The following is a 283,241-nucleotide window of genomic DNA, read 5'->3' as shown; positions in this document are numbered from 1 at the left end:
GTGGAGATGCCCTGGCACAGGTTATCCAGAGACGCTGTGGCTGCCCCATCACTGGAAGTGTTCCAGGCCAGCTTGGACAGGGTTTGGAGCAACCTGGGATGGTGGAAATTGTCCCTGCCATGGCAGGGGATTGGAACAAGATGATCTTTAAGGTCCCCTCCACCCAAACCTTTTGTCACCCTCAAAGTAACATTTTTCTTCATCCTCACTTCCCATGTTTCATTTTGTTCCTGTCCTCATTGTCACACCAGACACTGGTGAAAAGTTCTGGCCCCACCCTCTTGACACCGCCTCTAAACTTATTTATACATTTAAATAATTGAAACCTTCCCTTCTGATTTTTATTTATTTTACTTTTTATTTTCTGATAGGTTGTCTTTGTCTCCTCTCTACTCTTCAGAGTTCCTGGGACTATGTTCCCTTCCAGGTAAGAAGCATTCACTGAAATTTGCAGGCATGTTTGAGAGATTAAGAGAGGTAATACCTTGTACCCTAAATTCCTGTGTTGTGGGTGACTCCTTTTGTAATCTACCCCTGAAATAGGTTTGGAAACACCAAAGCTAATCTAGAGAATATCTTAATGCAAGATCATGTTTTTTAAGTCAAAAAGGTAAACATATAAATTTTGTCTGCATTTTTAATTACCAGAACTGCTGCCATGGTGAATCTCCACTCAACTCTTAAGTGATCTTTATTCAGCCCTTTTATTTGTTGGATGATTATTTGTGTTGGTGGGGGGATTTTATGCTGTATCCAAATTTAAAATATCCAAAACTTTTCATCTGGAAAACACAAAGCACCTTAAAACCTTGGGCAGATTTCTTTGGTTAATCCTATTGCATTACAGTATTAAGCAGATAATGGTGTTTAAACTGCCTTCTGCACCAGGGATCTACCTGCAAAAACAAGAACTGTGTTTTATTCAGGCTGTGGCTTCGTTCCTTGCTTTGATTTTGGGGGGAGGCTGCCTGTGCTCTGTTCTGCTGCTGCAGCCATCCCATAAATGTCACTTACCTGCAGTGGTAATTGTTGTTCATAACTTGTTTCAGGTTGCAGGTTCAAGGATATCAGAAGAAATCTTCAGAAAGATATAGGTGAGTGTTCTTTGTGCCAAGGGCAATTCCATGAATATTCCATAATTATGGAATAAATAGTCAGGATATTTCCAGGCTGGAGCTGCACAGTACCCATGAGGCAACTTCAGAGCAGCTGGGATCAAGATGAATTACAAACTTGTGGTCTTCCTTTTTCCCAGAGAAAAGTGAAATTGGGATAGAAAGGATGGAATTATGTAAAGACTTGTGCTGAGTATTCAGCTGTGAGCACTAAAGAGCAGAGACCAATAAGAAATCCTCTCAGTGTTTGGGTAAGTCAAGCTTAGGAAGGAGCTCCTGGCTGTGAGGGTGTGAGGCCCTGGCACAGAGCAGCTGTGGCTGCCCCTGGATCCCTGGCAGTGCCCAAGGCCAGGCTGGACAGGGCTGGGAGCAGCCTGGGATGGTGGAAGGTGTCCCTGCCATGGCAGAGGTTGAATGAGATGGGCTTTAAGGTCCTTTCCAACCTAAACCATCCTGGGATTCTGTGACTTTAACTGGAGATGGGACAGAAGCATACTTAGGTGGATAACAGGCTGTCCTGAGTGCTGCTGTGTTCTCCAGTGAGATTCTCTCAGGATTCCCTCTGAACTGAGAAAATTCCTCTCCTGGATTACCTGAAGGGAAATGTGGGGGAGGCTCAGTGGAAGAAAGAGTCCTCCAACCAAAATTGCTCACTCCAACTGTCTTAGCCCCAAAGATTAAACAAGAGATCAGGACCGAGGTCCTTATCTGCTTATCCTTAAGCTTGATTGGCTTTTGTTTATCTGCAAGTGTCTTAATCCATTGGCAGGAGAACTAAAGAGCTGTGGGATCCAGGATGTTTTTGTGCTTTGTACCAGAGGAGAGCTCTCAAAATACCGAGTACCAAACCTGATTGACACCTACCAGCAGCACGGGATGTGTGTGCACCACCACCCCATTCCTGATGGGAATGCTCCCGACATTGCCACCTGCTGCAAGATCCTGGAAGAGCTCAGAGCCTGCCTGGAAAATAAGCAGAAAACAGTGATACAGTAGGTTCTGCCTCCCCATCACCCCACATTCCTGCAAAGGATGCCAGCTTCTCTCCAGGTGTATGAGCAGGGGAAATAGGATGGTGTGAAAAGGCAGTTGCACTCTTTAGGGTTAGCTCATGCTGTGAAGTCTGCTTGTTCCTCCTCCTGCAGCTATTTGGAGAGAATTCTTCCTTTCAGAAGATCAGAATGTCCCATTTCAAGATTAGAATGTCCCATTTCCCCTTGCTCTGTCCAGCAAGAGTTTTAAAGTGTGTTTTGAGTGGCACCACAGGGCTCCTTGCCCCCAGCCTACCTGGATATCAGGGGTACAGAATGAGTTGGCAGCTAAAGCACTCCTTTGCCAGAGGCTGTGACTGCCCCATCCCTGGAAGTGTTCCAGGCCAGGGATGGGGCTTGGAACAACCTGATCCAGTGGAAGGTGTCCCTGCCCATGGCAGGGGGTGGAATGAAGTGACTCTAAGGTCCCTTCCAACCCAAACCACTCTGTGAGTCTGTAACATTTCCCTGGACTATTTATCAGGGACTCAGTGGCTTCCAGCAGTGCAAAATTCACTCCTGATTTCCATGAATGGGTTTAAAGGAGTTTATTTAGCTGGGCTCAGAAGAGAAGGGAAGAGCTTTCCAAATTCCATGTTCCCTGAATGATCCCACTGACACCTTCCTGTACAGACATCCACTGAGTCCTTGGTCTTCCTGCTGACACAGAACCCTGCTCTTCTCCTCACAACTGTCCTCAAACCCTTAATCTGGAGTAGGATTTAAAGAAATTTGAAATTGTCCATCCTTCTACTGTTTCCTGTCCTTCTGTACCTTTGGGACTATTAGCAGGAATGAAGGGGAACTTGAAATTTGAAGTTTCCATGGAAAGATACAAAAGTTTTGGAGAATAAATAAGATATATCCCTGTAGGTATAGAAATAGAATATAGAAAATACATAGAAATTCTTGTTCTGACTTTTTTTGTACCACTGTTCCTCTTGATTGTATTAAGGCAAGAACTGTGTCCATCTGTTTATGTGCTGGGGGGGTCCCTGGGTGCTGCAGTTTGCTACAGCTCATTCCAACCAGATGTTTTCTTTTCTCTCAGCTGTTATGGTGGCCTTGGACGCTCATGTCTTGGTAAGCATTTGTCTCCATCCCACAAACCCACAGAGCCAAATTCTGCTGGGAGCTTGTCTGTGGATGCAATCCAAACTGCCACTACCAGGAGCAGCCTGGTTCACAGAAAGGACATGAAGCAATTCCTCTGCATCTGATTGATCCCAGTGTTGCTCCTTAAAGCCTTCAGGAGTGTTAGTTACTGTGTGTTCCCAGAAGGAAGGGGTGGGCATATGGCCAGAAGACACAAAGGGGAATTAACTGGGTGTACTGGCACTCATTCCTGAAAAGCCTAGGAATGCATCCAGATGCTGCTGGGAAGGCAGTGGGAGGGGTTTCACCTATCTCTAAAGCCCATAGGCTGAGGCAGGAGCAGCAGGGAGATGGGCCAGTGCCCAGAGATAGGATTCTGCAAGAGATCCAAGAGCCCTGGGACCTGGATAGTTTGCCAGGGTGGTTTTCATGGGACAAACCTGTGGCTGTGTGCAGTCAGAGGTGCTCAGCAGCGCTCAGGTGTCAACACTTTCCCTTGCAGTGGCTGCCTGTCTCCTGCTCCAGCTTTCAGACACGCTGGCACCTCAGCAGGTGATAGAGAGCCTCAGGAACCTGAGAGGATCAGGGGCCATACAGACCATCAAGGTAATGGGGCTGCAGCAGGTAATGCACAGGTCCAAACAGCAGTGAGAGCTCAGGCAGGCCCCTCCTTCACTTCCCAGAGATACCTCTGCCTTAACAGCTGCTCTCTGGGGTTTGAGCTGTGTCCTGCTTCCAAGAAACAGCTTCTCCCAAGAGGAAAAGGCCTCAAGTTGTGCCAGAAGAGGTTTAAGTTGGATAACAGCGAAAATTTCTTCACTGAAAGGGTTGTCCAGCCCTGGCACAGCTGCCCATGGCAGGGGTGGCATCCCCATCCCTGGAGGGATTTAAAAGCCATGTGGGGATGTGGGGTAGTGGTGGTGTTAAGAGTGCTGGGGGAATGGTTGGACTCAAAGTCCTTAGAGAGATTTTCCAATCTAAATGATACCATGATTCCAAATAAAGCAGCTTTGAATTCTGACAACTCCCACCTCTGAGGACCACGTTTTGCATTGCCTTGGGGTAGTGCATCACCTGTGGCCATGATGGGGAACCACAGGATCCAAGTCAACGTCCATGGAATCTGTGTCTGACAGTGAAACGTCCCAGAGGATGTGGAGTAAGCACACAAAGAACAAATGGGCCAGAGGGTGCAGTTTTCATCCAGGGCTATCAAACAGCTTTCTACCACAGGTGGTGCCTGTTGCTAAAGCACAGAGCACTCACTGCAGCCTGGTTGTGCATTTGCAGCAGTACAATTTCCTCCATGACTTCCGGGAGAAGCTGGCTGCACACCTGGCCACAAAGGAGCCGCCGCTGAGATCGGCGTCGCGGTAGCTGATCCTGCCATGGGTGCCCGTGTGGAAAGCTCCTGGACAAGACACTTCTCTCCTACCTTTCCTCAGTGCTACTGCCTGTGTGACACAGCTGCTGCCTTCTAATGTGTAAAGTATTGGGATGGGGAGGAAATCCTAGAGAACATGTGGCATCTTCCCCTCTTTGGTGATTTTAATACTCACTGCCTGAAAAATACATGTACAAGTGTGTTTGTGTCCATTGCTGTTCTGCTGGGAGAATGGAGCTGGATAGAAATTCCATCTCTGGAGCTGTTTAAAACACCCTCACACCATCAGCTCTGCTGTAAAGCAAAGTCAAGCTGGAGCTCTCACCCTTCTGAGCTCGTAACAACTCTCTCTAAAATGTCACAGGTTCTGCTCGATGTGTTGAGGGCTATTTGGGAAGGAGTCTCCTCATTCCAAGAGCAGGAGGTGTTGTACCACAAATCTGTGACAAAGCCAGCAGGGGGGTTGTAGGTGACTGTGGCAGGGAGACACTGCTGCAGCTGCGTGGGTGAGCTGGCACAGCCCTTCTGCCAGCACTGAGAGTAAACAAACAATCAGCTGGGGGCTGGCAGGCTCTCACAGGAACAGTCCTCTAGCAGTCTCTCCTGTTTCACCATATCCATTCATAAAAGCACGATGAAACAGCTCCTGGCTTTTGCTAAAGTTCAGGATTTTGCTAAAGTTCAGGACCATCTCAAGTTAAAAGCTAGGATGAGATTCCACACAGCACCAGGGGGCTGGAGTTGAACAAGTCCCTGCTTTGTGAACTTCAGAATTTATCTTTGAACATTTGAACTTTGAGCAGAAAGGTGATTTCTGCAGATTAATTAGTGTTTACTGCCATTCCCTTCCCCACTCTAATGGCAAACAGGAACTTTTCCAGTTTCCACAGCACAGAATAATTTACAGCAAATACCCTGCCCCAAATGTGCTTCAGTACTTCTTGCATCTAATGGTTTTCAGATATTAAATATTTATCACATGACTCAGCAGGAAGCTTGCTAAGGGTGGGAGAAATGTTCTTTATCTTCTCCATAATGTTTTGGCTCCTCGAATTCCAAAACCAATTATCAGGTCCACATTTTGAATGCCAAAGGCCTGGTACTCCAGCAAGGCATCACACAAGGGCTACTCCAGCACTCCTGGGACACAAGGCTGATGTTGTTGGACAGGGATGGTGTTATCCACACCCCTGGGCAGCTGGGAATACTCCTCTGCACCCCACACACCCAGTTAAAACTGCTCAGGACAGTGCAAACACTTGGGTAAATATTGCTGGGCCCTTGGAGCAGCTGTCACTTGGGCTCAGTCAGGCCTGCATTGTTTATTCCAGTGTGGAATTTGGCTCAAACCAGCCCAAATGCCAAGGGAACAAGAGATTTGTTTAGAAGGTTGAGGAGAGCCAGGGGCTACAAGCAGCCAGTCTTGTTTCCATAATGGATTAATAAATATACAAACATAAGAAAGGTTTAATGAGCTTTGCTTCCACAGGCTGAGGTCACCTCTTACATATTTGGAAGAGTCAAGCAGCAAAAAATAAAAATGATCCAATAGGAACAATATTCATGAGTTTCCAAAAAAGCCTTTCAAAAATTCTTCCATGAAAAACTAAAACTTATGGTTGCACAAGGAAAAAAATAATCATGGAATGCTGAAGCTTGAGCAATAGGAGCATAGGAAATGCTCAATAAATGCAAGGAAACGTGAGAAAAACAATTTTATGTACAAAGCAATCAACTGTCAGGGCTATTCTTACTTAGGAAAGAGAATCTGAAGTTACCACAGCCTGAATATATTTTAAAAAAACTAGAAACTCCCACTCTCCATCCTCTGGGAAGGCTGTGGAGGAGAAAGGACAGTCCCAAAGCTGTGGAGGGACTTCCAACCAGAGAGCAAACAGACTTAGCCCCTGTGACAGGTGACTTGAGTAAAGTCTGTTCATTCACACCCAAATAAGGGGGAAAAGGGGACATTTTCACCACATCCTAAAAAATGAGAGTGTAGGGTCACTAAGTGAAGTTGGCAAAACTGCTAAATGTATGGTTTTTACACAGAAATTCTATTGCAGAACTCACTGTCAGCGTTGCCCAGAGCAGCTGTGGCTGCTCCATCCCTGCAGTGCCCAAGGCCAGGCTGGACAGGGCTGGGAGCAGCCTGGATAGAGGAAGGTGTCCCTGCCACGTCCCTCATGGAATGAGATGGGATTTAATTTAATGTCCCCACCAACACAAACTGCTCTGGGATTCTGTGATCTTCCAGACCAGGCTACAAAACTGCTCTAAAAGCAGCTGAACTGATGGCACAAAAGCCATTCAGAGCTTTGTAAAATGCCAAAGCCCACTCAGGACATCTGTAACACACAAATTTCCAAATTTCTCACTCTTCAGGCAGATACTCAACACCTGCCCTGTTTCAGATTCCTTTCCTCAGCCACTGGCACTGCCCAACACACCAGTGTTGGAATATCTGGATTTCTGGTGGAACCCAGTGCAGCCATTCATACATTTTTACTGCCCCTAATACCCAAGAGACCCAAAGTGAACAAATACACAGTTTATGCAAAAAAAAAGTTTTACTAGAATGGGGAAACTGCATTGTTCTCCAGCACAGATAAATGAAAAAAGATTCCTAGTTAATACTTGGAAATTAGGCAGCTGTTCACAGTCACAATTTACAATGCAATATTTATCTGAAACATCTTGCTCTGCCCTATCTGCTATTTAACTTCAGGAAAAAAAGCAGGAACTCAGAGCTCCCCTTTTCCAGAGGTAATTCAATTCTGTGTTCTATTTTTAAAGGGAATGCAATAATCCACTGTAAAACAACTGATGAACACAGTGAGGATCTGTTGAATTTATAAACAAAACAAAAGGCACCACATAAAAAGAAATGTTGCTGAATTTGAGATTTGTTTTTTATTATCATTTATTGCACTAAGGAACAGCGGGGCAGTTTCACAATCTCACCTTCTGCTTTGAAAAAGTCTGTAGTATTTACTACTCCTAAACCCAAAAGTGTTTTCATCATTGGACTTGATAAACATTGGAGGTTTGTCCATTTGTTAATCAGCACAGACATTAAAAAAAAAAAACACATTTAAATTCATTCCTTCATGGACAATTCAGCTTCTCCTACCACAATGGCACAGGCTCCAGATTAAAGCAGGGTTAATGTTTGGAGAAGATACAGAAGGCTCTGGACCTATGGATGCACATACAGATTAACCAGATAATAAAAAAAAATAAACCAGAATAGAACTATTTTTGCTTTTGTGTCCATGAATTAATATCCTAAGACCAACATCACCTATGGGCAAAACACAGAGCATTCCAGTTGTTGCCAAGCACTTGGAGCCAGGGCTGGTTTAGAGTCAAGAGTGGGATACACAAGTCCAAGTGAGCCCCTACAAAGCCCATCCTACAGCAAACCCCTAGAGCACTAAGGCTAGTAGTAACCAACACCTACTCAAAGGTTATGGCTGTTCCTTATGGAGTGCAAAGTCAAAACTTTTCAAACCCCAGGCATCTTTGTATTAATTTACACATAATTCATCAATTTCAGCGTCCCAGGAAAATATAAGAAAACAGTCTTTCCACAAGTATAAAATGTGGAAATATTTTAAAAATAGGGGAGTCATTGTTTTCTAACTCAATTGTGAACATCAGGTTCCGGATTTAATCTTGGTCAGAGGTTCTTGTTGTAAAGAATCCATGTTTTTTGTGGCTTTTGCATGCACTTAACTGGAACAAAGCTTGCTGAATGTCTTCTTAAGAGCTCACCAGAACATAAATCATGCTGCAGAAGAAAAAAAAAATATTAAGATGCATCATTTTGCTTAGTGTTACACATTTAATTCTAACAGGGTCTATTATAAGGAACAAATCCATGTGAGATACATAGACTGTGACTGAAGATCTGACAAAATGACTCTTCTACTTTTCACTTCAACAAAATCACATTTACATCAAATACTTTCCTCTGAAAAAAAAGTTTCAGCTTCTTAATTAAATACCCTGGGATTTATTGTATTATGCTTAACAGAAGAAAAGTTTGGAGCTTTTCAGTCTACAGTTATGGAACAGAGATTCAAAATAGCAATTCTGACCAAACTGGATTGTGTTTTAGAGCAGAATCAGGGATGAATGTGGATTCTTTAGCAGGAAAGCTGGCACTGTAGGTGACCATACAGATTCCCAGCATGTTTTGTGTTGGAAGGACTTTATAGATCCTCTCACTCCAACCCCTGCAATGGGCTGGGAGACCTTTGGCTAGGCCAGGGTGCTGCAAGTCCCCTCCAACCCTGCCTGGAACACTTCCAGGGATCCAGGGGCAGCCACAGCTTCTCTGGGTAATCTGTGCCAGGGCCTGCCCACCCTCACAGCCAGGAATTCCCTCCCAATATCCCATCTAACCCCACCCTCTGGCAGTGGGAAGCTATTCCCACATGTCCTATCATTACACACCCTGGTCCAAAGTCCCTTTGGAGCTCTCACAGGCTCCCTTCCAGCACGAGAAGGATCATATTCCTATGGACAGTATTTCTCTCTGCACTGAGCCAAAGCTTCAGACTGAAGAGGAAAACTTACCCATATAGGTAGTAAAAAAAAGATAGAAGGTAGAATGCTAATTTGCACCATCCTTCTTTCTGGCAATAGGCTAAAATATCTGCATTCATGATGGTCGTGGGATCGTAGAGCCCCGGGCCGCTCATCACGGGTCTGCTCATGTACCTGGAACGAGGCACAGGCAGGTGAGGGGTGACAGCCACAGGGACCTGGGTCCTGTCCCCACCCACCAGGGAATGCCACAGCTGAGACATGGATAACACCCTGTACAGAGAAGCAATTAAATTCCCATGTCTTAAGGAATGGCAGAGGAAATTGGAATTGCTATTTCAACTGGCATTCCACACTGGGAATTGTCTCAGTGCACCTTTAACACACACACACACACAACTCAATTCCCACACAGCACAAGAGAATAAAACCCACCCAAGAAAGCCAGGTGATGGCTCTCATTGTACAGCCATGACCTGAACTTCCCCACAAAGCATCTGGGTTTTCCCAAGACACAGAACACTGGACAGAAGACAGGAGAATGAGTAACAATTCACTGAGCATAACACACTCGCCAAAATTACCTCCAAATATGATAAGCCAACAAGGGCATATTGAGACCCAGTGTGAGCCACTCTGCTGCACAGAGAAACATGACACAGAAGAATGCATGGATGAGGTACTCTGGAAGTACAAGCTGGAAAAGAAAAAGGTGAGTTAGAAGTTTTGATTGCACAGAGCAAAACGTGGCATTCAGCTACTTTGGAGGCACACAATTGCTTAAAAATATTCTTTAAAACCAACACTAACAAGAACAAGACTGTGGAACGTGAAAGCAGCAGCCAGCACTATGTGCCTTGCTGTTTTCACATGCTATTCATGAACCAAGGAGAAAAATTTATCAGATTTAATGGTCAGATCAATATTTTTTAATTGCTTCTATTAAATTAACAGATTCCACACTTTATGCGTGACACTCAGAAGAGGTCACTGAGATATTTCTGCTCATGCAACAGAGAAATATCAGTAGGAAACATGCTCTGCAGAATGGTTTATAGGCAAAAAGATAAGTTTGTGTTTTCCTGTTTTACAGATCCAGAACTTTCCAAAGTTGATCTATTCCCAAAATGTGACACCCCAGGCAGAGCTTTACCCAACCAAACCAGCGGTGACGTGGTGGCACACAGGTCTGCACAGAGGAGCTGCTCTGCACAGCCAGTTCTCCCTCACAGTTCCCACTGTGCATGCTTTACAGCATCATGCTTCCAGCAGAAGCCCACAGAGCTCAGAACCAGGTACCATGGAGCCACAGGAAGCATGGAATGCTGCAGAGATTAGTGTTGTTAATAGGAACAACATGGAGAGGTACAGAGAGTAAACACATGCAAAGAGCTGCGGGATCTCACACCCGACACGGGAGTTAAGTTTTAAACAAGTCACCCCAAGGTGTTGCTATTCACTGCTTTATTACCTGCTATTCACTGCTTTATTACCAGGTTCAGAAGGAATCATACAAATCAAACTGGTTTGGGTTGGGAGGGACCTCAAAGTCCATCCAGTTCTGCACTTTCCACTATCCCAGGTTGCTCCAACCTGGCCTTGGGCACTTCCAGGGATCCAGGGGCAGCCACAGCTGCTCTGGGCACCCTGTGCCAGGGCTCAGCACTCTCATTATGAAGAATTCCCAATCCCCAATCTCCCATCCACCCCTGCCCTCTGGCACTGGGAGCCATTCCCTGGCTCCTGTCCCTCCATCCCTTGTCCCCAGTCCCTCTGCAGCTCTCCTGGAGCCCCTTCAGGCCCTGCCAGGGGCTCTGAGCTCTCCCTGGAGCCTTCTCCTCTCCAGGGGAGCACCCTCAGCTCTCCCAGCCTGGCTCCAGCCCTGGAGCAGCTCTGTAAAGCTTTTGCCTTCTCTACTGAGCCCTGTAAAACTCCTCATGGAAAACACCCCATTTTTACCCAAAGGTTTAAATTGTCTCTGTGTGTGTGCCTGTACACACACAACACACTCTGCTCTCTTTTTGTGCAGTGTGATTAACATTGCATGGGATGATAACATCAAAGTTTCAGTGGTTTACAATTTTTTTTCTTCTTTTAAAACCCCAGAATATCTTCCTAGAAACCTAAAAGCTACCAACAAACACACTCACCACCTACTTTGCTGACATTCTAGTTCTCTAAATGAAGAATATCAAAGTAAACTTGCATCAACACCACCAAAATTCAGCTGTTGGACACAAAATGTTTCAAGTAAATATTTTCATCCAGATCCTTCTTTGCATACTTACCATTTACACATGAAATTATTTATAGCAGAACAACCACCCTGTCCAACACACGATGCATTTGGCAGCCTGCTCAGACAGATTCACCAGGCCTGAAAAATCTGTATTTATTTACCTACATATCTCAAAATATGTTTTTCTTTTCTCTTGTTTATTATACCCTGCTCCCACACCAGGATCTCTGCCTCTTTCTAATCTCCCCCACTTGATCCTCCCTGCCTGTCCTAAAGAAAAATGAATTACATCAGATCCTGCCATATTTATCACAGAAGTGAGGGAGGATGGATCTGGTTGCTGAGAAAAGACACGACTACAAGAGGAGCAGGGAAGAGAAGGAATCAGCAGTGTACTCAGGAGTTACTATTTTAGGCTAATCTCTCCACTGAGGTGCATCAATTCCTACCCAGATCTTTGGTTCTTTCTACAGGAAAACAACACCCAGCATCATGTACCCCTCAAGAGCCTGAACTGCACTTTTGGGGACCAGCCTGCTTCCACAGGAACAGCAAATATGAGATTATTTCAGACTGTCAGTAGCAAAGCTGCCATGTAAAGGACACTCCATGCACGTGGGGCAGCAGAAGGTTAATATCCAGTTAAACATGCACATTTTTACACTACAAAGGTTGCAGTAAGGTCAAAATGCATCGATGTAATGAGAGTTGGCCTCTCCCACACTGCAGCAGAGATGACTGGAACAGACCAAGCAAGGGAAACTGTTAGATGCACAGCTCTCCTACAGCAAACCTCCTCTCCTCCTCCCCTCCTCACACTGAAATATTCACTTTCATTTGTGTGCTGTACATAGAACACACTCTCTGCCCCCTCCTCCACCCCCAATTACAGCAAATTTATTTTTTGGTGTGCATTTTACTTAAAACACACTAAAGCTACAGGTCAGGCCACGCTGCTGTGCTGCCCCTGCATCCTCCCTCAGCCTGGGCACACACAGAGTAAAAGCCATAAGAAAAGCACAAAATGCTGCAGGATCAAGCTCTGTGTTCTTTAACAAGCCTCCCTGATGCTGCTGGCCTGTCAGAGATGCAGGCACACAGTTTGCCTCAAATTCCTTTCCTAAGCCAAGGAGTGTCTGAGTTGCATCCCAGAGAGGACACTGGGACACAGCCCTGATCCTGGAACACAGAACAGAGAAGTGAGGAGAGCACCTATCACCTTCCACTCACCCAAATCCTCAAAAAAAGATCAGAACTGACTTGGTCAATGCTTAAAAAAATCCCCAAGTATTCTCCTCTAATCTGAATTCAGTATATCTGACTTGAAAAAACACAATTTATTTCTGCCTGAAGTTATTTTCTGACACCTAACAGGCATGTAACAGTTTTCCCCAAGTTGCTGGGTAAGCAAGCAGAATTGGTTTGGCACAAAATATGGAAATCCATGAGGTTGTTAGAAACCCCAACAAACAAATAACGAGCAGATGAACAGGCAGACTAAACAAAACAGCTAAATAGTATTACAGATGTTCCTAACAAAATGAAAGGGAAGTTCAAAAACATGAAACTGAAAAGCAGTACACACCTTTAATGCAATTTTGACTCTTTTAATCTTTTTGACCTTTTCAACTGTCTTTGTGCCGAAAATGTGGAAAGCAGATTGGAAGAATGTTAGTATGACAGCTGACAAGATCACCATCAGATTAATAACAGTCAGAATATTCAACTTGAAACTAAAGAATCACACAAAGAATTTCCCTACAACTTCTAACAACAGCGAGGGCTTCTCAACCCTGATGCAATTCTATTGCCCAGGCTGATTGCATCAAGATAACACCAAAAATAAGCATTTTACACATATTTATTTAGCAAAACAAAATGTCTGGTGTGCTACTTACAGGATTGAGTGTATTACACTGGTCTATGGGGTTCTTGTAATCAGTCTTCAGTTCATCAAATGCTATAATCTAGAGAAAAAAAACATGAAAGAATTTTGATTCCCCAGGAGCAATTTTGTATTTTATCCATTAAAAGTAGCATTTTGGCACAGAGCTGCTACCTCTGTTCTCAGTAACATTTCACCTAAGTTCTGCCTACATCAATTCACAGGTAAGACAGATGTGGAACCGGTTTTACAAATACAAAAGCAGTCGTTTCATCGGATATTCAAAAGCCTCTGACTACTCCCCAACTTTTTATCTTCCCACCTGCAATGAATTTCCTACATCCCCTTTATCAGTTTTCAGCCCTGTGCAGACCCCAGCCTCACCCAGGACTCTCTTGGTGGCCAGCAGGAATCTGGCATGGCGTTCCTTAATCCACAAAAAGAGCACGTTTAAAAGCCAACAGATATTTTGCCTCATTGTCATAGTAAATGCTGAGCCCACATACATCCCAGAATCACAGAACTGTCGGAACTGGTCGACCATCCAGTTCAACTTCCCTGCCAGAGTAGGATCACATACAGAAGGTTATACCTCCTAAAGGTGTCTCCATTAAAAAAAAAAAAAAAAAAAAAAAAAAAAAAAAAAAAAAAAGGCAAACCTAAAATATGAACACCGGTCTTCCTCTTAACATAAAGGTGCAGCATGAACTACAAAAGGCAGTTTTACACCATAAATATCCTGCTAAGCATCATATCCTCCCTTAGAGCAGCTCATCTTAGGCAGGGTCCTGTTGGCTGCTCTCCCAGTGCCAGCCTCGAGGAGCAAATCACAGAATTATGGAATGGTTTCGGCTGGAAAGGACCTGAAAGATCCAATTCCAAACCCTGCTATGGCAGGGACACCTTCCACCATTCCAGGCTGCTCCAAGCCCCATCCAACCTGGCCTTGGGCACTTCCATGGATCCCGGGGCAGCCACAGCTTCTCTGGGCACCCTGTGCCAGGGCTTCACCATCCTCACAGAGAATTCCTTCCCAATATCCCATCCATCCCTGCCTTCTGTCAGCGGGAAGCCACTGCTCCTTGTCCTGCCACTCATGCCCGCACAAAAACCCATTTTATCCGCAGGGAGGCCGATTCCCGCTCCTAGGGCGGTTCCGGATGCGGTTTCCCCGCTCCCTCGGCGGCTGTCCGGGGACGCCCTGAGGGCTCTCCGGGGCCCTTCCCCGGGCAGTCCCCCCCTCCACGGTCCCCGTACTCACATGCCAGATGGCGAAGAAGATGAGGGCGGCCGTGAGCAGCAGCGCCAACATATAGCAGAAGGCGGCGAACGTGAAGGCCATGGCGGCGGGGCCGCGCGGGGGCTGCCGGGCGCCTCAGCAGCCGCCGCGCAGCCGCCATGGCCGCGCCCGCAGCGCCCCCTGCCGGCCCCGCCGGCCGCCGCCATTTCGTGAGGGGGGGCATGAGGGGATGGAACAAAAATCCGGAGTTTTCACCTTAAAGTGTGGGCGGAGGGAGTGCGATCGCGCTTTGCGGAGCGCGGTGTGAGAGAGGGTTGGCGTAGAGTCATGGAGTCACAGAATCTAGTTTAGAAAAACCCACAAGATCATCGACTCCAATGACTCTTGTGACTATCAACACACCGGAGCACTGAGTGTCATTTCCAGTCATTCCTTGAACACCTCAAGGTGTGAGAAAAGGGATGGGGACTCCAGACCTCTTTGGGCAGCCTTTTCCCAATGACTGACCACTGTCTCCATGGACAATTTTTCCATATTATCCAATCCAAACCTCCCCTGAGGTTTTCTGAGGCCATTTCCCCTTGTCCTGTCCCTGTTCCTTGGAAGCAGAGCCCGACTCCCCTGGCTGTCCCCTCCTGTCAGGAGCTGTGCAGAGCCACAAGGGCCCCCTGAGCCTCCTTTGCTCCAGGCTGAGCCCCTTCCCAGCTCCCTCAGCCTCTCCTGGTGCTCCAGACCCTTCCCCAGCTCCATTCCCTTCTCTGGACACTCTTCAGCCCCTCAATGTCCATCCCGAACTGAGGAGCCCAGAACAGGGCACAGCACATGGTGGCCTCAGCAGTGCCCAGCACAGGGGACAGTCCCTGCCCTGGTCCTGTGGCCACAGGCCAAGGGCCACCGACCTCTTGCCCACCTGGCCAAACCTGGGCTCGTGTCCAGCCCCTGTCAAACAGCACCCCCAGGTCCTTTCCTACTTTCCAGACCCTCTGCCCCAGCCTGGAATGCTCCACGGGGTTGATGTGACTCAAGTGCAGGACCTGACACTTGGTCTTACTCAACCTTGGACTCTTGGTCTCAGTGCATTGATCCAGCCTGTCAAGGTCATTCTCCAGGGCCTTCCTGCCTTCCAGCAGATCCATACTCCCACACAATTTGGCATTGTCTGCAAATTTGCTAATGGTGGACTCAATCCCCTCAGTCAGATCATCATAAAGACATTAAACACAACTGGGCCCTACACTGATCCCTGGGGGCACCACCAATGTGCAGCATCATTCCCCACTAGTGTTTGGGCCCAGCCATCCAGACAGTTCTTAACCCAGCCTAGGGTAAACCTGTGCAAGCCATGGACTGACAGCTTTTCCAGGAGTTTGTGTTGAAAGGGAACTTAAAAACCATCAATTTTCAACCCAGTGTCATGGGCAGGTACACCTTCCAGACCAGTCCAACCTGGCCTTGAACACTTCAGGGATGGGACAGCCACAGCTTTTCTGTGCAAGTCATGCCAGGGCCTCACCACCCTCAAAGGGAAGAATTTCTTCCTAATACCTCATCTAAATCTTCCTTCTTTGAGTTTACATCCATTCCCCTGTTTCCCATCCCTACCTGATCATGTAAAATTCCCTGCTCAGCACACACTACATCTGGAGAAAAGGGAGATGGCTAATTTAGGAAGAAATGCTGAAGAAGGCTGTGCTGTGAGAGCCCTGGGGAAGGGAGGGCTGCTCATACAATCCCAAATCAATACAAATTGGAGCCTGTCCAACAGAAACAGCAGGATGAGAAAACAGTTTGAGGAGAAGATCACCCCACTCTCCTTTCCAAAGGTCATGTAAAAGTTGTTTCACTTTAAGCAGTGACACCTTGCAAAGGCAAGCTGGGGTGACTGAGGAATGATTGCTGCAATCATTTCCTCTGGAGCAGAGTGAGGGATGATTTCCATAAAACCAACAGCTGCCAAACTAAATAATATTTTCCGGTGTTATCTGCTGGAAAGCTTTATACACAATTAATGGAGTGTCACAATGAGAGATGAGCAGAAACTTTATTTCCCTCACCAAAATACAGGAAAAGCTGTAGCAAATGAGCTGTCTTTAGGAAATCGGCTGTTGCAAAGATAAAGTTGATGTTTCAACATAAAATCACTCATCTCATCCACAAACTACTCCCAGTAAAAGTGCTGTGGCATCATTATGACCTATGAAACTTTGATGTGAAACCCAGAAAACAGATTTTAAAATAAATTTTAGTGAAGATAAGCCCTGAAAAACCTGTTCTAGTGGAAGGTGTCCCTACCTGTGGCAGGGGATTGGAACAAGATGGGGTTTGAGGACTTCCAACCCAAACCAGTCTGTGATTCTGTGACTCAGATTGATAAGAAGGTGAGGGAACACAAGGCCAGGAGAGTGGGGGGTGGGTGCTCAGAGCTGCTCTGAGCCATTCCCAGCTCTGTCCCAGGAGCCTTCCCATTGCCTTGCAAGGACAGGCAGGACCACTGTGCAGTGAGAACATCAGGAAGGGCTGAGCCTGTTGTGGTTTCCTTGCAGCTCAGGGTGCTGTACAGGATGAGTTAGGAAGAGAGGCCCTGGCAGTGCATCACAGCCACCTTCCAACCATTCCTCAGGAGCCAGAAACAATTTCTGCAGTCCCTCTGCAATAACAACTTTCTTCATATCACTTGATGCTTCTTTAGCCTTATTTATTTGCAAATTGTTTATTTCTTATTTGGAATACCCTTGAGCTGCACAGGCACATTTATTCCCACAGACCTTGCACTGGACTGTGCTGGAAACTCCCTGGTGCAGGCTTTTCCAAAGCCAAAGGCAGTTTGTCTCACAAGAGCTGTGGGAGGTAGAGAAACAGGATGTGTGCAGAGATGCTGTCATACCTTGGGGCTGGGGAATGTAGGTTTTCCACTGCAGTTTGATCCATTCAAGGTAGATATTTCTGTATTTGATGATTTCTTGCACATGAAAATGTTGTGCAACAGGGATGTGCAGTCTCAGAAGTAAAAAGGTGTGTCAGCCACATACTTGCATTTGCAATTAATCCTGGTTCTGCCTGGAGGAATGCAGTGTTTTATTCCCTCGGGTGCTGGCATACCATTCAACTGCAATTATCCTGTCAGGAAAAGAGGAAGGCAGCTGTAATCTTGCACAACAAAGATTTCTGCACTGAAGGATTTCTTTATCAAAGATTTTATTTATTTATTTTTTTTAAGATAACACAGAAGGAAATGAAAAGTAAATTCTGTAGAAAATGGTCTAATCAATTCTCATTTCACTCCAATTGGTATCCATTTGGTATCTCAAATCAAACAATGACTGAGTATCTTCTCTGATTAAACTTTGAAAACAATGCCAGGAAGCCACAGAGGAGCTCTGGAGATGGCCCACAGCTCTTAATGCACCTTCCCGTTAGTCTGGACACACTGACTTTAATCCTGATTGGAATCCCCAGGGAAAATGTCAGTGTCTGTTCCCTTCATCTTAAATCCCTCTCGAGTACTTGTCCTTATTGGAAAACAGCCGTATAATCAGTCATAATTCAGTGTGTAACAGGCTGTTCATGAGGAAGATTTTGGCAGAGAACTGTGAGGAAAGATTATGGAGCAATTTCTCTGAATTATGCACAGGTTAACCACATCCTTCAACACTAAAAATTGTAATTTCAGTTATAGATATCAAGGAGAAATCTAATACTATTGAACTTGGTAATAAAAATCCCATTGAGTTTAATAGATTTGACTCACTGGGTTTTCAGGAGAGGAAAAACTGAGTATATATCTACAATTTAAGGGGGTCATAAAAAGTGGGGGGGGGGGGACTTTTTATACAGGCATGGAGTGACAGGACAAGGAGGAACAGCTTCCAGTTGTTAGAGGGCAGGGTTGGATGGGATATTGGGAAGGAATTCTTCCCTGTGAGGGTGGTGAGGCCCTGGCACAGAGCAGCTGTGGCTGCCCCTGGATCCCTGGAAGTGTTCCAGGCCAGGCTGGACAGGGCTTGGAGCAGCCTGGGATGGTGGAAGGTGTTGGAATGATAGTGGAAGGGGATGGAATGAGGTGAGCTTTAAGGTGCCTCCCAACCCAAACCATCCTGTGATTCTGTGAATTTAGCAGAGACTCTCTGAGTATCTAACAGAGTCCAGCCAAGGTCACCTTCCTGCACCCCTGTAAATCCACATCAGGAGCAGCCAGAGCACAGAACTCCTCACCCACTTTCCCTCTTTATCCACTAACAGACATTGGTTCAGTCTGTCAGCAGGGTAAACAGATCCCTGCACTTGCAAGTGCCCCAACTCCCCTTCCTCACTGGCAAACACCCTTTCCTATTGCACTAATTAACTCACCTCCAGAATCCCTGCTTGGGCTCTCCCATTCAGTAGAGCTCAAATAAACAAATTAACATGATAAATTCCATTGCACATGAAAGCCAGTCTCAAGAGAAACAATCACATTTAAAACCCAATTTCAGACGCGGGTGCTGCCAGGCATCTCACCAGGACTCATTACAGAATCCACCCGTGGCCTCAATCCCTCCAACATTCACGGTCAGATGGCAACAGTTTCCATTTAATAGGCTAAATACTGAACACTCAACCTGTCCTCATAAATAACAGGGCTTGTTTTTCTCATGCTGGGTAGAGCTCCTGTTAATGGCTTTCCACACAATCCTGAGCATGATAACAGTGTGTGGACAGGAAAAGAGATCAAGAGTTGTATTAAAAAAAATAATTATAATGCAAATCAGGATTTGGCTGCTCATCAACAACAGAGGGGATTTTCCAAAACATTCTGCATTAGCCTAGCTGTAGCAGTCGTGGCTCAAAAAATGTCATCCTTAGTCCTTAGCTCTTAAAAGCCCAGAATGGCTTGGGTTGGAAGGAACCTTAAAATCATCCAGTTCCACCCCCATGCCATGGGCAGGGACACCCTCTACTAGACCAGGGTGCTCCAAGTCCCATCCAGCCTGGCCTGGGACACTTCCAGGGATTAACATCCAAAAGGAGGCGAGATACACACAACTTCAGCTTTGTCTCAGAAAAAATAAGCTGTGGAGGGCTCTGACTTTGGTCTTCCTGTTCTCCTACACACATCCCTTGTGGCCCTGAGTATGGCACCTTCAGGCCCAATGTGTATTTATACACATAAATCACACTAAATAGGATTTCAAAAGCCTCCATCCACATCTAAATTCCTTCACAAATCTTGCTTTTGATCTCTCCAGCTACATCCATATTATCAAATCAGCTCAAAGCTGTACCAGTGCTAGAAATCCACCCCACTGGTTGTTCTGGATATTTAAAGTCCAGCTCTGCCCTGGCTGTGGCTCCCACCAGTAACCTCAGGCACGGGAGCTGGGTGGAGTGGCTGACTCACACTCCACATCCACAGCCCCTGTGCATGAGGGCACACAGCCAGTGCCTCCAAGGTTTTAGGACTAAACCACAGGAATGAGGCAGCAGCAGTAAAGATGCTAAAGTTCTCTGTAGATGAGAACAGCTTTGTTCACCTCCCAGACAGGGAACTGGCTTGCATTAAACTGTACTTACAGACCTTGGAATGGGGCCATCCAAGGGAAGAAGGGCTCCTGAGTGGATGCTTCTATTTTTCTGTTCTCCCAGTAATACAGCAATACGATTTGTTTTGTACTCCTGAAGCAAACAATTGCACATTCACAGTTGGAGGTAGGGTATAAATATTGTCTCTGGCTGATCCCTTGATCCTGTCGTCCTCACTGAATTAATCACACTCGCAGATCAATCCAGGATTTGTTGCTGGCAGAGCAGATGGCCAGGCAGTCTGCAGTTGTGAGCAAGGCAGGCACGTTCTCCTTCCAATTATCCAGCAGCATTTTCCAACAGTGGATATTTAAAATTAGACATTATTTTGAACAAATGTTAGATCTCTCTTGTTCCTTCTTCAGCTCCATAGGGACAATGACCCCTGATTTCAGCTCTGCTTCCATGCTTTAAGACTCAGCAAAAGTACAGGATGGCTGGTGCCCCTTTCCCTTTCAACTGAATGTTTTCTGCCCCATTTTCTTCTGCTGTCTTCCCATTTCCCACAGAAATGAGGTGACAACACCAGCTGCTGTTTAGCACAGGGATTTCAAGGGTGCATTGTATTAATTGCTGAGCCAAGGGCTCCAGGAGAGGGAAGAGAAGCTGCATTCATGGGGCTCATGGCATGGAACAGCAGGAACGGGGGTGACAGTGTGTGCCTTTCAAACAGCCTGGACAGGACTTCCCTGTCACAGGAGTAAATCTGCCGTGAAAGACAGACAGACGTGCTGTTCTCGCAGTGTTTACGTCTGTTCTGCATTCAGAGCCCCTCTGGATGATAATTGCTGCTGTCTCCCCTCTGTCCCCTGCTGAGGAGCTGTGAGAGCTGTCAGGGGAGTTTCAGCCCAGCTCCATCAGTTCTGTAGGAGACACCTCACGTTGCTCCAGAGGTGAACAGGGTTAACCCAGAGCATGTCTGCAGTCCCTGAAGGAATGAAACACGACAGGACAGTCCAGAGGAGATGATCCCCCCATGCTGGGGCACAATGGGCCCCTCTGATTAACCACAACTATGCAAAGGCATCGACATCATCCCCTTGGCTCCATGGCCGGAGAAAGGACAGGGAGGTTACCCAGAGCACAGCGAGGCTGCACAGGATGCTGCACACACACACTGCATCAGACAGCCTCTTACCCACACAGGATCACAGCATCCAACAGCACCCAAAGGAACAGCACACGTGGAAAAAAGCCTGCAAGACCTCAGAGGGGAACAGTGCCCAAGTTTACACTGATGTGAACTTAGAATTATGGAATCTCAGAATGGTTTGGGTTGGAAGGGACCTTAAAGATCATCTGGTTCCAATCCTCCTGCCCTAGGCAGGGACACCTTCTACTATCCCAGGTTGCTCCAAGCCCTGTCCAACCTGGCTTTAAACACTTCCAGGGATGGGACACCCACAGCTTCTCTGGATAATCTGTGCCACTGTCTCACCACCCTCACCATCAAGAAGTTCTTCAGATATTCAATCTAAACCTACTCATTCAGTTTGAAGCCATTCCCCTGGTACTCCAGGCTGTTGTAAATATTCTCTCTCCATCTTTCTTGTAGGCTCCTTTCAGCTGCTGGAAGCCTCCTCTTCAGGTTGAACAATCCCAATTCTCTCAGTCTTTCCTCACAGCAGAGAAGCTCTGTTCCTCTGATCAGCTTGGTGGCTTCCTGAGAGTCACTCCAACAGGTCCATGACGTGCCAGCACTGTCCTAACCACCTTCAGACGATACTCACTTTAGTATTTCACCTTTTGCTGCTTCCCACAAAATGAAAATAGAAAACTTCAGGTATGCAATTGCTTAGCCTTATGTTCAACCTTTCAATATAGAAACCAGATACAAATGTGTATTAATTTGAAAAGTTAAAAGCTAAAGCCAGGAGTCCTTGTACTTCAGAACTGTATTTATTAAAACAATGCTGGAATTTACATTTCCAATGCCTTGAACACAGCACAAACCAAGCCAGTGCCACTCCCTTACTCTGCAGCCCAGAGAGAGGATGCCAATTCCCCAGAGGCTGATCCCAGATACATATTTTGAGAACTACAACTCCTTTTCCCTGCTGTGCTGTAGGAACCTACACGCCTGCATGTCTGGCAGTTCAGGGCTGCTCTTCAAGAACACCAGGGCTGCCTCTCAGATCCCAGAAAAACTCTCTCTTCCCCAGCAATTATCATTTAAACTGTGTTCCCAGAGCAGCCTCAAGGCCAGCTCAGCACACAGGACCAATTCCCTGGGCTGAGTTTCCTTCTGGAGGAGGTGGGAACAAATGACATCATCTCCACAGCTCTGCCTTTGCTGGCAGAGAGAAGCAGTTACCTACCCTAAGGGAAGCCCTGCAGAGGATGGAACCAAACTGGAGTTACACACATAGAGCCAAATCCAACACCTCAAGCATTTATAAGTCCCTCTGTGCAGGCTTTCCCACAGGAGGCTGAGCTTAATTTCTTTAGACCTTGTAGTACATCACCAAAACTGCAGCTGACACAACTGTGCCAACCAACAAGTGCAGGGGATGACCCACCTGCCACATCTTCAGTTTTGTTCCACAGGGTGAGGCCCACCTTGAATCCTCAGCCCTGCCATACAGGAGTGCAGCTGAACAAATTCCAGCCACTCTTACACCCAGAGTACCTCCTGTCCTTCCCACAGCCCCAGCAGCCCTCCCTCTCAGGGCTGCTCTGTGTCAGTTCTGCCTCAGTGGCACTGTCAGAACCTCACTGCCTGTGCTTGGCTTCCCACCCTGCACCTGAACAGGAAACTGCAGGAACTTTGCTGTGAGGAGCCTGGGAGAGGCAGCTTGTGTTCCAGTCAATGAACAGCAGGCACAGGCACACTTACACACTGTCTGTCACACACAGACAGCAACTGCCCCAGCTTCCATCCCTTGGAGTTGGCTGGGACAGGGCCTGGAGCAGCCTGGGATAGTGGAAGGTGTCCCTGCCATGGCAGGGGTGGAACTGGGTGGGATTTAAGGTCCCTTCCAACCCAAACCATCCTGTGATTTTTCTTCCAGCTCTTCCAGAACAAATTACATTTCTCCTCTTCTCTGTGTTATTCCCAGACACCCTGCCAAGCCACAGATCTCCTTAGCAAACTCCCAGCCCTGGGCAAGCTTCTCCACAGCCCTGGAAGGGAAAGCACCCCTGTGGGATGCTCAGGTGCACTGCAGGCTGGTCCTGCTCTGCAGAGCTTTCCCATTTTGATCCCTACTCCCCCTTTGCTTTGACTTTAATCACCACTCAATTGACCTTTTCACCAGAACTATGAGAAGCCACTGACCTTTCCTGAATGGAGGCAGCTGCCCTTCACTTCATATCCCTGATCTGGCAATTCTCTTTACTCTCCTGTTGTTTTATGGCTGTGATGTGGCAGTACCAATGAGCTATTGCCCATTTCCTAGTGCAGCACACTCAGTGACGAGCAGAGAATGCCACAGGACGCCACAGGTGACCTTCTCCTCCCATAGGAGAGCTATTTATTAATTTTTTTTCTCCTTTTCAGGAAAACCATTCTTCTCCCTTAGCAGCTTTTTCTTCCCCGAGCTTCTGGCAACAGATTTTGCCTTTCAGTGCCTGAGATGCCATCAGGAGCCAGATGTGCTGAAGCAGCTGTGCATTTTCTCCTTCACAGAGCTCTCTCACCTGGGAGCAAAGGGGTTTATTTCTGTCATGTCTAATCAGTGGCCTATTAACGCTGTTCCTTGGTGTTCACAGAAACAATCTATGGCAGGTACTGAAGCTGAATTCCTGGGTTATACTTGGCAGTTTTTTCAACAATAGAGGAATCAAAGTCTCAAAGATCACAACAGGATGAAACAGCAAGAATGCAGAAAATAAGGACTTAAATCAAATTAATGCAGTGGTCTCTTGGGCAGGAAAGAGATGAGCCAATGACTGTGGGAAGGTAAAAAAACCCAAGTTCCTCTGTCTCCTTCAAGCTCTGGTTTCCTTGACAGCTCTGTTCAGGGGGCACCTGCACTCTGCATTGTATTGCACAGCTCCAGGTTCTGCCAGGAGCCTTGTGGGAGAGGTGGAGCAGGGAAGTTTCTGTGACATTCCAGGCTGACACTGAGCCCCACGCTGCCTTGCACCTCATCTGCAGGCAGTAGGAGGTCTGTGACACAAAGGTGCAAAGCAGCAGAGCACAGCAGTTCCCTGCAGGATTCCAACAGCTCCTCTCCTCCCCATCACAGCAGATGGAAATGGAATTATTTTAGGTACAACAGCAAATGAGGGAGCACTTGAGACTGAAGACACCTGAAAGTCCAACACAAACTCCAGGAAGCTGAGAAAAGGAGGAAGGTCATACCAAGCATCACCTGTCACACAGGGACCATTTTGCAATTAAAACAGGCCAACACAACCTCTTAATGAAATATTTTATTTAAACCAATACAAGCACCATGCTTAGCAAAAAAAAAAAAGATTTGGTTTAAAGTAAACATGCAATGTGAAGTAGCAGAGACTAAACAGCATATGGAAGTTGTACTGGTTACTGGTATTTTCATGGAACTGCCAAATTCCCAAATCTGGCCGTGAACCTCTCACACCTTTTAAGACAAGTCTTGACCACAGAACAAACACAAGAGTTTCACTGAGCCCCATCTCATGTCCCACTTCACAGTCACTACATGTATGTATAAAAACAACATTCATGGTGTTTATTTTTGGAATGCTCTGAAGTAAGGAATTGAATTCTCTTGCTTCTGCCTGTTTGAGTCAGACCCGTCAGCAATTTAACATTGTTTCTGGACCAGCTATTTTACAGTTAAAGATACAAAAATGGAATCCTGGTACAAATGCAAAGATGCTCCTTTGGAGAAGTGAAAAAGGTGTCAACACCTGCATTATTGCCTCCTTTAATAGATCAGAACAGTATTCATTATACTAGAAATACACTTAAACCATCAAATACCAGCATTTACAATTTTTTGTTAAAAATATTCAAAACACTACAAGTCTATTTCATGGGCTGACATGCAAACTCATGCTTAAATTCAGCTTACCATCAGTGAATAGGATTACAAGAGCTGTATCCCAGCCATCTAGTCAATATTTAAAGCAAACCTGATTAATTGTGGCAGAAGTCTCCCTTGGAGAGACCTTTAACTCCAGACCGAGGATTTTATGGCCAACTTACTAACTCCTGAAAAATAGGAGCTCCCAATGGAAAATGCTGACTGTCAGACCTTTAGCTACAAAGGCTCCCCTAGGCTAATTTATGCTGTCCTTTAGAGGTCTGAAAATTCAAGAGAAATGTGTGATTACAGATGGGCAATTCACCAGCAAAGCCCAGCAGGAACATACTGGCCTGAACATGGACTCATCTGCCTCCCACTGAGCCCAAGGGGGCAGCAGCACAGAACACACAGTTCTGCAGATAAGGTGGGGAAAGATGTTATGAAAACAAGGATTATTTGTGCAGGAAAGACCTGGACATAATGATGTCTTTGTTTAATCAACTGTTAGCACTACCTGCATCTCAAGAGCCCAGGACAATTAGCAGCAGCCAGTTGTGTCAAAACACTCCATGAAGAGCAAAGAGAACACAAACAAGGCTGGAACAGCAAACACCCTCTGCACACTCATCTTCCCAGAACCTGCAGCTGCTTCCACAGCTCAGCCAGGGAAGCAGGAGCAGCTGCCAGGCAGGGCTGGCTGAGGAGCAATACTGGTGGGCTGAGCAGCATCAACAGCACCTTCCAGGGGAAACTGGGCTTGAACACTCTCACGAGGATCTGTTTGCTCCCTGCAAGGCTGGAGGGGCAGCACCCAAGGCAGAAAGTGCTTAAGTGAGGCACGAGAACATGAGAAGTGGAAGAACTCAGCTGAAGGTTCAGCTGTAAGGAATAATGTTTTCTTGGCAGAAGGGGGAGCAATCCAGAGATGAAAGGTCAAATTTCACCATTTCATGCAGCAGCTCCTCCCTTCCCTCCTGATACAGGCCTCTTGTACAGTTATTTTTGTGCAGACCTGTGCAGGCAGCAGTTGGCTGCTGGCAGCCCACCAGTGTACAAAGTACAACAGACATGATTAATCCAGTTTTTCCCCACTGCAAATCAAGCTGAACATTCCAAGCAGCAGCTTCCCTCTCGTCCACACTGTAGTTTGACATGCCTCACCTTTAGTACAATCCCAAAAAAAATCTCAAAAGAGATTCTTGCTGTTCCCAGACTGATGCTTGGAATGACACTACCCTTTAGGCCAAAGTCTTATTTATACAATGTTTGTCACAAAAGACATGGTTTTTATTGATCTGCAGTACAGAATGATCAAGCAACAGTTTCATAATCAACATTTTTTCATCCAGGGAAATGAAATTGTTTTTCCAGTTCAGTATGTTAACACAGAAATTTAATTACAAGCATTTCATTCCTGCACCAAAGTATCGATTTAATTGGATCATTCCAACATGTATTTTGAAAAGCTCCTCTCAAGTCAGATTTATATACAAATAAATGAGCAGTAACATCAAACTAGGAAGAGATTTACCAACACTGAAGACCTTTGCAAATGAATTCCTTGTGATCTTGCAGGAGTTAGTGTTTTACCACTAACACAACCTAAGTTGACAAAACCAACCCCGCTTTCAGCAAAGGTTTCACAGCATGAAATACTGGCCTCCAAATTGAACACTGCATTCCTCCCAGCGAGCAGATTGGTTGGGGCAGCTGCATTTTAAGGTATGTTATCAACAGGAAGCTGCTCTTCCGCAGCCACTTGTTCAGAAGCACAACAAACACTCACGAGCAAGACAGGGAGACACTGTCCCGTGAGTGCTCCTCCTTCCTGCCACAGCACGTGCTGAACGTGGCCCACACCACACAACTACTCTATTCATATAAAACAGACCTGTAAAAAGACTGGTCATTTATAAAAGTTAAATACTATTTTCACATTAGATTTGCTGTTTCAAAGAGATGAACCGTTAAGTAGATGAAAATCAAATGATCATTTATGCAAAAGCTTCATCTGGAATGTAATTTTGACCAAAAAGCCTTTAAGAAAGTTAGAGGTTGTAATTAAAATACTCAAAAGCTACGTGTGGCCAACTTTTATAACAAAAAAGATACAAATCATTTATTATCATGAAAAGCTTTAACCTCCTGACTCCTACAAATGGAGCAGATGATTGGAATTTCAAAGAAAATGAGGTTGGCTTTTTGTTTTAACAGATGTCAACTGCAGCACGAGGCACTAGGAACAAATATTACTTGGATTCTTTAACAAAGTTTTTACCAAATTTGTAAGAAGTGGCAGTGTAAAATTCTCAAGTCCTTTTAAAGCTAACAAATGAAAGGCACACAGTATCACCAGGTGTTCAGATAACAGGAAATGAGCAGAGGTAAACTTCTCAACAGTGTCAGAACAGAGATGCAAGAAGAAATCTGGTGCAAGAGGAACCAGAGTTGTAGTTCAGCCCTTAGTTATCAGCTAGTTCCTGTGAGACTGTATTAGCATGAGAACTGGACAGTCAAAGCTTTGCCCTGAAATTTAGGAAGATTGACTCAGGCAACTGAGGAATTACTGGAATGACAAAAATTAGTTCCAAGAATTTGAGACAGTTCACATGGACTCGACGGAAAGATAAATGGATGGATTTGCAGTACAAGGATTTTGACTTTTTAATACCAAACAAATGCTTCCAGGGAGCTTCCAACAAATGCTTCAAAATTGAGAAGACATTAAGTCAAAATTACTCTGGTAAGTGAGAGTACATAAATTCTGCATATAAATGGCTAATGTGTGTCATAAGGATGCATTTGTAGCTCAGAAAAAGTTAGCGTCAGCATCCAAATGATGTTTGTACACGGTTATAAATCCAGAACTGAACTATTTTAGTTACAGAAATATTAGTCACAGGAGTGCAAAAGGAGTCCCTGCAGAGGAGTATTCCCTTTTAGCAGGTACAAATAAGGAAACACCTGCAAAGATTTGTTACTTCAAGGAGACAGACCTGCTATTCTTTGCACAAACTCTGCACAAGAGAGATACTGCAGGAGACAGCTGTGAATACAGTGCATTGCTTGGATGGAAGTATTCATGTCTGGTTCCAGTATCACCAGGATGGTACAGAAATACTTAGAGGTTTTCCTTAGTGGAAAAAGCCCAGTTTCTCACGCAGCCATTCTTCAGTTAGGTCTTCTGTATTTCTGATTTCGAATACCTAAACAAAATGGCATTGCATCAATTCCTGAGGGATGGGGCTGGAAGGGACAAGCACACAATGCAGCAGCACCTTTCCACACACATGGCTGAGCTGCAATAAAACACTCACCAACCTGCAATTCTCAGGTGCTTTCTTGAAAGCATCAGATCAGAGGAAAATACACAACACTAAGTGGCAAAAACATCACTAACATAAACAAGAATCTTGTCATGCTATTTCTAGGTTTTACTCTTATCCCTTAGAATGTGAGAAAAGCACATGTACTACATTTTAAAATAACCCTGAAGTGGCCCCATCTCAGCATGCATTATCTCAGCAAGATGGTATTTTGAAGAATACAAATAATGTAATATCTGGATTGATTTAAGCCCAAAGTTCAGCAATTTTACTCAGTCCAACACACAGTTATTTTTTCTTTCAACTGAAATAAATTCATAGTAGCCAGTAGCATATTGTTTCAACTGTAAAATATCTCAAAATAGAAAACTTGGGGAAAAAACCCAACAAAATCCTAAAGCACAGAATTGTTTGGGTTGCAAAGGACCTTAAAGACCATCTAGTTCCAATCCCCTGCCATGCCAGGGACCCCTTCCACTGTCCCAGGTTGCTACAAGCCCCATCCAATCTGGCCTTGGGCATTTCCAGGGATGGGGCAGCCACAGCATCTCTGGGCAAAATCCCAAAACAATCTAAAAGCTACTAACCCAAAGCTTTGTGAAATCTTTAATGAAGCCTTGAAGCAGAAAACAAGGTCCAATACACCAATATACACTTTAAATTCCATGTGGGCAACTAACTGGTTAGGGTTTGGGGTTTGCTTTTAATAGCCTGAACAAAAACAATGTCAATTATGATTGATTACTGGAGTCCATGAGATGCCCAAAGACAAAAGTCAGGTAATTTTACAAATTCACAGGTCTTTAAAGTGAAGAAACCCCAAAAATCAGTGTTACAAGAACAGAACAGCTTAACAGGAACCAAGCTAATATGCAAGTCACTGGAGACTGAGAGAACTCAGCTGAGTCATGAGCAAAACTCACAGCAGGAGGAAGTCCCAGCAGGAGTTAAAATGAAACACAGCTCAGCAAGTGGCAAGAATAAAGTACATCTGAAGAGCAAGCAGGCAATCCCAACTGGAGACAGCCTGTGCTCTCTGCCTTCAGGAACAATGAATGAACCCAGCCCTGGACTTGCATTCAAAAGCCATTCAGGCTGAATTTCTCCCATGTCAGAAGTGATAGGAACTCCAACTCTAACTGAGCTACTTCCCAGGCTTTCACCTTCTTCTCACCAGTGCCTTCTTCTTTCTTACTAAAAACTGTCTACCTCCTTTCTATCAGTTATCAGGCCTCCAAGATACAGTCTCAACAGATCTAAAAAAAGATTTCTTGGGGCTGTGCTGATTTTTTCTGCCATCTTCTGCTGCCTTCCTACTGACTCCTGTTAACCTGAGGTCTAATTTAGAACAGAGGTGTCTTCTCTTACAAGGTACAGCTGGAAGAGGCAAAAGCTGGACAGAGCTTGGAGCAGCCTGGGCTGGTGGGAGGTGTTGGACCAAATGAACATTAAGGTCCCTTCCAACTCAAGCCATTCTGTGATCCATAGTTCTCTTACTGGCCCAACAGACATTTTTACTGGGATGTTAAAGGACTCAGCAGGATAAGGAATGAAGGGAAGTGCTGTGGGAAGTGCTGAAGTCATTTCACATGGTATGAAAAACCTGCAGCAGCTACTGACTCTATTAAGCTTTACTGCTTGAGGCAAAAAAGGAGTCTAGGTGCCATTTAGGCAAAGATTTCAAAGAAAATTTTTCATTTCTCCAAAATGAAAAATAGGTGACATTTCTTTTCTAAAATATACACTCAGCCAGACCTAGTGAATGCAGTGATTTCTTCTGGTGTCAGTACTGGGAGAACCCAGCACAGGAAGAAATTGTTCATCCCTTGGCACATGTTACTTACCCTGCAGGCTGTTCTGCAAGCATGCAGCCCCAGGAACCAGCTAAACTGATTCACACCACACTGAGGCTTCAGTCTATTCTTCCCATCAGTAAATTCCTCCCCCACAGCAAAGATGTCCATCCTACTGAGGGATATTTTTGTGTTACAGAACACTGTTCCTCCTGGTGTTTTAAGGTACAGAAATCTCCATACATACTCCTCCTTCAGCTTTCCTAAACCAAACTCTGTTCACTGTAATCACAAACTCTCACAAAATCCTTCTTGCCATTGCTTCAAGCAAGACACAAAACAACAACCTGCAGTGAAGGGGGAGTTATTTCAAAAGCCAGTTATACCTTAGTGAGTTCAGCTGTCTGTACAAGCTTATTCTTGCTTCCAGCATACATCATCTGCTGCTCAGGCTTACATCCTGAAGTTATAGGGGGAAAAAAAAAAAAGATTTTAAAAAATTATTTTCACTGCAACAATTCAAAAATAAGTTGGGGTTTTTATTAAGAATTCTAATCTGAAAGCTAAAGATATTCAAAGGAAGAGTGTCAGGTAGCTACAGAAGAATATGCTCAGTAGTTGCTAAACTCTTTTATATACCTAGTTACTCTAGCTCTGAGAAATGAAGGGTAGAACAATGCAATCAGTTTATCTTCTTCCAGGGGATAACAAGGATAATCCAGTAATACCAGCAAGATACATTGCTACAGTTCAGAACACAGATGGAAGCCCAGGAGCAATTCAGCTCTGGAAGCCCAAACCAAGACCCAGGTTATTTGGCTCCTGTTAAAATGACACAGTGCCCTGTGCAGGTGAGTTGATGGTGAGGGTTGCTGTGACACAAGCAGAGGATGCTCTGAACTGCTCTCTACAAACCTGGGATGATCCAGGATTAGTCTGTTTCCCCTGGAACAGTCTGTTTCAGCACTTTCACATGCTCAGATCTGAGACAGGGAGCCCTCTTTTGCTCCTTTTCCCCCACAGCAGTGACAGCCCTTTAGACTGTCCCCTCACACCATCCTCTACTGCTGCCCATTACACCCAGGCCCCTCAAAAACTCCTCTCAAATCCCATCCTAACCCTCCTAAAGTCCTGTTCCTTTCAAGGGTAAAATGAAAGGAATAGGATTCGAAGATCCACAGAAAGAAATGGGTTCTCATGTCCTAGTGAGATGAGAGGCATTTCCTCCCTCCCAGTCACTTATGTCTGACTAGCAAGAGGGAGCAGAGCAGAACCACTCAGGAGTAGAGGCAGTGTCCTGCAGCCCTCTCTGTGCTCACTTCCTGAGCCTTACAGGGTCATGCTTTGAGGACTCCCCAAGATCTGAGGAGTGAACAGGTTAAATGAGGTTAAACCTCCATGAGGGGATGCAGAGTGCTCCAGCCCTGCCCCTGAGAGGTTGCTGAGCACACTGAGAACAGGCACTTTCAGGCAGACACACCTTCTGGCAGCTAAGCAGGAAACCAACGCTCCAGTTCACCCTTCAGAAGTGGGAAAGAGAGAATCTCTTCTCTCAGACATCTGAAGTGCCCTAAATGTGAACCTCAAAGGCAGGAAAACCTCCTTGAGAGCACCAAGTACTCAGTTTTATCTTCCCTAGAAGAGAATATTCCCAAATTTACAACACACAGTAGCTACAGAGTTCACTCACCAACTGGGCTGGAGAAGATAAAGCACAATGGATAGGAAACTCTTCCATCTTCATGCTGGTACTTGTAGCTATACACAATAAATGTTTTTTCTGAGGTTAAAGAAACTACGAAATCAATTATTTTATAGGATATAATGGTCAGTTATCAGAGCTTGATGCAGGCAGAAGTCAGTGTTGCATTGAACATGATGTTTTAATTTGGTAATAATAACCTCACTGTTTTGTTTTCACTTCCACATCTGACTTTCAGAACTGGCCCTGCCTCAGTGTGAGGGCTGTCTCTGTAGTAATGTGTCACATCAGAGCTAAAAATCACCCTCTCATCACAAATATTCCTCTTCCAGCTTTGTAAAAAGACTTCCCACACCCACCAGTGTGGTTTTGGCTTTTAATGAAAGCCAAATTCTTTCTTTGCTGACCAAGAACTTCGTTGTTTCAGGTGTTCTGCTCAATTTGAACTGCAGTTTTAGTGAGGACTTCTGTTTTCAGCCTCCCACTGCACTGTAGGCATGAAAGGCAAGATTCAGAACAGCACAGGGAATGGTGCCAGCCAGCTCTTGAGGCTAATAGGGCAGGTATTTTCTTCACATGTAACTTAAGTACCCCTTTTATTTCACTAGTTAATTTACTTCACCCTCTTTTGTTCTTTTTCCAAAACAGGGATTCCTCCCTGGATCACATGGCCACAGCAATTCCAGAATCAGTAACTGCAGCAAAACAACAACAGCCACATCCTGAGAAAGCACCAAAACAGATCCAGAGTTACACAGGCAGAACTCTATATTTAGAAGTAGCCAGTGACTGGTACATTTTACTCACTTCTTTACATTACCAGCAACGTGGCTTTGCTTTACTTCCCCAAACATTATATAGTGTAAAAGGAAATAAAATGTCAGGAAGGCTTAAATGAGTCATTGTTTCAGCAAGTGGTACAACAGTTCAGTGCAGCCTGAGAACTGATCCCTGGGTTATTTCCCAAATAAAGGATCAGCAAGATCACACTACAGCAATTACTGGCCTAAAAAGGTGAAGTCCAACACTTTGAACAGCTTCCAGGAGTGAGTAAGTCCAAATGGCAGCAGCATGGCAAGGATATCGAGGTTGTCTCTCAGGCAGCTCATCCTTTAGCTCATCAGGAGAAATACCCTGGTGACATTAAACACAAGCAATGTTTGAGCAAGTACCTCACACTGGAAGGTTAAAGCAGGGCAATGGACACAAACACCTGTAGGGCAGATGGTGATCTACAGGTGAACTGATAAGGACCTCCCAAATTACTATAGCAGTTTAGGAAGATTTGTGTGCCAACAGACTCCTATGACTAAACACAGAATTAATGTTAGTGTGAATAATCACCCCTATTTTAGGCATAATAAATTGAGCAAACATTTCTGGCATAGTTGGCTATGCTGGCAGTTACCATGCTTTGCCAACCCTAGTACTAAATAAGTAAGCACACACTATAAAGTAAGTTAAAATCAGCTACATAAATCAAAAGTTTGAAAATTTCAGTCCTTCCTCCTTCAGCACACAAAAAGGATTCCCCATTACATCTGAGTGTTACATTAACATCTACATTCTAGGGAACAAGAGCTCTGGTTAATGCTCCAATCCCTGGGAAGGATTTAATTTTGCCCTATGGACCGTTAAGAAACACCACACACTGGGCTGACCTTATTATGCCACCCATCAAATTTAGAGTCTGCAGGGGATTAGCAATCCTGCTTCTAATTGATGGCAGACCAGCTCAGAGACAAATGTGCAGATCTACGTGGAAACACAGCAGAAATCTCTTCAAAAAGCCAGCAGGTGCCAAAGATGCTTTTTACATCATTAAAACAGCTTTAAAATAACTTTTTTTTTGTGCAATTAATTAGTCAACTCAATTGCTTCTGCATAGTTTCACTATTAATGGTGCTGTGCTTTACATGCAGAGTGACCATGCATTTAAATAAGCTCATGACCCAAATTAGATTAAGAGTTTGATAACAATTTGAAACTAAGGCAGTACCTTAGAGACAACAATACATTGCAGGCTGAAGATACTCTTATTTACAATTCATTTAACAAACCTCATGCTCCTCATCCAGCACCACCAACTGCTTATCCTTGTCGATTTTCACTATAAATCAAAATAAAACACAGATCAATGTTTTTTTCAATCGATTTACACAATGGATGCATGAAGCTTTTTAGCACTCAGCAGTTCTAGTCCTTGTGATTCTGTTTTTCTTCTCCAGCGTATCCCATGACTTCCCAAAATCACTTTACAAACAGTGGTAGACTCTGAGCCATAATTAAATATAAATACTCTGCTAAGAGCAGATGGAGACTTGAATCCTAAGGACAGCACTATTTTATTGTTAAAATTACAGGCAGAATTGGAAGTGCTGCAGCTCAGAGAACAAACACCCCCTGGCTCATGTTTACCTGATACAGCAGAAATCTCACACAGGGAAGAAAAGAGGGGAGAGGATTTTCTGACAATTTTTGTCAGGCACGTTTGGAACTTACTTATAATGGCAGCATTGTTGGTCTCTTTGCGAAATCGGAATTTTCTCAGTTTCTCCACCAGGTCTTCAGCAACATCACAAACCACCAGAGATTCACTCTGCAAAAGGAAATGGCACAGGGGAGGGAGAGATAAATCCTTCCACAAAGTGAAACAGATTAAAAAAAATCCCTGTGTCACCCACATCTGTGCATAAACACTGAAGAGGGCCTGCATGCAGCTTGTCCAAAGCTTCAGAGCATCACAAAAACCAGAAAAAAGGTGGGTGAAAGGAAATTGTTTGTTTTTTTTTTTTTTAAACCACATTAACAGAACATTTTTCTGTTTTAATTTCCCTCTTCAAAGCCACACAGTTAACTAGGAGTATTTATTAACTACTCCTGAAGAGGGATTATTCTCAGAGCTCTTAGAAGTCAACTTTACACTTCAGAAGTAGAATTTATACTTCTGCACTTACAAACTAAATTTTAGACCTCATTTTCCAAGCCCTGAAATAAGGGAGTCCCTTAGAGCAACAGCAAATGGGATCAAGTAATTTAAGCACTTAACATAGTAAGAGCTACTATTGGTATTTTAGAACAACATTGTCCTTGTTTATTTTTACCCACAAAAATATTGAGATTCACACACACAGAAAGAGTTTCAGACATTTTAACCCAAAACCATGCAGCCATTTCCCCCTGTGCACACCAAGCTCTCAGAGATGCTCAAGTAACATATTAGTCATCCCACTGAAGATGAGGAAGGAAATTATTGTTTCACAAGCAGCCATGCAGGTTATCTTCCCTTACACAAGCAATTTCTGAACTGCACCAAGCCAACCACTGCCATTTCCTGAGCAACATTTTATACACACAACATTTTATACACACAACCTCCATCTCCAAAGGGTTCATGCCAGCTTGATAAAGAAGTTACTTAAAATCTGCAGCTTGAACTATATTTATGAACTCCCAAGGCATCAAGAACTTTGTACCAAAGTAACTGTATTTCAAGGTTTCCTTAAAAAAAATCCTCAGATAAAAAATTGTGCAAGATTACCAATCAAAAGCTCTAATAAAGAGCACTTGCATTGAGATAAATCACAGAATGTTATTATTTAAGCCCCCAGTTTTGTCTCTTCACGTTCAACATTGTGAGATTTCCCCCCAAAAGCAGATGGGTGGCTCTGCTTCCCCACTTCCCATACCCCACGTTTGTTGTTGCTTGCTCCTAAAAAGATTTCCACCTTGATCAAATTCTGGCACAAAGTTTCATCCCTGTGCTTCCTCTGGACAGCTGGAGAGGAAATCAGGCTCTGCTGTGACAGCAGAGCTAAGGCACTGCCTGTACAGTGCCCCTGATTTTGCTTGTTTCCCATAAATGTCAAAGATCACCCTTGGCTCCCTCTGATCAGTCCCTCAACCCAAACAGGCTGAAGTCGATGATCTAAAAGGTATTTTCAAACCTAAGTCATTCTGGATTTTCTGAAACATCCCTACTGTCCACTCTCACTCATTGAGGGAAAAAACCCTAAAAAATACTTTAAAACACAACAGAATTCAGGGCCGCATTCCACAGCTGAACTTGTATTTCATATAAAATGTCACTTACACCCACTCTCACTCACCCAGGAGGTCTCAACTAAAAAACCCAGCAGGACTCAGGGCTGCATTTCAAAGCTGAGGTTCTATTTTATATAAAATGCTCTTTTGTGAAGGAAGCTTTTCTCCCCGTCCTCTGGGCTCACCAGCTTCTCCCAGCAGACAAGCCATGCTCCTGCTCACACCTGTGCAGCCACACAAACACAACTCCCTGAAGGAAAACACTCGGTAACATCAGATTCAGACTGTTTATCGGGGCTAAGCCGGCTCACCAACGCTTGGCTTAACAAAAACTGAGGAAAGGCAGGGCAGGATTGCTGCACAGACAGGGACACACCTGCCAGCACCACCGAGGGGGGGCAGCTGCTGCTCCCTGCACCCTCCTGAGCAGATCCCCCTCAGGACACCCCTCCCCTCACCCTCACACTGACAAATAAACGTGAATCTCCTAAAGAGCCTCAAGCACGGCTCTCGCCAGAGAGGCACACAGCAAAACAGCCCAAGATTTGATCAAATCTGCTTTGCAACTGCTCCTTCCACAGGAGGGTTCAGCTCCCCAAACCTTTACTAAAAGCAGCATGCATGTCTCTTCCTTTCTCCACAACCATTACTTTACCCATTAACCAATATTAATGCAAAGTACCCCACAGCATTCATCCACCAGTCCTTGTTTCCCTTGGTCTGTTCCAACCAGCAATCACAGCTCAAGTTCAAATTCACCACTCGGGTGAATGACTTCAGTGAGCAACAATCAGACGTTCTTCAGTGAATTAGCTCGAAACATTGCAAGACAACCAACAACCAGGTGCGATCAAGCCATCAGTCGTTTCACAGACCCATAATCAGTTCCTCAGAGGTCAGATCACGCGTTTTCCCGTTGATTATTCTATCATTTCCCTACCGAGTCTTTCTGAATCAGCTAACTATGCAGCTTTCAGCGGGGTGAGCCCCCTCCCGGCCGGACCCCCCCGCTCCCCTCCCCTCACGATCCCGCCGGGTCCCCCCTGAGGGAGCGGCGCGCGCTCCCCCCTCACCATCTTGGCGCGCGCACCAACCGCAGCCGCTCGCGCGCCGCCGCCGCCTCCTCCTCACTGGGTTGCGCCCCCTCCCTCACCGCGCCTGCGCGGCGCAAGCCACGCCCCCTCCATCGCCCTCCAACCAACCAACTGCTCTCCCGCGGGATGGGCGGGGCCATGTCACGCGTCTACGGGCAGCGGGGAGGTTCAAGGCCGCCGAGGGCGGGAAAAGGCAGGGTCACGTGATGCCGCAGCGCCACGCCTCTCTCCTTTGCATTGCAGGCCAGGCCACGCCCCCTCACTGTTGCCATGGCAACTCGCGGGCTCGCCCTCAGGCGCCATTTCGCTGAGGGGATCTGAGGGAAGCGGGGCGGGACGGGGTGAGCTCCGCTTTATAGCTCATAATGTGCCTTAAAAAGGGCAAGGACTGAAGGTTTAAACCCTGGAATTGAAGCGTGACATGAATCAGAAGTTGTTGTGCTTGCTGTGCTCGTGTGTAGAAGTGGAGTTTAATTCTGGAAGTCATGCAGGGTCTCCAGCACACGAGGCACAAATAGGAGCGGCCAGAGCCGGGCACACGCTCTTTGTCCATAGTGGAGCCTTGATGTGAAGCTCTCCTGATGCTGGAGTGAATATTTGGCCTTTTCCATGCCGCTCACAATTTTAGATGCTGTTAGAGCAGAGAAAAATGCACTTTTAAGGGATTCCATAACAGATTTAAGGATATAATTGCTTTCCTCAGAATGAAAGGACAGATGCAGCCTCTACATGTCACACACAACTTCTAGTAAATTATACTAATAATTAAACACCAAATTTTTAAGATACAGCTGCAGATTTTCACCAAGGGCTTAGCAAACACCACAGAAATGCGAGATTGCTGAGCAGCTCTTGAAGCCTCGCACAAAATCACAGAATATCCTGAGGTGGAAGGGACCCACAGGGATCATCGAACCCAATTCTTGGCTCTGCACAGGAAAACGCCAAAAATCCCACACTGTGCCTGAAGGCATTGAGCAAACCATTCCCTCAGGAGCCTGTCCAGTGCCTGACCATCCTCTGGGGGGAGAACCTTTTCCTGATATCCCACCTAATCACAGAATCACAGTCTGGTTTGGGTTGCAATACACCCCAAAGATTATCCAGTTCTTACCCTACTGCTCTGGGCTGGAACACCTTCCACTAGGCCAACATACTCCAAATTCCATCTAATGTAGCCTTGAACATTTGCAGGGGATGGGGCAGCCTCAGCTTTTCAGGGCAGCCTGTGCCAGGGCCTCACAGCCCTCACAGGCAGCAATTCCTTGCCAACAGCCCATCTAACCCCCATTCCAGGGCAGGGAGGAAGCAAAGCACAGCCATGTGCTGCCAGGATGGCTTTGGGTCACCTCACACTGCCACTGCAGCTGTGACCGGCAGCTGCCAGGGACAAAGCTGAGGCACACTGAGCTCTCCAGCCTCCGGCAGGGTGGCAAAGCTGAATCCTGCCTCAAGTGCCACCGCTGTGGCTCCAAGAGCTCTCTGTGAAAGCACACAACAGCATCAGCCTGGTGCTCTGCAGACCTGAAAGGGCACCTGGAGCCCGAGTGCACTGCCAGGAGCCAGCACCTCTGCCAGCAGTGCAGGAGTGACAAGGGCCAATTTCCTCCAGAGGCATAAAGGCTCTGCCCATGGAGCTGAGGGGACAGGGGACTGGAAGCACAGCACAGCTGCCCTGGGACAGGCTTGACAGACAGGACTCAGGGCAGGCAGGGGTCCCCATCCTCCCTGTGCCCACCTGAACACAGGGAGTTAAGGCACAGGTGTGGTATTTGCTGGGTCCCCAGATGAAGGAGGAATTGAGAATCTGACTCCATGTTCTTAGAAGGCTAATTTATTATTTTATGTACTTATATTATAAAAAAGAATGCTAGACTAAAACAGTACTAAAGAATAGACAAAGGATGGTTACAGAAGACTTAACAAGATACTAATGAAAAACCCGAGACTCTCTCCAAAGTCCTAACACAGCTGGATCGTGATTGGTTATTAAATAAAAAACAATTCACATGTTGGATAAACAATCTCCAACCACATTCCAAAGCAGCAAAACACAGGAGAAGCGAATCACATAATTATTGTTTTCATTTTTCTCTGAGGCTTTTCAGCTTCCTAGGAGAAGAAATCCTGGTTTAGAGATTTTTCAAAAAATATGACAGTGACACACAGGGGGAGTTGTGGCAGAGCAAGCTCCTCTCCTCTGGGTTTCACAGAGTTCTTGGAAGGGTTAGGACACAGAAAAGGCAGTGTGGGATTGGACAGTGCAGAGGATGTAGGGACAATAATCCTTCTCTTGCTTTCAAAAGCCTTATCCAGTCCCCACAGCTGGTGGAGAGTAGTTGGTATGGCTGTCACAGTGGCTCAGGAGGGATTTCCTGCAGCATATTTTGGAGCACCTGCAATGCTGCCTGGAGAAGACAGACCATGAACACTTTGTTGTAGGCAACAAGAGGCTTCCTGTGGGGATCAGCTGCCTTGGGGCAGCCCCTTCTGGGCTGTTGCTGAACTGCTGTTTCTGACACATGCCAAGCTAAAAATGTCCTGTGCAGCGACCGCGGCTGGAGACCTTATGACCTGGCTAGCTGAGAGGGTGGCCAACAGTCCCACTGCAGCAGGGGGTGTCAGTCCGGTGGCAGGGCCCCAGGGCTGGCAGCTTCAGGCACCCCTCGGCAGTAGAAGCCTTGGGCTGTGCCTGCAGGACGAGGTCTCGGTGGAGAGCTGCGAGGCAGGGCGAAGCGGAATAAGAGCCGGACACTTCCTGGGGTCCAAACGGGTTTAATGTCCCAGGGGGCGACCAGCAGGGAGTGACAAGAAAAAAGGGTTGAGCATGAGACTATAAAGGGAGGTGGTGACTCGGGGAGGGATTTACAGAGAACCAAACAGGGAGAAACAGGGGACGAGCTTAACATAATAGACTTGAAGGGAGAACCAATTCATACAATGTAGAGGAGGGGCCCCGGGACCTCAGCCAATCACTGCTCCCACTGAGGGGAACATTCTGGAAAATTGGGAGAGGAGGAGAGTGATTGACGGCGCCCAGGGAGGAGAGAAGGGTATACATATTTGGGAATGGAGGGAGGGGAAATTACATAACATGGGGGTAACCATAGCAACTGAAAAACAGACATAAACTGAGGCGGGGAAAACTGGGAGGGCAGAACCATCATAACAAAATGGGGGAGGAACAGAACAAATCCAACAAAACACACTACAACAGTCCTGAAACAACACGGTGGCAATGTGGGAGATTAGGGACCGAATACAAGATCTCGGGATGTTAAGGGCAGACAGAACCCCTCCCCTTTATGGTTAAAGTTACTGAGCCCTGTTTTGTTGACTGTTTACCCCCATTATATAGAACCCCGTGTCACCGTTAATAAACGCCATTTACCATCCACCATATTGGTGTCTGTGAGTCTGTGGCCTGAGCAGCAGGGGCATTGTTGCCGTTCCCAAAACAGGTTGTCACGCCTCAAGCGGAGGCAACAGGCAGAGACTGAGTTCTTCAGGCACGTGGCAGGGCAGGCCCAGGAGCGCGGCTGGCACTGCCAGTGCAGGAGCTCCTCACTTGGGTCCTGGTGGGCGAAAGCTTTTCCACCTCAACCTTAAAGATGGTTGTGATGCTCCTCCTGAACACCTCTGACACGGTGCCTCAGGAGGGATTTCCTGCGGGATATCTTGGAGCACCTGCAGCACTGCCTGGAGAAGACAGATCTTGAGCACTGTTGTAGGCAACAAGAGGCTTCCTACAGTGATCGGCTTGGGGCCAGGATTTGGAGTGGTTGAACACCAAGCCTTCTCCAGCACCTGGGTCATGATCCAGGTCCGTGCACAGAGGCCATCCATGATTACTCTGGGCTGTGACATGGGTTCAATCAGCTCCTGTTCTGCAGCCCTTGAAAGAGATGCTGAGGCACAGGGCTGTCTGATGGCAGCTGAGCTACCTGATGATAGTGTACATATGAATTGTATATAAATTACCTGTATCTATACTTGTCTTTAGCGAGTTCCGTTATGCATAAAAAGTTTTTGTATGCACATATAAAATGTATATATGTAAGGTTTTGTATGTATATATAGTTTTAAAATTTATATAGTTTTCCAATACTGGGCAAAAAAGTAATATATAGAGGTTGACTGAGGTTGTGTGGCAGCAGCATGTGGAGGACCTGGAGCAGGGCACCCAGGAGCCAATTGACCGTGGCTGGGCAGCTCAGCTCACAGCTGCCTTGGGGCAGCCCCTTCTGGGCTGCTGCTGAACTGCCGCTCCTGCCTTTGGGGCTGTGGTTCAGGCGCAGGAGAGCAGCCGTGAGGCAGAGAGCAGCAGCCCAAAGAGCTTGAAAAGAGGCTTTGAGGTGCACGATGGAAATCGAGTGGAGAAGGCTTCGGGAAGGAGAACACAAACTGAACGGTTGAATGCCTGGCTACTCAGGGGATACTCAAGGTTTTGGATTCACGTCTGTGCATCTATGAAGGAGCAGTTGGATTGGGCGCAGATGGCATCCACCTGACCTCAGACCGCAGGCAAAAAGATGGGCAGATGTGGGACTCAGCAGGGCAAGGGACATCCCTGCAGAGCAGCGCTCTGCCAAGAGCAGCAGTGGCCTCCTCTCAGTGCCCTCCCCGGTGCAGAGACTGCTGAAGACCGTGGTGGCTACACAGATGCTTTTTGCTCTACAATCCCTTTGTACTCAAAGGCCATGCTGGGCATTTCACCCGGGCTGGAAGGTCTGGCCAGGCAGGGAACAGGCAAGAGGCACTGCTGCTGTGACCGCCATGTGTTCAGTGGGGATGCAACGGAGGCTCTTCATCGCAGACACTGTCCAGGGCCTTGGCACTGGGAGCCTGAACTTGTTGGACATGCAGGAGACTCTCTGTTGGCAGAGGGAATTGCCCACTGGGAAATTGCTGCCTGCAGGTGTCTGATAATGGGAAGATTTGCAAAAGGTCTTTGAGGGGCTTGATCTGGGAAGAGTTGAGCAGGAAAACCAGAGCCACCCTCACCCCCTCCAGTTGTAGAAAAAACAGTGCCATCCCAACAGAATCTCTGGTGCTTTTATAGATAATAGTATTGATTATAATCAGCAGGATTGATGATGTTTCTTTCTCCTTGACAAGAGCTTGGGGGTGCTTCTGCCTGCTTTGTGCAGGGAGCCCCTGGGGCCCATTCCCTCCCAGAGGGGCTGCATTTGCTGGGTGCCGGGGCTTTCATTGCTGGGCCCACTGGGAGCCCCAGAGCTGGGCTGGGGACCAAGGGCAGGGCTGGCTGGGCTGTGATGCCCCTGGCCCCTGTGACATCAGGGGCTGCGTGTCACAATGGGGGCCACTATAAAAGGCCCCCACAGGGAACGCTGGCCCAGCACAGCCTGGGCAAGCGGTGAGTGCACACGTGGCGGGGCTGGGCCGGGCCAGGGCCGGGGCACAAACGCCACAGCCGGGCCTGCATTGTCCCCCTGCATCCAGGGCCAGCCCCTGGGGCCGGCGCCTTGGCCAGGGCCTGGGGCTGCTGCTGGCCCACTGGGACAGGCCCTGCTGCCTGCCAGCTGCCTGGGGCCCTCTGCTCCCTGCCCTCACATCCCTGCGCCTCCGGGCCTCACTGCAGCCCCCACAAGGTCCCTTGGTAGCCCCACTGAAACCCTTGTGTCTCTCCTCCTGCAGAAACCATGGCGGACAGATTAGTCCTGGCTGTGCTTGTGCTGCTCATCTTCCCGTTCCCACTGTCTGTGGTGAACAGATTTCGTGGAGATGAGCAGCCACATGCAGAGACACAGAAACCGACCCTCCCAGAGCCACCTGAGCCTGGCTGGGGACCCCGGCTCCTGGCTGCCTTGGGGTACCAGCACCCTGTAGAAGAGGTGACACCGGCTACCCCAGAGCCACCTGAGCCTGGCTGGGGACCCCGGCTCCTGGCTGCCTTGCAGTGCCTGCCCCAGATCTGGCAAATTGCTCAGCCACTGCTCATGCTTGTGAGCTGGTGGCTTAGGCGCAGAAGGGCGGCCAGGAGTCAAAGAGCAGCGGCCCAGAGATCTCAGGAAGTGGCCAGAAGGAGAAAGGAGAAAATCGAGCAGAGAAGGCGGCTCCTTAAAATGAGATTCAAAGAAATGGAGCAAATGCGCCGGACAATGAAAGCAATGGAAAAGCAAATGGCCCGGCTGATTCAAATGAATAGGGACACAAACAACATGCTGAAGGTAGGCAGGGCAGGCTTTTGGAGGAGCCCAGGCCGTGGCCTGTGTGAAGAAAAGCTTCCTGCTGGAGATGCTCTTTGGGCTGGCCAAGGCGAGCCGCACATCTTTGTGAGCAGCCAGCGCACAGAGCTGCGCTTGCTGCCCAGCACAGCCCTGCGCCGGGGCAGAGCCTCAGGGCTCCTGCCACACCCTGCCCCTCTTCTCTCTATCTCCTCACTGTATCTATAGTCACTGTATCTATATTGGTGTCTCTCTTTCCCCTTTATCATGCAGGAGCTTTGCATTTCCTCGAGGACGGAGCCATTTGAAGGAAGATCCGGTCAAAAACCTCGAGATTGATTCCAATTGTTAAATAGTTTGTAAATATTTAAAATATTTAAAATATTTTATTTGAAAATCTTTTTCAAAGTTTTAATAACTTTAATGTAGAATAATTCTAGAATAATATTGTAATAATAAGTAATAAGTAATGGCACTTATTCTTTATATTTAATAATTTCTATCATTCATCATAATTAGTATGAATTATATTAAGTAAACAAAATTTAGGTATACTACGTTTTTATCTTAAAGCAGTGAATTTACATAATCTTCATGATTAAAATACTCAACTATTTTATTATTATTATTAAATATAACAGTGTATAAAGTAGTTGCTTAGATAAGATTGACTATAATCACAATTTGTTAATTTCAAGGTTTAAAATACATTATTGTGATTTGAAAATGACACTGACTGCCCTCCTGTCTTGGGAGAGTGACTTCCCTCTGGGAGCAGCAGTCAGTGCAGAGATCCAATAAAGGCAATGCCTGAAAAATCTCTGTGTCTGTGAGTATCCATGTGGGACTCAGGTGTCAGCTGTGGGGAATTGCTGACAGAGGGGCACCACAGCACCCCTGGGCCATGCACAGGCTCCTTTCCTCCCCTCTGGCTGCTGTTCCTTTGGTGCTGTGATCCACCTCTGCTCTACGGGATGCCAAATGCAGGAAAACCAGGAGTGCCACCACTCAGACTGTCACTGAGGTCCCTGCAGAGCTCAGGAGCCACCGTGGCTGTGTAGGGTGGGGAACGCTGCAGTGGGCCATGACAGCAGGGACAGCAGGGCCAGCAGGGACAGGGGGACACAGCACAGGAATCACAGCCTGGGACAGGCCCAACAGGCAGACAGGACACGGGGCAGGCAGGAGTCCCCATCCTCTCTGTGCCCTCCTGAACACAGGGACATAAGGGACAGAGGGAATGGGGACACAGCAGGGCCCTCTCCTCTGGGAATGTCCCACCTGCCCAGGGGCCCTGACAGAGCACAGGGGCTCAGGCTCTGCAAGGGGACCACGAGGATGAGGAGGACGATGCTGAGGTAATATGGGCCCACACTCTGCATGCAAACTGCTCCATGGAGGAGAAAACCAGGGGGGCCTTGCCACAGCAGATCCCTTCTGAGGGAATTTTTCTGTGTTCCTGCACACGGGTGTCCTGTGCAACATGGAGCACATGAACGCACTTTGACACCAGATTCTCACCCCTGCTCGAGCATTTTGGCACAACAGGAGCAAGCATTCCCTAATAACACAGGGGTTCAGCTCTTGTGCAAAGCCACACAAATTTTCTGCCAGAACTGCTCCTCTGCTGCTTCTTGATGTGAAGGAGGCAGGAGGTGTTTTGGCTAAAGTTCCTTATCTCTTTTGTCTGATAATGGGAAGGTTTCACAGAGGTCTTGGAGGGGCTGGATCCAGGAATAATCAAGCAAGAAAAAACTGAAGCAAGCCCCCCTGAATCTCACTCAGAAAGCACAGTGAGAAAAGCAGTTCTGGTGCTTTCATAGTTGATATTATGCAACATATTCAACATTAGTGGTTATATGTTTTTCTCTTTGACAAGTGGTCAGCAAGATGGGCTTCTGCCTGCTTTGTGAAGGGAGCCCCTGGGGCCCATTCCCTCCCACAGGGGCTGCACTTGCTGGGTGCCGGGGCTTTCATTGCTGGGCCCACTGGGAGCCCCAGAGCTGGGCTGGGGACCAAGGGCAGGGCTGGCTGGGCTGTGATGCCCCTGGCCCCTGTGACATCAGGGGCAGCGTGTCACAATGGGGGCCCGATCCCGATCCTGATTCCGATTCCCATAAAGAGGGAGTGGGAGCATACAAGATTAGCCATTACAATGCTCCTGCTTGGGTCAAGGGGAAGTTAGGAAAAGAACGAGCTCCTCTTACTGACTGGAGGAAAATAAAAGTAGCATGTGCCGAGTGGGCCCCATCAGCCATGCTGGCGTTTCCAGTCCGAGTGGTGGGGCCAGGTGGAAACCAGAGGACCTATACGCTGGTGAACCCCAAGGATGTACAAGTAATTGTTAAAGCAATTGTGGACAGGGGGATTAATTCAGTGATGCTCTCCACTCTTATTGATAGCGTTTTTGGAGGGGATGACATGCTCTCATTTGATATCAAACAAACATGCTGAATAATTTTTGATGGGGCAGGGATGATTGTTTTTAAACAAGAATAGGAGGACCACTGTGCAAAGCAGCTGGCCGTAGTGACTGGGGGAGACCACCCGCTACACGGTTCCAGCATACAGCACTTAATGGGCACAGACCCAAGCATGATCACCCCCCAGGCACAGGCTGAGGGCCTGAGGGCCCATGAGGTTATGGCAACAACCCGTGCTGCTCGAGAGGCTATTCGCTCTGCGTCTAAGGTTATCGCCAGACCATCGCCATGGTCTACCATAAAGCAGAGCGAAAGTGAAAGTTTCACACAATTTGTGGACCGCCTCTAGGCAGCACTTGACTCCTCAGCCCTACCCTCGGAAGCAAAGGGCCCTGTGTTAGCGGAGTGTTTGCGCCAACAGTGCAATTCAGCGGCCAAGGGCATCTTACGGTCGCTGCCGCCGGGGTCTAACATTGCAGACATGATAAGGCATGTCGTGAAAGAAGAGCATCTAGCCCAATTCAGGCAGCTGTCTGCAGGACAATAACTGGCTTGATGGCATGCCTTAAGTGTGGGCAGGCAGGTCACATCGCAGTGAGCTGCCCTCAGTTGGGGTACCCACCAACAGCCGTTCCCCCACACCAGACGAAACCTAGGGGGCCATGCTGGGCATGTGGAGAGAAGGGGCATTTTGCTAGAGAATGCAGATCCAAACATCAGGGAAACGGGAGGGGGAGGGGGCACCCGGGCCGCACACAGCCCCCTCCCACCTGGAACACGAAGCGGCCTGGTTGTGCCAATTGTCAATGGGGCGCGGAGCTCCCACACCCACTGCCCCCTGCCATGACCAGCTTCACAGCTCAGCCAACGGCCCAGCCAAACCCATCGACACGCCAGGAATAACAAGAACGGCTCCCTGGGGGCGAGGCCCCTGGCTGGCCCTGGCCATGAAGGCGTGGGAGAGGGACCCATGTGTGGCTTTTGCTGTGAAGGTGGGCGGACACCCACTGATAGTGTGGGCCATTTGCCGTCTCTATAACAACCCTGATGGCTCTGCTATCTGCCTTCCTTTTGGGTTGACACAGGATCAGATGTCACCGTTATTCCAAACATACACTGGCCTTCACAATGGAAATTAGAGGAAGCCCCCGTGGTAGGCAGAGTTGGAGGGCTGTCTCAGGCCCAAAAAAGCACCCAACTGGTAGCGATAACGCTTTGTACTGAAAGGGGACCGGGGAGAACCATCACCCTTTCCCCATAAGTCATGTCAGAATGTCCACCCTTGTTAGGGAGGGATGCCCTAACCCTGTTGGACGTCAGGATGACAAATTTATTCTAAGGGCCACTGCCTCATACCCACAGCTACCCATCAAACTAACATGGAAATCGCTGGACCCAGTATGGGTCAAGCAGTGGGCCTTGTCAAATCCTCGAATGACTGCCCTTCTTGAGTTAATTACCTGGGAGCTGCAGCGAAACCACATTGAACCCTCCACAAGCCCGTGGAACACCCCAAACTTTGTGATCCCCAAACGGTCTGGTGAAGGCTTCCGTCTCTTGCATGACCTATGAGAGGTGAACAAAAGAATTCAACCAATGGGCCCTGTACAGACTTTGTTGCCCATGAATTCAATGATACCAAGAGGACAACCCTGTGCAGTGCTTGATATCAAAGACTGCTTCTTCTCCATCCCATTGCACGATGAAGACAAAGAGCGGTTTACCCTTTCCGTCACCTTCCCAAACAGCCAGCGGCCCAACCTGCGCTTCCAATGGCGAGTATTGCCTGAGGGAATGGTCAGCTCCCCTGCCACTTGTCAAATCATGGTGGACGGAGCACTAGCGCCAGTCCGGCAGAACGATCTGGCAGAACGACCGTTATTCAGTACATGGACGACATCCTGATTGCCGCACCCTCAACAAGCCAAGGAGACCGACTTGCGTCAACCGTCTCAGAGCCCTTGAAAACAAATGGGCTCGAAATTGCGAGTTTGAAGATAAAAAAGGGACCGTGTGGAACCTTTTTAGGCATGGGAATCTCGGACTCCTATATAACCCCTCCCCAAGTGAAAATCTGTCGGGACATCAGGACGCCCCATGACATGCAGCAGCTGGTAGGACCCCTACAATGGCTCTGCAACATCATCCCGTTCCCTCCCGAGGTCATGGACCCCCTAAACGACCTCCTGAGAGGGAAAAACCCATGGGAGCCAAAGAGCTTGACACCAGAAGCAGTAAGCTCACTCAATTTTATCGAACATCAGATGTCGGTGAGCACGCTCACCAGATGAGACTCAGACGCGCCAGTGGATTTGTATGTCCACCTTACAAAGAAAGGGGGAGTAGGAGCGCTAGCCCAAGGACCCCCCGACAAAGCCCAGCACATACAATGGGTGGTCTTGGGAAAACCATCACGCGCTTTTTCCCGGGAGTTGAGTGCCTTAGTAGCCTTATTATGAAAGGCAGGAAACTCGCCCTGAGGCATTTGGGCATTGAACCCACCAGGATATATCTGCCCTTCCACAAGCAGCTTTCCACACAGTCATCGACAATATCAGAGCACCTAGCCATAGCCCTTGCTGGATCTGGAGGAGAGATTCGCTATGCAGCAAAACCCCCTTGGACTCAGTTGCTTGCGATGGTCGACATCGACCTCCCACCAAAAAGAATTGACCGGCCGCGAGCAGGACCCACGGTCTTCACGGACGCATCTTCGTCAACCTGCACCGCAGCGGTGGCATGGCAGTCAGGAGAGCAGTGGCACTGCATCAGAACAACAGATCCTACGCTTTCGGTCCAGCAACTCGAAGCAGCCGCCGTGGTACTAGCATGTGGACTGTTCCCAGAAGAGCACCTCAACATCATAACGACTCTAGGTTTGTGACCAAAGTCTGTCTAGCCATGTCTGGACCCGGCGTGTCAGTGTCCGCAGTGGCGATGATGCTAGAAGAGGCACGTGGTTCCCAAAAAGGCACCATATCTCTCATCCATGTCAACAGCCACAATCCAGTTAAGGGATTCTTTCAGATTGACAATGACAAGGCAGGTGGGCTGTGGACCCTGAGAGATGCCCGTCAACTACACGAGACCCTTCATATCAGCGCTAAAGCACTCGTGAGAAAGTGCGGAATTTCGGCCGCTGATGCAAAGCACGTTGTCGTGTCCTCACTGCCAAAAATCAACACTGTGGTCCAGCGGCATCAACCCCAGAGGCCTCAAAGCCGCAGAAATATGGCAGATAGACTTTAGATTTTGTCAGCTGCTAAAACCCAGAGCAAGGCTTGCAGGGGGATTGTCGCCATGCCATTCCCAAACCTGCTTGTCACACCTCAAGCGGAGGCAACAGGCAGAGACTGAGTTCTTCAGGCACGTGGCAGGGCAGGCCCAGAAGCACAGCTGGCACTGCCAATGCAGGAGCTCCTCATCTGCATTCTGATGGGTGAAAGCTTTTCCACCTCGACCTTAAAGATGGTTGTGATGCTCCTCCTGAACACCCCTGCCACGGTGGCTCAGGAGGGATTTCCTGCGAGGTATCTTGGAGCACCTGCAGCACTGCCTGGAGAAGACAGACCTTGAGCACTTTGTTGTAGGCAACAAGAGGCTTCCTGTGGAGATCGGCTTGGGACAGCCCCTTCTGGGCTGTTGCTGAGCTGCTGCTCCTGCCTTTGGGGCTGTGGTCCAGGCGCAGAAGAGCAGCCATGAGGCAGAGAGCAGCAGCCTTCACAGGGCTGTCTGATGGCTGCAACATGGGTTCAATCAGCTCCTGTTCTGCAGCCTTTGACATAGATGCTGAGGCACAGGGCTGTCTGATGGCAGCTGAGATGCCTGATGAGAGTGTACATATGAACTGTATATTAATTACCTGTATCTGTCTTTAAACAGTTCCATTATAAATGTAAAGATTTTATATATACATATAAAATGTATACGTGTAAATATTTGTGCAATGTATTATATAGTTTTCCATTATTAGGCAAAAAAGTAATATATAAGGGTTGACTGAGGTTGTGTGGCAGCAGCATGTGGAGGACCTGGAGCAGGGCACCCAGGAGCCAATTGACCGTGGCTGGGCAGCTCAGCTCACAGCTGCCTTGGGGCAGCCCCTTCTGGGCTGCTGCTGAACTGCCGCTCCTGCCTTTGGGGCTGTGGTTCAGGCGCAGGAGAGCAGCCGTGAGGCAGAGAGCAGCAGCCCAAAGAGCTTGAAAAGAGGCTTTGAGGTGCACGATGGAAATCGAGTGGAGAAGGCTTCGGGAAGGAGAACACAAACTGAACGGTTGAATGCCTGGCTACTCAGGGGATACTCAAGGTTTTGGATTCACGTCTGTACATCTATGAAGGAGCAGTTGGATTGGGCGCAGATGGCATCCACCTGACCTCAGACCACAGGCAAAAAGATGGGCAGATGTGGGACTCAGCAGGGCAAGGGACATCCCTGCAGAGCAGCGCTCTGCCAAGAGCAGCAGTGGCCTCCTCTCAGTGCCCTCCCCGGTGCAGAGGCTGCTGAAGACCGTGGTGGCTACACAGATGCTTTTTGCTCTACAATCCCTTTGTACTCAAAGGCCATGCTGGGCATTTCACCTGGGCTGGAAGGTCTGGCCAGGCAGGGAACAGGCAAGAGGCACTGCTGCTGTGACCGCCATGTGTTCAATGGGGATGCAACGGAGGCTCTTCATCGCAGACACTGTCCAGGGCCTTGGCACAGGGAGCCTGAACTTGTTGGACATGCAGGAGACTCTCTGTTGGCAGAGGGAATTGCCCACTGGGAAATTGCTGCCTGCAGGTGTCTGATAATGGGAAGATTTGCAAAAGGTCTTTGAGGGGCTTGATCTGGGAAGAGTTGAGCAGGAAAACCAGAGCCACCCTCACCCCCTCCAGTTGTAGAAAAAACAGTGCCATCCCAACAGAATCTCTGGTGCTTTTATAGATAATAGTATTGATTATAATCAGCAGGATTGATGATGTTTCTTTCTCCTTGACAAGAGCTTGGGGGTGCTTCTGCCTGCTTTGTGCAGGGAGCCCCTGGGGCCCATTCCCTCCCAGAGGGGCTGCACTTGCTGGGTGCCGGGGCTTTCATTGCTGGGCCCACTGGGAGCCCCGGAGCTGGGCTGGGGACCAAGGGCAGGGCTGGCTGGGCTGTGATGCCCCTGGCCCCTGTGACATCAGGGGCTGCGTGTCACAATGGGGGCCACTATAAAAGGCCCCCACAGGGAACGCTGGCCCAGCACAGCCTGGGCAAGCGGTGAGTGCACACGTGGCGGGGCTGGGCCGGGCCAGGGCCGGGGCACAAGCGCCACAGCCGGGCCTGCATTGTCCCCCTGCATCCAGGGCCAGCCCCTGGGGCCGGCGCCTTGGCCAGGGCCCGGGGCTGCTGCTGGCCCACTGGGACAGGCCCTGCTGCCTGCCAGCTGCCTGGGGCCCTCTGCTCCCTGCCCTCACATCCCTGCGCCTCCAGGCCTCACTGCAGCCCCCACAAGGTCCCTTGGTAGCCCCACTGAAACCCTTGTCTCTCTCCTCCTGCAGAGACCATGGCGGACAGATTAGTCCTGGCTGTGCTTGTGCTGCTCATCTTCCCGTTCCCACTGTCTGTGGTGAACAGATTCCGTGGAGATGAGCAGCACCATGCAGAGAAACAGAAACCGACCCTCCCAGAGCCACCTGAGCCTGGCTGGGGACCCCGGCTCCTGGCTGCCTTGGGGTACCAGCACCCTGTAGAGGAGATGACACCGGCTACCCCAGAGCCACCTGGGCTTGGCTGGGGACCCCGGCTCCTGGCTGCCTTGGGGTACCAGCACCCTGTAGAAGAGGTGACACCGGCTACCCCAGAGCCACCTGAGCCTGGCTGGGGACCCCGGCTCCTGGCTGCCTTGCAGTGCCTGCCCCAGATCTGGCAAATTGCTCAGCCACTGCTCATGCTTGTGAGCTGGTGGCTTAGGCGCAGAAGGGCGGCCAGGAGTCAAAGAGCAGCGGCCCAGAGAGCTCAGGAAGTGGCCAGAAGGAGAAAGGAGAAAATCGAGCAGAGAAGGCGGCTCCTTAAAATGAGATTCAAAGAAATGGAGCAAATGCGCCGGACAATGAAAGCAATGGAAAAGCAAATGGCCCGGCTGATTCAAATGAATAGGGACACAAACAACATGCTGAAGGTAGGCAGGGCAGGCTTTTGGAGGAGCCCAGGCCGTGGCCTGTGTGAAGAAAAGCTTCCTGCTGGAGATGCTCTTTGGGCTGGCCAAGGCGAGCCGCACATCTTTGTGAGCAGCCAGCGCACAGAGCTGCGCTTGCTGCCCAGCACAGCCCTGCGCCGGGGCAGAGCCTCAGGGCTCCTGCCACACCCTGCCCCTCTTCTCTCTATCTCCTCACTGTATCTATAGTCACTGTATCTATATTGGTGTCTCTCTTTCCCCTTTATCATGCAGGAGCTTGGCATTTCCTCGAGGACGGAGCCATTTGAAGGAAGATCCGGTCAAAAACCTCGAGATTGATTCCAATTGTTAAATAGTTTGTAAATATTTAAAATATTTAAAATATTTTATTTGAAAATCTTTTTCAAAGTTTTAATAACTTTAATGTAGAATAATTCTAGAATAATATTGTAATAATAAGTAATAAGTAATGGCACTTATTCTTTATATTTAATAATTTCTATCATTCATCATAATTAGTATGAATTATATTAAGTAAACAAAATTTAGGTATACTACGTTTTTATCTTAAAGCAGTGAATTTACATAATCTTCATGATTAAAATACTCAACTATTTTATTATTATTATTAAATGTAACAGTGTATAAAGTAGTTGCTTAGATAAGATTGACTATAATCACAATTTGTTCATTTCAAGGTTTAAAATACATTATTGTGATTTGAAAATGACACTGACTGCCCTCCTGTCTTGGGAGAGTGACTTCCCTCTGGGAGCAGCAGTCAGTGCAGAGATCCAATAAAGGCAATGCCTGAAAAATCTCTGTGTCTGTGAGTATCCATGTGGGACTCAGGTGTCAGCTGTGGGGAATTGCTGACAGAGGGGCACCACAGCACCCCTGGGCCATGCACAGGCTCCTTTCCTCCCCTCTGGCTGCTGTTCCTTTGGTGCTGTGATCCACCTCTGCTCTACGGGATGCCAAATGCAGGAAAACCAGGAGTGCCACCACTCAGACTGTCACTGAGGTCCCTGCAGAGCTCAGGAGCCACCGTGGCTGTGTAGGGTGGGGAACGCTGCAGTGGGCCATGACAGCAGGGACAGCAGGGCCAGCAGGGACAGGGGGACACAGCACAGGAATCACAGCCTGGGACAGGCCCAACAGGCAGACAGGACACGGGGCAGGCAGGAGTCCCCATCCTCTCTGTGCCCTCCTGAACACAGGGACATAAGGGACAGAGGGAATGGGGACACAGCAGGGCCCTCTCCTCTGGGAATGTCCCACCTGCCCAGGGGCCCTGACAGAGCACAGGGGCTCAGGCTCTGCAAGGGGACCACGAGGATGAGGAGGACGATGCTGAGGTAATATGGGCCCACACTCTGCATGCAAACTGCTACATGGAGGAGAAAACCAGGGGGGCCTTGCCACAGCAGATCCCTTCTGAGGGAATTTTTCTGTGTTCCTGCACACGGGTGTCCTGTGCAACATGGAGCACATGAACGCACTTTGACACCAGATTCTCACCCCTGCTCGAGCATTTTGGCACAACAGGAGCAAGCATTCCCTAATAACACAGGGGTTCAGCTCTTGTGCAAAGCCACACAAATTTTCTGCCAGAACTGCTCCTCTGCTGCTTCTTGATGTGAAGGAGGCAGGAGGTGTTTTGGCTAAAGTTCCTTATCTCTTTTGTCTGATAATGGGAAGGTTTCACAGAGGTCTTGGAGGGGCTGGATCCAGGAATAATCAAGCAAGAAAAAACTGAAGCAAGCCCCCCTGAATCTCACTCAGAAAGCACAGTGAGAAAAGCAGTTCTGGTGCTTTCATAGTTGATATTATGCAACATATTCAACATTAATGGTTATATGTTTTTCTCTTTGACAAGTGGTCAGCAAGATGGGCTTCTGCCTGCTTTGTGCAGGGAGCCCCTGGGGCCCATTCCCTCCCAGAGGGGCTGCACTTGCTGGGTGCCGGGGCTTTCATTGCTGGGCCCACTGGGAGCCCCAGAGCTGGGCTGGGGACCAAGGGCAGGGCTGGCCCGGCTGTGATGCCCCTGGCCCCTGTGACATCAGGGGCTGCGTGTCACAATGGGGGCCACTATAAAAGGCCCCCACAGGGAACGCTGGCCCAGCACAGCCTGGGCAAGCGGTGAGTGCACACGTGGCTTGGCTGGGCCGGGCCAGGGCCGGGCCACAAGCGCCGCAGCCGGGCCTGCATTGTCCCCCTGCATCCAGGGCCAGCCCCTGGGGCCGGCGCCTTGGCCAGGGCCCAGGGCTGCTGCTGGCCCACTGGGACAGGCCCTGCTGCCTGCCAGCTGCCTGGGGCCCTCTGCTCCCTGCCCTCACACCCCTGCGCCTCCAGGCATCACTGCAGCCCCCACAAGGTCCCTTGGTAGCCCCACTGAAACCCTTGTCTCTCTCCTCCTGCAGAAACCATGGCGGACAGATTAGTCCTGGCTGTGCTTGTGCTGCTCATCTTCCCGTTCCCGCATTCTGTGGTGAACAGATTTCGTGGAGATGAGCAGCACCATGCAGAGAAACAGAAACCGACCCTCCCAGAGCCACCTGAGCCTGGCTGGGGACCCTGGCTCCTGGCTCCCCTGGGGTACCAGCACCCTGTAGAAGAGGTGACACCGGCTACCCCAGAGCCACCTGAGCCTGGCTGGGGACCCCGGCTCCTGGCTGCCTTGCAGGGCCTGCCCCAGATCTGGCAAATTGCTCAGCCACTGCTCATGCTTGTGAGCTGGTGGCTTAGGCGCAGAAGGGCGGCCAGGAGTCAAAGAGCAGCGGCCCAGAGAGCTCAGGAAGTGGCCAGAAGGAGAAAGGAGAAAATCGAGCAGAGAAGGCGGCTCCTTAAAATGAGATTCAAAGAAATGGAGCAAATGCGCCGGACAATGAAAGCAATGGAAAAGCAAATGGCCCGGCTGATTCAAATGAATAGGGACACAAACAACATGCTGAAGGTAGGCAGGGCAGGCTTTTGGAGGAGCCCAGGCCGTGGCCTGTGTGAAGAAAAGCTTCCTGCTGGAGATGCTCTTTGGGCTGGCCAAGGCGAGCCGCACATCTTTGTGAGCAGCCAGCGCACAGAGCTGCGCTTGCTGCCCAGCACAGCCCTGCGCCGGGGCAGAGCCTCAGGGCTCCTGACACACCCTGCCCCTCTTCTCTCTATCTCCTCACTGTATCTATAGAAACTGTATCTATATTGGTGTCTCTCTTTCCCCTTTATCATGCAGGAGCTTTGCATTTCCTCGAGGACGGAGCCATTTGAAGGAAGATCCGGTCAAAAACCTCGAGATTGATTCCAATTGTTAAATAGTTTGTAAATATTTAAAATATTTAAAATATTTTATTTGAAAATCTTTTTCAAAGTTTTAATAACTTTAATGTAGAATAATTCTAGAATAATATTGTAATAATAAGTAATAAGTAATGGCACTTATTCTTTATATTTAATAATTTCTATCATTCATCATAATTAGTATGAATTATATTAAGTAAACAAAATTTAGGTATACTACGTTTTTATCTTAAAGCAGTGAATTTACATAATCTTCATGATTAAAATACTCAACTATTTTATTATTATTATTAAATGTAACAGTGTATAAAGTAGTTGCTTAGATAAGATTGACTATAATCACAATTTGTTCATTTCAAGGTTTAAAATACATTATTGTGATTTGAAAATGACACTGACTGCCCTCCTGTCTTGGGAGAGTGACTTCCCTCTGGGAGCAGCAGTCAGTGCAGAGATCCAATAAAGGCAATGCCTGAAAAATCTCTGTGTCTGTGAGTATCCATGTGGGACTCAGGTGTCAGCTGTGGGGAATTGCTGACAGAGGGGCACCACAGCACCCCTGGGCCATGCACAGGCTCCTTTCCTCCCCTCTGGCTGCTGTTCCTTTGGTGCTGTGATCCACCTCTGCTCTACGGGATGCCAAATGCAGGAAAACCAGGAGTGCCACCACTCAGACTGTCACTGAGGTCCCTGCAGAGCTCAGGAGCCACCGTGGCTGTGTAGGGTGGGGAACGCTGCAGTGGGCCATGACAGCAGGGCCAGCAGGGCCAGCAGGGACAGGGGGACACAGCACAGGAATCACAGCCTGGGACAGGCCCAACAGGCAGACAGGACACGGGGCAGGCAGGAGTCCCCATCCTCTCTGTGCCCTCCTGAACACAGGGACATAAGGGACAGGGGGAATGGGGACACAGCAGGGCCCTCTCCTCTGGGAATGTCCCACCTGCCCAGGGGCCCTGACAGAGCACAGGGGCTCAGGCTCTGCAAGGGGACCACGAGGATGAGGAGGACGATGCTGAGGTAATATGGGCCCACACTCTGCATGCAAACTGCTCCATGGAGGAGAAAACCAGAGGGGCCTTGCCACAGCAGATCCCTTCTGAGGGAATTTTTCTGTGTTCCTGCACACGGGTGTCCTGTGCAACATGGAGCACATGAACGCACTTTGACACCAGATTCTCACCCCTGCTCGAGCATTTTGGCACAACAGGAGCAAGCATTCCCTAATAACACAGGGGTTCAGCTCTTGTGCAAAGCCACACAAATTTTCTGCCAGAACTGCTCCTCTGCTGCTTCTTGATGTGAAGGAGGCAGGAGGTGTTTTGGCTAAAGTTCCTTATCTCTTTTGTCTGATAATGGGAAGGTTTCACAGAGGTCTTGGAGGGGCTGGATCCAGGAATAATCAAGCAAGAAAAAACTGAAGCAAGCCCCCCTGAATCTCACTCAGAAAGCACAGTGAGAAAAGCAGTTCTGGTGCTTTCATAGTTGATATTATGCAACATATTCAACATTAGTGGTTATATGTTTTTCTCTTTGACAAGTGGTCAGCAAGATGGGCTTCTGCCTGCTTTGTGAAGGGAGCCCCTGGGGCCCATTCCCTCCCAGAGGGGCTGCACTTGCTGGGTGCCGGGGCTTTCATTGCTGGGCCCACTGGGAGCCCCGGAGCTGGGCTGGGGACCAAGGGCAGGGCTGCCTGGGCTGTGATGCCCCTGGCCCCTGTGACATCAGGGGCAGCGTGTCACAATGGGGGCCCGATCCCGATCCTGATTCCGATTCCCATAAAGAGGGAGTGGGAGCATACAAGATTAGCCATTACAATGCTCCTGCTTGGGTCAAGGGGAAGTTAGGAAAAGAACGAGCTCCTCTTACTGACTGGAGGAAAATAAAAGTAGCATGTGCCGAGTGGGCCCCATCAGCCATGCTGGCGTTTCCAGTCCGAGTGGTGGGGCCAGGCGGAAACCAGAGGACCTATACGCTGGTGAACCCCAAGGATGTACAAGTAATTGTTAAAGCAATTGTGGACAGGGGGATTAATTCAGTGATGCTCTCCACTCTTATTGATAGCGTTTTTGGAGGGGATGACATGCTCTCATTTGATATCAAACAAACATGCTGAATAATTTTTGATGGGGCAGGGATGATTGTTTTTAAACAAGAATAGGAGGACCACTGTGCAAAGCAGCTGGCCGTAGTGACTGGGGGAGACCACCCGCTACACGGTTCCAGCATACAGCACTTAATGGGCACAGACCCAACCATGATCACCCCCCAGGCACAGGCTGAGGGCCTGAGGGCCCATGAGGTTATGGCAACAACCCGTGCTGCTCGAGAGGCTATTCGCTCTGCGTCTAAGGTTATCGCCAGACCATCGCCATGGTCTACCATAAAGCAGAGCGAAAGTGAAAGTTTCACACAATTTGTGGACCGCCTCTAGGCAGCACTTGACTCCTCAGCCCTACCCTCGGAAGCAAAGGGCCCTGTGTTAGCGGAGTGTTTGCGCCAACAGTGCAATTCAGCGGCCAAGGGCATCTTACGGTCGCTGCCGCCGGGGTCTAACATTGCAGACATGATTAGGCATGTCGTGAAAGAAGAGCATCTAGCCCAATTCAGGCAGCTGTCTGCAGGATAATAACTGGCGTGATGGCATGCCTTAAGTGTGGGCAGGCAGGTCACATCGCAGTGAGCTGCCCTCAGTTGGGGTACCCACCAACAGCCGTTCCCCCACACCAGACGAAACCTAGGGGGCCATGCTGGGCATGTGGAGAGAAGGGGCATTTTGCTAGAGAATGCAGATCCAAACATCAGGGAAACGGGAGGGGGAGGGGGCACCCGGGCCGCACACAGCCCCCTCCCACCTGGAACACGAAGCGGCCTGGTTGTGCCAATTGTCAATGGGGCGCGGAGCTCCCACACCCACTGCCCCCTGCCATGACCAGCTTCACAGCTCAGCCAACGGCCCAGCCAAACCCATCGACACGCCAGGAATAACAAGAACGGCTCCCTGGGGGCGAGGCCCCTGGCTGGCCCTGGCCATGAAGGCGTGGGAGCGGGACCCATGTGTGGCTTTTGCTGTGAAGGTGGGCGGACACCCACTGATAGTGTGGGCCATTTGCCGTCTCTATAACAACCCTGATGGCTCTGCTATCTGCCTTCCTTTTGGGTTGACACAGGATCAGATGTCACCGTTATTCCAAACATACACTGGCCTTCACAATGGAAATTAGAGGAAGCCCCCGTGGTAGGCAGAGTTGGAGGGCTGTCTCAGGCCCAAAAAAGCACCCAACTGGTAGCGATAACGCTTTGTACTGAAAGGGGACCGGGGAGAACCATCACCCTTTCCCCATAAGTCATGTCAGAATGTCCACCCTTGTTAGGGAGGGATGCCCTAACCCTGTTGGACGTCAGGATGACAAATTTATTCTAAGGGCCACTGCCTCATACCCACAGCTACCCATCAAACTAACATGGAAATCGCTGGACCCAGTATGGGTCAAGCAGTGGGCCTTGTCAAATCCTCGAATGACTGCCCTTCTTGAGTTAATTACCTGGGAGCTGCAGCGAAACCACATTGAACCCTCCACAAGCCCGTGGAACACCCCAAACTTTGTGATCCCCAAACGGTCTGGTGAAGGCTTCTGTCTCTTGCATGACCTATGAGAGGTGAACAAAAGAATTCAACCAATGGGTCCTGTAGAGACTTTGTTGCCCATGAATTCAATGATACCAAGAGGACAACCCTGTGCAGTGCTTGATATCAAAGACTGCTTCTTCTCCATCCCATTGCACGATGAAGACAAAGAGCGGTTTACCCTTTCCGTCGCCTTCCCAAGCAGCCAGCGGCCCAACCTGCGCTTCCAGTGGCGAGTATTGCCTGAGGGAATGGTCAGCTCCCCTGCCACTTGTCAAATCAAGGTGGACAGAGCACTAGCGCCAGTCCGGCAGAACAATCTGGCAGAACGACCGTTATTCAGTACATGGACGACATCCTGATTGCCGCACCCTCAACAAGCCAAGGAGACCGACTTGCGTCAACCGTCTCAGAGCCCTTGAAAACAAATGGGCTCGAAATTGCGAGTTTGAAGATAAAAAAGGGACCGTGTGGAACCTTTTTAGGCATGGGTATCTCGGACTCCTATATAACCCCTCCCCAAGTGAAAATCTGTCGGGACATCAGGACGCCCCATGACATGCAGCAGCTGGTAGGACCCCTACAATGGCTCTGCAACATCATCCCGACCCCTCTCGAGGTCATGGACCCCCTAAACGACCTCCTGAGAGGGAAAAACCCATGGGAGCCAAAGAGCTTGACACCAGAAGCAGTAAGCTCACTCAATTTTATCGAACATCAGATGTCGGTGAGCACGCTCACCAGATGAGACTCAGACGCGCCAGTGGATTTGTATGTCCACCTTACAAAGAAAGGGGGAGTAGGAGCGCTAGCCCAAGGACCCCCCGACAAAGCCCAGCACATACAATGGGTGGTCTTGGGAAAACCATCACGCGCTTTTTCCCGGGAGTTGAGTGCCTTAGTAGCCTTATTATGAAAGGCAGGAAACTCGCCCTGAGGCATTTGGGCATTGAACCCACCAGGATATATCTGCCCTTCCACAAGCAGCTTTCCACACAGTCATCGACAATATCAGAGCACCTAGCCATAGCCCTTGCTGGATCTGGAGGAGAGATTCGCTATGCAGCAAAACCCCCTTGGACTCAGTTGCTTGCGATGGTCGACATCGACCTCCCACCAAAAAGAATTGACCGGCCGCGAGCAGGACCCACGGTCTTCACGGACGCATCTTCGTCAACCTGCACCGCAGCGGTGGCATGGCAGTCAGGAGAGCAGTGGCACTGCATCAGAACAACAGATCCTACGCTTTCGGTCCAGCAACTCGAAGCAGCCGCCGTGGTACTAGCATGTGGACTGTTCCCAGAAGAGCACCTCAACATCATAACGACTCTAGGTTTGTGACCAAAGTCTGTCTAGCCATGTCTGGACCCGGCGTGTCAGTGTCCGCAGTGGCGATGATGCTAGAAGAGGCACGTGGTTCCCAAAAAGGCACCATATCTCTCATCCATGTCAACAGCCACAATCCAGTTAAGGGATTCTTTCAGATTGACAATGACAAGGCAGGTGGGCTGTGGACCCTGAGAGATGCCCGTCAACTACACGAGACCCTTCATATCAGCGCTAAAGCACTCGTGAGAAAGTGCGGAATTTCGGCCGCTGATGCAAAGCACGTTGTCGTGTCCTCACTGCCAAAAATCAACACTGTGGTCCAGCGGCATCAACCCCAGAGGCCTCAAAGCCGCAGAAATATGGCAGATAGACTTTAGATTTTGTCAGCTGCTAAAACCCAGAGCAAGGCTTGCAGGGGGATTGTCGCCATGCCATTCCCAAACCTGCTTGTCACACCTCAAGCGGAGGCAACAGGCAGAGACTGAGTTCTTCAGGCACGTGGCAGGGCAGGCCCAGAAGCACAGCTGGCACTGCCAATGCAGGAGCTCCTCATCTGCATTCTGATGGGTGAAAGCTTTTCCACCTCGACCTTAAAGATGGTTGTGATGCTCCTCCTGAACACCCCTGCCACGGTGGCTCAGGAGGGATTTCCTGCGGGATATCTTGGAGCACCTGCAGCACTGCCTGGAGAAGACAGACCTTGAGCACTTTGTCGTAGGCAACAAGAGGCTTCCTGTGGAGATCGGCTTGGGACAGCCCCTTCTGGGCTGTTGCTGAGCTGCTGCTCCTGCCTTTGGGGCTGTGGTCCAGGTGCAGAAGAGCAGCCATGAGGCAGAGAGCAGCAGCCTTCACAGGGCTGTCTGATGGCTGCAACATGGGTTCAATCAGCTCCTGTTCTGCAGCCTTTGACATAGATGCTGAGGCACAGGGCTGTCTGATGGCAGCTGAGATGCCTGATGAGAGTGTACATATGAACTGTATATTAATTACCTGTATCTGTCTTTAAACAGTTCCATTATAAATGTAAAGATTTTATATATACATATAAAATGTATACGTGTAAATATTTGTGCAATGTATTATATAGTTTTCCATTATTAGGCAAAAAAGTAATATATAAGGGTTGACTGAGGTTGTGTGGCAGCAGCATGTGGAGGACCTGGAGCAGGGCACCCAGGAGCCAATTGACTGTGGCTGGGCAGCTCAGCTCACAGCTGCCTTGGGGCAGCCCCTTCTGGGCTGCTGCTGAACTGCCGCTCCTGCCTTTGGGGCTGTGGTTCAGGCGCAGGAGAGCAGCCGTGAGGCAGAGAGCAGCAGCCCAAAGAGCTTGAAAAGAGGCTTTGAGGTGCACGATGGAAATCGAGTGGAGAAGGCTTCGGGAAGGAGAACACAAACTGAACGGTTGAATGCCTGGCTACTCAGGGGATACTCAAGGTTTTGGATTCACGTCTGTGCATCTATGAAGGAGCAGTTGGATTGGGCGCAGATGGCATCCACCTGACCTCAGACCGCAGGCAAAAAGATGGGCAGATGTGGGACTCAGCAGGGCAAGGGACATCCCTGCAGAGCAGCGCTCTGCCAAGAGCAGCAGTGGCCTCCTCTCAGTGCCCTCCCCGGTGCAGAGACTGCTGAAGACCGTGGTGGCTACACAGATGCTTTTTGCTCTACAATCCCTTTGTACTCAAAGGCCATGCTGGGCATTTCACCTGGGCTGGAAGGTCTGGCCAGGCAGGGAACAGGCAAGAGGCACTGCTGCTGTGACCGCCATGTGTTCAGTGGGGATGCAACGGAGGCTCTTCATCGCAGACACTGTCCAGGGCCTTGGCACTGGGAGCCTGAACTTGTTGGACATGCAGGAGACTCTCTGTTGGCAGAGGGAATTGCCCACTGGGAAATTGCTGCCTGCAGGTGTCTGATAATGGGAAGATTTGCAAAAGGTCTTTGAGGGGCTTGATCTGGGAAGAGTTGAGCAGGAAAACCAGAGCCACCCTCACCCCCTCCAGTTGTAGAAAAAACAGTGCCATCCCAACAGAATCTCTGGTGCTTTTATAGATAATAGTATTGATTATAATCAGCAGGATTGATGATGTTTCTTTCTCCTTGACAAGAGCTTGGGGGTGCTTCTGCCTGCTTTGTGCAGGGAGCCCCTGGGGCCCATTCCCTCCCAGAGGGGCTGCACTTGCTGGGTGCCGGGGCTTTCATTGCTGGGCCCACTGGGAGCCCCGGAGCTGGGCTGGGGACCAAGGGCAGGGCTGGCTGGGCTGTGATGCCCCTGGCCCCTGTGACATCAGGAGCAGCGTGTCACAATGGGGGCCACTATAAAAGGCCCCCACAGGGAACGCTGGCCCAGCACAGCCTGGGCAAGCGGTGAGTGCGCACGTGGCGGGGCTGGGCCGGGCCAGGGCCGGGGCACAAGCGCCACAGCCGGGCCTGCATTGTCCCCCTGCATCCAGGGCCAGCCCCTGGGGCCGGCGCCTTGGCCAGGGCCCGGGGCTGCTGCTGGCCCACTGGGACAGGCCCTGCTGCCTGCCAGCTGCCTGGGGCCCTCTGCTCCCTGCCCTCACATCCCTGCGCCTCCAGGCCTCACTGCAGCCCCCACAAGGTCCCTTGGTAGCCCCACTGAAACCCTTGTCTCTCTCCTCCTGCAGAGACCATGGCGGACAGATTAGTCCTGGCTGTGCTTGTGCTGCTCATCTTCCCGTTCCCACTGTCTGTGGTGAACAGATTCCGTGGAGATGAGCAGCCACATGCAGAGAAACAGAAACCGACCCTCCCAGAGCCACCTGAGCCTGGCTGGGGACCCCGGCTCCTGGCTGCCTTGGGGTACCAGCACCCTGTAGAGGAGATGACACCGGCTACCCCAGAGCCACCTGAGCTTGGCTGGGGACCCCGGCTCCTGGCTGCCTTGGGGTACCAGCACCCTGTAGAAGAGGTGACACCGGCTACCCCAGAGCCACCTGAGCCTGGCTGGGGACCCCGGCTCCTGGCTGCCTTGCAGGGCCTGCCCCAGATCTGGCAAATTGCTCAGCCACTGCTCATGCTTGTGAGCTGGTGGCTTAGGCGCAGAAGGGCGGCCAGGAGTCAAAGAGCAGCGGCCCAGAGAGCTCAGGAAGTGGCCAGAAGGAGAAAGGAGAAAATCGAGCAGAGAAGGCGGCTCCTTAAAATGAGATTCAAAGAAATGGAGCAAATGCGCCGGACAATGAAAGCAATGGAAAAGCAAATGGCCCGGCTGATTCAAATGAATAGGGACACAAACAAGATGCTGAAGGTAGGCAGGGCAGGCTTTTGGAGGAGCCCAGGCCGTGGCCTGTGTGAAGAAAAGCTTCCTGCTGGAGATGCTCTTTGGGCTGGCCAAGGCGAGCCGCACATCTTTGTGAGCAGCCAGCGCACAGAGCTGCGCTTGCTGCCCAGCACAGCCCTGCGCCGGGGCAGAGCCTCAGGGCTCCTGACACACCCTGCCCCTCTTCTCTCTATCTCCTCACTGTATCTATAGAAACTGTATCTATATTGGTGTCTCTCTTTCCCCTTTATCATGCAGGAGCTTTGCATTTCCTCGAGGACGGAGCCATTTGAAGGAAGATCCGGTCAAAAACCTCGAGATTGATTCCAATTGTTAAATAGTTTGTAAATATTTAAAATATTTAAAATATTTTATTTGAAAATCTTTTTCAAAGTTTTAATAACTTTAATGTAGAATAATTCTAGAATAATATTGTAATAATAAGTAATAAGTAATGGCACTTATTCTTTATATTTAATAATTTCTATCATTCATCATAATTAGTATGAATTATATTAAGTAAACAAAATTTAGGTATACTACGTTTTTATCTTAAAGCAGTGAATTTACATAATCTTCATGATTAAAATACTCAACTATTTTATTATTATTATTAAATATAACAGTGTATAAAGTAGTTGCTTAGATAAGATTGACTATAATCACAATTTGTTCATTTCAAGGTTTAAAATACATTATTGTGATTTGAAAATGACACTGACTGCCCTCCTGTCTTGGGAGAGTGACTTCCCTCTGGGAGCAGCAGTCAGTGCAGAGATCCAATAAAGGCAATGCCTGAACAATCTCTGTGTCTGTGAGTATCCATGTGGGACTCAGGTGTCAGCTGTGGGGAATTGCTGACAGAGGGGCACCACAGCACCCCTGGGCCATGCACAGGCTCCTTTCCTCCCCTCTGGCTGCTGTTCCTTTGGTGCTGTGATCCACCTCTGCTCTACGGGATGCCAAATGCAGGAAAACCAGGAGTGCCACCACTCAGACTGTCACTGAGGTCCCTGCAGAGCTCAGGAGCCACCGTGGCTGTGTAGGGTGGGGAACGCTGCAGTGGGCCATGACAGCAGGGACAGCAGGGACAGCAGGGCCAGGGGGACACAGCACAGGAATCACAGCCTGGGACAGGCCCAACAGGCAGACAGGACACGGGGCAGGCAGGAGTCCCCATCCTCTCTGTGCCCTCCTGAACACAGGGACATAAGGGACAGAGGGAATGGGGACACAGCAGGGCCCTCTCCTCTGGGAATGTCCCACCTGCCCAGGGGCCCTGACAGAGCACAGGGGCTCAGGCTCTGCAAGGGGACCACGAGGATGAGGAGGACGATGCTGAGGTAATATGGGCCCACACTCTGCATGCAAACTGCTCCATGGAGGAGAAAACCAGGGGGGCCTTGCCACAGCAGATCCCTTCTGAGGGAATTTTTCTGTGTTCCTGCACACGGGTGTCCTGTGCAACATGGAGCACATGAACGCACTTTGACACCAGATTCTCACCCCTGCTCGAGCATTTTGGCACAACAGGAGCAAGCATTCCCTAATAACACAGGGGTTCAGCTCTTGTGCAAAGCCACACAAATTTTCTGCCAGAACTGCTCCTCTGCTGCTTCTTGATGTGAAGGAGGCAGGAGGTATTTTGGCTAAAGTTCCTTATCTCTTTTGTCTGATAATGGGAAGATTTCACAGAGGTCTTGGAGGGGCTGGATCCAGGAATAATCAAGCAAGAAAAAACTGAAGCAAGCCCCCCTGAATCTCACTCAGAAAGCACCGTGAGAAAAGCAGTTCTGGTGCTTTCATAGTTGATATTATGCAACATATTCAACATTAGTGGTTATATGTTTTTCTCTTTGACAAGTGGTCAGCAAGATGGGCTTCTGCCTGCTTTGTGAAGGGAGCCCCTGGGGCCCATTCCCTCCCACAGGGGCTGCACTTGCTGGGTGCCGGGGCTTTCATTGCTGGGCCCACTGGGAGCCCCAGAGCTGGGCTGGGGACCAAGGGCAGGGCTGGCCCGGCTGTGATGCCCCTGGCCCCTGTGACATCAGGGGCAGCGTGTCACAATGGGGGCCCGATCCCGATCCTGATTCCGATTCCCATAAAGAGGGAGTGGGAGCATACAAGATTAGCCATTACAATGCTCCTGCTTGGGTCAAGGGGAAGTTAGGAAAAGAGCGAGCTCCTCTTACTGACTGGAGGAAAATAAAAGTAGCATGTGCCGAGTGGGCCCCATCAGCCATGCTGGCGTTTCCAGTCCGAGTGGTGGGGCCAGGCGGAAACCAGAGGACCTATACGCTGGTGAACCCCAAGGATGTACAAGTAATTGTTAAAGCAATTGTGGACAGGGGGATTAATTCAGTGATGCTCTCCACTCTTATTGATAGCGTTTTTGGAGGGGATGACATGCTCTCATTTGATATCAAACAAACATGCTGAATAATTTTTGATGGGGCAGGGATGATTGTTTTTAAACAAGAATAGGAGGACCACTGTGCAAAGCAGCTGGCCGTAGTGACTGGGGGAGACCACCCGCTACACGGTTCCAGCATACAGCACTTAATGGGCACAGACCCAACCATGATCACCCCCCAGGCACAGGCTGAGGGCCTGAGGGCCCATGAGGTTATGACAACAACCCGTGCTGCTCGAGAGGCTATTCGCTCTGCGTCTAAGGTTATCGCCAGACCATCGCCATGGTCTACCATAAAGCAGAGCGAAAGTGAAAGTTTCACACAATTTGTGGACCGCCTCCAGGCAGCACTTGACTCCTCAGCCCTACCCTCGGAAGCAAAGGGCCCTGTGTTAGCGGAGTGTTTGCGCCAACAGTGCAATTCAGCGGCCAAGGGCATCTTACGGTCGCTGCCGCCGGGGTCTAACATTGCAGACATGATAAGGCATGTCGTGAAAGAAGAGCATCTAGCCCAATTCAGGCAGCTGTCTGCAGGACAATAACTGGCTTGATGGCATGCCTTAAGTGTGGGCAGGCAGGTCACATCGCAGTGAGCTGCCCTCAGTTGGGGTACCCACCAACAGCCGTTCCCCCACACCAGACGAAACCTAGGGGGCCATGCTGGGCATGTGGAGAGAAGGGGCATTTTGCTAGAGAATGCAGATCCAAACATCAGGGAAACGGGAGGGGGAGGGGGCACCCGGGCCGCACACAGCCCCCTCCCACCTGGAACACGAAGCGGCCTGGTTGTGCCAATTGTCAATGGGGCGCGGAGCTCCCACACCCACTGCCCCCTGCCATGACCAGCTTCACAGCTCAGCCAACGGCCCAGCCAAACCCATCGACACGCCAGGAATAACAAGAACGGCTCCCTGGGGGCGAGGCCCCTGGCTGGCCCTGGCCATGAAGGCGTGGGAGCGGGACCCATGTGTGGCTTTTGCTGTGAAGGTGGGCGGACACCCACTGATAGTGTGGGCCATTTGCCGTCTCTATAACAACCCTGATGGCTCTGCTATCTGCCTTCCTTTTGGGTTGACACAGGATCAGATGTCACCGTTATTCCAAACATACACTGGCCTTCACAATGGAAATTAGAGGAAGCCCCCGTGGTAGGCAGAGTTGGAGGGCTGTCTCAGGCCCAAAAAAGCACCCAACTGGTAGCGATAACGCTTTGTACTGAAAGGGGACCGGGGAGAACCATCACCCTTTCCCCATAAGTCATGTCAGAATGTCCACCCTTGTTAGGGAGGGATGCCCTAACCCTGTTGGACGTCAGGATGACAAATTTATTCTAAGGGCCACTGCCTCATACCCACAGCTACCCATCAAACTAACATGGAAATCGCTGGACCCAGTATGGGTCAAGCAGTGGGCCTTGTCAAATCCTCGAATGACTGCCCTTCTTGAGTTAATTACCTGGGAGCTGCAGCGAAACCACATTGAACCCTCCACAAGCCCGTGGAACACCCCAAACTTTGTGATCCCCAAACGGTCTGGTGAAGGCTTCCGTCTCTTGCATGACCTATGAGAGGTGAACAAAAGAATTCAACCAATGGGCCCTGTACAGACTTTGTTGCCCATGAATTCAATGATACCAAGAGGACAACCCTGTGCAGTGCTTGATATCAAAGACTGCTTCTTCTCCATCCCATTGCACGATGAAGACAAAGAGCGGTTTACCCTTTCCGTCACCTTCCCAAACAGCCAGCGGCCCAACCTGCGCTTCCAATGGCGAGTATTGCCTGAGGGAATGGTCAGCTCCCCTGCCACTTGTCAAATCATGGTGGACGGAGCACTAGCGCCAGTCCGGCAGAACGATCTGGCAGAACGACCGTTATTCAGTACATGGACGACATCCTGATTGCCGCACCCTCAACAAGCCAAGGAGACCGACTTGCGTCAACCGTCTCAGAGCCCTTGAAAACAAATGGGCTCGAAATTGCGAGTTTGAAGATAAAAAAGGGACCGTGTGGAACCTTTTTAGGCATGGGAATCTCGGACTCCTATATAACCCCTCCCCAAGTGAAAATCTGTCGGGACATCAGGACGCCCCATGACATGCAGCAGCTGGTAGGACCCCTACAATGGCTCTGCAACATCATCCCGTTCCCTCCCGAGGTCATGGACCCCCTAAACGACCTCCTGAGAGGGAAAAACCCATGGGAGCCAAAGAGCTTGACACCAGAAGCAGTAAGCTCACTCAATTTTATCGAACATCAGATGTCGGTGAGCACGCTCACCAGATGAGACTCAGACGCGCCAGTGGATTTGTATGTCCACCTTACAAAGAAAGGGGGAGTAGGAGCGCTAGCCCAAGGACCCCCCGACAAAGCCCAGCACATACAATGGGTGGTCTTGGGAAAACCATCACGCGCTTTTTCCCGGGAGTTGAGTGCCTTAGTAGCCTTATTATGAAAGGCAGGAAACTCGCCCTGAGGCATTTGGGCATTGAACCCACCAGGATATATCTGCCCTTCCACAAGCAGCTTTCCACACAGTCATCGACAATATCAGAGCACCTAGCCATAGCCCTTGCTGGATCTGGAGGAGAGATTCGCTATGCAGCAAAACCCCCTTGGACTCAGTTGCTTGCGATGGTCGACATCGACCTCCCACCAAAAAGAATTGACCGGCCGCGAGCAGGACCCACGGTCTTCACGGACGCATCTTCGTCAACCTGCACCGCAGCGGTGGCATGGCAGTCAGGAGAGCAGTGGCACTGCATCAGAACAACAGATCCTACGCTTTCGGTCCAGCAACTCGAAGCAGCCGCCGTGGTACTAGCATGTGGACTGTTCCCAGAAGAGCACCTCAACATCATAACGACTCTAGGTTTGTGACCAAAGTCTGTCTAGCCATGTCTGGACCCGGCGTGTCAGTGTCCGCAGTGGCGATGATGCTAGAAGAGGCACGTGGTTCCCAAAAAGGCACCATATCTCTCATCCATGTCAACAGCCACAATCCAGTTAAGGGATTCTTTCAGATTGACAATGACAAGGCAGGTGGGCTGTGGACCCTGAGAGATGCCCGTCAACTACACGAGACCCTTCATATCAGCGCTAAAGCACTCGTGACAAAGTGCGGAATTTCGGCCGCTGATGCAAAACACGTTGTCGTGTCCTCACTGCCAAAAATCAACACTGTGGTCCAGCGGCATCAACCCCAGAGGCCTCAAAGCCGCAGAAATATGGCAGATAGACTTTAGATTTTGTCAGCTGCTAAAACCCAGAGCAAGGCTTGCAGGGGGATTGTCGCCATGCCATTCCCAAACCTGCTTGTCACACCTCAAGCGGAGGCAACAGGCAGAGACTGAGTTCTTCAGGCACGTGGCAGGGCAGGCCCAGAAGCACAGCTGGCACTGCCAATGCAGGAGCTCCTCATCTGCATTCTGATGGGTGAAAGCTTTTCCACCTCGACCTTAAAGATGGTTGTGATGCTCCTCCTGAACACCCCTGCCATGGCTCAGGAGGGATTTCCTGCGAGGTATCTTGGAGCACCTGCAGCACTGCCTGGAGAAGACAGATCTTGAGCACTTTGTTGTAGGCAACAAGAGGCTTCCTGTGGAGATCGGCTTGGGACAGCCCCTTCTGGGCTGTTGCTGAGCTGCTGCTCCTGCCTTTGGGGCTGTGGTCCAGGCGCAGAAGAGCAGCCATGAGGCAGAGAGCAGCAGCCTTCACAGGGCTGTCTGATGGCTGCAACATGGGTTCAATCAGCTCCTGTTCTGCAGCCTTTGACATAGATGCTGAGGCACAGGGCTGTCTGATGGCAGCTGAGATGCCTGATGAGAGTGTACATATGAACTGTATATTAATTACCTGTATCTGTCTTTAAACAGTTCCATTATAAATGTAAAGATTTTATATATACATATAAAATGTATACGTGTAAATATTTGTGCAATGTATTATATAGTTTTCCATTATTAGGCAAAAAAGTAATATATAAGGGTTGACTGAGGTTGTGTGGCAGCAGCATGTGGAGGACCTGGAGCAGGGCACCCAGGAGCCAATTGACCGTGGCTGGGCAGCTCAGCTCACAGCTGCCTTGGGGCAGCCCCTTCTGGGCTGCTGCTGAACTGCCGCTCCTGCCTTTGGGGCTGTGGTTCAGGCGCAGGAGAGCAGCCGTGAGGCAGAGAGCAGCAGCCCAAAGAGCTTGAAAAGAGGCTTTGAGGTGCACGATGGAAATCGAGTGGAGAAGGCTTCGGGAAGGAGAACACAAACTGAACGGTTGAATGCCTGGCTACTCAGGGGATACTCAAGGTTTTGGATTCACGTCTGTGCATCTATGAAGGAGCAGTTGGATTGGGCGCAGATGGCATCCACCTGACCTCAGACCGCAGGCAAAAAGATGGGCAGATGTGGGACTCAGCAGGGCAAGGGACATCCCTGCAGAGCAGCGCTCTGCCAAGAGCAGCAGTGGCCTCCTCTCAGTGCCCTCCCCGGTGCAGAGACTGCTGAAGACCGTGGTGGCTACACAGATGCTTTTTGCTCTACAATCCCTTTGTACTCAAAGGCCATGCTGGGCATTTCACCTGTGCTGGAAGGTCTGGCCAGGCAGGGAACAGGCAAGAGGCACTGCTGCTGTGACCGCCATGTGTTCAGTGGGGATGCAACGGAGGCTCTTCATCGCAGACACTGTCCAGGGCCTTGGCACTGGGAGCCTGAACTTGTTGGACATGCAGGAGACTCTCTGTTGGCAGAGGGAATTGCCCACTGGGAAATTGCTGCCTGCAGGTGTCTGATAATGGGAAGATTTGCAAAAGGTCTTTGAGGGGCTTGATCTGGGAAGAGTTGAGCAGGAAAACCAGAGCCACCCTCACCCCCTCCAGTTGTAGAAAAAACAGTGCCATCCCAACAGAATCTCTGGTGCTTTTATAGATAATAGTATTGATTATAATCAGCAGGATTGATGATGTTTCTTTCTCCTTGACAAGAGCTTGGGGGTGCTTCTGCCTGCTTTGTGCAGGGAGCCCCTGGGGCCCATTCCCTCCCAGAGGGGCTGCACTTGCTGGGTGCCGGAGCTTTCATTGCTGGGCCCACTGGGAGCCCCGGAGCTGGGCTGGGGACCAAGGGCAGGGCTGGCTGGGCTGTGATGCCCCTGGCCCCTGTGACATCAGGGGCAGCGTGTCACAATGGGGGCCACTATAAAAGGCCCCCACAGGGAGCGCTGGCCCAGCACAGCCTGGGCAAGCGGTGAGTGCACACGTGGCGGGGCTGGGCCGGGCCAGGCCCGGGGCACAAGCGCCACAGCCGGGCCTGCATTGTCCCCCTGCATCCAGGGCCAGCGCCTGGGGCCGGCGCCTTGGCCAGGGCCCGGGGCTGCTGCTGGCCCACTGGGACAGGCCCTGCTGCCTGCCAGCTGCCTGGGGCCCTCTGCTCCCTGCCCTCACACCCCTGCGCCTCCAGGCCTCACTGCAGCCCCCACAAGGTCCCTTGGTAGCCCCACTGAAACCCTTGTCTCTCTCCTCCTGCAGAGACCATGGCGGACAGATTAGTCCTGGCTGTGCTTGTGCTGCTCATCTTCCCGTTCCCACTGTCTGTGGTGAACAGATTCCGTGGAGATGAGCAGCACCATGCAGAGACACAGAAACCGACCCTCCCAGAGCCACCTGAGCCTGGCTGGGGACCCCGGCTCCTGGCTGCCTTGGGGTACCAGCACCCTGTAGAAGAGGTGACACCGGCTACCCCAGAGCCACCTGAGCCTGGCTGGGGACCCCGGCTTCTGGCTGCCTTGCAGGGCCTGCCCCAGATCTGGCAAATTGCTCAGCCACTGCTCATGCTTGTGAGCTGGTGGCTTAGGCGCAGTAGGGCGGCCAGGAGTCAAAGAGCAGCGGCCCAGAGAGCTCAGGAAGTGGCCAGAAGGAGAAAGGAGAAAATCGAGCAGAGAAGGCGGCTCCTTAAAATGAGATTCAAAGAAATGGAGCAAATGCGCCGGACAATGAAAGCAATGGAAAAGCAAATGGCCCGGCTGATTCAAATGAATAGGGACACAAACAACATGCTGAAGGTAGGCAGGGCAGGCTTTTGGAGGAGCCCAGGCCGTGGCCTGTGTGAAGAAAAGCTTCCTGCTGGAGATGCTCTTTGGGCTGGCCAAGGCAAGCCGCACATCTTTGTGAGCAGCCAGCGCACAGAGCTGCGCTTGCTGCCCAGCACAGCCCTGCGCCGGGGCAGAGCCTCAGGGCTCCTGACACACCCTGCCCCTCTTCTCTCTATCTCCTCACTGTATCTATAGAAACTGTATCTATATTGGTGTCTCTCTTTCCCCTTTATCATGCAGGAGCTTTGCATTTCCTCGAGGACGGAGCCATTTGAAGGAAGATCCGGTCAAAAACCTCGAGATTGATTCCAATTGTTAAATAGTTTGTAAATATTTAAAATATTTAAAATATTTTATTTGAAAATCTTTTTCAAAGTTTTAATAACTTTAATGTAGAATAATTCTAGAATAATATTGTAATAATAAGTAATAAGTAATGGCACTTATTCTTTATATTTAATAATTTCTATCATTCATCATAATTAGTATGAATTATATTAAGTAAACAAAATTTAGGTATACTACGTTTTTATCTTAAAGCAGTGAATTTACATAATCTTCATGATTAAAATACTCAACTATTTTATTATTATTATTAAATATAACAGTGTATAAAGTAGTTGCTTAGATAAGATTGACTATAATCACAATTTGTTCATTTCAAGGTTTAAAATACATTATTGTGATTTGAAAATGACACTGACTGCCCTCCTGTCTTGGGAGAGTGACTTCCCTCTGGGAGCAGCAGTCAGTGCAGAGATCCAATAAAGGCAATGCCTGAACAATCTCTGTGTCTGTGAGTATCCATGTGGGACTCAGGTGTCAGCTGTGGGGAATTGCTGACAGAGGGGCACCACAGCACCCCTGGGCCATGCACAGGCTCCTTTCCTCCCCTCTGGCTGCTGTTCCTTTGGTGCTGTGATCCACCTCTGCTCTACGGGATGCCAAATGCAGGAAAACCAGGAGTGCCACCACTCAGACTGTCACTGAGGTCCCTGCAGAGCTCAGGAGCCACCGCGGCTGTGTAGGGTGGGGAACGCTGCAGTGGGCCATGACAGCAGGGCCAGCAGGGACAGCAGGGACAGCAGGGCCAGCAGGGACAGGGGGACACAGCACAGGAATCACAGCCTGGGACAGGCCCAACAGGCAGACAGGACACGGGGCAGGCAGGAGTCCCCATCCTCTCTGTGCCCTCCTGAACACAGGGACATAAGGGACAGAGGGAATGGGGACACAGCAGGGCCCTCTCCTCTGGGAATGTCCCACCTGCCCAGGGGCCCTGACAGAGCACAGGGGCTCAGGCTCTGCAAGGGGACCACGAGGATGAGGAGGACGATGCTGAGGTAATATGGGCCCACACTCTGCATGCAAACTGCTCCATGGAGGAGAAAACCAGAGGGGCCTTGCCACAGCAGATCCCTTCTGAGGGAATTTTTCTGTGTTCCTGCACGCGGGTGTCCTGTGCAACATGGAGTACATGAACGCACTTTGACACCAGATTCTCACCCCTGCTCGAGCATTTTGGCACAACAGGAGCAAGCATTCCCTAATAACACAGGGGTTCAGCTCTTGTGCAAAGCCACACAAATTTTCTGCCAGAACTGCTCCTCTGCTGCTTCTTGATGTGAAGGAGGCAGGAGGTGTTTTGGCTAAAGTTCCTTATCTCTTTTGTCTGATAATGGGAAGGTTTCACAGAGGTCTTGGAGGGGCTGGATCCAGGAATAATCAAGCAAGAAAAAACTGAAGCAAGCCCCCCTGAATCTCACTCAGAAAGCACCGTGAGAAAAGCAATTCTGGTGCTTTCATAGTTGATATTATGCAACATATTCAACATTAGTGGTTATATGTTTTTCTCTTTGACAAGTGGTCAGCAAGATGGGCTTCTGCCTGCTTTGTGAAGGGAGCCCCTGGGGCCCATTCCCTCCCAGAGGGGCTGCACTTGCTGGGTGTCGGGGCTTTCATTGCTGGGCCCACTGGGAGCCCCAGAGCTGGGCTGGGGACCAAGGGCAGGGCTGGCTGGGCTGTGATGCCCCTGGCCCCTGTGACATCAGGGGCAGCGTGTCACAATGGGGGCAGCTGGAAAAGGCCCCCACAGGGAACGCTGGCCCAGCACAGCCTGGGCAAGCGGTGAGTGCGCACGTGGCGGGGCTGGGCCGGGCCAGGGCCGGGGCACAAGCGCCGCAGCCGGGCCTGCATTGTCCCCCTGCATCCAGGGCCAGCCCCTGGGGCCGGCGCCTTGGCCAGGGCCTGGGGCTGCTGCTGGCCCACTGGGACAGGCCCTGCTGCCTGCCAGCTGCCTGGGGCCCTCTGCTCCCTGCCCTCACATCCCTGCGCCTCCAGGCCTCACTGCAGCCCCCACAAGGTCCCTTGGTAGCCCCACTGAAACCCTTGTCTCTCTCCTCCTGCAGAAACCATGGCGGACAGATTAGTCCTGGCTGTGCTTGTGCTGCTCATCTTCCCGTTCCCACTGTCTGTGGTGAACAGATTTCGTGGAGATGAGCAGCACCATGCAGAGACACAGAAACCGACCCTCCCAGAGCCACCTGAGCCTGGCTGGGGACCCTGGCTCTTGGCTCCCCTGGGGTACCAGCACCCTGTAGAGGAGATGACACCGGCTACCCCAGAGCCACTTGAGCCTGGCTGGGGACCCCGGCTCCTGGCTGCCTTGCAGTGCCTGCCCCAGATCTGGCAAATTGCTCAGCCACTGCTCATGCTTGTGGGCTGGTGGCTCAGGCGCAGAAGGGCGGCCAGGAGTCAAAGAGCAGCGGCCCAGAGAGCTCAGGAAAAGGCCAGAAGGAGGAAAGAGAAAATTGAGCAGAGAAGGCGGCTCCTTAAAATGAGATTCAAAGAAATGGAGCAAATGCGCCGGACAATGAAAGCAATGGAAAAGCAAATGGCCCAGCTGATTCAAATGAATAGGGTCACAAACAACATGCTGAAGGTAGGCAGGGCAGGCATTTGGAGGAGCCCAGGCCGTGGCCTGTGTGAAGAAAAGCTTCCTGCTGGAGATGCTCTTTGGGCTGGCCAAGGCGAGCCGCACATCTTTGTGAGCAGCCAGCGCACAGAGCTGCGCTTGCTGCCCAGCACAGCCCTGCGCCGGGGCAGAGCCTCAGGGCTCCTGACACACCCTGCCCCAATCCGCTCCATCTCGTCATTGTATCTTTAATAACTGCATCTGTTAGTGCTTTTCCCTGCCATAACATTGCACTTGGTCCTGGATGGAGGTATTTGAAAGAGGATTGGGCCAGACTGATGTGCCTGGATTGCAATAGGGGAAAAGTTTAGAAATAACAATATATATTTATTTTATCTAGATAACTTTTTTTTTTTGAACAATGCAGTTGTACAATAAATTAACCGGTATTATTTGTAATAATATTCAATTATAAGACGTAAAAGCTAGAAAAAATGTAGTACTAGAGTTTTACTGTAGGGAAATATAAATTTATTAGTCAGGAATGACACTTTTTTTTCATTTGTATTGCAAAAACATATTACGTAGCAGTGTATTATATTAAATATATGTAGTTTATATGTCCATGATATAAAATATGTGTATGTATATGATATATAATATGGTATAATTTAATACTGTAACAAAGAGTATATTGTAACCTGTATTCTATAAAATGTATAGGTCATATTTCATGTAATAGAGGTCACAGAATATATAATGGCTATAAATATAGGAATTGATAGAAACAATCAATATTGTTATAAGTCTATGGATACAAATGATACTTTGATTTTTGTCATAATTTTCAATAAAGTTGTCAGCGACATATTATTTCATTTGTGACGTTTCCTGTGTCTGTGCCAACCCTGGAACCCTGTGTCTGCCATGGTCCTGCCCTGTCCCAGGCTGAGGGCAGCGCCTTCACTCTGTGCCGCCATGGCTCCACCCCGTCCCTGGCAGGCTGAGGGCAGCGCCTTCACTCTGTGCCGCCATGGCTCCACCCCGTCCCTGGCAGGCTGAGGGCAGCGCCTTCACTCTGTGCCGCCATGGCTCCACCCCGTCCCTGGCACACTGAGGGCAGAGCCTTCACTCTGTGCGGCCATGGCTCCACCCCGTCCCTGGCACACTGAGGGCAGAGCCTTCACTCTGTGCCGCCATGGCTCCACCCCGTCCCTGGCAGGCTGAGGGCAGCGCCTTCATTTTGTGCCGCCGTGGCCCCACCCCGTCCCTGGCAGGCTGAGGGCAGCGGCTTCACTCTGTGCCGCCATGGCTCCACCCCGTCCCTGGCACACTGAGGGCAGCGCCTTCGCTCTGTGCCGCCATGGCTCCACCCCGTCCCCGGCAGGCTGAGGGCAGCGCCTTCGCTCTGTGCCGCCATGGCTCCACCCCGTCCCTGGCACACTGAGGGCAGCGGCTTCACTCGGTGCCGCCATGGCTCCACCCCGTCCCTGGCAGGCTGAGGGCAGCGGCTTCAGTCGCAGGCTGAGGGCGGCGCGGCCAGGCCGATGGCTGCCGTATTCCTGGTTACGCTGTACGAGTATTCGCCGCTGTTTTACATCGCCCTGGTGTCCGTCTGCTTCCTCGTCACCAGCGCGCTCGTTCTCGGCTGGTCAGTGCTCGGGGGCCGGTGGGGCTCGGCCGAGGGGGCCTGGGCTGTGCTGAGGGGGAGCAAGGCCAGGCCCATGATAGTGGCTTGGAACGGTCCCTTCCAGCCCAAACACTCCTAGGCTTCTAAACGAGCAAAAAAAAAAAAAATTAAAAAGAAATTATATGTATTTCTGTTAAGCTCGTTTCTATTTTAGTAATACTGAAGTGTTTTCTTAATGCTTTTCGTAATATCATTCATAATACTAGCAAACAATGCGTTTGTGTGTACTGAGCTATGTGTGTGTGTCGAGGCAAGGGAGCAGAGCTGGGGAAGGGTCTGGAGCGCCAGGAGCAGCTGAGGGAGCTCGGGGGGCTCAGCCTGGAGAAAAGGAGGCTCAGGGGGACCCTGTGGCCCTGCACAGCTCCCTGGGTGCAGCCGGCGTATTTTCCAACCTACAGGATTCTGTGAATCTGTGAACTGATCTCCTGAAGTGTCTCGAGGGGCGGTGAGTGAAAGGGATTCTGCTTGTGTTTGAGAGGGTGACACAGAAATGCCGCTGTTGCCTTTTTCAGAAGCGGCTCCTTGAATGTCCCTAACCCTCAGAAGTGGCTGTAAATGTAAATACTGGTACTTGCCAAGAGCAGAGCATTGATTGGCAGTCAAAATCTTTCATGTAGAAATTGTGGCTACAGCAGACTTGTGTGGCTTGTGGTGAAAATAAAACTGGAGTTGTTGAACTTCCTCACATTGGCTCCACATTAATATCTGCAAAGTGCTGGTGATAAAGCTATCTTTAAAAAATTATCATACTGAGCCATGATTTAGATGAATCTTCATCTATCCCTATCCACTGATCCTTTTGCCAGTTTAATCATTATTTATCTACTTGTAGTAAATTCTGGCAGTCCCTGCTCAAAAAGGTCTGAAATAGATGTGTGCTACAAGATCCTAACTTGTATGCACTGGTGTTTTTGGGTACAGGGTGTACATAAGACTGTCCAAAGGCTTTTTCTTTTCAGGATCAGAGATTCCAGTTGCACCTGCACTAGGTGTTACTGCAGTTTATGGAAATATATGCATTTTTTTCTTCAAACCTGGGGCCTGTTAATCGAGGAGGAGCTGTAGCCAGGAGCTCTGCACATACCAGCAGGTGAATGTGTGGGCAGCTGCTCAGAGGCATTTGCTGCTCCCTTGGAATTCTCCTGTGCCATGGCCATGTCCAGGAGCCTCCAAGGGATTTTCCCGTGCCTGCAGCTGCAGTTACAGCTTGAGTGCTCCTGAACTTGCTCAGGAAAACAACTCAAATCTTTCATTTGCCACACAGAGCACTGTAATTGCAAATGTTGCCACTGGAGCACAGCATACCTGATCTATTGCTGCAGTGGCATTTGGGCTGCCCCATAATTTTCAGCATTAATTTCTTTAATGATGTGTTTGTGTTGGTGTCAGTCAGCCTGAAGAGCACCGACTGTTGAGGAGTGTTCATGTTCTCATTTGTCAGGCCTTGCAGTGATGGGAGGAGTGTCTGTTCCTGTGTCAGCTCTGCGTGCCTGTGGCTCTGCTCACTGTCCGAGTAGGTTAATGCACAGGCAGCTTTCAGAGCCAGTCCCACAGGTGCCCTGGGCACAGGGGTGAGGTGGAATTTACATTGATTACCTGGGCATTGTATTTTTATCTGGAGGGGAATGCTCCTGTTGGGTGGAGCTGAAGGCTCAGCCCCTGTTGGCTCTGCAGAAAATTAATTCATTAACTAAACCCTTGGAAATTCCTGCTTTTTCTAAGGCAGCATTGCTCTGAATAAATTAATGTTCTCCTCTACCAGGTAATGATCTGGACTCTTAGATCATAAAATAAAACCTATATCTTTATTCATCCTTCCTACACTTAAAATTTACAGAAAACCACATCTGACTGTGGAACAGAAAGGCCTCCATGCCTTCAGCTGCTGCTAGAACTGTGCCAGAGGCTCTTTTATCTTGCTGCTTTTCATGAGGATAATCCTGTTGCTTTCATCCAGTGAAGAAAATTTCCAAGGAACAGGGATTTTCTGCCACAATCAGGCAGATTCTGGTATAAAACAGGGCTGCAGAGATGGGCTCTGATAAGGTTTGGGTATTGGAGAAGGGAAGCAGCTGCTGCCTCAGGTTTCTTTGTGGGATGTTTAACTGGGGTATTCCCTCCCCTGCAGCCCCAGGAATGTCACTGTGGGTGTTTTCCCTCGTGGCAGAGGGAGCTGTGCTCAAATCAGTCATGGCCAAGAGCCTTCGATGATGCCACTGATGAAGTGCAAATGTTTCCATGGAAGGAACGCTTTAAACAGACAGAGAGCAGCTTGAGTTGGATATTGGGGAGGAATTCTTGGCTGTGATGGAGATGAGGCCCTGGCACAGGGTGGACAGAGAAGCTGTGGCAGCCCCTGGATCCCTGGAGTTGTTCAAGGCCTCGTTGGATGGGGCTGGAAGCAGCCTGGGCTGGTGCAAAGTGTCCCTGCTCACTGGAGGAGCCGGAATGTCGCAGACATTTCTCCACAGAAATCCTTTCTTTCGGATTTCTGTGTCTTCGGGAGCCCAGAGGCCTCCGAAGACAAGGTAAACAATTATTATCAGCTGCTGGGGAATGCAACAGGGGCACCTATTTTGATTGGTGATTGGTTCATGTTTTATGTTTATAATTAAGGGCCAATCACCAGTGCAAGCCAGGGGACTGAGTCCTTGGCCACAGCTTTGTTGTGAATTCTTTTCTATCTCTTCCTAGCTAGCCTAGCTGCTCTGCAAAACCTCTCTCCTTATTCTTTTTAGTATAACTATAATGTATTATATCATATATTAATAAATCAAGCCTTCTGATTCAAGAAACAAGATTCACCGTCTCTCTCTCACCAGCTGCGCCCACTCAGGCGCGGTAATACCGGAATGTGCTCACTTTTGCAGGACTCAGATGGGAGCAAGTTCTGGCCTAAGCCTTTACCACTAGAGGGCACCGACAACTCTCATTCATTTTATTCCCTTTGTGGAAACCCAGAGCAAAATATTCCCCCTTTAAAGATTCCCTGCATCACTGTGCAGACTCGTGCCTTCTGACAAACAGCTGAAGTCCAAATGGCAGGATGTATTATCCATGCATCCTGGCAGATATTCTGGAAAGCCAAGCTACCTCTGTTTGTTCTGCTGCTTGCTGTTTAGAACTGACAAAAAAAATCAAACATTTCAACACTAACACTGAACCCATTCATTCTTGTTTTGTGTCTCCTAGGTTTGGTTTGGGTGTTCCTGTCATTCTGAGGAACTCAGAAGAGGCAGAATCCAGCACAAGGGTATTGAAAAAGCGGATGAGACAAGTGAAAAATCCTTTTGGGTTGGAGATCCATAATCCTGCTGCAGCTTCAGTAACAAGTCAGTGGATTTCTTACGTGGTTTTTGTTAATTTGCATTCCTGAACTTGGTGCTTTCCATTTTCTGCCTAGAATCATAGGATAGTTTGGGTTGGAAGGGACCTTAAAGATCGTCTTTTTGCTCTCATCCTTTTTCTCTATCATAATTCATCAGAAATACACTTCCCTTCCAACAGAAATAAGCTTTTACACAGTTTATAAATGTGGTGTTTTTAAAAGTGAAATGTTTGGATATGAAGGTGCATTTTAATTCTCATTAATGGAACACTTCCTGCTATTACAGATCTTTAAGTAACTAAAACATTTGCAAATTACCAACCACTGTGGGCGTTTCTATAAATTTCATGGAATTGTAGAATTGTACAGAATTCATTATGGAACATGTGCCACCCACTTAAATCTAAGCCCAGATCTTCAGCAGTGTTTGGAAGTGCACTATTTTTAATAAATAGAAAAATAAATCATCACTCTCTTTTTCTATCTGTTCTCCAATGGAAACTGAATTTAAATATCTGTTTGGATCAGAGTTCAAGCCACCCCATCATTCCTGAAATCACCCAGAGAGGAATTAATGTCCTGCATCACTGGGGAGCAGTGAGCAAGGCTGAGCTTCTTCCACCCCACAGCTGTGGCGCCTTCCCATGCATGAGGAGGGGCTGCAGCAGATTTCCCCCTCCCTCAACATAACCCCCCCCCCACAATAAATCCAACAATTCAGGTAACTGGGATTTTTCAGGAGCTTTGAGCTCTCCTGCTCCTGTTTGTGCAGAAAGTGTTTAGAAGTTTTTTTGAAAAAAGAATGAGGAGCATAGACGGCCTTTTACTCCTCCCTCTGCATGATCAAGAGCCTTATTCTTTGAGAGCACAGAGAGTTTTGTAGCTGAGTGATCTAATTACTGCCATTATCTCAGGAGGGAATGGACTTTGGGCTGAGGTTGGGCTCTTGGATCTGCCGACGAGTGTCTAAAGTGTTACCAGAAGTTAAAATTTACCCTTCATAAAATGCATGTGATATTTTTGTGAGGTTAATCAGCCATTTTATCTCCTCATCCCCACTGACTTTTATAAACACTAAGCTGAATCTAAACCATCAGAATTGTTTATACTGATAAATAATTTTTGTTACTTTATAGTGTTTAGCATTTTAGGGGCGGCCCAATGTACCTGAAGGGAGCCTAGAAGAGACTTTTACAAGGGCCTGAAGGGACAGGACAGGGAGGAATGGCTCCCCACTGCCAGAGGGCAGGGATAGATGGAATAGTGGAAAGAAATCCTTCCCTGTGAGGGTGGTGAAACTCAGGCACAGATTGCACAGAGAAGGATTTGGGACAAGGGATGTAGGGACAGGCACAGGGAATGGCTCCCACTGCCAGAGGGCAGGGATGGATGGGAGATTGGGAAGGAATTCTTCCCTGTGAGGGTGATGAGGCCCTGGCACAGAGTGCCCAGAGCAGCTGTGGCTGCCCCTGGATCCCTGGCAGTGCCCAAGGCCAGGTTGGACAGGGCTTGGAGCAGCCTGGGATGGTGGAAGGTGTCCCTGCCATGGCAGGGAGTGGAACAAGATGAGATTTAAGGTCCCTTCCAACCCAAACCATTCTATGATTTTATGGTTCTATGATAAAAATCTGTGACACTGAAGGTGTTTTCTGCCTGTAGCCCTTCAAGCATCTAGACTTAGCAATTCCAGGATTCCTGCACATGGTGAGTTAATGAAATCCCTCTCCTTTCTCCAAGGGGGTGTGACACTGACACCTGACTGCCTGGAGGACTGTGTCCTTACCTGCTACTGGGGCTGCAATGTCCAGAAACTCCATGAAGCTCTGCAGAAACACGTCTACTGCTTCAGGATAAAGACTCCTCAGGCATTAGAGGATGCTCTCTACAATGAATACCTCTACAAGCAGCAGTACTTGTATCCTTTTTTTGAATTGTTTTGACAAAATATGTTGATTTTTTTGGCACGGGGAGCATTGAGGATGGTAAATGTGCTGCAGATTTTTGGCACAACTCGTTTACGAGCAAACACGATGAGAAATATTCTTTATGCAAACGTCATGTTTGTCTGCAATTGCAACTACTGATTGTTTTCCTTGACACAGGCAAAGCATTAAAAAAAATGACAAGGCAGAGAAATATTGTCAGTTAGCAGAAGATGCTCAAGTTGTGGATTTTGGCCCCGTGCCTAGAGCTCGCTATCCCTTGGTAGCACTGCTGACGTTAGCAGATGAAGAAGACAGAGAAATATATGATATTGTAAGTAATATCAGAGTATATTTCAGGGTCACTGTGCTTAAGGTCTGAATGGGAGGGAGGCTTCAAAAAAGCAGCCTCACTTTCCTGTTCCCTAGAATTTGGTCCCTCACTTTCTTATTTTCCAAAATAAAGCAGTTCAAAGCTTTAACTTCCAAACCTCAGTCTTTGAAGAGGCAATGGAGAACATTGCTTACTCTTTATTTGTTCACTACAGCATTTAAAAGATGGTTGTGATTTCTCCAAAGCTTCAGCCTGCCAGTGTCCCTGAGGAATGAGGATTGGGGCAGTTTAGCAACCTGTTACTCTGAATTCTGGGATCACACAGGCATGTGGTGGAGCTCTTGCACTTACACAGATTCTTGGATTCTGTTGGCAAGGCAGGAGGGTTTTTTAAATAAGTGTCTGGCACAGATATGGAGCCGGTTGCTGACTTGGCTATTAGAAACCTAGAAATTACCTTTCTGCCCCAGGTCTGTGTCATGGTGGTGTCTCACAGGAGCCAACTCCAGGGCACTTCCAGGAAGGGATGAAAGTCTGGCTTGAGGCTGATAGGAGATACTCAGCTCCTCAAAAAGGCTCTCCTCCTAATCTCTTGCTATTAGAGCAGCTTCAGCCTTGCCACATGCTGTTCAATACTCTTTATGAACTCTAAATTGGTGAACTCTGAATGATTTGAGACACACTTTTATCTCCATCTTTCCATTGGATTGATAATCTGATTGCAGCAGCTCCTTGAACATTAGCACAACTGAATTCAGAAGCAAATTTCCTGAATCCGCTGAACACTTTTCCATGCATTCACCTGCAATCACACCAGTGCCTGAGAAATCTGTCCCTTCTCCAGGTGATGGCTGTCCTTGGCTTCTTGTCACCTGACTTTAGGACTGCCCTCCTCCCTCCTGTCCCCACTTGAGGTGTTTTAATGTTTTAATACATTTTTTATAGAGACTCTAAATTTAATACTTGAATGTATTTGACATTAGCATGGACATGAATTTGTAACACCTCTCTTTTGAGCCCTAACATAGAAGAAAGGGGTGAAAGAGAGTGATGGAGGTATTTTTCCTCTGGTTTTGGAGGAAAGGAACACATCTGTAAATCCAGTCAGGAGTAACTCCACCTGAACTCCTTGCCAGACAAATGTCAGAATTGGGTCTGGTTTGTTGAAACAAACTTGTAAAATAGAAATGGAATGTGGAAATGGATCCTTGCCAGTGTGATATTACCATTTTGAATTATATCTGGGGGTCTGTGTGGGTGTCCATCACTGTGGATGCTGTTTCAGTGATTCTTTCCTGGGGTGGGGGGGGGGGGGTAATCTGATTTTTATCCTAAGTGGTTTTGTGGCAAGATCATCCCTACTTGGTTTTGTGCCATCATTTTCCTGTAGATCCAGAAAATTAGCATGACCATATATAAATGTACAGAAATTACTGGAAGACTGTCATGGCTAAAGTGGAAGCTTAGATCTCAGGCACTGTGATTTAGAAAAGAAAAAAAAGACCCTTTTGCCAAGGAATAGTGAAATCAGTTCTTATAAATCCATATGTGTAGGTACATACACATTTGAACTCTGTATTTAATTAGCCATGTGTGGATTTTGAAGTGCAAGTCTAATTTGCCTTTAAATTTCTTTTTAAAGCAAAACAGCTTCTATATTTCATTTCTCTTTTGACAGCTTCTGGGAACTACAATAATATTGAATTTCACTTTCTTTTTTTCCCAGCTTTTTAGAGGCTATTACGTAATTTGGGCAGGGTGGGGGTGGTTAGGCACAGCATGCAAGCTTGGAGTGCTTGTATTTCCAGAGGAATTATCTGAAGTCAGCCTGTGGGGGTTCAGAATCCTTTCCACTGAAATTTGTCTTTTGCCTGCTCAGATTACAAGCCAATCACTTCTAAGTGATTTTTGGAGTCTAAAAACTGCAGTCTGTGTGTTTCTGAGGGAAGGGGAGAAAATGGAGAAGACTGCTCAGGTGTCTTTGCAGTTTGGGGTGTAATTCCATGAGGTGGGAGCAGCCAGAGCAGGGCTCTGCTGTAAACTGCCCACAGAAGAGCTCCATGGGGAAGCTGAAGGAGCACCAAGGGCTCTCTTGTGCTACATCCTGTTTATCCCTTGTCCACTGAAATTTATTCTTTTTTTAATCAGTGCTTCAAGTCAACATTGTTGAATTCCTGATTGTCTAAGGAATTAAGCAGGTCAGGGGCTGTACCAAAGCAAAACAGAGAATCAGGGAATAATATGGGTTGGAAGGGACCTTAAAGATCATATTTCACCCCCTGCCATAGGCAGGGACACCTTCCACTATCCCAGGGTGCTCCAAGCCCTGTCCAGCCTGAGCTTGGACACTTGCAGGGATCCAGGGGCAGCCACAGCTGCTCTGGGCACCCTGTGCCAGGGCCTGCCCACCCTCACAGCCAGGAATCCCTTCCCAAAATCCCATCAAACCCTGTCTTCTGGCAGTGGGAGCCATTCCCTGTGTGCTGTCCCTCCATCCCTTGTCCCCAGTCCCTCTCCAGCTCTCCTGGAGCCCCTTCAGGCCCTGGAGGGGGCTCTAAGGTTTCCCTGGAACTTTCTCTTCTCTGGGGTGAACACCCCCAGTTCTCTCAGCCTGAGTGCTAAAGTTTTTAAACAGAATATTTTTCTGTTTGTAGATTGCAATGGTGGCTGTAATTCACGTTCCTGATGAAAGCTACAGACTCTCCTGCCGAATTCTGTATCAGTATCTCCTCCTAGCTCAAGGTCAATACCATGACCTGAAGGTAAGCCACACACAGAGTCTGGTTTCATGTGTATGACAGTGTTAACTTTAGCTTGTGTAGGCTTTCAGGAGCCTAAATTAGTACAAGACTTCTATTGTCATGCAAAGAACTGGATGGTAGTTGAAATTATTTTATCAGTTAAGTAGTGCCACAGGAACTTACTGTACAGAAATATTTTCCATTAAAATATTCAGGATTTCCCAGAGAAATGAACTGCTTCTAATCTAGGAGTCCTAGTGTCCACTTAGTAAAGCAGTAGGAAAAAAATCACTGTTGAATGCTTCTTCTTTCTAGAATTGCTATTTCCTTTCTTCAAAATTCCCTTTTAATCAGGAAAGCCTCAGAAGAAATTTACCTTTTTAAAATTCCTTTTTCTTGCACTATGCTTAGGAATCATGCCCAGAAGAATTTGCGCTTCATGTAAAATAAGACAAAAAAAGGAGCAAGGGATTGGAATATGAGCAAGAGCAGAATGGGTTGAGTGAAGCAGATTTGACAGCATGGTGGATATAATTTTGGTAGGAACAGATAGAGGATCCCTCTAGGCACAGAGACTGATGGACCAGAAACAAACCCGAGCTGCTCAAAACCTGAGCACTTCTGTTAAATTTCATGCATGACATTGATTTGATACAACCAAGGTCTGAGGACTTATCTTTAATATTTTCCCACTGTTTTATGTAATTTCTTGTGTCTGAAATGCCTTTAACTGGAGGGCAGGCAGCTGCCAGGACACAGAGTCTGGCACTGTTTGACCCAGTGAATGGATCCATTGGAACTTCCACTGCACCTGTGCATGTGCAGAGATTGGGGAAGAGTTTGTTCACTCCTAAACATTTGTGTTTATATGTATTTTAGCAACTCTTCATGTCTGCAAATAGTCCTGCACCCTCCTGCAGTGACACCTTCCCTGGTGAGAGCAGCACTGACAGAGGGCTGCTGGAAAAGGCTGGGCTGGCTGGAGATGAACCAGAATTGCAGGAAGAAAACAGCAAAGACTGTGTGGTGTGCCAGAATGGCCCTGTGAACTGGGTCCTGCTGCCCTGCAGACACACGTGCCTGTGTGATGGCTGCATCAGGTATTTCCAGCAGTGCCCCATGTGCAGGCAGTTCGTGCAGGAGTCTTTTCCACTTTGCAGCAAAAAGGAGCAAGATGAGGATGAATCGACCCGTGTCTTGCAAGATGTTCTTCCTGGAAGAGTTTTTTAACAGGAGTTAAAAATAAAAGACCTGGGTTATGTGCACTAAGATTAAATGTGGAAGCCAGACTATTTATGGGAGGATATGTAGTGTTAACTTGTAGGATTTTGCTTTTTTTTGTTGGGTAATTTTCAGCTTCCTTATTTTTCCTCGCTCCATATGCTCACAGGAGCGCTGCTTCCCCGTGCAATGTGGACAGGAGAAGTGCGTAGGATAGCTCTGAAGGATGTGAATTTATTTATAACTGCTTCCTAGATTTTCTTGGAGCACCGTTGGAGGCTATTTTGACTACTAAATTTAGGCTGTCTACTAAAAAAAGAATAAAACTTGCAAGTGCAGTTGCCCAAGGCTCATTCTATATTTATTGTGTTTAAAATACTAGAGCTGTGTATCATTTTAACTCGGTATAATTTAGGAACTTAGCACTTTACAGAATGTACCATATGAAGGAAAGTAAATATTCTTCAGCGTTAACCCTGTGTGTGTTTATTTTGTAGCTGAAGGCTGCGCTGTGGCAGGAGCTGGGGGTTGAAGGTGGGGCTCAGGACACTGTTTCTGACTGGTTTGGAGGATTTGTGTGTGAGGGACTTCAGCCAAAGCCCTTTGGAAAGATTTTTGTTGATGATTCTTGAATTGCATGTTGATGACACTTTCAAGCCTGAGCCCCTGAGATGACATCTTGTGACACAGACTTTCAGTCTTGTTGGCAGTGCCTGTAAGAACTTGTTCTCCATGCAAATGTTGGTTAATCACTCTCCAGAGTGGTGGCAGCTTTGTGGTGCTTTGAAAGATTTCCAACTCTTTTCACTTGCATGGTCAGCTTGGATGATCAGTAACAAGTTAACCAGTTACCCTTATCAATAGTCCCAGGAAATGTAAATGTACCTGCTCTAACAAAGGAAGAAGCTAAAGAATAGCAGAAAATTATTTCCTTTCACTCCAGTGGTGTGTGTCAAAAGCAATAAAAATACCTGTTGAGAAAAGAAAGTGGTTTGTTTCTTTAAAGAGAGACAAATTCTCCTAAGGACAAATGGGCTGAGTCTCACATCTGCTCATATAAGGGAAAATGCTCCTTAGAACCTGTAGAAATGGGGAGTAGCTGCTTTCTGTCCTCCCTTTTGTTCCCTTGCAGCTTTTCTCCACATCCAGCTCCAGGACAGCTGCTCAGGCAGGGAAAGCTGTGCTCCAGATCCTCAGCTCTGCTCTCCTGCAGCTCCAGGCAGGGTACACACAAGGTGCTGCACACCTCCAGAGGGAAGGAAGCTTCCCCCACTCCAAGGTATTCCAAGTTCACCTTTCCATCCTTCTTTTTTTATATTGTTTGCTGTGACCCTGCTTCTGAACTCCTGGCAATTACATCTGAGGAAAAGATTTAGGTGGTGCTGTTGGGAAGAGTAATGGTTAGTTGTAAGGACAGATGGATGCGGGGAATTGATGCCTGTAGCCACAGATTTCCTGCCAGTGATCAGCAGGCTGGTTGTAAGATAACAAAGTGACCATCCTGGCCAGGGACAACTTGGGAATAAAGTGCTGGACAAACCAGGCTGCTGTTTGCACTGTGTGTGACCATCCTGGCCAGGGACAACTTGAGAATAAACTACTGGACAAACCAGGCTGCTGTTTGCACTGTGTATCAACCAGAAATGACACCCTGAGGTGTCTGTGGGGATGGAGCTGTGCCTGATTCCACACCAGCAGCTCCCCCAGCACGTGGGACAGTGTCTGGGCAGTTTGTTATTCCATAGGAGCAGGGTGATGCTGTGCTGTTCCAGCCTGGAGCTGGCCACTGATAATTAGCAGGCACTTCTTTGCCCACAGAGATGATGAAGGAGGTGTTGTTTACTGCTCCACCGCTGGAGTCACCAATATTTAATCAATTAATTAAAATCTCCCATCAAACAGCATGATCCAAACCTGTGGGCCTATTTAATCTCACATGAAATGGTGTTCAAGCAACCCCACAGAGAGTTGCCTGGTCTGCCTCATCTTTCAATCGATGCCAGTATTAAATAATAATGGCAGGCAGGATGGAGCTGTGCTGATCTGCCAGGCCATGTATTTACCATTAAGTCTGTCCCAGCTTTTCATTTGTTACTTGCTCTTTTAATAGCATTTTCCAGAGATGCTTAGTTGCTTTCTCTGCTCTAACAAGCTTCCTTGCTGGCCCAAATGAAAGACCTGATGAGAGTTATAAAAAGTACAGGAGCTGCCTCATTACATTTGCCCTTCTTCTGAGAAGCCGTGCCAAAATACAGATCAGGTGAGAAGGAAAAGAAGCAGCTCTAAAGCTGCCCAGTGTTTCCCTTGGTTGTCTTGAAGCAGGGATTCAAAGCTGAAAGAGAGAAATAAAACCTTCCTGTGACCCACAAAAACACAGTGTATTGACAGAGGCTGTTCTGCTCTGTCACCCTGTTGTAATAGAGGTGATATAACATTCTTTTTCTGCTCATTAGAGATGATGTTTATGGTTTTGGTGGCACCAAGGAACATTGGAAGACTTCTGGCAATGGGACTGGTTCTTTTAAGCAGCACTGGAGTGTTTCAGATTCATAATGTTTTTTGCTGCAGGAGAGGTTGGTTTGCTTTGATTCATCAACCCTAATCAGAGCTGAGGCTTCCAGATGGATTGATCAGACAAAGTGGTGCTATTTAGGGATGTCCCAAGGTGTCTTTCCAAGTGCCAATGGACTGTGACATGGGCATCTTCCTTCTGGAGGAAGTGTTGCTGTGTTAGGATCTTCTTTCTGCCTTATCTGCCTCCTAAGTAGAGGGAAAATGGTTGTAGGGAAAATCCACATCAGCTCAGGTGGCTGCTGTACAGCTCCCTGACAGGAGGGTGCAGCCAGGTGAGGGTTGGTTCTTCTCCCAAGAAACAAGGAATAGGACAAGAGGGAAAACCTCAAGTTGCAGCAGGGGAGGTTTAGATTGGATATCAGGGAAAAATTCTTCACTGCAAGGGTGGTGAGACTGTCCACAGGCTGCCCAGGTACATGTCTTGTTCAGCTTTAAGATGAGCTTCTGTGTGAATCTGATTTAAATGCCTCATTTATATGCTACCATCAAACTTCAAGTGTGGTAACAGCAGACAGGAATTGAGTGAGTTTTCCTGCTGATTTGCACCTTGCTGGGGCTCCCTGTGCCCTGAGGAAGCTCTGCCAGGTGAGGGAGGTCTGGGGCTGACATCTGTCACTGGAGGTCTCTGCAGGCACCATCACCACTTGCTCAGCTGTCCTCACATGCAGAGTAAACAAGGAGTGGCCTCTGTCACTGCAGAGGACGTGCAGCCCCTGCAGAGGCTGTCCCTGGTGTCCTGTGTGTGTGGAGCTGATGTAATTAATGCCAGGGACAGCTGAATTCCATCTGCTGCAGCAGAAGTTCTCTGAACTGAGCTGGTAGAAAGGCTTGGTGTTGCCTTGCTGGAATTTGCTGGGCAGGAAAAAAGAGAAAATTGGATTAGGGGTTTATTTCTGGGTAAGTTGGGTATTGCCACCATTTCTGATGGCACACAGGAATGCAGGTGCAGACCTGAGCACAGCTATGAGGCCACAGCTGAGCACTAGAGAGTCACAGGTTTTGCAGGATCTGCCACAACAGCTCCCAAAACCACAGAGAGGGACAGAAAGTGTCTGCTGAGCACTCCAGAGTCACTTGGGGCAGCTCTGCAAATTGTTTCTGTGTTGCTTTTACTCACTCTGTGTGAGCAGTGTGTGTAGAGAGACAAGAGCTTGTAGTGCAGTGTGGATGTAGCTGTAAAAAGGGCCTGACACTGGTTGGGTTCCATAAATTCCTGGGAATGTGCAACACCAACATAAAGGCACCTTTGTGTGGCTGCTGCTGCAGCTGAGCTGGAGAGGTCCTGCCTTAATTACCCCATCTCATAATGGGAATGATTTAAAAGAATAATAATACTATATGTAGACACAGTCTTAAGACTAAATGAATCCATCAGCAGTCTGATGTCCAAAGTGAGGAGTCTTTGTGTTTCCCCCACAGAATTTTGGAGATCAATGACATTATAAATTCATGCTGAGGTTACTGAGCCTTCATCAGGCCTGGGAAAGCCAAAAAACTCCTTTTGTTCCTTCTCCCTGCACATGCAGTCCTCAGGCATGGAAAGGGCAACACTGGGATGTTTGTGTTGTCACAGTTGTGACATGAGGATTTGCATTTCTGTCACACCTCTGGAAGTGTTCAAGGCCTGACTGGGTGGAACTTGGAGCAACCTGCTCACGTGGAAGGTGCCCCTGCCCATGGCAGGGGGTTGGAATGAGCTGATTTTTAAGGTCTCTTGCAACCCAAACCATTCTGGGATTTTCTGATTTCCATTCTTTAGAAAACACCTGCACTGCCTGGATCCTCCTGAGATCTGAGTGAATCCCAGAACTGCTTATGTGGGACCAGCAATAATTATCAGGACAATTAGTTGCTACCTGTGTTTTCTATCCTCAGTTTGCAGCAACCTTTTATCAGCAGAAGATTTGTACTTAAAAAGCTTTTCTAGGTTTTAAATGCTTCCTCCAGCTTTTTGTCTTCATCAGCTGGGGGGTTTTGGCAGTTCCTAATAATTTTTGCTATCCCATTGCATAGCCACTTCACATGTAATATTTCCTGGCAGATTTCTCAGTGTAGCTGCAGTCAGGGGACTGGTGAGAGGTCTAATGCATCACTTCTCTCTCCCCACATGCTCTTTATTCCAGTGTCTATCAGCTCCTCATGAACAATACTTTGACAAGCAGGCTGGAAGGGAGGATTGCTAACTTGTGAATTATTTTCATAGTTACCTTCTTCTTTTTTTCCCTGTAACTCTGCAGATGCTGTTGAGTTTGGAGGCAGAGCAGAGCTCTACCAGGGGTTATCAGGCATCAGCCTCCTGCCAGCAGAAGTGTGAGATACAGATGTTGTGTCTTCCCTGCTCACATGCAGCACAGACACCACATTTGGTTTGTTCATTCCAGTTCCTGAGGGTCCTCAATTTCAAGGAGGAAAATTCTCCTGCCAGCTCAAAAATCACCAGCTTGGAGGGAGCCTGGGGTGGGATCTTGCTGGCAGCAAGGCTGGGGATGATTATGGCCAGTGAGGAGCCCTGAGGGAGTCAGACATGGCATTGTCTCTGCTTGCCAGGGTGAGCAGAGCCCTGTGGGCAGCACATTCCATTGATCCAAGTGAGAGCAGGGCAGTGATTTATGGCACAGCACAGCTTGAAAAGCAGGGATTTTCATTCACCAGGTTCTGTCATACATGAGACAGGATTGGTGACCCAGCTGCTGCCTTCCTCCTCCTCCCAGGTGCTCAGTACCAAACCTGGCTGAAGTGGCTGCAGTATCATCCAAACCCTCCTCTACTGAGACAGCTTGAATGACACAAGAATTTACCTTTACATTTTGCTATAGGACCAAAAAGGACTATTTGCCAAGAGCTGGTGAATTCCCATTGAAGAATGACTGCAACTTTCCCAGTCATTCTTAAGTGTCTTCCCAGAGACACAAAAATGTGTGAATGAGTCTGCCAGCTCCAGTTTTCCCTTTCGGCACCAACTTCTTAATGAAAAAGTCTCCATCAAATTTCACAGCATTCAACACTGTCATTAGGAGGGCTTGGGTAAGATGCAGAAAAGCCCTCAGAGGTCTCAGTGGATCATCTCCATTTACATCTGTTCCAGCTGTGCCCACACATGCTTGTTAGTCCATCCAGCCCCAGATGGCACTTCCCTGGATTTTGCTGAAGTTGTTTGGAGCCAGGAGCAGGAGGATCAATGAGGGCTGTTTTCCCCCTGTTCATCTTCCACATTTGGATCCCCTTCCATTCCACCAAGTGTGAGCATTGAGGTTTTCCTCCACCCCATCATCCTGGCTACACCTAAACCCTCACCCAGCCTGGAAACTCCTCTCTCCTCGAACAATATTCTTAAATTACCCTAATTTTGTCAGCTGCTCCATTATTAATAACTAACAAGGAAAACTGCCACAGTGTCAGTGCTGCTGACACGTGTCTCAGGCTGGAACCAGGCTTCCAAAGAGAGTTTCTTGAGAGGGGTGGTTAGGAAGCAATTTCCTCGATGGTGCGTGCTAATGCACATTTCCAAGGCTGCCTTGGAGCCGGGGAGTCGAGCAGCTCCGCTGCACGGTGCCTCCTTGGGGATCAGTGTCTTGTTTCATCAGGGCCATCTGCTTGCAACACAGCCTCAGTCAGCTCTAAGTCCTACAACAAGCTGCTCGCAGTGCTGGCTGGAAATGGTTGAAAAAATCCAAGTGTTGTAGGTAAACATGAGGCTGGCTATGGGATACAGCCATGCAGGGAGTTATTGTGCTGGCAGGCTTTTAGGGGTGCATGAAGAGGGGCCCAGAGCTGCTCAGGGGTGCAGACCCGTGCCAGGTGTGAGTGGAGCTGTTCTCCCTGCCCGTGCCAATGGCTGGAAAGGATGGAATGGGACATCCAGAGCCCCACAATCCAGCACTGATAACCAGGCTGCCCTAAAGGCCAACATGCACAGAGATCTCAGTGCTGCAAAGGCACATTCTGCAAATACTCACTTGCTGTTGATCAGATGTTGCAATATTTATATTCAAGGGTTTGTTTGAAACTGGCAGAGCCCAGTGAAACTTACAGGAAATCCTTCACAACCCTTTTTGCATCCCCTTCTCTCTCAGCTCCTCTTCATCACCGTTCTGTTGGCATCTCCAGGCACGAGAGCAGCCTGTGCTACATTTGCCAGGGGTGGTTTTTTGAGCACCATTAGTTAAGCTGATTTATTTTGCTGGCTCTGTGTCCCTGGGGTCCCTGTGAGCCAGCTCATCCAGCGTGCAGGGCAGAGCTGACACTGCTGCAGAGGTGATGTCCGTGCACTCCCAGCATTTCAGAGAGGACATGGGAGCTTCTCACAGCACCCCCTTGACAATGGCTGAACAAACACAATGTGAACAGCCTTTCCATGCTCACCAGTATTTCCCAGTGCTCCTTTCCCCAGGTGTTTGCACCCAGATGCTGCCATTCCTCTTTCCCTGTCAGATCTGCGGTTGCAGCTCAAGCCAGAGGGTTAAATGTGCTTTTCCTACAGCCCTCATCCTCCATCACCCAGTGATCACTGCCTCCAGCATCAGAGGAGTCAGCCCATGCTGCTTTCACCAGGATTTGGGCTGTGCAACACTTCAATTTCTACTAACAGGGCTTAAGAAGCAGTGGTTGTACATCCACACTGGGAGCTGGTCCATGTGGAAGGTCATGTTAAGGCTGGAAGATGGTCTTTAAGGTCCCTTCCAACCAAAATCCTTCAAGGATTCTGTGATTCTTTAATATCTGACTCATCCAGTTTGGAAATACAGATCCACATAGGTTTTGTTGCTTACTTTTTATTTTTAACTTTATTCTATTTCTTTTTTGTGTGAGTTTGCTTTTTGAAGGGTGTTTTTTCTGCAAATTTTACAGCTCCACTTCACCACCGAAGGTAAGAGAAATGCTGCCATCCCAGTGGCCAATTCCCACACTCTGTTTAGGAACAAATGGAAGTGATGTTGTGTTTAATTATCTCAGCCTGCTTACCATGTTATTTTCACTAATATTTGGGTTTAATGAGCTAGGAAATCTGGGCCATTGTGTGCTGGTGGATACACTCATCCTTTCTTCAGCTAAATATGTTATCAGATAGCTTCCACAGAGATGAGCAACTGCTTCCTTTGAACTCGGGAATCGTCAGGATTCACTAATTTGCTTAGACCACCTGCTTGGTTAATATAACCACAGGCCTCTTGTTTTCCCTCTGAAATGGTAAACAGAAATCTAAATGTTGCTGTACTGACCCTGGAGAAAAGGAGGCTGAGGGGAGACCTCATGGAGGGTGCAGTTTCGATCTCTGCTCTCAGTGGCAGTGACAGGGAATGGCTGGAGCTGTCAGGGCAGGTTTAGGTTGGATAATCAGAATTTCTTCCCACAGAGGGTGGTGGGGCACTGTACAGGCTTCCCATGGAATGGTCACAGCCCCAGGGCTGCCAGAGCCCCAGGAGCATTTGGACAACACCCTCAGGCCCAGGGTGGGATTGTTGAGGTGTCTGTGCAGGGCCAGGAGTTGGACTGGATGATCCCTTCCAGCTCAGGATATTCTGTGATTCCATGACCCAGCCCAGCCCACAACACCACAGACAATGACAGCCCCACTTCCTACCCAGGCACTTGCAGCCCTGCAGAAATGCTCCAGCTGCATCTGCAGAGACCTCAAGGTCCCACAGGAATTACATTATAAAAGAGAGTTCCCCTGCTTCTCCATGGGGTGTCTGTGCTCCCAGGACACGTGGGCTGCACTCTGCATTCTCCATCTGCAGGGAACAGAGCTGGCCACGGGGGTGTTGGTGTTGGTGATGTCCCCACGGCAGTCAGGGAAGGAGATTTGCTCCCAGCTAGCTTGAGAATCCTTCCATCACACGGATCTGCACGGGCACCCGCCCTGCAGAGCCCGGAATGCAGCAAGGAATTTCTTCCACGGGTCACAGATCTGTTTTTTAATTGCCATAGAAACCTCCAAACATCAGGCGTGTGCTGTTACGTCAGGGTCTCACTCCTCCACAGCTGCCTCCTTGGGACACCCTGGGGAGCAGGAACTGTGGGGTCCTAAATGGTGGGGGATTATTTTTGGATTAATTAGTAAGCATGGTCCTGGTGTCTCCTGGAGCACAGGATAGAAACCGTGGCTTTGGTCCTTTTCTCCTCCACATCTTGCTGGTGTGGAGGGACACCATTCCCACCACCCTTCCCATCCTCCCAGCGGGATGCATTTACTTCTTCAGCCCTAAATATCCTTCCCATTGCTGCTATTCCCACTTTAGACATGCAAAATGCAAAACCTGGGAGGCGTTCCTGGCACAGCCAGCTTGGCAACCCTTAAATCAGCGGGGTGTGAGCGTTCCCACCCGGAGCTCGTGGTGCTCCCGCGCCAGACGCGCACCCGGTGCGGCAGATGGAGCATCCTCACGGTTCCACGGCCAGCCCAGAGCACACCCCGGCTGCAGGAGGGCTCCCAGCACTTTAGGTGAGGGGAAAGGGGCTCCCTGCTGGAGCATGGACTGGGATGGAGCTGGAGGATGAGGCAGATGGCCAGGGTTTGCTGGCAGGGAAGTCCTGTTTGTTTAATTAGTCACCAGACAAGCTGAGAGCTAAAAGCAAACTCCAAGTGTGGTGAGATGGACCATTTGCACGTGGTGTCTACCTGGTGATCCTCATCTCGTCATCCTGCAGTGGGATTGATGCTCCAGCACAGGGGACCAGGTGTTCTCAGTGATTTTGGGTGGCCTTTGGTTCCCCACTACTATTTCCCCCCAAAAGGGGCAGATTCAGACACGTGTAAAAGCAACCAAAGGATGCACAAACATGGAATTTTCCTTTCTCCAGCCCCCACCAGAGCACACAGCCACTTATAGGGGATGGATTTTTAAAGTAGCTCCAAGAGAGCTGGGAGGGACTTTGGACAAGGGCCTGGAGTGACAGGACAAGGGGGAATGGGTTCCACTGACCAAGGCCAGGGTCAGATGGGATAATGTGAAGGAATTCTTCCCTGGGAGGGTGATGAGGACCTGGCACAGCGTGCCCAGAGCAGCTGTGGCTGCCCCTGGATCCCTGGCAGTGTCCAAGGCCAGCTTGGACAGGGCTTGGAGCAGCCTGGGACAGTGGAAAGTGTCCCTGCCATGGCAGGGTTTGGAATGAAATGAGCTTTAAGATCTGTGATTCTGTGACTCACTGGTGGAGGGGTTCAGCCCCCCCTTTGCCATGATCCCATCGTGTCTCCCTCCCAGACCATGTCCTGACACCTGGGCACGTCTCCCAGCTCTGAGCTTCCCTGTGCTCAGAGTGATGAGGACTGGGAGATGCTGCAAAGGCAGAATCAGGGAATCACAGAATTGTTAAAGTTGGAGAAGGCCTCTAAGATTGAAGGCAACCATTCCCCCAGCACTGCCAAGGCCACCACTGCCCCCTGTCCCCAAGTGCCACATCCACACGGCTTTTAAATCCCCCCAGGGATGGGGACTCCACCCCTGCCCTGGGCAGAGGTGCCAGTGTCACTTGTTCCTGAGCATGGATCGGGTGTTTTGGGGACTCCTAAAGGGGCTCTGAGAGAGCTGGAGACACTTTGGACAACGGCCTGGAGCGACAAGACAAGAAGAAATGGCTTAAAACTGACTGGTACTCCCACAAATGAAAAGCCCACAGATTAAAACACTTTACACCTTTATTTTTGCTTTATAAAACGTTTGATTATGTTCAGTATTTGATGCCTTCTTGCACACACTTGTGGTTTTTTCTCCACTATTTCCCTTCTTGTATATACATATTATTTCCATCCCTTGAAATGGGATGGAAATAGAAAAAAATAAGAAAAAAAAGAAAGGAAATAAATGAGAAATGGGAAAGGGAAATAAAATCTGCACAGGAAATGATAACCCAAACAAATCCTGTCCCTGCACACTCGGCGCTTGTCGGGGTTAAATCCATGTATATTTAACACGTATATCTAATATGCCAAACTCTGAAAAAAAAAAAAAAAGTTTTAAAAATTACCATTAAGGGACGAGGCCACATTTAGCAGAGCCCAAAGCGGCGCTTTTCCCCCCAAAGCATCCCCCGCTGCCATTACCCCGCAGCCCACTAGAGGGCGGTTTCCTCCAGCGGGAGCTGGCCGCGGCGCAGGGAGGGAGGGAGGGAGGGAGGGAGGGGATCCGGAGTGTGTTTTCCAGCATTCCCCGGGCAGGAGGAGCGCCCAAAATTCCCGGGGGGAGTGGCAGAGAAGGAGGGGGGGACACGGAGGGGACACACGGGGGACGCGCGTCCCCCTCGGGCTCCCCCCTGCGCCGCGCGCCTCGCCCCGCCCACCCGGCGATGACGTCACCCGTATGCAAATGAGCGACATGGGGGAGCGGGGGCCCGGCGCGCGGCCGGGCTCAGTCTCGCGCCGCGGAGCGCGCGCGCGCCCCCCCCCCCTTCCCCTCTTTCCCTTTTCCCTTTTCCCGCCTCCTTCCCTCATTTCCCCCCCCTTCATCCCGTGGACATGGCACGGCCACCTTAAAGCGCCGCGCCGCCCCCTCCTCCCCCGATCGCCGGGGCCGCTATGAGTCAGGTGAGTGTGTTTTTATACGGAGTGTGTGTGCGGGGGAGAACTTTTGGATGTTGGGGGGGGGAACTGTGCTGCAGTGGGGCGGGGGGGATTGTGCTGGGTGCTCCCCCCCCCATCCCAAATGGCGGTGCTGGATGTGGGGGGATCGCGGTGACGGTGGGGGAGTGGGAGGAAGGCAGCGGGCTGAGTGCGAGCCTTCCTCTCCATCCTCCTCGTCCTCCCGCAGCCCCCCTGACGCCCCCTCCTCTCTGTGTTCCAGGTGTGAAGCCCCCGCCGGGAGGAGGTCGTTCCCCTCGCTGGCTGCAGCCCTGACGCTGGGATTTTCCTTTTTTTTGGCTTTTTTTTTTTTTCGGCCCCACCACCTCCCTCCTTCCCTCCCTCGCTCCCTCCCTCCAGGAATCCAGCGCTGCACCGGAGCCAGAAGAGAGGGAGCAAAACCCAGCCCAGGCCGAGAGCCGCGTCCAGAAACCAAACCCGCCCTTCGCGTCGCAAAGGAGAATTTTTTTTTTTAATCCTTATTATTATTATTTTTATTTTTAATTCCCCTGACCCGAGCACGGTGGCGGCAGCAGGGAGGCTGTCCCGGTTATTTATTCTCTCCCCGCAGAGCTGTCCCTCCGGCTCACCATGATGTTCCGAGACCAGGTTGGCGTGCTGGCCGGGTGGTTCAAGGGCTGGAACGAGTGCGAGCAGACTGTTGCGCTGCTCTCCCTGCTCAAACGCGTCAGCCGGACCCAGGCTCGCTTCCTCCAGCTCTGCCTCGAGCATTCCCTGGCAGACTGCACCGAGCTCCACATCCTCGAAGGGGAGGCCAACAACCCCGGTGAGTGCTGGCGAGCCTTCTCGGGCGGTGCTCTAATGCCGTCGAAATTTAAAAAAAAAAAAAAAAAAAAATACACCCGAGAAACGGGTGCGGTTTGGGAGCCGGGGGGCTCCTCCAGCTCGGTTCTCTGCTCGCGTTTTATTTTCCAAACGGGGTTTGGCTTATTTCAGTTTGGTTTTTCGCAGCAAACTACTCCGCTCCATGGCGTGGTGTAACTACGGTAGCATGAATGATTGGTGGGTTTTTTTTTCCTTTCCCCCCTGTGCCCCCCCTTCCTCCTTCCATGCAGTTTCCTGTGAAATAAGTAAGTCAGGTCACGTAGAGTCTGGATTTTCTAGGCTTCTTTTGGGCAACGTGGCTTGCTTTGCTCTCTGCAACATGCAGAAGCAGCCCATCGCTACCTCAGACGAACTGTTATTGTATAAAGGTCTGGGCAACTGGGTTATCCTATTTTTTTTTTTTCCTGTTAAATGTGGCAATTCCTATTTCATCATTCAGATCCTGTTTGGACGCATTTTTTTTCCTGCAGCTCTGAATACCCCCTTGTGTTTCAGCAGAGCTCTGAGAAAATATGAGTGGACTGTTTCATGTTACTGAGCGTGTAGGGTGCAGGACAGCAAATGTGCGTGGCTACCGAAAGTGTATTTTTCTTTTATTTATTTGCCATTACAAGTTGCTCAACTCCTCCAAAGTAAATGGGAGCTGGGGCAGGATGGGAATGGCACAGGCGCTGTGCGAATTGCGCCGTGTGTTCCCGTGTTTATTTATGGGGGGTGTGTTACAGATGCGTGTGTTCCTAAGCGTGGATGTACACAGGGATGCAAGTTGCTTAAAGCAGAGTTTTTGTAACACAGAAGGCCAGCGGGGAAGGTGAAATGTCATTTAGTTGCGCAGTTCTGTTTCTCCAACACCTCTCAAAAAAAAAAAAAAAAATCCCAAACCAAAAAAATCCCATAAAAAGCAAAGCAAACACCCCAATTCCTAAGCACCAAGGCTGGAAGCTCTCGGGTGTCGGGCTGTGCGTGGCAGAGCGGTGCGGGGAGCGGCCGGCTGCATTCCGTGATGGATGGATGGATGGAAATCCTGCGGCCAGATCCCGAACAGAGCCCCCGGTGTGGACGGGGCGGGAGGAATGCAGGGTCCTTCCTTCTCCAGCTGTTCCCTATTAGAGCACCGAGCCGGCAGGATTTGGCAGCTGCCTGCGCTGCCATTTGATGACAAGGTCCAGCGCAGCGCCGTGTTCCACCGAGGACGGATTTAAGTCCTTCTGCAGGAAGCCGAGCCTGGAGCTGCTCCGGCGCACAGGGAGCGGGGCTGGAATTGGCCGTTCCCTTATATAGCTCGCAGGAATGAGAGGGAGGAATGCTGCCGAGTGCGTCTGGGTGCAGTGCTGCTGCTGCTGCTTTTATAAACAGCTGAAGGGATGAACCTCATCCATCCCTTTGGGTGGGGAGGCCCCGGGGGGGGCCGGGAGGGAACACATTCTCCAAACTCGGCTGCTCCTGGATAAATCTGCAGCTTCCCGTGCCAGCTTCAGCACAGCTTTGCTGTGATTCCCTCTGCGAGTTGGTGTGAGCTATATATTTTTAAATTTTTTTTTTTTTTTATCAGCGTCTCAGCTTTTCATTCTGGGTTTGGCAGTAGCTGTGTCCCCTCAGTTGGCCAGGGCATTGGAGGGGGGTGATTTGCCTCCTGCCATCAGGAAAGGCAAATTGTGAAGGAAAACAAGGTTCTGAAGAGGTCCTGGCCACAGAATCACGTAGGGCCGCCTGTGTGGTGGCATTTTGTCGGTGTGAGGCTGGGTGCAGACCAGCCTTGGGCCCTTCCCATCTCCACTCGTGCGAGCAATCCCTGCCTGCCCCTGTAATCCCGGTGACCTTGCTTGGCGCGAGGGTTTCTCCTGCGTGCAGGGCTTGGCACCCAGCCCCTGCCTGGCCCTGGCTGCCTTGGTGGAGCTGCCTCAGCTCTCCCTGGCCTGCCTTCCAAAAGTGATCTCTTCCTCCAGGGCATTTGTAACTCCAGTGCCAAAACCTGGATCCACTGAGTTCCTCTTTCTCACTGAGCATCCCCTCTGCATGGCTTTCCCTTGGGATGGATGGATCCATGCATCCTGGCAGCCCTGTCGTAGTGCAGGGAAGGTTAGCTGAGATTTGTAACCAGGCTCAATTAGGAAATAGCTTTTAGTCTCCTGTGTTAGTGCTGCTTTCCTAAAACCACCTGTATTATTCCTTAAATCATTCCTGTTCCACGCCTGTCTGGCACTTGTCACTTGCTGGCAATGGAATCACACCAAGTCCTGAACAGCAATGTTGTCATCAAACCTTGCATTACTCGTTACTCTTTGAATCCTGGTGTTTGCATTACTAATTTGGGCTCAATTCCTTCCCAGGCTGGGGCCTGAGGTGGCTCCTGGTACATTTTCCTGGTGTTTGCTGATTTGGAAATAGTGGCTCCCTGCTTGTAGGAGCTGTAGGGCAGGGGATGTTCCCTTTCCATGAAATCCACTGACTGGGAAGGGGTGTCACCAGCTCAATGGAGCTGCTGGGCTAATGTCCTGGAGCAGGTGTTGGAATTACGCTGGGAGAACTGAGTTGTGTTGTAAGTGCAGGATGTGTTGCTTGTCCCAGCCCTGTGGGGAGATGGGAGAACTGGAATGTTACTCCTAGGTGTGATGGTCCTTAGGAGGAGGTGGCAGCCCTGCTGTGGTCCCTGGTGTATGGGCACTATCCTTGGAACTCTCATCACCAGCAGCAGAGATCAGGAGGGTCCCAAAGGGAGCCCAGAGCTCAGAGATCCTCCCTGCCTGGTGCTGCTGGGCTCGGAGCCCTCAGGTGTGTGCACCAGGAGTGGAGGAAAACCCATCTCAGCAAAGGTGTCCAGGTTGTTTCTTGCCTTGTAGACTCAAGATGAGAGGCCTGATGAATGGCAAATATGATGGAAAAACTCAAGGAAGGACATTTTTAACTGGTTAACTGCCACAGAGAAGCAAGTATATTTAGTTTGGAGGAGTTCTATCTTGGTGGTTTTTTTTTTTTCCAAGTGCGAGGGTATTTTCATGATGACAGCCAAGCTGGGCTCATCAGTACTGCAAACCCCACGTGGCTCTGCTGTGTACAGCTGTGTGTGACCCTCAGGAAGCCTTGAGGATCCTCCTGGTTCCATTATTCCCTGCCTAAGGGGTGGATGTAACCTTATTGCCAACCTCAGGTGTCTTGCAGGAAGCTTTGTTGATGTCTGGGGGCTGCAAGACCACCTGCAATCCATTGCTTGCTTGTAAAGGGAAAATAGGAGTGGGAAGCAAACATGGAAGGACATCTATAGATTCTTCATAAGGTGAAATGCACAGCTTGGGACTGTCCTACACAGTGGCTTCACTGAGCTTTAATGGTTTAAACTGGTGAAGAGTGTGGGTTGTTGCTAATTCAACTGGAGTGTGAGTGGCTTGGTCTGCTGAGAGGGAGGAGAATAAGGAAACCATCTTATCTGTGCACAGAAATAGAAAATTCAGGTATTGCACAGCACTATTTAAAGCCTGCTATAACTTCCTTCCTTCCTTCCTTCCTTCCTTCCTTCCTTCCTTCCTTCCTTCCTTCCTTCCTTCCTTCCTTCCTTCCTTCCTTCCTTCCTTCCTTCCTTCCTTCCTTCCTTCCTTCCTTCCTTCCTTCCTTCCTTCCTTCCTTCCTTCCTTCCTTCCTTCCTTCCTTCCTTCCTTCCTTCCTTCCTTCCTTCCTTCCTTCCTTCCTTCCTTCCTTCCTTCCTTCCTTCCTTCCTTCCTTCCTTCCTTCCTTCCTTCCTTCCTTCCTTCCTTCCTTCCTTCCTTCCTTCCTTCCTTCCTTCCTTCCTTCCTTCCTTCCTTCCTTCCTTCCTTCCTTCCTTCCTTCCTTCCTTCTCACTTCTCGGAGCCGTCAGGACACAGCGACCTCCTCTGAGCTTCCAGGAGAGGTCAGGCAGGAATGGGACGTGTGCTGCTCCTGGGCACCCAGGGCTGCTGGGGGTGGCTGCAGACCCAGTGTGGGGCTGTGCCCATGAAACATGGGCATTGAGAGCAGAATCTGCATTCATCCACTCCAGCATCCCTCTGCGGTTTGTTCCCAGAGCATCCCACCCCACCAGCCCTGGCTTCCTCATTCCTGCAAGGTTGGCACAAGTGCCCAAAGCCTCCTGTAGCTCCTCCAGGTGTCCAAACACCCACGTGCACTGATGGAAGCAGTGACAGCTTTACACTCTTGGCCTTAAAGGACAACATGCTTCCTCTGGCCTGTGCACAGGACATTCCCTGCTCCATGTGTTAGGGCCAAAATCTTTATTTCATTTCAGCACCTATCACAGGTATCATCAGGATGACCCAGATTCCTCATCCTGGGAAGGACTGGCCAAAGGAAGAGACAAGGGTTGCAGGGAGCTGTAATGTCTTTTAATAGACCAAGTGATGCCGCTGGAAAAAATGGCCAGGCCTGAAGGTGCACCAGCTCAAAGGAGGGCTTGTGTGCTTGTGGGTTTTTTTTCCAACTGTACCAGCTGGTCTATTAAAAGGTATTACATATTCCTGCAGACCTTGCTGCTTATAGCCTTAGCTCCCTGTGGCTCCAGCCCTGCATCTGTTGCTGCCACCCCAGCCAGAGTCTGTCTCCCAGCCCATCAGGAAGCTGCTACCCCTGCACTGTGCAAATTTTACAGTTCATCCCCAGTGACCCCCACTGGTGGCCAATCATGCAGTGCCCAGTTTTGAGGGTGTTTCCCATTAAAAAAATTTTTTTCTTGGCTTACAGTTGCATTGCAATGCTGAGCTGTGGTTTGGGTGTCCTTGGGCAGTGTGAGGGCATTGCTGGGCTGTCACACGGTGGGACTGGAGGAGGGGGTGAGCAGCTTAGCCTGTGCTTGCTGGGTGTGATGGGGAATTCTGAGTGCAGGGCTGGACATTGGCATTGTGTGGTCAATTCCACTCATTTGTCTCTGCCTGGAGAGGGATGGGAGCAGCCCTGCCAGCTCTGCTCATTAAAAGTTAGCAGCTGGGACTCCTAAATGGAGAGATCACAGAATCACAGAAGGGACCTGAAAGCTCATCCTGTTGAAACCCCTCAGACAGGGACAGCTCAGAGTTCCATCCAGCCTGGCCTTGAGCACTGCCAGGGATGGGACAGCCCCAGCTCCTCTGGGTGACCTGGGCAAGCCTCAGATCTGAGCTGACACTTGCTTTTAACCTGCCTGCTGGTGCTTGACCTGCTGCCACACATCTTTCCCAGGTTTTGTTTGCAAACTTGAGTGCTACAAGCTCTCAGTGCTGGGATTTTTGGGAAATACCAAGGGTAGGGGTACAGAAGTACAGAGTGCTGTTAGCCAGGGGCTTTGAGCCAGGCTACACACCCAGTGTTCTCTTGTGATTCAAAGCTATTTTTATTTTTAGGGATGCTTTCCAGAGTGGCTGTGGGAAGCACTGCAGGCTGCAGGAAGGTCTGTGGTGTGGCATTACAAAGGTTCCCCTTTGCTGTCCCACTCACCCCAGTGCTGGGACCTACAGGAGACTCTTCTGGGCTGCACTTTGCTCTTCTGTGTTTTCTCCTATTTGTTTAAAACCTTTCCCTTGTCATTCCTGGCGTGTATCCCTTGCAGTAAGAGGAGTAAGGAGATACTCTTGTGCCTGCTCCCAGAACTTTGCCAGCATGAGTGACAAAGTCTCCTCCATTGGCAGAGCTTTAATGAAGGCCAGGTCTTCTGGATGGGGGGTGGCAGAGCCTTTCCAGGGTGGTAATTTTTAGGCAGTAATGCTTGAAATGGGAAGGAACAAGTTAACTAATGGTAACAGCCTGTTTTGCTGCCTGGAGCGTGGTGTGGTGCAAGAGGGTTGCTCATGGGTGGGCTGCCTTTTCCCAGAGACCTTCCCATACTTTGTGTCCTTTTAACCATTTTCTCAGGTAGTTCAGGGAGTGGCTCGATGCCAGGGTTAATGCCAGGGTTAATTTCCTCACTGACTTCATCTGGGAAAAATCCCACTGTTGAAGTGCATGTGAAAGAGGCAGGGAAGCATTTCCTGCATCATCACAGACCTGAGCTGGAATTCTCTGCCTGGACCAGCTTGTTCCTTGATTCCTTCTGTGCACATATCTTGTAATTGTGCTTGGAAAAGCAGCAGAGCTGGAGTTCTTTCTCTCCTGCTGGAGTGGGAGCAGGGAGGATGCTGGTGGAGGAGAGGAAGCACACAGAGCATCACTATCAGGATATAGATTGATGGGAGAGGTCGAGGACAGCTTTAGATCAAGAGCTGAATAGGAACCAGCTGTAGAGCCATCAATTAAAATAATCTAGTTTGTGAATACACTTATCTGCAAACGAGATTAAAAGGATGAGTGGGGAAAGCGCTCTGCTCGCAGCTCACACTGCTGCTGGATCATCCCCTGCACAGTTCCATCCTTTGGCGTGTTAGACCTCAAAATCTGAGCAAAGCTGCATGCCAGTTTCACCAATTACATATTTGCAATTAGGCCAGTTGGTTTTAAAGCAGCTGATGCTCCTGTCAGCTGAATTTTCCCACAGAGTTCCCCTGAAGCAATTGAAGTTTGTGGATCACAGTGGAAAGTCCCATCTCCCTACAATTTCTCAAGCTTTGCCCTTTCTTTTTCTCATGCTCCATCAGAAAAGACCACCTTGGTTTCATTTGTGGCCCGTGAAAGCCACTTCTCACTGAGCTGGGAGTGATGTTTGCAATCAGTGGAACTGAAATAGTGATTAGTGTGAGCTCCAGCTTTATTTTAGGATGCATCTGTCAGTGCTTCAGCGCTCCGGCGTCGAGCTCGTGTCTAGTGTTACCACAGATACCTGCTGGGGGAAAGGGCACCCCTGGCACTGCCAGTGCCCCCCAGCCCTGGGATGGGCTCAGCAGAGAGGGGAGAAGCTGCTCAACTGCAGGGCTGTGTTTTGGGGCTCCCTCCTGATGGCCCCAGTGTCCCCCTCACTCCTTGCAGGGTGCCAGCTGAGGGCAGGAGCCCACACCAAGCACAGGTTGTTGTGTTTGGAGCCCTTTTTGCTTCCAAAAGGCCCCAAGGGTGGTGGGATGAGCCATCACGTGAGCTGTGTGTTTGTGCAGATCTGCCTCTGAGTGTCCATGTGCCCTTTGTATTTCCTATTTCCACCAAACAAACAAGACCATTGCTATTTTACTAACTCCTGCTTATGTAAGAGCTGCTGAGGGATCTAAAAGAGGCTGCAGGTCTGATGCAAGGGATCCCCAGGCTTGCATGTTCATCCCTCTTCCCTTCAAAAATGGTGTGTTTGTCCTCCCAGTGCTCTGGTCCTAGGAAGAGACACAGAGATTTGCAGAGGTCATTGCTGAGTGTGAGCTGGGCAGTGGCAAACAGCCAAGGCAGTGGCTTTCCATCTTGGCCCAGTAATTACAAATAAAGTTGAGGTTGGAGTGAGCAGATCCGTTCCCAGCTTCCTCTTCCACAGCAGATGCTTTAAGTGGAAGGGCAGGATCTCATCAAAACAAGGCTGGGATCCTCTGCTGGAGAAGGTGCTGCTGGTGTTCTCTGGGAGGGGTTTGTGGGCAGAGGGAGTTGTGTTTCTGGCACAGCTGAGGGATGGCAAGCTGGATTTTCTGTGATGGAGCCGACCATGGGATGGTCTCATCCATGGCAGCAACTTGGTTTGCTCTGGTTCTGGGTGCTGAGCAGAAAATGAGCCTGCTCAGGGTGAGTGGGCCAGCTCCAGAGACAGAAACCCAGTTTCACAGAATCACAGAATCACTGGGATGGAAGAGCCCTTCAAGATCATCGAGTCCAACCCAGTCCCAGCCCCTCAACTCACCCCTGGCACCCAGTGCCACATCCAGGCTTTGTTAAACACACCCAGGGATGAGGACTGCACCACCTCCCTGGGCAGCCATTCCAGAACTTTATCACCCTTTCTGTGAAAAACTTTTCCCTGATATCCAACCTGTATTTCCCTTGGTGCAGCTTGAGACAGTGCTTTATTCTGTGCCTGGCTGTGTTTGGAAGTGCCTGAGCTGCTCCTGGCTCTCCATGCAGGAGACAAACACACCTGGCTGAAGCAGGAGGAGCTGTAAGTGAAGGATTTTCCAGCACAGACTCACCCATCATGCCCCATTAAACGTGGGGTTTTATTGATGTATTTTCACACAGTGACTCCATGGCCTGGCTGTGTCAGGGGTTTTGGTGAAGGTGTCTGGATTTCAGCCTGGTTTCTGTGCTGGGCTCTGTGCAGGTGTGTGCTGCAGCCCCTCAGTGAGGCTCCCTGGGCTCAGCACTCCTCTCTGGAGCTCGCTGGGGGTGCCTGTAGATTTCTGCTCTCTGAGTTGAACCCAGGGTGCAAACCATGTATTCTCTACCATTTACCCTGGCTGCTGCCCTTGGCAGGCCTCTCAGGGTGTTTGCAGTGCTTGAGCTGCAGTGCAAACACTTTCTTGTATTCTGTCAGAATAATCCACAGGGCAGGGAAAGGTGCTACCACAAATCCAGGGTCATTTTATGTTCAAGGTGGAAAACACAGATGGATGATACTGTGATAGTTCTGTTGCACAAGGGCTGAGCCAGCTCCTTCCACAGCCCCTGCAAACCTTCCCTGTTACTTGCAGGAGCTGGATGTGGCCCAGCTTGTTGAGCTATCATGCCTGGAGATGTTATTTTACTTAAAATAATGTTAATATTGTGACTGTCCTCTGCAGGATTCAGCAGCTTTGCTCCACTCTTTGCTCTCAACCAAGGCTGCCCTGCTTTAGAAGTGTGGGGTACTTCAAAAAGCTTCTCTTCTGTTACTGATCCTCACAAATAATTAATTCCAGATTGCCTTTTTTTTAATACAACTTGTTTCAGGCAAGCCACAAACCTGCCTTTCTTTTAACCAGTTAGTTCTCCTGCTCCTTGGCTGTGCTGTTGCCTGGTGGGGAACGGGCATGTGCTGTGTTTGGAGTTTTAATTGTTGTTATAAGAAGAAATCCAGTGGGTGGATAAAGCAGGGTTTAACCAGGTTTAGCCAGAAGCATCTTAAAACCCACTTTCCATGCTGCTGCATTTCTTTCTTTTTTTTTTTTTTTTCCTGTGTTTTTAACCCTGAACATCACAGATCAATTCTCTCTGTCACTGGGTTTTTCCTGTTGTCCCCTTTTCTCTGTCCCCCATCAGCAGTGGGAATTGAAGAAGGAAGAAACTGGGGAGAGAAATGTGGAGGGAAAACCCCACAACTTTTATTGTGGTGAGACTTGGCTGATCTGACATTTACAGGCAGAACATGTGTGTTTCTGCAGCAGCTGCAGTGTGTCCATACATTTTCCTGTTGGGATATTCCTCTTGTTTCTCATGCAGCAAGCATCAATGTGATTTTTCTGCCTTTTTTCTAACTGTTCCCCAGCGTGCTCAAGTTGCCACAGGGTCAGCTTGGTTCTGGGTAGGGTTTTTCTAAAATCTTACAGTTGCAAAGAAGTGGATTATTAAAAAAAATACAAAGTCCCCTGGCTGTTTCCCTCCAGATAATGCAAACATAGATGAAATGTTGAGTTATAACTACCTGAGTGACCTTTTAAGATAAGAATTGTTATTGACTGGTGGTATTATGTTAAACTGATAAGAATTCTTTTTAGAAGAGGAGGAAAAAAAGCCCAACAAACCCTTCAGTAACCATAACAACTCACTCTGCAGTGCAGGGACAGCACACAGCTCCTTCCTGACACTGCTGTGGGGGCTTGAGGGTGGCACCACAGGGATCCCATCCAGCAGCTCCTTGGGGGAACCTCCCAGAGCTCCAGGTTGTGCTGTGAGGGATGCCTGAGGTCACTTGGCTTCTCCTGCTGCTCTCAGCTCTCCAGTTTCCATCATTTGTAGGGAATTTCAGCTGGGGAGCTGTGCTGGGGCTCAGTCTGGTGCTGGGGGTTTGCCTGGGAGGGAGGGATGGGTGCTGGGAGCAGGAAGGATCAGAGATTTCCAGAATGGTTTGGGCTGGAAGAGACCTTAAAGCTCATCCCATTCCACCCCTGCCATGGCAGGGACACCTTCCACCATCCCAGGCTGTTCCAAGCCCTGTCCAGCCTGGCCTTGGGCACTGCCAGGGATCCAGGGGCAGCCACAGCTGCTCTGGGCACCTCTCACCACCCTCCCAGCCAGGAATTCCTTCCCAAAATCCCATCCATCCCTGCCTTCTGGCAGTGGGAAGCCATTGCTCCTTGTCCTGTCTCTCCATCCCTTGTCCAAAGCCCCTCTCCAGCTCTCTCACAACTTTTATAGGCACTGGAAGGGTCTCTGAGCTCTCCCTGGAGCCTTCTCTTCTCCAGCTGAACCAGGATGCTTTTGGAGGTCAAAGGAGGATGCTTTCAATGGTTTTTGCTTAAGAAATGAGGAATGAGGCAAGGAAATCCCATCTTTGCAGAGGCTGTGCTGGTGGGATCAGGGCAGCCCTTGGAGCCCTGTTGGGAACAGGACCCAGTCCCTGTGTCCTGGCAGAGGTGCCAGCTCCTGTTCCAGGTGATGGCAGTAGATCAGGAGTGTGATGGGTCCTCGGAGCCTTCCTTGGCCCAGCTGAGCCCCCTGGGCTGTGTTTGCATGTGCTGCCCCTGGGAATTCTGTCAGTTTAAGGCAGAATTCACACTTTGGTCACTTTCTGCTGTCAGGGGTTGTTAGTGAGACTGTTAGAGCTAAAGAAAATCTGCCAAGAGCAACTGGGATTTTTTATCACCTTCTTCCTTCCCATCTCCTTGCCTTTGTATGACCTGTCAAGGTTCCCAAATTTAATGGAAAATGAGCTCACAGCTCTCAGGTGGGGATGAGCCTAAAGGTGAACAAACAACAAACAGAGTGCAGAGACCCTAAAAAGAGAGAGGATAAGCCTGATAAAATACTCCAAATATTTTAGAATTAGGGATGAGGGGGAAACAATGCATTTGACTCCATAGCAGAGGAGGCAAAGGTGTGCAACTTTGTGTGTCTGCTCAGGAAATCAATTACTTAAACCTGCTGGGTTAGGAGTCATGGCAGCAGCAGGGAAGCTGTGCAAAGGTGTCTGCTTAGCCCCTGCTTGCCAACCTCTCCTCACATTCTTCTGGAGCAGCCAGTTGGATGCTGAGTGCTTTTTGTGGCCGATGTCAAATCTCGGTCAGGCAGAGAGCCTTTATAAATAAAGGTGTCTGCTGGTATTCAAGCATATGTGGATAATAGCTGCTGTAATTCAGCTGTCCAGCCTGGCTTCCCAGCTTTTATAAATGACTGATCAGAGATTCCTGAGGATGAGGATTTAAAAGCATGGAGCTGCTGGAAGTGGTCTCTGTGCTGATAAGTTTAGCGAGTCTCTACCCCCGGGACAGGTGGCCAACACTGCACTCCCTCCACTGGTGTCCTGGGTTTATATTTCACACTAAGCAAATGTTGCATTAATAAAACTTGTGTTGTGGTTGGATGGCAGGGCTCTGCAGTCATTTTTTGCAAGTTGTACTCGAATCTTTAAGTTTGTAATTTATTTTTTTCCTCTGTTATTTATGGGAGCCGGTAAACACTCGGAGATCTCTCTGGACGAGCCACAGCAGCTGGAGGATACTGGTTTCTCTATGGAGTGCAGGAATTTCATCAGAGGAGCTATTGTTCCTCTGTGTTCTCAGCATTTTGGCAACTGTTCTTTAGATTAACCCTACAGAAAGGGGAGGCTGCTCTCTGCTGGGTCTTGAAATAATTACAAAAATGTGCGGAGATGCTTTTGCATTGTTAGAAAGCAACCCTGCTTGGTAGTGAGGAATGGTGTGGGATTAGGGAATGAAGAAGCCCAAGTTCTTTAAATCCCTCCTGAAGCCAGGCTGGATGTCAGCATTGATGTTCAGTTGGTTTCTGGTTTTCAGGTGGGAGTAATTGGTGTCTTCTGCCAGTGCCCTGAGCAGTCAGTAATATCTCAGGGTGTGATAGCTGGGGTCCTGCCCAGCTGAGCTCCAGCAGAATCCATTGCCCTGGGCTGTGTTGGGTTTGCCTGGCAAGGTTTTGGTAGCAGGGTGGCTTCTGTGAGAAGACATCCACAGCTTCTGTGGGAAACCTGTGCTGAGACCTCACCACCCTCACAGCCAAGAATTTATTCCCAATATCCCATCTAACCCTGCTGATAGCAAAGAACCCAGGTAATGAGTTACGGGGATGGCTTGAGACAGCCGGAGCAGTGCCAGTTTGGAGGGATGGACAGCCTGGATGGGGCTTGGAGCTCCCTGGCATAGTGGAAGGTGTCCCTGCCCTTGGCATGGGGTGGATCTGGATGGTCTTTAGGGTCCTTTCCAACCCAAACCATGCTGTGGTTGCTCACCCAGGAGCTGGTGTGGTCCCTGCATGGGACCCAGAGGAGAAACAAGCCCATGATTTGTGGCCAAGGGCTGCTGGAGCTCCTCACTCACCCTGCAGCAGCTTCTCCCTCTGCCAGTGCCTGCAGGGCTGATTCAGCTCTCAGCTCTGTCAGTTGCCAGATCTGCAAAACATAACCAAATTTAGGGGTTTTTAAATCTTATGTGCCTATTTTGATTCAGTTTACCCGTACAATTACACTAATTTGCTTTATTACACGCAAAAAGATTAAAAATACATCTGGCAGAGAGGATTAAAAGCTGGTAATCTGGCTGCTAAGAAGCACAGGATGCTTTAGGATTTCCTTTCGAGGTGTGTGGAGCTCTGGAACAAGAGCAAATGTGATCCTTTGTAGTTGGAGTTTTCATAGGGAGAGCTCATTAAAGCTGGTGTGATTGTTTGAGTGAACGAGAAATGAATGAATTTAAAATGTAAGACTAAATCCTACCACATTAAAGGGGTAGTTGTGATTTAAGAGCTCGTTTTTGGTTTGGGTTTGAGTTTTTTTGTGTGTGTAAACCTGGAGCAATAGGGTTGTTTTACCTTTTAAGGGATTTAACAAGTCTCTCTTAATTTTCTTTTAATGTTGCAGAGCTTAAAAATAATGCAAGGTCAGGCTGAGCGTAACTAATTCCAGTGTGAAAGCAGAGGAAAGCCTTTTTCTCCAGAGACTCACAATTAGTGCAGCAATCCTCCTCAGTACAGCCTTTGAGAGGGATGGAGCAGGAAAAGAGACTGCTGGAATCTTGATAAATAAAAATATCTGCTTGGGGATTTTTCCTTTTTCCTTATAAAAGCCAAGGTTTAATTTAGTTTTGCTTGCTTTCACATGTGCCCCAAGAGGTTTTGTGGCAGGTCAAGGTGTGGTGAAGGTGCCCTTGGATCTTTTGGGGGGCTGGCAAACCCCACTGGGGGTTTGGAGTGTTTGTCACTTGGTTTAGCTGGGTTTACCCATGGCAGGGTCCCAAGGGTGCAGAGAGATTTTCTCTGAGCTCTGCTGCTCTGTCCCAGTTTGCTGGTGGGATTTTGGGGGGATCCCCTTAGTGTCTCACAAAAATCTTTTTGTTGCACTATTAAGACTTGCTGTGGTGAGTGTTATCTTCATCATCTTGATGTGAAAAACCCCAAACTTGGCTATTTTCACACAGCTCTGGGTGTGCTGCCTGTTCTGTGTAACAAGAAGCCCAAAGCATTCTCCTGCTTTTCCTGCAGCAAGCCCAGAGCATTCCTGTGACAAAAACACACCTGGCTTTGGTCAGGCCACCCTTGGGGATGCCACAGCGTGTCCTGGCAGCTGTGCAGCTGTGACAGCAGCAAAGAGGTGTCACTGTGTCACCTCAGTGCTGCAGGGGATGCCCTGGGCCCCAGTGCCATCATCAGAGAGCTGCTTCCCTCCTTGTCCCTTCCCACACGTGTTAATTTTGCTTTCCAAGGCCGGACTGCTGCCACAGCCCGTGTGTGTCCCTTCTTTCTGTGCATTGTGGAGGTGCTGGGAGCTGTGACGCTGTGGGGACACCTGGGGGAAGGGGAGTCCCCATGTCCTTGCTCCCCTTTCCCATCCCTTCCCTTGGCCACAGTCTGTTTCCGTGGTGGTGGCAGTGGGTGTTTTATGCTGGGAGGACACTGAGGTCCCATTTCCTGATTTCCTGCCAGCCTGTGGCTCTCAGGGAGTGCTGGGCTTGTCCCACCGGTGCCAGGGATGCAGGGATGGTCCCTGTGGGTGCTGCTGTGTGGGATGATGCAGCCAGCAGCCTGCCCTGCCCTCGGTGCCAGCTGGAGCCGTGCCCGCAGCCCAGCCCTCCCTGGGCATCACCTTCCTGCTGGCACAGCCACAGAAAAAGGGTTTTCCTCTCTCCATCTCCTACCTGCTGCAGCCCTGCCTGGCCTGGGCAGGGACATGGGGCTCTGAGGGTCTCTCCACAAACAGGATTTGGGCTGTTTTCCTCTCCCTCAAAATATCTGCACCCCCTGGTTTGCAGACACTGCCTCGCTCCGTTGAGGTTTGGGGTTTTTTGTTAACTCCTTACATGCCCCTGGCTGATAAAATTTGGCCTGTTATAGTAGAAATCCCAGCATGTGCTGCCTTTTTTTTTTCTTTCTTTCCCCCAACAGAATCCATATGTTGCAACTTTGAGGAGAGAGGAAAGCAGCATTAACTTTTCATGTCTAGCATCGCTAATTTAAGGGGTGAGAAATTGGCCTGGGTCTGTTTTTTAAAGAACTGAGCATACACTGATAGTACCAGTGTTGGTACTGAATAACTTGCTAAGCTGAAGGGTGCAGCAATATCTAAAATTAAATCTGTTCTTAATTGCTGGGTTATAAATGGCAGCGTTTTCTCCAAATGGAATTAATTTATTATTTTTCATTTGCCGACACGAGTCTCGGCAGCACAAACCCCACATTTTGCATTAATACAATAATGAGGCACTTCCAAAAGGTGTGTTTGGCATTTGTAGCACAGAGCACAATCTAACAAACCATAAACTATGTCAAAATACTCCTAAAGTGGTAATTAAAACTTTTTTTAAAAATGTAGAATAGATGAATACATTCCAAATTGTGACTTTTCAATGAAGCTCTTTCATAAAAAACATTGTTTCTTGCCAAAACAAATTCAAAGGCATTTTTGTAATTTCTGCTGGGGAAAGGAGGAGTGTTTATCCAGCCTTTCATGTTGGCTGGGCTTTTTGACTTTTATTTAAAACTTAAAAAAAAAAAAGGCAGTGTAAAAAAAGAAGTATTTTTGTCTGAGTGTGCATTAAGATATCTCACTCCTGTCCTCTCTGGAGCAACATGCAATGAAGGCTGGAGTAGAGTGTGCTTTGGGGTGCAAGGCTGTCTTTGGCATCCCATCTGAAATTCAGTGGTGATGGGATCCCTGGTTGTATTTGGGGCAGACACAGACCCCAAAGTGGTTCCTGGGCTTGGGGATCCCATTGGTGGCTCTGCCTTTGGAGAGGAGAACCCCAGTGGGTGCTGGGCATGGGAATGGGGTTCCCCTGGCATCCACCCAGTGCACAGAGCAAAACTGCTCGAGGTATTTATAGCTTTTCCTCCTGATTTTTATTTTGTAATTTGAATTTTGGATGTGTTTTTGACAGCTTTTACCTGCTGAGTCACCATCCATCCTCACGCATGGGAGCTGCTCCTGACGTACTGAATCCCCGAGCAGGCTTGAGCAGCCATCATTTAAAAAGAAATCCTCTCAAGGAACTGGGCTTTTTCCCCCCCTCTTTTTTCCCCTCATGTCACAGCTGCTTTCCCTACTGTGTGTTTGCTCTGTTACACGAGGCTGGTGTTTTATAGATGTGATCCCTTCACATTGCTCAGGATGGCTTTGCCATTTATCACATCCCACCACCACGTATCCTATGGAGGAGCTGGGTGTGCAGGCAGATAACAGAGCAGCTTGTGGAGATATCTGTGTCTGATCCTGCCCTGAGCACCCTGAGATGGGTGTTTCTGGTGGTGAGCCACAACTTGAGCACAAACTCATTCCTGTAGCTTCACTTTATATGTACAATTCCTTTCTTGTGCTGCAGCACATTGCTGTTACTTCTGGTGGGTGGGAAGGGACAGTTGGTCTTTCCAAGAGTAATCTCAGTATCCAGGTCAGTTTTCTTTCCCATTTACCAGGTTCAGGTGGCAGGTGTGTTTATAGCTGGTTTTGCAGTGCTGCTCAGTGCTTGCTCTGCATCACTTGCTTGCAGACAGCCAGACTGCAGCAGCCAGCTCTCCAGAAACTGCTTGGGAAGACTTTGGATGTGTGCAAGGACACTCATTTAGGGTATTGAAGCACTTTCTGCCCCAAAAATGCATCCCAGATTTGCTTTGCTTTATTATCTCTAATTTTGTGCATTGGATGGTAAATGGCAAGAACATTGTTAGCTCCTTCCTGTTTCTGTATCTTCACACTCCTCCAGTGTTGATGCTGCAGATGGAGAATTACAGCAATGGTTTGGTAGAAGGGACCTGAAAAATCATCTCGTTCCCACCCTGTACCATGGGCAGGGATGCCTTCCACTATCCCAGGTTGCTCCAAGCCCCATCCAGTCTGTCCTGGAACACTTCCAGAGATCCAGCAGCAGCCACAGCTCCTCTGGGCACCCTGTGCCAGGGCCTCCCCACCCTCACACAGAGGAATTTCTTCCTGATGCTTCATGGTGTGCACAGCTGTTCTGCCTGAATGGTGTATTCCTTATTTTGTGGGTGCTCCCACCTTCCTCCTTCCTGGGGAATTTGCTGCAGAAATGAAGTGTTCGGTCTATTTATAAATTTCAGTCTCTGTATTAATCCATCTGTATATTTATTAACCCTCCAGGTGGTTGCTTTTCACTCTAATCCAGCTGCTTGTGGAACGTTAATCTTTGTGAAAGTCTATTTTAGTTTGCTCCTGATAGTTCAGTCTGCTGTCATCCTGTGGGGTAAATCCTCCCCTAGGAAGGAGGAATGGAGGCTATTTAAGGAGGAGCAATTTGTGAGGGAACAGCTGGAGCTGAAACTGAAGCCAGGTTTGGGAGGAGGAGGCTGGGAAGGAGTTGTTTCAGGGCATGGTTTGTCTGGCCACATTGGTCTTGGCCATGGAGGTGTCCACCCACTCCTTTGGGTTTGATCAGCTCTAGTTTTGGCACTTTGTTTAATATGTGGCCCATTTTTTCTATAATTAAGCTTCTCCTGCCTTGGGGATGTGCTGTATTGGTCAGCCAGTATTGGTCAGCCAGTAAATCCTCACATTCAGCAGGGCAGCCCAGGTTCCTGTGGAACCCATCCCTGGAGGTTCTCAGCATCCCTGGAAGTGTTCAAGGTTCATTCCCATGACTGGATGTGGCACTCAGTGCTCTGGTCTGCTTGAGAAGATTGTGACAGTCACCTCTGAGATCACTCTCATGATCTCAGAGGTCTTTTCCAACCATTCTGTGATTCTGGGAGTGAACCCCATGGGAAATATTTGCCTCTTGTCCTTCCCCCTGCAGTTTGTCAAGGGGACACAGAAGATGAGAAGCTTTGTACTTTGTGCTGCTGTAAAATCTGAATGAGTAATTCAATAATGAGCAGCTATCAGTTCATTGCTTTCATATTAAGGAGAAATCCTGTGCTTTTAAAGCCTTTTTATAAAGATTGGGTTGTGAGGTAATTTCTAATCTTGCACGACTAGCAGGTACTTGAACATAAGGCTTCCTTTTATCATTGCAGTCTCTTTTGTTAGAGCAATCATCAGCATATGGTTTTGGAGGATTTAACATCTCAGACACATGGTGACACTCTCCTTGTCTTCTCTGCACATGCAAATCTAAAAATGGCCCTTTTTGGGTTTTTTTTTTAAAGTCTCCAGGATGCTTATGAGTACTTGGAACTAGAAAAGAAAACAAAAGGGCCACAAACGCCAACAGGTTTTGTAAAAGGTTTCTAAAAATGCAACTTCTTGAGGAGAACACGTGTGTCTGGGCTATAACATAGAACTTGTTGACATGTTTTGCTAAATTTGCTCAGGGTTTTTTATTTTAGCAGTTGGGAAAAGCTTGTAAAACTGGGGAATGTGTGCAGTGGTTTTCCCTCCTTTCTTAGCACTGCTGCTTCTTGTTGTGCTCTCCTGAGGCTGACTTGTGGGTGGGTCCCAAATCATCTTCTTGGCATCTTGTGGGGATCCTGTGCACCCAGCCTGGGCACTGCTTCTTCCATCCTGCATCTCTCTGCTTGTTTAGGATGGAGATTTGGTAACTGTGGGTTTTCCTTTCCTCCCTGTCAGCCCACACAGGGACCAGAGGACAAGGCCAGGGAGGGAACAGGGATGCTGCAGCCCCTCTTCTCTCAGGCTTTGGGTGCTTTTGGCAGGGTGGAAACACTAAATCACATTAGGGGTGTGTTTAGGGAAATTAGGGCTATGGTGGCATGGGCTGTGCATCCTCACTCCTGAGCAAAAAGGGTTTGTGGTTCTAGGAAAAGCCTTCAGGGTTGTGGGATGGAACTGGACATTAGGGGCTGGAGCTGCTGCAGTTCTCCTCTCTCTGTCCAAAGGATTTTGGGTTCCTCTTAACTATCAAATAGAGGGTGAACTGAGCTGTGCAATATTCCAACTGTTTTTGGAAAAAACCAGCTTTTTTACAAAAGCTGGGTTTTTTTGTTAAAAATAATAAAAGGATCTGACTTCCTCTCAGATGTTCCTATGGCTGGTGATGTCTGGAAATGAGGATGGAGAAGGAGAGGAAATCCTGCTTGGGGCTGAAGGACAGTGTTGTGTCCCTGGTGCCAGAGCCAGGCACTGGAGCATGGCCAGGGCTCACTCAGGTCTCACTGTGGCCACTCATTTCTCAGCTCTGGCCATTCTCCCATCAAGGTAGAAGCCATAGAAATATCTCACTTTATTGTGTTGCCATGAGAGAGGAAGCATTTTCTGTCTCAAATAACAGCTGGAGCTCGGACTTGGAGCAACCTGGTGTAGAGAAAGAAAGAATTGGAGCTGATCTTTATGGTGCCTTCCAACTCAAACCATTCTGGGATTCTTGGATTCTTTTTTTCCAGTGCACCACCTACTCTGTGCATTTATTTCTTTCTTCTGTGCATTTATTTCTTCTTATTGGTCCCTGTGCAAGCCAAGATTCCTGTGGGAGGTTCCCCACTGACATCCCAGAGGACCAGGGTGCATCAGCCTCAGTCAAGGGGTTTTTCTGACAGGGGGACCCCACCTCTCCTCCTTTTCCTCAGCTGAGGGATCCCCTCTAGCTCTGACCTGGAGTCTTTTGGGGACCCTTCAGGAGAGCATCAGACCTTGTGCAGACAGGGGGGGTGGTTGAATCCCAGCTTCCATCTCTGGAAGAATTCCAGGGATGTGTGGATGTGAGGCCACAGTTCTGTGGTGGCTGTGCCAGTGTTGGGTCTCAGGTCTTTCCCAGCCTGAGCTGTTGCTCAGTTCCACTCTGGAAGTGGGATGGAAGGGAATTTGGGGTGTCTGAGAAGGTGCCTGCCCACCCAGGCTTGCTGTGAGATGGCTCCAAGGGGACCCTGTGCCCATTGTGGGATCCCTCATACCCCAGACTAGGAGCTGATGTCCCTAATCCAGACCTTTGAAGCTGCTGCTGTGCTGGTTTCAGCAGGAAAAGGGGAATGTAGGCACGGTCTGGTGGGTGCAGAGCTGCTCCCCACATCCAGGACTGTGAGAGAAGCTGAAGGGGAGAGTGGGGATGTGTTCCCTTCCTCCCCTGGCACACACACACATCCCAGAGGCTTGCCTGTTGTTTCAAAGCTGCTCTCTGGCTGTTTTAAATTTAGGAGCTGGCTCCTGCAGGCACAGGGTAAGTGGCTGTGCCCTGGGGCAGGAATGGGACAGGGCATCTGCAGTGACTGCAGCTGCTCCTCTTGCTGCTCCTCCCACCAGATCTGCTGCCCTGTGCATTTCCACCTCACCTGTGACATCCCTGCTCCTGAGTCATCAGGAACTGCAGGACCTGGGGGAGATATTCTGATCCTGGGGGAAGAGATAAAGTGGTGAGAGCAGCTCTTGCAGGGTCTCAATATCTGTGCCCCACATCTCTGCATCCCAGATACCCAACCTTGTCCTTCCTTGCATTCAGATGCTAAAACCTGATTTTCTGGGCTCAAAAATCACATTGGTATGGGCTTGGACAGCACACAGCTCCTGCCTGGGCCGGCCCAGGTTGGAGTCAGAGCATCAGCTGCTCACTTGATGCTTGACCTTTTGTGTGCCTCCTGTTGCAAACACACTTCTCTGCAGGTCTGGGGGAAAGAATTTAAAAATCTGTAGGGGCTGTGCTGAAGGCAGCCCCGGTGGGATGGATCCATCCTGCTGGGATGGTTTCATCTTTTGCCCAGGTTTGTGTCTTGGTCCTCTCCTCCCTCTGTAAGAGGAGCTGGGAAGATGAATGCTTTCACTCTGAGGCCTTTGGATGGAAAATGCTGCAGTAAAACACAAAGTGTGGTTGAGCTGGGGGCTGCACAGCACTGGGATGGTGCCTCTTAACCTGCATGAGAAATGTGCTGGTGGCTTCCAGTGTGGCTTTAAAGGACAGCTGGAAGGGTAAGTGTAGGAAGAATATTCAGTCTCCAGCTCTCAAAGCAAAGCCTTGCCTTTCCTCATCATGGACTAAACCATCCAATCATTTTAAACTGACTGGGCAGGTTTCAATGAGATTTTAGGAAGAAATTCTTTGCTCTGAGGGTGGGCAGGCCCTGGCACAGGGTGCCCAGAGCAGCTGTGGCTGCCCCTGCATCCCTGGAAGTGTTTCAGACCAGCTTGGACAGGGCTTGGAGCAGCCTGGGATAGCTGAAGGTGCTCCTGCCATGGCAGGGCTGGAATGAGATGCTCATTAAGGTCCCTTCCAACCCAAACCACCCTGGGGTTCTGTGGTCACACATTACAGATCCCTGCTCAGGAAATGCATCTGAAGGCTCTTTATTTTTCCTTATCTGACTGTCAGAGAGGATTGCAGCTCTTCATCAGGAGCCCTGACTCCCCTCCTGTCATCAGGCAGCTTTAAGTAGAAGGAAAGTTTCTTTGGTTAGAAAAGAAAATCAATAAAGCTCCACCTGAATTTTTCTGAGTTATTTTCTTTTTGGTCAAGAATAGCTTGGAAATAAGAGCTGAGGTGTCTGAGCTGAGCACAGTAATTTATTTGGACTGACTAGAATAATTTATTTTGAGCACACTGCAGAAGCAGGAGGCTGCAGTGGCTTTGCCACCCTTCATGTGAGTAAAGGAGGGAGAGATGAGAGTGGGATTTCTGATTTGGGGGGTGCCTGACGTGGCCACCTTGGCCAAAAACTGTGAGTCCCCTGTTCATCCTGCAGATGTGGATAAAGGGGGAGATGCTCTGCAGACCCCTCTGCCCTGAGGTTTCCTTACAAAAGGCTTGGAACAGCTTTTTGGCAGAGGTGGGAATTTGTTCCTGTAGGAACAGGGCTCTCCTCAACAGGAGATCTTTGAAAATAAATGTGTATGTTTTAGGTCTGGAAAATACTTTAGTATCCTTAGATCCTCCAGCCAGAAGGGAGCATGCTGGTCTCTGCTCTGGCCAGACAATTGCTCTCCCTCATTGCTGTAGCTGAGCTCCTGCTTTCTGGGTGAGCTGGATTTGATTTTTGGCATTTCCCATCAGCTCCCTGAAATGGGGTCAGCTCTTGCCTGCTGCTCTTTGCAAAGGGTGTTGTGCTCCCATGGCTGGAAATCCTCCCTTCCCTGCCTACCCTGGTGCGTGTCAGTGTCACAGCAGGGATTTATGCAGAGGTGAAGGCAGATGCTCAGCACTGAGTGGGAGGCTGATTCCTGCATGTTTTGCTCTCCCCATCCCTTCTCCACCCCCATGAAGGGGCAGTGATGGGTGGCAGCATCCCCTCTCCCTGCCTGTTCCCAGTGGGTCCCATCTCCATCCTGAGGAGGGAGGATCAGGAGCTGGGGTGTCCCCATGGAACACACCAGGCACTCCAGCCAGGGCCAGTGGCTTCCCTGTGCCAGGTTGAGTGATAAAGGCCCCCTTGTTAGTGCACATTGCCTTGAGCTGTGTTTCCACAGCTTTGCCTCTGTTTGCTGAGAGTTTTCAGACATGTAATTCCACCGGATCTGGCTGCTTACGGAGAGGGCTGGATTATTTGTGTTTCACAAATAAGGCCAGAAAACACAAGGGCTGGAGCATTGAAAGGCAGCTCTGCATCACTCCTGGTGGGGTTTCTTTTTTGATGCCACTCCCCTGCCTTTTCATTTTTAAAATTTATTTCTAGCCATAGACCCCTTTTCTCTGGCCCCCGTGCTCCCTGTTATCCGTGTTCTGTCCTGTTCCCTTAAACTGTTCATGGCTCCATAGCTGGATTGTTTCCTTCTGGAAGAGAGTTTTACCTGGACTCCCTACTCCCCTTTCACTTGGAGGGTTCTTTTTCCTAGTTCCTTTTAATTTTTTTTTTTCTTTCATATGGTAAAACTTTACTTGGAGAAGAACTGGGATTATGTATAATGAGACCTGCCTTGAGGAAAGAAGTGATCGGTGGTGAGCCTGGGATGCAGGAACATCCTTTGGCAAAACCTTTCCTGGTGTGGTTGTGAGATTGGTAAACCTGCTCCTGTCTCAGTGAACTTTTGTGTTTCCAACTCTCCTTTTTGTCCTGCTGGCCATAAAACCATTGGAGGGGCTGGCTGACACTGGCACCTGTGTGAGCTGGCAGCTCTGCATCCATCTGTCCTCACAGGGCACAGCATCTCTCCCTCACCTCCAGGGGAGCCCTTGGGAAAGCAGCTCTGTGCAGGTAAAGGAGCAGTTTGGTTAATTAGAGCTCTCTGGACCTTTTCCAGCTGGATTCCCAGGGAAGCAGGGACAGCTTGTGTCCTCAAGCCAGGCACCTGGACCACGGCTCCAAGGCTCATACCCAGACACTGCAGGGATGTTCAGGCTCTGCAGGGGGAGAAATAAACCCTAGAGGCTGTTTTCTCATGAAAAGGTTTGTAATGATCCCCTTGTGGTCCAGCCTGTCCTTAAAGCACCTTGCAGGAGCAATTAAAGCAGTGCTGGTACAGCCATATGTTCGTGTGAACACGGAGGTGTCGCTTCCATCAGCACAAGTGTTTGGAGGAACATCTGTGAAGGGGTGGGAGGGATTTCCCAATTTCCCAGACCATCAGCACAGCAAGTCCTGTTCCTGTCAGACCCATGTGTGGTCTCCAGAGCTTCTCCTGTGGGGCCATCTCAGGGAGATGCTGCTCAAAAGGATTTTAAAAAAAGAGATTTTTGCCATCTGCACGGCTGCTCAGGGCAGTCTGCAGGACAGCCAAGGTGCGCAGAGCAGCAGGGCCTGTCCCTCAGCCAGGGAGCCTTGGTTTTCCTGAGCTGGAAAGAATTGCTCTGGATAAACTCTGTAAAGTCTGGGTTTGTGTCCTGGTGGAGTCGGGGAACAGACGCCCGTTGTTTTGTGGAGCTGTGGATGAAAACCTGACAGCTTTCCTTTGGTTCTGCTGGAGGGGGCTGGGGGCTGGGGATGGCCCAGGGGTGTGAGCAGCATGGAGCTGGTGATATTTCAGGGCCAGGAAGGTGATAAAAGGGCTGGAGAGCATCTCCTGTTGGGAAAGGCAGAGGTTTAGGACTGTTCAGCCTGCAGAGGAGAAGGCTCCAGGGAGAGCTCAGAGCCCCTGGCAGGGCCTGAAGGGGCTCCAGGAGAGCTGCAGAGGGACTGGGGACAAGGGATGGAGGGACAGGACACAGGGAATGACTCCCACTGCCAGAGGGCAGGGATGGATGGCAGATTGGGAATTGGGAATTCCTGGCTGTGAGGGTGGGCAGGCCCTGGCACAGGTGCCCAGAGCAGCTGTGGCTGCCCCTGGATCCCTGGCAGTGCCCAAGGCCAGGTTGGATGGAGTTTGGAGCACCCTGGGACAGTGGAAGGTGTCCCTGCCATGGCAGGGGTGGAATGAGAAAGCATTCCAGGATTCTCTGTTGTATTTACCTGCTCTGTGTCCTGAGTCTCTGGGGCACTGGGTGCTGAAATTGGGGTGCTGAAGGTGGGCTGTGTGTGCCTTGTCCCTCTGCTGCCATTCCCATGTGCTTGCTGCATCCCTTAAACTGTGATAGAATCCTGGAATGGTTTGGGTTGGAAGGGACCTGATGCTTTCTCATTCCACCCCTGCCATGGCAGGGACACCTTCCACTGTCCCAGGGTGCTCCAAACTCCATCCAGCCTGGCCTTGGGCACTGCCAGGGATCCAGGGGCAGCCACAGCTGCTCTGGGCACCTGTGCCAGGGCCTGCCCACCCTCACAGCCAGGAATTCCCAATTCCCAATCTGCCATCCATCCCTGCCCTCTGGCACTGGCAGCCATTCCCTGTGCCTGTCCCTGACAGGCAATTTGTGCTGGGATCATTGCAAGGGGATGTGTGGGAAATCCTCTCAGCAACAAGGCCTAAAAGTGATGATGCTTTATAAACTCTCATTTCCCAAAAGCCCAGCATTTTTGGGGCTTTCCTTGGGTTCCATCCAGACCCACTGTGCTGAGATGTAAGTTTGGGAAACTGACCCCAGAAAGCAGGAGAACAATGGGAATCTCTTTGGGCTACTTATTTTCTAATGGAAAACAGACTTAAGGACTTTGTGTCTTCTTCTGGGGGAATTAAATAAATCTTTGAAGCTGTGCTTGCTCTCTGTCTGACTTTTCAGCACAGCAATTCATATCACCCCGATTTTAAATGTATCTTTGTAGAGGAGCATACACAGTGCTGGACTGTGGATTTGGGGATGGTGGAGCATCACAGCCATGGTGCTTTGAGTTGAAGCACTTGGGCATTGTGCCTTTGTGGGGCAGGGGTGGGGCAGGGTGGGGATGGGACTGATCCCACAAAATAAGAGTTCTGAGTTTTGTATTCTCAAACCATCAGCTGTGAACTGGTTAGTGCCAAACTTTTATCTGCTGGGTCACAAAATTGTGAGCAAAATTGTGAGCAAAATTGTGAACCATGAGAGAGGAGCACAAAACCCAAACCTTGCTCTGGCTGGATGCACAGCTGGATGTCAGGTCACATCCCAAGCACAAGGAAATGTTCAAGTCCATAAAGTGTTTGACACCAGAGATGTTTAGGAGGGTGTGAACCTCCAGGAGAAGTTTGGTGCTGGTTTAAATTGTGTAGAGCAGCACATGAACTGTGTAACCAGCACCATCTTCAAGCTGCTTACATCCAAGAGACTCCAGATGCTGATAATAAGCAAATTAGACTCTTAGAGTGTTTTTTTTAATGGTCCATGATGTTTCCAATGGCATTTTGTGTTTCAGACTTCCTTGGTAGGGCAGTGGTAGGATCTAGAAATATCTGAGGCATCAATAGTGTCTCTGTCTGTCTCCCTTTTCCCATCCAAAGATAATAAGAGCTGCAGGGCTGGCCCTTCCCCCAAAGCTGCAGGGCTTGTGTTGCTTTTCCTTGCATATTTTGGCAGGGAAAAAATAGCCTTGAAGTGTGGTAAAAGACAGAAATATGCTGGAGCATCAGGAATCCAACCAGCCTCTTTGAGGATGAAGAAAAAGAACAGAAAGATTTTTTTTTCCTTCCTTTCTAAAGGCGTTACGAGCAAAGCTGTTGGGTTTGGGGAAGGAGGATCATAAAGCACTTTCCTGATCCGGAAAAATGATTCAAACTGACAGATTTCAAGAGGAAAACAAAACTGGAGAAAAGCTGTTTTTTTTTTTTTTTTTCTAAAGAACTGCTGCTTGCACAGCTTAAAAACAAAAACCTGAATTTGCTTTGCAGTTTTGCTGACATTATTTCTCAGGCTGTGCATGAGTGATCTGAAGGGAGTGGTAACTTCTTGACTGTTCCATTGGTTTTTAGATCCATTTTTGCTGCATGGGATTGTTGGATTTTTTCCTGTTTTGTGATCATTTACAGCAGGGTGGTCGCTGTGCTGATGGGGAGAACTGGCTATGCCCTGGACCAGGAGGCTGATTTTGGCTGTCATGGTGTCCCAGGGGTTGAAAAGCCCAGTGGTAACTTCTTGACTATTCTGTTGGTTTTTAGACCCATTTTTGCTGCATGGGATGGTTGGATTTTTTCCCTTTTGTGATCATTTACAGCAGGGTGGTCGCTGTGCTGAGGGGAGGAACTGGCTGTGCCCTAAACCAGGAGCCTGGTTTTGGCTGTCAGGGTGTCCCAGGGGTTGAAAAGCCCTTGGGGGTGTGAAGTGCAGGATTTGTGGCATGTGCTGGTGCCAGGAATCTTTCAGCTTCTTGCGCTGAAGGTAGAGGCAATTCCAAGCTGTGTGTAAGCGATGCTGGAGCTGATAGTGTCACTCAGCTGTGCTCAGGGAGGGTGTGGAGACACCATTCATTCATTCCCTGAGGTGGGTGCTCCTGCTTTGGGCTCAGTGTGGGTGTTTTGTGGGCTGTCAGCAGCCTCCAGTGCCCCTGCCTGCCCCTGGGTAAGTCACTGATGCTCTGCCCTGGCTCCTGCAGCTCCCTGTGAGCCTGGCTCAGCTCCAGCCTGGTGCAGCAGCACACAGCTCAGCCTGGGGCTGTAAGGGGCTGTAAGGAATGGACTGGAGTCACTTTGTGCTGTTTATTGGATATTCTGGGGGTTTTTCTACAACTGCATCTGTCACTGTGACCCCAGAGTGGCTCCACTCGAGTGCAGGGATGAACGTCAGGTCTTGAGGGGATCAGGAACTCCCTGTTCTCAACAGAAGCTGCTCTGATGTAAACCACTGCTCTGCTGGGTTTTTTTTGGGGGGAAAACAAGGCAGAGGAGAAATACATGGTGTGTCAGTGATGTCTTAATGGGAAGAAAATAATTTCCAATTGCAGAGTGGAAGGAATCCTGTGCAGAGCGTTCTGGAGCACTTCTTGCCCCTTCTCTCTCTCTCTCTCATTTTCCCTGCAAGTATTCCTGGTCCAGGATTTCTCCCAGGCAGCACTGAATTGTGCCTGTCTGCCATTTGTCTTTCTACAGAAGGATGTTTTTGCCAATTTTAAACCAGATCTTCAGTCTCTCAGAGCTGAGGTGGCTTCAGACGCCCACAGGTTTTGTTGGATTCTTTTTTTCCCCCCTGGCATGCACGCTTCCAAAAATGAGTGGGAATCCTTCCAGAGATGAGCACTGTAACTCCAACTTTTGGAGAGCTTTTTTTTTCCTCCTTCTATACATATTTTCTCTCATTAGTGGTGGCAGAGAGCCTGCAGGTATTTATCACAGCATCAGCCATCCACTTTCTCTGCTGCAGCTCCCAGCCTTTGCATAATGCTGGGAAACTCAGGCAAAGTGTAGGATGTAAATACAGAACAGGGCAGATTAAATAAATCAAAATTAAGAAATCCCTATTGTTTAAAGCATGAAAATGAGACTTCACATGATGACAACCTGTGTTAGTATCAAAACACACCACGATGAGTTGCTGTGCTTCATATTAAATATTCAAGTGCTGCTTGTTTGTTGCCAGAGTGTTCAAGTCATGCACTTGGGGGAGGGAGTTTATAGCAAAATATCTGTAAAGAGGTTATTGAAGTGCTAAATTTCCTCCTTTTGGGTTGAATTGACCAGCTCTGTTCCATGGCTAGTCCCTTAAAAACAGAGAGAAACTCATCGGGGCTGAGACAAGGACAGGGATCCAGGCTGGGGAAAAATACTTGAGAGCAACCAAATAACAATAACAACTATTATTATTATTATTATTAATATTATTAATATTTTAAAAGCACAATACAAGCAGAATAAGCTTTGATCCCCTTTTTTCTCCATAAATATTCCCCAGTGCTGAAGCCACCTTGTCATTCCACTCTTCAGTTTCCACTTGAGCAAAGTTTAACACGTTGCTGCAGAAAATGAGCCTGTAGTAAATATAATGATTCATCATTCCTACTGTAGTGAAAAAGGGAGGTGGGGAATGTCTGTCAAGTTCTCCTCAAGTCCTTGAATCAAATGTGTAGGGATTTTTGAATAACCTCGGAGTTACCAAATAAAAACATTAATTTGTATGTCAAGATGATATTTAATTGAAAAGCAACCAAAGGGACAGATTCATTTTTAGGCAACTAGCAAAAAAAAAAAAAAAAAAAAAAGTAGTATAAATACAAAATAAGTTTAAACTAAAGTAATTGGAAATTAATTGAAATTTAATTTTAATTAGGTGCCTGAAATTGGATCGTCTAGATCCCTGGGGTTCCTATCTCTGTCTCTTCCTTTTTTTTTTTTCCCCTCTGTAAGGCAAATGTCAATTAATATTTTAAAAGTGCTTTAAATAACTTCATGTCTGCAACCTCTTGCAAGTCAGTGGGACTCAAGGGCTGAAGGGTTTGGGAGCCAGTGGGCAGTTGTAGTTACAGAGCAGCTGCATGGGGAGGGAGCACTCGGGCTTCTGTGTGTCTGTGATGTCTGGCTTTTCTTAAAAGCAGAAGGGAAAAGAACCAGATTCTGCCTTTCTGCTTTGAAACATCACCTGGGCTGGTTTTATCCTGGCTGCAGAGAAGAGGATGTGGGTCAGACCTCTTTGAGAAATCTTGTGTGTTTTTCTCTGAAGCTGTGGATGTCTGGAGATGCCCTGTCTCACTTTTCCTGGCATGTCCAGCTGCAGTGGTGCAGGACCCATCCTTTGCTCTTGGGGGCTCAGTTTCATGAAATCACAGACTGGTTTGGGTTGGAAGGGACCCTAAAGACCATCTCACCCCACCCCTGCCATGGGCAGGGACAGTTTCCACTAGAGCATGTCACTCAAAGCCCCATCCAGCCTAGCCTTGAGCACTTCCAGGGATGTTTCCACCCTAGCAAGGATCCCCTTGGGCACCTAGACAGGCTGTGGCTTTCCAAGGTGTCTTGCCAGGTGCTGCCTCTCCATGAAGAGCTCCTGGGGCTGGAGGAAGTGCCTCAGCATTCTGCTGAATCCTTCCTGGTCCTGGGAATTCAGGTGCCAAAACAGGTGCCAAAACACCTCCTGAGGTGTTGTTGGCTTTCCTGGGAGGATGAGGATTCTGCCCCGGGGGATTTCACCGTGGATCTGCCCTTGACAAGTGAGGACACAGCTCATGGCAGGCACTGGGCTGAAGGAGGGCTCAGGAATGTCCTCAGTCTAGACAGATGGCTCTGGCTCAGGAAGGAGGAGGTTTTTGGGAACAGCTCCCTCGGGGCAGGGCTCAGGTGCACCCAAGCTCTGCTGTTTTCACACCCACTCCTGTGGGAGGCTCCTTCAGGCAGCCCAGCAGCAAGATGGACCAAGATGCTCCAAAACCAAGAGGACCCAGGAAAAGGACCTGCACCTTTCCCAGCCTCTGTTGCATGCCTGGCCTGAGTCCTGTTGCATCCTTCCTGCTGGGGAATGCTGGCAGCACGTCCTGGCTGCTGGCCGAGGATGTGTCCTGGTGCTTTTTTGACTCCAGGGTGCCTTTGCTGTGCTCAGCCACAGGAGTGGTGCCCAGCAGATGCATCTTAACCATCAGTGAGGAGCTGTCACTCGATGGCTTGAGCTGCCAACCTTCTTGTTGTGGAATATAAAGCAGGGAGGGGTCAGGAAAGAAGGAAAACAAGTTTTTTTGTCTGTGGGGTGCTCTGTGTGTGTGTCACACATGTGGCACACAGAGGGACGGGAGCAGCGTGTGGAGGAGCCGGTCTGTGATCCCCTCCCATGAATTCTGTGGAGTTCCTCCTCCTGCCATGAGCTCCCAAGCTGATGCCATTTCCTTCCACCTCCGGGAGCTCCAGAGGAGCAGGGTTTTGCTCAGGAAGTCGGAGCAGCCGTGTTATTTATAGCAGAATTATTTGTTTGGATGTGAATAACCTCGGCGCTCGTTGGCAGCAGCTGGAGGTCAGCTTCCCTGCCTGCTGCATTCCTGCACCTCTGCTCCTGGGGAGACCCTCCTGGATCCCAGGGTGTTCTCCTGGGCTGGATCCCTTGCTCCCCAAAGCTCTGCCCATCCTGGGACACCCTGCACCCTCCTGAGGGTGTATCCTCTGTTCTGGCTGCCCCACACCACCCCTCGTGATCCCTGATGCTGGTGCATTAGCTGGTACATGCCTCAGAAATCCTCTTTAAAAGCATCTCCCATTTGTGTTTTGGGTATTTTGTACCATTAAAAAAGTGGATAAACCCCCATTTATCAGCACAGGCCTATGACAAAGACCCCAGCATACATTTAGCCACATCTTACTCATTTTGCTGGTTTCCCCATTTCAGCTCTGAAGTGAAATCATCCCTCAGCCTTTCACTAATGGAAACTTGGTTTTGGTGCCAAGATAGAGGCAGCAGAACCTGAAACTATTTTTCCAAAGTGCTGGAAACATTGTGCAGCTCCAGCCACTGTAGGGGAGGCAGGATGGAAACAGCCACATCAGGTTGGTTACCTCTGATCCCGGTTTTCTAGAGATAAGGTTTGAGTCCCCTGCATTATTCTGCAATAAAACAGGTTTGGTTGTCTCTTAGCCATCAGGATTTTGGTGTTTAAACTGAAACATCTTATTTTGGCTGACTTAAGGACCCTCAGAAGATGGATGGGTTTCTTCTGCACACTTCCCCACTCTTTTTCATTGTCAGAGCAATGTAAAGACTCCTTGGAGTAATGAGGAATCTAACTCTTCATGTTCCTTTTCTTTTTTCCTTTTAAAATCAGGAGAGAGGGCTCATTCCTCCTATTCAGCTGAGAGTCCACGTGAAATAAAATCTCCCAGAGTGCACTGTAGGGTTGAGTAATACCATGTGTAACACGAATTTAAGCATCCTCTAACAGGCAAATGGAGAACAAAACATTTCTTATTTTGTCTTTTTTTTTTTAAGAGATGCGTGGTTTGTTTGTGGAAGTTTTGGAAAACCCTCTGAAGCTTCTTTGCATGTATATGCAATCCTCAGGCATACTTGTCTGACTGTCCTAGCTGCTCAGTTAAAGGTCAAACTCTTGGAGGTTTCCCAGCGTATATCGTCTACCGCGATTATTTTTTCCATGTTAAAAAAATACAAAATTTCTCAGTAATGTTTAATTATTTTCCAGTTTGTTTAAGCTCTTGTGGAAAGATCTGTGTTTGCACTGGTGAGCCAGAGCAGTGTGTCCCACTAGAGCTGCCTCCAGCACTGGGGAAGAGCTTTTATTTTTCTTTTTTTTTTTTTTTTTTTTTTTTTTTTTTTTTTTTTTTTTTTTTTTTTTTTGAAATTCCTTAAACACGATTTGAATCTCGAGTGCGACGGTCTGACGAGGGGAAATACTGCACCAGAACATTTGCTTGTGGTTTTTGCTCTGCTCTCCCTCCCTTTCCCTGTGCGTGCCTGCAAGAGAGGGTTTGTGTGGATGGAGGGAGGGAGGGAGGGGAGGCACCAGCCAAAATTTTCCAGCAGGGAGCTGCTGGGGCTCGGCACGCCCCATGCGCCGGCTCCGCGTTGGATGTTTAGAGGGAGGTGGAGCAGCTCAAACTGGGCTAATTGGGGTTTCTCAACAGGAACAGCTCTCTCTGCTTCTCTTTTTGTGGCTTTTCCTCTGACCCTCTGCCTCCCTGTCACCTCCAGCTGATGTGGAGCTTTCCTTGATCCCAAGTGCTTGTGGAGCTTTCCTTGATGCCAGCTCTGGGTGACCACCCCGAGGAGGTTGGTACCACACGCACTTTGGCTTGGGCAAGGTTAAAGGAAGGGCTGCTGATCTCATTGTCGCAAAGATTAATTAGAGCAAGGAGCAGAAGTTGAAGGAATGAACTTTGTAGGACTGACTCATCCCCTTTGCTGCTCTCTGACAGGGCAGGGTGGGTGGGGATGTCCCCAGAGATGCTCCCGGAGCGTGACGGTGTCCTTGGACATGCAGCAGTGGCTTCACCCCAGCTGTTTGGCTTTCCAGACTGACGGGATCTGTAGTCAAGCTCTCTGCCCTTTGGCTCCACCAAACTTTGAGGGGCACAGCATTGTGTTGGGCTGTGTTTGTGGTTGGAATTGGTGATTTCAAAGGTCTTTTCCAACCTGAATAATTCTATGATTATTGTACAGCCCTGGAGAATCCAGGAAAGACCCGTTCTGCTTTGAGGCATCGGTTTGGGTTTGATGTCTAAGGGGAGGCAGAGTTTGCTGTCATGACCCTTTGGGTAGTGCAGGGTCACAGATCTCCCCTTGGCAGTTCCACGCCTGCTGCCTGTTCGAATTGGGCCATCTGCACCTAATTAGGGCAGAGTATTCTTCCAAGAAGCTCATTCTTGAATGAATGCTGTTGAAAACTGTGTTCCTTAGAGAAGTACTCATTGTAGGTCCTCCCAGGCCATTCCTGGGAATAACCTCCAATGAGCAATACCCCATCACCCATCATTTTATTTAATCCTCATTTTCATTCACTTACCCACTGGGCTACCCCAGCTCTCCAGCCCCCCTCCTTAAACACCAAAAGAACGAAAACATCAGCTCTCCCCCTGCCCACCCCAACCTGATTTCCATGACTGTGCTGTGTAACTGCCCAGCAGTGATGTACCCCAGCCCTATTTCCATGGCTGTGCTGTATAACTGCCCAGCAGTGATGTACCCCAGCCCCATTTCCATGGCTGTGCTGTATAACTGCCCAGCAGTGATGTACCCCAGCCCCATTTCTGTGACTGTGTGTATAACTGCCCAGCAGTGATGTACCCCAGCCCCATTTCCAGGGCTGTGTGTATAACTGCCCAGCAGTGATGTACCCCAGCCCCATTTCCGTGGCTGTGCTGTGTGACTGCCCAGCAGTGATGTACCCCAGCCCCATTTCCATGGCTGTGCTGTGTGACTGCCCAGCAGTGATGTACCCCAGCCCCATTTCCATGGCTGTGCTGTATAACTGCCCAGCAGTGATGTACCCCAGCCCAGTTTCCATGGCTGTGTGACTGCCCAGCAGTGATGTACCCCAGCCCAGTTTCCATGGCTGTGTGACTGCCCAGCAGTGATGTACCCCAGCCCTATTTCCGTGGCTGTGCTGTGTAACTGCCCAGCAGTGATGTACCCCAGCCCCATTTCCATGGCTGTGCTGTGTGACTGCCCAGCAGTGATGTACCCCAGCCCCATTTCCGTGGCTGTGCTGTGTGACTGCCCAGCAGTGATGTACCCCAGCCCCATTTCCATGGCTGTGCTGTGTGACTGCCCAGCAGTGATGTACCCCAGCCCCATTTCCATGGCTGTGCTGTGTGACTGCCCAGCAGTGATGTACCCCAGCCCCATTTCCATGGCTGTGTGTATAACTGCCCAGCAGTGATGTACCCCAGCCCCATTTCCATGGCTGTGTGACTGCCCCGCAGTGATGTACCCCAGCCCCATTTCCATGGCTGTGTGACTGCCCAGCAGTGATGTACCCCAGCCCCATTTCCATGGCTGTGCTGTATAACTGCCCAGCAGTGATGTACCCCAGCCCCATTTCCATGGCTGTGTGTATAACTGCCCAGCAGTGATGTACCCCAGCCCAGTTTCCAGGGCTGTGCTGTGTGACTGCTCAGCAGTGATGTACCCCAGCCCAGTTTCCAGGGCTGTGCTGTGTAACTGCCCAGCAGTGATGTACCCCAGCCCCATTTCCATGGCTGTGTGACTGCCCAGCAGTGATGTACCCGCCAAGGAATGCTGGGAACCACTGCCGTCCGTCCATCCGTCCGTCCGGGATCTTCTCCCGGCCCACGGAAACTCCGCATTCTTGGGCCAGCTTGCGGCACGCCAGCGCATTCCTGCTCCATGAGGTGGAAGCAATCCTGGTAGTGTGAGCTGTGATTTCTGTGGCTGGGGTGGGGAAGCGCCGCTTTAAAAAGCCTCTTAATTATATTCTTTCTCGGCAACGCAGCAGCGCCGTTTTTAGCCCATTACGAACGCCGCGATTTCTCTCTTAAATCAGCCCGTTTGCTGATTGACCCAGTTCTGCTTCTTTTTCTTCTTTTGCCATTACAAAATGTTCTATTTTCAGGCACTTGAAGGAGAAGGAGGGGGGGAGAAGGAGCCCAGCCCTGTTTCATCCCCGTCTCCTCGCTCGCCTGTGGATGGCGGCGTTCAGTTCTTCACCTGGGAGCTCAGAGCAAGTCCCTGCACAGCCTGGCTGTAGCCGCTGCTTTGGACTTCTCCCTAATTCCCTAATTCCCTGTGCTGGCAGGACGTGCCCTGAGCTGTTCTGGTGCTGCATCCATCCCTTGCTAGCACCCAGGGTCACAGCTGAAGGGTGGGACAAAACACAGCCTGGGATGGGGAGGAGATGTGGGGATGCTCATGGAGGCCATGAGGGGCTATGCAAAACCCTCCATCAAAGGAGAGGAGATAAATTGGATTTGCCACGTGGGTGTGGAGGTGGGAGCGAGGTTTTCACCTCTGTTTGTGAATTTCTCTGCAAGCATCGTTTTTTTTGGCAAGCCCGTGGCAGTGGTGGAGTCCCCATCCCTGGAGGGATTTAAAAGCCATGTAGATGTGGCACTTGGGGACATAAATAAGTGGCGGGCTTGGCAATTCTAAGGGAATGGTTGCCCTCAGTCTTTAGAGGGCTTTTCCGACCTAAATGATTCTGTTAATCATCATGCCCTCAGCAGGGAAGGATGGGAGGGCTCTTCCTTCCACATCTTGTAATAAATCCCCCTGCAGCAAACTCAGGCTTAGGAAAGATGTGGCTGCAGGTTAGGAGAGAACCAGCTGCTGGAGACAGTAATCTGGAGAGTGACAGACCTGCTGGGTTTGTGATCAATACCATGGGTGTTGTTTGTCATAATTCCTCTCCTTACCCTTAGACCTGTGAGTCCCAGCCCTGCTGTGCACAGCAGCTACTCACCCTCATTTAAATGCTGATGAATTTGAATGGAAAGTTGCTTGGTCTGGTTTGCATATTAAGCTTAGAGGAAGATGTAAGATGTGGCCCTTACCAAAGATGTGGGAGGTCCAGGTCTCTTTGGACAGGGATAACACAGTGAATAAAGGATGTGCTGCCCAGGGGATAAATCTGTGTTAGTCCCTGTCAGCAGGTAGTGCTCTGGGAGAAATGCTCGTGGCAGCCTGTGTTCAGGGGAATGATTAAGGAATCTCAATCATTTCATTTATCCAGGAGGACACAAGGAATTGATCCATCCATGTATAAATACCCACGTGGGCGCTCTCAGCAGAGGGTGGTAGCTGGTTTTGGAAACTCAGAGGGCTGGAAATGGATGCTGGGGGTGTTCAGGCTGGAGATGGGGTTTGGGTTTTTAGCTTGTGGTGTGATTAACCCTTGCAGAAGCTTATGAGGGACTCAGGTGAGCTCTGCATGGGGTTTAATTTGGCAATGTCAGCTTCCCACAGGGTCCCTGGTGGAGATGCTGCAGGCCAGGCTGCAGGGCTCCCCAAATGTACAATTCTCTTTCCTACTCTAACTCAGTCAATTGGAGTAAATGACCCCAGTCCAGCCCCTCCTGAGCCTGGCATTGATTAATCTGTGAATAGTCTCATAGTGGGGGTTTGTGGTGGGTTTATTTTAATATCTCTGTCTCTCCCCAGACCTGCTGTGTTTGTTCCCTGGGCTCCAGCCTTGTCTCAGAATGCACATTCTGAAAATGCCAATACCTTTCCAGGGGGAAGACAGGATGTTCCAGCCTCCTGGCAGGCCCTTAGGTTACCTGGCAGTGGCTGTGATCTCTCTTCACTTCCTCCCCATGAAGTTCCCTTTATGCAGGGCCTGGAGGGACCTTTCTTGGCTCTCTGAACTCAGCTCTGTGCATTCCAGACAGGTCTCACTGTTTCCCCAAGCAGATCAACAACTGGGCTTCCAGTAGGGGTTTTGATCCATTCAGCCAGGGAAGACACTCAGAGCAAAAAAGTGTCACAGGAATCATAAAATCACTGAATGATTTAGGTTGGAAAATCCCTCCAAGACCATCAAGTCCAACCATTCCCTCAGCACTGCCAAGGCCACCACTAAATCTTGTCCCCAGTGCCACAGCAGCATGGCAGTGATGCCCAAGGAGCCTGTCCCAGTGCTGGCCCTGGCAGCAGCAGGCTCACCTGGGGCTGCTGGCACCACTATCATTCCCAAGGATTGCCATTCCCAGGGATTGACATTCCCCCAGGGACTGCCATTCCCAGGGATTGCCATTCCCAGGGATTGCCATTGCCAGGGATTTCTATTCCCAGGGATTGCCATTCCCCCAGGGATTGCCATTCCCAGGGATTGCCATTCCCAGGGATTGCCATTCCCAAGGATTGCCATTCCCCAGGAATTGCTATTCCCCAGGATTGCCATTCCCAGGGATTGCCATTCCCAGGGATTGCCATTCCCCAGGAATTGCCATTCCCCAGGAATTGCCATTCCCCAGGATTGCCATTCCCAGGGATTGCCATTCCCAGGGATTGCCATTCCCAAGGATTGCCATTCCCCAGGAATTGCCATTCCCCAGGATTGCCATTCCCAGGGATTGCCATTCCCCAGGGATTGCCATTCCCCAGGATTGCCATTCCCAGGGATTGCCATTCCCCAGGGATTGCCATTCCCCAGGATTCCCATTCCCCAGGGATTGCCATTCCCCAGGAATTGTCATTCCCAGGGATTGCCATTGCCATTCCCAGGTATTGCCATTCCCCAGGAATTGCCATTCCCAGGGATTGCCATTCCCAGGAATTGCCATTGCCATTCCCAGGAATTGCCATTCCCCGAGGACTGCCATTCTTAGGGATTGCCATATCCAGGGATTTCCCCATGTGGGTGATGGTTGGAGCCAAGCACACAGGCTTCTCTCACAGGGTTAATCTTTCAAAGCTGCAGCCTTTGGGAGGTGTGAGAAGATAAAACAAAGAAAATCCTGTCAGGATGGCTCCATCCATCCCCCCTTCCCGGGCTATTCCTGGCCTTGTGATAGCAGGGTGTATTTTTGGGGCTGTGGTCATGTGTTTGCTGTATCTGATGTGCTGCTGTCCCGCCTGCCCTCCTGGGCACGGGGCTGGGGCTGCACCGACAGCTTCCTGCCCCTGGCCATGCATGGCTGGTTTAGAGAAAGTTTAGAAATAAAACCTTAAAGGCCTCTTAGCAACCCGTTGGGTTTTTAATTGGCCCGTGAAGACAGAAAAATCCCGTTTGTAATAATGCATCCTGCAGTAATGTCGTGTAACCAGACAGTGCAATACCTGCTCTTGGTCTTCAGAACAATCTTTCCTTGCAAAACCAGTGTATTTATTCAAATACAAACCTGTAGATTCATAGTTTAGGTTGGAAAATACCTTAAATATCACCAAGTCCAGCTGCTGCCTTAGGCAACCAACACTCTGTAAAATACTCACCTTTAGGTCACAAGTTGTCAGCAATTTCCTGTGCATATGTGGGTTTAGAAAACTGGAAAATGGGTCCTTCAGCTGTTGAGAGAAATCTAAACTGTGCAGCTTTCCCAGGTCAGAAAGAATCTTGGTACCCAAATTTGAATAGGCCAGTTATCCAAAAGGATAACATTCTAAAATATTATATTATATTATATTATATTATATTATATTATATTATATTATATTATATTATATTATATTATATTATATTATATTATATTATATTATATTATATTATATTATATTAATAATATATATTATATATAATATATATACATTATATATTGTATATATTATTATATACATAATATAATATATATTATAATATAATATTGTAGAATGTTACCCTTTTAGATAACTGGCATATATTATATATTATATATTATACATTATACATTATACATTATATATTATATATTATATATTGTATTATGTATATTTATAGTATATATTTTATATTATATATTATATATATTGTGCCCTGATTCCTCTCTTATTGAATACACATTTAATCACTGGCATGGATATCCTTTTTATTCCATGCAGTCCTACCTGCAGCTGCTCTTACCTGTGCACACATGGAGATTTTTAGGGCCAGGGCAGTAAGATACAATGAGCATGTCAATACAATGGCTATAAACCAGAATAAATCTGCTCAGAGTGATGGAAAATCATTCACAAATCACACATTGCTGCCCTAGACAGCCTTCCTACATGACAGACAGACAGACAGGACTAGGACATTTGCTCAGGGATAAGAAATGGAAGGACAGCACCCCAGCCTTTGAGTTCTAGCTCCTCTAAATAACATTCATATTGACTTGTTTAAAATATGATGCAGGCAAAATCTGTTTCTCAAGAGTGACTTATGCTGGAGTTAAAAAACAGAAAGCAAATTTTGTCTGCCAGCCAAAGAAAACTTGGATTGGCTATTAAACCCAGGATTTTGTTGGCTAGCTTTGTATCTGATTACATGAAAGTGTGGGAGCTAATGCTTTCTAAAGCTATTTTTCCAGCCTTTCAGGTGACCAGTCGTATCACCTACTGTAGCTGTTGAGCAAGACTCCCCTCCCACCAGCCCTGCCCCTTCCAGTCAAACCCTCATGCCTTGAGAAGCTCAGGAAAAGCACTTTTTGTCCCACTTGTTTGTTGTAGACAAACCCTCATGCCTTGAGAAGCTCAGGAAAAGCACTTTTTGTCCCACTTGTTTGTTGTTGCTGTCTGTGTTGTTGTAGACAAAAGCTCTTTAAAACAATTTCACTGAACTGCAAAGAAGGGGCAGAAACCTGTTGACTGTAAACTTCCAGCTGGCTTCATCTGCCAGAGGTGAGAAAGGGTCCCAGCAGGTGGGAATTACCCTGGGTTTGTTGAGATGTTCAACAGTCCAGCTCAGCCAGGGGGATCTCTGTGTGGAGTGGAGCTCAGCATCACCTCTGCAGGAGATCCATGGGAAGGTGTTCAGGGATTGTTTAGCTTGAGAAGAGAAGGTTCCAGGGAGAGGGAATGCCTAAAGGAGCTCCAAGAGAACTGGAGAGGGACCTGGGACAAGGGATGGAGTGACAGCACACAGGGAATGGCTTCCCACTGACAGAGGGCAGGGATAGATGGGATTTTGGGAAGAAATTCTCCCCTGTGAGGAGCCACAGATTACCCAGAGAAGCTGTGGCTGCCCCTGGATGCCTGGACCTGCTTCAGGCCAGGTTGGACAGGGCTTGGAGCAACCTGGGCCACTGGAAGGTGTCCCTGCCATGGCAGGGTTTGTAATGAAATGATCTTTAAGATCTTTTCCAATCCAAGCCCTTCTGTGACTCTGTGATACAGCCCTCCCCTGCTTTGGAGGGGCAGCATCAGCTGATGTGTGCAGGAGACTCAGGAAGAACAAATGATGTAGATGTCCTTTGTACTGGTTAACTCTGAATTTTCTGAATGAGTGTTTCTATCTTTACAATGTTTATAAAGGTACTGAAAATATCTCCTATACAGACCCCTGGAAAGAGCATTGAGGTGACCTCTCTCTCTCTGCACTGGTGGTGTTGGGCCTGCCTGGACACATTTGTCTTCTCTGCTCTTAAACTTGTCCTCTGAAAAAGATTGTCCTGCCTCCTTGGTCCAGAGCTTGGGTGCCCTTATTGCAAATAAATTTCCCCTGATGTCGAAAAATAATGTTCCTTCCACCACTTTGCTCTGAGCCCTCATTTTCTGGAAGCCAACGTGCCCTTCAAGAGCAGGGAAAGTCCCTGGGAGCCCTGGATTGTGCAGGACACCTGGGGCTGTGGCTGGGAGAGTGAGGGAGCTGCACTTCCCTGCCTGAACTGGAAATAATTCTGTGGGAGCTCTGAAATCCACTCCCATTGTGAAATACTTGCCTTGCTCTCATATAGCACACCTGGCATCAGGAAGGGCTGGGCTGAAGCACAGCTTTTGTTTTGCTGCAGTGTTGCAGGGAGGATGATGAAGATCCATGGAGGTCACCCGTGTTCACATGGCCGAGATGGTGACGGCTGGGAGGATTAGCAAAGTTTGGGTTGATACTATGAACAGGCTGTTTATTTTGGGAAATTCAGCAGCAAGCTGAAATGTTTGATTATCTAGTTTATCCCCTGGGCTAGGATTTGTTGATGGAATACAGGTTTCATCAAGGAGATGCTACAGGCAAAACCTGAGATCAAAAGCAAGTTCCTGAGTGCTGTTTGCTGAGGCTCTGTTTTCATATAGTAACAGAGGTATCTGCTGCCTCCTTGCCTGCCTGCCCTCTGCCAGCACTGAGGGTTTCCTGGAGCTCTGAGTGTGCAGGAGGTGAGATTCTCTGAGATGGAGTGGGCTTGGTGCTGGGTTTCTGGTATGTGTGGCCGGTGTTGTACCAGAGTCTGGTTTTGGGCACTGCAAGGCAGCGTTGGCCAGCTCCAGAGCTCTGTGATCAGGTGAGATCTGTGTGTTCTGCCCTTCTCCAGAGCTCTGTGATCAGGTGAGATCTGTATGTTCTGCCCTTCTCCAGAGCTCTGTGATCAGGTGAGATCTGTGTGTTCTGCCCTTCTCCAGAGCTCTGTGATCAGGTGAGATCTGTGTGTTCTGCCCTGCTCCAGACAGAGCTCTGTGATCAGGTGAGATCTGTGTGTTCTGCCCTGCTCCAGATCTCCAGAGCTCTGTGATCAGGATGGGATCTGTGTGTTCTGCCCTGCTCCAGATCTCCAGAGCTCTGTGATCAGGATGGGATCTGTGTGTTCTGCTCCAGAGCTCTGTGATCAGGATGGGATCTGTGTGTTCTGCCCAGCTCCAGAGCTCTCTGATCAGGATGGGATCTGTGTGTTCTGCACTGAGAGGGGAGCTGGGCTTGGCTTGGCCATCCCTAAAATCGTGGTCAATCAGATGGGTTCTGCTTCCCCACATCAGCTCAAAGGGCACAGCACCGTCAAAAGATGAGGCTCTGATTCAAATGTGCAGTAAGGTTTCCTTTCCTGTTTTGGCTGTTGGGTGAGGTCTGGGTGCCTGTTGGTGTTGCAGTTTCATGGGAGTTGTTGCCCACAGCTTTGATCCCTGTAGCCAGCTGCAATCACTCCCCAGAGCTTGGGGTTTTTTCCTTTCCCTTTAAGGCCTCACCCCGTGCACTGTGAAGGTGCCTGGGGCATGACTGGAGCCACAAAGCTTGTGAAACAGGCCAAGGAGAAATGACAAACATGTCCTTACTCAGCATCACACGTTGCTGATCAGATGCTGCTGCTCGTGTCAGCAGCCTCAGCTTCTCACAGAGCTTTGGGGAAATTTGCCTGGCAAGATACCCAGAGAGTCCCCAGCATCACTGGAGCAGAGGTCACACATTGGAATGGACATTGGTGGAGTCCCCATCCCTGGAGGGATTTGAAAGATGTGTGGATGTGGCACTTGAGGACAGGGTTTAAAGGTGGCCTTGTCAGTGCTGGGTTAATGACTGGACTGAATCTTAAGGATCTTTTCAAACCTAAATGATCCTTTAGGAGGAGGCTGGAAGATAAACCCCAATGTGAAAGGCTGGGAGGCTTCTGGTGAGAAACAGTGTACAGAAATCACAGCCCCATTCATCTGAATAATAGAGGATTATTCAAATATTATTAAACTGCCCTGTTCAGGAAAAGGAGATGGGTCTGGGTCTCCTCCTCCCACCTGGAGCAGGGCACTGCTGTGGGAAAGGCACTGCAAGAGTGCTCTGATGTTACCAATGAATAATGCAGGAATGCTGAGCAAGCAGCACATCTATGGGAAGGATTTGGAAAGATGTTTTATCTTTAGAAGCAAGGACACTTCATTAATCTTCCTGAATAATGCCAAGCCATAAATTATATTGGTAATAGACACATCTACGTAATGAAATGTACCTTCACTTGGTCTTTACATGAAGAGAGGTTGGAAGCAGCTGTGGTTTCAGCAGCCCCATCATCTGTTAGAAACTGCTTGCTGAGAGTCAGGGATGGGAGGACCCAGCTGTGTCCAGAGCCACCTTTGTGTCCTGCCACATCATGGCTTGTGTCTCTTCCACAGCATCATGGAAAAGGAAAATCAAACAAAAGAAAGGTTAAGAAAATGGCTGGGATTTGCAGGGAGCTTGCCTTGCTTCCAGCATCTGAAAATATTAAAACCAGCAGCCTGTGAAGTCCAGACCACAACAGAATTTAGATGCTGTGGTGCAAGTATCCAGGAAACTGGGTTTGTATGGTGAGGCCATGGGTCTGTAACCCAGTAATCCCCAGCACTGGAGGGATGGGAGTGGGTTTGCACTGCAGGGTGGTGAATGGTTTGGCCAGGCTGGAGAAACATGCTTTCTATTTTAAGAGCTGGGGAGAAAAAACCCTCCTTGAATGCAAACTTTGCACAGGAGACAGCAGCTGCTGGGGCTTTGAGTACTTCTGATTCAATGGATTTACCCAGAAAGTGCCTCAAACAAAATAAAAGTAGCAGTGTTTTCTGAGGTTGTTTTGTGTTTTCATCCAGCATTTGAATGTTGTTTTCCTCTCTCAAATCCCAAACCACGCTACTTTTGCATTCTTCTCCTCTATTTTTGCATTCTTCTCCTGGGTAGGTGGTTTTTGGTCATGGCTGGAGGGCATGAGTTGCTGCAGGAGCAATTTTGGCTGATGAGCACCTGTGCTAACCTGAGCAGGGAGGCTCCCATCCCACCAGCAGTGAATTCCAGTGAAACACCAGTGGTGGGTGACACCTTGGCCAGCAATGCAGGGGAACTCCTGGCTGTCACCCACCTGGAGGCAGCTCTGAGTCACATGGAGGTGGTTCTGCACTGCCTCAGTCCCTGCACTGGTGATAGCTGGGCTGGTTTGGGGTCAGGGGTGGTTTTTTAAACTCAGTTCTAATTTGTTTGTGTAGTAGAAAATCACTGGGATGTGGAGCAGTGGGAGGTGTCAGCCTTGGTGTCAAGGAGGACAGCAGGGCTGGAAGGGCTCTGACTTTGCCACTCATCTGCCACCTAAAGGTACAGGAAGCTTTAAGTTCCTATCAAAATCACTTGAAACAGAGGAAATGCCAGGCTGAGGATAAAGGGGAGGCTGTGAGCTCCAGCCTTGCAGCTCCATGGCTTTTCCAGTGGGATCTGCCCATCTCTGCCAGCCAGGACGAATCCCCACTGCTTGTGCTGAGCTCTTGGTGTGGTGGAGGAGAAAAGACTCTTGGAAGTCATTCAGGGAGTGAAAGTCCTCTGGGATACTGGGAGAAAATAAATTCTGTTCTGTTCTCTTCTGCTTCGCTCTGCCTTGTGTTCAGCATCCTGATCCCATCCAGGTCGGTGTCAGTGGCACAGGCTGGCACTGTGTGACACAGAGGGACAGCAGGAGTGCCAGCCCTGAGCTTCAGGTTCTCCCTGGCAGCTGCATCCCAGGGAGAGCAGGGAGATGCCTCTCCCAGCCTTTGTGCTGCTGCCCTGGGAGCTGATCAGGTTTCACCCCAAAATAATTTCCTTCTGCAAACAGTGGTGGCTGTTGTAAGGCCTGAAAGCTGAGCATGGCCACACATTGGTTGCTTTATCAAGGCAGGAATTTGCAGCATCTCTGATCTCTCCCCAAAAGCTGTTTTCCAAGTTTTTCCCAGGGGTATGTGGTGTGAGTGGGAAGCCAGGGCTTCTCACCACCTTTGCCAGCTCCTCCCTGTGCTGCTGGGAGCTGGTCCTGCCAAAGCTGGGACACTTTCATGCTCTGAACCCATTGTCAGCATCTGATGGAGAAGTGATATTCTCTGGGAATCACACTCCTTCCTGCTGTGTTTCCTTATAAACCCCTCAGTGTTTGCTTTGCAGCTTTCCTTGTCACACACTGGCAGCTGCAGTTGCTGTCCTGGGTCTGTGTGTGAATATTCCACAGCAGCAGAGGGGCTGTGCAAGGTGACAGGGCATGGAATTTGTTCCTGGTGCCCAATTTTCTGCCTTTAATGAGTCTCTTGCTGTGCTGCTGCTTGTGAAGTGGCCCAGAAGAGGAGCAGAGGCTTTGCAAGCATTACCTGTGTGAGTGCCTGTCTTTAACAATTCCCCTCTGCTTGAGACATTTCCCTTCCAAATACCAGGAGGAGACACAGTGGGAGAGTGGAGGTGGCAGAGGATAACTCAGAGTTGTGTAAAACCCCAAATCCTTAATTTTCCCTTCACACCACACAAAGAGAGTTGGAAAACTGGAGTGTCTGAGCAATTGTAGGACTCCTTTTGAGCTGGGGGCTTCACTTTTCCTGTGGGGAGCTGGGATGTGAACCTCCCCCTGCCACAGGGGCTGAGTGGGATGGTGCTGTTGCTGCATCATGACATGGAAAAGCCTTGGCCAGGCTCTTCTGTGTTGGATGGGTGCAGTTTGCATCTCTCCAGACAGGCTCTGAATTGCTGGAGGTATTCAGCAGTCAGGTGTTTCTGCAGGGGTTGCCTGCAGCAGAGCCCAGCTGGGTGGGATGGGATGGGATGGGATGGGAAAAGGAATGGAATGGAAAAAGGAATGGAATGGAATGGAAAAAGGAAAGGGGAAAGGAAAGGGGAAAGGAAAGGAAAGGAAAGGAAAGGAAAGGAAAGGAAAGGAAAGGAAAGGAAAGGAAAGGAAAGGAAAGGAAAGGAAAGGAAAGGAAAGGAAAGGAAAGGAAAGGAAAGGAAAGGAAAGGAAAGGAAAGGAAAGGAAAGGAAAGGAAAGGAAAGGAAAGGAAAGGAAAGGAAAGGAAAATTTCAGTTGGAAGGAGAAGCAGTAATGGCTTTAAAGTAAAGCTGTGGTTGTCTTGTCCCTGGAAGTGTCCAAGGCCAGGTTGGACAGGGTTTGGAGCACCCTGGGCTGGTGGAAGGTGTCCCTGCCCACGGCAGGGGTGGAACTGGATGTTCATCAATGTCCCTTCAACCCAAACCTGTGAATCTGTGATTTCTTTACCAAGTCAGTGGTCAAACACTGGGACAGGCTTCCCATAGAGGTGACTGATGCCCCAAACCTGTCAGTGTTGAAAAGGCAGCTGGACAATGCCCTTAACAATATTCTTTAAGTTTTTATCATCCCTGAATGGCTCAGGCTGTTGGACCCAGCCAGTGTTGTGTATCTCTCAGAATTGAGTGGATTTCTGCTCATTTGTTGCTGTGTTGCTGTCAGTTGGCTCAGAGCCACTTGAGGCTCCAATTAGCTGGAATCAGTAGCCTGGAGGGTGAGAGAGGGGTCGTCAGCTTCCAGAAATCCTGTCACTCCTGCTGTTCATCCCTTCTGAGCTGTGGAGCTTGAATCCTTCCCTGTGAGTAACTGCAATGTGTTGCTGCTCCTCAGTGGAAAACAAGATGCAGGGAAGGGAATTTTCTTCTGCAGGGAGGTCTATCCCTCTCCCTCTCTCCACAAAAACACAAGATTTTCATTTTGTTGGAAGTTTCTTCCCAAATATTATGGAATTTGGTCAAGAAAACGGAATCTCAAATTCTCCTTGTGGCTTTTCTGATAGCTAAAACCAGACATTTTAGCCAGACAAGGGGAGGAGGATGATTTTGGTTTAGTGAAAACTTGAGTTAGTTGGGAAAGCTTTTCATGTTTCAAGCACTAACAAGTGTCAAACTCATTATTGCTCAGAGCTGGGACAGGAGTTGGGTTCCTCAGCATATTTGTGGTGCCTTTGGTGGGCATCAGCAATTACAGGAGAGGAACCAGGCAATGGGAATCTGTAATTGTCAGGACCTGTGTTATCTGTCCTTTAAATTCAGTGTCCACATTTACCCATTTCATCTGTTCTCAGTGGAAAGGGATCATGGAAAAAAAAAGCTGTGACTCTGACACATCACTTTAGCCCCCCCAAAACGAATCTTTACAGCTCCTAGGATGTTTTTTGTGAAATACCAATAAAAACTGGGCAAACAGAGGTTTTATTCTGAAGGAACAAAGTCACTCTTTGTCTTGAGATCCTGCAGCACTTCGTGGGTACATGAGAAACAAAATGTGAGGCTGGTAATAAAGGAAGGACAAGCCAGTGCTGCAGGCAGCAGTGAATTCCACAGGGAAAGGTGAATTCCCCAGGGAAAGGTGTATTTGAACCTTCTGAGTGCTTGTACAGCAGGGAAATACACAGGGAGTCACTGAGTGCTGCAAGCTGGGGAGAGTCAGCTCTTTGTGCCACTTTTTCGTGGGAATTTCCTAAAAAAGAGGAGTTCCAGTGTGCTTTGAATGTCTCAGTTGTAGATGCAGAGATTTTCCCGTCCTCCCTGAGTCAGCCCCAGCTCTCCCCTCCCTCCTCTTTGACGCTGGCACTCCAGGGCAGGATCAAAGCGGGTGAAATTAGAAAGGCTCCTCCTCGCACTGACTCATCTCTGCCTTTGGTCAAGTGCTCTGCTCTGGGCCATGTGAGAGCAGAAAGGGAAGGGAGGGATGTCTGCATCCCCGAATTCCTCCTGGGAATTCACCCCAGCGCGGGGGTGAAGCTGCTTGTCCTCACTGCACAGCCCAGCTCGTGGAGTTTGCTGCTCATCCTACCTTCAAGGCAAAGCAAAATGGGTCAGTTCTTACCCAGGCAGGAAATCCTGTCAAATCTGACATCTGATCAGATCCATTAAGTTACTTTTTCTTTCATTCACTGCAGAGAATTTGAAGCAATGAACAACCAGGTGTTTCCCCAGGCTCCTGCAGGGCAGAGAGTTGTGGCCAGCCAAAGGCAGGGATTGATTTTAACACCTCAAGCGTTGCTCAGAAATTTTCTCCTTTGAAGCCCTGGGTATGTTTTCCCTGTGAGGGGCTTGGCAGCATTACAGGATCTTCTCTTCAGCCTTTGGGGTGCACACAGTGAGGGGGCTCCCCTGTGTTGATGTTCTCTGGTGTCTGACACTGATTTCCAGCAATAGGCTCCACGTCCTGTAGCTCCTGTGGGTTCATAACAGAGCTGAGAAGTGTTCAAACCTCAGACTGAACCACAATCGTCCTCATCTTTAAAAAAAAAAATAATTTGGTAGTGCTGCATAAGCTTTGCACAACCTGGATTTGTACAAAGAAATTGGTTCTGGAAGAGTTTACCTGGAACCATTCCTCCCACCTGTCTCAGCCACTTGTGAAACTCTTAAAAAGAAGCAAAATCAGTGATTTTGTGGCTGGTAGATCACAGATTCAGCCTGTTAGCTCACCCTGCCTGCATCCCCTGAAGCAGTCAGGGATGCCTTTGGCTGGGACATGTAGGACACACATTCATCCCAAAATATGGATCCAACACCATCTCAAGAGATGAGCCCCTGCCATGGTGGGGTTGCCATGGCCTTGCTGTGCTCCCAGGGTTTATCCATGTGCAGCTTTGGCTGGGAGCACCCACATGGTCACCCCAGCCAGAAGCATTTCTCTCAGCATTTCTGTGCAGTATTTTGCTAATTACTGTTTTCCATAATTGTGACAGTGACTTTCATTCATGGCACTTAGATGTGTATAAAAGCAGAACTTTCCTCAAAACTCCCTTTTTGTCCAGGCATCGCTTAATACATGGAAATTACACTATTGGCTGCTGTGGTTCCAGCATTTATTTTTATTTTTACCATTTCCACGTCTGCTGTGGGAAAGGAAGCAAGGGTAGCAGTCCTCAGCATCCAAAGATAGGAACCACTTTGTTTTAGCTTTACTTTGGCCATGTTGAATTTTGCTGAGCACGTCTTGGCCAAGCTCCAGGCTGCTGGACCAAGCCCACCATATTCAGAGAGAAGTGAATAATTACAACTTTGTGGTGGCAACACGGGGAGGAAGGAAAAAAGTGTTTGCAAAGTGCTTTGAAGATAATGACACCCCCAGTTTGACGAGTGACAGTGGTGCAGAACATCCTCAGATAGCTGGTTGGTGATCAGAGGAGCAGACAAGGAGCACTGTTCCCTGGTTTGGACTTCCTTTAAGGAGGGAGTGGTGAAAGGGAGGGCTCAGCCAAAAATAAACGAGCATCTCAAAGGCAGATGGTCCTATTCACAGACCTAAAATTACACCAGTGGAGGGCCAGGCAGGATGAAAGGAATTAGCATCTGGTGGTGAAGGGAGGGCAGTGTCACCCAGAGTGGGTGACCAGATGGCCCAGGCACAGTCGGGTGTCCTCCTGCAGGCACTTGCAGCCTTTCCCCACTTGTAGACCTCAATATATTATTTTTATAGTTTGTTGTTTGGTTGTTGTTTTGTTTTGGTTTTTTTTTTTTTTTTCCCAGGGAGGTGCAGATTCCTCCAGAGCAAATGTGGGCTTTGCTGGCAGGAGGCTCAAGTCTCCCAGTTCCCTTTTATGGGCCTGTTCACACCCTGCTCCTGCAGCCACTGCAGCCTGGGGTGAGCAGTGCTGAGAATTTCAGCTCAGGCTGGAATCTTCCAAAAGCACAGCTCTGGGATAATCCCAGGGACAGGCACACCTGGCCTGAAGGGAGGTCCAGAAAGGTTGAAGCACCCAGTTTCCAAATTAATGTGGAAACTAGGTGCATCATTCTCTCCCACCTGATTTCCTCTTGTGGGAGAGGATTCACTTCATAGCTGAAGTGAGGTGCAATGGCCTCTCTCAACGGCCTCACAGCTGGTTGTGGCCACTCTTGGGTGCTTGGGGTGCTGTCCTTCTGCTTCCCAGATGGATCATACAATCACCAGGTTGCTCCAACCCTGTCCAACCTGACCTGGGACACTTCCAGGGATTCAGGGGCAGCCACAGCTTCTCTGGGCAATCTGTGCCAGGGCCTCACCACTCTCACAGCCAGGAATTCCTTCCCAATATCCCACCTGGCCCTGCTCCTGACAGTGAAAAGTTGTTCCCCATTGTCCTGTCCCTCCATGCCTTGTCCCCAGTCCCTCTCCAGCTCTCCTGGAGCCCCTTCAGGCCCTGGAAGAGGCTCTAAGGTCTCTCTGGAGCCTTCTCTTCTCCCCTGGAGCACCTCCAGCTCTCCCAGCCTGGCTCAGGAGCAGAGGGCTCCAGCCCTGAGAGGATCTCTGTGGCCTCCTCTGGACTCATTTCAGCAGCTCCACGTCCCTCCTGTGCTGGGGATCCCTGAGCTGGATGCCAGACTCCAGGTGGGATCTCAGCAGAGCAGATCAGAGGAGCAGCACCCACCAGGGCATCCCCAGAGCAGCACTTTGGAGGGTGCCAGCTCTTGTTCTCAGCTTTGTTTTCCCTTCTTAGCTGGAGCACCAAAAGCCTTTTGAAAACTGTGCTATGACTCCGAATCCAGGTTAAAATGACCTTTTTTAGTTAGTTCTTCCCCCTCCCATTGTTACTTTGGGCTTGAAGGAGGGCAGTGACCTGGTTCATGGCACTGCCCCATAGCAGGGTTGGATGCAGAGCCTGGTGCCCATCCTGGCAGAGGGGAAACCTTGGCACCCCATTCCCTGTGAGTGCATTCCTATAACGTGACTTCAGACAGCAATTCAGAACTCAGGAGGTTTAAAGCACTGTTGCAATGCAAGAGCAAACCTGAGAACTGAGATTTAAATTTGGGGGGAGGACTGGATTTGGTGCAAGGTTTCTCAGTGTTAACTCTCCAGTATCTCCTGACCATTGTGCAAAGATCAGAACAGAAATCTCTGGAAGAAGCTGCTGGCTGGTTGTGGGGGGGGGTTGCCTTGCCACGTAGCCACATTTATTTTTATTTCACTTTTGAGCTGGTATTCCAGGAAAGCCCATTAAGATCTGGCAGCAGCAGGCTGGGGAGCAGCTTGCTGGAGCTGAGTGTGGACGTGTGATGCTGGAGGAGCCGCTCTGAGGGCTGGGGATGACTGATGGTGCGAGGTGTCGGTGGGGAGGAGGGGAAAGGGGGATGTTCTCACTCCACTGAACTTCCTTCCTTTGTGTTTCCTATTAAGCCCAGGGAGCAGCGCTGATGCTGCTGCTTTTGCAGCCTTCCAAGCTCCCATTTAATTGTGGATGATTTCATCCCGGCCCTTTTCATGCTGAAGCCAGTGGCCTGCGTCATGCAACAGTGAATTTAGGCAGATTTTATTTGCATGTGAGTCATTGAGCTTTTCCAGCTGAATGTCACCAACTTGGAATTTTTTGTCTGATTTTGTTGTTGTTTTTGTCTCTTGGTGTTTTTCCACCGGGCTTTTTTTCCCTGCCCTTTGCTGCCTGCACCCCCTCGTCCCTCCACAACCAACCCCCCCTCCACACCCAGAAAAAATAGGAAAAGACTAAATGGGAGTTTGAGTTGGCAGTGCAAAAGGACAGGATTAGGAATGTTCGGGGAGAGGGGGGAAAAAGGATGCTTTATGTTGCTGGGAGGGAAGGAGCAGAGCCAAGTCAAATTGAGGGCTCTAATTTGGGAGCGGTGTTATTACAGGTCACAGGGAGTCAGTTACTGGCTAAATTGGGAGAGCTGTCACATGCCAGGGCTGGAAATGCTGCTCACATGGCTGGGGCACACAGGCTCCTGGGCAACGCAATTTGATTTTGTTGACAATGTTTTTAAAATTAAAAAAAAAAATTTAAAAACTTGTTTATTTTCCCTCAAATATGGGCTCTGTAGCAGTGTCCCTCTGCCTCCACTGCTGCCTCATCCTGGCCCTCGCTGCCCTTTGCACAGAGAAGTTTATAAATAGAGCAACTCCTCCATTATGTGCAGCTTCAGTCTCTTTATTTTTATACTGGAATCTGTTCAATGATTAACAGTTTAAACCATGTGCTGTATATCAATACCTTGCATACCCTTCATAACTTATTTTTAGTATTATTTTTCCCCTTCTAAATCCTTTATCCATTTTAGGCAACACCGTTATGACATTCAGATAATTTTTTATATATTTATTTTAGCCTTTGAAGGAACTTATCTGCATTTCAATTAAGCTTTTGGTAAAAAGGCTTTTTGCAATTGAAATTAAGAAGTCAGAGGAGTATTTCCTCCATGCCTGTGGTTGTGCCTGAAAGTCAGGAAGATTCGTGTGTTTTTATGGATTAAGCTCAAAAAAGAGATACAGAAATTGCATCTTTTATTTCTTTGGCTTCCTGCATCCTGGGAAATTCCAGTGAAAATCTGGATTTGAGGGTGTGTGGAGGCATGTGAGCAGTGTAACCCTGGTGTCAGTGAAAGCAGGCAGTGAGCTCATTTCCCACCTGTAGCCCAGGTCCCAGGAGCAGCAGCGTTTTCCCCAGGGCTCCAGGGAGTGATGGGGCTTCTGGAAGCAATCTGCAGCTCCTGTTTAATTATGCTTTTAATCCCTGCTGACCCATGCCACTGCCATGGGCTGGCTGAGCTCAGCTGGCTTTGCACAGAGCCAGCAGAAGCCACTTGAGCCAGGATCTCACTGGGATATCTTCACCCATCAGACCTGGCACGGCTGCTCTGATATTCCTGACAAGGGCTGGTGGATTCCCCTCTGCTCTCCACAAGGGACGTGGTTTCGGTGTCATTTCTGCCATGAGAAATGGCAGAAGTTCTTCTCAACCCACCCGTGGATGGTGCTCCTGCTTTCTCCTGCTCTTCTGCCCCAGCTGGCAGAGGTGGAGCAACACCTCACCTGAGTGCTGGTGTGGCTGTTGCACCTTTGGATGCTCTCTCTGGTCAGGTGGGACCCTGGCCCTATTTTCCTGGGCTTCCCCAAGTCCATCCTCCCCACTTGAGGTTTGGGAGCAGGATGCCTGTGATGCTGAGGGGCTTTGGGTGCTCCATGAGTGAAGGGGAGCTGGCACTGGGCATTCTTGTCCAATGTCAGGTTGGCTTCACTCCTCAGGACACCTTTTGCAGGAGGTTGGTTGGTTTGTCTGCCAGGCATCTGTGCTCCTCCTCACCTTGGGGTGAGAGGCAGGAGGTGGCACCTTGTCCTGCTTGATGTCCCCCTGGCTCTGAGCTCTCATTTGTGCCACTGAACCACTCCCCACATTTCTCTGTCCGAGCACTTGTTGGATTTCCACTCTTCTCTCCCACCCACTGGCGCTGCTGCCATCAATGTAGACATCACTCCACGCTGGCTGGACTGTGGATTGTGAAATCAGTGAAGCAAATTCCTCTTTCCCAAGGTGTTCTGTGTGCCAGGGCTGGCCACGTTGTGCTGGGAAGCTCCAATGCCATCATTCATGTGGTGTAGAATCCCTTGGCACCCGTGGGGTTTTTGATAAGGTTTCCCAGCGTGTCATCTTTGCTCTGAGTCAGTGAAATGCTCCCAGCATTGGAAATCTCTGCACTAAATTAAAGTCCTGTTGCTAGGGAGTGTTGTGATAATACAGGGTATTATGTTCTGTAGCAAAAGTGTGCAACAGTACAGCCTAGAAAACAAATCCATAAAACCTCCCGTCGGATGCACAGTGTGAAAATCGAGTGTGCTTCAGCTCAGTATTAAATGTGTCATGGAAAAAGGCTCCCTCTCCTCCTGAATTTCCTGAAAGTCTGCTTTGGGCTGAAAACTGTAGTGGCTGGAGCCAATTTAGAGAAGGAAAAATCCCTGCTCTTGTTGCTGTCTGCAGAAGCTCCTTAATGATCGTGCCATGCAATTCTCCAGTGCTAAAAATACATCACTTCTGGGTTTGTACAAACAGCCTCCTAATGACTGCAGCTCTGGCAAGCTCAGGAGGCAGAGGGGGAAAATAGTGGCAAAAATATGAAAATCTTACTCATTTCTACTCACAGTGGAGCTGGGCTCTTCTGTCCTTGTGGATCTCAGAGGGAGTTTGGGGATGTTTTGGTGAGAAATATTCCAGTTTGCTCTGCATCTGACCAAAATATTGGGCATTCTGCTCCCATTTGGAGTTTAGAAATTGGGTGGAGGGTGCTCTGTCTGCTGGTGGGGTTTCATCAGCATGTTTGGGGTGACAGGATGGGAAGATCTGATCAAGGCCTGTCCTGGAGCCTGGTTTCAGTGCTGAAATTCCCAAATCCTGCTAACACTTGATGGGGCTGCTGCTGCTTTGGAGAGCATCATGGAGAGGGGAGCTGCCAGAGACAGACAGCTGAACTCTCTGCCCAAGGATTGCTACCCTTTAAAAGGGCAACAAGTTGAGTAGGGCTCATGTCTTATCCCACACAGGGGTTTTGGAGACAGGAGCAAGGGGTGGTTTGCTTTTTGTTTCCCCAGAACTTACATGTCATACAGTCACCTGCCCCTTGCCTGGTGTCCCAAGAAGAATTGTGAGAAATTGTTGAAAGAGTTGCCCAGAGAAGCTGTGGCTGCCCCATCCCTGAAATGTTTTAAGGCCAAATTGGATGGGGTTTGGAGCAACCTTGTCTAGTGAAGCTGTCCTTGCCCATGGCAGGGGGGTGGAACTGGGTGGTCTTGAAGAGACTAAGGTCCCTTCCTACCCAAATCGTTCCAGAATTCCATGAAACTGGCTGTTCTTCCAAAGTGAAGAGCAGCAGCCTCTTGCCACCCAGCTGTGCTGACAAACCCATCCCTCCTTCCTGGGCCCTGGGTGGGGAAGGACTCACCTGGGAACGTTGGGAGCCATTGCAGGAAGATTATCTCTTTGGAGCATAATTGGGTTTGGTGGTTAAATATTCACTGCTGCATTTAACAAGGAATATTGTGTAATTAATTTACATGGAGCTCCTTAATCTTGGTAATTAGGAATGGAGGAGATGCTCCTTCATAAATTCTTCTGTGCTCTTGTCAGTGCTGAACCACAGAATCACAGATTGGTTTGGGCTGGAAGGCACCTTAAAGATCAGCTCATTCCAGCCCTTGTCATAGACAGGGACACCTCCCACCAGACCAGGTTGCTCCAGATCCCATCCAACCTGGCCTTAAATCCTCTCTGTGTTCAGAAACACTTTGCTTTTCATGGTTACGTGGCTCTTGCTTTGTTTTTCCAAGTGTTGCCTGCAGTGGGGATTTCCCAGGCCACCCCCTTTTGTGGGACGTGCTGCCCCACATTTCTTTATTGCTCCATTTTTTTTTGCCTCCTTTCCCCACATCCACTCTGGTCTGTTCACCTCCCCTCCCCCTTGGAGCTGCTCTGCAGCAGCAGCTCGGGTGGAAAAGAAACATTAAGTACTTTCCTCATGTATTTTTAGCCTCTTGGAGTGTGATGTAGCTGCTGGAAACACGGAGGGGAGCCAGCACCATGTGAACCCAGAGGTTGCTCTGCATCGCTGGCAGATTTTCCGTCGCGCTCCGACGGAGCCGGGGTGTGAGGTGGGATGTGGCTGCATGTGCCTTGTGTGATGTCTGTCTGTCTGTCCTCTCCTTGCGGGTGCTCGTGGACAAAAGGTCCACCTGTCCTTCTGAGAGGTTGTCCACCCTTGAATCGGCCCAGGAAAGGGAAGTGACCAGTTAGGAAAAGGGGAATTGTGGTTGCCTTTTTATATCTCGTTATAGAGCAAAGATGCTGGGGTGGCACTGAGTGTGTTGGAGCTGGAGGTTCAAAGCTGTGGGATTGGGGGAAGTGCAGAGCCCTTAATCCCACACACAGCAGTCCCCAAGCCCTCCTCTTGTCCTGGGCTTTTCTGCAGGCTGTTCCCAGCTCCTAGCAAAGATTTGTTCCAAGGCAAGAGCTTCACCAATGCTTCCCAATTCCCCCCCAGGTTGGCCTGTTAGACCTGAATGGAAGGGAGTGACAGCAAAAAGCCACCCATGGGGGTTTATGGGCTTTTCCTCTGTCAGATCCCACATTATCCCCTGGGGTGAGCAGTTTTGGTGACCTGTGAGGAAGCTGTGCCCAGGATGCAGAGCTGGCCTCCCCTGGGAGGTGCCAGCAGCCATGGGTCCAGCAGGCACTGTGCTGCTTGGCATTTGGCACTTGGCACGGCTCCTGCTGCCTCCAGACGTGTGGCATTAGGTCCTCCCACCCTGCTGAGGTCAGGCATAAATCCAGACTTGGAGCAGGCTCTGAGCTCTCCCTGGAGCCTTCTCCTCTCCAGGTGAGCACTCCCAGCTCTCCCAGCCTGCCTCCAGCCCTTCCTTGGAGCATCTCCATGCCCTCCTCTGGACACTTCACTTGGGTTCTGCTTCACTGTGAAATAAGTTGTACATAGTAACAGGAGGAGAACCCAGTTTCTGCTTTCAAAATGAAATGGTTTATCTCAGATGGGTTTGGTTGTTTCTTGGGTTCCTTCAAGTGCTTGAGAGCACTTGGCATTATTGTTGCTCCTTGAAGACAAGTCACCTGGTGAGATCATGGTTTGTCTTGGATGGGTTTGGTTGGTTTTTGGGTCCCTTGTTGGGATTTACGCTGCAGCCTCGTGGATGTGGAGGTGCTTGGAAGCATCATGAGTGTCTTCTCCCCTGTGCTGGCATCAATCTTGGGAGATGAGGAGCAGGGTTCAGTTCAGCAGTGTTTCAGTGACTGCCTCTGCCTGCTGCACTTGGCAGGTCAGCAGTAACGTTTATCACCGAGATGTTTTTCCTCTTAATTAGCGCCGGTCGCAATAACGAGGAGGCACATGCTGAAATTCTGATTATTTGGCCTCTGGTGGAGGGAGAAGGCTGCCAGGTTTAACAGTGAAGGTATTGATGTGCTCTGGATGGGGTACAGAGTGTTTCCAACAGGGTTCTTGCTTTGTTTTCCTTCATGTTGGCCTTTTGAGTGAGGCTGATTTACGAAGGGAATGATGTAAAATTGCCCAAACAAAGTATTGTGACTGGGTCAACATGCAGGTGCTAATTACTGCAAATAATAATTTAAATCCCTTCAGCTGGAAACACTTTGTGCTTCACCTTCAATTGAGCTGCTGCAGCAGGAGCCAGGGCAGAGGTTTGTGTCTGCAGTGCTGTTGGAGAGTGGATTTCTGTGATGGGTGGTGGGGAGCTGGACCATCCCACACACCAGTAAACCCAGTTGTGGGGAGGCTGGGACTAGCAGCAACCTGCCCTTGGTTAATGCACTTGGTGCAAATTCAGACTTGTGGGTGAAATCTCTTGATTTTTTGCTCCTCTGCTTTATCTTTGCAGCAAACTGCACTGAGTGAGGTGGGGTGTGGTTTCTCCACCCCACTCATAGAATCACTGAATGGTTTGGGTTGGGAGGAGCCTTAAAGATCACCTAGTTCAGAATCTGAAGCAGATGAATTCAAGCATAAAGCAGATAAATTGGACTGGAAATGGAGGCAAACAGAAGTGCTTGGGAGAAACTGGAACAATTAGACATAGAATTCAGGTTTGTCTGATGATGGCCACTCATTTGGCCACTGGTTGCGGCCAAGCTCAGGTTATTGGGCTGTGTTCATGTGCAGGGTCAGGTTTCCTGACCCCTTTTGCCCTGGTGAAGGCATCCAGGCAGCTGGAATAGGTGTGAGATCCCAGGGCTGACCTCATTTACCACAGATTTGGGGGATTTTGATGGAAGTGCAGCATCTCCCATGGATGTGTGGAGAAGCTGGTGGGTGGTGATGTGCTGCTGGGTCTTTGCACAGCAGGATGAGTCCAGGTGCTGATTTTTCTGCCTCTGACAATAAAAAGTGGGTGCCCTGCACACAGCTCTGCCCACAGCTCTGCCCATCACCCAGATTGAGTTTCACATTTATAATCCAGGAAATGGTGAACAATGGGAGCCTCTTCTGGGAGCTGCTGAGGAAGCCTCTTGAAAAACCTTCCTGCAGACCCAGAAATAGCCATCTCCTGCTCTGTGGCCACTGATTCCAGCCTCACTGGAAGCAGTTGCCAGCTGCCTTAGCATGGATTGGATTTCTCTTTTGCTGCTGGCCATCCAAGGCATGAAAACCTTGGTGTTGTCCATCCCCAGGAAGGTTTGATTGCCATCCAGAGCACGCAGTTCCTCTCTTCAGTCCCTGATGCTGCTGTATGCCACTTCACAAGATCAAGGATCGCAACCTAAACTTTTAGTACAAATTCCTGGCTTTTCTCCCCAAATACATCTGAGAGGGCAATTTATTTCAGCCCTTTGGGAAGGTTCTTGGAGGGTGCCCTTCAGATTTGAGCATCTGGTTAATGGTTGGACTCAATGATCTTAGAGGTCTTTTCCAACCTTAATGATCCTATGAATCCCTCTCTTAGTCATTTCTTGCTTGGGCAAATTATCTGAATGGGCTTTTGAGAACTTTTTATGGAAAACTGAAAACAAGGGCATAATAAAACAGTAATTTAAGAGCAATTTGCTGACAACTGGAGCCCTTAAGTGCACTGACTTGGCATTGAGGGGCAATGATACCAAACCTCCTGTGTGAATGTCCTCTTTGTTACTTGGAAGATCCTTGGGCAGGTTTTAAAACACTTCTAGTCTTTAAATTGGTGTCCTTGCTGCTCAGGATAAGCTGTTGTCTGTTTCATAAGTTACACATCACTCATCTCATTAATTTCACCAAAATCAGCAAATTCATGGAATCCTGGAATGCTTTGGATTGGAAGGGACCTTGAAGAGCACCTCATTCCAACCTCCTGCCATGGGCAGGGACACCTTCCACTGTCCCAGGCTGCTCCAAGCCCTGTCCATCCTGGCCTTGGGCACTGCCAGGGATCCAGGGGCAGCCACAGCTGCTCTGGGCACCCTGTGCCAGGGCCTGCCCACCCTGCTAGGGAAGAATTCCTTTCAATGTCCCACTTAACCCTGATCTGAGCAAAGTTATTCCCCCTTGTCCTGTCCCTCCATCCCTTGTCCCCAGTCCCTCTGCAGCTCTCCTGGAGCCCCTTCAGGTCCTGCCAGGGGCTCTGAGCTCTCCCTGGAGCCTTCTCCTCTCCAGGGCAGCACCCCCAGCTCTCCCAGCCTGGCTCCAGCCCTTGCAGCATCTCCATGGCCTCCTCTGGACACTTCACTTGGGCTGTGTTTCACTGTGAAATAAGTTGTATATAGTAACAGGAGGAAAACCCAGTTTCTACTTCCAAAATGAAATGGTTTGTGTTGGATAGGTTTGGTTGTTTTTTGGGTTCCTTCAAGTGCTTGGGAGTTACTTGGCATCATTGTTGTTCCTTGAAGACAAGTCACCTGGTGAGACCCATACGCTCCTCTCCTGTGCTGGCAGCTGCTCTTGGCCATCCCTCTCAGCAGGGGTGGTGTTTTTAAACTGGAATCTTCTGACCCAGAAATCTGTTCACAAAAACCAAAACTGGAATTAAACCCCTGCAGTCTGGCCCTTCAGGGTTTGTAAATGCAGGCACCAGTGTGCTACTCATGTTGTTTTTTGCAGGGACTGTGTCCATCCTGCCTTTGTCCATCTGTCTGGCTTTACATTTGGAAAACTGTGACTGTTCCAGGACATCATAACCATGAGCCTTGCTGGTGGTTGGAATAACCCCTTCATCCCTCAGAGTAAAGGCAGGAAAGTCCCTCATGCAGTGCAGTGTTAGAGGTGGATCCATCACCACTGGACATGGTGGCAATTAACAAATTAACAGTTTGCAGAGATCCAGCAGTGATTAAGCAGATTTGAGACAGAGAAATCCCTTAATAGCTTAATAAATTTACAAACTTCACCTCATTTTCCAGCCAGAAGCCCCAGTTTTGGGGATGGTGTTGGTCCTATTCATAGCACAAGCACAGGTTTCTGTCTTGGAAGCAGGACCCAGCTATATTTGGAGCTGGATTTATCCAGGCATGCTGCACATGCATCAGCTGGGCTGTCTAGCAGCAAAATCCTGTCAGTTAAGTAATCCTTCAGGAGAAGGTAGTTTCACATCCCACCTTCATTCAGCTTCTCATCCAAGAAAATGTTCCATAATAAAAACTGGGATTTTCTGCTTCAGGGTTACCAGCAGCTCCCATCCCTTCCCAGAGCAGGGCTGGTCAGTTGTTAGCTTACCTCATCTCCCAGAGGAGAGGGCAGTTCAATGGCAGGACAGGGATTTTGGGGATTTCAAGGCAGCAAGGGGGGGACTCTACCTTTGGGGCTCTCTCTATGCTCAGATTTGCCAGCGACATTGCACAGAGCAGTGAAATCCTGTGATGGGAAGCACCTGCAGCAGCACCCAGGGGAGCTGATGAGGCAGCCGTGAGATCAGTGCCTGTGACCCACCCCAGGTATCGTGTCTGGACCCTGGCATGTGGGGTCCCAAAACACATCCCAGTCTCAGCTGCCCCAGAGGGTTTGTTCTGGCAGTGAAGGATGGGATATCCCAGATGGCCAGGGGTGCATGGGAGCGGGTGAGGGCTGAAGGGGGGCTCCTGTGCCCTGGGGTGTTGCCAGCCCCTCTCCCCCTGCCCACAGGCAGCTCCAGCTTCCCTCTCCTGCACTGCCCTCTCCAGATCCCTCTGTTTTCTGGCAGATAGGATTAAGCCTGACCTTCTGCCCCGTCTCAGAGAGAGCCAAACCTCTTTCAGATCTAATTATTTTCCATTTTTGTTTAATTGTGCACATCCTGCTGCTGGCTGAGAAGGAGACCAGCTCCTGCCTGGGCCAGGGCACCCAGCCCTTCATCAGCCACAGGCTTCTGGGTCAGTGCTCCATCATTTTGGGGCTGTGGTTTAAACCCCCAAATCTCTTGGAGGTCCCAGGCAAAGTTCCCAAAAAGCAGCTCTGGCGCCATCCTGTGTTTCCCCAGTGGGGACCTTCATGCTCAGCTCTCCCCGTGTGAGGAGGAGGAGGAGCCCAGCCATGGCCACCTGCCTCCTCCTCCTCCTCCTCTCCTGCACCCAGTTTACACCAGACTCAGCTTTTTCTGCGTGTATTTTCCTCCTATTTTAAGTGGCACCAACTTCTTTGAGCAGTGAATTGCAGGCCTTTTTTTTTTAATGATCTTTGATTTCTCAGTTTATCTGAGCTGCTACAGAATCCCAGCTGGTGCCAGGCTAGGGTTTGGCTGTGCCAGCCTGAGAGTGCTGCTGAACCACCACGAGAAGGATGATAAAATATTGGGGTGTGACATCCCTCTCTGCAGGAGGATGGGAGAAAATAAGACATGTTTTCAGCTCACCAGGCAGCTGACTAAGAGAGAGGGGACAGATAAATCACATTCATCCCAACAGGAAGCCTTGCCTGGAGCAGGGACATCTGCATATGGAAAATACGGATATGCACTGGTGAGCCTTGAGTCCCGCTACACTCGTGTATCTTTACAGCATCACTTGTGCTGAGTGTTGCTCTCCCAAATCCCATTTTTTTAGCACCAGAACAATCTCACAGCATTCCCAGGGGTGCAGGAGCACACCCAGAGCACCAGAAGCCCCCTGTGCTGCCATACAGCAGTTCCCTCTCCCCCAGAGCTGTGCCACGTCGTGTCCCTCGCTCCTTTCGGCGCAGCACGGCTCGGGCACGCTGGGCTGGCTCAGGAAGTGGCTCTGGAGGAGGGGGAGCTCTGCAGAAGTAAATACCAGTGCAGAAAGTTCCAGGGAGAGTCTCCAGTGCTTCCAGCAAGCCATCTAGTGGCTTCCTATTAAAACAGTTGCGTGCCTTGGAGCTGGGAGGGTGAATGTGGAGGGGTGAGTGCTGCTTGCTGCCACGGTCGTGTCAGGAACTGAGGGACAGAGTTTGGCCCTAACTGGGAGAAGTTGCTGCTCTAACAGCCCTTTTCTGGGTCAGAGATGGTGGGAGGGTTGGGTTAGCTACTGGCTGGCAGCATAGGTCATGCAGAATCATGGAATATCATGGAATATCCTGAGGGGAGGGGACCCACATGGATCGTAGAGTCCAATTCCTGGGTCACGGAATATCCTGAGCTGGACATTGATTTGCTCTTGTGCTTTCCCAAGAGCAAACCTGATGAATGATCCTACAGATGGAGATCCAGATCTGCATTTCACTGGTGTGGGTTCAGTTACCTTACTCAAAACCACACAGAGCCTGTAGGGATAATCAGTGATTTAGAGCAGCTTCCTGTGTGGAATGGGTTGAAGACAGCAACAGGGAGAGAGAACATAAAGTTTTGGGGGGATTTTTTCAGCATTTCACCTGATGAAGCTTTGGGCAGTGTGTTTAAAGCAAGCAGGAGGGAGTGTTCACCACCACACAGCTCAGTTGTGGCTCCTGTAGCAGGATTGCATGGCTGAAGATTTGAAGGTTTTACAGAGGGGTTTGGTCAGCACTGGAGGAGAGACTGCCCTGGGGCTGGGAAGTGTCATGGGCTGGTCTGGGTAGGTTTGGTAGGTGTTTGGAGTTTGTATCTTCAAAGAAAGCTCTGGTGTTGGAGATCTCACAGTGTCCTGGGCCACCCTGCCCTACAGAAGGCATTTCCATCATGTCCAACCTCATTCATCTTTGCTGCAGTTCAAGTCAGAGAATCATAGAAATTGTTTAGGTTGGAAAAGCCCTCCAGGATCACTGAGTTCAACCATCCCCCCAGCACTGCCAAGGCCTCCAGTGACCCCTGTCCCCAAGGGCCACATCCTCACAGCTGTTCAATCCCTCCAGTGATGGTGACTCCCCCATTTCCCTGGGCAGCAGCAGAGGTAGAGAGCAGCTTGTCCATGCCAGTGCTCACCTCTCAGCCAGGGTCAGGCTGCCTGGTGCAGATTTTCTGTGCAGCAGGGTGTCTGACTGAGATGGTGCTTCCAAACCAGGGTCTTGCCCACCTCGTGCTGCACAGATGTGTTTCCCTTGTTCCCACCTGCTTCATGCAGATGTTTGCACCTGCTTCATGCAGGTGTTCTTCCACATCTCTTCAAGTCTTACAGAATATCCTGAGTTGGAAGGAGACCCACAAGGAGCATCGAGTCCAGCTCCTGACCCTGCGCAGGACACTCCAATTCCATCCTGTGCTTGACGGCATTGTCCAAATTCTCCTGGAGCTCTGGCAGGCTGGTGCTGTGACCAACCCCTGGGGAGCCTGGTCAGTGCCCCACCACCCTCTGGGGAAAAACCTTTCCTGATCTCCAGCCTAAACCTCCCCTGACCCAGCTTCATGCCACCCCTTCGAATCCTCAGCACTGTTTGGCCTTAGTCCAGTTTCCTGGAGTGTTTTCCTCTCTCTTAGCACAATACCTGCATGCTGATCACGTTTATCACATCCCCCTTATCAGCAGTGACCTTCTGGGAGGTGCCAGGCCCAGGACAGTCTCCTTGCCCAGCACATCCTCCTGTTCTCACAGTGAATCAGCAGCCCCAGCTCCTCCATGTGTTTTTCAGATGAGTTGTGTGCCCACATTAGAGCAGTTTCTCTCTGCTGTGCTGCTCAGGGAGCCATGTGTAGCAGCACCTAATGAATATCAAGATATACAGCACTGCCTGCTCCTCCAGCTATTCACAGGCCAGTTGCTCTGTCGCAGAAGGAAATCAAATTGCTCTTGACAAATGGGTGTCGGCAGTCACTTATCATCTTGTTATCTCCTAAGTGCTTACAAATAGGTTGTTTCATTATTTGTTCCATCAGTTTTCCAGGAGTTCCAGTTAAGTGACCAGTTTGTAATTCCCTGACTTTTCCTTCTGCATATTTAAATCTAACCCCTGGGTTTCTTTTTTGTTTTTTCTGTTGTCTTCTGGAACCTCTCCAATTTGCTGTGATCTAACAGAGGAACAGGAGCTCTGGGGCTGCTTCCCTCCTTTCCTTTGGGGCTGGTGGATGCACCGACACCCTGGATGGATGATGGTGTTTCCTCTGGGGTTCTCTCCTGTGTTACCTCCTTTGAATCTTGACCTTTTCAATTTCCCAGCCAAGTTCTTTTGAAAGGTTAGCTTTGCCCACTGAGTGCAGATTTACTGTAATCTGCAACAATATGAAAAATTTGGGCCAAATCGTGATTTTATTTAAATAAGAGCAACAGCAGTAGAGTAGAGTTGGAAAATGGCTATAAATGCATTCCCCACATAGAGCTGGGTGCAGTTTGGTTTTTTCAGTGATTTTTCAGGGGCATCTGGTAACTTTTGGCGTCCAGTTTGGCAAGCTTTGCCCTGACAATGATTTTGGAGGGTGGTGACCTGTAAGAATCCGTGTCTGGATAACTATTTCATGCAATACAACAGTGACCCCCCTTGCCAGGGAGATGCTCATGCTGTGCTGCCACATACGGTGGTGTTCACAGGGGTCCCAGGACCAGGGAAGAGACGAGAATGTCGACTCCATGTTTCAGAAGGCTTGATTTATTATTTTATTATATATATTACATTAAAACTATACTAAAAGAATAGAAGAAAGGATTTCATCAGAAGCAAGAAGAAGAATGAAAACAAAAGCTCTTGACTCTCAGAGTCCAAGCCAGCTGACTGTGATTGGCCATTAATTAGAAACAACCAACATGGACCAATCAAAGATGCACCTATTGCATTCCACAGCAGCAGGTAATCAATGTTTACATTTTGTTCCTGAGGCCTCTCAGGAGAAAAAATCCTAAGGAAAGGATTTTTCATAAAACATGTCTGTGACAGCCACACCATGTGCAAATCCCTTCGGCGTGTCGCATTTACCCTGCCGGGACCCGGTTATTTCTTTATCACCTCTGTTTATCCATTTCTCATTAATCCCCTTTTTTCCCCCTCCTTATTCCTTCAACAGGAATCATTAACCAGTGGCAACAGGAATCCAAGGACAAAGTGATCTCCCTCCTGCTGACCCACCTGCCTTTGCTGAAGCCCGGCAACATCGAGGCGAAAGTCGAGTACATGAAACTCTTGCCCAAAATCCTGGCGCACTCCATCGAGCACAACCAGCACATCGAGGAGAGCAGGCAGCTGCTGTCCTACGCCTTGATCCACCCTGCCACCTCCCTGGAGGACAGGAGCGCCCTGGCCATGTGGCTCAACCACCTGGAGGACCGCACGTCGTCTTCGTCGTCGTCGTCATCGTCGGGGGGCTTTGGCGGGCAGGGCCGGGGCCGCTCGGACTCGCTGGACTACGGGCAGGCTCACTACTATCACCAAAGACAGAACTCGGACGACAAACTCAACAACGGCTGGCAGAACTCCAGGGACTCCGGCATCAGCGTCAGCGCCTCCAGCTGGCAGGACAAAAACCTGGCCTGTGAGAACGGCCACCTGCCCCTCTACTCCTCCTCCTCCGTCCCCACCACCATCAACACCATCGGCACTAGCACAAGCACCAGTGAGTACTCACGGCAGGATCCCCCCCATCCCACTAGGAATTGCTGCTTTGGCGTGGTTAGCACAGGGGTTGAACTCATCTGGGCCATAGAAAACTCTTTTTTTTATTATTTTTCCTTTCCTCACCTGCTTTTTTATTTTCTGCTTGCCTTGTTGGGGTTTTTTTCTTCCAGCATTATGGGGTTTTAAAGACCTGGGTGTGAGGGTGTTCGCATCCCTTAGAATGAGGGAAGAGATGAGGATCTGCCTCCATGTTTCAGAAGGCTTGATTTATTATTTTATTATATATATTATACTAAAACTATACTAAAAGAATAGAAGAAAGGATTTCATCAGAAGGCTAGCTAAGAATAGAAAAAGAAAGAATGAGAACAAAAGCTTGTGTCTCAGACAGAGTCCAAGCCAGCTGACTGTGATTGGCCATTAATTAGAAGCATCCACATGAGACCAATCACAGATGCACCTGATGCATTCCACAGCAGCAGATAATCATTGTTTACATTTTACTCCTGAGGCCTCTCAGCTTCTCAGGAGAAAAATTCCTAAGGAAAGGATTTTTCATAAAATTTGCCTGTGACACCTGGGAGCTGGAGAGGAGGGAAAACCAGCAAAGAGTAAGAAAAAGTTAGAGCAACAAAATGTGCCTTACTGAAGGGAACCCCTTGTGTTTCATGCAGCTTTGTGTAGATTTACAATTCATGCTCCAAGAGTGCCTAAAGCAAGCAGGAAACTGATGCTTCATGTCCAAAAGTGAGCTGGGGACCTTGAAGCAAGTCAAAAAGTGTGCTGAGGACCTACTGAGAAGAAACAGCATTGGGACCCTGATGCAGGCAAAAGTTTTGGAAGCAGAGCTGGAATCCACCAGCTTTGGGGTATCTGAAAAGGTTCCCTTGTATTTGCAGTGGAGAGGTGTGAGGCTGGTGGTGATTGAGGAATTTAATGGACAGTGCTCAGTGTTTTCCAGTAGAGCTGGGTGGTTCTTTCCCCATGGAGACCTTGCCAGGCTTTGATGGATGGTGCAGAGCCCAACCCAAGGCTTGGACACATGGAGAGCTCCATGACTGGAGATCTGTCCATCCAGCACTGGCTTTTGTGTGCAGCTGGTGTTCAGAGCAGCCATTGATTCCTGTGAGCCTTCTTTGGGACAGCAGGAATGCAGCATGAATGCAGCACTGAAAAGATGATTTTCAGTGGGGTTCAGAAGCTCCCCTGCCCACCCACTCACTCTGTCACCCTTTTGGGTGACTGCCACCATGTCACCTGCAGGGCTGCATGTCCTCCTCCACTCTGGGATACTCAGAAATCTCTCCAAGATGCTTTATCAGCGTCTCCTGGAAATGAGGGATGCAGAGAGCACTTTGGGGAGGAGAGGCTTCTTGTGGCAGCAGCCCTGGTTTCTTTATCAGAGTGTGGAAAGCCACAATTAAATAGCTAAAAGCTTTAAAATGGTCACTTAAGGCTTCTGGGCTTTTCTCTCTCCTGAAAGAATTGCTTTTTTTTTTTAAGTGATGTTTCAAATCAACAGCACTATAAAACACAGCTCTGGGTTTATTGCTGTAGCACCCTGATCCCTGCCTCTCCTGTGTCCATCCCTGCAGGCAGGTGGGGATTTAGCAAAGGGTCTCAGCTTCTCCACAGGCTCTAAACCATCATTCCCATCCAATCCCCTGTGTGTGAAGCCCCCAGCTCCTGCTGCTGTGGGATTGTGTGATGTTCAGTTCTCTGAGAGCCAGACCCTGTGCTGTGGAGCTGTTCCAGGGTGACTGAGCTGCATGGGAAGGGTCCAACAGAGAGGCAGGGTGAGAAAAACCCCATTAATCTACTTGCAGTCTGTTAAATCTCTCCAAGGATTGTTTTTTGGGGGGTTTCCATGTGGTTTTTGCATGCCTGGTGGTTCAGAGGCTTTGCACACCGTGGAAGGGTTCTGGCTCCTCGTGTGAGGATCTGGGAGCAGGGATGTGTGATGGGTGCAGCAGGTTGATCACTGACAGTGGCTGGAACTGTGCAAGTGTTAGGTGTTGAAGGACTCTTTCCACAAACCCCTTGGTGGATTTTTGAGCCTTTCTGTGCTCAGGCTTAGCTCTCAGCAGAAGCACTGACCCACCCCTTGCCCGTGGTGGTCCCCAGGTGTTGGCACAAGATGCCAAAACTGAGGCAACACCTGAACTGCTGCAGTGCTGGGGTTTTTCCTAAATTCTCTGAGAATTCAGTGTGTTCAGCAGCAGCTGGGGCAGGAGCACCTCTGGGTCTGCCAACAGCCCTTCACTTTACCCAGTCTTGAATTCCTCCTCAGTCTCTGCCCCTTGCTTGGCTGCACCATCCCCTGCTGGTGATAGTCCAGGCCCACGTGTTGAGCTGTTGTAATTCCTGCAGACATATTTTGGTGGCACCATGCTCAGACAACCGTGGGCTGAGCTGGAGGTGACCCAACCACACTTGATGTGTCAGTTCATAAACTTCCTTAACACAATATTTGGCTTGGGCAAAAGCCTGGTAAGTCCACAGATAGATGCTAAAAAATAAACACGGCTGTCAGGCTTTGTCCCAGCCCCTTGACTCAATCAATATGTTTATGAATCTTTTATTCCAAAGCAAAGCCCTCTACTCCTTAGTGTTTGTTTAGGTTTTAGGGTTGTTGTTAGTTTTAAGTTCTCCCTCTTACTCAGAGGTGTTTATCAGTGCAGAGGCTTTAATCCAGCAACACCCTGCAGGGCTCAGCCTTCCTGAGCCATCCCTGCAAAGGCACTGCCTGTTCCTGACACCAGAATGGGGCTGAGTCTTTCCCAGAGCAGTGATTTGGGGATGTTGCCTGAGCTGTGTTCTTCTGGAGCTGTGGCACAATGAGATTTAATGCTGCCATGGCACAGGGCTGAAATAGGGGTGGCTGAAGCTCATGTGATGTTTTGCTTTGTGCTGACCTTGACTTTGACTCGACCTAGACTCCATATTTGAGATTTGGTTCAGGATTGGTTCATCTCCAGCTCTCCCATAACTGGGGTTAGCAAAGGTTTAGCCAAGGCCTAAAGGAGGAGATGTTACAGGAGGCAAGTTCTGAAGGAGTCACTCTGGATTTACCACAGTAATGCTGCTCCAGGAGTGGGACCAGTGCTCTAAGTGACGAGTTTGAGCCTGGAGTGATCAGAGGATATGGACTCACCCCAGGCAATGGAAGTTGGCCCAGAGAAGCTGTGGCTGCCTCATCCTTGGAAGTGTTCAAGGCCAGGCTGGACGAGTCTTCAGTCTGCTCTAATGGAAGGTGTCTGGCCCATGGCAGGGGAGTGGAACCGGATGGGCTTTAAGGTCCCTTCCATCCCAAACCGCTCTGGGACTCTGTGATGTTCATGTGCTCCTTCCCACCCACTGCATCAGCAACTCCTGCAAAGCTTGAGGTGCAGCTTTAAACCAAGCTTGAGCACTGCAGGAGTACAGACAGCCTTGGCATGGGCTCAGAGCACAGGCAGGGAGGAGCTGGGGCTGGGGCTGGGGCTGGAGCTGAGATGGAGCTGGAGCTGGAGATGGAGCTGGGGCTGGAGATGGGGCTGGAGCTGGAGCTGGGACTGGAGCTGGGGCTGGGGCTGGGGCTGAGATGGAGCTGGGGCTGGAGCTGGAGCTGGAGCTGGGGCTGAGATGGAGATGGAGCTGAGATGGAGCTGGAGCTGGGGCTGGGGCTGGAGATGGAGCTGGGTCTGAGATGGAGATGGAGCTGGGGCTGGAGCTGGAGCTGGAGCTGGGTCTGAGATGGAGCTGGAGCTGGAGCTGGGGCTGAGATGGAGATGGAGCTGGGGCTGGAGCTGGAGCTGAAGCTGGGGCTGGAGCTGGGGCTGAGATGGAGATGGGGCTGGAGCTGGAGCTGGAGCTGGGGCTGGAGCTGGAGCTGGGTTGGAGCTGCTCCCCATGGGGACAGGGTGAAGCCTGGAGTGCTGCCTCTGGGGCCAGGTCAGGCAGCAATTGCAAAATGTTGGGCTTGCACAAGGTCTTTGTGATGGAGACACGGCCTGGAATCTCTGGAAGGACAGAGGAAAGCAGCTGGTTTGCAAAGCTGCCAGGACCTGCCTGTGTGGGGCTCCAGCCCCTTCCCTGCCCCTGGAACTGGCTCCAGCACTGGTGGCACAGCTGGAGCTGTGGAAGCACAGCTCAGCCCTGTGTTTTCCACCCTTTTGGAAGGGAATCTGTGCAGAGGCAAAGGAGGGTCTGTCATTAACTGTGCTGAGGAGGGGGATTGCAGATCCATGGTCTCATCTGGACCATAAAGTCACAGGTCAGTGAGGGACAGACACAGTCAGAGACCTTGCCAGGGAATGTCCCAGAGGGCAGGAATCCTTGGCACTGTGTTCACACTGGAGGGATGTTGCACTCTTTGGTGTTCCAGTGTCACTGCACTCCCTGAGAAGGAGCAGAGAGCAAAAGGGACCAGCAAAGCTCTTGCCAGTCTGGAGCCACCCTTCCTCTCCTGCAGCAATGGGAAAGGTGCTGGTGCTCAGGCCTGCTGCACCCTTCCCATGGGAATCTGCCAGAAAACTGGTGGTGCTTGTCCACAGGGAGAAGGAGAGCAAGGGAGGAGCAATACCCACCTGTGCAAATTTCCTGTCCTGAAAGAGAAAAGTCTCCAGCTTGTCCTAGAGCTGAGGAGAAGTAAATCAGGGTCCTTCCTTCCGTGCACCCCAGGTTCAAACTGACAGAGGGCAGGGTTAAACTCGGTATTGGGAAGAAATTCTTCCCTGTGAGGATGACAAGGCACTGGTTGCCCAGAGAAGCTGTGGCTGCCCCTGGAGGTGTCCAAGGCCAGATTGGGCAGAGTTGGAGCAGCCTGGGACAGTGGAAGGCGTCCCTGCCCATGGCAGGGGATGGTGCTGGATGATCTCTAAGGTCCCCTCCAACCCAAACAATTCAGTGTTTCTGTAGTCCTGCCCTACAGGCAGATCTGCAGCTGCTGAGTGTCAGAACATGTCTGCAGGACATGGCCTGCAGGATTTTGCCAACGTTTGCTCCAGTTATGGAATCCCCAGTGAGAGGGCAGATGAATGTGCTGGAGCTCTCCCTGAGTCACCAGGGAATTGAGGTGGAACAAACAACACCAAGAAAGCTCTTGCCATGAACAGAGTGTGGGTCTCCTCACTCTTCCTCCCCTACCCTGCTGTGCAGCAGCTCTCTGGAGACAGCCCTGTTGCCAAACCTGGTACCCAAACTGGGCTGGGAATGGCATAACTGCATTATTTTAACCCACAGCACCACCCTGATCTGTGCTGGGTTGATCGGCACCTTCAAAGTTTTGTCCTCTGTGTAGATTTCAGCTGAAGGGAGGGAATTGTGTGCCCTCAGCCTGTGTTTGCCTCTCAGAGAGGAACACGTTTCCTCCCATGCAGACTTAGCAAAACATGTCATGAGAAAATGAAGAAGTCTCAGTGAGGTTACAGCAGTGAAGCAAACAAATGTCCTGTTCTTGCTGGGGGTGGATTAGCTTTTGGAACTGCCTTCAGAAAATTGTTGCTCAGTTGGCCTTGCTGAGACTTGGCACCCTGGCACTCCTCCTGCCAGCTGGGGACACCTCATGTCTGCTTGTCTTCTCTTTAAATGATAGACTGAGAAAAGCTCCTTGGCCTTCACTACACTTGAGCTTCTCAGTGGTGGCAGACAAGGGCATTTGTTGTCTTGCTCATGCCCTCTAGTGTCACACACAACGGGCAGGGAACACTTCCAGAAGTCTCACACTTTGTCAGGTTCCCAGTGCTACAAAATCTTGTTTAAACTCTTGCTTGAAATCAAAAATGTTGTATGAGGAGAGCAGGTGTGAGCAGAGTTATTTGCTGAAATCCATGTTCATCAATACAGCAGCAGACAGGACTGTGAGTGAGAGCAGTGTAGAATCACTTAGGTTGAGAAAGACCTTTAAGATCCTTGAGTCCGTCTGTAGAAGATGGACAGCACTGAACAGCAGATACAGATTTTCTGTCCCCTCTATAAATTGAAACTCTTTGTCCCTGGCAGACACAGCCCACAGCTCTGCAGAGCATCATGCAGTTAGAGATGGGTGATCACCCACCTCACCCTGGAGGCCACCAAGCCCTGGGGATGGGAGTGGTGGTGGAGAACAGAGCAGTGTCCTTCTGAGGTGTCAGCAGTGCTGGGAAGGATCTGCCCCTCTCCTGAGTGTGTTTTACACCCAGTGTCCCCTCCTGTTCTCACCTTGCTGCCCCTGCCCATTGGGATCCTCCTTGGAGCCTGTTTGGCACATTCCCTTCCCTTCTTTGCTCCCAAAGGATCTCCTTTCTCACTGAGCCTTTGGCTGAGTGACAAAGCTCCTTGTGCTGCTGAGGTCCCACCTTCAGTCATCCCCACAGGGTTCCCAGCCTCACACCCAAGCTCCTCACCCCATTTCTTGTCTTCCAAACATAACCTGCCCTGGGAGGGAAGAAAAGACAAATTCACAGGAGAGTGACTTGGAGTAACCCATCAACCACTGAAGAACTGAGCTCAGGACATCTGGAAGAGGGATTCTCCTGTTTTGTTCATCTGGAACTTGCACATCACAGGCAGCTTTGCTCATAGGGTTGTGTGATAGTGTTCACAGGGGTCTGAGGATGAGGGAAGAGATGAGGATCTGACTCCATGTTTCAGAAGGCTGATTTATTATTTTATTATATTACATTATACTAAAAGAATAGAAGAAAGGATTTCTGACTTGCACCAGGTGATGATGCCAAGGGTGGCTCAAAACCTTGTGTGGGCAATACAGACACCTGTGAGTGCTCCTAAACCAACTCTCATGACACCAAATGGTGCTTCCAGGCACCATTTCAGACAATCTGTGTGCCCTGGGCTGCCTCAGCCCTTGCAAACCCTGGGTTTGGGTAAGCCCTGGGTTGGGTAAGGCATGGAGGAGGTGGTGGTTGGTGTGCATGGATGGAGAGGAGGAGAGGCAGCACTGGGTGCCAGCCAGAGAGACATGGGGCTGTCCCCCAACAGGGCATGTCACACATGTGTCCTCTGGGGTCACACAGTTGCTTCCTCCAGACCTCCTTTGTGCAAGGGTTGGTCTGTGCTCACACGTGGAAGCAGCATGGAGCTGTGTCAGGGCAGGTTTGGGTTGGGTAGCAGGGTAAGGTGGTTCCCTCACAGGGTGGCTGGGCACTGGAATGGCCTTCCCAGGAAAATGGGACTGACAGAGCTCAAGGAGTATTTGAACACTCTCAGGCACAGGATTGGATTCTTGGGATGTCCTGTGCAAGGCCAGGACCTGGATTCAGTGCTCCTTTTGGGTCCCTTCCAGCTGTGCATCCTCTGTGCCCTCACAGAGCTCTGCTCCCCAACTCACACACAGAGCAGCCCTGCAGCTCCCTGGCTGGAATGGGGCCACCTCATTTGGGAATCTCTGTTCCAGCAGCACCCAGGGATGTTCCCACCCTCTCAGCTTGTGAAATCCCAGAGCAGTCACTGCCCAGGGCAGGGAATGCTGCCATGGTTTTGCTGTTGTGGTGCTTGTGCCTTGACAGGAGGGTAGGATGTGCAATTTGGGATGGGGGAGATTGAACCTTGTGGCTCTGATGCCACCTCCACTTTCCTTACAGCAGTCTGGGTGTCTCAGGGATGGATGTTTGGAAGCACAGCAATGGTTTTGTGTGTATCCTACAATCCCTGGGATTCCTGTCACCAGTGAATGCTGCTTCTGACCTGGAAGTGGTGCAGGAGCTGCCAGGGCAGCAGATTGATGCTCTCTGGGCTGTGGAGCAGTCAGACAGCCCCAGTAATGCTCTCAGAGCCCTGGGCAGCCTCCCCTCTCTGGGAGTTTGGGGGATGGATGGACCCTCCCAGAGCTGGGTGTGTTTTTCCAGCTGCCCTGGTGCCTGTGGGATGCAGGCTCAGTGCATGGGAGCTTGGTGCTCTCCCAAGGGAAGCTTTGCTTTTGCCACCACCCCATGAGCACCTGTGGGTTCCTCCCTGCCCTTTGTTCACCCCTGGAGCCATCAGCAGGGGACTGAGGGCCCTGTCTGGGGGCCAGGGATGTTCCTCAGCACCTCCACTATTAACTTACATCTGTTCAGGGCTTTGTGAGTAATTCCCTCCCCAAACCCTTCTTGCTTCTCTGTGACCTCATCCCAACACCACCATTCCCCAGCCTGCTCTCAAAGCATCACTAAAATCACATTTCTGATGTTTTCCCGAGCATCTTCATGCAGCAAGAAACCCCTGGAGAGAATCCCCTTCCTGCTGCTCATCCTCTGAATCTGTGCAAGCCCAGGCTTTGGCAAGCAGAGGAATGGAGAGAGACGAGCTCTCCTTGCCCCCACCATCACACAGCATCTGCACACAAGTGGCAGGAGGGCACACAGGAGGGTGCAAGTGCTGTGGTTTGGATTCATCTGGAGCCTCTCCAGTCTCCTTCCTTCCCCACTGCACTGGGACTTGCTGTGTTCTCCTGACTCAGTAACACACTGCTATTTAATTAACTTTTGACTTCTGGTTTAAAGGAGCAGTGCACAAAATAGTTATTTACTTCATTTGGAGATTCTTTTATTCGTTACCATAATTATAGCTTCCTCCCCCTTTTTTTTCTTTTTTTTTTTCCTTTTTTTTTCTTTTTTTTTTTCCTTTTTTTTATATTTTAATTAGCAGGGGAAGGGAGGGAGGGAGGAGGGGGGAATATTTGCTGCTCTCCTTGTGGTTATCACATCCTTCAAATTACTAAAAGAGGCTGGGATAATAGGTCTGGTGATTATATATAGGCACCATCTGCTCTGTGGCTGCTTCCTATCAAAGTGCAGTTAGGAGAGTGCAAGGAGGATATTTTCTCTCCAGCTATATTAAGACTGTTTCCATCTCAGCTCCAAAGCAAAGCTCTCTGCATGCAAATGGATCAAATGCTCTGTAATCAATGGCTCAGTTTTGGCAGCCTTGAAGCTGTTTTTTTGGGGTTTTTTTGGTTGTTTTTTTTTTTTTTTTTTTTTTTTTTTTTTTAATTTTGTTTTATTTTCTCCTCGAGTTTTGCTGTTCCCATCCGTTATGCAATTTTATTTCAGGCTGGTTGTTCTGATTTGATGTTTTCCTGTAACCATGGTCCCCCCTGTTTGCTGAGCAATGTGGTCTCGTGTTAGCTGGAGCAGGGATCTGTGCCATAACTCCAGTGAGAGGCAATATCTGAGCAATCAGGAATGTTTTGGAGGATGATGAAGGCAGATTTTTAGGATGCATCTGCTGTGGGTATGTAGAGGAGGTGGAAAGCTGAGCTGAGCTAATTTGGAGCAGTAATGGGAAAGAATTAATTCTTGGTTTGTGATGCCAGCCATGGCTGTCCTGTTGCTGCTGGGGATTGTTGGGGAGCATTGCAGGGTTCAGGATTTGGGAGTCAGAGAATTTTAGAATTCCAGACTGATTTGTGTTGGAAGGGACCTTAAAGAACACCCAGTTCCACCCCTGACATGGGCAGGGATATTTTCCACTATCCCAGGTTGCTCCAAGCCCTGTCCAGCCTGGCCTTGGACACTTCCAGGGATCCAGGGGCAGCCACAGCTGCTCTGGGCACGCTGTGCCAGGGCCTCAGCACCCTCCCCGCCAGGAATTCCTTCCCAAAATCCCATCAAACCCTGTCCTCAGGCAGTGAGAAACCATTGTCGTGGGGTGTCCCATCTTTTGCATCTTCTCATGGTGGGAACTGAATGCTATGTTTGCCCCTTGGTGGCTTCAGAGACCAGCAGGCTTCTCTGTTCTCCTGGAGCTGGTAAGATTTTATGCTTTTGAAAGAGAAATAGGAGAAGGAGTAAGAAGGAATAAGACATGGCCAGCCCAGATGGAAGGGGAAGGTGTTCAGGATGGGATGTGTGAGTTCCCAAGAGGTGGAGGCCAGAGGAAGGTTGAAACACTGAGGGATTTGTCTTGCAGAATTTGTGCCATGGTGCCTACAGGAGAGGGGGAGTAGGTGGCTTTTATGAATGTGTGAAAGTGGCTAAAAAGAGGCAAGGGAGGAGAAAATCCAAAATGAGTTGGCAAGGATGGAAAAGGCTACAGGTGTGTTTCAGTACTGTGGGATGTACATCGTGTGAGACACTCATTGTCCTCATGTGTTTGTCCCTGCTAAAGACACTCCCTGCTCTCACTCCACAGCTTTTTAATGACTGGGGATTCTCGGGGCAATTCCAGAGGTTTGGCATTCACCCCTTTCACTTGACTGGTTTAGGGCGCATCATTTCTCACTCCCAGTTTCCCCCAGGTTGCACATTGCTGTGTAAAGGATGCACATCCTCCAGGCTGACCTCCTGAAATGGTTCTAAGTGGTGGAGGGGTTTCCCCATCTGGAGTGTGATGGAATCTGATGCTGTTGGAAGTCTCAGCAGGGAGATGTTCCTCAGACCAGGGATGGAGGCACTGGGGAGCCCTGGCTGCTGCTTGAACAATTAAAATGTTCTTGGACATCCCTTTTGGGTGGAAAAGGACATTGGGAAGGAGAGTTTCTGCATCCCAGTGCTGTTTATCTGGCTTCACTGGTGAGCAGGGGAGGAATTTCTCCCTGGAGCCCATAGCAAAAGCCATTTTCTGGGATAATTAGGGAGGCTTGGTTCAGCACAGCAGCATTTGATATTAATGGACCAGGATTCCCCAGGGAAAAACAGTGATTTTCTGTGGTTTGTGTATAGGTTTAGAAGAAAAAAATGCATTTATTGGCTTGGACATTGGGGCATTGTGTTTACCCCAAGAGACTTGGTGGTTTAGGGCAGCACCTCCTTGCAACATCCCCCTAATCCTCCATCCCCACCCATTCCCACCTCCCTGAGCCACCATTCCATGCATTCCTTTGTCTGTGAGGTAAATCCTGGTTGGATTCACATTCTGGATGCTCTAGTGGGAAGCAAGGACATGTCAGAACTTCAAAGGGGCTCATAAAGAAGAGGGAAAGGGATGATAGTGATAGGACAGGGGGGAAAGCTTTAAATTTACAGTAAGTTTTAAAACTTATTTTAAATAAGTTTTAAATTAAAAGAGGGGAGATTTAGATTCATTTTAAGAATAAATTCTTGGCTGTGAGGGTGGTGAGGCCCTGGCACAGATTGGCCAGTGAAGTTGTGGCTGCCTCATCCCTGGAAATGTTCCAGGCCAGGTTGGATAGGACTTGGAGCAGCAGCCTGGAATAGTGGAAGGTGTCCCTGCCATGGCAGGGGTGGAACTGGATGTTCTTTAAGGTCTCTCCCAACCCAAACCATCCCAGAATTCTGTGAAGGAGCCTGAAAGCAGCTCCTGAGCTCCTGCTGCCTGCTGAGACAAGCTGGGCTCCCTTCCAGAAGCGCATCCCGTCGGATTGCCGGAGCCACCAGGGGCTGAATTTACACATCTTTAGATGCAGCCCCGCTCCTGCTGCCACACAAATGAGTAAATAACAGCCACAGCAGTTCCTGCTGGAGCCAAGCAGCAGCTCCACGTGTGTTTGTGCCATGCAGGGAATTTCAAAAGGCCCTGTGAAGGTTCCTTCCCCGCTGAGCCTCGCATGCGCTGCTCGCAGGGAGCAGCAACAAACGGGTTATTGTTTCTCTGTCCAGTTTCTTCAACAGGAAACTGTGTTTAAAAACACCATTTCTTTTAAAAGTTTTGCTTGACAGCCTTTTCTGCAGTCTGTGCTCCTTCCCTGCTCGAGGCAGCACTCTGCTTGTATTGGATTTTTTCCTGGTGCAGGGGTTAACACCACTAATTTCCTATTACCACAATTTTCCTTTTCCCCAGTGGCTTCTTGCATTTGGAACCCTGAATTTCACCCCTTCATGGGTTAGATCAGCTCATAGCTCATGGTTCAGAGGCCAGCACATGGATTGTCCAGCTCCTACAAACACATTTTGTGTAGAAGTCACAGCCACAGAACACAGGGAGATTAAAGGAAAAAAAGGCACAAAAAGAGGCTCCAAGGGTTAGGGGATGTTGAGCTGAAAAATGTTCCATCAGTTCTGCTCTGGCCGTGCTGGGGCTGCCTGGGGCAGCCTGGGGAGAGGGTGAATGAGGTGCCCAGGAAGGAGGCTGGGTGCCAGCTGAGCAGTGTGACCCACTGGCAACTCTTTCCAAGGGCTCTGGGCAAGGAAAAGCTGGAAAAGCCCTGGGCATTGCTCTGCCAGCACGGGGAAGCCTTCCTGGAGGAGAGGATGTGACTGGGGTGGCAAGGAGGAGGCAGACTGAGTTGAACTTGGGGTTTGCTTTGTGAGGGGGGTGCTCAGTGTTCCCTCTCCATGGAGGAGCTTCCAGGCTGCACAAAACCTCGTGTGGATTGAAAGCATCCCCACTTTTTGGGGTCAGGCTGCTGCTCCAGGTACCAGCAGACCAGGAAAGCAGCTGGATGTGATCAGATGCTGCCTGGGGACTCACCATAAACAGCTTTGCAGCCAAGGAGGGCCATTTTTAAACTAAAAAAGCAAAAGAAGGTCCCAAAGAGTTCAGTATCCACCTTGCAGTGCTTTTTCCTTTTTTTTTTTTTCCTTGCAGTGCTTTTTCCTTTCTGCAAGCACAGGGAAGAGTTATTTGGAATTGTAACCTGATGTATGGACCCAATGCTGGTCCTTTGGGTATCAGGGGCATGGTGGGGACTGGAGGCATTCTGGATCCTCCCAGTGGTGGGTTTGGTTCTCACTGGAAGCTCTCACAAGTGTGTTCATCAAGGACTTTAGCAGCACTCTAAGCCAGATTTCATGAAGGGAGAGGGGGAGTGAGCACCTTGTCGCTGTGTGGAGGAAGGTCTGCCTGCAGAGCCCAATTTCTCAGCTCTAATTACAGGAATGGGTGGCTTTTCCCTTCTCAGGCTGAAAAAAAATTGGCCCAAAACCCTGAGAAACCACAACACAAATGTCTGACGCTGTTCCACATGGTCCTCAGTGAACAAAAACCCTCTTGAAATCAGCCCTTGTCTCCCAAAATAGGCAGCACCACTTCAAAAGGGAAAAGAGAGGGGGGAGGGAAAAATCCCAAAGCCAAGGCTTCAGGGGGTGAGAGCACTTGCAGCCTCAGAGTTTCTGTAAGTGTGCTGTGGTGCCTGCCAGCCCAGGCAGGGTTTGCTCTGAGATAAATCCAGATTTGCCTGGGGAGGGGGTGGTGCCACAGGGATGCTCCCAGCGTGGTCAGCAGCTGCCTCCTGTCATGGGGAGCTTTGTTGCCATCACTCCTTCTCCATCCTCTGCTTTTTTGGCCTGGGAATGTTACCCTGAGCTTGATCCCAGTCTGGAAATCACGGAGAGGTTTCTTGCAGGGAAACCTGGTCCTGGTGTGGGCTGAGCAAAGAGGCAGCACCAGCCCACTGATTCCAGGGAAAACCACCATCTGCTCCAACCCCTGTCCCACTTGGAAGGAGCTGGGCCAGGCAGTGCCTGTGTGGAGTCTTACAGCACCTAAAGGGCAGGAAAACACTTCTAACCCAGAAGTGGGGCATGCTTAAAGGCTGTAGGGGTCCTTGTGCCAGCGTGGGATGCCCTTTGGAGTGGTGATTTCCCCTCTTTGTTTGCCCAGCTCACAGCACTCAGAGAGACAGCCGTGCCCACCCACCTCCTGGGAGCTTATCTTGGCCCAGAATAACACTTTAGATTTCCTTTTTAAATTTAAGCTTAATATTTTTGTAGTAAAAGAAGAGGAGGCATCAGTGTGAGGTGATAAACTCACACTTGGTTTTATTCTGCTGAAGTTAAAGCCCACGTGGACCATTTATTTTAGCCAGGAGCAGCCCTGGATTCACCTTGGACCTTCCAAAAAGCACACAGAATGGTCAAATTCAGGTCAGGACCTACAATAAACTGAAGCTTTGGAAATAAATTAGAATTTATCAAAAAAATTTTGGAAATACATCCTCTTATTTCAAAAAGTTGAGGGCATGACCACAAGCAACAACATTAATAAATATTATTAATTAAAATTATGAATAAAATTACTAATAAATATTAATAAATTGTCAATACATATTATTAATATATATTATTAATATATATAATAAATATGGATATTTATTGATCTCCTGGGGATTACAGAGTAATAGAGGGGATGCCATCCCAGGATTCTCAGCATTTTCAGGGCTGATAGAAATGAGTAAGAGGATTTGCAAGAAACCACATAATCACCAATAAAAAGCAGACTCTAAAGTTAGGCCAGTGCTAAGAGCCCTTAAATCACCTCAGTTTGGTCCCCAGGTGGTTTCAGAGAGCTGGGGCCTTGCAGCATCCTTTGCAGAGGGATTTTTCCCTGCTGCATCCCAGGTGTTCTGGGAACTGACTCACACTTCAGTAAAATTTTGGCTTGGTAAAAGGTGTTTTATTGGATCCAGAGTTGCATTATCTCAGGGAAAGAAGTGGAACTGATTTTTGTTTGATTCACTGGATGGTTTCTCATTGTCCCTGGCCATCCTTTGGAGTTCATTATTTCTCCTTCAGCCGACACCGGCTTCTAATTAGGGGGCGTGAAATTAAGATGGAGGAGCAGCAGTTTGCAGGGGTATTGCTGCTTGTGAAGGAGTCTGGGCTGGATTGATGCCAAAAATCCCCTCCTGTGTGCAGGGTGGTGTGAGCACTGCTGGGTCCCAGTGTCTGCACACACCCTGTAGGAGCTGGGTTAGCAGGGCAGCCTCCTGAAAGGGCACAATTCACCCCAGTCCTCCTGGCCCCTTCTCTGCATCTCTCCTTCTGAGAGGCACAAATATTTCCTAAATTAGTGGTTTTCCTACTGCAAATTCAGGATGAATTCTCTCCCCAAGGCACAGTGACCATGGCTGGGGGCAGCAGGCACAGAAGGGCTCTGAGTGATATGAGGCCAATACTCAGCCCTGCTGATGCATTTTAACCAGTTCCACTTTCCCCCCTATATTTTGGGGGGTTTTAAATCCTAAATATATTTTTCTCCTGAGAGAGTAATGTGGCATCTACAGATGCTGTTTTGGGGGTACAGTTGCAAAGCCAAGAGCTGAAAAGGCTTGTCCAGGACCTTCTGAAATCCATCTATTTCCCCATGGGGATGCATCATAGCAGAGCTGTAGGAAGCATAACACTGCTCTGGAAGCAATCTCAGGATCTCATTGACATCCTTTTCTGCCAAGAGACTGCTGGAAGATGTTTGTATAGTTTTTAAAAGGGAAGGGAACAAATTCTTCCCCACGAGCCACCCCAGTGCTTCCCTGCAGAGCGTGGTGTCAGTGTTGTGTGTTGGCACAAGAAAACCCTTTCAGGAGTAGGAATTATTTAAGCATTACAGAAATCCACAGGTTTTTTGCCTCATCCAGCAGCTGCCTGTGGTACCAGCTGCTTATTGCAGGTGGTTAATAAATGCAAATGTGCTCTGGTGTTTCTCTCTCCCCTCCTTTTGTAACCCCACTAGTTCCTCATTTTCATGCCTCTCCTGGTCAGCAAGATGCCTTTGATGGTGGGGTTTTCCCCCAGGCCTGAGCTGGGAATTAAGCCTGGCTTAACCTTTGCAGCACAGTGCACCTGGCTGGGGGTTTTCCACCAAGACTCATTTCTATTAAATAATAACATGGAGAGGAGTCTGAGTGGTTTTGGTGAGCTGCTGTAAATGCAAAAAGGGGATTAAGGAGCTTTAGGGCTTTGGTGCTTTAGATGGAAAAGCCATGAGAACAATGAATTTCCCCCAGATTTTGTACAGTTTAAAAATTTGGTTTGGAAGGAAAAATTGAAAAGTTTTTGCTTCTGTTTCTTGTAGGCTGAAAGGTCATTCTAATCCCTCTGCCCTCAGGTTTTCCTGGAGCAGGGAAATTTTCCCTGGTTTGCATCCTAAATCTGTACATTAAATTACATACACTCTGTTTATGGTTAGACCAGTAGGTTAGTGACTCTGAGTGATGGAATTTGAATTTTGTTAAGCAAACAGAACAATCTTTTAATACTTTTTTCAGTACTTGAAACAGAGATAGTCCTTGGAAGTGTTTAAGGGCATGTTGGACAGGGCTTGGAGCAGCCTGGTCTGGTGGAATGTGTCCCTGCTCATGGCAGGGGGTTAGAATGAGGTCTGTAAGGTCCCTTCCAATGCAAACCATGCCAGGGTCCTGTGATTTTAGTAGGGCTCAACAAGGCTGAGCCATTCCTATGGATGAGAAGTACCCTTGCAGTGATTTTGGGAGATGTGTAAGTGCTCCTGCTTCAGGGCACAAGCCAGGTCCTAACCCAAAGGGAGAGACAGAGATGCTGCCCCTGGATCTCTGTGGGACATCCCCATCCTGGGATTTTACACTGCAGAACTGCTTGATTGATGTTTTTTCCCTAGAGCTGGAATCCACACAGCACCTTCCCTTGAGCAGCCCAGCGTAGCTCATAGTGTGACCCCATCTCCTTGCAGGTGCTCCCATCCTTTTTGTTCCCAGGAGACAAAGCAGAGAGCTCAGGGTAGGGCTCAGGGGTGCTGCAAAGCCATCAGCCAGGCACCATGGCCAACCACCACCACACATTTTATAATTTCATTTGATTTTTTTTTTCCTTTTTCTCTTTTTTTTTTTTTTACGGGGGACTCTGCTGCATCCCGGGCCGCGAGGGGGGAATAACCTCTTTGATTTTATTTTTTTTTTTTTTTTTCAGTTCTCTCAGGCCAGACACACCACAGCCCTTTGAAACGCTCTGTGTCCCTTACCCCACCCATGAATGTGCCAAACCAACCTCTAGGACATGGATGGATGTCTCATGAGGACTTACGAGCTAGAGGACCCCAGTGCATCCCTTCTGATCATGCCCCCCTGTCTCCACAAAGCAGTGTAGCCTCTTCGGGAAGTGGTGGGAGTGAACATTTAGAAGATCAGCCTTCTGCTCGTAACACATTCCAGGAGGAAGGGAGTGGGATGAAAGGTGAGTGACAAACCAGACCCCCCACCCCCAGCACCCAGAGGCAGGAGGGGAAGAGCTGCCCCTGCTCCCTGCTGGCTTTGGGGAGAGGATCCTCGTGGCCAAACGGGGCCTCCCAGCCTTTTCTCCCCACCTTAGGGATTTAGGGTTAGGGGAACACCTTGGGTTTTCTTTAAGTAGCAGCTGGTCCTGATCTGACATCTTGCACTTGGGTGCCAGTGGGCTGGTTTTGCCCCAAAGCCCTGTGAGCTGCCAGCTTTGCAAAAAGCTGGATTTTTTCCATTGCCTGTGGCTTTTGGCTGCAAGTGGTGCTCTTTTTTCTCTTTCTTTTTTTTTTTTTTTTTATTTTATTTTTTTATGACAGTGAAAAATAGCTTAGAGCAAGCTTAGCAAGCCACGTGTGATTTGCCATTGCAGTGTTTGATACCCACCAAGTATCTGGGGAGGTTTTGGCTTGGGTTACTTGTTTGCAGTGAATTTAACCTGTGTGTTTCAGTTGTTTTCCCATTATACCTACATTTCACAGAGATTTTGGCAATAAATACATGTGGTTCTGGTGGTAAACAAGGCAGAAAATGAACCCCACTTGCTGCAGTCAAAGATGCAGAGCAAACTTCAGGCTGAGGAGGAATAAACAGCTAAAAACTGGGCAAACACACAAACTGTGTGTTCCTGGGAACAGACTGAGAATGACCCTGCAGCTCTCAGACTGATTTAAACAACTCCAATTTGTATTAATGCAAAGCAGCTCGATTGTGTGCAAACCAGTGGTGTATCAGAATAGGGAAATAATTGTATTTTTTAACAGTCACAAGGTCTGATTTCAGTTTAATTACAGACAAATTGAGATGTGGATAAATCTGTGTGATGTGGGAGTGCATTTGGCTTGGCTCTGGATGGCTTTGATGTGCATGAAATAAATGCATGGAAAACCCCTCATGGTTCTAGGGAATGTAACAGAGGCAGGTCAGGTCCTGCAGGCTGTCTGGCCAGGGAGAACTTTTTGGGAGCGTTTCTAGGGGGAGGAAGCTGTTTAACACCACATTTCTCCAGGTTTCTGCAGAAGGAGCTGGGGAGGAGACCATGGGGAGCTTGGCTCCCTGTGATCCACAGCTGCAGCTCCGGGATCTGCGTGGAGAGAAACTTCCCAGTGCTGTGCAATCAACCTGTGTGGCCAAATCCACAAAACCCAGAGGCTGTGATTGATGATGATCAATTAAATAACCCCACATATTAACACATCCCTTGCTGTTGGGTGCAGCTGGGCTATGTCCACCCTTCCTTGGGCTGTCCCTTTCCAGATTCCCAAACGATTCCCCCACTGCTGACTCAGCCAAATGGCTTCTGTCCCCGTGTCCAGGGACGTGCAGAACAGATGTTCACAACCTCTGGTGTCTCTGCCTGCCCTGTCCTCCCCCCTCAGCTGGGTTTTCTTCAGGCTCAGCCATTCCACTGCCTTCCCAGATGATGTTTTCTGAACTAGGGGTTGTTCCTGCTTCTCCCCGCCAGGATTTTTTCCAAAAAGTCCTCATTTTATTGAAGGTGTGCTGCCCAAAACCGGACTTGGAAGCAGAGCAGAGGCTTGTTTGCCTCCAGACAGCATTCCTGTGGCTGTGTAGCTCATAGTCCTCAAATAACAAAGCTCTGTGAGCTGCATATGACCCATTGTATCCCCACGGCTTTCCTGAAAAAATAAAAAAAGAGGAGAAGAGAAGAGAAGAGAAGAGAGGACTGCCCGTTCTGTGCACTCCGATCGTGCCGTTTCTGGTTCCTGCAGAAACAAACACACAGTTTGCTGCATTTTTATGGGGCTGCCTCCTTCCCCATCCAGGCTGGCTGCTCCTGCTGCCAAGTCCTGAATTGCAGCCACGTCTCCCTGAGTGCCTGCAGGCTCTTGTGGCTGGGTGTCCCCCCTGCTCCTGCTCAGCTGCTCCCTTCTTTATCCATCCAGGAGGATCCAGACCCACTGGAATGTGAGGAACCCATGGCAGGTCCCAATCTGCCTCACCAGTTTATCTCCCCAGTGTCACCTATTTCTTTCCTTTCTGTTTATCTTTATGCTCCCATTTCTTTTCTTTCCATCTATCTTCATGCTGAAGGGAAAATGCCCTTTGGCTTTATCCTAGCTCTTGGTTTCTCCAGGGGAAGATATGGACACTTGGTTCTCCATGGATCCCAGTCTGTCTGTCTGTCTGTCTGTCCCTTGCCATGTCCCTGCCCAAGGACAGAGGCTGGAATTAAATAATCTTTGAGGTCCCTTCCAACCCCAGTCATTCCAGGATTCTGTGATTCCTGGGGCACAGCTTAGGGAGCACCAGGAGGCAGGTGTGGGTAGAGCCAGGAGTTTCTGCTGGGAGTGTATCCAAGGTGTCCTGTGTGTAAATATTGCAGAGTGAGTTGTTTTCCTTCTAAATTTCCTGACAGCCATGCCATGACTTTGCAATTAGCTGCTGGTAATTGCTGATTAAAGAGTAGCTCTGCAGGCAGGTGGTTCACCCATCCGTGGAGAGCACTGGGAAATTTGACTTTCCAGGGACCAGGAAATCACCTTGGATGTCCTTGCACCTCCTGGTTGCCTCTCTTCCCTGTGGGAATGGGGAAAGCTCCACCACACAGAACATGCTCTGTCTGTCCTGGGGTGGCTCCTTCTCCCCAGCCTGCTCCCAAGATTGCATCTCTGCTGGCAGGGGAGCTCTGGGACCATCACTGTCCCCAAAATTGAGGCATGATCCAGTCAGGCTGATGCAGAGCTGCTTCTGCAAAGGCTGGAGAAGGGTTTCCTGCAGGGCTCAATGTCTGTGTGAGGTTGAATCTCTTCTGGAAGCATCCCTGTGGGTTTTGCCTTCGGCATGGATGTGTGCCAAAGGCAGGTGTCCCATGGGGATGTGGGATCAGGGAGACTTTTAATGTGCTGTCACTAGAATGGTGTGGTTTTGTGTTAAAATGATGGTGAAATTTGAGCCTGTGCTGGAAATGGGGCTTTTTGCTGAGAGGTTTTCATTTATTTTAGACAGAAATCAGTTTAAGAGGGTGCTGGTAGCAGACTTCGGGACTGTTGCATGTCAGAACTTTTGGAAAACTCTGAATTTCAGCCCATCTGTGCTCAGTCATTGCTTTTCCCCATGTTTGGTGTGGGGTTGATCTCCTGTGCAGCACTTGAGGAATTTCACTGACACATGAAATTTGTGTGTGTCTGGGATTTGGGGAGTGTGAGCAGGATGCAGCATGCTGGGATTGTTTGCATCCTCTTTGCTTGGATGCAGGGTGGGTTTGGGATCAGCCTGGGCAGCTGGACACTTCTGGCAGGTGTATGGATTGCCTTGGGAACCAAACCAAGGTCTCTCCTGCCCTGTCCCTTCCAGTGATGAGGCTTTGGTTCAGGAAGGGGTCATGGACAATCCTTGGCTTGCAGGTGGGGCTCAGCACTGTGGGACTTTCTGCACCCACACCATGAGGTGGATGTCCCAGCAGTGGGAATGAGCTGCCCAGTGTCTCACTGGTAGGGAAGGGGACAAGGACTGTGGACAAGGCATTGCTGGGAGCAGAGCCCATCAGCTGGGAAGGCTGTGGCAGAGCTCCTGTGGGGTTGTGGGTGTTGAATAAAGCAGGTCTTAATTTGACAAAGCATTTCAGACTAAAAACCTCGTCACGGGCCCAGTGCTGTGCTGCAGCACAGACACCTGCAGGGCCCCCCTCCCTTGTGGGGTGTCACCACAGAGCCCCAAACCTGCAAACCCTGCACAGCTGCTTGTCGTCACATTGCTGCTCCATGGAGGGCACCTCATCATGGAGTCCATGGGGTTTTGAATGTCACAGTATTTTTGGGGTATTTTGGGGTAGCATGCCAGCTGGGCATAGAGGTGCTACACTGCAGCTAACAACTGGGAAAGAAGAAGTCATTTCAGTCAGTGCATTTCAGATCCCAGCTCACCCTTTAAAGCAGGGTGTGGGGCCATCTTTGATGGCACATCATTTTTCCATCCCAAACCCATCTCTCTAGCTCTGTTTAAGCAGCCAGTTCCATTTTCAGCACATACCACCATCCCTCAGGCCATAAATCAGTGTCTGCCATGCACAAACAGCCTTTTGCTTGTCCTGAGCTCAACCACTGCATGAGCTGCAGCACTTCCCATGTTCCTGGGAGAAGAGCAGTGAGGAGCTTGGTGTGCAGTTCCCCGTGGGCCAATTCCCAGTGGCTGTCCCACAGAAACACAGCTTGTGAGGATGTTGGGTTGTTGTTGTTCCTTTCCTCATCCAGAGGCTGGTTCCTCCTCCCATCCACACCCACAGCCCTGTATCCTCCCAAAGATCCATGAGGCTCAGTGAGGTGCCCCTTGGGATGCCCCTCATGTTGGTGCTGATGCTGTTGCTCGTGATTGTGCCGTTCCATGAATTCATTGGAGCTCTCCTGTTGTTCCCTTGTGCTGCAGATGTCCCAGCCTGGCTGAAGAGCCTCAGGCTGCACAAGTACGCCGCCCTCTTCTCCCAGATGACCTACGAGGAGATGATGGCCCTCACCGAGTGCCAGCTCGAGGCACAAGTATGTCCCACCTCACCTGGGGGGTGACAGCTTCCAAAGCCCCTTCGTGTGACTTCCCATGGTTGGAAGAAAAAGGGAAATTGGGTCTTAGGAAGTGAAAAAATCTCGCGTTGTACCTGAAATAAACCTTGTCCCTGTGTTCTTGCTGGAGTCCCAGCATGGAAGTCCCATCACTGGGAGCTGTGTTTGGGGGGTTTTTTTTCCCAGCTGGGATTAAGTTCAGGAGTTTCAGGGGTGCAACCTGTGGTAGCCAACTCCCTTAAAGGCAGTGGGGCTTCGATGGCTGCCTGCCTTTGAAAATGTCATAGAATCTTAGAATATTGCTGGTTGATGTTGGAAGTGGCCTTAAAGATTATCTGCTTCCAACCCCCACTGCTCTCAGGTTCATCTCTGCATTATCCTTGGGGTAAAGAGGAATGGGAGCACCATTGCTCTCCATGTGTGAGGTGCACCAGGGAGGGACAGACCAGCTGGAAATCTCCATCCTCAGCAAGTCTCTGGGTGGTTTTCTATGTCCCCCACAAATCTCTGCACTCAAAAATGTAATTAATTTCTAGCAGCCCTTTCTGTATAGGAGAGGAAGGGTTTGGGTTGGGCCAGCTGCCCTGTGGAAGTGTTAACATCAAATTTTATCCTGGTTTTGCAGAACGTTACCAAAGGCGCAAGACACAAAATTGTCATCAGTATCCAAAAGCTAAAAGAGAGACAAAACCTGCTCAAATCTCTAGAAGGGGTAAGTAATCACAAGCATCTTTGTATTTCTTGTGTTTTCAAGAAGCAGGAATTAATTCTGTAGTGAAGTACTCTTTGCTCACACATATTGTGGGGATCTGATGCAATTTGTTTCACAGAATTCCAGAATGGTTTGTGTGACGGTGTTTGCAGGGGTCTGAGGATCAGGGAAGAGATGATGATCTGACTCCATGTTTCAGAAGGCTTGGTTTATTATTTTATGATATATATTGTATTAAAACAATACTAAAAGAATAGAAGAAAGGATTTCATCAGAAGGCTAGCTAAGAATAGAAAAGAAAGAATGATAACAAAGGTTTGTGGCTTGGACAGAGTCCGAGCCAGCTGACTGTGATTGGCCATTAATTAGAAACAACCACATGAGACCAATCACAGATGCACCTGTTGCATTCCACAGCAGCAGATAATCATTGTTTACATTTTGTTCCTGAGGCCTCTCAGCTTCTCAGGAGGAAAAATCCTAAGGAAAGGATTTTCCATAAAAGATGTCTGTGACAGGTTTGGGCTGGCAGGGACTCTAAAGTCCCAACCCTCTGCCATGGTAGAGAGACACCTTCCACTAGCCCACATTGCTCAAAGCTGTGTTTTGCAGAATGGATCCTAATGCATCTCCCACAGCTGGCATGGATACCCTGTAGCCCTGGCCAGCTCCAGGGTGCTCAGAAAGATTTGATCATTCCTGGAACATCATATGGCCATCCTGTCCTGGGATAAAACACCAAACACCCACATCAATGCCTGAACAACAGCTTGAATTTCCAAGGAGAATAAATAGAAACTTCTTTATCACATCAACAAAAGCTTAAACCCTGCAGGAAGGGCTTTTGGGGAAGTAGCAGCACCACAGCCTGGCTGGGAGCAGCTCACCCAAGCTCTCCCTATTTATTATCCTTGTATTATATTATACTTAATTGCACCATCTTCAGACAGCAACTTGCAGAGCCTCCCACTAGGGGCTTTTAAATACTTCTGTGGTGTGTTGCTATTTATTGGTGTTTTCCTTAGCTCACTGCTTCACTGTTTATTTATAATATGGGCTTGTGCTCAGAGTATGGCAGGAGCTAATAAAGCCATATTTACCTCCGTTATTAATAATAACTATTAAATCCAAGAGCTGGATGGAGCTGGCTGCAGCCCTGTGTTTTCCAGGCTATTGCACAGCCTCTCCCTCCACTCCTCCACTGGGATTTGGGAATCTGGTGTTGATTGAGTGGTGCTGTGCAGGAGCTGGAGCCCAGCTCAGCTGGCACAGCCAGCCTGGCACGCTGTGAAATACAGGAGGGAAGTGGCAGGGGCTGGTTTGGAGCCCTCTGGGGTGGGTTTGGGCTGTGGCACTGTGACCCTGTCCTGCTCTGCTGGGGCTCAGAGCTGCCTGTGAGCTGCTTTCCCTGGGAGGAGACATCTCTGCTTTTCCATCAGGCTTCCCATCCAGTTTTTGCTAAACAAGAGCATGTGTGGGACTTGATGTTTTTGGGCAGTGTCTCGCTGCTAAATACTGCTGCTTTCTTGGAAAGAGCTGCTCCACCCCTCTATTAGTTAACAGGGCAGGATTTTCTCCCAGAAAAATAGTGCCCAGCAGACTGACACCAGATCTTTGTGGGAAATGGAGCTGAGACTTCCAAGAGTGAGCTGGGAATGCAGCAGGAATTAGAGTCAACAACTGTTTCAGGGCTTGCAGACATCCCATGTGCCCACTTAGTGTCCCTTCCTTCATTCAGCACATCAGGATTCACTGCAAAAGCTGCCTCTTTCCAAGCAGTGTCCCATGAGCCAGACTGTGCAGAAGCCTGCAGGGAGCTCTTCTGCTCCAGGCCACATTAAAAACAAAATGCAGTTATTTCCCATCAGTGGGACAAGGATCTGACCATAGAAGTGAAGTTCTTGATCCACACCAGGAGCAAAGCTGGGGTGCACCCAAATTCTCTCCCTCCTGGGTGGATCTGCCCCAGGATCTCTGAATGGTTTTTCTGTGGGAGTTTCAGTTCTCTTCTGTGTCTGACCACAAATCACCTGCTGCCCTTGAAACCCTCCCTGTGCTCTCTGCATCCACTGCCCAGCCCATCCCAGAGTGGACAGGGATGTCCCCACAGCTGCCACAGGACAGGCTCCTGCATCCCAGCGTGGTCCTGGGCTCTGGGGTGATCCCAGAGCATGAGGATGCCATGGCAAGCAGTTTAGGGGCACAGCTGTTAATGGGAGCCAGGCTTGAAGGTGGTGCTGGAAGCAGGAAACGAGCCCATGTTAATGTAATTTCAATGAAATAGAGCTGAAATGTTGGGATTGTAGGATTCCTGGGGAACCAACAAATATATTTTTGCCATCTGCTTTGTCACAACCACATCTGATTCCTTCCAAGGCTCACTGGCACAATGGGACAGATCTCCAAGGGCTCCTTTTCTTTAGGAAAAGCCAAAGCCTCCTTTTACTATCAGCTCAGCTCTCAGTGATGTGATATATTTTTAAAATACGCCAAATACTTGATCTTTTAAAATATATTTTTGCTGCTCTGGGCATCAAAATCTCCCAGGCTCAGTCACTTCCATGGACTCGGCATTTCCCTGGTGGAAATGTGGAAACATTGATGTTGGGTTTGGGTCCCAGTGGTTGATGGGGGCACATTTATCTCCGAGGGTTCGGGTCTGAGCACATACATGGATAATCAGACACTGCAGCATTCCCCTGATAAAAGAAAAGACTTGATGAATGAAACGTGGCTGTTGGCTGTGGAATAGACAGGAGCAAATCTGGGAATTCTCAGGGGGTCACAGGAGGGCCGCTGCTATCCCTGCAAAGCCAAACCTCCTCTCTCCCTTCCACCCACAGGACATCCTGGAAGGCGGCAACTTGCGTGTGCCGCTGCAGGAGCTGCACCAAATGATCCTCACCCCCATCAAAGCCTACTCCTCGCAGAGCTCCAGCACGGAGGAGCACGGCCGGGAGGTGGACTCGCACCACGGGCACCCCCCCTCGCTGCTGGGCTCGGGCAGGGACGGCCAGGGCTCGGACTGCAAGGACTCGGCGGCCGCCGGGATGCAGCAGCACCATCTGCCGGGCTGCGAGGGCGAGTCGGGAGGGGCCCCTTTGCCCGAGGGCGACCTGCCCGGGCAGTTCACACGAGTGATGGGCAAAGGTGAGCAGCTGCCTTTTCTCCTCGGACTCGTCACCAGGGAGGAGTTTCCCTGGGATTTTCCCTCCCCGCCTTTCCCTGAGCTCCTGCAAGTCCCAGTCTCATCACTAGGAAGGAGTTTCCCTGAGCTTTTCCCTCCCCACCTTTCCCTGAGCTCCTGCAAGTCCCAGTTTCATCACCAGGGAGGAGTTTCCCTGAGTTTTCCCCTCCCCACCTTTCCCTGAGCTCCTGCAAGTCCCAGTCTCATCACTAGGAAGGAGTTTCCCTGAGCTTTTCCCTTCCCATCTTTCCCTGAATTCCTGCAAGTCCCAGTCTCATCAGTGGAGAGGAGTTTCCCTGAGCTTTTCCCTTCCCACCTTTCCCTGAGCTCCTCATCCCTGAGCTTTTCCCTCCCCGTCTTTCCCTGAGCTGCAAGTCCCAGTCTCATCACTAGGAAGGAGTTTCCCTGAGCTTTTCCCCTTCCTATCTTTCCCTGAGCTCCTGCAGGTGCCAGTCTGAGGGGTGATGGTTTTTTGAGGTCCTGTCATGCTGGGTTAGAGGTAAGATAGGGCAGGGAGGGAGATCTCCCTGGGGAAGAGAAAAAGGGGGGGTCTCATCTGCAGGAGACTGGGAACAGGAAAAACCTCATTGGGGTGCCACAAAAAAATATCAGCCTTGTCTGTATTTCTAAACTTTTTTGCCAAAAAATAGCTGAGATTTTTTTCCACACAGGAACCTGGTGCAGAATCTGTCCCCAGCTGGTTCCCTGCAGAAACAGCCACATGTGGGGCTCCAGCCCCATTTTATTTCTGTGACAAATGTCAGAGTGTGGCACAAGCCCTGCCAAGATGTTGTGTCCTCCTGGACCCCCAAGCATCCCTGCCCAGGGGTTTACAACAGGAGAAACTCATGAGCTCATTCCCACTTCTTTCAATGGCATTCATTCCAAAAGAGGTTAAAATTCTTCAGGGAAGGTGGGAATTTACCACTCTGCAGTGGGGGCAGATTTTGGCCGTGGGAGAAGGAGCTCTCTTGCCTATGAATAGGGATTAATCCTGTGCCCCTGAGTTGCTTAGGTCTAATTTTGGGGACTCCAATGGTGCTACTCTGGATTTACACCATCATAACAGAGAACAAAATCTGGCCCTAAATATAGGACGGCACGGCAGGAATTGGGGAAGGGCGTTTTTTCTCACTGATGCAAAACCTGCTTGTGGTTACAAGGGAAACAGGATGTCCAAGGTGGTTGTGGGACCCCTCCTGGGCCCCATCCTGGTGTCCCCATCCCCATTTCCCTTCTCTTGTTCTTTTTTTTTTCCAGTCTGCACACAACTTTTAGTTTCCCGACCCGATGAAGAGAATATAAGTTCCTATTTACAGCTCATAGACAAATGTCTAATCCACGAGGTGAGTCGTGTCACATCATCTAAAATTGTTGTTCTCATCACTTGGAAACTGTTTCCAAAGTGTCTGTTTATGTAAACCTTTGGGTTTCTAACACAAATATTTTTGGGGGGTATTAATAGTAATTGTGACAGAGCAGCCTTGGAGCAGGCGGTAGCTCCAATGTTGTGCATGGAAATGTTGCTTCCCCCCCTGCTGCTTTAATGGCCAAGGCCTGGAGCTGGGAAATTCATCTGGCTCGTGACAGTCCCATCAGCAGCTGGATGAAAGCAAGAATCAGTCCCATCAGCAGCTGGATGAAAGCAGGAGCTGGGATGAACACACAGGCAGTTCCCATCAGACAGACCTGGCGTTGCCTCCTCCCGTTTGGCACCACGTGCTCTTGGGATTTTGCAACAGGGATTTTCCATCTGTTCCTGCTCCCAGAGGATCTGCCTTGGCTGGGTGATGGCTTGGGATGGCCCAGGCTGTGCCACAGGGCTCTGGCACGCTCCTGCCTGGTGGCAGGGAGGGATGGTCAGTGTCCCTGGTGTCCTGCAGTGTCTCCTACCTGGAAGAAGCTGCTTCCATCACCTGCCTGTATGGGAACAGAAGTGGTGGAAGCTGAGGACCAGAGAGCAAAGCCAGGAGGACATGGAACTTTTCCTCAAGTGCCTGCACTTCTCCCAGCAGAGCCACCCACGTCCCAGGACCACCCTCTGTGCTGGCTCCGGCGTAATCAGCACCAGGAGAGAGCATCTCCTCCTGAGTGGCTCAGAGCAATCAAGTCAGGCACTAATTAGCCTCCAGATTGTCCTCTGGAGACTTCTGCTGCTCTCCAGCAGAGACCTAGGGTGTCTAAAGTTAGCAGTGGTGGCACGTGGGTGTCCCTGTCACCCACGCCTCCTGCCTGGAGCTCTGGGAGCAGCTCTGTCACTGCCAGCTCTGTCACTGTCACTGTCACTGCCACTGCCTGGGTGACCTTTGCAGGGAGCCTGGGTGGGTGACAGGCTCACCCTGGGTGACCTCCCCAGAGCCAGGATCACAGCCAAGCTCTGCCCAGCCCCGAGAAGGAGGATAGTATGCAGGATGCCACAGGGCAGCTCAGCTTTCCAAACCCCAGCTTTGCTCATCCTGGCAGCATTTCTAGAGCCACATCCAGGTGACAAGTGTCACCACCCGTCAGGACCCACCATCAGAGCCTTGCTCTGCCAAAAGGAGTTGGCAGCCTTGAGGCAGAGCTGGGCTGTCACTCTGGGACACAGGGAATGCTGCCAGAGCATTTTCTCCACCTGAGATGAGTAAATCCTGAGGAAAGACCAGTGTTTCCCCCTGGACTTTCTGATGGGGCTCAACTCACCCTATCACCATCTCCAGCTGCTTTCCTTTACCCACACCCCCACATGCACATCCCTGCTGGCTTTGCCCACAAGCATATTCATCCATTTCCTCTTTTTCTCTCTGTGTTTTTTTTTTTTTTTTGGGCAGGCGTTTACAGAGATCCAGAAGAAGAGGCTGCTGTCATGGAAACAGCAGGTGCAGAAACTCTTTCGGTCTTTCCCTCGGAAATCCCTCCTGGAGCTGTCGGGCTATCGGCAGCAGAGGAGGTATGTGGGAACACGAGCCAGAAGTGTGAACATGAGCCAGCAGTGTGCCTTGGTGGCCAAGAAAGCCAATGGAACCTGGCCTGGATCAGGAATGGTGTGGCCAGCAGGACAGGGAGGTCATTCTGCCCCTGAGTGCTGTGTCCAGCTCTGGCCCCTCAGTTTGGGAAGGATGTTGAGATCCTTGAGCACATCCAGAGGAGGCAACGAGGCTGGAGAGGGGCTGGGAACACAAACCCTGTGGAGAACCACTGAGGGAGCTGGGGCTGTTTATCCTGGAGAAGAGGAGGCTCAGAGGTGCCCTCATTGCTCTCCACACCTTCCTGAAGGGAGGCTGCAGACAGGTGGGGTCGGTCTCTGACAGAACCAGAGGACACAGCCTCAAGCTACATCAGGGAAGGTACAGGTTGGATATTAGGAAGAAATATATATTATATAATTATATATTAATATAATATAATATAATATAATATAATATAATATAACATAATATCCTCCAGGAGGATTACATGGAGCTCCACAGCAGCTCTCCCCTCCTCAGCTGCAGCTCCCTGAGCTTTTTCAGCTCCTGTTTAGCAACATTTACAACCAACCCGCGCATTGTCGGGATTTTTCATTTCAGTTCCTATTTAATTTATATTTCCCTTTTAATTTTGATCGTTCACAAACTCAGTAAGGAGGGGATTTAAGCTTTGACATAAGTCCTGAAGCCCCAAACTGTTCGTGTTTTAGGAAAAAAAATTTCAACAAAAGAATAATAAAGTACTGGAATGCTCTGCAGAGCCAGAGGTGCAGTCAGAGAGCCAGGCAGGGCTGTGTTGGGAACACCATCTTTGCTCACTTCCAAGGTGATGCTGCATTTCAGGTGATCCTAGAAATCACAGGCTTGTGCCAAGAAAAAAGATTTTTTAATCACTTCTAACAACATCACCACTTTGTTTCATTTTTCAGTTTTTTATTCCCAAAAATACAAGTGTTTTGGAGATAACTGGGAGTACAGGAACTTCCAGGATGAGATTTCAGCTCCTTTAGCTCAGCCCTTCTTAATAAAACTTGGATTTATTAGGTCATTCTAACCTAAATTTTACAGAACTTGAGAAGTCTCAGAGGTGACCATATTTGTAAAAACAAACCTCCTAGAAGGGGAGAAAGAAAATGCAACAGCAAAAGCTGAACTTAAATTAGACACTGGAGAATCCACTCATGAGAATTCTCCAAGAAATCAAGTTCCTGGGGCATTACCTGGGTTATTTTAGATTGTATTTAAGAACAGACCCATTTTGCAGGAGTAAAATGAGCTTTAAAGGAAAGCAGTGTGGATCTGAGAACTGCAGAAGGGAAGAAGAGAGGATGCTGCACACCCAGAGTGCTCCTTCCCACTGCCTGTGCAGGGTGCAGGGACCACCTCGGTGGGCTGGGAGGGTCAGGGCCCCCTTGGAGGGGTCAGTGTCTCACCCTCGGTGGGGTGGGAGGGTCAGATTCCCTCTAAGGGCTCAGTGTCTTACCCCTGATGGGATGGGAGGAGTAGGACTCCCTGCCAGGGCTCAGTGTCTCACCTTCAGTGGGGTGGCAGGGTTAGAACCCCCTTGGAGGGCTCAGTGTCCCACACCTGATGGGATGGGAGGGTCAGAACCCTCTCCCAGAGGGGCTCAGTGTCTCACCTTGGTAGGGTGGGAGGATCAGGACCCCCTTGGAGAGGTCAGTGTCTCTAGTGGTTTGGGAGGGTCCGGGCTCAGTGTGTCACCCGGTGGGATGGCAGGGTCAGGGCTCAGTGTGTCACCCGGTGGGATGGCAGGGTCAGGGCTCAGTGTGTCACCCGGTGGGATGGCAGGGTCAGGGCTCAGTGTCTGACCCTGTGGGATGGCAGGGTCAGGGCTCAGTGTGTCACCCTGTGGGATGGCAGGGTCAGGGCTCAGTGTGTCACCCTGTGGGATGGCAGGGTCAGGGCTCAGTGTCTGACCCTGTGGGATGGCAGGTCAGGGCCCAGTGTCTCACCCCGGGTGGGATGGCAGGGTCAGGGCTCAGTGTGTCACCCTGTGGGATGGCAGGGTCTGGGCTCAGTGTGTCACCCCCATCTCTCTCTGTCTGTCTCTCCACAGCCGAGGCTTTGGCCAGTCCAACTCGCTGCCGAGCGCCGGCTCCGCGGGGGCGGGGCTGGCCCGCAGGAACCCCCGGCAGTTCCAGATCCCCTCCCGCAACCTCCCCACGGCCCGGCTGGGGCTGCTGGGCCCCTCGGGGCTGCTGGGCACCCCCCAGCGCAGCCCTGCTGCCAGCCCTGCCATCCTCAAGCAGGGCAGACAGGTTGGTCGGCGTTCCTGGCATTTCTGGCTCTTCCGTCCCTGTCCCACGAGCTTCATTTGTTTTTCCTTCTCTCACTTGTCCAGATCATCCCCAGGTTTTTCCCCACTCTTCCAGCGGTTTGCAGGCATTTGGGATGGGCTCCCCTCTGTGCAGTGGGATGTGGAGGTGGGAGCAACAGAAGCTGAGTCCTCAAAGTGCCTTATAAAATAGGGAGAGAGGATTTTGGCAAGAGCAGATAATGGTAGGAGAAAGGGGAGGGTTCTAAATTGGCAGAGGGGAGATTCTGATTCAATACTGGGAAGGAATTCTTCCCTGTGAGGGTGGGGAGACCCTAGCACAGGGTGCCCAGAGCAGCTGTGGCTGCCCCTGGATCCCTGGCAGTGCCCAGAGCCAGGCTGGACAGGGCTTGGAGCAGCCTGGGACAGTGGAAGGTTTCCCTGCCCATGGTAAGGGGTTGTAATGAGATTATCTGTAAGGTCCCTTCCAGCCCAAAGCATGCTGTGATCCTACAAGCCCAAAGTGGCTGTAAACCCACAGCACAGAGGGCTTTGCTTTGCATCCCATGCCTGTGTTTGCTCCCCACAGAACCTGTGGTTTGCCAACCCTGGGGGCAGTAACAGCATGCCCAGCCGCAGCCACAGCTCGGTGCAGAGGACGCGCTCGCTGCCAGTCCACACGTCCCCGCAGACCATGCTGATGTTTCAGCAGCCAGGTAGGCACCAAGGGGGGCTTTTCCACTCACCCACAGCCAGGTGAGATGAGAGGAGCTGTACTGGTGTGTCTCCCCATGGGCACATGGCACTCCCACTGGAGTATCTCTGAATTCCTGGGATAACCATACACCCCACTGGAGGGATTTCTGACCCTGTATGTGCCACGTTGACTCTGTGTTACAGTGCTGGTGCCTTGCCTTGCTCATTTCTGAGGGGCTGCTGTCAGGAGGGAAGGTGGTGGTGGCTGATCCATCACTTTTTCCTGATGGATGGCCCCAGCCCCGCTGCGGAAGCACTGCCTCCATGCACTCAGGGGAAATTCCTTCCACAGTGCGTGTGAAGGGAAATGCTGCTGTGTCAGTGCTTCCTTCCCCAGCACTGCCAAAGTGCTCCTGTGTATGGGAGCATCCTCTGATTCAGGGAGGATCCCTCTGACCTTGGACCCTGGACCTGGAGCATCCTGGGCCTGAGGAAGCCTCTTTGTGTATCCCTTCCTTAGCTTTGAGCCTTTTCCTCCCAACACCCCATCACCATTTACATCTGAGGACAGGGAATCCATCCCCCAGTGAGCTCTCCCTCATCCCTGCACTCCTGCTGCTTTGGGCTGGCAGCCAGTGGTGTTAAACTGCAGCATTTGGGCAGCAAATGTTCCCTTCAGCAGGAGCAGCAGCTGTTCCCAGGTATTGATTAAACACTGGGACAAGGGCACATTTCTCAGGCGCTGGAGGAGAATAAATGGGTTTCTCTTCGTGTCAGCCTGCGGTGGATGAGGGCGTAGGAGGATCTGGGAGCCAAAGACGTGGATTAAGTCGCAAGGAAAATAAGCAATGATGTGATGGGGCTCACAAACCACTGTTTGCCAGGCTGTGGGGGGACCTCAACCCTCCTGGATCTCGTCCCATGTTCCTGTGAGCCAGTGGAAAGCAGGAGATGCCTTCCAGCACAGTAGCACAAGCTGTATTTGCAGGTTTTGCTGCAGGGTGGGGAAAGTTTGCTGCTGTTTAGATGAGGACAGGGGTGTTGGAACGCTCCAGACTTCATGTGTGTGTCCCTTTTTTGTGCTCACCCCCTCAGGGATGTGGCAGTGATGATGTGGGTGGCTGAGTGGGGGCCAAGCTGGTCCCAGAGAAGCCAGACAGTGGCTGTGCTGGTCTGTGCTGCCATCCCATGTCCAAGCATGGACAGCATCCATCCCCAGGAGGTGACCAGGGCTGCCCCTCCCTGGGTGGGGTTTGCTCTTGCTTCAGCTGCCCCTTACATCTCTTATCAGCACCTGAACCCCCTCAGATTCATCCTTTCTGGACAACAGGGGGTGATGACTGCTTCTGTGAGTGTCTCTTGCTGAAGACGATTTTTCTGGCAGTCTTGTCAGACCCTCCTGGGGCATTTTTCTGATGGATTTTCCCACCAGAGCAGGCAGGCAGGGTCCCTGCCAGATCCCTGACCAGGATCTCTTATTCCCTTTGTCCCTGCAGAGTTCCAGGTGCCGGTGACTGAACCTGACATCAACAACAGGCTGGAGTCCCTGTGCCTGAGCATGACGGAGCACGCACTCAGCGGTGAGCATTCCCTCCTCCTGGGGCTCTTCCAGCACGTCCACGCCTCCTCTGCTGAGCCCCCCAGCCCCTGCCCAATGCCCCCCAAAAGCTGGGACAGGCTGTGGCTGTGACAGCAGCAGGGGCTGGACGCAGGGATGCTCCCGGGGCTGCTCCCAAGGGAACCGCGGCTTCTCTCGGCGCGGCGGCCGGGGCAGGGGGCGAAGCCGAACGCCGGGATCGCACCAGCACCAGTGGAGTCTGTGCTAATTAGCCACTCTTCAGCTTGCTAATGATAATTAGTGTTAGCTCGCTACTCTCGTTAGCTCTCGATGAAGCCCCTGCCGCCAGCGCGCTGGGATGGGTCACGGCTTTGGAGCGTTGTGCCCTCCTGCCACCGGATCCCTCCTCTGGCCAGGGTGAACCCCTGCCAGGCTGTGCCAGGGGCTGTGCCAGGGGCTGTGCCGGGCACCGTGCCCTGGTGCTGGCAGGCCTCACACAGCCGGGGGTGCCAGCAGATAATGGGCACGGGGAGGGAGGAGGAGCGGGGCAAAACCAAGCAGGGAAGATGGAAAGGCAGCAGCAGCAGCAGCAGAGCAGTGGAGAGCCCGGTGCAGCACAGAGCCCCAGAAGCTCCCGGTGTCCAATGGAGCCCCAGGCACCAGGGATGGCCCCGGCGATGGGACGAGCGCGGCCGCCCGGAGTCCCCAGTGAGCAGCTCGGGTCTGCTGCGGAAATCCTGCCTGGACTGTGACCCGTGGCTGAGGACAGGAGCCCTCGGAGAGGACGAGTGCCACCAGGCTCCCTGCAGATGCAGCAGCCCTTCCTGGGGAGAGGAACGGGAGAACAAGGACTGTGGGAAGCAGCAGGGCCCTGGCAGCATCCCTGGCTGGGAACACAAGGACACTTCTGTCACCCGAAGCGTTTCTGCGGCGCGTGCCCAGCCGAGGCTTAGCTGTCTTGTTCCTCTGCAGGGTACTGTTCCTCCAAGTTATTTTTTTCCAGGTCGCATTCCCCGAGCCTCTCCAAACCAGTTGTGCTATAAATAGCTCTTAAAAAAATAAACCTTTCGGGGGAGAAAAAACAAAACAAAAAAAAGGCGTAACAAACCTGTTTGTTTTTAGTGTCGAGGAGGGAGGTGGCTGTGGTGCCCCAGGTGGTGACAGGGAATTCTCTGTTCCACAGCCACTCTGGGGGCTGCCTCCTGCCACTCTCCATGCTGGGGATGGGGTTTGGGATGGGGGATGCGGGCTGGGATCAGGGCTGGAGGGTGGGAAGTGCTGTTGGGTGCTGATTTCTGCCCCTGGGGGTGGGGACTGGGGGCTGCTGGTACTGGGGTCAGTTTTTGGGGTGGGTCGTAGACCCCTCGTTCCCGGGGTTGGGCTGTGGCTGGATGCATCCCTGCTGTCACAGGGAGCTGGGAACAGGGGCTCTGGGGACACAGAAAGGATGCCTGGGGGCTTTGTGTCCTTCCACAATCCTCAGATGGAGGAAAATTCTGCATCCTCTGCGGTGCAGCTGTTGCAGGGTTGGGTGAACCATGGGCAAGGCAGCCCCTGGGACCAGCTCTGTCCCTGTCCCCTGACTCCTGGTCAGGGACAATGAACTTGTCATGCTGTAGGAGAGTCCCAGACTGTCACCTGCCTTGTGACGAGTCCAGGCTGCCCAGAAACCCCCTCTGCTCCTGGGAAAGTGGTTGTGGGGCTGTGGCAGAAGGCCTGGACTGGTGTTGGGACAGCGACCTGGGGAAGCTGCTGCGGGGTGGGGACAGTCGGTGGCACAGAGGGACCAGCAGAGCACTGACACCCCAAAACCCTTCTGCACCCCTTGGGGAGATGGGAGGTGGTGAGGGTGGCCCCAGCACCGCCTCACTGTAGGGGCTGTGGGTTGGGGGGTGCTTTGGGGGCGTCCATCCCCTAAATCCCCAGCTTGGGGGTTCCAGTGCTCACTGGGGCTGCTCCTAATTGTCCCTTCCCACTTGCAGATGGTGTCGACAGAACCTCCACGATCTAGAAGGCGTCGCCACGGGGACGCTGGGCGGGACAACAACTGCTGCGGGTCCAGCGGCGAGGTCGGGGCTTGAGGGAGCCTCAGCGATAGCTTGCATCCTTTCTCCTCTCTCCTCTCCTTTCTCCTCTCTCTATCTCTCTCCTGTTTTAATTTTGTGAATGTGTAGATTGTCCTTGTGAACATATCATTAGACTTGGAATTTGTGTTGTCATTTATTACATCCGTGCTAAGGGGGTGGGGGGAAAACGATGGCAAAAAAAATTTTAAAATCTCAGCGACGACGATGAAGCAGCACGGGGAGGTTGGGCTGGACATGGAGGAGGAGGAGAGTGCTGACAATGGGGGGCTCACCGTGGGCAAACCCTGCTCCTGGACAGGATGCCAAGGAGCACGGAGCACCACGTGGGGGTGTGTGACCAAAAACCCTTTGGGGAGGATCCCTGTCCTGCCAGGGCTTTGGGGCCGGCTGTCCCTTCTCTCGAGTTTCGCCGCTTTCGGGTGCGGGCTGACCCGGCGAGCCCAGATTGGAACAGAATTAATCAAATAACCCCAAAATTTCCTTTCCGTTCAGCCAAGAGATCTGCAGAGTGGAGGCAGCATTGTGCTCAGGGCAGTGGAGGGTCAGGGGGTGCCTCTCCCTGCGCCCCAGTTGGATTGGGATGCGGGATGGAGCGGGGGCATCTCACCCAGAGGAGGGTCCTGGGGCAGTCTGTGAATTTGGGAACACTGGGAGAGGTTCCTGCATCTGGCTCCACACATCTGGCCCAGCCTGCCCAAATCCAGCTGTAAGGGGCTTTTCCAGCATGGCCGATAAGAGATGAAGAGCCCCTATATAAAAGCCAAGTCACAAAGGGCACCAAAATGCAGCTTCCCTGCCTTGTTTTCTTGGCATTACCCGTGGGGCTGGCAGGGGCTGGGCTGCCCCTCACCCACTGCTGCTTTTTATAACAAAAGCTAAATTTGGTGTTAAATTGGTAAATCTGACCCAGCACTGCTCTGACCTGCAGTGATGCTCCCCCCAGTCCCAATGCTGCTCCGAGTCCTCCAATGGAATAATAACAAATATAAAATCAATTAATTGAGCTGATGGGTGGCAGCAATATTTCCAAAATGGGCTGTGGGGAGGACATGGGCAGCATTGTGTGCCAGGATCAGAGGGAGCAGGGCTCAGGGGGAGCCAGAGCATGGGCAAGGCTGGGAGACGTGTGAACCCTTTTGTCATGCAGCGTTTTTAAGTTGTTTTTCTAAAAAAAAAAAAAGAAATATATCTATATCTATATATATATATATATATATGTATACAAAAACCCAAGTGCCAAATGCAATGTTTTATGTTTGCTGTTCCTTGGTGTCCTGCTTCCCGGCAGACAGGAGGTTGAGGGGGGTGATGGGGAGGGTGGAGAAGGGAAAACCCGAAGGCCAGGGAGGTTGGGAAGAGGAGTGAGGAGGTGAAGGCAAAGCAGGGTGGGCGCTGGGGACCTGGGTCACCCCCGAGCACCCCCGGCTTGTGAGGTGTGAGCAGAGCCACCGTGGCAGGAGCCTCCCTCAGGGAGACTCCAGTGTATTTACAGAGCTGAAATTCTATTTATTCCTTCGCTGACTATGGACACGGAGGTTTTCTGATTGTTCAGAGAGATTATTTTGGATATTTTACCTATTAACTTGCTGTGGCTGGGAACCATGATAATGTCTGTTATTAACAACCACCAAATAATTCAATTGTTTTATCCTTTTGATGTTAAAAAAAAAAAAGAAAAAATGCTTATTTTCCATTGACAGTCTAGAGGTTAATAACGACTTAGTTGTGTTTGCTGTTTCTTGTTTTGTTTTTTTGAGTAAAAACAACAAAAAAGTGGCTTCAGTTGTGTTGGGGAAGTGCTGCCTGGCTCTGCCTGCCCGTGCTAAGTGCGGGTGGCAGAGCTCCAGGGAAAGAAGCTTAAAAGGGAGGGGAAAAAAAAAAAAAGCTTGAATCCTAAAAGAAAAAAAGTTATTTATAGAAAGAAAAAAGAAAAGAAAACAGAAACTCCTCCGACAGTTGCATGAGTGAAGTCAAATATTCAGTAATAAAGCAGCAGTGCCTTTCTTTTTGTACCCCCGCTGCTGTCCCCTCCCTGTCCTGTTGGAGATGTCACCAACACGGGGTCCTGGGGGTCAGGTGGGCAAATCACCCCCTGTGCTGCCCCCGGGACCCTCTCCTGGTGCTGTTCCCCCGGCCAGCCCAGCACACACAAGTGCCCTTGGGCCCGGCGGAAGGGACACAACCCTGTCCCTTCAGTGGGGACACAACCCTGTCCCTTCAGTGTCCCCATCCCTGGAGACACAACCCTGTCCCTTCAGTGGGGACACAACCCTGTCCCTTCGGTGTCCCCATCCCTGGAGACACAATCCTGTCCCTTCAGTGGGGACACAACCCTGTCCCTTCGGTGTCCCCATCCCTTGAGACACAACCCTGTCCCTTGGGTGGGGACACAACCCTGTCCCTTCAGTGTCCCCATTCCTGGAGACACAACCCTGTCCCTTGGGTGGGGACACAACCCTGTCCCTTGGGTGTCCCCATCCTTAGGGACACAACCCTGTCCCTTGAGTGGGGACACAACCCTGTCCCTTCAGTGTCCCCATTCCTGGAGACACAACCCTGTCCCTTGAGTGGGGACACAACCCTGTCCCTTCAGTGTCCCCATCCCTGGAGACACAACCCTGTCCCTTCAGTGTCCCCATCCCCTGTCCCATGTCCCCATTTCTGGGGATACAACCCTGTCCCTTGGGGTGTCCCCATCCCCAGAGATACAACCCTGTCCCTTCAGTGGGGACACAACCCTGTCCCTTTGGTGTCCCCATCCTTGGGGACACAACCCTGTCCCTTCAGTGGGGACAATCCTGTCCCTTCAGTGTCCCCATCCCCTGTCCCTTCCGTGTCCCCATCCCCGGGGACACCCCGAGCTCGGCTGTGCTGGGGTTGAGCTCAGCTCAGCAAAACCCCCTGAGGGGTTTAGGGTGGCGGCATCCAGCAGGAAAAATCCCAAACTGTGGTGGAAGCTGGGTCAGCACTTAGGGAAGTGATTTCTGTTGTCACCTTTCTCCATGTCGGGTTTGGCTTTGGGAATGTGCCTGGTGGAAAGGGGGTGGCTCCCGCAGACGTCTATAATTTGCACACAGCGACAATAACACTAAAGTTGATTTTATACGAGTCATCAGAGTTTGCAAAGTGAGTTTTATTTTTTGTATTCCTTTATCTTTACTTAAAGGTGAATGTGTATTCCTCTGGGAGGAATAGGAAGAAAAAAAAACAAAAAAGAAAAATACATTAAAAAAAACAGGAATGTTAATAATGTTAAACAGAATACTTCCTCCCTTATTAATATATATAACCCTGATGTATTTATGCCTATTGTAAGCTGACTTTAAAGAGCTTTGACCTCTCTTCTGTTGCATGCCGTTCCCGGGCAGCCTCTCCTTGTCCATGCATGCCTTTTGTCCTGGTTTTTCTGTACAAAGTTAGTGCACAAAAGAACTATTTTTGCCTAGTTAATGTTGCCGAGCAATGCCTATTTTTTAAATTTTAATTTCTTTTTTTGTTGTTTTTTTTTGTCATATACGGCAATAGCATGTTTGTTACATGTAAAAGCTTCCAGATATAAAGAATTACTAATGTTTGGAGATGCCAGTCTTTGCAAGTGTACAGTTTTCCAATGTTGTTCCCAGTGAAACACCCTCGTGATTTCCACTTGCTCCCATGTATTTATTACTCATTTCTTCCCGTGTAACTAGGAACCATGGCTATATTTCATATCTGCTCTATATTGAAAGTGAAGGGAGATGATTAATACAAGGTTTTGTAACACTGGGGTGTGGCGCCTCCTTATTTATCCCCTTCTTGGCAGCTGGCTTTGGACTCCTTGAGGCAAAAAAAAAAATCAGAATTCAATAGATGTTCATCCCGTGGGCAAGAGGGGAGGAGCCTCCACAGTTCCACAGGGGTTGGGATCTTTATTTAAAGCCTGTGGCAGAGCTTCCCAATCCCTGGCATTCCCCATGCAGCTGCTTTGCTGTCCCTTTGAGGACATCCTTGCCCCAGGAGCTGTTCAGGTGCAGGATTTTCCTTGGAAATCGGGGCTGGAGCAGCTCAGAGGCTGTGGAGGCACATGGGGGCTTGGCCCAGAGCCTCAGTGTGTGTGTGTGGAGAATTTTGGGGTGAGAATTTAAAGCTGGGTTCTTTCTGGGCTTAAAACCTGCACATTTCAGGCCCTGCTGGGGCTGGATCAAGCAGAGGATGCTCAGAGCCAGTGCTGCCACTTCCCGTGGATACTCTGCTGTGGGAAGTGCCAAGGGCAGCACCTTCTACCCCTGGTTTTTCCCATAATGTCTCAAACTGAGCCTCCACATCTCCAGGCTGACCAAGGCCAGCCCTGCAGGTTCCTCTCTGCCCCATCAGCCTGGCCATTCCTGCATCCAGGTCCAGGGGTGCCCTCCAGAGACCTCCTGGATGTCCCAACCCTGCTCATTGTCCCTCCACAGGCATCAGGGTGGCTCAGGTCCCCCATGAGGAGCAGAACTTGCAAACACATTCAGGGTTTATTCAGGTTGTTTGAGCCCTTCATCTGCTGCTTCTCCTAGGATGAGGCTCCTGGTGAGCTCTCCAAATGCTGATGGTGCCAAGACCCCAGAACCAGGTCCTCAATTTGGGATGCTCCCAAGCATCTTGGGCCAGGCCACCCCAGAGGGGAAATATTTGCCATGTATAAATAATAAAATTAATTCAGTCCCACCTGAATTTCCCTGTCCATCCACAGCCCATGGCCATGGCTGCCTGCACTCGTGGGGAATTGGCCTCCCAACACAGCTCAGACAAACTTAAATCCCAAAAAAAGCCATCTCCTTCCATACAATTTGCCTTTCCAGGTTCCTGTGCTGCTGTCTGGGTCTCTCAGTGCAGGGTTGTTGCCCTAACAGAGAATGGAAAAGGCAGAAACACCTGGGTTGGAAAAGTGAAGTTGGAAGGGCCAAAAAGGCTCCAAGGAAATTCATGGCAGCCACAGGTCAGGGAGAGTCTGTGGGTCCTGTGCCTGGCAAAAGGAAAGAGCCTTTAAAAAGGAAAAACAGGAGGAGAAAAACAACAACAACAACAACATTTCCATGCTGCCAGAAGCTGCTGGGTGACTCCATTGCAGACACTAAAGGCTTTACCTGGATTCCACCACACCTGAGCCCTGTCCAGCCCAGGGAACTCTGATCCCCTTCAGATTGCAGCCCCTGCCCAGCTGGGAGCAGAGCCAGGAGCTGCTGGGCTCTCAGGATCCCAGCAGGAGCTGGATAACCCCACACGTGTTAACATGGTCTCTTATTCCATGTCTGCCTGTTCCAAACGGTGGTGGAGAAGCAGCCCCAGCCCTGGAGCCGGCAAGTGCCCCTTCCAAGGGGATGCTCCTGCCCCTTCTCCTGGCCTGGATCCTGCTGTGGGTACAAATTCCTCGTTTTTAACACTGACTGGGATGTCCCAGGGAACAACCTGCCCAGCAGGAAGGGATTTCCCACTCCAGGGAAGTTTTATGCAAGATGCAGAGGGCTTTTCCAGCAGAGCTCATCGGGATCAGGGAATAATGGATTCCCCACGTCTGCTGGCTGTGCCAGAGGCAGGGTGATGCTGCTGGCCTGGCTGCCAGCCAGGAACGTTCCAGGATACACAAATTCCCAGCTGCTCTGGCAGCCCCGGCCAGCAGAGTGCCCTGTGCCACCAGCAGGAGCTGCTTTAGCTGGGATCAGCAAAGGGATCAGGAACGCACCCCTGGGACAGGGATGGGATCAGCCAGGGCACCCACAGAGCTCCCCAAGGCTTCAGAGCCCAGCACGGGGGCCTGGAGCAGCAGAACAGCAGGGGAACAGGTTCAAACTAAAAGAGGAGAGATTTAAATGAGTTAGGAAGGAATTTGTTACTCAGAAGGTGCTGGGGCCATGGCACAGGTTGTCCCCAGAATCTGAGGCTGCCCCATCCCTGGAAGTGTTCAAAGCCAGGTTGAACAGGGCTTAGAACAAGCTGGGATAGTGGATGGTGTCCGTGCACACAGCAGGGACTGGACAGAAGATGATCTCCTTTTTTTTTTGCAGCCAAAACCATTCTGTGCTTCTATAGTTTTCCCTCTTTATGGAAACACCCCATGGACAGAGCCTGCTCAGCCAAAATCCCCTCTTATCGAAAGAAAATCGATTTTTGCCTAATTTTGAATAATTTTTTTTTTTTTTTAAATACCTCATCCTGAAAGGTAGCCTCTGCTTTTGGACACACCATCTCCATCCCCACCCCTGTCCAGGGGCAGCACAGGGGGTGTTGGCAGCATCAGCCAGCAGTGGGGTGCAGTGCAGGGTGATGATGGTGCCCCTCTCCCATCCCCACTCTGGCATTCGGGTGATCCCTGGGCTCCCCAAAAACGCCTTTCCAGCCCCAAGGAAGCTCCTGCAACGAGCAGAGCTCGGGGCGGGCTCAGCAGGGGGAGCCACAGACTGTGCAGGGAGCCGTCACTGTGACATCCCCTGGAAAATCCCCTCGCCAGGATTCCTTCTCCTGGGGAGCTGAGAGGCCTCAGAAAATAATGGAAACAAGAATTATCTGATTGCTTGGGAACGTGGTCTGGAGATCGTTTACCAACAGGTGCATCTTTGATTGGTTCCATGTGAATTGTTTTTAATTAATGACCAATCACCATCAGCTGGGTCGGACTCTCAGGAATCAGTCACGAGCTTTCATTGTCACTCTTGTGAAGCCTTCTGATGCATCCTTTCTGTTTCTTTAGCTAATATAATATAATATAATATAATATAATATAATATAATATAATATAATATAATATAATATAATATAATATAATATAATATAATATAATATAATATAATATAATATAATATAATATAATATAATATAATATAATATTTATATATAATATATTTATATTTTATATAGTATATATATTTTATATATTATATATACTCTATATTTTATATAGAGTATATAAATATAATAATATATAATATTATTACATTATTATCTATAAAAATATATTATTATCATATGTAAACATTATTATAAAATATATAATTAAATAATAATTATGATTATAAATATTGTAACATATAATTATAATAATTATAATATATAAAAATATATAAAATATAATATTATTATATAACTATATATAATTATATAATTATAAATATATAACAGATTTGTGTGTAATATATTTATATATTTTTATGTAGATCTTTTATATATATTTATATAATATATATTATATAATATATTGTATAATGTCAATATATATTATATTATATTATATTATATTATATTATATTATATTATATTATATTATATTATATTATATTATATTATATTATATTATATTATATTATATTATATTATATTATATTATATTATATTATAATTACATTATATTATATTATATTACATTATATTACATTACATTACATTACATTATATTACATTCAGCCTTCTGAGACATGGAGTCAGATTCTCATCTCTCACCTTGTTCTGGGGACCCCCTCAAACACCACAGGGACCAGCTGAGCCCCTGGGACATCCCTGACCTCGGGCATCCCCCAGGGCCTTTGCAGACCCCTGCCAGCTCTCCCTCCCTCCCTCCCTCCCTCCCTCCCTCCCACTGCTGTTCCCTACAAAACCTTTCCCATCCTTCTCTTCCTCCCCAGCCAGGCCCCGTTCCCCCCAGCTGATCTCCCATGGTGAAGGGCAGTGCAGGAGAGGCTGCAGCGGTGGGCACAGAGCTGGGGCTGGCACCTGGGGCTGTGCCCACAGCCAAGGGCTGGCCCCTGCACAGCACCAAAAACCAGCGGGGAATGTCCTGAGCTGGAAGGGACCCACAAAGGTCCATCCAGTCCAACTCCTGGCCCTGCACAGACACCCCAACACCCCCACCTGAGAACATTGTCCAAAACCTCCTTCAGCTCTGGCAGGATTGCTGCAGTGACCCCTTCCTTGGCTGCATCCTGAAATTTTGCCTTTTTCCCACACACTGATGCCCCTCAGGCTGGAGCAGTGTCTGTCCCCTCCTGCAGCCATTCCTGCAGCAGCTCCATGCCGTGCCCCAGGACAAGGTGCCAGCTGTGGATGAGCTGTGCTGGCACCAGGGGATGCCCAGGGGCATCAGAGGCACCCAGAGCAGGGCAGGGGGGAGCTGAGGCACAGACACCTGGGCTGGGGCCCAGGAATTGCTCCCTCCATGGCACCCACACATCCAATCAAAGCAGCACTGCTGTGCTCTGCCTTGGCACCTTTAAAATCATTTTCAGGCCTTTGCAGTGCAGTTGATCCCTCTTAGTTTGGGTTTTTCACCTTTGCTTCACTGTCACAATCCTGGTGTGGGGAAGAAGAGCAAACAGAGGGAAGGTGGCACATTCACCTCCCAAAACCACCCCTGCAACACCTCAACACCCAAAACAAGACATAAACTCGTTAAAACAACAAATAAATTCCCTGTGATTATATTCTTGGTGTATTTTAACAATATTCCTTTGAATACTGGGATTTATTTTCTGTCCCTCCCAGACCAAGACTTATTAACAAGAGCTTTAATGTTTTGTGCCCCCTCAACTCCTAAATCATGAGTGTAACTTCCAAAACAGCTGGAAGGCAAAGCTTTTCCTATAAGTTGTTATTCCAGAAGGGCTCAGCCAAGGCTCAGAGGGCACAGCTCATTACAGGCTCTGTCCCAGCTCCAGAAACAGGAGCAGGAACAGGAGCTGAGGAGCTTGGGGAGATCTTTAAGGAACTCTCCAAAGTGTGGAAGGTTCTGGAGGCTGCTCAAAGCCTCTGGGATGATCCCAGCCTTGCCTGCAGTTGCTGGAAGGCAGATTTTTGTCTAAAAAGGGCCAAATTTGGAGCCCTGAGCTGGAGGAATTGCCTGAACTGAAGCATCCTGTTGGGCTTGGCAGTCTGGGGCTTGGTGGCCAGGCAGGGCTCTCCCAAATTTAATGATTCCACGATAAAAACCTGCATGTAGAGGTGGAACACAAGGGTGAGGGCCAAAGAGCCCAGGACATGGCTGGACATGGGATTTATGGATTGAGGTTTATGGATTGGGATTCCATGGCACAGGGATTTATGGAATGGTCACTCCACAGCACAGGGGCAGGAGGTGATGGGAGACACCCAAAATAACCAAAGTGAGAGGAAAAAAACCTCAAAGAAGCTGCTCAGATATTTTCTCTTGAGAAAATAAAATTGATAAGCAACACATAGCACTGGAGAGCATCGGGAAAGGAATGGAGCTCGTGATAAATCAGGTGGAGTCCTGGGAAATGGGGCAGGTCAGGGCTGGGAGGATGACCCCTTCTTTAACAGCTTTTGGTCCTTCTGTTTTAGCTTTTAGTTGCAGATTTTTGGGGGGTTTTTGGTGGTTTTGGTTTTAGGGGTTTTTAGCTATAAAGCAAAGTATTGGAAGCAAAATATTTTTTCGCCCCATGAAAACAGATTTTCCCACGATGGCAAAGCCAGTGAAGCTCCTTCCCAATCCCACACCTTAAAATAATTTTAAAATAGATAATTCCTTGCAGAAGTGCCTGTTTTCCCAAGCAGGCCATTTCCCACCACAAGCAGCAGCTTTCATGCAGAGCTGTGGGAAAGGCAGGATCAGCCTCACCACAGGGATGGGCCTTGCCAATGCTCCTGGGGCTTCCCAGGGGATTTATTTCCACACAGTTCAGAGCATTTGGATCCAAAGGACAGAAGGGGCTGGAGGAGGCTTCATTCACCCTCCCTTCTCCCTTCCTGGCCCCAGGGTGGACACAAACCCTGGGACCCCTTCCCTTGCCCTTGGGCTGCCCTGCTCATCACCAGTCTGCCATCCATGCATTTTATATTTTTATTTCTTCTCCTGAATCCCAGCAGTATCTGCTTCCTGGGAGGCTGGAGGACAAGGAGGAATGGCTTTAAGCCCATCTACCCACCCTGGGGACAACTTTGGGGCAACCCAACCCAACCCAACCCTGGTTTCGCCTTCGAGGTTCCTTGTCATGGATGCTGATGGGATTCATCTGTTCAGGCCACGAACCAGGAATTTCCTCAGGTTAATGTGGGGTCCAGGACAGCTCAAGAAGAGCACAAAGGGTACAAGAAGAGCGTGAAACCCCCAAGCTCAATGCCAGGAGCAGCCCCTGCCCCTCACCACCCTGCTCCAGTGTTTCTGCTCTGGATTCCCCTGGCTCCAAGCAGCAGCATAAGAGAAGAAGGTGGCAACAAATCCTGGAGGATTTTTTGCTTCCCATTCATCAGCTGGGGACTCCCCTGAGGAAAACAGCACCACCCAACCCAGCACCTCATCCATGAGTGAAAAACATCCCCACATGAGGGCAGGGAGCTCTGTCCCTTCCCCTGTGCAGAACCATCAGCTCCAGGACCCCAAGGATGCTCCCACTCCAAAGGAGAACATTTTGCTTTAATGTTTCAGAGACAATGCACTGGAAAGCAGCACAACAGGGGCTGTACATCCTTTACATATTTACACACGGGGTGTAGTTAAAGCTCCTGTGTCTGAATAATGCTGACATCCCAAAAAACTCACTGAGATCAACAACAGCAAAAAATGGGAACAAAACCCAAGGCCACGAGTAGAGAGAGGTGTGTTTTAAGGACTACAGGTCACGTGGAAATAAAGAACAGTGGTGGTGCAACGTGAACTTTATCCTGAATCGAGATAAGTGGTTAAAACACAACTTTTTGGTGCCTCAGGACCAACACAGTGTTTTACAGAGATTTAATTCCCAAACTGAAGCAAGGAAAAAGAAATAAGTGTACTGGTGTGTGCCCCTTTGGTCCTCAAAATCTCCTTCCAGTCGAGCTAAAAGGAGAGGTTCACTGCCAAGCTCAGGCAAGAAAGGTTTAAGGCTTTTCAGCTGGAAATTTGTAACAAACTGAACTGAAAACTGAAATGCCATGGGGTTGGTGTGGCTTAGCAATGTGCAGCACAGCTTGTTCACCCCAGAGACAAACACTGTCCCAGCACCCAATCCTACAAACCCAGGGCAGAGGATGCTCCAAAAGATTCTCCAATAATGATGTGAAGGTCCTCAAAGTAAAATTAGTGTAATTAAACACATGAGCTTGTTCTCCTTCAAAAAGCTCTTTAGGCCCAATCTGACCAGACATGATTTTTATTTTTGTTTGCAACTGGAAGCAGGAGGGAGGAATGTTGGTGGGATGGAGCTGGGCAGAGCAGAAACTGCCCTGAGCTTCATGGACAGCTTGGATTGATGTCCACAAAGCAGAGGGAGCCCTGGGAACCGCGGGCACCCACCCCCCTGGCTCGCATCTGTTTTGCAAGCTCACTGTGAGCAGGGTGGTTCTCATTCGCTCCTCATCTTTTCCCAATTAAGAGTTACAAAACACCCATTAAAACGGTAACAAAGCAGAAGTTCAGCCAAGTCCAGCTGGACTGAAACTTTTTGTACCAATTCTGCCACTTACAGAGGTTGCCACACACACAGGGGTGGGGGAAATGTGGTTTGATTCATCCTGGTGGCCCTGGAAATGCTTTTGTCAGCTGCTCTTATGAAATGAGAGCTGCTGTCACTCCAGGTTGCTCTGCCCTGGAATAACCCAACCTGTGGGCAGGGAGGGGAGGTACCTGTGCTGTGCTCAGGATTTCATGCCCACCTTTGGTCCAGCATTGGAAATGGAAACCTTGGAATGCTTGCAAATCTTCATTTTCACATTATCAGACTGATTTTAGCTTCTCAGTCTAACCCGTGAAAATCCAAGAAGGAAAGCTCAAGATATGAATATCATTAAAAACCTCTTTGGATACCTCAGTACTCTGCAGACAGACTCTGTAGGGCTTTTCCTCTCCTCTGTTAAAGTTTCCTTAAAAACAGTAAGAGACTGACAGTTCAAGTGGTCAGACCTTCTGAGGCACAGAGAAAAAGGTGCATAAACCCCTTTGTACTGAGACAGGGCTGTGCCCCAAATAATTCAGAAGTTAATTCCCTGCCTGTTAAGAGGATAGGAAAAATGGAGTTTACACATTTCTCAAACAAACAAACAAAAAAATACACAGAAAAGTAAGGTTAATACTAGCAAGAATATAAAACACACCAGAGGTAACAATTCAGAGGTATAACACACATATCCAGGTACTGAAACAGCCACTGCAGGACTTGCAATAAAACATAATTCAGTCCAATAATTCAGGACAATCCCAACCCTACAAAGATCCACATCCTTTCAGGTGTTTCCTGTGCTGCTCCACATTTATTCTCATAAACACAACATATCCATTTCACTCCTGAGCCCCACTTCTCTCCTGACTGCTGGATATTCTGCATCAAGGATGGAAGAACATTTCCAAACTCCTGTTTGTGGCTGGTAACCCTGTGGCATCAGTGGGAATCCAGGAGGAGCCTCCCCCATCCCACCTTCCCCAGGTGCCACCAGGAGCCTCTCACTGCACAAGGACCATGACAACAATTCACAACCATTGAGTTTAGAGCTGGGACGTGGGGACAAGGACAGACAGCGACACAGGACAGGACAATCCAGAGGGTGACACAGTTTCAGCTCCTGATGAGGGTCAGGAATTCCTCCCGGGTCTTGGGGTCCTCCCGGAACACGCCCAGCATGGTGCTGGTCACGGTTTTGCTGTTCATTTTCTGCACCCCGCGCATCACCATGCACATGTGCCTAGGAGAGAGCAGAAAATCATGCCTAGAGAAAGCCAGGGCACCAGGAACACTGCTGGGGAAGGGAATCCCACAGGGAGAGATGGTTCTTACATGGTGACACTCAGTTCTGGGAGGGTCACAAAACCTCCACAAGCAGAAAGGGCACCTGCAGCTCCTCAGCTGGGGAAGGGTCACATCCTCAGCCACTGAGCTCTGCCTTCCCTCTGATCCCAGGGAAATCCCACCTTCCCAAGGGGCACTCTGCTCACAGGACATGCCTGCTGCTGCTCCCAGGCTCTGACTGCTCCAGGAGGCAGCAGGAGCACAGGGCATGGACCTGGTGCAGTGGGGAAGCTCCTCCCTGCCACATTCCACACAGGATCAGGCAGCTCCCACTTTAAATGTGAGCTCCAGCACATCAGGATCACTAATTTTTTATTACTAGTAGTAATAAGTTACTATTAATAGTGTTGTTGTTATTATTATTGTAATTACTAATCCCTCTGCCTGACAACCAAGCACAGCACAGAGCCACCATGCACCAGCCCTGCAGCACAGGGATCCCACGGACCAGGATCCCACCCACGGGAACCTGGGATCACACAGAGCTGGGATCACACCCATGGGACACCTGGGATCATGCAGAGCTGGGATCCCCAACCTGGAACTCCTGGATCCCACCCCTGGAAGTTCTGGGATCTCACCCATGGAACACCTGGGATCCCACAAAGCTGGGATCTCACCCATGGAACACCTGGGATCCCACAGATCTGAGATCTCACCAATGGAACTCCTGGGATCACACAGAGCTGGGATCCCACCACTGGAACACCTGGGATCTCACCCCTGGAACACCTGGGATCTCACTTGTAGAACTCCTGGATCCCACCCCTGGAACTCCTGGGATCACACAGAACTGGGATCCCACCCTTGGAGTTCCTGGATCCCACCCTGGACCTCCTGGATCCCCCCCTGGAGCTCTGGTTTCACTCACGTGGCTTCCACGACGACGCCGACCCCGGCGGGCTGCAAGGCCTCTGTGATGGCGATGGCAATTTGTTTGGTAAGGCGCTCCTGGACTGGGGGAACAATGGGGAATTCAGGCTCCCAGAGTGCCAGGATGGTTTGGGTTGGAAGGGACATTCAGGCTCATCTCATTCCCGTTCCAAACCCCCCACCACGGGCAAGGACACCTTCCACCAGACCAGGGTGCTCCCAGCCCCGTCCATCCTCTTTTCCAATTGTATCCTGCAACAGAGCTTTTATTTTCTTGTTTATCTTTGGAGCCACTTTGCATTCCATCTCTCCAACCACAATTTGTTCTACCAGCTCCTCCATTTCCTATTTTGCAAGAGGATTTTCTTGCCTCTCTGCTCTGTTTCAATTTTTAATGTGTTTGTTCCCAACGTTCCTGCTGCACCATTCATTCCACACGCCCGATTTCTTTCCTTAGGGAAAGGAAGCTGAGATCAAAAATGAGCTTTGTCCTGCAAAGCTTCACTTCCTGCAGCTCCAGCACCCTCTGTTCACCAGCCTGGTGGTCACTGAGACTTCTCTTGCCAAGACCAGGCCAAATTTAACCATGGAACAAAGGCAGCAGGATCAGCCCAGCCCAAGGTTTGGACCCTGCAGCTTCCTCTCCCTCTCAGGGGCAGGAGGCAGCTCTTGCTCCTTGCTCCAAGGATTCCTGAAGGCATCTCTCCAAATCTCTGCAGGAGAGCTCATCCCCAGCAGCATCCAACTGGTTTAGTTATTCCTGGCAGCTCTACCTGGAGCACTTTCATCCCTGGAATCAGTTCCAGGCTCCATTTAGTTCCCTAAGCAGAAGTTACCTTCACTGGGAATGCAGGGACTAAGAACAGCAACATAATCTCTTCAAGAAACATCTTTCTCCCTTCTTAAACTCCACATCTACAGTTACCAGCCCCCTGCACTGACTAGGAGAGGAGAGCATACAACAAACAACAAATTTCGTGTTTACCTTGTAATCTTCTACTGTATATTTCCACGATCCTAAAGGAGAAAGGAAAAAGACAATATTACAGTTATTCCCAGCTGGCCACTGGCTGATCTTCACAATTAATTTGGTGCTGCGAAAAGAGACCCCTGTGTGAATCCATGGCTGTGAGGAACATCTCAGCCTGCCCTTGGCACATCCCTGTGTGCAGTGACAGGTTCCCCCCACCTGCAGCACCAGGGATTATTTCAGGGCAAACCAGTCACTCCTCTGGTCTCCTTCTGCTGGTTTGCAATTCCTTGTATCCCCACCCACCTGCATCACACAGCTGTGGGGGAATTCATGTCCAAGATCTCCCTAATTTCTGAACATTTCCCTGTGTTTCAGACTGGACCAAATGCTGCCTTAAGGTCAGCTCAGATAATGGATGCCCAGAATGCTGGAATTGAGCAAGAAATGTTTGGGATTCTTGCATCTGACCACAAATTTAGCTGAGAACAATGAGACAGAATTGGCCTTATTTAAAACAGAATCTCTCCACCCACTCATATCTCACCCCATCCTTCACATTTCAGTGCAGGATCACCTCAATGGTCCCCTCCAGTACAACTCTAAATTTAAGCCATTGGTGGCAGTGGAAGTGACACTCAATGACAGCTCCAGAATCCACACATTTTAAAAAATCCATATAATTGCTCTGTAACTGCAGGGGCTGTTCATGCCAAGCTCAAATGCTTAATTACACTTCAAGTGGCCACAAAAAGGAGTTGCTGTAAAGCTTTGATACCTGTCTGGGCACACCAGACAAAAGCCAGACACTGGCTGGCAGCCTCAAGCATCACTTACAAGAACCATCCCTGACAATGAGACTCTCCTGCTGCTTTTGAGAGAGAATTAAATGCACAAACTGCCCTCCAGCAATGAAATGGTTGTGCTACAGCATCAAACAAAGCAACACAATATTTAGATTAACCATATGGGTAGGAAACATTCTCAGATATTGCACAGAAGAAGTCCTAACAAGGTGTTTATGTAAAAACAGTTGTTTGAAAGAGCATTTTCAAGCCTGAGCTTAAAACCCAGGGAAAGATGTTTGTTTACTGAATGCAGGTCATCCACAACTACAGAAACTCACCACATAAAACTAATCCTATTATGAAAGATTAGGCCTAGAGCACCAGCAGCCTCACAAATCTTTGCTTGAACACTGGCTGCATTATGCAGGGCACCAAAGGCAGGCACAGTTTGACCCCCAAACCTCTTCATGGTGAGCACTCAAAAGTGAGAACATTTTGTTATACAAGAACCTAATCTCTTCATTATTGCAGAATATGGGAGTCTCACCCTCACTTTACACAGAGGCAAGATTTGAGATTTGGGCACAGTGCAGGAAGCCTTGCACGTATTTTGATGCAGGTTTCCATTCTGAGGATAAACGGGAGGAAATTTTTATCTTTCCAGCACCATAGTCCCACTTGCATTAAAAAAAAAAAAATCCATGAAAAGCATTTTGGGCTCCTTTTTCCAGCTGCAGACAAGAGAGAAACAGAGACCAGAGCAAGCACAAAGCAGTGGGTGCACATTTCCAATGTGATCCTTGATGCTGCATGGGAACCCTGCAGAAATGAAACCCCGTGCTCAGGACAGTCTCTTCAGGAGGAATGGATTCTCCTCAGAAATCCAACTCCAAAAAACAAACCCCCCAGCCCTGCCCCACCTAAAGACCCACCCAGAACTCAACACCAGCCATGGGATGCCACACACATCCCCAAATATGAGCAGCCAACAGGAGATGAGGATTTTGCCCAAGAGCTGCAGGTCTGACAGCTCAGAACCCCAGCCTGCAACTCCAGCAGCTCCTACAGCCACAAAAAACCAAAAAAAACAAAAACAAAACAAAACAAAAAAAAAAAAAAAAAAAAAAAAAAAAACAAAAAAAAAAAAAAAAAAAAAAAGAAAACCCACCAAAACAAAACCTCTTTCCAGCCTTTTCCTAAATGCCTCCCTGCAATACGAATTTACACAGCAGAGATGTGAGATGTGACCTCCAAGGACCCTTCCCCTTCCAAACCCAGCTCTGCTGTGCAAGCAGAGCCCAGAACAGATCTGGATCCCTTCAGGACATTTTGCTGCCATATCCTACAGGTTCCTTACCTGCTAAGGAAACCCAGCAGGCAGGCAGATTTGCAGGGCTAATTTCTCATTAGTGTTGCTGTAACTACAGCAGGATTAACAGACCCATCAGGGAAAGCGGAACCTATGTGGTGTTTTTGAGCTGCAGCCAAATTTTTACATTTGTTTCTCCACTCTGATCCCAAATAATCTGCTTATTGAAGGGATCTACCATCCTCTTCCTCACCAGCAGGAGAAAGTGTCACTTAAAAACAAGAGCCAGTGCAACAACTGATCCAAGGGAACTTGCTGAGGATAAAAAGCTGTTTTACATACTAAATGGATTTCTCAAGTGCATCACAATTGCTTTGTTTCTTAGGCTGAACTTTATCTATAAAATCTACCCCACAGCACTCTCAGCAAGTTTGCAGTGAAAGAAAGAAATGTCACATTTTTTCTGAAGAGTCAGCTAAGAGATGAAAGCTTTAGATTGAATTTATATCCATGAAATGTGTTCATTTACAGATTTTTGTTCTTATTAGCCAATTTACACCCAAGTGGTAAAGAGCTGGAAATTCTCACTGGTTTTTTGTGGCTTGCCTTAGAACATAACCAAATTCTCTTGTTCTTTGCCTCAGAGCTCCCTGCAGACTCTGGGGGAACCTACAAAAGCATCAGGGCTCTGCTGCAGCCACTGGTGAGAATTAACACATAGCTCCAAGATTTATCTGTCCTCTCCACAAAAATAAAATAAAATAAAATAAAATAAAATAAAATAAAATAAAATAAAATAAAATAAAATAAAATAAAATTTAAAAAAATTAAAAATTAAAATAAAAATAAAAAATAAATTAAGATATAAAATAAAATATAAAATGAAAAATAAAAATAAAATACAAAAAACAAAAAACAAAAAAACCAAAAAAAGAATCCCAAAACCAATGCTGAGGATTGGTCTAAATCCAAATCCAGGACACAAGGTGGGCTGAGCTTTAGAGGCAGAGGAGATTAACAAGATTAACAGATTAACACAGCTAGCACAGCCTGGAATCCTTTTTACAAATTAGCATCACTTTCATTAGAACACTTACCTAGCGAGCTTGCTGAGGCCGAGCACTTGTTTGTTGGGGAGATAACCAATGTGTACCTGGGCAGGGGAGAAGAGCCATTAACAGCAGCAAAAGCACCCTCCCAAGGGCAGGTGGAACTCATGCACAGACAATGGGATGTGCATTTGCCCCAGGACTGACTCTGGGCCAGCCCAGAGGTCTCAGCAAGTGGGAGGAATGTGGCACCACGCAAGCCTGGGGAACTGTGGAGCTGAGGCTGGGAGCATCTCACGAGGTCCTGGTGAAGAACAGGGGAGCTTTTCTGAGGGGCAGAGAAGTCACAGCTCTCCAGGAGCCAAGGCTCAGGTTCCAAGTCTCAGGAATGCTCCAGAACACTGCTGCATCTGGGTACAAAGGCAGTCTCTGTTACTCAGCACAGCACTATTTGTCTAAAATAAACATGCTTTTCTTCCAAGGCCTTAAATGGATTTAGGGAGAGGAAGGAAGAGGGACTGTGCTTTACTTGCAGTGAAAATTCTGGTGGCAAGAAGTGCTTTGCCACCAAAAATCAGGCTGCACTTCCTGATTTGATTATTTCTCTTGTTTTAGTATCAGAGATCACTGGTGATTAACTCAGCTTCCATCCTGCTCAAATATGGATTTGCTGAACAGGTACTTGAACTAAATTGGAAGGAGTTTAGCAGAAAAGTGCTCAGATATGGAGGGAAGGACATTTAGCTCCTTGTTTTTAGGAATCCACTGAATCCCAGTGGGTTCAGAGTTATAACAGATTATAAACCAGTCCTGTGCCACTGTACCAGAGACTTGGAAAATGAGCCAAGCTGGAGCAGGGCTGTGTCAGTGGGGGATTCTGGCTTTGCCTGGAGGCCCCATCTCAGAATCCTGTGCTGCTGCACCTGCAGTGGAGGCACCACAGTGCACCTGATCACCTGGCTAACTTGCTCATTCCTACCCCTCCTGTCTGGCAATCAGCCCCCTGACACCTGGAAAGATACATGAAACATTTCAGACAGAGAGACACTGCTTAGAAATAAGCCTTGAATCCTGTTCCCCATATTTTTGCAGATTTCTCGATTTCCTGCAAGGCAGAACTGCAAGTGCAAGACCTACAGGTCAGTGTTTGCAGCCTGTTTGGTGCACCCAGCAGGGCAATGGTTACTCTGCATATTCAGAGCCATACCAAGTCATTTTTAAGGATGAGCTGGTGTTTGTGAGGAGATTTCTCCAAACCACACAGGCTAAACAGCTGGATGTAAAAAAAAATGCACACATTGCCACAGGAGTAACAGGGAGAATATACACAGTGCACACAACCAAGAGTAACAGGCACAAAGAAAGCTTGCACAGAAAAAGGGGTTATCCTGTTCTCCAGTATGAAATACCAACAGCAAGAAAAGACAGCAGACAAACCTGAATTGACTCAGCTAAATAAACAGCTGGTTTCTGTTCATGTATTTTATTATGGGGAGACAATTTGCTTGGAACATATGTGGCACTGATTGAATTTTACAGACAACACAAGCACGTGCTGCTCTTGGACCTGTGAGCACCTCGTGGTAACAGATGGCTCAGGCTGAGCTCCATCCTCTGGGCTGATAAGGGACTGAAGAGCCTGAGACGTGCAGCTCCCACTCAGAACTCCTCATCACCTCTACAGTGGTTAACTGGAGAAATTTTATCTTCCTGAAGTTGTTGGGAATACAATTCCAGCACCCTGTGAAGCACCAGCCCCTTTCACAGGACTCCCCAATCAAGCACTGCCAGATTTGGCCACCCTCTCCCTGACCTGGCTCACATAATTAAGGCAGGGCTGCTAATGAGCGTGTTCCACTCACAGGGGGTTTCAGAGAGATGGATGTGCTCTGGATAGCTCTGAGCCAGGAGCTAAATCCATGACAGAGCCAGTGTGCAGGGTGAGCTGGTTTAATATCGAGATGTCTGCCCTCAAGGCTTGCTGCTGCTTCATGGAGAAGAGCTTTGATATGAAATGTCAGAAACCATTAGATTACTTAGACTAGCAAAGGTTGAGCATTATATTTCAGGAGCTTAAATTCAAATAAAACCTCACATTAAGGAGACCTTCCTTATTTGTATTCTGAAGATTAAACTTCTAGGACTGTAGCCGTAAGCAGCGAGTACTTACAGCCTTAAAAAGCTTTGTAGCTACAGCTGCAAAGTCTTTTACATGTCCTTAAGGTCTTTTACTGTGCATTCCCACATTTGTTCCGTGAGGGAGAGTTACCTTTCCAACAAATGGAACGAGGTGATGCTCACACAATGAGAACATGTCTATGTCCTTCACAATTACCATCTCATCATGGTCTTCGTCGAAGATGGCGTCGTTCAGGACATCTGAAATCAAACATCTGCATTAAAAATAAACCCAAAAATCATGGCAGCCTCTTCCAGACAAGAAGAAAGCTTGTAGCAAGGGCAGAGCTCTCTCAGGGCTATAGATTTTAGGGTTAAGGTGTGGAGGGAAGTGAGGAGTAACATCACAAGCGGTTTTGGTTTGGGTGCAATCCCGCCTTTGCCCTGGTGTCACCCTGCCTACGTGCTGCACCAGAAGTCAGCCTGGAGTGTTCTATTCAATTAATAGCTCGAGCATGGGTTAGAACAGGTCTGGTCTCTGCAGAATTACTGACATCTTAAGAGCAATTAACAGCTGACACTGTGGGCTTCCAGCCCTGCTTCCAGCAAGCAAAGCCAGCCTGAGGTCAGGGAAAACCTAAAAATCCACCACAGTGGTTCCTGCAAACATTTAACAGCAGCATTGCTGTCTCCAAGAAGGCTTTGCAGGCAAATTTCATCCTGCAGCTGTTCAAGTACACACAGAAGTCAGAAACACATCTGGGGAGAGATTTGCTGTCCTGATCTGAAATGGGCAGACACATCCACACTCCAGCCTAATTCTGCACCTCAGAGTCGGCAGAAAAGTGAGGTGCAGAAACCCCCACAGAGACAGAAGGGAGAAGAGACAGCTCAGTAAGAAAAGGAGCACATAACATGACACCTGGCTAATCTCAGAATGGATCCTCAATTGATTTTCCACTTTCATCAGTCCCTTGACAAATCCCCAAACAATCCTGGCACATCAGTCTCCACAGAGATTGCAGGCACCTGAACCATGCTCAGAGATCTTAAAAGTAGAATAATCCCAAGTCAAGAACCCAGGTCTTTCGAAGAACAAGAAAGAAAAGTTATGTATGAAGGAGAAACTTGCAGGAGACAACCACCTGTACAGGTGGGCTGATAACAGGGACAAGGAACTCTGCAAACAAATTCAGCTGGGAGCCACACTGGCTCCTTGGAGCTCCTTCCAGGAAAGCAGAGTCCCACACACCACAGGCAGAGCAGGGCACTCAGGGACTGCCCTGCAAGCACCAGGGAACACCTGCAGGGCTGGTGACACAAACCCAAGGGTGGTGGTGACACAAACTTAGTGATGGTGACACAAACCCAGCAGTAATGTCTGACGTCTGCTCTGCTTGCCTTGGTGCCTTCCCCTGACACACACATCCAGCTAATGGCCACCATCTGCTGTCGATAAGGGATCATCATCATGGAGCATTTTAATTTCCTGCCTGCTATCAGCCCTGCACAGGTAACCCTGGAAACGTGCTCCGCCTGCGACACGGGATCCTTCCTGAGCAGGGCTGGCAACCAAGGCAGGCAGGATGAATCCCAGGAGGGTTTGGATCAGGTCAGAGGGCCGGAATAGGGGCATGAAAAAGGCCAGGGAACAGCTTTGTGAAAGCACATAATTCTGATCTTTGAATTTCTGGGTTTAAACCGAGCACTGCTGGAGAGGGTTTTGATTGCATGGGCAGCATCAGGCACATATATAATTATGAATCCAGCCAGGCAAAGGGAGAGCCCAAAAGAGAGGACCTGAACAGGCTCACAGGAGAGGGAAGGGGAGGCAGAGCAGCACTCTGGGTGCTGAGCTCCCTCCTGCAGCACTCTGCAGCCGTGCCATTTCCACAGCTGAAAGGCAAACAGTGGCTGCACAAAACCTGCTGCCGTGGCCAGAGTTATTAAACCAAAATCCAAACAGATCCACGAAGCATCTCCAGAGTGACTGCTGCTGTTATTAGACCCCCAGCTCAGGTCACACCAGCCTCACCAGGAGCATATCAGAGCCTGATGTCAGATATGGATTTACGTCAGCGCACGAGCAAAGCAGATTGTTCAGAACAGCCAGAAATGGCCAAATTCTCATCAAGAGTCCTGGTGTGTGACACAGAGAAGAGCTACAACAGAAGGTACTTCACTCCTGAAGCCTCATATCCACGTGTATATGGATGGATATACACTAAATAAAATATAAAATATATATTAGCAGGTCCTCACAAACTTTCTCTCCCAGCTGCGTGGTATCATGGGCACAGCTCAGGGGAGAAAAGAGAAGTTTTAGCGACCTCAGAAGTACCACACAGGCAACTCCAGGAACAAAAGGCACCCTGCATCCCTCTCAGGGCCAGAGCAATCAAACAGAAGCAAAAAGAGCACCCATCCTTCTTGCACATCCCCTCCAATGCCACAGCTCAGCCTCAGCAGCATGGGCAGTGCCCCAGCACAGCCAGGGGAGTTTCAGAGGTAAGAAAACACATCTGCACATCAAGAATTGCAGCCACAGAGCTGTGAGGAGCTTCAAGCTTCTTATTTATGGTGGTCTTGCCATTTTTGCATCTTTTATTTATTTATTTAATATTATCAGCAAGTCGCAGCCAAGTCACAGACAATGCCTGCACTGTCCCTGCAGTGAATTGGGCTGATTTTGTCAGCACCAGCTACTCCCTGAGAAGAAGGCCCACAAAGGAAGAAACCAGCTCAGTGTTAGGCCCTCCAAAAACTCCTCCACAAGTGCCAGGTGATGCAAGGGCACAAAGGTAAAACCAAGTGTGAGGCTGAAGGCCACCACCTGAGCAAATGGCCACCGTCTTGAGTGGTCACCTATCCCTATTCTGCTCCAGTCTCTGCTTCACAAGTCTCTGTTCCTGAAAATCAGCCCAGCTTGAATCCTGCCCATCCCTACACCTCCCCCTTTGCAGCCCAAGCCCATGGTGACAAAAGCAGAGTGAGCAGAGCATCTTTCCACAGCTGCTTCTCCCTGTGTCCCACTGCAGCAGCTGTTGGCAGTGATCACACAGGAGACACTTCCCTGGCACAGACTCAAACACCTTGTGCAGGGAGGCCACACCATCTAATCTAAATTTGTCTGGGGTTTTTAGGTTTTTTTAAAGATTTTTTTAAATTTTTTCCGTTTGCAATAGCATCAAACAGGGCTCATAAAAGCTCAGCCTGTGCGCTGCAGCACATGTTCTGGAAAATTTAACAGAGCTGAAAGGACAGGAGGGGAAATAACCTCAGACTAAACAGGGCAGAAGCAAAGCTGGGGACAAATTTTTGCCCCTTTTCCCATTCTTTCACTCTACCTACCAGACCATGCTTCATTAGTTTGACTTCATGGTTTGTACAGAGAGTTTGTGCTCTCTAAATCATTCCAGCTGATTTTTCCTTCAGCCAAAAGTTCAGCTCCTGGTGCAAAAACTTCATTGGGCTGTTGAAACCAAACAGCCACCTGTGCTGCAAGTTAACTCCTGAAACAGAGCAGAATTAATTTGCCCTTTATCTTCAAAAAAGAGCTGATAAAATGAAAAATCAGAACTGGGTGAAGACAGGATGAGAAAGACCTTTCAGGATTCTGCGTCAGAGCTCGGCAAAGACACCTGTTGCTATAGAAACTATTTGCATGGCTTTAATGTGACACAGGACAGCAAAAGCACCTCTGGCAATGAGAGAAGGCAGAGCCCACCCAGAACGGGCTCGGGAGGTGAAGGGGAGGAGGGATGGCAGCACTGCAGCAGCTCACAGCATCCAGAGCTGCCTTTTTCACTGTGCTGGAGTGAAGTGATGCAGGCTGCTCCCACCAGGGGTTTAAGCACTTCTCTGTGGTGCTCAGCCGCCTCACAGCTGCAATTTAAGTGCAGGTTGCTCAGTGCCAGCAGGATCAAGGCAGCCTCAGGAGCTCCCTGGCGCTCATCCATCCATCCTGGCAGGGACAGAAGGACAAGGCTCTCCTGACCCCATTTCACAGGTCCTGGCTGTCCCCTCTGCCCCTCTCTCTCCGCAGCGACAGTGCCACAGGCAGGGCAGGAATGGGCCAAGGCAGGATCACATCCTATGGGACAACTCACAGCCCCCAAACAAACTAATGTGACAGCGTTCACAGGGGTCTGAGGATGAGGGGAGAGACAAGGATCTGACTCCATGTTTCAGAAGGCTTGATTTATAATTTTATATTATATATAAATATATAATATTTATTATATATATTACATTAAAACTATACTAAAATAATAGAAGAAAGGATTTCATCAGAAGGCTGGGCTAAGAATAGAAAAGAAAGAATGAATAACAAAGGCTGGTGGCTCAGACAGCGACTCCAAGCCAGCTGACTGTGATTGGCCATTAATTAGAAACAACCACACGAGACCAATCACAGATGCACCTGTTGCATTCCACAGCAGCAGATAATCAATGTTCACATTTTGTTCCTGAGGCCTTTCAGCTTCTCAGGAGGAAAAATCCTAAGGAAAGGATTTTCCATAAAAGATGTCTGTGACAACTAAAGCAGTGTCTGAGCTCAGGCTCCTCCAGAACACAGAGTTACCCCCAAAGCAGTGGCAGGGAGCTCACATGGGCCAGGAGCAGGTCATGGTTTGGTCATTGCCCCAGAAGAGCAGTGCCAGGAGCCAGCCAAGGTTAAGGTCTTTAAGGCAGAAGCACCTGGGCAATGCTGCAGATGTTTCTGGTTGTCTTTCCCAGAGTCCCTCCCCAGCTGAGGACAGATGTGACTGCACCAGGAGACACCAGTTAACAGCTGGATGTGTGGCAGGGAAACCAGCAGGGTCAGGATGAAATCTGGAAAGGAACCGCTGGAAAAACCTCTCAGCTACTGCTGGATAAGCAGTAAAATGTAAAGTTAAACCTGGCTTTGTTTTTCATTATTCATGACATTACAATGTGATGACATTACAGGTAATTGTAGTTAGGGAAAAGATTCCAGACAAGCAACAAGAAAATTATTGCAGCCTTTGAGTATGAAAAAGGCACCAGGAATTTGTGATGCATTCAGAGAGCCAGGCTATAAAAGCATTAATGTAAAGGGCTTGTACTGCTGCAGAAAGTGAATGAGTTCAGGTTGCTAAGAAAAGGAAGCTCTGGGTATGTCATTTGCTTCAAGACGTCTTGAAGAGCTCTAGAAAGAGGCATAGCCTGAGATGCCACATGACTGTTGAAATAGGCAATAGGGTTCAAAAGATGCTGAGAAATGAACGCTTGTGATAACACACCTTCTAGCAGAAACCAGGAGAAACCTTAGACACAAAAGAATTTACAAGTTTCTGGCTACTTTTTCAGATTTCATCACCAAAGCTCTAGAAACAGACACCCAGCTTCAGACAGGGACATTTGTTTCAGAAGCAAAGCTCAATCCCTCAGTTACCAGGAGGGAGGTGAACCAGACATGTGGTTCACGGGACATTTCATAGAAGCAAAGATAAAGGAGCAGCATTATTGCTCTTCAGCTAATTCTGGCTGTGATTTGTACAGATTTGTTTATTTTCCTGTGAGATACCCTCCATGTTGTAGGGAGACTGGAGTCTATTCATAACAGACCGGCTCCTGCAGACAGATGAAGCCAAGATTAGGTTCTAGAAGTTGTCCTCTGACAGGAGGTTTATTAATGTGAGGGAAAGCAGCCTTATGGAGATGCTCATTAAAATGTATCAGGATTTTTCAATAACCATTTCAATGTCCCATGTGACAGAAGGTGCTCACCCACACTTCTTTCAGAAACTGAAACAAAGGAAAAATCAAAAACAAAACTCTTTAGAAGAGCAACATGAAAGATCAGAAGCCTGCAACAGCTCAAATCCAAGAGGTCACAATATTTAATAAATTCCTAACAAAACCCAACCAAGCTTATTGTTACTTCAGCATTGACAGGAAGGGCAGATGATCCAGGAAAATCCCAGTTCCCAGAAGTTTCACTGCAATTAGTGTGTGTTCAAGCATGGTAGGAATCCCTTCTGTGGGGGCAGAGGTTGAAGAAACCCCAAAAAACCTCTCTCTGAACAGCCCTGTATTTCCCACCCTCTGATTTGCCCTGGCTGGAGCAGAGCAGGGCTGAGGTTTCAGCTGTTGACAGATCCCATCCATGTGCTCATGGATGAGCCAGCAGCTCCACAATTCCATGAAACACGTGCCATGTGCTCATGGATGAGCCAGCAGCTCCTCAGTTCCATGAAACACGTGCCATGTGCTCCAGCAGCACCTCAATTGCATGAAACACATGCCATGTGCTCATGGATGAGCCAGCAGCTCCTCAGTTCCATGAAACACGTGCCATGTGCTCACAGATGAGCCAGCAGCTCCTCAGTTCCATGAAACACGTGCCATGTGCTCCAGCAGCACCTCAATTCCATTAAACACATGCCATGTACTCATGGATGAGCCAGCAGCTCCTCAGTTCCATGAAACACGTGCCATGTGCTCCAGCAGCTCCTCAATTCCATTAAACACATGCCATGGGCTCATGGATGAACCAGCAGCTCCACAATTCCATTAAACACATGCCATGGGCTCATGGATGAGCCAGCAGCTCCACAATTCCATTAAACACGTGCCATGTGCTCATGGATGAGCCAGCAGCTCCTCAGTTCCATGAAACACGTGCCATGTGCTCCAGCAGCACCTCAATTGCATGAAACACATGCCATGGGCTCATGGATGAACCAGCAGCTCCTCAATTTCATGAAACACATCCCTGTGCTCATGGATGAGCCAGCAGCTCCTCAGTTCCATGAAACACATGCCATGGGCTCATGGATGAGCCAGCAGCTCCTCAGTTCCATGAAACACATGCCATGGGCTCATGGATGAGCCAGCAGCTCCTCAGTTCCAGGAAAGCACAGCAGCTCCCCAGCTCTGGCAAAGGGCAGGGCTGCTGATCAAACAGCCTTGTTTGCTCAAGGCACTGTGTGTTTTGACACAGCAATGCTTAGCACCTCAGCACAGCAAACCAAGCAGCCTGGAAAAATTTAGGAGCTTACACCATTGTTGTCCTCTATAAAAATACCAAATCCACTAGAAGAAAAGATTATTAAGGTTGAATTTTTTCACCCCACAGTGTAGGAAAAGCATACAAACTGATGAGTGAGGAAATGACCTAACTAGTTTATTGCTTTGAAATAAAAGGTGCCCAGCAGAGTCACTTGCCTTGCAGCCTTTCAAACCCCAGAGGTCCAGGAAGCAAATTCATCCCCTCCCAGTATTTCTGATTTTCATTTCCCTGCTGAACACACTGAAAGGATGGGTGAACCTGCCAGCATGCCTGAGAGCTGCTCACATGAATAAAGGCTGGGAGAGTCCCCTGGCAGCAGCTCCCACCATCACCAAGCCCAGACTGGTGACCAAGTTTTGCTTTGAGTGTGGCTGATGAGAACAACTTAACTTCCTCCTGCAGATACAGCTCGTCCAGGCCTGTGCCTAATGTTTCCTGCAGGATTACACAATACAAACCACTCATTTATGATTCACCTTTCAAAGGCAGGATCACTGACACTGTTTCTGAAACTTACCAGTTGCTTGGGTCTGAAACCTTCAGTTTCAGTTGAGTTAGTGCTGTCTGCAACCTTGTATATCCATTTATTCTCATTCTCATTTTACACTCATTTGCTGCCTTTGCACACACTTGTGCTTTGCAGTATTTATTGTCAGACCCTCAGACAGCACCTCTGAGGATGCCATGAAGCCTTTAGTAAAAGGAGGGACAAGGTTTGACAAGGTTTGTGTGGCAGGTATCTGCCTGAACCAGCTCTCAAAAAGCTGAAGGCACAGCCCTGCAGTTTACCCTCACCAGCCAAGGGGGCTGTTCCAAAATACAATTTACACTCAGAATTTACACCCAGAAATAGGAAGCTGATAGATCTGACCCTGGAAAAGAACAGATGTTCTTGGATGCTGGCACAGAAACACTGCATGAAATTGGGAGTTACTTTTTTGGTGACTTTCCTGCTCTGCCTTCCTTACCAACACATTGAGAGGTTTCTGTTGCAGCAGCTGCCAGTCTACACCAGTGCTGGAGCGTCTGCACCGAGCTGTCAGGGTTTTTAATCTGGTCCCCAGGTGGGTTTTATTTGAAATCACTAGAGGCATTCTTGCCAAGTGTGATGACTGGTACTACAGAGTGGGAACAGCACATTTGAATACATCCTGTCAATGAAAGAGGTTGAGGCCTTTGGTAAAGCCAGGATTAATAAACAACAATCTGGAATTAACAGAAAGAGCCAGATACAGATATTTAACAAGTAAACTCTGCTAATGGCTCTGACACAGCCCTGAGCAGCTGCAGAGCACAGATAGCAGAGATGAATGGAGGGTAAGGGCAGAACAGCCACTCTGCACTGCTGAAAACAAGGCAGGAAATACACAGAGTAGAAGCTGGAAAGCAGAATCAGCTTCTCTGCTGCTCACAAATCTGAATGGAGAGCCAGAATTCAGGTGTTATCTTCCCTACAATACTACAAAGCTAAGCTCTGGGAAATACAAACATACAAATACAAGCAGGTGTCATGGAAGCCAAGTGACAACACCCAGCACAGGATATCAAATGACAGCACGTTTAACTATGCTCCAGGTTATTATAGTTATTATTATTGTTATTATTGTTGTTATTATTATTGTTATTATTATTATGTTCTCAGACACACAGAAGCCAAAAAGCTCATGGAATAGTTTGGGCTGGAAGGGATCCCTAAAGGCCATCCCCTTGCAATAACACAGGGAGGGAGGTGAAAGCCAAGCACACCCAACACAGACCTGGCAGTGCACAGCAGCTTTACACTCTCAGGAGACAACAGAGCTGGGGAAGGGTCTGGAGAATTCCTGAGGGAGCTGGGCAGGGGCTCAGCCTGGAGCAGAGGAGGCTCAGGGGCCCTTGTGGCTCTGCACAGCTCCTGACAGGAGGGGACAGCCATGGGGATGGGGCTCTGCTCCAGGGAACAGGGATAGGACAAAGGGAAATGGCCTCAAGTTGTGCCAGGGGAGGTTTGGATTGGATATTGGCAAAAATTTCTTCACTGAAAGTGTGATTAGGCATTGGCACAGCCGCTCAGGGCAAGGGTGGAGTGCCCATCCCTGGAGGGATTTAAAAGCTGTGTGGATGTGGCACTCAGGGACAGGGGTCAGTGGTGGCCTTGGCAGTGCTGGGGAATGGTTGGACTCGATGATCTCAGAGGGCTTCTCCAACCTAAACAATTCTATAATTTGGGTGTATATATCACATCTTCCTTTGTGTTCCTTTATGAAAATGAAAACTCCATCAGACACTAATTGCTTCCCCCTCCCCAGGGCAGATGCTGCAGCAGACGAGGTCACAGGGCTGATTTTAAAGCCTGTCCCTGTTGTGCCATTCACTGCCCTGGGTCACCTGTGTCACTCCCTCCTGGCTGCACACTCTGGCAGCACCTCCAGCCCTGTGAGCTCAGCAGGGACCTGTTGCAACACACACACACACACTGTGGCCATGTGGCTGTACAACTACCACAACCACAGAGCTTTTACCTGAGGAACCTTTCCTGGGAGGATGGAACTTGCAGCTATTGTGAGAGCCCCTCATCTTATGCCTGCTGCAGGGATAAAATGGAAACACTCCTCAAAACACACCCTGCAAATCCCTGCTTTAACCTCTGCCTACCCAGACAGCTCCACAGGAGGAGCTGAACAAGCTGCAAAAAAAAAAGCCTGGGAAAACAAGAGGTCAGGGCTGCTTCTTGTCAGGATTTTGGGGAGGGTTTGGGCTGGTTTTGGTTCATTTTCTTTTTCACTTGCTGGTCCAGTTGCCAGCCTGGCCAGGCAGAGAGCTGGATTAGTATAACCAAGGGAACAGCACAGGATGCTGCAGCAGGGACAGCAGCAGTCCCAAAGCTAATCTTGTGCCCAAATATTCTGTAGGATTCATCAGTCATTTAAAACTCTGTAAGAAGACTTTACTCATACTGATTCTCCTAACAAACTCTTCATCCACTGCTTGCTTTGCTATCTGCTGAGGGTTTGTCCTTCAGCAGCAGCTCTTCCTTCTGTCTGGCTGGGAAAAGTGGAAGCTGAGCATCCTGCAAGAAGGGGTGAGCAGCTGGAAAGTAAAAGGATTCCCCACCTGACACAGGAAGGAATGTTAGTGTCCCAGCCTGACATGATTTCCTAAAAAGAAAGAAGCAGTCCAGGAGCAGAGCATGAGCAGTGACATTTTCTGTCCTTGGATATAATACAGCTCTCCCCCATGGATAATCAGAGGAGAGGAGTATCAGAACTACTCTGCTTAATTAAATTAATGTGAGAGATTAGAAGATCCCAGAGAACCCAGCTTGGAGCAGAAAAAAGTTTTTAAAATTACTTCAGGTAACGTGAGCACACAAAACTGGCAGCAAGGTAAGAGAGGACTTGAGAAGGGCAGCAACCTCATCCAGGTTCAGCACAGAAATTCGTGCTCAAGTTATCACTGGAAACATTCCCTGTGCTAGAGCCTGGCAGGATGGCTGAGAGACCTCCTGTGTTTTACAGCAGTTAATCCCAGCAAACAAAAGATGAAACCTAATGAAACCTCACCTCAAACACACCGTGCAGCAGGACTAAGAGAGGAACAAGGAGCCCAGAGCTGCTCCCAGCTGTGAGCCAAAAACCTGGCTTGATCTGAAAGGCAGAGCAACTTCCAGGGCAGAAATGCTGTTCCTGGGACACAACAGTGGTGCAAGAGTTTAAGCTGGCCATAAGTGAATGCTGGAAGTTGTGGAAATCTGATTTCGAAAGAGCCAACAGCAGAGAAATAAAAAAGAAACTAAACACAAGCCCCAGCCTTTAAGTTGAAGCCCGGTGCCCTCAGAAAAGGGCTCTGATGTGGCAGCAGGAGCTCCCTGATGCCATCAATAGCACAGTGCAGCCTTTGCTTTGGGCAAAGCATCCTGATGGAGCCTGGGGCAGGCTCAGCACCCCAGTGCCGATTCCAGAGAGCAGGGCAGGAGCAGCCCTTCCTCAGCCACACTCAGGGATCCTTGCTGGCTCTCTCTGCATCCCTCACTGACAGGAACTCGCCTTTACTGTAAGAAGGAGCAGAAAGGGGAATTCCCAAGCTCTCCAGGCTCTTTTTTACTGTTTGTACTGGGTACAGTCCTTAGCCAAGAGGCTGAGAAGAGGAAAAGTGATGTAAAAACATGCATTTTCAAGCAGTATTTACCCTGCATTGGAGTCATGAGTTGTTGATGAGAACATATCCCAGCCAGTTCCTTTCCTCACACCCTCACCCAGCAAGCAGGGACACACACCTGGAGCAGGGATGTGAACCTGGGGCTCCCCTCCACACCTGCACTTGCTGCTGGGACCCTGAGATGGGGAAGGGATCTCCCTGTCCTCTTCCTTTCTCCTCACCTCGCTTTCTTAAGTTTCATTCCCACCTTTGAAAAACCTCACTTGATTAAAACATCGGCAGAACGGGACTTCTCCTGAGAAAACTCAAACCCCTTCTGTCTGCTAATGGGAATAAACATGGATTGGATTGGGTTGGATTGGATTGGGTTCCCACCCTGTCCGAGCACAGCCGGGGAGGGAGGAAGGACGGAACCCACGAGTTCCTACGCCAGGGCAGGAAAAGTTTCCATCGGAAGAGAGAAAGCAAAAGCACTTGCTGTGCTCGCCCAAACGAGAGGCTTACGACAGAATGGAAACTTTACCTGCACAGAGTTTAATTAAAAACCACCCGAGATATTTGGGGAGGGAGAGGACAGCGAGGCACAGAGGTGATAACGAGCTGGGTGACGCGGTGACAGGACAACGATCAGTTCTCATCAATTGATCAATCCCAGCTCCATCCCCGCGGCCCCGGGAGCGCTCCCTACCCGCGATGGTCTCCTGGTAGCCCTTGGTGAAGAACTGCATGGCCGTGGCCGCCCTCCAGGGCGTCTTGAGCAGCCCCTGCCGCTGCGGGTCCTCGCCCAGCGCCCGCAGGATGGAGGTGTACGCGGCGGCCAGGCCGGGCAGGCTCAGCTCGTTGTCCTCCTCGCTGCGGGGCCGCTCTCCCCGCCACCCTTCCCCGCTGCTGCCGCTCCCGGTGCCGGTGCCCGGGGCCCCGCGCGGTTTCTCCGCGGCCGGGGAGGGCGGCGGCTCCCGCCGTGCGCACCCGTTCCAGCCCCGCGCCGCCTCCATGGGCAGCGCCGTGCCCGAGCGGGGCCGAGCCGTGCCCGAGCCGTGCAGCCCCCGGGCCGGCCCTGCCCGTCCCGGCCCCAACGCCGCCGCTTTTATCCCGCCCGCGCCGCCCCCATTGGCCGCCGCCGCTGCCGCCGTGAGGGGCCGTGCTGCCGTGAGGGGAGGGGGTGCTCCCGATGGGGGTACGGTACAGGGGGGATCCCCCGGATGGGGACTGGGTGGGGATCGCGGAGACCCGAGGGGACCCCGGGCTGGGCTGAGCGCTGGGGGTGGAGGGGGTGCCCCGGGTTCGGGGGATCCCAGGGGATCCCCGGGGTTGGGAGCCTGGCTGGGGGTGCGGGAGGGTCCCTGGGCTGAGGCGTGGGCCGGGGGTACCGAGGGGATCCGGGGGGATCCCCGGGCTGGGAGTGCGGGGGATCCGAGGGGATCTCGGGGCTGAGGGTATGGGGGGGATTCCTCGGCTGAGGGGTGCGCTGAGGGTACGGGGGTGCTCCTGGATCACCGGGGATCTCCCCGAGCTGAGAGCCAGGCTGGGAGGGCAGGGGGGTCCCCGGGCTGAGGGCATGGGGGGGATCTCTTTTCTGTGGGAGTATCCCAAGAGATCTCCAAGATATGGGATCCTCCAGGATGAGGTGCATGAGCAGTGGGGAATGCCCTGGGCTGGGGCTATGGGAGCATCCAGAGGGACCCCTGGGCTCAAACCTGGTCCAGAGGTTCCAGGAGAGAATCCCACGGACTGAGGTGTGCTGGGGGCATGGAGGCATCACTGGGGCTGAGGGTGTGGGGCAGCCCCGAGGCTGAGGTGTGTGATGGGGTACAGGGGGAGCTCCCCAGCCTAGGGGCACAGTGGGAATCCCTGGGCTGAGGCATGAGGGGAGGGTACAGGGAGACCCCTCAGGCTGGGGGTATTGGGGTTCTGCAGGCTGAGGTGTGGGTTGGGGTTATGGGGGGGATTCAGGGCTGAGGAGGAGCTGGGGATTCAGCCCCAAGCTGCTGAAGGTGCCTCCTGCTGTCCCTCACTGTGGGGAGGGCTGTGGGGAGCCCAGGGTGAACAGAAAAGGAATGGGGATGGATGGGGCAGATTTGTGCCCTGGGATGCTTTGTGCCCTTCACAGCAGCTCCCAGCATCATTCTCCAAGTACTCCCCATCCCCTCAAACTCCTAGAGCTGCTCCCTTTCCCACAGGGTGCTGTTGGCACATCCTGCCAGTCGCTCCCTGGCACTGCTGGAATGCCACCACCACCATTCCGAGGCCCCTGGGGTTGGGATGCAGTCAACAGAATGATCCCAGGCATGGACTGACCTTCCTTGGTGACCATTCCCACCCCCTGATCCCAGCTGGGCTTCCATCCATCCCTCCAAACCCCAGGTCTCTGCAGGCACCTTCCTGCTGCAGGGCTGGCATGTCCCACTGTTTCCATATTCCCACCCAGGATTCATGAAATGTGCTAACTCTCATGACCAAGACCAAATATTTTGAAGTTTCTGTGGGGAACGTATTGGTGTGCCACCCCAAAAAGTGGTTTGAGCATCCTGCATCCTCCTGGGCACTCTTGGGGCAAACCCAGCAGAGAGAGCACAGCTTGGGTTCAGGAGTTGGTGAACAAATAAATGCTGGGGCAGATTTTTGGAACACGGGTCCCCTCCAGCTGGAGCTATTCTGGGATTTTATGAGCTGGAAACTGAGTCTGAAGGCTCAGCTGAGCATGGGGTGAATGCTCCATCACCCAAGCACGAGCAGGGGGACTCATATTTTCTGGATTGCAATCAAATAAATGGCCAGGATCTAAAGGAGCCACAAACCCTTCTCTTCACTCCACTGGTCCTTAAGGCAGCAGGGACAAATTGTCCCCCTCTTGTGCCTAGGAAATGGTGAATTGCTGGGAAGATAAGGAGGGGAAGCAGCTGTCAGAGGGTGGGGTGTGACTCACTGGCTTTCCTCCTCCTCCTCCTGACACAAGAGCTGCATTTAACTAAGCCAAGCAAGAGAAAAAAAAAAAAAAAAAAAAGAAAAAAAATACCCCAGCACCTGTAACACACTATTTCCACATTTATCATTTGGTTTCTGATCACAGGTTTCAGCAGAAGAGCCAGCATGACTCAGGTGAAATGCAGGGCCCTGCAGCCAGCCCGGCTTTGTTCTATTGCCCCAGGCTCTGCTCAGGAACAGGAACTGCTGCACCACAAGGGTTTGGAGCCCTGAGCTGCATCCCTGCTCCTCCCCACACTCCCAGCTCATTTCCCAATCCTCTGAGGGTGTTCAAATCCTCTCTTTGAACCAGACAAGTTCCCTCACTCTCCTGTGGGCCTCGGCAGAGGGATCGCGCTTCCCTTTGGATCAGAGGGCTGGGAAATGCTCCTGAGGAGCTTCAAACCACTGAGACCCAACCAGCCACACAGAAAAGGGCTTAGCAAAGGCCATCTAAGCATCTTGGTCCTCCCCAGGCTCTGCTCTCTTTGTTTCCTTGGAAAAGAAGATAAGCTCCCTCTGGAGTCAACCCCGACGCTGTAACTGCCTGAGCTGAGCTGCTGTGGGAGCTGGCTGGAATTCTTCTCCTATTTCTGGGGCAAGAAGGGCAGGTTCCAGCTTATTTACCAGCGTGATCACTGCCTGGCTGTGCAGAAAATCACTTTTTCTGAGGGTGTCTGAGCAGGGTTTGCACACACAGGAGCTGATGCCAGCAGTTCTGTTAATGGCCTTTGCCACCATGGAATTTGTAGGTTCAGGTAATTGGGATTTGTGCCAGGATGTGGAAGGACACAGCCCCAGTTCCACCCACATTGGAGTCCTCTCCCTTTGAAACACAATCTACATCAGCTGGGTAAGATTAAGCACTTTTGGGTTTTTGAAGTATGTTATGATGATATTTTATTGATAATTCCCTGTTATTTACACCCCATGTTCTCATTAAGCCTTCTCAAATAAGTTTTTCATTGCTATTTCTGAATGCATGCCAAAAAAAGTGAAATGCAGACTATAAACCAGAAGAATCAAAGAATATTAAAGGTTGGAAATGACCTCTAAGACAATCAAGTCCAACCATTAACCCAGCACTGGCAAGGACACCACTGACCAATGTCCCCAAGTGCCACATCCACATGGGTTTTGAATACTTCAAGGGATGGTGACTCCACTACTTCCTCTGGAAGCCTATTCCAGTGCCTGACCACCCTTACAGTGAAGAAATTTTCCCCAATATCCAATCCAAACCTCCCCTGGCACAGCTTGTGGCCATTTCCCCTTGTCCTGTCCCTGTTCCCTGGAGCAGAGCCCGACTCCCCTGGCTGTCCCCTCCTGTCAGGAGCTGTGCAGAGCCACAAGGGCCCCCTGAGCCTCCTTTGCTCCAGGCTGAGCCCCTGCCCAGCTCCCTGAGCCTCTCCTGGTGCTCCAGACCCTTCCCAGCTCCCTCACTGCTCCTCACAGGACTTGTGCTCCAGACCCACCCTTAGAGGGAATGTGCCCTGGTTTTCCCTCCTCTGCTTGCTTAGAGCTTGGAGGGTATTTTCACAGTTTAAAGAGAAGAAATCCTTAAAGATCAACAAGACAAGGAGTGCAAAGAATCCTGAGACTGCAACTTGGATTATTTTCAAATGTAGAACAAGGTTTAGAGGGGGTGAAAGCCCTGTGCAGCCTCTGAAGGGTGCTGGGGGTCCCTGAGGGAGCCAGGGGATGCTGCTGGGGGGCAAGATCCATGGGAAAGCCCTTCAGAGGCCTCTCTTGTCTTTGAAATTTGGGAAAATATCTAAAAGGGAGAGGATGGAGCAGGTCTGTGTTCAGGCTCCACTCCTTGGCCTGTTTTAGTCTGTGTTGGCTTTGGTGGGACCCAGCTGGGAAGGGCTGGAGCATCATTCCCTGTGTGTGAAATGTGATTTTCAGGGTTGCAAGAGTAGAGTTCCCAAAAGAAACCTCTCCACGCCAAGGCTAATGATGAAACACCCTGGGCAGAACTCACTGGGGCAGGTGAATCCATCAAAAAGGAGTTTCAAAGGGAATCTCTGCACCAGCAGTTGCTAAAAAGCTGTCAGGATAAACAGGAATCATGCACAGAACACACCTGCTTTTCCTCTGTTGGCTGCAAAATGGGATCATTCAGGGCTGGGCTCAGAGCTTAAAGTTAGAGATGATGAATTCCACTCTCTGAATCCATCTGTGCCCACCCAGCACCTCAGCAAAGGAGCAAAGCAGATCAATGCTGCTGCTAACAGCAAGCCAGGACGTGGCCCCAGCGTGATCCTGGGATCATAGCTGAGCCCACAGAGGCCAGGGATGGCAACATCCCAGCCTGCAGACATCCTTCCTCTGCTCTGGAAACAGCCTGAGAGTTATCAGCCCCTGGAATCACAGTGGTTCACTTGAAAGAGTGAATCACGAGCAGTTTAATTCCATTACCCAGAAGAACGAGCAGAATTGATTACAGGCTCCTAAAACACTCGTTTGTTACAGGAGGATTTGTTGCTCCATGAGGGCAGAGGATGCCCAGGGCCTGAGGGGTTTTCTGCAGGTGGGATCTGCACTTTAGCTTGCTTGCTGGGGGTCTCACATTTTAGGGATGAGGCTGGAGGTGCAGGCAGCAGCTTTGCCCCAGGTTTCCTTTCCTGCCCTCACAGAGCAAGGACACAGGGTCTCTTGTCAATGGGTGTTTCCTCCCCAAAATTTAGAAAACTTCAGAAGGATTGGCCTGGGTAGGCTGTACCAGGTGAATTTATATTTATGAGTGTGAAACCAGATATATGACAAAAGTTTCATGGCTCTCATGGAGCTATTCCCAACAGAAGGTACCTGACATCAGCCAGGATGATCTTTAGGTCCCTCCATCCCATCCCATTCCATCACCAAGGGTGGCTTTGGACTCAGAGCCCAGCAAATGGGAGCAGCAGCCGTGTCCCTGCATGGCTCCCCTCAATTGCTCCTCACTGCTATTACCCCAAGATAACGATAATGTGATTTGGAGACCAGGCTGTTCCCTGGCAACACATGGCTTGAAACCATTCCTGCAAATTTTCCCTGCCATTTGTGTCCAATTGAGTCAGGATCAAGTGGCTCTTTTCACAGCCTGGGTTGGTATTTGTGTTTTGTCTGCCTTTAAGTAAATTGTTTACTATCAAATTTGTTTGGCAGCATTCAGCTGAGCACGTTTAGTACAACAAGCAGAGGGAGAAGCCAGATCTGCTGTTCTCTGTCAGAGAGCTCCTTGAGGCACCCAATTTCCTCACAGGCAGCTCTCAGCCCTGGATTATCTCCTGAATTGATCTCCTCCCTGGATTGTCCAGCCAGGACCACCAGGTCGCTCCATGACCAGCACAATTATTTTTTTTTGGAAGGAAGCTGAGGTGCATCTCATAGCCAGAGGACCTCTGAGAGGGGAAATCTTATCCAAATACAGATTCTCCCTTGCCAGCTCCACCCTGAGAATCCAAAATTGATGGACCCATCCTGACTCTCCCATTCCACAGAATTAATTGGCTTGGAAAAGACCTCTAAGATCACCAAGTCCAGACATCAAACCCAATCACTGGGATTCCCAGCACAGCCAAAAAGAAAAAGCAACTATCAACCAGATTCCTTGGCACAGTTTCCAAGTTCCTGGTTTTCCAGCAGAAAGGTGGCAAATTCAGGACAAACAAACATTTCTGAAGACTTCAGTGAAATTCTATTGAATTATTTAGCAACGTTGTTAAAAAAAAATTGAAAACAAGCAAACAAAAAAAAAAAAACACAAAAAATTCAAAACCAGGTAGTAGAGATTTACCTGTTTTCAATTGAAAATCCACTACACATTTTCTGTTTCTTGGTCTGGCATTTCATTTCCACTCAAATTAGGATTTATACTTCTGCCTGTCCTGCTGTTGCTGGGTGAGTGCTCCCCGTTCCTGGCCAGCTCAGCACAGCTCCCTGGAAGGCTCCAGGTGATGGAGGATGCATTTGTAGCTCTGCCTGGAGCTGTGTAATAGAGCAAAACCCATCTTTGATGGTAGAAATGTACCAGCAGCCTCATGGGAGATGATCAGCTGGAATATTCACTGCCGTGGTCCCAAGAGCCCGTTTGGGGTTTGTTTTAGGGCCATGGACCTAAAATCACCAGGGAATGAGTCCTGGGAGGAGCAGCTGAGGGAGCTGGGCAGGGGCTCAGCCTGGAGCAAAGGAGGCTCAGGGGGCCCTTGTGGCTCTGCACAGCTCCTGCCAGGAGGGGACAGGCATGGGGATGGGGCTCTGCTCCAGGGAACAGGGACAGGACAAGGGGAAATGGCCACAAGCTGTGCCAGGGGAGGTTTGGATTGGATATTGGAGAAAATTTCTTCACTGTAAGGGTGGTCAGGCACTGGAATAGGCTTCCAGAGGAAGTGGTAGAGTCACCATCCCTTGACGTGTTCAAAAGCCATGTGGATGTGGCACTTGGGACATGGCTCAGTGGTGGCCTTGGCAGTGCTGGGGGAATGGTTGGACTCAATGGCCTTGGAAGCCTTTCCAACCTTAAAAATTCTGATTCTAGAATTCTGATCCTACCCCCAGTCACACAGCTCTGAAGCAAATTTTCAAATCTGGTTTTGGAAGCAGCTCTGCCAGCTCTAACCTGCCCTGAGAGCCAGGCTGTGACCCCAGGGCTGGGGATGTTGGGTCTGATGAAACCCACAAATGTTACACTGCAAAAATTGTTATGCAGGGAGAAAAAATCACATGGAAATCAGGGCCCTGCAGGATGGTGCCCAAAATCCCCAGTGATTTCCATGAAACCACCCCTAAATCCAGGAGCCTCCTTTTAAACTGACCTTTGGTGTGTTTGTTCAGAAGGACTGTGGGATTGCAAACATCCAGCTCCCAGAAAACTCCCCTGGAAGTTTATTTTGGCTCTTTTCCCCCTCCACTGGGAGCCAAAAGGACTTTGGATGCTCTGTAGGATGTTGTTTGCAGCAGTGGATGCCTCCCCAGATCCCTTGGAAGTTTTCCTTCCCCACTTCCAACATCAGGTCTGTCAGAGGGCTCTGGACAAGCAACCCAAACACGAATTTTGGATGTGGATGACAAGAATTACCTGGGAAACCTCCCAGCACCACACTCAAGATGCTCAAGTCACCCTCAGAACAACCTTTTCTAGGAGTAAGAAAACATTTCAGTTCACCAAGCCCAGTGATTTTTCATCAGGATGTTTTCCTTACCACTGCAACCCCATTTTTCCACAATACACCCAAACAGGCTTTACTAGCTAAAAATAAATCCCAGTGTCTGGTACAATAATTTCTTCCCAAAGAATGCAGAAAAATCAGAATTCTTCCTGATTATTTATGTTAAATATTACTTGCTGCCCACTATTAGCTTGAACACACAAATTGTGAATTGAGAGATAAGAACTATGGATGACAGAAATACTGGAGTTGTCAGGTCTTCAGGATTTTCTGCTTGTTTTTCCCATTCCTGGTTGACATCACTACCCTCCTCTTTTTGTTTTCTCCAAAATTACCAACAGCCATTGCTAAAATAGTCTAATAAAACACTTCTTATGGTAAAAATTAATGGTTTTTAGTGAAATCTCACTCAATCTTCCATCCACAGATTTCAAGGTTTAAAGTGTGTTTTGAATTGAAAGTCATTTGCCTTTTAAAGAACCAAAGAATTGTTAAGGTTGTAAAAGACCTTTAAGATCATCAAGTCCAACTGATGCATTTTAATTAATACTGATGTATTTTCAGTAATAATCACAGTGGTTTGGGAGGGAAGGAACCTTAAAGCTCATCCATTTCCCACCTCCTGCCATGGCAGGGACACCTTCCACCATCCCAGGCTGTTCCAAGCCCTGTCCAGCCTGGCCTTGGACATTTCCAGGGATCCAGGGGCAGCCACAGCTGCTCTGGGCACCCTGTGCCAGTATCAAGAGGGATGGAAAAAGAAAACAATGAAAGGCTGTGCAAAAAATGAATTGGAGAATTCATTTTGAATTGGAGAATTCATTTTGAATTGGAGAATTCATTTGTCTTCAGTCTCAGCTGTTGTGCTAAAAACTTTTAACTGATCTTAGAAAACATTTCAAAATTTGAGTTTGCTTCAAATTTGAATTTGCTACATTTATCAGACATAGTGCTCTGTCTCCAGAGCAGGGTAAAACCAACTGACTGCCTTAGGGCTGGCAGGTAGAAATCTGTTTACTTTAATTACAACTGCAAAGAAGACTAGCACCTTAAACTAAGAAACAGCCATTTTATTTAAAGAGACAAACATTACAGACACAAATGTTAGAAACATTACAAGTTCTGAGCAGTTTCTGGATCCTGCTGAGGCAGGGATTGGGAAAGCACCTTTGCACAGTGTGGAATGGTTTGGCTTTGCACACCTGACCTTCCTAACTCAGTTTCTGCTCTGGTTTTCTATCCCTGCCCATATCAGGCTCTGCCAATGCCACAGGTGTTGAAGATGCAGCTGAACATGTTGCTGGTGTTCAGCTTTCTCCCCCTCACACCCATTTCCTGGAGTGTCTTGCTCTCAAGGCAGTAGGGATGGTAGGGAAGCCATTATTTTGCCTCTCTAAAACCACAGGGCAGAATTTGGACATAGTTTACCCTCCCCAGAAGGATTAATGTGATTTGGCACCCAATATCAGTGGTATGAGGGCACACAGGGTGTACCACAGCCACACAGCTCTGCTCAGGGTGTGCTGCCAGGGAACAGGCCCATGAGCAGGATCTTGTCAAAGACTGGGAGGGGATTCAATATTCCTCTCAAAAATTGATAATAAACCACTTTCTAACAGACTATTTGGAGCCAGGCACTCTTTTTGCCAGTGCTCTTCAAGCATGGCAGCCAACTCCTCAACACAGAGGAATTTCTTCCATGAATTCTTTCAGAACACAGACACTGAGAAGGCACCATTTCATTCAGCTCTGCTTGAAGGCAAAAGCTGACAATCTGTTGTTTGTGGATGGATCTAAAGGCTTGGATTTTTTGGATACATTTGTGTCCTCAGATTTCTGCTCCTGGCTCTTCTTCACCTCATCCTCCTCAGCTGGGGGACGTTTCCTCTTTTTGTCTTCTGCTGAGTCATTGACTCTTCCTCCTCTTGCTTTCTCAGTCCACACCTTTGAAGAAAAACAGAAAACTCCAAATTAGGTCCCAAAACTCACCACTTTGTTTTATACACATTGTTAATCTGATTTTAAGGTACTGAAATAATTCCTGTGATGAACTAATAGGGATTAAGTAAGGAACTATTTCTTCACTTTCCTTTTTTCTAACAACATTCTCCTTCACAACTGAACTTCTTTTGAAACTGTATATGAAATTGAAGCTCTAAATTGTCTTTCTGGAGAAATGAGAAACCCAAAAGATTCAACAAGTTAAATGAGAACAAATTGAATCCCCACTGAATTAAGCCTGGCTATGTGACTTTGAACTCATTCCTTTTGTTATTTGTTCATTGATTACATTCCTCTCACAAGCCTCACTTTGGAAAAGCTGCTTTTTGATATTGCTTATAATTCAGTTTATATTTTCATAAATTATAAGTCATAGATCATGGCACAATTCAAAACTGAAATGCATAAAGAGGAATTTCTGGAAAAAAAGTCCTAACTGAAAATAACCCAGGGATTCGCTGGAGAGAAAAAAAGTATCAAACCCACAGAATTAGAGAATGTTTTCTTACCATCCTTTCCTCTGATGTCAGCATTCTAAATCGACTCATTCCTTCTTTTATTACTTCTGCTTCATTCAGATCAGGATTATCTGTCAAAATGTTTGCTCTGTTCTCCTCTAGCCACATCTGGAAACCTGTCCTTGGTCTAAAGCAAGCACACAAAAACTGTCTGGTTAAGAAGATTATAGGAAAACCACATCCTCCCAAAACAACATCTCTGAGCAGCACCTAAGTGGTATTTTTGCTCTCAGAAGACCTCTCAGGGCAGCAGCCTCCTCTCTCCCATGCAGGATGCTCTCAGAACATGCTGACAAGGCAAGATCAAGACAATGATTTTTATTAAAACTGTGATATATATATGGAGATTAACATTTTTAGAATGACAAAGCATAATGGTTCTCCCTTTCTGACAGGGTCCCATCAAGCTAAAAATAGAGCTCATTCATTTCTCACAGCTCTCCTTGCCACTTGTTGTAGAACATCATCTGTAAAGGTTAACTGAAAGAATGCCAGTCTAAATGAGTAATAATTACCTTCATCTTCCTCAGCTAAATGAAGCCTAAATGAAACATGATTGGAACAATGCAGGTTTCATGAGGACTGGGGTTGTTAGGAAATACATCTGCTTCCCAGGAGCATGACAGATGAGAGCCTTAGCTAGGAAGAGATGAGCTCCTCAGGTGACTGAAGATTTTGTTGACCTTCTTTTTAAAAAAATCCCACCAAAATAAAGTTTTTACTTTTTCACATAAGACCCTTAGCTTTGAGATTTTCTTTGTGATTTTGTTTGTGATTTTCTAGAGCTGTTGAAATTTTCACTATTTCCTATGCTTGGGACTGTCACAGCAGCATGGTTTCATTTATCAAAGGTCATTACAAGCAGTATCAAGGCAAAAATTGTTGCTCAGAGCCCCAAAATTATATTTTGAACTGCTCATTTATTATTCCCTCCCACATTTTTCAAGTGGGTTCACAAAGGTGACAACTTGTGAGCTGAACTTTAATCTTCATGTTATATTTCTTTGGCAAGTCCAACATCTTCAGAAAGAAAACAGAGTTTGGACTTGCATTTCTATCAAAACTGGAATATGGCACTGAGATGAAAGTGTCTCTCACCTTCTGTTTTCAGTGTTTTCCTGTGCAGTGACTTTGGCTTCCTGGGACTCATTCCCTGCTTTTTCTTCTCTTTCTTCCACTGTTTTTTCCCCAGGATTAGATGCAGGTGTGCGGGGCTGGAAGAAGGAGGCAGCTGAAGCCTACAGAAATGGAGAATAAGAAAGAAAAAAGTAAAATCACCTCATTCTCAGACAACATGTAACATGTAGCCTAACAAACCCCAAGCCTTTCCTAAAGACATAATAATCACTTGCATTAATAGAGTATCTAGTCCATCCAATTTCAGCACAGAGATGTTTACATTATTTCAAATAAAAGACAAGGCTCACTACAGAAACTAATTTCTAAAATTGATTTTTTTTCCTGCTGTTTTATGTGCTGTCATAGTCTTTGCACTATGCTTTAATGAATTCTGCTATCTAAGCTGCTTTACTCACAGGGTTTCATACTTGATAAAAGCTGGTAAAATTCCATTTTTTATTCTTTCCTCACTGAAATGATGCAAGACTACAAACATTACCTGCTTGGTCTTGGGTTTGGGAGTCAGAGGCTTTATAACTGGAGGGTTCTGCTTGTCTGCAGCTCGACTGCCAGATGAAGATGTTTTCTTTGAGTATTTGGTCATATTGTCCAAAACATTTCCTGAGGGGACCACTGGCTCCTTTTTGCTGGATGACACCTAGCAAAACAAAGAAAATAAGTGTTTTATTTATTTTCTGTCATGTTCCCCTCCAAGGTATCTATTATATTGGAAACTGCAGACAGAATCTGTTGTGGTTTTCAGAGCATCACAATCGAAGCTGCAAAATTCTCACCTTAAATGGATTCACTCGTCCTCTGCTGCTGGATGCAACCAGAGCTGTTTCAGAGGAGAGAAAAAAGAATGTAAAAATGTGTGCACTCACACATATTCCCAAATCTTTGAGGCAATGTGCACATTTTAGAGGAGTAGAAAGACACTTTAATAACCCTGTGAAGGTTATGCTGTATGTGTTCAGCTATTCTTAGTTATCAGAAATGCCACACAGGACCAACAGCTTAAAATACAAACCCAGAGGAAGACCCAGCACTTCCTCCACTCCCAAATCCGTTTCCACTCCTATTATTCTTGCTCAAGGGTTGGCAGGTTGCAGGAGGTCACATTCTGCCCCTGCCTGCCCACACTCACAGCTCTAGCTCAGGATTTCTCACTCTGCTGTGCAAGTAATAAATGTGCCTCTGTGGGTAGTGAAACAAATCCATTGATCACTGTCCTCATTCCTCCCTTGTCCCAAAGAAGGCCTTCATGGCACAGCCAGGCTGGCACTGATTCAGCTTTTGGCACAGCTGAGGCAATCAGAACAGTGCTGTGAACACCATTAGGTAGTGAGGACAGGAATAGGGAACCTCTTAAAAACAATCTGTGTGAGCAGGGCAGGCTGGACAGGGCTTGGAGCAGCCTGGGATAGTGGAAGATGTCCCTGCTCATGGCAGGGGGGTGGAATAAGTTTTAAGGTCCCTTCCAATCTAAGCCCTCCCATGATTCTGTGAATTTACCATTTGACAACACTGTTATGCACTAAATTTAAGTAGTAATGGGAGAATAAAGGATAAAAAACAGGAGCAGATTTGTGAAGAATGACAAAGGTTTTATCCTAGAATGAATTATTTACTCACCAGGCTTCGGAGTATTCACCTCTGCTGAAGTGACACCTTTGGAGAAACCATTTGGCTCTTCTGAAAAAGGAAAGGAGAACATATTTAAATACAATAAAATACTGTAGCATAAATTCTTTTTTAAAAAATCAAACCAAGCTGACAAGTAAGGAAGGATGGGGCTTCAGCAACTTGTTCTAGAGGAAGGTGTCCCTGCCCCTGGCAGCAGGGCTGCAACTGGAGGATCTTTAAGGTCCCTTCCAACCCATTCTGTGATTCCATGATTACAGTAAAATTATCAGACAGTACAAACAGTTTTACAAAACCATCTGTCACCTCTGCCTTGATTTAGAGCTGCAAATTTATTTCTTAAACCTTAAGATTATTCCTTAAAGTGTGCTCAAACTACTCATATATCAATCTACCTCCTGCAAGACTGGAGCTGAAATCAAAGCAACTGATTAGGGGGTGAGCCAGTCCTTTAGGAATAAAATCAAGCAACAGGAAAAAATGCCCCAGGGCCCCTCTAATGGATACAAAGCACACACAGCTGTGACACAGCAGATGACACACAGTGAACTTGTTTCTCTGCAGTGACTGCAGGCACAGGCTGGAACATGGAGCCACTTAATTCCTTATTAAGTCTGCAAAAGCTATCTGGATAACTCCCAGTCTATACAGAGAATATATTTTTCTTACTCTCTTTATGCACTTCTGGGGTTTCCTCTGCTTCCTCACAGGCATCAGTTTCTTCTTCATCTTCCACTTCTTGGTCCTGCTGAACATTCCTGCCTGGCAGCTGCCCCCACTTGGTGGCAGAGCTGCTGGAACTAAAGGAAGGAATTCAGCACAAAGGAAATGGTCACCAAGTCAGAAGGAAAACTGGAACAACAGATAGCAAGCTCACTTACCTAATTTAGGCAATAAGGACAATAACATTTGGCATTTACGTGCATTATACCTTGATTAAACTGTGATGATTAAAGATTCATTGACCACTCCATAACTTTACTGCCAGAACACTTTGCAACAAATATAAATGCAAATATTAAAGAGCTTCTCTAATCTCCATGTAAACACATATACCTCCAGTATTATCAATTACTTTTTCTGCATCCATGAATATACACACAGTATATTAATATATACTGTATATATGTATTTTATTATATATCCATTATATATATAATATATACATATATACATATATATGTGTATGTGTATATATATATTATATATATAATGGATATATAATTTCATACTGAAGGCATCAAGTTTGAACATTTAATCCAATTATTCTCTAAATTCCCAATATAGTAGGATGTATAATTCTTGCATTTTCCTCCTAAAATTTGCCAATTACCAAAATCTGTATAATATAAACAAAAGGCCCATTTCTTTCAACCAAAACAATCAGTATTAGATTATTCTGGCACTAAGAACAACATAATGATTGTGATGGATTTGAGCCCTCAGAGTGGTTGAAGTTGCAGACATGTGATTAAAGCTTCCACACAGGATCCAGAACAAGCCAGAATATTTAGAAATTAGTTTTGACTGTGCAGTTTAACACAGAAGAATAAGGGAAAGGCTACAGATAAGTTCAGGGACTTATCACTTCCTTTTGCTTAAATAAGTCTCATATTTCATATACAAAATTGCTATAGGAAGACATTGCTTTCAACAATATTACATAAATGAATATAAATATATGTTGTTGTTATTATTATGAATTTAAATATGTTTAAAAGTAACCCCATAACAATTAAAAAAAAAAACACCAAGACACAAACACACACCTTTTGCCTCATCACATTATACAAAGCACATGCAGGTAGGAGAGGAAAGATTGATAGCACAAAGAGGAAAAAAATGCAAAGCCAACCTGTAATATGTTCCATAGGTTTGAAGAGTTGGGATTAGTTAGGAGGGAATAAGACTAAATAAAATTAACTGAGATGGGATATTGAAAAAAAGGGATGGGTGGAGAAAGATAGGATTTTAAAACAGGTATGGAATGAATCGAGATTGAGAGATTGAGACAAAGAGGGGAAAAAAAAATAGGTGGGAGTTAATCAAAGGTAGGGAAATGTGGGAAGAGAAAATTCCAGTCAGAGCAACTTAGCACTGAGCCTGCTTTGGCTCTCAGGCTGCTGGACACAGCACACAGGAAGTGAGGAGTGCAGATATTTCCCTTTGTGCTGTCCCATTTCCCGGGACTAATGAACAAACAAAACACCAGCAAGGATGTGTCATTCCACAAGTATCATTTCCAAGCAGAGCAACTCGAGCTGTCACTTCACCCACAAATACCCTGCAAACTGTGGGCCACAGAAAGTTCAGGGACTTAGCCCATAAATACCCTGCAAACTGTGGGCTACAGAAATGCATCAAAACCTTAACAGAGCAGCAAAACCATCCCAGTTTTTAGCCACGGAAATTCGCCTTACCCAGCGCTCGAGCGCTTTCGGAAATCCTCTTCCTCCTCCTCCTCCTCCTCCTGCTGTGCTGCTGCCAGCTCTGAGGCTTTTTCCACAGCCACCTCACTGAGGAGCTGGGCCAGGTTGAGCCTGCGGGAGCGGGAGGCGTATTTGATGGCCAGGTTGAGCACGCTGTGGGTCATGAGCCCAGCCAGCTCCACGCAGCGCGACTCGCGCTCCAGCTTACAGGAGAGCTGCAAGAGAGGGAGCCCGGGGAGTCACACACCTCAATCCCACACTCCCTCAAGACTCCACGAGTAGCACATCATGGTCTTGGTGGAGTGAATGAATAAAGACAAGACACCAATAATCATGAGTTACAGATCAAAGAAAAAGCTTTGTTATTTCTTTCTTCCCCCACCCTTCACACTGCAGCCCACCATTTATCAGTCTGAACCAGCTGGTTGCCAATCACCAGCCAGACTCCTAAGAAGAAGAATCACGTCAGCATTTACATCAGATGCCATCTACAAATAAATTATAGAATCATAAAATGGTTTGGGTTGAAAGGGAGCTTAAATCTCATCTCATTCCACCCCCCTGCCATGAGCAGGGATACCTTCCACACCAGGTTGCTCCAAGCCCTGTCCAACCTGGCCCTTAGCACCTCCAGTCTCAGGAATAAATCTTAGGGATTCTTCCTATATGTATTTGTACTTACAGCAAACAGCTTCATTAGAAGTTCCTGCTGTTCTTTCACTGCCTGATTTTTAGCATTTTCATCAAATTCATATCCATTTTTTGACAAGTAATCCACGTAGCCATGAAACAAAACAGAACGCCAGTACTGCTCCTGAAATAAAGGGAGAAGGATGAATGTTGGAATTCAGAGGGGAAAAACATCCCATAACATAATGCCTAATAATTTACAATGGATTTTATCCACTTATTCTGAAACATTCCTTTCCTCTGATAATGAAGGTGAGGGGCAGAGAATTCTCCTTCAAGTCAATGCTACCAAGGAAAAGATGGAGAACAACCACACTTACACAAACTGATCCAAACAGTTGCCATGTATTTTGAATTCCATTTATATTACAGGCTTGCAACAGAATTAAAGCTACATGTTCACCAATGTACTATCAGGATAGACAATTCTAGAACAAATTATTTTATCTGCTGTCCTACAGCAAGCTGGAAGTGTTCCAGAATAAGTCAGTAAACTTATGAGTTTACCTGAGAGACACAAATAAAAACTATAATGCAAGTATGGCTATTAGACCAGGCTAGCCTTGTTCAAAATAATTATAAACTGATTCAAAAGCAGTATGTTTTCATCAGATGTATTAGAATAACTTTTCTTTACCCACACAGATTCCCTCAAGCCAAATCAACAGTTTCTGGCATTTTCATCCCATTATTTTGGGTAGAGGGAGGAATGGCAAACTATCAGATAAAGAACAAAACACTCAACCAAATGAAGGAGAATTCATTAAAAATGTCAGAGTGTTTACTATTGAAAATTTTTATCTACACTTCTATCAAAGAGAATAAATTTTAAATAGCATTCAACTCTTCAAAGGCTGAGGTTAGAATTTTATGTTCATTTCTCTTTTGTGCATCACAAGTTTGAAATCCTTAAACCAACAAAAAATGAAGGATAAAATCACTTATTTTTCTAGAAGTGGTCTACAAGCACATCTTGCTCCAACCAGCCTCTAAATAAGCCAAGCCAGAAGACCTGTGTTTTCAGTGATTATGAATTTGTATACTTAGTACATCTTTCAGAAATTTTGTTATAATTAAAATAGTAAAACCCAGACATAATCAAGGGCATCTTGACTGGGATCCCCAAATCTGGTATCACAACCCACTAAAAAACCAAGAGTGAGAAAGACTTCAGTGGTCAGAAACAGATCATGTATAAATGCAACATTGCATCAGCTCTGCCAGTTTCATTTTGTGCTCTTCTAGGAACAGTTGTGAACCAAACCAGAGAACACTGAACCCAAATAACCCCTTGGCCACGTGTGTTACTCAGGGTTTGCACTGCTCCTCTTGTATCACCCCCACTCCAGGGACACCTGAGCTCCCAGCTGTGGACTCCCCACCATTCCATACCTCCATCTGTCCCTTCTCTGTTTCCACTTGACAATAAGGGAGTTTGAAAGGCAGGATTGCTACAGCAGGTCGTGGCAGGGTGGGAGGGAAGCGAGCTCCTTTACAGGGGATACACCTGGGCACAGAAACAAAACACAGCCACACTCACCACAGGTTCCACATCCAAACCAGGTCTCCCAAGCAGCAAGCAACTTCAAGAGGATTTGTACTTTGGAAAGTAGCAATTAAATGACTGGTTTAAATACAGCAATGTGTAAGATTGCATGAAAAAGGGTAATCTTTACATGACAAGCAAGAAAAGTGTTCAAAACCAGCCAGGCACACGCTGCTCTTGTTCACACCTTAAACTCCAAATGTGGCACATAACACACTCTGATCTTGATCTCACAGAATGTTTGATTTAACAGCTGCTACAAAGAGTAAATGCAATATATTAAAATCAGAAACCACTGAGCAACTGAAGGGACAGACTTATTGCTTTATTATATTTAAAGGAGTAATTTCTGGTAACAATCACTTAAGCAAACCATTGACTGGGGAAGAGCTGTGTTTCCTGCAGCACCAATGCAGCATTGACAAAAACATCTGGGTTTCTAAGCTGCTGTTCCAGAGACTTGAAAAAAAAAAGAACAGGAAGCATCAGTGTTCTGGCTATCTCTTAATTAAGGCATGTGGTGTTTCTACAACAACACTCCCCCTCCTTATCTTCATTATGCTGCTGGCTTTGAGTAAAATGTTCTTAACAATTCAGAGAGCAGCACCCTCTTTCTTGGAATAGAAGGAAAAACTCAGCATGAGAGACTCACAGTTGATCATCTTATCAATGTGATGTGACCTGCACATTTTTGGTGGCAAACATAATGATTTGGAGGGAGAAACAGGCAGGAAAGTGACATTTTAATATCAAATTATTTCCCTTATTCCAAAAAAGCATTGTATTATGAAGAATGCCACATAAGTTTTATTAAAATTCAGTCTCCCACCAAACTCTAAAATTGTCTGTATATAGTAAAGTAAGAGAGTCTAAATTTCAGTAAAATATGTGAGCTGATGGATTCTGCCCTGGTAGGAAAAGGACACAGACCACTGAATAAAAACTGCTACAAACAAAGCTTAGCAACAAAATGTCCAGCACACATGTCACACTAAAGAGAAACAGTTATTTAGACACACCAGTATAATATTTTATAAAGAAATGGTTAGCTTTCAGCTGAATATTTGAGCAATTTTACATCCAAAATGGCTCCTCGAGGCCACAGTTTAAATATTAATGTAACAACAGACTGCTCTGATTTATCTATGTCTGATGATGTAGATGATTTATAGGATTGGATTCTTTTCAAAGTCAAAAAAGGGGAAAACAAAGAGGGGGAAAAAGATACCAAGAACCCCAAAAACTTGGGGAAAAAAAAGAACAAAACAACCAAAACCATCAAAAGGAGAAGTAGATGTCTAACAGCCACCATAACTTCAGACAGTTTCTCTAGCAAAATGCAGTTTTATGAATGTGTCAATAAAGTGCACACACACCTGTGAGCCAATTAATCAGTCACAAATTACAAAACTCTAATGAGTTACTCAAAGCCAGTTTATAAAGAATCCTCCATGCAGAATTCCATTTGGGGAGTTACCATTTGCTGTGAATATTTACCAGGCACCTGTTCCAGCACCAGCTGAAGTTTGCAGTTTTGTAAAAAGGGATTGAAAAAGGTTCTCTAGGATTGAAAACCAAGACAAACAAAGCATGAATTATCTAACCTGAGCTGCTGGGGATTTTCATGGATGCCAACGACCCAGTAATGATCATATTTCCCTTTGCAATGCTCTCTGGTGTTGCACACTGGAACCCAGGTGTTGCCAAGCCCTCGGTTCAGCATCCGCACGATTCCCTCGGAATCCACGTAACAAGGGGTTCCTGTTTGGGACAAATGAGAGAATTTCCTCTGACAGGCAGCAAATTACAGCCCAGCCAGGTTTGGAGTGGTGGGTACATCTGGGAAATGATGGTTTACACATTTCAGATAGATATCCTCTCTCCCAAAAGCAGCAGAAATCCGTTTGGCAAAGGCGGTTTCCTTGGAGAGATGCGCCACCTTCTGTCAGCCAGCACCACTGCGGGCCAACTGACACGCTCCAAATTTAAACATTTTATGGAGAAATCGAATTTATTTATACTGCTTGGGCAGATTCCCAAAGGAAATCAGCTATTATACAATTATTTTTTATGTTTATTATAAAAGGTCCTACCAAGCTACCAACTTTAAGGGGTTGGGGTGCTCTTATGGTGTATTAACAGTTTATTTCTTTTGGCTGAGCAGGAAAAGCAATCAGGAGAACAAGTTCTGATAATATTTGAATGGGAAAATATTAAAGACTTCTGATAAATATATTGAAAGAATATAAAAATAGAATTTTTTTGTTGAGGAGATTGGAAGAAAAAGTGCAATTCCTAAGATCTGCATTATTGAAAGGTTATTAATTAGCCAAACTTCTCCATAAAATAGCAGGATGGTTTGGGTTGGAAGGGATGTTAAAAACCATCTTGTTCCACCCTCTGCCTTGGGCAGAGACACCTTCCACCATCCCAGGCTGCTCCAAGCCCTGTCCAACCTGGCCTTGGAAACTTCCAGGGATCCAGGGGCAGCCACAGCTGTGCCAGGGTTTCACCACCCTCCCAGGGAAGAATTCCTTCCCAAAATCCCTCAGGCAGTTGGAATCCATTCCTCCTTGTCTAGTCCAAAGTCCCTCTCCAGCTTTCCTGCAATCCCCCCAGCAGTGTCAGTATCTCTCTCATGCAGGTGTTCATACCTTCTGCAGAGAATCCAACCCACACCAAATAGGATTTCCTTGTCAGAGAAAGAGGGTCTCCATGCAAAATCTGTCTTTTCTTCATTCCTAGCTCCATCAGTTGTACCCCAAGGCACTGGTCCCCATCAAACCCAGTACCTAGGAGGAAGTTGTTCAATGATTGTGTTAGAAAACAGAAGAATTGGCTAAATTAGTTTTGAATCAAAAATTAATTCTAATGCAGTGTTGCCCGTGGATATCACTGTCAGACACACAAGTATTTGATATTTTGGACACACAAGATGTGCATAACAACAACTTCCTTAACTTCCTGTAGTAATTCCTTCTGGTACATCTGAAATCCAAATTTAATTTATTAATTTCATTGTTGCAAAATTCTCCCCTTCCCCACAGTTTAATCCCAGCATCCCAATATCAAACACAGGTTCTGCTGTCAGAAGTCACAGGTCTGTGGGTGTGATGGATGTGCTTGTAAAAGGACAAAAGAAGAGGAAAAGGACAAACACCATGAAGAAAAGAAGAAGAAAACACTCTGGTGATTACAAACAAATTAACCAGTGTGTGAAGCTGTGAGAGGTGAGGATTGAAAACAATCCCAGTTCAAAAAGCGACAAAAGGGAGAAATTACCTCTGTGATAAACAAGCATTAGCTGCTCTCCATGTCCTGCCATGGACACCACTGGGCCTGGGAGAGTGAAAATCTCCTTTTGGACTCCTCCAACTGTGAACACACGGACCAGGAGGGCACTGGTGGCACAGGCAGCCCAGCCCTGACCCAGACAGATGGCCTCAATCTCTTCATCCTTTGGCATATCCACTGTCCACTCCTTGTTGGCATCCCAGGAGCCAAAATGGATGCAGTGCAGCTTGCTAAGGCAGAGACAAAGAACCAACAAACATCTCAACATGAAGTAAATACAATATCTGAAAATACACCAGTAAAATAAATTTTTGTCAGAGATCTCTGATGGAACTACAGGTGGCACTACAAATTTCAAGTGGCCATTTGCAAAGGTGTTGCTCTTGTTACTCAAAAACTGAAGAGGCAGCTTGACCAGCACTGTAGATTTAAAGTCTCTAAAGCCTGAAGCAGAAAGAGTTGAAAGGCCTGAGAGATTTTTTTAGATGGAAGCAGCTAAATGTCCTCCTTGGCACCCTGAATGTCAGCCCTCATTAGAAGTCAGTAATGCTATTTTTCAAAGGGAAAAAATATTAGAAACTTCAGTTCTTAATAATTGAAAACTGCCTATGACCAATCCACAGACACGGTGCCTTTTGAGAGGTTACCCATTTCCACTGAGGAAAACACTGACACTGAAAACACTGTCACTTTCAAAATCAGACAACCAACATATAACAATTAATACTTTTAAAGGATGCTTTTCAACTTACCACAAGGCTCTATGTGTGAAAATAATAAGAAAGATCTTTCTTCAAGATATTTCCACAGAAACCAACAATAAAATACTGTTGAAATTGTTCTTAAATGCAAGAACAGAGTTTAGCTGGCCCAGCTGCTTAAATCTTTCTGTGGTTTTCATAAACTAGTCTTCTTCACACTTGAAATTCTTATGGGTATCTCCAAACATCTCCTTAGCAACAGTGTGAAAAGAAATAGCTGAACCCTTATGATTGATCTTTGGTCTGAGCAGACTGAAAAATTGTTGTTCATTTCCTTTGAGCCTGCACTGTGTACTTTCCAGTATACATACATTTGGAAAAGGAATTAAGAAGAAAATCTTAAGAAACAATTTACATTTTTCAATACTCTTGAAGTCTCCAGTAGGTGGAAGCTAAAATTCCATTGAGAGTGGTCCCATTGTCTCAGGTTTAGCTGGGTGTGTGTTCAATTCCCATCCGTCAGAGGTGGGGCAGTTATCTCTGTTCATGGGGCAGTTTTTTCTTTATCTCTCCCACAGCCAACCCTCCCTCCAGGAGATCTCTGCTGTCCATGGCCACTGAGTGTCCCTGCAGGGCTGATCCAATCCCAGCATCCCATGGGGAGATGCTCCGCCCAGGGGAGGAGCCAAGCATTCCTACCTGGATCCAATCTGAGGGTTGGGACACCAGGACAGCCTTTCCACTGCATGGCCAGAGGGAGCCCAGGCCCATCTGCAGCAGCCCTGGAGCTGCAGAGGAAAACTCCCCCCTTGTGCAGGATCCCTGCTGCAGCAGAGCCACAGCTGGCACTGCAGGAGGGCTGAGCCCCCATGGCATGGGGCTGGGACACCTTCCTGACACCCAGGGGGCGGGGACTGCTCTGACTCTATCAGTGTATTTTTTGTTTGTTTTTTGGTTTTTTGCTTGTTTGTTTGTAATATTGCATTTGAATTTTTAGTTATCCTAGTAAAGAACTGTTATTCCTATTCCCATATCTTCGCCTAATTTCAAAATTATAGCATTTCAGAGGGAGGGGGTTTGCATTTTCCATTTCAAGGAAGGCTCCTGTCTTCCTCAGTAGACACCTGTCTTTTCAAACCAAGACACCCATAAATAAAAAGCACGCTCAAAACCCAAAAAGCTCAGAATTTATATAAGCCGATACCAAAAGCCGAAATACTTGAAACAAGTTAAAAGCAGCTCCCTATTATGGGTTGTGCAAAGCAAGGCCATGACTTACCTTGCAAGCTCCTCTGTGCTCTCACAGGCCAGCAGGATGGCTTCAGTGGAGAGGTCAGCCATGGTGTGGCCCAGGGAGTTGGGCAGGTGAGTGGCATGGTGCACAGAGGTGTCGTGGAACTCGATGTCTATGGCGTTGTCCTGCTCGTCGTTGTAGCAGCGAATGATTCCGACCGAATTCCACACCTGGCAGAAGGAACCACACACAGCCAAAAAACCCCATCAAATCAAATGCCCTAAATCCAGCAGATCTACTGCCCTAATCCAGCCTGTTGTAATTATTTTATCTGGAACCAGAGTGGGTGGCAGGCTGGAGAAAGATTGGAGACCTGTGAAATCAGGACTTGTGGTTCCTAAAACGGCTGAATTAGGCAGAAAGTAGTTTCACTCTCACTGCACAGCCATCTTTCTCCTTACCAAATTAAGTGTAAAGAACTTGCAGATAGAAAGAAATAGTGAATGATTAACATACAAGTCTTAACAGCACAAAATTATCCACAGTTCTGACTTAAAACTAATTTTTTCCCCGTGCTACTCAATTTGCTAGAATTGAGTAGCACAGGTACAAACTGCATAGCTTGATTTTATCTCAAAGTAAAGTATTTATTTTTAAAGCAACTGAAATGTAAACAAAAACATTATGGAGTCCTTGCATGAAAACAAAGCTACTTTCCATTATTTAGCTTCACACTGTAAAGTATTAAAAAATATTCGACTAGATTAAAAAGTGACACGAAATGGACAATATTAAATACAAAATTAGCATTTTAAATCTAAATAACCAGCATCTAAATCTAAATAATCACACAGATTTACCATGAATCGATGCATCAGATGCACAGGAGTGGAGCCAGACTGGAAGGGCTTTTGCCTGGCGGTTGGCATTGGCCCATCATAAAAAGGCTGCCGTGCAGATGATGGTGGCAAAGCTGAAAAGCCACCAGGCTGATCATCACCATCATCCTCCTTCTCAAGAAGACTGGAACTAGCTTTTATCAACCCAATATCTAGAAGTAAAAAAAAAAAAAAAAAAAAATCTCACACACAGTATTATGACAGAATATAGGTTAAAAAAATTTAAAACAGTCAAGATTTCTCTGGAAAAACAAAGCAGAATATATCTGAGTGGAGGATGCTAAAAGATCATCCCAGTAAAAGAGCTCTGGAAAATCAGTTCATTGTGTACCTAGTGAGTTATCATCATCATCATCAATTACTGCCCGTCTCACGTGGCCTGGGGGCTGCATAAGGTCATCAGCATCATCCTCATGATCTCCAGTTTTTGGGGAAGAAGGTGGCTCAATCACATCCCCATTTAAATAATCATCATCATCTCCATCAAACAGATCATTGTAGTCTTTGGCCACTGCACTGGCAACCTACAAGCAGATCAGCCATCAGCACAGAACTTCCTTTGGAATGCAACTCAAGAAATAAATTAACACACAAGAGGGAACTTGTAAAGCACAAAACAAAGTGTTCCACATAACCTAAATAATGATATTAATTCAAGAAGTAATTGGCACTGAGCACCTTGTCATTTGGCTTCTCTACATCACCAATATTTTCCAACAGCCCCAGATTTCCTTCATTGTCTGTGTAAGCAATTTGCTTATATTTAGGGTGCCATGCCAGTCCACAAATTGAGTATTTTTTCTCATGCTTCATCCTAAAAAGAATATGGAAATAATGGATTTTAGTAAGCTCCTCAGGGCAGAACCTTCCCCTCCAAGAGTTATTGCAAAAAGAGGTAATTTTTATTTAGTACAAGAAAGTGATATTACACATAATAAGATCATTAATAGGCCAACTTCAGAGTAAACAGTTGCTATAAAAATAGAGCAAGTCTTCCTTTTCTATGAATAAAATAATTTAAGGTTTAAAAATCAATCAGAATCATATTCTTAAAACAACAGCTTCCTGATACACATTTAGAAGACAAAAGAACTCCTCAGCACTCATTTATTCCAGAACCACCCAGTTATAGAAACAATATTATTTGTTTCTCTTGAATAAACTGATAAATTAATCCTCTATCTTTTCCACCCTTTATGCTTACAAAAATCATCCCATTAATTATTTACATAATCTGTCAATAATTCTTAACATAGGGATTGCAGTTATAATCATGTTTCTTACACAGAATATTCAGATAAGTCTCTTCTTCTCTACCTCATTTAATAACACCTTTGATTTTAATTGGGGGGGTATTTAGGGTTCTTTAAGAGCTTTAATTAAGCAAATTGCATTTGCCAGTCTATCCTTTTTGGCCTACAGGTGAGGATGGCTGACTGACTGAGCTGTGTTTCCCTTTCCCTCTGGAAAACTTGTTACTGGGGCCTGGGATGAGAGGAAAATTTGTTTCCATCAAAGCTATCCTTTAATCAATCATCAGTTTCAAAAATAATAACAGATATACACAGAATGAAAGATTCTGGGATTTGAACAAAATCCACACTCAAGTCCCTTCCCTAAGGTGCCTGACAGGTTAAAGCAGAAAACCCTGAAAATCTGAGAGTTTTTCAGGAGGCAAACTTCTACATTTGAACAAAAAAAGTTGCACAGAAAAGACCATAAAATTCTATTCTGAGAAAAAAGAGAAGAATTTGGGGATTTATGGAACAACACTGAATACCTCTCTATGCACTGCTGGGTTTCCACATTCCACACCACTAAATTCCCATCCACACTTCCAGCTGCCAGGAACTGCCCACAAGGAGACCAGACCACAACATTCAAGGGCTAAGGAAAAAATAAAACAAATTATAATAAAAAGTAACCAATGCATGCACAGCATTCCTATTCTGGAGCTTAAAACAGACAGATATTCTGGAATAAAAATATTAATAATCATCTTTAGCAGAGTATATTCAGCCTCCTGTATGCGGGATGGGGTTAAGCAACTCTTTTTCTTTAAAAATTATTATAAAAATGGTTGCTTTAAAAAATCACTCTTTAAGATAGCATACATATTTTTGTTTCAGAATATGCATCTTCTGTCATTAAACAGTGCCATGAGGCCAAACAAAACCCAATTCTAGACATGCAGAAAAAAGCAGAGTATTTTGCAAACTCAGCACTAAACATTGCTTTATTTATTTTGAACTTCATGCAGTCCCACAAATTAAAATCCAAGGCTGTGTGTTCTGCATCTTAATAACACTAGGAGGTGATTATCTTCAACCCAAAAATTCCCAAGTACACAGTGAGGCCAAAAGAAAGAAGGTGGCACAGTCAGGTCTACTAAATTTCAGCTCAATAAAATAGAAAGTGAGCAAGTGACATCTCTGCTCCATACAGAAATAATACTCCTGACATTTTCTCTAAAAAGCTCTGTATTTAGAGCAATTTGTGGAAACAGATGTTCTTCAGCTGCAGTGGGTGAGTCACCAGGAGACTTCAGAGACCTGGTGGGTTACTAAAAATGAAGGAGGGGAATCACATGGAGGTGTTTGACACCACTCAGCATCTCTGCCCTGTTTTCCAACAGAAAGCAGAAATTAAACAGAAAATGTGAACAATAATTACCAAGAGAAGGGGGCCAGGGAAGGGAGAGGTACTGTGCAGAATTTCTTGCAGAATAACATTTAAATTGCAGAGTATTTAACAAGCAGTAGGTTTCTGCACCTACCTGTGTGATGGAGGCATCTGACAGATCAAATTGACTGTCCCAGGTCTCTCTTCTGAACAGTTCAACAACTTTATCTACAGGAACTGCCAGCAGCTGCTCAAAGGAAAAATATTACTCCATTTAGAACAAGTTACCTGTCTAACAGAACACTCAAGCAGCACATTTCCCTCATTCAGGAGCCTCACAGATGTGACTGCCTCAGGATTTAACAGCTCTCTAACATCCCAACCATGCCAACTGAGAGAGCAAGCTGAAGTAATTTAAATTACAAGGTTCTTTAATGCTTTCCACAGGCAACAGAGCAAAACATGCCTGTTTTTACTGTAATCTTAATTTCCTTCTGGCAGAAAACTGCACCATAAGGTTATGGGTTCTTATTTATCAAAACATGACACACACACACACACACACATAGTTTTCAATGCCCTGAGCACAAGGCTTAGGTGATTCTTTACCCTCCCTCCCCAAACTCCTTTTGATCAGGTTACAATTTCTTGATAAATCTGATTTGAATAGCTGATTCCTGAACCAGCTCATTTCCCTTTCCATAAAACTACATTGATTTTACTGGCTGGTTATTTCTTTAGAATCTGTTTTTGTTAGGATTCCAACAATTTGCTTTGTAAGAGAAGCAAGACAACTGCTTACATTTTGAATACATGTGTGTGTGAAGAATTAAAAAATGCCAAGTATTTGGTTTTATGCAATATGGATATTGAAACAATTTGTACTGAGGGTGACATTCACTCTTCCATGGAAAATTGCAACATAACACTGTCATAGCAGCCATGGATTTTGAAGAATCATGGAATCACTTGGGTTGGAAAAGCCCTCTAAGGTAATCAAGTCAAACCATTAACCTGACAGTGTCATCTTCACCACTAACCCATGTCCCCAAGTGCCACATCCACACAGCTTTTAAACCCCTCCAGGGATGGGGACTCCACCAATGCCCTGGGCAGCTGTGCCATGTCTGACAACCCTTTTGGTGAGGAAATTTTCCCTAATATCCAACCTAAACCTGCCCTGATGCAAACTGAGACCATTTCCTCTTGTCCTGATGTTTGTGACCTGGGAGAAGACACCAACCCCACCTGGCTGCAACTTTGATTTTCAGGTGAAAGGAAAGGAGCAACTTACTGAGGAAATATTTACTGACTAGAGCAAAATTGACTCCAAGCAGAGGAGGACAGGACTGCTTTGATGCTCTGTTGTGCACAATTTGATTACTTCCCTCGTGTACAATGTTCCTTCCCATTCAAGCACAGCAAGACTGTTCAATGCTGGTTAGGGCTGACAGCTGAACTCCTGCCAAACTCAGTCTGGAGCTTAAACAAGGAGCCATTTCCAGCTTTTTATGTTTCCTAAAAGGGAACTTCACCCCAAATATTCTCCTTACTCTCAGGAGGTGCAATTTGGGCTTGCCCAGACTGAATTCTACCAGAGGCAAAAGAAGGATTAAGATGTGATAAAAGAATGTCACTTACCTTGCCAGTGCCAGGTTGCCAGGCAAGCCTGCAGATTGATTTAGCATTTATCACATCATTACATTTCTGCAGCAGCAGCCAGCTTGTCGTGCATGTCTGAAAACAAAATTTTTAAAAATAAGCTTTTTAGCTCAGCAAAAATCTGCTGGTTAGGACAAATTCTTAAAGGATTTGGGTGGGGAAAAAAAAAAAAAAAAAAACAAAAGGAAGAAATATATCTGAACTGAAATAATCTCTTTCATAAAAATACAGTAGTACATACTGCCTTAAAAATAATTTGTCAATGTAGCCCTGAAACTATTTTAATGACAATAAAACTACTTGTAACAGAAATAAGATCACAGTACATGTATTTTTAACCAAGTACAGAACAAATGAGCCCATCTATTATTAGGTTATAGAGAAATCTGGCCAAAATGCATTTGTCAAACCCAGATCAACTGCAGCAAGGTGACACAGCACAGCCTGAATATGGTCCCAGCTGTAGCAAGAATGAATGGCTGTAATCTCAAATCCCAGCACAGATTAATGCATCAAACTGCCCAACCCTGGAACATTCTCAATGTAATTTCCCCAGAAGGCAGCCACTGTCAGTCTGGAACGTGAGATTTCACACAACTATGCTTGTGTCATAAAAAAGGAGCAAGCCACAAGTGTGGGGGGGATATTTTCAACTGCACTTACAGGAATAATTCCACAGGGATTCTTATTCCAGTCAGTGGTATTTAGCAAAACTGACTCCATACCCATATGCAGAACTGCCTTATTAAAGCCTTCACCTGAAACTCTCAAGTTCCTTAGAGTTCTAAGAGCAGAGGCTAAATGTGTTTACTACAGTTAATAAATTGTTTATTATAATCAAAATTCCTCAGTGCTGAAATTCTGAAATGAGGACTCTGATGTCAGTTGCTATCCTCATTTTGTCCTTGGCACTTACAGTGTTGGCCAATTAGGAGAGATGAACAGAAGGAATCAGGGATTTCACAGGCAGGAAGAACAAAACACAGCTACCCAGGCAACATTTCATAATCAGGTTTTGGAATTTCTCCCAGAAGCAGAGAGAAGTATTCTGTGAAGTGTAGCTAGATTTCATCCCCAAAAGGAAAATCCTACTCCAGGAGGGTTATTTCAGTCCAGCTCTTCTTGCTGTCTGTGAAACCCTGGATTGCTTAGGAAAGATTTCAAGTGGAAAGGGCAGCCTTTACCTGATCTGCAATGCTCCAGACTCTGACAGAACCGTCACAGCTCGCCGAGGCCTCGGTGAGAGAATGGAGTAAACAAATTAATAATTAAAGACATGGAGAAATTAATGCTGCAGAATTGAAAAATCCCTACAACCAATGCCACACACACAGGATACACAGGCAGTTTTAAGAAAATCTGCCTGTTTAAACCACTTTAAGATTTTAAAATTTCCAATGCTGTCATCTTGGAGCTGTACTCAGCTCCAAACTGCTGTAATTACAAACCCTCATACTGCAAGTGAGCTATTTATTTGCAAAAGAGGCTCAAAATTAATATTACATATCTTTAGTGAGGCACCTTTCCTCCTCTAAATTAGATTGCAGAAGAACACAGACAGTAACTGATTAGTAAAGCAAAGACTGAGTTCTCCTGGGAGGCAACAAGTTGTGACAGACTCCACCACCAGCAAGGTCAGATGAAATGAAATTGTCTCATCTGCCCAGCCACTGGTTGGATTTTTTGGTAAAAAATATCTAATTTTTTTCTCCCCCCAAGGAAAATTGAGATTCAAAGCAGAAAGCAAATAAGAAAAGTTTATTTTTACCAGGTAAACATTCTTGGGGTCAAAAGAAAGGCTTAACACAGGAGCATCGTGTCCTCGAAATGTTTTCTGCTTGCTGCTATCAGTCACCTCCACAACTTTGATCATAAAGTCACTGCAGATAACAATGACATAAAATTGTTAACATTGCTATTAACAATGACAAACTATGGTTTTATGGCAATAAAAATAGGCATTAAACATCTTTTGGGGAAACTACAGCTCTCAACAATATATGATGTAATGGAAAATGAGAATCTTGAGGATTGTTACAACAGAACTCAGGCCAGACTGGTTTTAGCAGAAAATTATTTTTGCTCATGTCAAAATCCATAAAATATGGTTGTTTTTTGAAAAAGATATTATGCCCACACAGACCATATCTCTTCAATATAACATTCTACATGATCTAATAAAAATCTCTGCTCAGATATCAGAGAGCTGACGATTTAATACGAACTATCTACTGAGTGGGACCAATATTCATTAATATAATTATTTGGCCAAGAGGCTTTTAAAAATAAGATGGTGCAAGTAGTTTATTTTGTGTGATTTTTAAACAGGATTTTTAAGACTATTTAGTGTATGAGATCTAAAAAGGGAATTTTAACAATTCCTTCTTCCAAAATTGCAGCCAATGCTGCAGTTTAACTCACAATATCAATCCTAACTCCTAAAACAAAGAGCTCCTGTGATAAACTGTGATAAACCAGCACCACTCCCTCTGAAACTTCATTGCAATACCCTCAGAAATTTCATTTTAGGATCTAATTCTATAGAGTTAACCATTACTTTTAACCTTTTTCATGTAGTTCATGAGAACTTTGGCAGCCAGTTGGACGTTAAATTTATATACAACTGAAGTTTGAGGATTTCATGTAAAAATGGAGAAATCTGGGACAAATAAAAGCAATTCTTCTCAGCTGCACTCACACACTTCATGGCTTTCACCATTCTCCTTTAGTATGACACAGAGACCTCACTGAGGGGTGGCCTGACAGTCTTGTGAGCTCTTTTTCCTGAAAACATGGGAGCCCCAGCCAGGCTGCAGGAGTTCTGGGGGGTTATAAAAGTTTTAGAAACAGCAAAGAGTTTGCTGTCTGCCTAATCTCTCTAATCAAAGCTGGATCCTGGGGCAGAGCTGTTCTCTCAGAAACAAGCACTGGCAGAGGGCCCAAAGCCATGATCCCTGTCAGATTTGGAGATTACACTGGTTACTGCCCAGCCTCCCAGTTCTGCTGGAGCTGCTGCCAGAGTTCACAGTCCAGCACGTTCATCCAAAATGCTTTTCTGGTTCAATTCACACTTAGAGGAGTCAGGAAGCAGATCCCTGCCATCTCCCCTGTGGAGCAAAATTCCAGAAGAGAGGCAAGCAGGCAGTTTGAATTAGCTATGACTGCCCAAAGAGTTCACCAAATCCAATTAAGAATCACCTGAGCCTTAAATACACAAAAAACCCTCAAAAAACCCATTGCCTGTTGGCTATTTTGCTTCCTCTGTTAAAGCACTAGAGAATATTCTGCAAAAGCACACATGCTGCCCTAAGAAAATAACTAAACTACATATTAAATTCCCCTCAGGCAAGTCTTGAAAGTGTCATCTGTTATCATTTGGCAGATCAGTGATGCTTATGCCAGAGAATGACTCAAAGCTCTCACACAAATCAGAGCCAATCTAACTTTTAGATGTGCACATCCATCTGCAGCCCCATGATCCTGAGCAGTGGGGACATCATCCCCAGCTCCCAGTGACAAAACCACCCCTGAGAGGGGACACCCAGAAAGGTGAACACTTGAGCTGAAAACACTCAAGGCTCCTAAAGAAAAGAAATTATTTCACAACACCAGACTCCCATATAAAACTACTTGGTGGATCAAGTATCTCCCAGAGCATTGTTTCCTAAACTCCTCTTCATTCCTTTCTTCCCCTCCACCCCCTTGAAGGCATTTTCCAGCCCTCAGAGGTTTGTGGGTTCATGACCTCGTTGGTAACAACCAGCCTGTGAGGAAATTTCCAGATTCTGAAGGGCAGCAGAGCTTTTGCTCACACATTACCTGGAGCCAGCAGCAACTTTGGTGCCATCAGGACTAAAGGTGACGTGGTTGGCAGGCATGGTGAAACGAGTGAGGATCCCATCTGGAGCTCCCTCAGGAAATGTGTGGATCTGGACAGTGTTGTTGGAGACTGCAGTGATCAGCCTTCCATTCTGACAACAAAATCAGACACAAAATCTGTCACTTAAAACATATTTATGCCACAGAGACAAAAATCCCGCTCTGATGTCCCAAATATTTTGTCCAATTATTCATTTATTTATTAATTTCATTCATTTATTCATTCATTCATTTATCCATTTCAAAAAGGTCTGATAGTAAAAGTAGTACAGGAAATACTCTTTAACTTAGATTTTTTTTCACCCAAAAATATAGACAATCATAGTAACTTTAATAATTTAACACTTTAACCAAACTAACTTGCATGATATTTAGATCTGCTGCAGCATCAGGAGAGGGCACCCTTGGACTGGAATTCTCAGTTAAATTCCACCAGGGAAAGATGAGAAGTTCATCAGCTATAGCTCAGTTCTTTGCAGAAAACAGAAGGCAGATGTTTAACCCAGATTTTAAAAACTGCAAAATAAAATTATTATCCCATTCTTGGAAAATAATACCTATTTGAGTGACAATACTATTCCTCAGTTGTACACAGCAGTAAAACTCTAAAATAAATGTAAAGAAATTCCATATTTTCTTTTTTATTGTGTGTCTTTTTTTTTTGGCGGGGGGCAGTATTGTGGTTGGGGTTTTATGTTAAGGTATATAAAATTATAGTAAAAAATCCTGAAGGTAAAGGAAACAGGAGTCAGTAGTGAATAACCAAAAAAAAAAAAAAAAAGATTAGATTTATTACCTAGATTACAACATCTCAAAACAGTCCCTCATTGCATTTCATTAATGATGGGTAATTTTTGAAAAAGGATTGCCTGACATTTAAGTCTCCCACTGCTTAAAAATAAAAGATCCCTCAAAGAAAAGCACCTTTTTCAATTTTTTCCAGGATTTTTCCTCATCTATTCTTTAACAGATTTAGCAATTTCTGGCTCTGCCACTTATTTGCTAAGAGAACCCATTCAAGTCACCTCACTTGGTCTGTGAAACAACAATTAATGTGATGGAAATCTACAGCAAAATACCCTAAAAATCAGTGATGAAAATAGATTTTACAGGTATATGAGGTATGTTAAAAAGGACATAAGAAAGAGGACTCCATTAAGGCAGTAATTCTGAATAAGACTTCACATTATAATTCTTATAATGCAATACAAATATGTTAATACTCATTTACTTCCTCTGTCATACTCCTCTACAAAATCACAAGTAGTTGAAAAATTATCTTAAATTTTCTCTTTATCACTGCCAGGTTAAATACACAATATTTGTAGAACTGATGTATACTTCTAGAAGTTTTCTCTTCTAAAATTGCCACAACGACAACATTTTAGACCCACTATGATTAATGCAATATAAAAAAATTGGACATGAAGGAAAAAATGTGACAATTCTCAAGCTAAATACATGAACATGCATAGTAAAAATAATTATTTTCTATTATATAAATCTTCTCAGGGGTCAGAGGCATCTTTAGGCCAAACAACAATTTTGAGAGCAAAACATCAACCAATTATTAAAAAAAAAGTGTTACCAAACCATTACTCACTTTGTGAAAGCAAGTTTTGATTAATACAGATTATAATTCCTTGGACTTTAACACAAGCCCACATAAAACAACCTCTTGGCTTTCTTCCTAATACTTGATGATCACATCCTATGCTGGGAAAATTCTTGCAACTCACATGGTGAGAAAACACTGAAACAGCTTAAAAAGTTCACTGAATAATTAGCTTAATCTGCTGGGTTTGTTTCTCAGAAAGGAGATCAAAGTCAGAAATTAATATAACTGAATGTGAAGGAAGAGGAGGGGGAAAAAGCATTACAGAAGTTTAATGTAAGTTATAATTCCTCTACAACTGTGTATGGGGTAGAATGAATTGTCAGAGGTAATTCCTGTTTATGGTTACCCACAGAGGCAGCATCCCTGAGCTGGCACATCCAGAATCTGGAGGAAGATCCACAACTGTGAGCAGCTGTATTAACAACCCTACCTTTAGAGCACATGAGTAGGCCTTTTCTCCCACATTAATGGACTTTGGATCATCATCATCCAGGTTTTCCCAAATCCTAACATCTCCATCACTGCCACAAGTCACAATGCAGCTGTGGAAAGACACAGGATTTGTTAACATTCAGGAATCTGCATCCTTTTTGAAGCATTTGGTTGGAATGCCAAACAAGGCTTTTTGTGGTTTCAAGGGATTGTTACCAGACCATCTCTTATGAACTGTCTTTGCAATGATAATGAACTTAAGAAAGGAATAAAATAATATGTACTTTAACCATAACCAGTATATAAGGTGGCTATCCTGAGTTTGTTTTGAGAGGGCTTGGGGTTTTTTTTAGTTTACTTTTTAGTCTATAAAAAGGTATTACTAAATATATAGTTTGTATTTTAATACTAAATATATAGTTTTTATTTATACATTCAAGAACTACCACAAGGAAGAGATGAAAATATAGCAATCCCAATATTGCTTTCCTTCAACTATATTTTTAATTTCTTAGCGCATACATAAACGTATTTACTCCCACACTACACTGATTTCTGCTAAAATCTATGAAGTCGCTCTCATAAAATGTGCACATAGAGTTTTAAAATATATAATACTTACTATATATATATACACATGGGGATATATATATATATATGCTTATATTTAAGTTAGAAATCAATCACTTCTAAAATCAGAGCACCTAAATATGTCACACAACCAGTTGTCACCACAGGCAAAACCCAAAGGATTTCTTGAACCATGCCAGGCCATAAATCCATCCCAGTGTCTCACACAGCAGTGGCTGATATAGAAACTTACAGAATCATTCAGATTGAAAAAGCCCTCTAAGATCATCCAGTCCAACCACTCCCCCAGCACTGCCAAGGTCACCAATCCGTGTCCCCAAGTGCCACATCCACACAGCTTTTCAATCCCCCCAGGGATGGGCACTCCACCACTGCCCTGGACAGCTGTGCCAATGGCTGACCACTCTTTTAGAGAGGAATTTTTTCCTAACACCAAACTGCTGGGAAAGCATGAGACAGGAACAAGGCCAGGCCTCTCTTGGCTCTGTTACCTGCCGGTGTCATCGAAGCAGACATCGGTGTGTCCCTCGGTGTGGCCGTACCGCATTGGCTTCTGCTTTGATGGCATCTCTGCTCCCACCTGTCTGCTCACAGACTGGAAAAAAAGAAGAGAAATAACATCAATTAAAGGGAAACACTTCGGGAAGAGCATCAGATGGGGGGACAAAATGAGAGCTGCTGGGACACCCACCTGCAGGGATGGGGACATGGGCTGGGAACACCAAGGGGATGGGGACACAGGGTGGGAGATGAGGACACTGTGGGGATGAGGACATGGGAATGGGGATATCCTGGGAGGGGAGCAGGGGACACTGCAGGGATGGTGACATCGCAGGGATGGGGGCACGGGAATGGGAGATGAAGACACACTGATGAGGTCATGGGGACAGGAGATGGGGACACTGTAGGGATGATGGGGACGTAGGATGATAGGGACACTGACATCGTGGTGATGGGGACAGGGGGTTAGGGGGAGCCACAAGGATGGGGGCATGGGGAAATAGACACGGGGATAGGAGATGGGGACATTGGATATTGCGGGGATGAGGGACACGCTGATGAGGTCACGGGGTGGGAGATGGGGACACTGTAGGGAGGGTGACATTTCAGGGATGGGGATATCGCAGGGATAGGAGATGGGGACACCGTGAGGATGGGGACACAGGGATACGGGGTGTGAGCATGGGGACACCGCGGGGACGCGGGCCCGGGTTACCGAGGCCCGGAGGGGCCTGGCACGCCGGGGCCTCTCCCTCGGCCGTCCCAGGGCAGGCCGGACAAGCCGCCCGCCGGACCCCGGCAGGGACCCCCGTTCCTCGCGGCTGCCCCCGCTCCGGAAAGGTCCCGCAGGTTCCCGGTGGGGCCGCAGCCGCCATCCCTCCCTGTCCCTGTCCCTGTCCCTCCCGCCGCTCACCGCGGGCCCCGCCGCCCGTTCGAGCCTTCCCGCGCCCGCCGCCGCCGCTCCGCCCTCGCTGGGCCGGGCCCGAGCCGTCAGCGCCGGGGCGGGGCCGGGGCGGGCGCGGGGCGGCCCCGGCAGCGGGGATGGCGGCGGCGGCGGCCGGGTGAGGGGCCGCGGCTGGCAGCGCCGAGCCCGCCGGCACCCGGCTGGGGACACGGACAGAGCGCCGGCCCCGCGGGGTGAGTTGGGGCCGGGCCGGCGGGGATGGAGCTGAGGGCGGCAGGCGGGGGTGAGCCGGGGAAATCGGGGTCTCCTGTCACCGGCGGGGCTCGGGGCTGCGCCCTGTCAGTCCCCGGGGGACTCGGACCGGGTCTCCGGTCACCGGTGGGGGTTGGCCGGGGGCCCGCCCTCTGTCACCGCGGTGCTCGGAGCGGGGTCAGCGCTGTCCTCCGGGGGGACTCGGTCCAGGCTCCGCTGTCACCGGGGTAACTCGACAAGGAGCTGAGCTTTGTCACCGGGGGAGGCTCGGTCCGGGCTCTGAGCCGCTGTCAGTGCCTGGGGGGCTCAGCCCGGGATCTCCGGTCACCGCGAGGGGATCCGGTCCGGGGTCTTCGCTCTGTCACCGGGGGTTCGGTCTGTGTGCTTCCCCTCTGAAAAACCCCGTGCCCGACGTGTGTACCCGAACGTAAACAGGGCACATACATTCCCAGCTTATCCTTCTGTGTATGGATTCAATGGCAGCTCCTCCAGAGGCACAGGGGAAAAGCCTCTGCCCTCCGCCCCCCTTGGGCAGCACCCCAGTAACACCGGGGCTGTGCTCACCCAGCCGCAGGACCTGTCCCTTTGGAGATCCTTATGGTCATTATGGAATTACTCTGGAATTCCAGCCATCCTGATGCCTCTGCGAGGTGGAGTTGACAGCAGTGGTAGTCAGGCAGGTAGTGATTGCACTGCAAAAATCATTCAGCTTTTTTTTTTTTTTTTTTTTTTGGCTGAAAAATAGGAAGAACATCCTGGCTGATCTCTCGAAGGATTAAAAAAAATGCTAGAATTGAAGATACCTGAAATAAAGAGGGGAAAACAGCGTTATCTGTTTTCCCTTTATGTAGCCTTAATGATCTGGCCCAGTTTATTCCGGTTTCTAAGAAAAAATTTCTTCCAGGAAAAGCCCTTTTATCTTCAGTTTTGTTCTGCAGCGGGTTTATTGGTTGTTGGGGTGAGCAGAGTGATTTATTTATATTGGAAATGTGTTTCTCTCTAACACTCACATTGCTGGTAGTTTCATGAATGAATAAGTGGCAGGATTACAAAGCAGGCACATTCTTTAAAAAATTATAGAAATATGGTCAGATTTCATTATTAAACCTCGTGGAAGCTGTGTAGAGACATGTTTTCCATGGGTGTATCCTACATATTTCAGTAAATCGTGATTTCTGGCGAGGATAATGTGTTCTAGAGAAATGATTCGGAGCTGAACTGCTTATCAGATGAGTGGGAAGACCAAGCTATTCCTGCTGCAAGCCGCTGCCTGGGATGGAGACAAATGCCTGTCAAATGTGTTTATTTTCCCTAATCACTTTAATTTTCAGAGTCTCCGATAGAAACTGCACTTAAAGTGTTTTGCGGTACAAAAGCCATTTTACATTCGCTTCTATGTAACAATGAATTTCCTTGCCTGCAGGTGCTGCCTTGCTGGGATCACTCTTTGAGGACAAATGGGGGGAGGTTTTTCAGGGGGAGGTTTTTCAGGGGTGGTCACTGGTCCAGGGCACTGCAGGCTCTGTGGCTTTGTCCGGAGTGACAGGCACCAAATGCAAAGTTAAGAGTTTAAATCCGGTTGGGAACTGGGGCTGCCTTGATTATTAGGTGTGAGTGGCTGCGAGCCGGGAATTGCTGCTCTCCCCTCGGTTTCTGGGTGGAGCACGGAGTGTTGGTCATGGAGCATAAAGCTTTCACTGATTTAGTGCTGGGGAGGCCGCTGAGCTTTGCCTGCATCTCTTCTGCCACGCTTAATGAGCAGAGCTTCATTAAGGCAGGAGATAGGAGCAGCCCTCACCTCTGGCACCTGCTGCCAGCTCAGTTCCACCTCCTGGGAGTGAATAAAATATCCCCGTGTTGGGGTTAGCTGGGCATGGCCCCCCTTCCTCCTACAGTTCTGGGGATAAATCAAAGGTATTTTCAAAGAAGAAATATTTAGGTTGCAAATGGTGCCTTTAGAAAGTCTTTTTCTTTTGTGTGTATGTGTGATAATTGCTTTAATTTGCTGTAAAGGCCTCTGGAGTCAAGCTTAGGTATTTTTAGATGGTGTCATAAATCAAAGCAAAGCCAGAACTGGAGAAAAATAATTTAAGACAAAGGAATTGAGATTTATTGTTATCCTTAGTAGGTTGGGAAGGTCAGGTTTTAAAATGTGGTCTTGTGGCCAAAATCTAATTGGGTGAAATTAATGAAAGCAGTTTGTGACCAGTGAGATTTTGTTTTAACTTTTATGTAAGTTATGAAAGAAAAAGTACTCCAGTTTATTGCAGCTTGCTCTTCTCTCTCAAGATTTTATCAGCTCTACAAAATCAACTTCCATAACAATTCCAGAATTGATTGCTTGTTCTTTGTGAGCCTTCTTTTGTTGTTTAATTAGAGGAACAATACAGCAACGCTTCGTGTGCTTGGGCAGAAAACTTTCCAAGTACTTCCTGCACCAGGAGGGTTGTGCAGCATGGAAGCACCAGAGAGGTGGTGGGACCTCCATCCTGGGAGCTTTTCAGGACATGGCCAGGCTCCCCTGAGCCCACACTGGCAGCAATCCCACTCCAAGTGGGAGGCTGGGCTGGAGACCCCCCACCATCTGCTCCTTCTTTACACAGAAAGGGAAGCAGCCTGATGAAAAGAACTGTTGGGCTAGAGGCAAGGATCCAGCAGCTCAGGACAGAAGTATCTGGTTAAAGCAGTTCAGTGTTCAAGTATTTATTGAATAAATGAAAAAAAAAAAAAAAAAAAAAAGGCTGTCTACATGTATGGTATTGGGTTATTGATTAGACATATGGTGAGGCTGTCACTGTCTTATCACAGCTGTGGGTTGCAGCCTACCCCTGCCTAGGAGGGAATATTGTTATCCCTCCAAACAGCAACTGGATATTGGTTTTAGTCTGGGCTTGAAGTCTCAGGGTAGAGGCATCAGCTCCTGAAAGAAAAAACACTTTCTCTGCAGACAAGAGAGAGGAACCTCTGAAGAAGGGAGCACAAAACCAACAGCAAAAGCCACCCAGCTCTCTGCCTGTCCTCAGGGACTGTAGTGTGGCAGTGTTGGGTAACCTTGGACCGCCAGCCGGGTCCTGTGGCCCCAAGTGAACTCTGCTCATCCCCCCCATGTGTTTTATCTTTGCTGTTTCCTTAGGGGAAAGGGTTCCCAGCATAAGGGTTTTGTCAAACCTGCCATCATCGGAGATGCCTGAGGTGCCCCTTTTGCAGGCAGAACACTCATTATTTCTCCCAAAAAGGGCTCAGACCTGATGTGTGTGAGCTGCACAGTGCTGGACTCCTCCATTTAACCTTCCCCTCTAGGGAAAAGTACACTCTGTGTTCCCTCTCTTTTATCCTTGCCCTCCTGTCCTGCTCTCCCAGGCATTAATGGAGGTCCGTGGCATTTCCCTGGGATGCTGCAGTGAAAGGAAGAGCTGCCTTAGATGGATGGCCCCAAGTGATAATAGAGCACTGAATGCCTCCCCTGCCCTTTATGCCTTTCTCTTCCTGACACTTTAATTATTTTTGCTCCCCATTTTATTGGTGGGGCTGTGAATCACTGATCCAGAAGGGTGTGAAGGTGTGATCCCTCACTGTAATGCCAAACAGTGGGATTTGGAAGGCAGCTCTCCCATAGCTTATAACACATGGTCAGGTTCAAACCTGGCTTTAGTAGGATGACATCCCTTTTTTCTTCATTTGTTCCCTGCTCTTTTCACAGCTCTGGTGCTCTGTCTGATTAGCAGTTGCTGCTCTGACGTGGCAGGAGCAGCGCCTGGGCTCCAGCAGCCCTTCAAACCCCAGGGAAGCAGCTCTGGCTAATGGTGCGTGGCTTTGCAGCATCACGTGCTGCTTCCCCAGCTTCTCTTGCAGGGTTCAGGTACCACTAATGATTCATGACAGCAGAAAGGTACAAAGGGGAAGGTGGCTTTACAGCTCAATTCAACAGCAGCACAGAAATTCCATAAAAACCAAGCTTTTTCAGTTGGAAGGCTGAAGTTAGGAGATAACAGGCACTTCTGGGCTTTGTATGTTTTGCAGTTTTTAATTAAAAACCCAAAATCTGCATGTTCTTATTCCTTATATGGGCTGGATGAGCAGAATGAGATAATTGAAGGTTTCAAAAGCAATTACAAACTGTCATATCCTAATTTTTAAGTACTTGACTTTGCAACCTCAGTGATACCTCTCTCTCCAATTAAAAATCCCATATATAGACAATTAACATGTTTTACTACAGGATGAATCTAAAAACTTTTTGTCTTCAGTGACTTCAGGCTATCACCAGGGTAAATGAGATTGCTTTTTTTCTCTCTCTTTTTTGAATTGTGGAGAAAATTCTTTGCTTCACTCTAGGTATTGCTGGATGAAAAATATCAAGGTTCCAAAAGCAATCGATGAATCAATTCTGGTCTAAATAAAGAAGTTTCGAGTTTCATATGCACGTTTCCTTTCTCCTGTCTTCATTGTGTCTTGCCATTATTTTACTGAAAAGCAATTTGCAAAACCCTGAGAGAAGAAAAATAAATCTCTAGTTTAATCTTTGATTTGTAATTGCTGAAATATGGACCCTTTCCTGTGATTCCTCTTGGTACCAGTGAGGTGATATTCATCTGCGTTGCTCTGATGCCATTTTTCTTCCCAGCATATTCTCAATATTGAACCCATCTTACCTTCCTTCTACATTTCTTCATCTCCTCCCTTCCCCTGCCTTTTTCCTTTCCCCCACAGCTCTCAGGTCTGCGGGTTTTAAATAAGGAATGCAATGTGAAAAATTCCTGGGTGAAAGTTCCATCTGGGATGGATTTGGCCCACAGATTGCATGTGAGCCTTTTGGCAAGGCTGTCTTGTTCTTTTACTGAAAGCAGAGGCTCCAACTCAGCCTGCCTGTGCAGAGCAGCCCCGGGGGACTGCAGAGAGGTTGTGTCATGCTGGCTAATCCTGATGATGAGAATGGATTGAATGGAGAGAGGAAGTGGATGCCCTTTTCTTTTCCTGCTTAGTATTTACCATGTCAATTAGTTGTAAAAAAAAGTCCAAAACCCCCAAAAAACACAGAAAAACCCACAGCTGAAAAAAAAGCCCCCGGTGCAACAGATGAGCTGTGCATGGTTTTGGTGCAGAAGCATCACAGAATCATACAATATCCTGATTATGATAAGTGATGGGAAATATTTCTACATCCTGCCATGCCTCAGGGGGTACAGCATCCATACCATATTGCTATCTATGTATCTTGAAAAAATCCTGCTCCACTTTCAACTGAGTAATCAAAAGAGGATTTTTTTCATATTTTTTTCAAAGTGCAGCAGTCAAAAGGAAACCTCTTATCTGTTTGAGAATTCAATATAACTTTGGAAACAAAAGAAAATGAAATCAGCAACCGTAGGTCTCAAAGCAACACTGATTTTAATAATGTAAACTTCCTTCTCTAATGAGTAATAAGCAGTTCCATCTTTCACGGCCTTTTAAAATTGCTTTTAGTAAGGGGCTGGATTGTTTTAATCCTTTTCAGTATGTAAAGCCCCAGATATTTCAATCCCTTAGGGCCTCAGTATTTCCTAGCTCCCTTCCTTTGAAAAGGCAGAGGAAAACAGCTTTCAGAAAACTGACAGAATCTGTGACTGATAAAATTTAGGTTTGTTTTTTTTTTTTTATTTTTTATCCTGAAAGTGACCCAAAAGTGTCAGTTAAGAAAAAGATCTCTGTCATTCCATCCTGTGGATTAGTAGCAAACAGGCATATCATCTAGGTACAGTAGCTCTTTGTACTCTGACCTACTTGTTTCTGTTCTGGTTTGTTCCTCCTTGAAAGGTTATTTGGAAGAGATGCAGGATTTGCTCCCTGAACAGCTAAAGCAGTATCACCTGCCCCAGGAAGGGTTTCCTTCTGAAATGGGCCCTGGCACAATGGGGCTGCCAACGCCTGAAACGTTCTGCTCTGCTGCATAATCAGAATGAAAACTCAACAAATATGTTAAGGTAGTTTTTTTCTGGAGGATGCTTTTCCCAAGGAAGGGTTAAGAGAGCTTTTTTTTTCCTGGGATCTTGTATTTATGGGGTGTGCTACTGAATTCACCTCAATCACATGATTTTTACGTGGTCAGCAATTAATTGTCACTGTTGTCCTGTACCCACCAGCACTGCTGTTGCATTGTGTGCGTGCATAGCAGCTAACTGAGCTGTGTTTTCTTTTTCCTTAGATATTTCCAGAAAGTGCCTCGAGGAAGCTTCCTTATGTAGAAAAACCCCACAAGAAACGCAGTGTGTGCTTCCTGGCAGCTCGTGAAGCAAAGCTGTCACAATGGCAGAGAACAAGGACAGCAGCGCGAAAAACGCAGATGTGAGGCCCAAAAGCAGCCGGAGCAGGAGTGCAGACAGAAAGGATGGATATGTCTGGAGTGGGAAAAAGCTCTCCTGGTCCAAGAAAAGTGAGCATTGCCCTGATCCTGAAACAGCAAATGCTGCAGGAAGGTCGGGGACTAATTTAAGGAGCCAAGAGAGGAAATACAGCTGCTCGTCCATCGAGCTGGATCTAGACAGGTCCTGTGGGCACAGGTTTTTGGGGCGCTCTCTCAAGCAGAAGCTGCAGGATGCTGTGGGTCAGTGCTTTCCCATAAAGAACTGCAGCAGCCGGCATGCCTCAGGACTGCCCTCCAAAAGGAAGATCCATATCAGTGAGCTGATGCTGGATAAGTGTCCTTTCCCTCCTCGCTCAGAGCTGGCTTTCCGCTGGCACTTGATCAAAAGGCACACGGCCCCTATAAGTCCAAAGGCAGAAGAATGGATAATTGCTGATTTATCCCAGCACGAGGAAAGGGAGGACCAGCTGCGAGACGAGGACATTGCCAATGGGGGGATGGACTCTCCCTCCCAGTCCTGTGACTTCACTGACAGCAGCTCCTCTCGGGGGGACCCGAGGCCCGAGCTGGTGACAGGTAAAGTGGCAAGGAGCAGCAGAGATGAGAGTGACATGGACTCCGATGATGAAGTCATAACCCTGTGCACAAGCTCTCGGAAACGAAACAAGCCCAAGTGGGAAACGGATGACGAGCTGCTGCGGATGGAAACGCCCCCGAAATACCACACCCAGATTGATTATGTCCACTGCCTAGTGCCAGACCTCCTCCAGATCAATAACAACCCCTGCTACTGGGGAGTCATGGATAAATACGCCGCCGAGGCGCTGCTGGAAGGGAAGCCAGAGGGAACGTTCCTGTTGCGAGACTCTGCCCAGGAGGACTATTTGTTCTCCGTCAGCTTCCGCCGCTACAGCCGCTCCCTCCACGCCCGGATAGAGCAGTGGAATCACAACTTCAGCTTTGATGCCCACGATCCCTGTGTCTTCCATTCTCCTGACATCACAGGGCTCCTAGAACACTACAAAGATCCAAGCTCCTGTATGTTCTTTGAACCACTTTTATCCACTCCCCTGAACAGGACCTTTCCCTTCTCGCTCCAGCATATATGTAGAACGGTCATTTGCAACTGTACAACTTATGATGGTATCGATGCACTTCCCATTCCTCCCTCGGTGAAGCTGTATCTCAAGGAATATCATTATAAGTCAAAAGTTAGAGTGCTCAGGATTGATGTACCAGAGCAGCAAAGCTAGAAAATATTTTTGTGAAAGAAATTTTCTCCCAACAGACAATAGTATGTTCAATCTCTTTTCCTTCTAGGTTTTTTTTTAATAGCGACTTGATTATTTTTTCTTTTTCTGAATATTATTTACCACCCAAACTAGTCTCTGTTTAAATGTACTTTTGAGTCTGCACAGCTCTCTTTTTTAGAAATTATATTCATTGTGGGCTTTTGGTACTGTCCTTAGGCTAGAGTTTTATGGAATTCCAGGTAGGCTTTCTGGTACTTCTATAGATGGATAGACGTTAGATCTAAAACCCCCTGAAAATCACTTTTGAACTTGATCTGTCTTTTCTATTGTAGTTGACACGTGTTGCTGACACGATTGAAATAATGCACTGTTAACTAAAGATTGACTCATCTGTATTTTCTGCATTTCTTTTAAAATGAGTGCTCTAGCCTCTGTGTCTGTGTGTCTGTCTGTCCCTATCCACCGCAGTAAATTCGTCGGTCTATTTCTAACATTACTATTCCAAGCAAAATGAAGTTTGAAAGAGGATATGATCTTTCTATAAATATATCAGAGGACTAAATACCAGGGAGAGGAAAAACAATTCAAGTTAAGGACAACACTGAGTGCAGGAACAAACATGTATAAACTGGTCCTGGAAAGGTTTTGGTTGGAGAGGAGGAAGACTCATCGTCGTCAGAGCAGCAGGGTTCTGGAAGAACTTTTCATTTTGTGTAATAGCAGTAAAAAGCAAACTGCTCATAAACTGGGATTTGATCAGTGTCTGGAAGAGATAATCATGTAGTTACTTATGATAGATGGGGCTTGGACTTGGGAACTCTGTTTCTGTGTTACTGTTGCATTATATGAATTACCCAGTTTTTGCTGTAGGAGCTGCCGCTGCTTAAATGATAAAGCACAAGGGTGGGAGGGTGGGAAGGATGATATTTCCTTTAAAATCTGCATATTTAACCATCTGATTCTGCATGGTTGAGCCTGAGGTGATGGTGAATAACTTTCCTACTTTGTTAGTAGGGGGGTTATTTTTTTTTAATAAGTGTAATTTAAAAAGAAAACAACTCTGCTGATTTTCTTGCAATGTGAAGCATTCGGCCGAATGGCTTCCTGCCAAATTCCATGTACGGGAAAACCCTGCATGGATAATGCTCCTAAAAGCATTACTTACATTGCATGGACAGGCAGATCTGCTGCTGAGCTGTTGGTGGAATCCCACGGGGCTCAGTGGATGTGGGTTCAGGCAGGAAGCTCCAGGCTGGCCTCGGGGTGCAGCTGCAGGTCTGATCCCTGTTCCTGCTTTATCTGCTCTCCCAAACTGGGCCCGGAACTCCTCTGCCAAAAGAATGTGAGATGGTGTAATTGTAACTCCAACAACCACATTGTTTCCTCTCCTTTGACTACAGGGAGCCTTTGTATCCTCTCAAAATGCTTTTGAAACTGAGCCCCAAGCCTGCTGAATTACAAATGTGTTGAATTTCATGCATGTGAAGGATCCTATCAAAAAATCAGCAATGACCTGTGGGTGAGGTTATCACTGAATGATGGGGTTGGAAGGGAGCTCTGGAGGAGATCTCATCCAAGCCCCTGCTCAAGCACAGGATCACATCCAGGTGGGTTTTGGACATCTCCAGAGTAGGAGACTCCACAACCTCTCTGCACAGCCTGTTCCAGGCCTCCATCACCTGCACAGTAAAGAGGTTTTTTTCCTCATAATCAGATGGAACTTCCTGTGTTTCAGTTTGTGCCTGTTGCTCCCTGTCCTGTCTCAGGGCACCACTTGAAGGAGTCTGTTCCCATCCTCCTGACACCTGCCCTTAAGGTATTTCTGTGGATTGATTGGTTCCCCTCTCTCTCAGCTGTCACTTCTCCAGAGTTGATGCCCAGCTCCCTCAGCCTTTCCTCACAGCAGAGATGCTCCAGTCCCCTCAGCACCTTCACAGCCACTGGCCCACTCCAGTAATTCCTTGTATTTCTTGTGCTGAGCAGCCCAGAACTGGACACAGCAGTCCCAGCTGAGCCCTCACCAGGGCTGAGGAGAGGGGCAGGGTCACCTGCTGGCCACACTGTCCCTCCTGCAGCCCAGGGTTCCATTGGCCTTCCTGGCCACAAGGACACAGTGCTGGCTCACCCCAGCTCCTTCTGCCCAACTCTGCTTCCAGCAGCTCAGCCCCAGCCTGCACTGGTGCATGGGGTCATTGTTCCCCAGGGTAGGGGCACCCTGCTTGAGCTTCCCTGGGCTCCTCCCTGCCCATCTCCCCAGCCTGCTCTGCGTCTGGCTGAGTGTCAGCACAGCCTGTTGGTGTGGCAGCCACTCCTCCCAGCTCTGTATCACCAGCAAACCTGCTGGGGGAACACTCTGTCCCTTCATCCAGGGTGGTGAATAAGCTGAACAAGACTGGACCCATCACTGATCCCTTGGCAATCTGTGTGCAGGCAAGGAGCAGTAGAGCACAGTGCTGTAGAGCCTGGATCCAAGATTGCCGACTCAGACTAAGCAATATTTCTATTTGGATCTTTTCATTTCACCTTGTATGGATTCCTGTAGATTTGTGGATATCAAATCCATGCTGCAAGGTGGCAGCTCAGGAATTACCAAGGGAGCTTTTCCATGCAACTCCACCAGGACCTGCCACCCTGCCCTTACCCACAACCTGAGCAGATAAAACCCTTTCCACTGAGCTGCTGCCACTGTGGTGATGTAAACAGATTTCCAGGGACATCTGCCTAGAGACCAGCCCGTTTGTTTCCCTGGGTTTTAAATAGGTTTGGAACCAAAGTCTCCAGGGAGAAAACGCTAACACATCAATCCGTGGCATCGCGCACGGGTGAGCGCGCTCCAGGACGAATTCTCAGCTGCTATAAATCACTGTGGCTTTATTGATACACTTCTAGTGGCTCACCCCAGCTGAGATCCTCCCTCCTCCATATCCAAATGGAACTGTGGGACTGATGGCAGAAAAATCACCCTGGTTTTTTTTTCTGTAATTTTTATCTCGTGCTGCTTCCATTCATTGCCTTTTGCAAAAACTGTATTTTATCAAGGGCAGCTTTGTATTGCTAAGTCCATTTTACCCTGTCACTGCCATTTTCCAGGTTCATCATTGCTCTGCTCTTGCCCACTGTGCCCATCATGGTGGGATGGTGGGCTGGGATTTGGGGGGCTGCAGTAGGAAGGAAGAGTTTCTGGTTCAAGATCTGGAGTGACATCAGAGATATTTGCAGTCTGCTTGATTAAAATTCTCTTTCAGAAACTCCTAATTAGGGAAAAAAGCTCATCATTTTAGATAGGGATTAGCATTATTTTTATGGCAGGAGCACAAAAATTAGATTTTGACCAAAAGTTGTGCTTCAGAAGTTAGTGAAGGCCACTGTCATTTTCAAAATCAGCAAAGATTGTGCCCCTTCAAAATGAAAGGCCAAATAAACCTTTTCTGGGGTATCATTCCCCAACATACTGTGTTTCAGTGTCATTATGGATTCAGCCTACATTGTTTTGACATGAGTTGATGCATCACTTACCCCAAAAACATCTTGAGCACTCCAAATTTAGGAGACCTATATAATACAGCAGTTGGGGGAAGAAGGTGTGGCACATAAAAATAATGCCTTTGGACTGGGGGGCAGTTAATTGCATTAGTTTAGAGAAATCATATGTGGAAAGTATTGATAAATGGGATTTTGTGAAAGTTCCCACTATTTTTTCCTGATTTTTGTCCACCTGTGTGACATTTGTCCCTAACAACACTTGAGTTGTGTCACTCATGCATTCTGTGCAAGATCCATGCCATGAACTGTTTCATACCTGTTTTATGAAACAGAAGAACTCAAAAGGTCTATTTTGTTTCAGTCCATTTACCTTTTTTTCTCTTCTTTCCCTCTCTGTTTTAAATAAACCTGGCAGGACTGGTTTTACAATATGCCAAGAATTGTCACCCTAAAGTTTTCCTCCCACTGCTGTCATTGTCAGTCCTACCAGTGCTGCTCATTCCAGTGCCACCTTACAACACCTTGGCCCAAAGACAAGCAAGTCCTGAGTTCAGTTTTGAAACCCTCTTAAAAATTAGCCTCAAAACCAGGGTAAGAACTTCCATTTTCTAAAACCACAGAATCCCAGCATGGTTTGGGGTGAAAGGAACCTCACAGATCATGCAGTTCCACCCCCTGCCATGGGCAGGGACACCTTCCACTAAACCAGGTTGCTCCAAGCTCCATCCAACCTGGCCTGGAACACTTCCCAGGATGAGGAATCCTCAGCTTCTCTTCTCAGCCCAAATCCTGCCAAGACAGAAATCCCCCATTCTTCAGGATGAAGATTTAAAGTAGAACAAGGGAAGGTGCAGAGATGTGCCCAAACCCAGGTGTTCAAGATTATGAAGGCCAGTGGATGAGCAAGGTCATAAATCCAGAGGTGACTCTGGTCACACCTCCCTGCTTTGGGCCACCCAACCAGCTTTGCATCAGCAGTTGTGTCTGCAAGATGTGCTTTGAGTTGTTTTGAAGGTTGTCCCACAGCAGCACAGTGGAAACAGAGTGTATTGAATTGGTGTGAACAGTTCTGGTTAAAAAAGATCTGATTTTCCTAAATTAATTTGATATAAGAGAGAGGGAAATGGTCAGGGTCTTGATGCACACTACATATACAAGTTATTTTTATGGGATGGTTTAGGAAAAAATTAAACATTCTTTCCACTAATTGTGTCCTCTGGAGTTTGCTGTTGCCTGGAATGACTTTTTGCAGGTCTGTACCAATGTCACTCATTGGCCTGGGGCCATCGATACAGAGCAACTTCAGCTGCAGCAGGGTCATTGATGGGCTTGGGGTGGTTTGTGTGTCTGATAATTGGGAATGCACATTTCTTCTCCATTTTCCTATTCTAGCATTTATCTTGATGAAATCCACATCAAGAAATTTGTGTATTTGGATACATATACGTGTATCTATAGCAGCACGTCCAACTTAAAAAAAAAAAAAAAAAAAACAGACCAACAAATTATCATGATTTAAACGCTTTCCTTTTAAAGATGCTGGTGGGCTTCCAGCATAAAGAAGAAATCCTTGTATGATGCAGTCATGCAGGGCCTTACTATAAAATTGACATGCTCTTAAATAATTAAAAACGGGGATACTTTAATTTTGAAAAAGGATGCTGGAGGAAGGAGGTTAAAGGAAGCTTTTAGTCAGATCCAAGGTTAGATTTATTGATCTAGTGATCAATCCTTTTCTCTTTCCTGAATTTAAAGCTAATGGGAGACTGTGGTCAGAGATGAGTGGCTTTTAGTTAAGGTTTTTGACTCTTATAAATAATACAACAAATGTCCTAGTAAGTAATAAGAAATAAGATACTCGCTCATTCTTTTTAAATAGAACAAATGTGGCAAACAAGACTCAGCTGTAATTTTTGAAGTCATTTATTAGACAAATTGCTCTTCTCTACTTCTTTTACAAGAGAGACATAAACCATTATATTATTTATTCATGAATCATAGCCATTAAGATGATAAATCAAATTATCAGCTTCCTGTCTCTCTTCAGTTTTAATCATTTTTTATAGTTCATGCACTATAAAGACAGCTTCCTTCCTATGAAACAAGAGACCTTCAGAGACCTTTTTATTGGAAACGTACATTTCCTTCCCATTTTTAAGTATATCCCAGTGATTTTCCCTGTCAATTTTACCTGCAATAAAAATCCAATAAGGAACTTGTTCATTGATTCACTATAGCAAAGTTAGCCATGAAGTAAGTGATTTTGGTTAACCTTTGAAACAGTGGAAAACGCAGTTAGAGGACTTCTTTTTTCTGCCACCCCTAAATGTGCATGGTGGCATCATATATTTAATAGAGAGAAATAGTGATATTTGATAGAGAGAAATATTTGTTAGAGAGAAATATTTAATGGAGAGGAATATTTAATGGAGAGGAATATTTAATAGAGAGAAATCTTGACGTTCACAAAGGGTTTAACGCGATCTCTGCAGTGGTATCACTTCTCAAATGCATGCAGGCTGCTTTTCCTGCTCTGCTCGCACAGCCTGGGCCCGGCAGGCGGGAGAGCCGGGGCTGCTGTGGGAGCTGAGATGGTTTCACACATCCTCCCCTCCCTCGCTCTGTGCCCGCCTCTGTCTGGCCCCGCATCCCGGCGAGTCACTCGTGGTGGGGCGTGGGTGGAGAAGTGTCCATTGAGAAGGAAATGCACATTGATTTCCACTGCCAGCAGCAGCAGCCAGCTGGTTTTAAACTTGATCATCCTCGCCGAAGGATGCTCCGTGCTCAGGAAGCACCGATGAGGTCAGAGGTAGGCAGGGTGAAAGAGGAGCCTCTGCGTCGCTGCAAATCCTCATCCATGCTGCAGTGTAAAAATCGATACTTGTTTACTCAACTCTATGAATAATAGAGTTTTGAACGTAAATATATAATTTATGCATCTGAAATCTATAGCGTGGGGCTGGCAGGAGGTGCAATAACTTCCCTGTATCCCTTTTAAAAATCCCCTGGGTGTCTGGGGGATGTGTTATCTGGACAAAACACATCCTCAGCCCAGCCTGCCCACAGGCAGGTCATTGCAAGCATCTTCCTGTGGGGATCCTTTAGGAATGGCTGCCCCTGGATGGCCTTGTGTGGGCATCCCAGATGTTTTATGGCTGTGGAGAATCCCTGGAACAGGGTGGGTTTGGGACCAGCCTGAGGGATGCCTGCAGCAAGCACGGCTCCTGTGGTTGCCACAAGGTGACCAGAGGGCTGGAGCAGCTCTCCTGTGCGGAAAGGCTGAGAGAATTGGAATTGTTCAGCTTGGAAAAGAGAAGGTTTCAGGGTGATCTAATTGTGGCCTTGCAGTACCTGAAGGGAGCCCACAAGAAACATGGAGAGGAGCTTCTGACAAGAGCATGGAGTGACAGGGCAAGGGGGAATAGATTCAAACTCATAGAGAGTAGGTTTGGATGGGATATGAGGATGAAATTCTTCCCTGTGAAGAGTTTGAGATCCTGGCACAGGGTGCCCAGAGAAGCTGTGGCTGCCACTGGATTTTTGGACGTGTCCAAAGCCAGGTTGGACAGGGCTTGGAGCAAACTGGGACAGTGGAAGGTGTCCCTGCCATGGCAGGAATGGAATGTTGTGTCTTTAAAGTCCCTTCCAGCCCCAACCACTCCATGATCCTGTGAGGAACATCCCAGAACATAATTACCATCATTTCCCAGGAAGGATGTCTGGCCTGTGCAGAGGGCCATAGCCAGAGTCCCTCTGCTAAAGTTGGGCCTTGGGAATATGGATCCCTCCTCCCTGTCCTCTTGTTATTCCTGTGGTTCTTGCACATCAAAATGATGCAGCAGGAGAAACACTGGGCCCCTGTTACATCCTATAATCCAACATTGCTGGGAAGTGCCAGCCCAAAGATTTGAATCCAGAATGAAGGCAGGAGATAATTTGGCTATCTAGAAGCTTTTCCATCTTATTTCCCTTAATCTTATTTTTAATTCTTTTGGGGGGAAAAAATCTTAGTTATTTCTTAAGCCTGATGTTGAGCCAGTACCTCAGAACATCTCTTGTTTCAGATGAGCAGGTTCATTGCCAGACATTTTGTTTTTAATGTGTGTCAATTGGACTAGACCACAGTCCATGGCTTGTGCTAATGTGGGATTTTTTTTTTTGTTCAGGAAAAGGCTGGGTTTGTCCTTCCTAGCAGTTACATGATTGTATTTCTAGGTCAGGTCTTAATGTGTAGCCAAATGAAGTTCCAAATTGGACAAAACACCTAGTAAGGGTCTTGATGTTTGATGCTGTTATGATTAGAAAGTTGTCTGATCAAATTTTATTTCCAATTAAAAAAAAATTGAATTAGCTTTCAGATTGAGACCTTCACTGTTATTTTTAGTCTACAACTAATGAACCCCTGAAAATAGAGTGTATAATGAAAATACAGTGATTGGTTCTGCTGGGATGGTTGAGAAAATACATTAGCAGATCAGAATGGGTAATAAATCTTCCGTCAAAACCTTCCTCATTAAACTAGATAATTTGAAATTGCCTCTGGTGTATTAAACAGTTCATTATTTTGAGGGGAGCAACACACAAGACAAAAGAGTTGTGTTCTTTTAATTGATATCCAAAGCCTGAAAAAGAAAAAAAATTAAGCAAATTTAGTCAAGAATAATCAATCTGAGCACTGGCTATGTTGTTTGGAGCCATCCAAAACTTCTCATCCTCTGACTCAGGGGAAGGAGGAAAGGTCTTTATGAACACTGGGGCAGTGAAAAGGGAGTAGCTCTATTAAATGTGACATTTGCACTGTTGCAAATTGAGGTGATTTCAGGTTTGTGGCTATTTTTTGGATGGTTTTAGCATATTAGAAATTAATCCACCCACACATCCCCAAACTTAATTTCTTTATTAGCATTGTAGTGTTATTCCAGAAGCCTCTCATGCAACCAACACACCAAGGGTGCTGTCAGCCTGAGGGAAGGGTGTCTGCAGGAGCAGGAAGGATAACCAGACTGGGATAAGGAGGAGCAAGAGAGGGGAACTGGGTTAACAGCTGGAGCAAGGCGAAAAGCCAGTGCTGGCTATGGCCTCACAGCAGTGGGAATGGGAACCCCACCCTGGTGGCTTCTGACATCTTTGACCTGGCAAGCTGGAAGCTGAGGACAAGCTAAATGCTGGTTCTGTCCCTCTCTTCCCAGTAGAACCTCTGGCATCAGGCTGGGAGCTGCCTGAGATGTCACTGCCACCAAGGGCTGGCCATGGGGACATCCTGTCATTTCTGCACTCCTGTCATTTTTATACTCTCTGAGATAAATTATATCTCAGTGTGATGCTGCTAGATCTGGTGTCCTTGTACACCAGTTTAGCCATGATATTTTATGAAAAATCCTTTCCTTAGGCTTTTTCCTCCTGAGAAGCTGAGAGACCTCAGGAACAAAATGTAAACATTGATTATCTGCTGCTGTGGAATGCAACAGGTGCATCTGGGATTGGTCTCATGTGGTTGTTTCTAATTAATGGCCAATCACAGTCAGCTGGCTCGGACTCTGTCTGAGCCACAAGCCTTTGTTATCATTCTTTCTTTTCTATTCTTAGCCCAGCCTTCTGATGAAATCCTTTCTTCTATTCTTTTAGTACAGTTTTAATATAATATATATATAATAAAATAATAAACCAAGCCTTCTGAAACATGGAGTCAGATCTTCGTCTCTTCCCTCATCCTAAAACCCCTGTGAACACCATCACACCCAGGAATCTGGGTGCTGTGCCCAAGGAGAGGGCACACAGGAAGGGGAAATAAGAGAACATTTTTATTGGGGAAGATATGGCCAAGGGGGATGCTGAGTGGGAGGGTGTGAGTTTGAGAACTCAGCAGATGAAGCACTTCAGCATCTCACTAGGAACACACACATTTATTAAGGTAAGATTAAAAAAAAAGTTCCCTGCTTGAGGAAAAGCCTCTTCCCAAGTTTTCCCCTCCTCCAAAGGAATTGAAAAAAAAAAAAAAATCAGCTCTCCTCCCCTTCCCAGCCTTCCTCACACATGAGCAATGCCTGCTTTCTGCTGGATATTCCCTCCTGACAGGATCTTCTGCTACCACAGGTATGATCTGTTGGTACAAATTACCTGAGTGGGTGGCAGATACTTGGCTAGACAAAAGGCCAGCCAAGGAATAAAAGGATCCTTTCTTTCACAAAGAGCTGGGAGGATGCACAGAATACTTTGATATTGTGCTTCATATAATAGCAAAAGCATAAGGAAATAACCCCTTGCCTTATCTGATGTGCTCCTTCTATTGATTCCAGACAGGCAGGATTATCAAGGGGGAAAGGAAGGGGAGGAAGGAGGCAGAAGGAGGAGGCAGGGAAACTGAGGAACCAGAGTCACCTCTTTCCAAGGGCTTCCCAAGCTATGAGCTGTGTCCCTGCTCTGTAATCTTCTGTCCTCCTTCCCCCAGCCTGCTCTCCTAATTATTTCGATACCCACACGCTGTCATCAAACACAACTCCCAAAAGCTCACTTTGGAACTTTGTTTGCCAAATGTTTGGCCATGTTAGGGTGGAAATTATTCCAGATAAATTCATTCAGCACTTTACGAGCCAAACATGGCACATTTGTTAGCACACAAATAACATATGGCATTAGCAAATGAAATTTAATACTGTAACAGCTGAAATCACAAGTGGGTCTTATTCACCTTAACCTGAAATGCTCAGTGGGAGGGAGTAAAGCAAAAAAATCCATGTACACTTCTCTCCATCACCTTCTGGCTGGAGTGCTGTCATGAACATCCAAAATTCCTTCTTGTACTCTAAGACAAGACTTACTTGGTTTTCTCTAAAAGCAGAAATGTGCTTTTAGAGAAAACCAAGCAAATATGTCCATGGCCATGCCAGGCTGGGCCAAAAGTCCATATGGACAAGTCCTCTGTCCATCCCACAGTGGCCACAAGGAAGAGGAGCTCAGGCAGTGGCCCAGCCCAATTTATCAATGTGTGCTTTGCTCATCTCAAAATAAAAATCAGCATTATTGTATGAAGTTGCTTTGAATGAAACACTGAATTCTTGCATTGGACAATGGTCTCAGGCACGTGTGTTGGGATTCTCGGGGCTGTCCTGTGCAGGGCCAAGACTTGGACTCAGTGATCCTTTTGTGCCACTCCCAGTTCAGGATATTCTGCAATTCTGTGATTCTGCATTTATGGGCTAAATGTCATAAAGTGTCAGAATTTCTGTCAGTAGGGAGAGTCACTGCAAACAACTGACTGCAAATCAGTGAGTGAATGAGAGTGGATCTCCACAAAAGTGCATTTAATTAATTTGCTAATTACAGCCAGTTTTTAACTATGAAAATACATTTTAGCACAAGTGTAATGTATGCATTGTCTAAAAGAAAAGTCATTCCTAGCAGTACAGACCTAACCTCGGTGAAATCTTTGCTGAGGGAAAGAGTGCTTTGATTTTTTTACTGCACTCTAGCATAATGGTTTCGCTGGAGTCTCATCCTGCAATCCCTGCTCCTACCTACGTGTTCTTCAGAGACAATGTGTGTGATTAGGAGCTATTCAGAGGTTTAAAGAGCACTGCACTGGTTGTTTTTACCTCCTGTTACTTCATTAAACCCGCGCTTCAGGCTCGGGGGAGGCCTCCTGTTTGGGGAGTTGGTGCTCTCTGCTATTTTGGCAGCATACCTCGTTGTTTTCCCAGAATGTGTTGAGCTGAAGCAGCGCCGAGGGAAGGGAGGAGTGTGCCCGGCTCCCGAACCAGACTGGTTTTCTCAGGTCACCAGCCGGCAATGTCACCGAGGAGCTGTTATTCACTTTATTTGTGTTGCAACAGGCCCTCGGTGCTGCAGACCTCGGAACCAAACCCAACCAAGGAGATGCTCCACGTCACCAAGAAATTCCGAGCGGTGTGAAAAACGTGTATTTTATGATTGGCTTTTCGCAAATATTAAAGTGAATATTAGATGTGTTGTGTTAGAAAGTAATGCTGTATTAATTCTCTTAAGTAGTGTGTTAAATATAGTTTTAGGTTATAAAAAAAATGTTAAAATAGAAACTATGCTATGTAGGATACTTTTTTTAAAGAAAGGACTTGCAGCAAGATAGAAGCCACAGGACACCTGAATATTTCAGAGAAAGAGAATTTATTGCTCCATTATCAGGAGAAATGAACTTCTTCCTGCCTCGAAGGCGCTGTTAGGATACAGAGGAAGAAGCTGACACTGCCCAGACAGAATCCTGTGTTTGAATGGAATTTACGCATCATGGATGAGGTGTATGAATATGCAACAGGCTGTTGCTTTTAAGGGTTAATCCTCTGTTAACGTGGGGAAAAGGTACCCGGACTGCCCAGAAAAAGGTACCTGGACTGTCCGTAACTCTTTGTCTCTATTGTCTCATATTGTCCTAATTCAAACTGTCCAAATTATTATTACTCTAACTATATTACTATTTTTATAACCATTTTATTACTATTAAACTTCTAAAATTTTAAAACCAAGCGATTGGCGTTTTTCGCAGTGGGAAGCAGGAGGTGGCTCCAGGAGCGGGGCTCTGCAGCGCTAACCACGGCCGGGGCTGCAGGCACCGCATGGGGAACCAGAGCACGGGAATTTCCCAGAGGAGG

At 48.2% G+C, this 283,241-nt stretch overlaps 8 protein-coding genes across 16 annotated transcripts in view; 4 read left to right on the top strand and 4 right to left on the bottom strand.

Moving 5' to 3' along the window:
• Positions 1–4,811, top strand: part of CDKN3 (cyclin dependent kinase inhibitor 3) — a 5,359-nt gene extending 548 nt beyond the window's left edge. The window contains exons 2-7 of the mRNA XM_059474855.1: positions 372–427; positions 1,050–1,094; positions 1,885–2,107; positions 3,198–3,229; positions 3,744–3,847; positions 4,532–4,811. Of these exons, the coding sequence (XP_059330838.1) occupies positions 372–427; positions 1,050–1,094; positions 1,885–2,107; positions 3,198–3,229; positions 3,744–3,847; positions 4,532–4,618 (547 nt within the window). The 3' untranslated portion in view covers positions 4,619–4,811. The remainder of the gene's footprint in view (positions 1–371; positions 428–1,049; positions 1,095–1,884; positions 2,108–3,197; positions 3,230–3,743; positions 3,848–4,531) is intronic.
• A 2,365-nt stretch (positions 4,812–7,176) lies between these two features.
• CNIH1 (cornichon family AMPA receptor auxiliary protein 1) lies at positions 7,177–14,703 on the bottom strand. Of its 2 annotated transcripts, XM_059474700.1 has the most exons (6): positions 14,565–14,696; positions 13,317–13,385; positions 13,004–13,051; positions 9,764–9,876; positions 9,210–9,353; positions 7,177–8,418 (listed from the first exon to the last, which is right to left on the bottom strand). In XM_059474700.1, exons 1-6 carry the CDS (start codon positions 14,643–14,645, stop codon positions 8,391–8,393), a joined length of 483 nt encoding a protein of 160 aa, XP_059330683.1. In that variant the 5' UTR covers positions 14,646–14,696; the 3' UTR covers positions 7,177–8,390. The 2 variants fall into 2 exon arrangements, with proteins under 2 accessions (XP_059330683.1, XP_059330684.1); XM_059474701.1 differs by lacking the exon at positions 13,004–13,051 and having other exon boundaries at positions 14,565–14,703.
• A 9,763-nt stretch (positions 14,704–24,466) lies between these two features.
• On the bottom strand, positions 24,467–37,068 carry GMFB (glia maturation factor beta). Of its 2 annotated transcripts, none has more exons than XM_059473680.1 (7): positions 36,999–37,068; positions 34,384–34,480; positions 33,942–33,991; positions 32,966–33,015; positions 31,870–31,952; positions 30,566–30,639; positions 24,467–28,266 (listed from the first exon to the last, which is right to left on the bottom strand). In XM_059473680.1, the coding sequence occupies exons 1-7, from the start codon at positions 36,999–37,001 to the stop codon at positions 28,195–28,197; spliced, it is 429 nt and encodes a 142-aa protein (XP_059329663.1). In that variant the 5' UTR covers positions 37,002–37,068; the 3' UTR covers positions 24,467–28,194. The 2 variants fall into 2 exon arrangements, with proteins under 2 accessions (XP_059329663.1, XP_059329664.1); XM_059473681.1 differs by having other exon boundaries at positions 37,016–37,054.
• A 39,080-nt stretch (positions 37,069–76,148) lies between these two features.
• CGRRF1 (cell growth regulator with ring finger domain 1) lies at positions 76,149–86,920 on the top strand. 2 transcript variants are annotated; one of them, XM_059475328.1, is made up of 7 exons: positions 76,225–76,348; positions 78,516–78,915; positions 79,580–79,719; positions 81,453–81,630; positions 81,824–81,971; positions 84,626–84,733; positions 85,592–86,920. In XM_059475328.1, the coding sequence occupies exons 2-7, from the start codon at positions 78,695–78,697 to the stop codon at positions 85,940–85,942; spliced, it is 1,146 nt and encodes a 381-aa protein (XP_059331311.1). In that variant the 5' UTR covers positions 76,225–76,348; positions 78,516–78,694; the 3' UTR covers positions 85,943–86,920. The 2 variants fall into 2 exon arrangements, with proteins under 2 accessions (XP_059331312.1, XP_059331311.1); XM_059475329.1 differs by lacking the exon at positions 78,516–78,915 and having other exon boundaries at positions 76,149–76,348.
• Positions 86,921–96,851: 9,931 nt separating this feature from the next.
• SAMD4A (sterile alpha motif domain containing 4A) lies at positions 96,852–199,464 on the top strand. Of its 4 annotated transcripts, XM_059473467.1 has the most exons (13): positions 96,852–97,028; positions 97,285–97,848; positions 160,534–161,079; positions 177,602–177,865; positions 182,293–182,402; positions 183,049–183,135; positions 185,979–186,285; positions 187,583–187,668; positions 189,133–189,251; positions 191,348–191,549; positions 192,135–192,261; positions 193,738–193,821; positions 195,782–199,464. In XM_059473467.1, the coding sequence occupies exons 2-13, from the start codon at positions 97,653–97,655 to the stop codon at positions 195,808–195,810; spliced, it is 2,157 nt and encodes a 718-aa protein (XP_059329450.1). In that variant the 5' UTR covers positions 96,852–97,028; positions 97,285–97,652; the 3' UTR covers positions 195,811–199,464. The 4 variants fall into 4 exon arrangements, with proteins under 4 accessions (XP_059329450.1, XP_059329453.1, XP_059329449.1 ...); XM_059473470.1 differs by lacking the exon at positions 177,602–177,865; XM_059473466.1 differs by lacking the exon at positions 195,782–199,464 and having other exon boundaries at positions 193,738–194,862.
• A 6,779-nt stretch (positions 199,465–206,243) lies between these two features.
• On the bottom strand, positions 206,244–227,937 carry GCH1 (GTP cyclohydrolase 1). The gene is made up of 6 exons (XM_059473471.1): positions 227,580–227,937; positions 215,867–215,976; positions 213,646–213,701; positions 210,467–210,498; positions 209,480–209,564; positions 206,244–208,504 (listed from the first exon to the last, which is right to left on the bottom strand). The coding sequence occupies exons 1-6, from the start codon at positions 227,884–227,886 to the stop codon at positions 208,378–208,380; spliced, it is 717 nt and encodes a 238-aa protein (XP_059329454.1). The 5' UTR covers positions 227,887–227,937; the 3' UTR covers positions 206,244–208,377.
• Positions 227,938–236,057: 8,120 nt separating this feature from the next.
• Positions 236,058–263,319, bottom strand: WDHD1 (WD repeat and HMG-box DNA binding protein 1). Of its 2 annotated transcripts, none has more exons than XM_059474313.1 (26): positions 263,302–263,319; positions 262,379–262,471; positions 261,295–261,406; positions 259,187–259,338; positions 257,136–257,247; positions 256,552–256,602; positions 255,347–255,442; positions 253,860–253,952; positions 252,864–252,970; positions 251,762–251,897; positions 251,415–251,607; positions 251,045–251,235; positions 250,230–250,414; positions 248,238–248,479; positions 247,610–247,747; positions 246,560–246,716; positions 244,802–244,916; positions 243,402–243,533; positions 242,711–242,934; positions 240,960–241,090; positions 240,282–240,341; positions 239,441–239,484; positions 239,146–239,304; positions 238,626–238,765; positions 237,519–237,654; positions 236,058–236,952 (listed from the first exon to the last, which is right to left on the bottom strand). In XM_059474313.1, exons 2-26 carry the CDS (start codon positions 262,453–262,455, stop codon positions 236,752–236,754), a joined length of 3,384 nt encoding a protein of 1,127 aa, XP_059330296.1. In that variant the 5' UTR covers positions 262,456–262,471; positions 263,302–263,319; the 3' UTR covers positions 236,058–236,751. The 2 variants fall into 2 exon arrangements, with proteins under 2 accessions (XP_059330296.1, XP_059330297.1); XM_059474314.1 differs by having other exon boundaries at positions 243,402–243,443; positions 244,829–244,916.
• A 105-nt stretch (positions 263,320–263,424) lies between these two features.
• Positions 263,425–271,564, top strand: SOCS4 (suppressor of cytokine signaling 4). Of its 2 annotated transcripts, none has more exons than XM_059474326.1 (2): positions 263,425–263,525; positions 269,726–271,564. In XM_059474326.1, exon 2 carries the CDS (start codon positions 269,827–269,829, stop codon positions 271,135–271,137), a length of 1,311 nt encoding a protein of 436 aa, XP_059330309.1. In that variant the 5' UTR covers positions 263,425–263,525; positions 269,726–269,826; the 3' UTR covers positions 271,138–271,564. The 2 variants fall into 2 exon arrangements, with proteins under 2 accessions (XP_059330309.1, XP_059330310.1); XM_059474327.1 differs by lacking the exon at positions 263,425–263,525 and adding an exon at positions 269,463–269,504.
• The last annotated feature ends 11,677 nt before the right edge of the window (positions 271,565–283,241 follow it).

The sequence above is a fragment of the Ammospiza nelsoni genome, chromosome 6 (genome assembly GCF_027579445.1).
Source record: "Ammospiza nelsoni isolate bAmmNel1 chromosome 6, bAmmNel1.pri, whole genome shotgun sequence".
Classification (NCBI taxonomy): domain Eukaryota; kingdom Metazoa; phylum Chordata; class Aves; order Passeriformes; family Passerellidae; genus Ammospiza; species Ammospiza nelsoni.
This window is presented reverse-complemented; position numbering and strand designations above follow the sequence as displayed.

Bases quoted from the DNA above. Each gene is read 5' to 3' on its own strand.
- CNIH1 (XM_059474700.1), bottom strand. From the start codon at position 14,645: ATGGCCTTCACGTTCGCCGCCTTCTGCTATATGTTGGCGCTGCTGCTC. The intron at 13,386-14,564 runs GTGAGTACGGGG...TTTTTTCTCTAG, and splicing joins TCTTCTTCGCCATCTGGCAT to ATTATAGCATTTGATGAACT. The intron at 8,419-9,209 runs GTAAGTTTTCCT...TTTCTTCTGCAG, and splicing joins TTTTTTTACTACCTATATGG to CATGATTTATGTTCTGGTGA.
- GMFB (XM_059473680.1), bottom strand. The intron at 33,016-33,941 runs GTTTGTTAAATG...TAATGTCACCAG, and splicing joins TGCTGGATGAGGAGCATGAG to GGTATTTCTCCTGATGAGCT. The intron at 30,640-31,869 runs GTGAGTGAACTC...CTATAACTTCAG, and splicing joins TATCTTCTCCAGCCCAGTTG to GATGTAAGCCTGAGCAGCAG.
- CGRRF1 (XM_059475328.1), top strand. From the start codon at position 78,695: ATGGAGATGAGGCCCTGGCACAGGGTGGACAGAGAAGCTGTGGCAGCC. The intron at 79,720-81,452 runs GTCAGTGGATTT...CCTTTCTCCAAG, and splicing joins TGCTGCAGCTTCAGTAACAA to GGGGTGTGACACTGACACCT. The intron at 81,972-84,625 runs GTAAGTAATATC...TTCTGTTTGTAG, and splicing joins ACAGAGAAATATATGATATT to ATTGCAATGGTGGCTGTAAT.
- SAMD4A (XM_059473466.1), top strand. From the start codon at position 97,653: ATGATGTTCCGAGACCAGGTTGGCGTGCTGGCCGGGTGGTTCAAGGGC. The intron at 182,403-183,048 runs GTATGTCCCACC...CTGGTTTTGCAG, and splicing joins AGTGCCAGCTCGAGGCACAA to AACGTTACCAAAGGCGCAAG. The intron at 191,550-192,134 runs GTTGGTCGGCGT...TGCTCCCCACAG, and splicing joins TCCTCAAGCAGGGCAGACAG to AACCTGTGGTTTGCCAACCC.
- GCH1 (XM_059473471.1), bottom strand. From the start codon at position 227,886: ATGGAGGCGGCGCGGGGCTGGAACGGGTGCGCACGGCGGGAGCCGCCG. The intron at 215,977-227,579 runs GTAGGGAGCGCT...GTTTGATTTCAG, and splicing joins CTACCAGGAGACCATCGCGG to ATGTCCTGAACGACGCCATC. The intron at 213,702-215,866 runs GTAACTCTCCCT...TCCCCTGCCCAG, and splicing joins TCGTTCCATTTGTTGGAAAG to GTACACATTGGTTATCTCCC.
- WDHD1 (XM_059474313.1), bottom strand. From the start codon at position 262,455: ATGCCATCAAAGCAGAAGCCAATGCGGTACGGCCACACCGAGGGACAC. The intron at 255,443-256,551 runs GTAAAGGCTGCC...TTTTGTTTTCAG, and splicing joins TCTGGAGCATTGCAGATCAG to ACATGCACGACAAGCTGGCT. The intron at 250,415-251,044 runs GTAAATCTGTGT...TCCTTCTGCCAG, and splicing joins ATCTGATGCATCGATTCATG to GTGTGGAATTCGGTCGGAAT.
- SOCS4 (XM_059474326.1), top strand. From the start codon at position 269,827: ATGGCAGAGAACAAGGACAGCAGCGCGAAAAACGCAGATGTGAGGCCC.